Source organism: Anticarsia gemmatalis, chromosome 18, assembly GCF_050436995.1.
Source record: "Anticarsia gemmatalis isolate Benzon Research Colony breed Stoneville strain chromosome 18, ilAntGemm2 primary, whole genome shotgun sequence".
NCBI classification, from domain to species: Eukaryota; Metazoa; Arthropoda; class Insecta; order Lepidoptera; family Erebidae; genus Anticarsia; species Anticarsia gemmatalis.
In genome coordinates this window covers 3,702,785-3,965,908 of record NC_134762.1, presented here as the reverse complement: position 1 = coordinate 3,965,908, position 263,124 = coordinate 3,702,785, and the positions used below count along the sequence as shown (strand labels likewise).

At 36.3% G+C, this 263,124-nt stretch overlaps 9 protein-coding genes across 24 annotated transcripts; 5 read left to right on the top strand and 4 right to left on the bottom strand.

Annotated features, from left to right (window-relative positions):
• Positions 1–16,348: 16,348 nt before the first annotated feature.
• LOC142980534 (ecdysone oxidase-like) lies at positions 16,349–29,461 on the bottom strand. Of its 2 annotated transcripts, none has more exons than XM_076125968.1 (4): positions 29,338–29,461; positions 25,728–25,912; positions 19,938–20,071; positions 16,349–19,425 (listed from the first exon to the last, which is right to left on the bottom strand). In XM_076125968.1, exons 2-4 carry the CDS (start codon positions 25,870–25,872, stop codon positions 17,845–17,847), a joined length of 1,860 nt encoding a protein of 619 aa, XP_075982083.1. In that variant the 5' UTR covers positions 25,873–25,912; positions 29,338–29,461; the 3' UTR covers positions 16,349–17,844. The 2 variants fall into 2 exon arrangements, with proteins under 2 accessions (XP_075982083.1, XP_075982085.1); XM_076125970.1 differs by having other exon boundaries at positions 29,242–29,383.
• Positions 29,462–32,429: 2,968 nt separating this feature from the next.
• Positions 32,430–35,874, top strand: LOC142980768 (deoxycytidylate deaminase). Its single transcript, XM_076126347.1, has 5 exons — positions 32,430–32,583; positions 32,758–32,907; positions 33,110–33,198; positions 33,852–34,065; positions 35,194–35,874. Exons 1-5 carry the CDS (start codon positions 32,543–32,545, stop codon positions 35,267–35,269), a joined length of 570 nt encoding a protein of 189 aa, XP_075982462.1. The 5' UTR covers positions 32,430–32,542; the 3' UTR covers positions 35,270–35,874.
• Positions 35,875–37,967: 2,093 nt separating this feature from the next.
• On the bottom strand, positions 37,968–129,641 carry Naa15-16 (N-alpha-acetyltransferase 15/16). Its single transcript, XM_076126346.1, has 16 exons — positions 129,481–129,641; positions 129,122–129,206; positions 128,336–128,598; positions 127,773–128,080; positions 127,284–127,418; positions 123,322–123,462; positions 122,734–123,001; positions 122,188–122,344; positions 121,745–121,869; positions 121,137–121,350; positions 46,215–46,312; positions 45,853–45,951; positions 43,023–43,131; positions 41,582–41,745; positions 38,590–40,566; positions 37,968–38,278 (listed from the first exon to the last, which is right to left on the bottom strand). Exons 1-16 carry the CDS (start codon positions 129,535–129,537, stop codon positions 38,117–38,119), a joined length of 4,362 nt encoding a protein of 1,453 aa, XP_075982461.1. The 5' UTR covers positions 129,538–129,641; the 3' UTR covers positions 37,968–38,116.
• LOC142980688 (uncharacterized) lies at positions 105,212–118,074 on the top strand. Its single transcript, XM_076126216.1, has 2 exons — positions 105,212–105,510; positions 114,273–118,074. Exon 2 carries the CDS (start codon positions 114,273–114,275, stop codon positions 117,591–117,593), a length of 3,321 nt encoding a protein of 1,106 aa, XP_075982331.1. The 5' UTR covers positions 105,212–105,510; the 3' UTR covers positions 117,594–118,074.
• Positions 129,642–130,057: 416 nt separating the features above from the next.
• Positions 130,058–132,881, top strand: LOC142980520 (uncharacterized). The gene has a single exon (XM_076125953.1). It carries the CDS (start codon positions 130,220–130,222, stop codon positions 130,904–130,906), a length of 687 nt encoding a protein of 228 aa, XP_075982068.1. The 5' UTR covers positions 130,058–130,219; the 3' UTR covers positions 130,907–132,881.
• A 2,323-nt stretch (positions 132,882–135,204) lies between these two features.
• LOC142980524 (uncharacterized) lies at positions 135,205–138,919 on the bottom strand. The gene is made up of 4 exons (XM_076125958.1): positions 138,690–138,919; positions 138,428–138,604; positions 137,785–138,119; positions 135,205–137,553 (listed from the first exon to the last, which is right to left on the bottom strand). Exons 3-4 carry the CDS (start codon positions 138,114–138,116, stop codon positions 136,920–136,922), a joined length of 966 nt encoding a protein of 321 aa, XP_075982073.1. The 5' UTR covers positions 138,117–138,119; positions 138,428–138,604; positions 138,690–138,919; the 3' UTR covers positions 135,205–136,919.
• Positions 138,920–139,663: 744 nt separating this feature from the next.
• LOC142980591 (nuclear transcription factor Y subunit alpha-like) lies at positions 139,664–146,279 on the top strand. Of its 4 annotated transcripts, none has more exons than XM_076126055.1 (10): positions 139,664–139,796; positions 140,398–140,572; positions 140,876–140,899; positions 141,120–141,183; positions 141,565–141,690; positions 141,990–142,081; positions 142,546–142,737; positions 143,239–143,321; positions 144,981–145,074; positions 145,400–146,279. In XM_076126055.1, the coding sequence occupies exons 2-10, from the start codon at positions 140,408–140,410 to the stop codon at positions 145,472–145,474; spliced, it is 915 nt and encodes a 304-aa protein (XP_075982170.1). In that variant the 5' UTR covers positions 139,664–139,796; positions 140,398–140,407; the 3' UTR covers positions 145,475–146,279. The 4 variants fall into 4 exon arrangements, with proteins under 4 accessions (XP_075982170.1, XP_075982173.1, XP_075982172.1 ...); XM_076126057.1 differs by lacking the exon at positions 139,664–139,796 and adding an exon at positions 139,812–139,961; XM_076126056.1 differs by lacking the exon at positions 139,664–139,796 and adding an exon at positions 139,827–140,066.
• A 56-nt stretch (positions 146,280–146,335) lies between these two features.
• LOC142980550 (uncharacterized) lies at positions 146,336–160,248 on the bottom strand. 5 transcript variants are annotated; one of them, XM_076125993.1, is made up of 15 exons: positions 159,898–160,248; positions 155,261–155,451; positions 154,261–154,442; positions 153,350–153,878; positions 152,684–152,834; positions 151,817–151,961; positions 151,471–151,579; positions 150,889–150,971; positions 150,421–150,518; positions 150,116–150,236; positions 149,514–149,746; positions 148,885–149,073; positions 147,924–148,038; positions 147,437–147,566; positions 146,336–146,987 (listed from the first exon to the last, which is right to left on the bottom strand). In XM_076125993.1, the coding sequence occupies exons 1-15, from the start codon at positions 160,010–160,012 to the stop codon at positions 146,841–146,843; spliced, it is 2,538 nt and encodes an 845-aa protein (XP_075982108.1). In that variant the 5' UTR covers positions 160,013–160,248; the 3' UTR covers positions 146,336–146,840. The 5 variants fall into 5 exon arrangements, with proteins under 5 accessions (XP_075982108.1, XP_075982112.1, XP_075982109.1 ...); XM_076125997.1 differs by having other exon boundaries at positions 146,336–146,980; XM_076125994.1 differs by having other exon boundaries at positions 151,817–151,958.
• Positions 160,249–161,040: 792 nt separating this feature from the next.
• On the top strand, positions 161,041–256,681 carry Hipk (Homeodomain interacting protein kinase). 8 transcript variants are annotated; one of them, XM_076125756.1, is made up of 25 exons: positions 161,041–161,386; positions 168,080–168,265; positions 234,635–234,780; positions 237,038–237,213; positions 239,155–239,211; positions 239,684–239,753; positions 241,285–241,420; positions 243,967–244,185; positions 244,563–244,717; positions 245,052–245,228; positions 245,765–245,918; positions 246,223–246,324; positions 246,602–246,712; positions 247,074–247,241; positions 247,690–247,812; positions 248,196–248,452; positions 248,784–248,849; positions 249,403–249,516; positions 250,011–250,228; positions 250,527–250,735; positions 251,065–251,277; positions 251,824–251,901; positions 252,383–252,570; positions 252,939–253,031; positions 253,138–256,681. In XM_076125756.1, exons 2-25 carry the CDS (start codon positions 168,083–168,085, stop codon positions 253,292–253,294), a joined length of 3,570 nt encoding a protein of 1,189 aa, XP_075981871.1. In that variant the 5' UTR covers positions 161,041–161,386; positions 168,080–168,082; the 3' UTR covers positions 253,295–256,681. The 8 variants fall into 8 exon arrangements, with proteins under 8 accessions (XP_075981871.1, XP_075981874.1, XP_075981873.1 ...); XM_076125759.1 differs by having other exon boundaries at positions 161,041–161,524; positions 237,038–237,201; XM_076125758.1 differs by having other exon boundaries at positions 161,041–161,524; positions 248,205–248,452.
• Positions 256,682–263,124: the final 6,443 nt, after the last annotated feature.

The following is a 263,124-nucleotide window of genomic DNA, read 5'->3' as shown; positions in this document are numbered from 1 at the left end:
GAATAAATGTAACATTTAAAAGAAAACAATTTAACACGGTCACTAAAGTCATCCAAACCGTAGAAATTAAAAAATAAACAAAGCTAGTGGAACGGACCGCGGTTTTGTCCACATTATCTTAATGTAATTGTATGGTGCAAGTTTATCTGAGTGGGCGAGTGGGCAATAAGGGTGGGACAACAAAAGTACAATGGCTTGGGGCCGAGGTGAATAATGTACGAACGCGAGCTACCACTGTAGTAGACTGTGAACTGTGTGTGTAGCGGAGCGAGGAGCGGGAAACGAAAAGTGTCATATTGGTGGCGATATTTGCAACAAACATACTCTATGTTTCAGAAAATTATGACCCGTCTCCCTAACGATTAATCTATCGTTTGACGACTGTCGTCTCTAGCTGTTCCCATTATAACGATTGTTTGTCGTTTAACATTTTTATCGTTTAGTGACTGGCGTATCTAGCCGTCCCCACTGTTACGATAATCTGTCGTCACTGCAAAAAATGTCGTAGACGACAGTAAGTCGTGTCGTTCTATATGTGAACACCTCCATTTAAACATTTAAGCCACGACACTTAAAACTACACGATTATCTGTCGTCACGAAATAGTGGGAACGCGCCTACTAAGAAGAAGAGTGAAGTACCAGTATGCTGTATATATGTATGATTTCTTAAAATGGGTTTGACTAATGTACAAAACGCGCATCACTACCTTCTAGGCATTTTAGATTGGACAGTACAAGTCCGTAGTGAAAGTTTCGCAACGAAAGCTTTTACTTTAAGGCTCGTAGCACTGCTACGACGTAGCTAATCTATACTTAATATTATAAAGCTGAAGAGTTTGTTTGTTTGTTTGAACGCGCTAATCTCAAGATCTACTGGGCCGATTTGAAAAATTATTTAAGTGTTAGATAGCCCATTTATCGAGGAAGGCTTTAGGCTATATAACTTCACGTTACGGCCATTAGGAGCAGAGTAGCAACGAAAAATGTTACAAAAACGGGGAAAATTTTCTCTTATGTGACGCAAGCGAAGTTGCGCGGGTCAGCTAGTTGTTTAGAAAATACTTAAAATCTGAGTTGTTTATCTAAAACTATGTACCTAATTATAATTTTTGCTTTGGTTTTCACAAAAATACTAAGTAATGATGACAATTAATAGAAATGCTTAGAGGGGGCGCCCAATAAAAACTTACAACTTTCAATGTTCTGACATAATGACTACAAATTAAATAAAGGAAGTACTTATGTAATAATTGAAGTAAGCAGCATACTTTTCTACGTATGAAATCCAAGCAATTATTATATTTTTTCGACCAATCAACAAAGAAATCGCTTCTCGCTCCGCTCATGTCAATGTGCGCAGTCAGTGAATTCAATCAGTTTCACTGGCGAGGTGATCGCGGCGAGTAAGGGCGCGTGCATAAATAACGCGGCGGCGGCTCGCGTCTGCCCTCGTTCCTACACCACGAGTTATTGCTCACCTTGGCACGGTACACTTGGCTTTGGCCAGGAGTTGCCAGTGATAATATTTCTTTTCACGATAACGGCGAAAAGGACGACAAAAATCCCGATTTTTTTTATTATTCACTTAGCTCGGATGATGGTGTTTATGATAGATGATAAAGATATACTTAAACTGTCTATTTATTCAAGAAAGTGAGAATTATCTAATAAACAGATACCGCATAGCAATAACATACCATTTATATTGACAGACATAAGTTATAAAACTTTTTGTAAGTTAACCTCACGTGATATAGAAAAACAACGAAATATACTAAAGTAATTCAACAAATGTTCTTGGGAACAGGCTATAACTGGTCATATACTTATTATAATCGAAACGAAAAAAAATAAAAAGAAAGTGGAAAAAATATTTTAACACTGGCAACATCGTATCGTCGTAACGAGATTGGGATGGCTGGATTGATGGATAGTGTCGGATCATGAGATCGGCACTACGGATTTGTTTACGTCTCTGTTCCCACCCTACTCTACTGCGCTACTTAGTAAACACTCTCATTTTGTAAGTGATTCTTTGTACTGTTTAAAAATGGATAGAATAAAATATAAAAAAATTGTTTACTTATTTATTTTTTCTATTTATTTATTTATCACACACTTACATCTAATATAACAGTCACTAAGACTAGTGCGTTAGAGAAGTTACAATATATCATTCTTATTTGCAAATAACTTATTACACAATATGTGGCCTTTGTGAATTCGTTCAGAGGTTGGTGTAAGCATAAATATGGCCAACCTCAGACGACTAATTGTATTTCACAATGTTGATGAGCGTTTAGGCTTTAATATTGGTGTAGACCAAGGAGTGCCAGGAGTACAAGGAGGACCAAGGAGTCTATAAGCGTACTAGCTTTCAAGTAAGTAAGCATCAATTTAGAAGGATCAAAGTTTTAAAAAAGTATGATTGTTCCTTCCGATGATTTTGTGTGCCAATGTTTATAAGCGCCCATTTAACGATTATCTTTACTTAGGTATTTCTGCCGTTAGGAAAAGGGAATAATATATGACAAATATACAGGGTGTGGCGTAAATAATGGATAATCCTTTACCAGCGGATGGGCGACCACCCGACTGATCTAAAAATTAAAATTTATCTCTGGCACAAGTATCATAGTTTTGGAAATTTCGGCCATTTTGTGTGTTTTTTAAGAAAGCGATTTACGATCGTACTGGCCGCAATTTGGGCGTTGAAAAAAAAATATTTTGATGTTTTCAGTTTGGCGGGTTTCCCCTCTTCAGAAGTCTATGAAAGTAACTATTAAAGCCTATGTTGCTATAATAACATGGTAATCCGTTGAAACAGTGACATGGTGACAGTTATTTGGTACTCCGGTACTCGTGTATGTACAGAGGCGCGTGTGCAGTGTAATCTCTGTAATCAAGCAGAGAAACATTTCTAATTAGAGCGAGACGTCACAAGGGAGATGCTGATCTTCCGAAGGAATTATTGTTTACTAGCTGTCCCGCGCAACTTCGCTTGCGTCACATATGTAAGAACTAGTATATTATGGGTCATAATTTTCCCCGTTTTTGTAACATTTTTCGTTGCTACTCCGCTCCTAATGGCCGTAGCGTGATGTTATATAGCCTATAGCGTTCCTCGATGGGCTATCTAACACAGAAAGTATTTTTCAAATCGGACCAGTAGTTCCTAAGATTAGTGCGTTCAAACAAACAAACTCTTCAGCTTTATAATATTATATGGGTAACAAAAATTTATTGTACTTTTTCGTTTTTAAAAACATTTGCATTCATGTACTAAAACTGCTTTAGAATACAAAAAATGCCACGAGAGACGTTACAAACTAACAATTGATGAACACAAAGTAGACCCACACCCTTGGGTCCCACATATTTAAATCTGGACTCAAACTCAGTGACTGACAACTTTTGGCCACATCTCTAGAACGGTGTACAACTACACACTGACAAATACCTCTAAAACCGGCGTTTTTATCGTCTTTCTTTAAACATATAATATAGATTAAATGTTATTATACTTACATAGTCAATAAACCTTTTTCATTTAGATTTGTGACACCCCCGGTTTCTAAGTACATTTAGCGGTAGTTTATCTATTCAATAGCGTTTTTTCTGTATGAGTTTTAACGCTATTGAATAGATAAACTACCGCTAAATGTACCTCAGAAACCGGGGGTTAGTATACCTCAAATTATCAAAAACGAGCACCCTAAATACAACACACGGTATCAATTCATCGCTTCGTCTCAAGGCGTCTACTGAAACAATCGATCACTGCACGGGTAGTGTATCTGCGATCATTTGTCTGGCCTTACATCCAATTGCGGACGTAATACGAGTCGAGCTCTTTGATTCACATGCCGCCTTGAGACCATTACTTACACATCCTTATTGGGAGACTATTGCTTTTTTTTCGGAAGGTTCAATGAATAAGGTACCTATTGTTGGTTTTAGAACTATAGTTTTGTTGTAATTGTCTTTTTTTTTGTTTTTTGGCGGGGAGGTTTAAACGGAGATGGCGGGATGACCTCGACGCGTTCCTGGATGGTCGAACGCAACAATCGACGGAGGAGCAGTGAGACATAGAAATAAACTAAAAAAAACGTAGGTACTTATCATCGTTCATGAAGGCCATAATGGAAAATGTATTAATTATTCCTTGTACTTTTAGTTAGCCTATTCCAAACCGAAGATCGATAATGGAAAATTATCGTAACTCATTTAAAAATGTATTTAATATATTAAATGAGTTTTTTACAATAGTTTAAATAGGTCGTTACATGTTAAAATTCATAGAATGCGAGTTTATGTATAAAAATTGTCCAAAGGCAGTCCTAAGTCCAAATAAGTATCTTATTCTTTGAAGCATTTCAAATATCAAAATCGTCACTGGAAGCTTCCTCGAAAGATCTTTAACTTTTCATTTTCAGTAGCTACTGCCACTAACACTAACTATCAAGTTGGACTCGAGGTGTGAACACACACCGGCTGCATTTTATGTCCGATCCTCGATAAACTTACCCTTACCGTCCCCTCCCTCCCCTATCCCGTTCTCTTATAGCCAACGTGACGTCACAATAACATATGTTTTATTGAAGTCGGTAAAAACGTTATATTCGCTCACGTATTCTCGTGTTACTCGATATAAGCTTATTGAGTTACGAATATCGAAACTAGGATTTATTTTATGAGTACTATATTTTTATTGTGCTTTTGTTTTAAGTAATTATTTGACGTAACTTACGATAGCTTTAGTATTGATTGCTTATCATGTGGTTTCCATTATTCCGACTGCCTCAGCGCGCAGTAATATTTGTCGTCACGATTGCGTCGGGATGTCGTGGGTTCGATTCCTATACAGAAATTTCACCTTTGTGCGATCGATAAATAATTGTTTAGGGTCTGGTTGTAATTTGTGTCTGTTGTTTGTGTGTAAGTCCCCACGCGACACAAGAGCAATTCTTAGTGCGGGAGTTGTTTTTTGGATGGGTGACCATCTTATACATATCGAGCTCCTCCGTGTTTCGGAAGGCACGTTAAATTGTGGGTCCCGGCTGTCATTTTTAACGATCTATGACAGTCGTTAACTGTAGTCAGAAGCTTGAAAGTCTGACAACCAGTCTTACCGAAGGGTATCGTGTTATAACCCAGGTAACTGGGTTGTGGTGGTCAGAGAGGCAGTCGCTCCATGTAAAACACTGGTATTCGGTGACACTGGAAGCCGACTCCAACAAAGTTTGGCTAAAAGAAAGGCTAAGCTGATATATACATCCGTTTAGAAATTTAATATTATCTGTTAAAAACGCCGTAATTTAAGAACTTTAGTAGGCCTTAAAAAAAAAAAGAAAAATCAATAGTATTGACGTATTTTTTCAATTCATAATGACATCTAACACTTCAGAAGCCCTAAATTTAAAGACAGTTCTTTAAAAAGCGATCAAATATTCCTCTAATTAAAATGTTATGATCTGATTACAAGTGAACAAGCATGTGTCATTAATACTAGGATTATTACGTTCCAGTGTTAATCCCGAACACTTGCAGCTACTCACGAACTGACTTTACAGATTATGAGCAGTTTAATATGTAAACACCTTGTAATTATACTAATATCAACGTGTATATCACGATATTTTATTGCCTCAGAGGCGCTCATAGCCAGTTGTGCTCACCGGTCGGAAAACGATCTGTGGGATAAGCAACCGTTGGCTCGGTCATTCTATAGATGGGTGACCGCATAGTGGTATTTGAACTGAGCGACTCCGTGCTTCGGAGTGCACTTAAAATGTCGGTCCCGGTTGTTGTCAACTAAGATAACAGTCGTTAAGCCATGTCAAAGGCCTTTCGGGCGGCTTGAACAACTTTGACACCAGGTTGACCACTAACCATACGATAGATAGATAGTATCATAGGTGTTTGTTTTGTTTGGTAAGCTTGGGGGAAGTGGGCGAATTATCCTCAAAGTATTTATAATTTCAATTGTCATTCTACAACAATCCAGCTGCTTAGTAAGCACCAGTTAGTCAAATCTATATTTTTTCTAAACATGTATTATTTTCTTGAAAATCTACAATTGAGCATAGATTTCTTTCTTGCGCTACGGACTATAAACTAAGAAGCTAGCGTAACGAGAAGTATGTTTATATTTATTGTCTTAATAAAGCAAAGGCAATGTTAATGGTTTACTTTGAAAATTATAAAGTATATCACGGAAAGTTGACAAAAAACATTGCCCGACTCAGACCACAGAAGGAGTTTAATCCAAGCTTTAGAAAATCATTCAATCAGTACAAGCAGACGTGGAGGTTTGGTTTAGAAGCTAGCATTCTAAGATATATTCTCTAACTAAAATAAAATCCAAGCGAATAGAGTAAAGAAACCCACTCAGGTTCCCGTAGTGTTGATTGATAAATATTCGATTTGCTTGCATCGCGGCCGTACGAAAGTGAACTGCATTCACTCGAGAAATGCTTCTATGCTACACCATTGGTGATTTGAATCACGTATATGTACGGCACTGAAAACAGCGTGACGCACCAGATTTTTTTTATATCTATACTAATATTATAAAGCTGAAGAGTTTGTTTGTTTGTTTGTTTGAACGCGCTAATCTCAGGAACTACTGGTCCGATTTGAAAAAGTGTTAGTGTTCTTTCAGTGTTAGATAGCCCATTTATTGAGGAAGGCTATAGGCTATATATCATCACGCTACAGGAGCAGAGTACCAGTGAAAAATGTTACAAATACGGGGAAAATTATGATTCTTTTATGTGACGCAAGCGAAGTTGCGCGGGTCACCTAGTAAAAATATAAAAAACAAAATAAAATATGTGCCTACGTCATGGCGCCAAAAAAATGTTTTAATGGTTGGTTTTTTATTCAATCATTTTAGTACAATTTCATTTAAACTAAATTTATTGACAATTATTTTCCTATATACATAGAGCACTGACATAGACACAGAGTACCGTCTTATATGTTTACTGAATAAATTTCGATATTACATAACTCATAATTGAATTTTATAGTCGAATTTCGACTACTGGGCGACCACTAGTTATTATAAACTGACATTGACGATTGTATCTTTAAAAAATATTATACATCTATACTATCTATACTAATATTATAAAGCAAAAGAGTTTGTTTGTTTGTTTGAACGCGCTAATCTCAGGAACTACTAGTCCGATTTGAAAAAATATTTCAGTGTTAGATAGTGCATTTTTAGAGGAAAGCTATAGGCTATATACCATCATGCTACAACCAATAGAAGCAGAGTAGCAATAAAAAATGTTACAAAAACGGGGAAAATTTTGACCCATTCTCTCTTATGTGACGCAAGCGCAGTTACGCGGGTCAGCTAGTCATTCAATAAAGTTGCTCTACAGAAAAACAGACATTTACGACATGTATCACCACATACATAAGTAACGGTTAGCTATAAGAAGCTGGTAACTATTATCCAACACTTATCCATGAGTGGTAAATAAGGCGTTTTTAAACTTTCCGATATGTCGAGTGCCACGCAGTTCTCCTGGCGCTACACAGCACGAGGGGGCATTACTTAAGCGGTATTACGTATTCACCTCGTGCCACAAAACGAAGCGAAGTCGGGAGAAATATACTAGTCACTAATACTACACCTGTATGTATTTGTTACATTTATTTTGAAAATTCTTCTGAAAAATGCTAGCTTTTTTTATTTGACGAATCAATCAAAAAGTTAAATTGCTAATTGGTACTCACAATTAATATGAAATATCATTTCGAAAAATAAAAAAGTACACAAAATTCTCTTAAAAATCACCTTAAAAATCATAACATGAAAGATCTACGACAGCTACGAATCAAGAGCTCTACGAATTTCTCCTTGCTACGCTCTCTTCGCGACAAATCTGCAGCTGTAAAAGTATCTGTGCTACGAATCGTTAGATGCTCTTAGTAATTTCAGCTAACGAGTCGTCATCTAATGTTTTAAGGCTTTTTTGGAAACTTCTTTCATTTCGCGCAAATGTCTTCATCATCATTAGCCTGTTAACATCTGTTTCAGGTGATATAGAGAGCGTCAGTTCGTTCACTTTTTTTCGTTACTAGAAAGGCCTTTGCTGCTTAAAGTTCCCTGTTTATCTCCAATCTATACTTATAATACATTTTTGCCCACGTACCATCACGCAAATCCCTTTATTTTTCCTAAATGGGATCCCGCTTATCCGAGATCTCATTTACTTGAGCCCGTCAGCCGGGCATTATTCAATTTGATGTATAATCCAACATTTTTCGCTCATTATTACCAGAATTAAGAGACGCCGTATAACATAATTATACTTTTATAATGGTAATGGATTCTAAAGCTCCTAATTCCCAGGATTTCGTACTGATTTATACTTTTAAAGAAGCGTTTTATTAGGTTTTTATTTAATGTGTAACAATTGAATACGCCCGGTCTGGTAACACTTGCTAATATCAAAGTTGTACTAAGATTGATAGCTGAAATAATGATCACTGTATTTTAATCAAACATTATTTTAACCTAACCTCAAAATGTAAACAAGTTATTTACCTGTTTAATTACTTTATGAATGCTTATAGTCGAGTCATTGAAGCTTTAATTAAGTAAGAATCTTGGAATTCGAGATACCCAGCTGTGCCAGCCAATAAATACAAATAGCAAAAATCCATTGGAAATGAGGCAATTACAAAAATAGCGCAAAGAAACGATCTTTGTGACTTTTGACCTAGAAATTTAATAGTTACGCACGCATAATAATATGTAGGTTTTGAGACAACTTTTTGGGTGTCAATATACAAGTATTTACAGACTTGCAGCTGAGATTGTCGAATTCGAAGGTGAACTTACTATAATGACTGGACTATTCATATTCTACTTTGAATGGCCGCCCATGTAAATATGTAGAAGTGTGTGTTAGTTAATGTACTCGCTCAGAATTATGTCTTATTAGGACATAGGCCGTATTTGTGTTACCTACCTCACTAGCTGTTAAAGATGACTTAAGCACGACCCCCCCCCCCCCTCGCTTGAGAGGAAACTCTTGCCCAGCAGAGGGACAACAGTAGCTAAAAGACAGATCTTTTGTACAAACTATTTCAGATTAGTTTTATTAAGCGGTGTCACCAACAATAATTTGTATATATTAGATAATATACTTTAGTTTAAATATATTTTATAAATAGTAAATATTCTCGTTTAAATAATTCATAATTAGTACCAATAAACTTATGTGTTGATAATTAGCCGGACATTTCGTGTTATTATTGTGGTTAAAATAATAATATATTATCACGCCATGACCTTCCTTGGTGCATAATTCCATTGTTGTTTATTTTAGTGTATGACGTATGCATGTAAAAATTTATCTCAACCTAATTGTACATATTATTAGTAATGTTTGTCACATAATCAATTGATAATTGGTACCTATTTAATTTTATAATGTGAAAGTTAAATTGGTAGCATTATTTAACCTCAAGAATGAAAAAAGTACTTTTTATTTATACCCATCAATAAATGGTTCAATAACGCGTCCATAGCCAGTTGCTCTCACCAGTCGGTAAACGATCTGTGGGTTAAGCAAACCTTGGCACGGTAATTCCATAGATGGGTGACCGTATAGTGGTATTTGAGCTGGGCGTTTCCGTGCTTCGGAGGGCACGTAAAAAGACGGTCCCGGTTGTTGTCAATTAGGATAACAGTCGTTAAGCCACGTCAAAGGCCTTCGGGCGGCTTGAACAACTTTGACACTAGGTTGACCATTAACCAAGCGATAAATAAATAATAAATAAATAAGCGGTCGTTGTAGATGACTGATATAGATATTTCAGACATTTTAATATGTATGTATCTTGATACAAATTACTATAGTCATAGTAGTCTTACTGAAGGGTATATAACCCAGGCAACTGGGTTGCGGAGGTCACATAGGTAGTCGCTCCATGTAAAACACTGGTATCCAGCTGCAACCGGTGAGATTGGAAGCCGACTCCAACATAGTTGGAAGAAAGACTAGGCAGATATGTATATGTTTTTCATATCAATTTGCAACTTTTATTTAACTTATTCCTTTGTTCATTTGAACCAGCAGTTTGCTTCAATTCTGATTAGTTGAACGATGGCGGGTGCTTTATTCAAATCTATACAAATATTATAAAGCTGAACAGTTTGTTTGTTTGACTGAACGCGCTAATCGCAGGAACTGCTGGTCCGATTTAAAAAAATCTTTCAGTGTTAGATAGCCCATTTATCTAGGAAGGTTATTATTGGCTATATAACATCACGCTACGACCAATAGGAGCAGAGTAGGTACCAGTAAAATATGTTACAAAAAGGGGAAAATTATGACTCATTGTCTTTTAAGTGAAGCAAGCGAAGTAGCGCGGGTCAGCTAGTCATTTATAAATCCAATAAAGGATATTCTTATAAGATAATTATAGGAGAACATCTGCAGTGTTATGGTTATTTATAGAGCTTTGATAAGCTTTTTTATCATTTATACAGCTACCCTACAGCTTCTATAACACAAAAAGCTGTATAATGATTGCCCATTTTGCACTTACGAAGGCTGTGTAAGCGCTATACCGCCTTCATATAACCTATCATAAGCTTCTAGCACAAAAATAACCTTCATATAGCTGATATACAGCTTGTAATGCTACTTGGGCAGTTTAATAGCACTCCCAATACAATGTATGTACTTTATAAGTTAAAGTCAACAAATAAACAAGACAAATAGGCCCAAAACAACTATTTTTTAGATCTCCAACATGATAATATTCCATCCAACCCCGCGCGCAATAGTATCCTTATGGTGACAAAACGCGTGATCATTGAAACAGCTGTGATTTTTGTTCCAACACAAAACACTTCATCCATACATCAATACCGTGATTGTCTACCGCTATCGACTACCGACAACCGGCTAGTTATCGAGAAAATTTGTATGAACACCATCGCCTCTAGCGGGCTCCGTATTAACATTTTTTTCAGTATATTTTAAATGTCAAACTTTCGGGTCTATCCCACTAGTCCCGTTGAGTTGTCCCGTGACGGGACAACTGGCACTATTTTGTCCCAGCTGTCCCGTGGCGGGACAAGTGACACTGTTTTGGTGCCAGTTGTCCCGTTGCAGAAAAATCACGGGACTAATGGGACAGACGGAAGGGTCAAAACAACTGGTTCCATTGAGTTGTTGTGTGACAACAAGTACTTGGTACTTCGGTAAGATAGCAGATGATAAATTGTACGCTACTCTATGTAAACTTTAAATTCACAAGAAGTTTTTTTACCATTTGAGCTTTTCACTTTATAATTAAATTGACAAGAGTGTCTATATCTATGACCTTCCATACCATAAAAGTAAAATGCTTATCCGAAATTCCCTACTTGAAAAAACATAATGTAAGGAAACTAAAAATATATTGTTAACAGGCCCCTGAAGCAGCTCAAGCACTCAAGTCAATTCAACATGTACCTAATGTAATTTCAAGTTATCTACTAGAAATTAAGTAAAAATGTACTACAACACAACGTATAACGTCTGCAAGTACCAAGTACTTGTTGTCACACAACAACTCAATGGAACCAGTTGTTTTGACCCTTCCGTCTGTCCCATTAGTCCCGTGATTTTTCTGCAGCGGGACAACTGGCACTAAAACAGTGTCACTTGTCCCGCCACGGGACAACTGGGACAAAATAGTGCCAGTTGTCCCGTCACGGGACAACTCAACGGGACTAGTGGGATAGACCCAAACTTTCGATACTCGACAGTATCGACTGCAGAGAACTACGCTATAACATAAGGGGTGCCCAACCTTTTCTTAGTCCGGGACCACTTTTATATTATTCTTGTTAGCAGAGACCACTATGTAAGTATATTAAAAATAAAATGTACCTAATAATCGTACTGAAAATTTAAAAATTTTGAATCATTCGCGGACCATTTTTTTATTTCCACAGACCACTGGTTAGGAACCACTGACATAAACAAATCAACATCGGTAAAGTAAATCAGGCGCATGTTGATAGAGCACCGCAACCTTAGCGTCCCGCCTCGCCTGATTACCCCCATTCAGTTAACACGTATTGTGTAACCACCTAATTACATAAAAGGCACGGCCTAATGTCGGATTATATGCAATTGGGATAATTACTGCGGTTTCTCTGCAGTGATATTGATTGTCTGTTTCGGTTTGTCTTTGTGGATTAATGATGACTGCAAACTAATAAAGTGGGTACTGAAGCCGTCAAGTGTATGGTCTGTGACTGAAATACATCGCGGAACAAACATTTGTCTCCAATGTTCGTGTATTTTAGTTTATTTTTTTGTATTGTGTTCCTAAAGCAGCATATCTAAAAAAATATGTGCTGAATAAAACTTCTGCTATAATCAATTTCAATTGCACTGGTCGATAAAATTTCAAATTGAAATCAAACAATTTTTATACAAACGCGACACGTGATTAAGGTAATAATAATATTTAATTATTATAATTTATCTTGTCTTAACTTAGGGGTGGGGTTGCCGGTCAATGTCAATCTGACACTTCGACCATTTCTGATCCTTTGTGACGTCCCCTCCTCCGCTACTCTAGACGTTTGGGGGCAGTATAAAACTTAACAGTTTTGCTATGCACCTCATCGGTAGTAGCCTGTACCCTTCTGCCGCATCCTAGCTGATCCATTATTTCCTTCCTACAGCATCACAATCGCACAGTATATGTTTCATGGTTTCTGCTTCCTCATTGCAATGTCTGCATTTCGGGTCATCTATGGCTCCTATTTTGTAGTAGTAGTAGCCGTAGTGTCCTGTAAGAGCACCAAGTATTTTCCTGATGCTGTTTTTGCTGTGGTTTTTATTATACCCTGGACCTCCCGACGCAAAGGTATGACGTGGCGACCATCTTAACCACCGGCCCATGGAGGTCGTAATTAATGTATTAATTTCTTAACAGTTTTATCCAAAACAAAAGTAGGACACGTTTTTAGCACGTTGAAACGTCTTTCACCTCACAAAATATAAATTAGTTTTACGACAGTTATTACATCAACTGTTTATAATTATATTACATTTAATTTCATAATATTTGCTTTGGTGTATTTTATTTTAGTATTGTAGTGTTATGTAACACGAATTTACAAAAAATAATAAACCTGTTTGCTTTTCAAGCATTCATTTGACGTGAATTATTTCTTGTTAATACTATTTAGAACCTAATTTTAATTATTACTATCCCACTGACGAATAAGGTTCTCCACCCGAAAGGGAGACAGTGCAAAGTTACAGTGAAAAGTTAAATGAAAACCTTATCATTCTAACACTTTTTGGAAACGAATCGGTTATTTTAAATAAAAAAATTGATAATAAAGAATAAAGAGCAGTGATAGCCGAGTGGTATAAGTTGACACCTCCCACGCAAGTGGTCGCAGGTTCGAACCCGAGGCAACACACCAATGACTTTTCGAAGTTATGTGTGTATTAGAAATAATTATCACATGCTCCAACGGTGAAGGAAAACATCGTGAGGAAACCTTGCATGCCTAAAAATTTGTTTAAAACATTTATTGAGGGCGTGCAAAGTCCCCAACCCGCACTTGGCCAGCGTGGTGGACTCAAGGCCTAACCCCTCCCTCATTACGGGAGGAGACCCTTGCCCAGCAGTGGGACAGTAATGGGTTAAATTTATTTTAGAAATCAAAGACACCCTGCTGCATATACTCATAGTTTTTAGAACCAATTAATTTACCCTATACATATTTCTAACTACCTACTAGCTAAACTAAGGTTAATGGCAAGCCAAAATTCAAAAGAATTATTAGTTGTTCTTCAGTAATTTTGTCCCGGGAAGTTAGTGATACCATCAGTGGCTCATCAGCAAAGCTCGGCGACGCTCGGCAATACTCGGCATTGCTCGGCTATATTCCGCGACATTAAGCGCCGTTCAACGTAAACTCCATCGCGTCATTACCCCTGTTTGTAAGTACTTTTGGTTACAAACTCGAATGCGGAATGCTAGTGGAACTACAAACTCAAGATGCATTACTACAGTCCTTGCTACGGCTTATTCTAGGCCAATAACTAAGTAGAGAACCTTACATGCACTGCACGTTTGGCGCAGTGGTTTAAGCGGTCACCTCGCCGTAACAACCGTAGCGCCGCGTGTGGTGGGTTCGAATCCTACCCGGGATAAATCTTTGTGTGATGAGCACGAGTATTTGTTCTGAGCCTGGTTGTCAATTTATCTATATAAGTATGTATTTAGAAGTATATAAGTATGTTTATCAGTTATTTGGTTACCATAGTACAAGCTCTGCTCAGTTTGGAATCAAATGATCGTGTGTGAGTTGTCCAATAATATTTATTTATTTATTTATTCATTTATTTACATGCAAGTTTCGCGGCTGGCGCAGGAAGACAACATTCGAAATGAATGATGGATGGATGATTGCCCGATTTACAAACTATAATCTAAATTAACCAAACACGCCAAGACTCTTTACTAAGGTATCGGTTTTATAATAGGTATATGAAATAGCTCTTGAACAAATACTACCCAAATAAATTTTGAAGCATTCCAAATGCCTTTAACAAGTATCCGTACCATTATACCTAATATTTAAGCAACAAAAAAAACACATTCACACGTTTCGCGATTTACATAAGTGCCATGTAATAGGGGCGAGGGCCATAGAGCGAATCTATGTAGTGATATATACTAGGCACATCGCTAAACTTGGAGCTGCTGTTGAGAATATGGTAATATTTAATAAGAATAATCATTACGCCCGATCATAATCGAATCATCAGGGATTCACGATCATCAGTGTCAAACACATTACAACACCGCTCAGACCACACCCCTTTTTTTATCCCTTAACTGTCCCACTGCTGGGCAAGGTTCTCCTTCCAAACGAGGATAGGCTTTGCGTTCACCATGCTGACAAGTGCGGGTTGGGGATTTTACATACCTTCAAGAAATGTATTAAACTATTTTTAGAAAATTATTTCTAATAAGTAGTCACTAAGTCATTGATGACTTGGGTTCGAACCGTCTTGCGTGGAAGGGGCAAACTTATACCACTCGGCACTCAGCCACCTTATAAAAATCTATTTCTCGCTTCAGTGAAAACCCTCCGAGTCAGTTCACCTTGGTAGTTGTTCCGAGCTCAGATAATCATGTCCTAACAGCACTCGAGTAGACTTTGTCATGTAAACGAGCGATTTTACGAGACCGCGGCCGCGGCCCGTGACGACGCCGTGACGACAATATACTGGGTCAACACTTTATATTGTTGTCAATTCGATTATTTGTTGCACTTGTAACTAACGCATCTTCAGTAATTGTCTCGGATTTCCCTAATTATAATAATTTCAGATTTGATAAAATTCATTTGATACTTAACTATTTATTTGGGTATAATTTGCTTAAAAGCTATTTCATAAACCTATTGTAAGTCCGATAACTTAGTAAAGAGCTACGGCGTGCTTGATTTATTTAGGTTATAGTTTAATTATTTCCTTAAACTAATAAACAATTATAATTTCGCATACAAGTTTTGCAACTGCGAATATAGAGATCCATGCAACTCTACATAGAAGTTTTATTGTATGCGCCAAACCTGGCTGTAGTTCATACTGTAGTAGGTAAAACTCCATAACGCCATGTTTTTTGTGGTCAAACTCTTTGGAAACGGCAGGTTTGAGAATATATTAGGGGTTAATTTCATGCCCCAAGTAATAAGGGAATATTTATGTACATTTAGGAATAACTAATATTACACGTAAGTGAAGCCGTACTAGTCGGCTAGTCTCACTTTATGTCAATCAGAAAAACAGCACAACCTAAGGAATAAGATATAAGTACTCTTGCAATCAGGCGGGAACATTACCATTCTTCTTTGTCATGATAATCGTTGGCCCCCGAACTCTTCACCCTCTGTCTAATGCTAATGAGCCTCTTAACCATCCCCTAGAGTACCTCCCCTCCCTTAATTGCAATACTGTCAACCCCCCTTTTGTCATAATTGTATTGTTTTTTAAGCTAACGGTTATACATAAGTTAGCTACAGACAGACACCGGAACTAAAATTTAATTGTTTATTAAAACTATCGACCATAATAAGGTTTTAGATTCGATTCCTGGGTCGGGGTGTTGCATAAAATTTTCTCAATTTATTTTCCTCATCAGTAACCTGAAGCTTTTTAGGAGCTCGTTTAACCGCTTTGGGGTTTTAACCCTTGGGTCTATTTTATTTGCCTTCAACTATTGAGAGCAAATGGCGTGTTGTTACAACATTAATATCATTATGAAAAATGAAACTACGTGAATTCAAACAAATGTATTTATTTATTCATTAAAGACTACATACAATAACTTTGGTATCACACGCATAACTAACTAGAAATAAAATGAAACTCTTATTCATAAACATACTATAAACCTATTTTAGTTAAAAAGCTACTATAATATGTTGTCTCTTTTTCATTTCGCTACGGAGTGAAAGAAACAAAACACTTTATAAGCCTTTCACGCTAAGGAGTGAAAGACACAAAACACTTTATAAGCCTTTCATAACTTCATATTTTTTTACGAATTCATAAGAGGGACAGGGCATAGGTTTCCAACGGGAGCGATACCGCCCTATAAAGGGCTATGGATTTTTGTGGATAGACGGTAGTAGACGCCAACGCAAATACTAAGCAGCAACAAAATGTTAAAATAATCCACGTTGCAATAATGCTGCCAGTCTTCTGGGCACGTGAAAACGGCGATGAGGGGATATTTTATAATGCCTAATATTTATTATATTTAAGTATTTTTCTTTTTTACTATGTACATTGTTTTTAATTATGAGTAGATTCAAATATTAATTGATGATAAATAAACAAGAATAATTTCTTGTAAAATTAGGGATTGTTCAAATTAGGGGATGCTAGTGCATTAAAGGTTGCGAGTCTATCCTAAAGAGCCACAGACATAACGTTTATAATTAAATCGTATACGAAGCAACTCGCATTAAAAATTCGTAATCGCCGCCATTGAGCAAGACTTGAATGAATGCACACAGTTGACTTCACGTTGAATAAAACATGTATAACCGAATTGTATTGGCAATAAAGGTAATCATTAAGAATTATGCTTTCACAAGAACCGTTGGTAGGAACATATCGAATCCTGTTGATTGTTTTTCGACCATTATTCGTAAATAATTGTAATAATTACTTAATGCATGCGTTTCTGTTTATCTACTTAGGTTATACTTCAATTATACATTATGTTGTGACTACAGAGAAGCGGGATTCTTTGCCACTATCGACTATCGTCAACCGGGTCGCTATCAAGAATTTTTGTATGAAAATCTGATCTGTGCCAGCGGGCGCCGGTGGAACTATTTTTACAGTTTATTTTAAATATCCAACTCTCGATACTCGATAGTACCAGCTGTATCGCGCAACAATGTTAAGAAAAATGACTATAAATACAAAAGTTAAGCCTTGGTTACCACGCTGACTAGGTACATATCTAACTATGTAGTATTTATAATATATGATTTACGTTAAATTGTAGACAAACAGTATACTACAATATAAAGCACTGATTTCACCACTTATAAATAAGTACCAGGAAGCTTATCACATTGTATTTTGACATTTTTGTTTCAAGACATTTGCTGTGGGTTTATCTATAAGCCGTGAAACCGGCCCTAAATCAGTTAAAATATTGGACTTCACGTAAAATGGCACTTCTAATTCAAAACAAGTTTATGGCTATGAATTACTTGGGCTGTATTTTGGCTGAACTGATTTACACAGCTGTATATAAATTAATAATATCGCCGTACAGTTAAGAGTCCATACTCTTCTTTGATCATATCTGCCGCCTTTTCTCCAATCATCATGACAGGAGTATTGGTGTTGCCGCTAGGAATACTCGGTATAACTGACGCGTCAACTACCCTTAAACCAGCTACATTGTAAACCTTCAACCTCTCATTCACCACTCCATTAGGACCCATCCTACAAGTGCCGACCCCATGTTGTATCGACGTCACGGCGTTTCTAGCATAACATTGCCAATACTCATCTGTGCCCCACTTAATACCATCACAACCATTCACATGAAGCCTCGCAATTTTGCCTCTTACTTTTCTAAAATATGTCGTATTTATCAAAGTACTCATATACTTCAATCCTTCTGTGGCTACGGCTAAATCATATTTGTTTCTATAATACCCTAAATTAATTATAGGATCTTCGAAAGGATCATTACTTTTCAATTTTACTTCGCCTCTAGACAAAGGGTGCAGCTGGACCACCAAAATATTGTCTATTTCATTAAATGTATTACTTTTGCCAAGTGATGTACAAAACGACCTGTCACCATTGATCACTGTTCTACAACCTATGTATAAAACGGGAGCAGCCCCAGCACCGATGTAAGTATTGAAGAATTGAAAATGTGGTTGTCTTCTGCTTGGATATCTTGCAAAGGAATCATTAAGTCTGAAAAATCCGCTTTGCACTGGAATCGGTACAGTGTCCAACTGTGGAGCCGTTAACAGGTTTTGAGCAACTGTATCCAGACCCGGTTTACCTTGAAGTACTAATTGAATAATTTGATGATCATGGAAATTTTTACCAACCGGTAAGTCTACTAGAGTATCAATGCCAAGTTTCGATAATTCCTTTTCAGGGCCAAGACCCGAATGTAACAACAATTTCGGACTGTTTATGACGCCGCCGGAAACAATAACTTCTTTAGTTGCGTAAACTTTGATTACTTCTTTATCAGGTGTTGCAACTTCTACGCCGTATGCTTCTAAAGTCTCAGGATCGATGAGAACTCTTGTGACTTCGGAATATTTAGCTACTTTCAAATTTGGCTTGTCTTTCGCCGGTTTTAGGTAAGCTTCTGCTGTACTGTATCTTCTACCATTATGAATAATTAGATGCGGTCGTGCAGCTCCTAGTATTTCTGGACCATTGTTTTCCAATACCCTTTTGATACCAATTTCTTCGTAAGACTCTAATCTGCTATCATCTATCGCAGCTGTAGAAGCTAAAGTAACAGGCCTGGAGATTTTAACAGGTCCATCAGGCGAATGAAGGTAAGCGTTTTCTGGATTTTCTAATACAGTTGTATCAGTCATACCTTCTAGCTTTTTGAAGTAGTAAAGTGCTGATTGCCAATCCCACCCAGGAGCTACTCTATTCCACTCCTCATAGTCCTGAGGAACTCCTCTAGAGTAAATGAGGTAGTTAATAGAAGAACATCCTCCGAGCATCTTGCCGCGAGTGTATGGTATCATTCCATCAGGATGTATACGCCCGATGCCTTCGTCAACTTGTGCGTGATAACTCCAATCATATTCAGTATTTTGAAGAGTTGGAAACAAACCAGGGACCTGTAAGAATTACTCAATTTAACGAACAAGTATTTTTACAAAGTATCATACTTTAGAATTGCGTTAAAACATATAAATCACCGTAATAGATAGTGGTCAGCCTTGTTGCAACATCTGGGCATTAAAAACAGTCGCGTGGCTAAACAACGCGTGAGGCCAACAGAGTCATAGGCACATCATACAAGTGACTATTAATGAGAGGCTAGTGTGTCAATGTTTTGGAAATTAATTCCCTAAGGCTTGGTAACGAAATGAAAATACATATTAGGCCTGGAGAACATTTGAAGACGTCGACCTTGTATCTAAAGGGGACTACTGGCCAATCGGGATATAAGAGTGATGGATTTGGTGTTCGGGTATATTATCCGTGCAGTTAGCTAGTTTCTTTGAATTTGGGCGCTGCGACTTAATAACAATTGATGCTTTTAAACCTTCTCCTCTTTTATTTTCAGAATAAGTTACACAAGAAAATTTGTGAAGCTGATCAGAGATAATAGCGATTCGATACTAACCACGCTAGTAGGTGGTGGATCCCCTCCAGCCTCAATGAGGAGCACATCCCAGCTGGCCACCTCGGAGAGGCGAGCTGCCACTATCGCGCCAGCCGACCCGCTCCCCACCACTATGAAGTCGAATCTGTCACCATCTGTGAACATATTTGATTAGATATACTATCATATACTTTTGTTTACAACAATTCATCACCACACACATCATAATAATAACCGTTTATTGAAGAATAATAGCCCGTCCCATGTTTGTACGGGTGGACAAACATTATAGTTTGAGTTCTTATTTTTCTTGCAATTAAAATAGCCCTTGTTAATTGATAATGTAGCATTCTAATGAAGTTTTTTTTTTCAAATCGGTCCAGTCCTTATAGAGCCAATTCGTTACAAACATACTTACAAACCTTTGCACTTATAATATTAGTAAAGATTTCATTTATATAGAATACTTCAGAATTCTGTCTCTAAACTCATCACCAAATCTACACAAAATTTAAATGGGACCATATCGATTTAAGGACCATAATGAACGAAGCCGCTTTCGAATATAAAATGTATTTTGTAAATCAACGCCAAAAGAACAGAGATATGCCCGAAGTTACATAAAAATAAGCACGTAATCATCCGAATCGGGAGTCTCCTTCTTTTTTGAAGTCATGTAATAATGTCATGTGAGTAAGGTATAGTAACGTCAGTTTCGTCTTTTGACAAAAACATCGTGAAATTGTGCAATTTCATTTTTAACCTATAATGTGATACGAAAGGTTACGCGTTAAATTCGAAAACTGTGTTGATACAAAATGTTATATAATAATGTGGTTTCTGATGGCAACGAAAACATTTCTATAGTAAACCATCACCGTGTCATTGATATTATTATGAACTTACTCAAAAATACTTCTGTATAAACAAAAACCACATTTCAATATCTCATTGCTAGGTTAAAAAAAGGAAGTTATTTAAGCGACCTTTTACAAGTGCAAGAAAATAAATAAAAAGGGAGTACTATATAAATTTTTTATGTATTTTACCTTGCCGACTTTTTCGATACAGTACAAAAACCCTGTAAATTATGAGGACAAATAAATACAGGTTGTAAAAACGGACAAACTACACTCAGCGGCAGAAAAAGTGGCCCAAAGCAAAACTACGATAAAACTTTTTAGAATATCAATATATGGTTATTATTTTGGTTATAACTATTAGTTAAACAGTTTATACACAAGTTTAGTTACAATTTACACTAAATAGTCGTAATTTTTAATCAAAAATGGGAAAAATTAAAAAATACAGCTTTTGTCGAAATCGCTTACTGAAAGTTTTTGCAAAAACCTAATTCAGCACCAAAGAAAAAATCTAGTTTATACCGCGTGTTACCTCCTCTAGCATTTATGGTGACCTGCATGCATTCTGGCATGCTTTGGAGGATGTTTTAATTACTTCTTGAAGAACTTTATCCCACACTCTGACTAGAGCGGTTCTTCGCTCACCAAGTGATTCTGGTGGGTTAGGCAGTGCACATACATTGTTTTTTAGCATGTGCCAGACATGTTCTATCGGGTTGATGTCTGGACTGTGAGCAGGCTAAGCCAGTTTTTGAATCCCGATATCAGCAAGGTGCGATTCCACAACGCGGGCGCTATGAGCGCGCGCATTAAACTGCATTAGAGTTAATCCTCCCGACCAATGAAATCCATAAGTGGTACAACATGGTCTTGGAAGATTTCTTCAATGTACCCGGCTGCTGTTAGGCGCTGATCTACGATGACAAGCTCCGTACGTGCCTCCAAACATACACCTCTCCATACCATAACAGACCTACCTTTGTAACTGACCGTCTGACGTGTTGTGTTGGGAAAAAACCGTCCTTAATGGCGTCTTTACACTCTCTCACGACCATTTGGTGCTCTTAATGCTACTCAGCACTCATCGGTTAACAAGAACTTGCTCCATTGGTCGATAGCCAATTCACATGTTTACGAGCAAATCGTAATCGCGCAACTCGATGGTGTCTCTCGAGTTCTAGTACTCGGGTTGGTCTTCCTGCCTGTAAATTACGTTCTTTTATCTTTCGCCTCATGTTCCGTTCACTAAGAATGACTCCGCGTGCCGCTTGAAGCCTCTAGTGAATCTCAAACGCTGTCAGAAAGCGGTTTCTCAGCACCTCGAGGTTAACAAATCGGTCATCTCTTGCGGATGTACATCGTGTTCGTCCAATTCCTAGTCGCCGCGTGTAGAGACCAGTCTCACGATACCTCCTAATCGCAGACCTTAAAGTGGTACGCGATACATTGAAAAATGCAGCCACCTCTCAATGGTAATGGCCCTGATCGGACAACAAGACCACCTAAGCCACTTGTTCAGCAGAAAGTGGCATCTTCAAATCTTTTCTAAAATCTAAATAGACCAATAATCAATATAAATTACAAAGAAAATCGTTTCCGTGCAGCAATATTTCAAAATACAGAATTCAACTGACCTCTCGAATCAACACTGAATTCAGTTCTAACACACATTGTTAGAAAAAGTCATCCGTCACTTAAATTAATCTGAAATTCAACACTTCATAACACTAAACAGATCACTTCGCAACTACTTACAACAATATATCTTTCATATATTACTTAATTTGTTTACAAATTCACGATAAGCGCTTGGGCCACTTTTTCTGCCGCTGAGTGTATTATTTATAACCGCAACCTTAAATAAAGAAGTCAACCGCACTCACAAACGTCGCTATCTGTCATTCATTAAATCTACCACACAAATCTATTACAAAGGTACTTTAACTAAAAATCCTTTAGGGTCTGCGCAAACGGGCCACCGACCACAGCCACTGGTGGCCAGCGACACCCACTTAACACGTTTTTCCATATATTTTGTATAGACACACCGCACACGTGTAGCCGGTGGCAGCCACTCGCTACAGGATACAAAATATATGGAAAAACGTGTTAAGTGGGTGTCGCTGGCCACCAGTGGCTGTGGTCGGTGGCCCGTTTGCGCCGACCCTTAAACTTCGTCACATCTCTTATAAAAAAAATCTATAGACTCTAGTACAAATTGCAGTAAGTACTGTTATACCCAAAAGTTAACAAAGAGGTGGGATACTCCCATGCTTCGGCATTAACATGGTCGCCCCACGTAATAGCCATTTACCAGCTACTAATGAAAAACATTCTTAAATAAACAAAAAATACCAATAGCAGTTTACCCGGGAATCGAACTACCAACCTCAGTCGGATACACTACCGTATGCACCACAGAGGCAGTTGCATGCGGAAGGTAAAAAGTAAAATATGAACGATTTTAAACTTTCGCGACTCGATCGAATTGCATCTACTGTGAATCGAGACGTCAGGTGAATAAAAAAGGTATTCTAACTTTTAATTTTGCATTATAATATTAGGTCGGGGAAAAAGTCTTTTCGCATTATAGTATGTATGAACTTGTAATAAAATCTCTTTGGCTTCAAGAATCACAAATGAGTACACGGTTCATTAGGTTTCTTTTAGTGAGCTCGTGAGGTACCCAAATATCGAGCTTTTTTGTGTAGAGAAAATATTTTATTACAAGTTCATTCATACCATAATGCGAAAAGACTTTTTCCCCAACCTAATATATTTGATGTTTCACATAATATCAAAACATAAAAATGAAATTGAGACAGCAAATATCGAAATTGAGGCCATGTGGAACAATTTGTTTGCATATCTGATCTTGATGCAACTTTCAGTGTCATTTTAACCAAATATTTTGAGTAATAATGCAATATCTATACTAATATTATTAAGCTGAAGAGTTAGTTTGTTTGAACGTGATAATCTCAAGAACTACTGATGCGAATTGAAAAATTATTTTACTGTTGGATAGCCTATTTATTGAGAAAGGCTATAGGCTAACATCACGCTACGACCAACAGGAGCAGAGTACCATTAAAAAATGTCACAAAAACGGGGGAAAACGTGACCCATTCTCTCTTATGTGACGCAAGCGAAGTTGCGCGGGTCAGTTAGTCAAAAATAAGATAGTAGAGATAGTTTCGTTATAATTTATGCGTCTACTTGTCTTGCGTCAATATAATCACGTCCATACAAGTTTGTCACAATCGAGTCGAAACACTTCCGCCATTGATCCTTGACTTGAAACTTGATCTGCAATCATTGCAGACTGGAATGATCAGTTAGACCAGACGTTTCGGTTGCATTACTTAATTAAAACGATACATTTACATGATGAATCATGCAATCTATACCAATCTATACTAATACTATACTATAATATTATAAAGCTGAAGAGTTTGTTTGTTTGTTTGATTGTTTGTTTGTTTGTTTGTTTGTTTGAACGCGCTAATCTCAGGAACTACTGGTCTGATTTAAAAAATTCTTTCAGTGTTAGATAGTCCACTTATCGAGGAAGGTTATAGGCTATATATCATCACGCTCCGACCAATAGGAGCAGAGTAGCAATAAAAAATGTTACAAAAACGGGGAAAATTTTGACCCATTCTATCTTATGTGACGCAAGCGAAGTTGCGCGGGTCAGCTAGTAATAATATAAAGCTGAAGAGCTTGTTTGTTTGTTTGAACGCGCTAATCTCAGGAACTACTGGACCGGTTTGAAAAATTCTTTTAGTGTTAGATAGCCCATTTATCGAGGAAGGCTATAGGCTATATATCATCACGCTACAACTAATAGGAGCAGAGTAACAGTAAGAAATGTTACAAAAACGGGAAAAAAATCGACCCATTCTCTCTTATGTGATGCAAGCCCAGTTGCGCAGGTCAGCTAGTTATTGATAAAACTATATGTTATTAGATACAAATAATTAGCAATGTTGCGAAAATAGAACAAAGTGTTTGTAATATTGATTGCCTCTGTTGTGTGGGCGGGAGTGTACGAACGCTGATCGTGAGTTTTGGGTTTGATTCCCGAGTCATCCAAGGTGGTATTTGAGCATGTCTAATTTATATTAGAATTGTCTAGATATAATCTCGAAGTTTAGTAACGTATTCGATATAGCTTTATACCCTCCCCTGGTTACAAAGAATAGAACTTACATTGTAAATAGCGAAACGCAGTTGTATCTCACACTTCTGCAAAATTTTTCAGGTATAAAAAGCGTGATGTTATATACATAAGCAATTTATTATGTCTATTATCTATATAAATAAAACTGAATCACCGAAATATATGTACGCGCATAACTTTTGAACAACTCAACTAAATTAGATAATTCTTTTTTTTTTGTTTGTAACAGCCGGGGTATGATTTGTACAATCGGTCGGATCAAAACCGCGAGAATGGAATCAGTGGGATAAAATTGTACTATAACCGAACGAAGTCGGGCCCGTCCACTAGTAAATAAGTAATTGATAAAACTATAATATATGATATTAAATATAAGTCTGTAGGACTGCTGCGAAAATAAATCACCGAATTATAATATAACGCAATAGGAATGATGACTAATTTCGTTTTTTTAGTCCAATTAGTAGAATGTGAAAAAAATTACACACATATTTGTAATTTTTGTGCATAATCAAATTATTACCGCGATACATTCAGTTGAAAAGTCGCATGACGTCACGTTAGAGTACAAAATGTACAACACCGTGACGTTTTTAGCATACGCTCCATAACTTTAATGCTTTTTGAGTAAGTCACTTTATTGGTTTTTAATAAAAAGAAAATCCGTGTCTAACCTTTTTAAATTATCTGACTGGCGGGCTAGTTATAATTTTTGTTCTTACCTTGGAAATATCCCTATTGTATTACCTAGTGTTCACGTACCTTTTAACCGGTAGTTCTGTGGCCAGTCTGTCTGCATGACGGCCTGGGATAAGGCCAGGCCTCTCAGCAACCACTGCACGAGCGGCACGGAGCTCCAAGACTGTATCATCTTGAAAAACTCATTCACCACTGTGTTTACCGACATTTTTCCTTTTGCTTGCACTAGTTACTACGTTGATTCATATCTATAAATAAATCATTGGTCTTCACTTTAATACATGATGTATTAATAGTCCTAATTATGACTCGATTTAAGTAATTACGCGTTAGTAAATGTTTATTTTAGACGTATTAGTACCTAATGCACTACTTTATAGTTAATCATCATTATCTAATCTCCTCGCTCGTATTTCATTTCTGAATATTATAAATTATGACCATTGTTTGCTGCCATTGCTTCCGATGTGCTGGTCGATAGATTTCACAGGTTATTGATATTATGTTTAAATAATTCTCGAATTGTTGCTTGTTACACATATTCATATATATATCCAATGGTACCTGGCGTATCCTTGAACGTATAAATATATTTGAATTTTAATGACGCTTAATTTAGATTTTATTATAGTTAAGTTGTTAACGAGGGATGTAGTCTAAAATGAACTGTTTGGAAGACAAAAGTCAGCTTTATTTTAATGTATCCTCGTATTACAACACAAACGTAATGCCCTTCAGTAACGCTGAATAACTGATAGAATGTCTCAAAAGGCCGCAATTGCCTTATTTTTTTAAATTGAGTAACTGTATGGAGTAATTTTGTAAGTGAATACTAATTGTATTACGCGATTTATAATGGCTTTTACAATATATTTCTGTAATTTCGACGCATCGACTAGTTTTCAAAGTCAGGGTAACATCCATTGCGGCAATTTCCGACGCCTGGGTATGCTCGGGTAGTTACAAATGATTTCTACATTTAATTTTTAACTATCCAGGCTTACCCGTGGTCCAGACTTGCCCCAACGCACTATCTTATTCTATCCACTAAAACAGTTGTTTTTTTTTTGCTATTTATTTTATTATTATCTTTAGGGTACATTCAGATGACGAGCGTTAAACGCGCGTTTACAACTACATACTTTTTATTCAGGCCGTACACATGCTAAAATATTCGATATCATTGGTTTTCCATGTTTCCGTCTAGTAAAGCGCGCGCTTTCGACACGGATATATGCATTTTATTAGAGATCTTTTCGTTCAGAAACCGTCCGAAATGGAAACCGAAGCTTTTACTAGTTCATCGCTCATAAGAGCCAGTAGGTCATCAAATGACTTGATGGACATTCTAAAATAGTTCAAAATTTGGGTCGTAATTGCCTTAATTTGGGATACAAAATTATGTACTGGCTTTCAGTCAGCCTGTCCCCTTGTCAAAATTGGGTGAAGCTAATACGTCCGTCTTCTGTCGCGTTGGTACCTATAAAATCACCGCTAAAACTGTTTCTACGTCCATCTCTGGCAAATGAAAAGAACTCTACAGAAATCTATTGCCGCGACAACGCACGTTCAACGCCTGACAAGCGCGTGTCATATGAACACTATACAAAACGCTGAAGGCTTGTCTAAACGTAGCTTTAAAGTAAGGTACCCGTGGGTATTAAGGCCTAGCTAAGGGAGATTTGTAATAAAATGAAGAATATCCAATATAATCAACCAGTTTTTATAATAATCAGTCATGTACTTATATTACTACCGAGTTTAAACAAAAAATAGCTTCTAAAGCCTAAAACTAAAACATTATAACACTTTTAAAAAAACGCTGTCTTTAGGCCTTATTATAATAGGGTAAGGTAAAAAGGCCTATACTATAAACTATTCAAAAATCAACTTAAACTAAGTAAATTAGTATTCTTGACATCAATAATCATTGACAAAAGGCAATAGAAAGCATAGTAGTCTTAATAAATAAAATAAATTGTCCTTATTCGCATCCATCAGGACATTGAAAATCATCAGTATATTCTGCAGTCAAACCGACACATTCTTCGTGGTACCACTTGAAGCATCGCGAACATTGCCTCATTGCATCATCCATTCTATCTTCTTTGCAGGCATGACCGTACCGATATTTTTTTTTTGTGATTTATTTTTGTCAGATCGCCTTCTGACTACAATGCTCGTTTGGGAGGCATCGTGACTGTAAGCACTGAAAACAATAATAAATAAATTGAAAATATAAACTACGTATATACTACCCACTAACAAATATTTTAAAAACACGCTCCTACTTATATAGCAGTTAAAAAAATAGGAGTATAATAAGGCCTATTGTAAAATTTTATAGGCCTTAATATCCGCCAACCACCTATTTACAGAAAAGAATAATAATATAATTTTTATAACTACAAGTCTCTTAAAACGGTAATCTAAGGACAAGCATACGTTAATTAATAAGCGGACAGTCAATACAGGTTTGTAAATATGATATTTTCTAAACAACTTACGTTTTACTGGAGTCAATTTTTATAATTCGTGCTGCTGAACCGCACTTCTGAATGATTTCGATGACATTTCCGGGGGGAGAGGTGCAAGAGTGTGTCCGCCACTTTGCAGCGACTCGTATACGCTCTGAGCTTGTGTGACTGTAATCTTGATCGTCTACTACTGTATTTCGTACGTTTTTTGTTATTTAGGCCTTATTACCCGACAGGCCTTAATACCCGCAGGTACCTTACTTATAATAAATTATATTTCGAAGTAATAGTTGCTATTGTCCGCTGGCTGTTGTAATGTGTACCCTTGTCCGAGTATAGACTACATAGTGCATAAACCAATGTAATCGATTCAATTAATGGACGTGAACAATTTTTACGGGCATATTGTGTTGATACGTTGTAATCATGTACTACTTGTGAATCAGACTAATTAAACACTTTCAGGCATTTTCATTGACGAAATCTTGTGAAACTGAGTTTGTATATTAATTATGCTTTATTTAGGAGCTATGACACTGGGAAAAATATAACAGTTAAATCACAAATTAGTAGATTCGTCAACGGGGATAGATCTCCCAGGCTAGAAAATTTAAGATTTTTTTAAGTTGCGTGTAACCTGTAGGGACTGTCACTTAATTTGAAAAACAATTAACCCTAGCCGTTTCTGGTAAGTACTTATATATTTATTATAAATTATTTTTTTATAAATGAGAGGGCCATAGAGTTATCCAGCCCCCACGTGGACGATGGTCGACCGTGGTTATTGAAAAACACTCCAATCAACATTTTGTCAAGAGAAAACCGGGCCACTAAACACTTGTTTTAATTCACAACTGATCTCAATTTATTAAACACTGTCTCGTATACAATTTCATTATTTAAAATACCTAATCTAGTTAGTAAAAACCAATAATTTATTTATATCCTAATATTATAAGATTATTAATTCAAAACTGTAATATTTTCTAAAAAATAATTCCAAATAGTGTTTAAATTACTTGACTGTAATTAACACATTTCAAATTCAAAATAAGTACATATCCTATTCCTTTTATTTGAATTTATTTTTCAAGCCCCACCGTTAAAACCGCTATTTTTTATTTCGATGTGTACAAACTACGCGGAACTTTTTTAACACTTGAACCATAGACGTAGCATAGACAAACACAACTCACTTAAAAACAGAACGTAACAGACTGCCACAGTTTATGTTAAATAAATAGATTTATTTAACGCGAACACTGAACGATGGCCGCGCTTCGGAAGGACAATCAACAACTTAACACAACTAAAACTTGCCGGTCGCAGCCTTTCGTTATTGCCAAACTCAATTTTTGGGGGTGATAAGGTTACTTTTAAAAAATTACAGTCGTATATTATCGCTTTCTTATAGGTACATACAATTTACGACCATAGATTGTCAAATTGTGACGCTAGTGGCGCGCTGGTTAAGGTGGTCGCCATGCCAATATCACTGCACCAAAGGTAGTAGGTTCGATTTCTACAAGAAAAGAAAAAAAAATGTGCGTATCTTTATATCGCGCTTGTTCAGTTTTTTTTGGCATAGCAACCTAACAAACAAATAAATATTATTAAATAATACACAAACATTTTTGATTTCAAACTAATCAGAGCTTGTATCTACAATGTTAACCGAATAAGTGATAAACATACTGTACTTCTAAATGCATAATTATTAAGATAAATTAACACCGGGCTCAGAACAGATACTTGTCATCACACAAATATTTGTCCCGGGTGGGATTCGAACCCACTACCTTAAACCACTGCTTCAAACATGCAGTTAGTGATCCTAACCTTACCAGGTATTCATGTCGATTCCCACACTGATCAAATATTTGTGCGATCCACAGATAGTGGTTTCGGGTCTGCTTGTACTTTGTGTCCATTGTTTGTAAAAGTCTTCGCGACACAAGAGCTATTCATAGTGCGAGAGTTGTCCTTAAAAAAAATAATAAGATTTTTTTTTAAACCCAACTGTTTTCCCAACCCGGGAATCAAATAAACACCTCGTGATCGCGATATTCGCAATAATTCGCATACACTTCGAATCGGACTATCCCCACAGGGTATTTGTTTATCAGTTATCAACTTTAAAAAAACTGGAAAATCGAGAACTACCAACTTTTTATTCAAACGACATTTTTGTGCATTTCATCAATGCGTTTATATATGGCTCACCTACATAGAATTCAGTTCAAGGCCTACATAATGCCTATTATATCGCATTATCGTATAATGTACGTTAAAGTTTCACTTTTACTTCACCCATACATCGAATTGTTTAATAAAATGATAAAACATATGAGTTTAATTTGTTTTTTGGTAATTAACGAATAGTAATTGCAAAGTAATTAGGTTGAGTGTGTTCAAAGATAATTTTATACTTACCTCATTAAGTATTTGGTTGAATTAAAGTCGTCATTATAAAACACTTTTCGATATTGATATAAAATAACCAAAATAACAAAATCGATACGAAAGTCAAATATTGGTATGTAAATTTATTTATTTATGTTTCATGAAATTATAGAGTGCAATACACAGACATGAGTACGGTCAAAGCAACACTTCGGGTCACAGGCCGCTCGTTGACGGCTAGATGTCAACCAGTGGCTGGGATCGTAAGCGCTCGCGGTCATGTCGTCTTACATAATGGTTGAGTCAATGTGCCGGAACTATGAGGTCTTTTTGCGTCCTTACACCGTTCACAGTAAGGCTAAATTCAGTACGAGGAATAACCCTTTCCAAAAGGATATGTTTAAACTGTAGGCTGTTTAAATTTAAACGAAACCTTAATTATTATACATAAAATATAAGACTGTTATTGTACGAAACCTTGCATACTATTTTTATGGTCAAGTTCAACCTCAGTCTGTAAATAAATATTATTCTGCGCGATCAACTGTATCAATTATTATGCAACAGCCTATATAGCATTAATATGTAGCAGGCTAGCCTACCTTATACATAAATATAAATAAAGATGTGCTACCATATTATTAAAGATCTACAATAGATCGAACTGAAGGACGACCAAAAATAATTACCGCGTTTCAGTACATAATTTGATGTAATATAATATCGTTTGATTAGTTAATGGTTTTATTATTTTTAATTTTTGTAATTCGATTTGAATTACGGCAATTATTAGATATTATTGTGAGTAAAAAATCGTAAAGGTTCATGATTATACTGGTAGCAGTCGATCATCGCTTGGTGCAGACCTATTGAAGAATTGGGTCGCTGAAACAGAAACGCACGCAAACAATGTATTTTTCGATTCGGAATAATAATGCACCCGTATTAAGTGTTCATCTTTTTTTCAATTTATCTATGTTGCAATGTAGGTTACTGTACCTGTTATTAGGTAGGTACTATATACCTACTAACTATGATTTAAGTACGATTGAAAATGCGGATCATTGTAAATTGTTGGTGGCCAATATAATAACTATTCTTAACTGTTTCCTTTATTGACCTTCATTCACAAGCGGCACAAGTTATTTGAATCACGTAACAGTTTCATAAGATTCTCGACTGGTTGAATACAAATTAAGCATAAGACTTATAATCATTGACAACGTTTGATTAACATGTTTTTGTGTATATAAATAAGTAACTACCTTTAGATCTAATGTAATAGGTAGTATGTGTTATGAAGGGATCAGTGGCGCGGTCGGTAGTGTTTACGACTGCCGCGCAAGAGGTCCGAATCCCGGATCGGTCCAAAAATTATTTTCAGAGCTTTCTGTTCAAAAAATTCTCAGATATGGGTTAGGAAGTTGAAGTCGTAGACCTCCATGCCTCGGAAAGCACGTAAAGCCGTCGGTCCTACGCCTGACTTCTATCTGGTCGTATCGGTTTAGCCGTTCCACCAGACTATGAGAGTAAAGGAATAGAGAGTGTACCTGTGCATTGTGCACGCACTTGGCCACTATAAACAAAGTCCTGCACAGTTGGCTGGCTTGAATGAAACTGGCCGCCGTAGCTTTATTTTTATAATTCTTTAAACAAAATCTCCTTGCTCCACAATTGCGTCACTTAAAAAGTAGTTAAATATTAAGGACGCACTATTTATTTTTTTTATCATTGAATAACCAATAATTACAATATTCTAACATGCTGTCATATTTTTATTAATTCTATAATACCAATACTACGATTACGTCAACACTTGTCATAACTAAACGTTTTTGACACAATCAAAAACAGCTGTTCAGCAGCCGGGATGTCAAATTGACGTTTTATGTCAACTCTCGTCTAGCGCGGGCAGTGTACGTCTCGAAAAACTTCCGCAACAAAATACTCTCAATTTTATAAATATAATATAGTTCTGAGTAAGGTGATAAATAATAAATGGATATAACAGAAATGACGGCTAATATGTCATTACAGAAGTAAGTGTACAATTAACTAACTTTATACATTCTTCGCGGTCTGTTTTAAATTGTTTATTCATGTTGTTAAACACCATTCCAACCTATAAATTTTATTTATTCGTGATTGTCTCACAAAATTTAAAAAAATCATTCTTGGTTGCAATATGTTAAAGCTATTTTTACTCATTTCAGACAGACCCCACAGAAAAAACGTAACGGTTATCTCGATTGGCGAGAATATTTTATGGCGACAGCGTTTTTGGCTGCAAAACGGAGTAAAGACCCGAGTTATCAAGTTGGTGCTTGTATTGTTAATAAGGAAAACAAAATTGTGGGCATTGGGTATTACTTTTTGTAGTATTAAGCTATTTCTGTCACTACCAAGCAAAAAAACCCCTTTTCCCTGACCATCCATCCAAGAATGCATCCAGATCATACCGCTGACATGGTTACGGCCTTGCTGTTGTTGCTGAATTGTTTTTGTTGATAAATTTTAGCCATACAAGAATATGCTTACAAAAATTAATAACTTTTGAACTTTCAGTTACAATGGTATGCCAATAGGATGCAGTGATGATGAATTTCCATGGGAAAAGGATACCCCCTCACCTTTAGAAAGTAAATCTCTCTATGGTTAGTAAGTAGTATCTATTTTCTTATTATAGATATGTATTTATATCTTATATTTTTCTCTATAAAGGTATATTTATGTATGCCTTTATACACTCAAGGCTGTAAGGCTATATTCATATTCTCAATTTTTATTTTTATAAACCTACTTCTTTTAAACTCATAGTTTTCTCAAAGAATTTGTAATAACCAATCTTAAAGAGCAAATACTAAGTAAACATACAATGACAACATTTATCTTAGAATTCATTAAATTTAATATCAATTTACTTGTAAGTATAATAACTTTTATCAGTAGCTTGTTAATATTCCACAAATGTTTTCTTTACTAATTAGATTAGTAATTGTCTTTCTTACTTTGTTGAGATTATTATCAGTGGGTTATAAACATGTGTATGGAAACTCAGGCCACTATCGAGAAATATTCTAACATAATTTAGACAAGACATTGCTCAACCTGGTATAATAATAAGTATCCGTCTTATACACTGAGACTAATGGAGGAGTCAGAAGGCACAAATGTGATACATATTTAACATTTCTGAAACAAGAATATAGACTTTAAATATTTGTAAATCAAACAATATACCATATAACTTGGTAATGCCCAAAAACATTTATATTGTGTTTTTTATAATATGTAAATATTATTTCAGTATGTCATGCAGAAATGAATGCTATAATCAATAAGAATGCAGCAGATGTAAAAGACTGCACAATCTATGTTAGTTTGTTCCCTTGCAATGAGTGTGCTAAGATGATCATACAGGGAGGCATCAAGGAAGTTATATATTTTTCTGATGAGAAAGCACACAAACCTAAGTATATAGCATCAAAAAAGATGTTTGATGCTTCAGGAGTCAAATATTGGTATGTATGATTTATTTATTTTATTTTGTTTTGGATTGTTGTCCCACTGCTGGGCATAATTGAGATGATAGATATTGAAGGCATCAACCTCCAGTTTTGTAGTGCATTTAGCGGTAGTTTATCTATTCGATAGCGTTTTTTTATATGAGTTTAAATACTATTGAATAGATAAACTACCAATAAATGCACCTCAGAAACTGGGGACTAGTTATCATGCCAATGTTTATCAGGCCTGCCTCGACAGTGATGTCCATCCATGATTACTTCATTTTAATGAATTCTGCAAAAAAATATAATTAACTAAAAGACTTTATATACATTAAATAAGAAATTATAGTAGACGCCGCCCGCATTTTTCTCCTGTAATTTTTTTTTATTATTTGGTGTCTGCTGCTATACAGACACATAAAGTTATATTGCATACTATTTCTTGTTCTTAGAAACTCAAATCATTGAAGTATGGCTAGTAGGTTTTCACAAACATTTGTACAGCTTGGAATTAAAAGTAGCGTTTTTCATATATTTATTGACAGGAAAACGAATTCAAAAGATTAATCTTTAGGTACTTTCCAGAATCAATCTAATATTATTACCGCTTAACAAAGCAATGTCATAATTCAGGAAAATTATATCCACAAAGGACATCGGAAATGCATTTGTAAAATGATGCTAACTTATCACTGAATGCCCAATACACTGTACAGTGTATTTGAGTTGACGTGTTTTCGGCAACTTTCTATATAAATGAGAATTCTAATCAGGCCGCTTATATTCTTTGTGCTGTAGTCTACTGCAGTAGCGCAATTCTGTACAGCCGGTACCGTCGAGTATCGAGAGTTTGACTTTTAAAATGTACTGCCAAAATAGTTCTTATAGAGAGAATCGAACTACAGATTATAGCACAAAAAATATAAGTAATTGAAAAGAAATGAAAACGAGGACTTCAAGTGATACAGACCACAAGATCGAATGGCGTTCATTCATTCCATCACCTGTACAGTGTACAGATCTCCTAAATTTGCTGCTTTAGTCTATCAACACTCTTGCAACATCCAGTTATTTGGCGTACCGAGAAAACCTTTGATGATTGTTGATATATTATTATTTAACGGAAACCTCTCTTTTCAGGCAGTACATACCAAAGACTAGCAAAATTGAAATCAACTTTACAGTTAATGTGGATGCTATGAGCCCATCAAATTAATTTTAAGGCATAAGAACTTTTTTACGACGTATTTGAAGACCAATTTATTTTAAATGACATAATAATTATTAAAATATAATTATATAAGGTGGACGAGATTACCGTGGAATTATCCAATAGGTATGGTTATAAATGAAACATAAATATAAATAAATTTGTAAAATAAAATTTAATTACTTTATGTACAAGATGACACGGGTACAGATACTCCGATCACACAACTTGAATACAATAAAATCAACATGGTGATTTACAACTAACTAATTGAACATACTTTGTGTAGAATAAACAACTGACTACATCCACTGAATATGTTTGAAAAGTCATCATTATGTTAAATAATAAGTGTCCCATTTTTTTATTGAATTCCTTAACTGTCTACAACCTGTGTAGACAAGACGAACTTTTACAAGCCCAGCTTCAAATAGTAAAACAATATGTTTTCATAAGATTCAGTAGATGTGGTCGAGAAACGAAATGTTTCACTGTTATATAACACAATAGAAGTGCATGTGATTGTTACAATTTGGAGTATTCAATTATATAATTATTGTCCAAACTTTACACATATCTACAAAAAAGAAAATAAATGAAATCCAACAGAAGTGTATTACATTTGAGTCCATGTTCACCATCCGTACATTGACATATTTATTACACCCTAGCGCCCCATGCAGTCAAGATTCAAGTCATCCAAGACCTCGGAACTAACGATATTGTACAGTACAAACTTAAAAGTAACAATTATTTACAAGCATACCGTCAGCTCATTGCGCGGCGCCGCACCGTGACCGCGACCGATGTTAAGTTTGCCACACAACATATATTTTACATATTTAAAACCAGTCATTATTTGAAACTTTAAATCCTAATTATATTCTGTTACATGAATATTGTTGAACACTTGAGGCCACACGATGTAAACTTTACAGGGGAATTCGAAACGAGAGATTACAGCGACTTTAGACCGAATGCTTATGTTATATTAGTATTGAAAAATTTACACTAATATCAGATTTTATTGTACAAATTGTCGTGAGATGCCATTACAACATGGCGGTTAGAGGATCACAGGACTAGACATACTGTTTAACATTAAGTCATAAGACACTACATGAAGCAACGCTTTGAACAATCATTTCAACATTTTATTAATAACGTGTGTTTCCGCACAACAACAATCCTTCTTGGCCGTACAAAATAACACTACCTACTATCATTTTATTCAGAATTATATAGACGAAGATTGTTCTTGTATGAAAATAACGACAAGTTGTAAACTATAACTGTATTATTCCCCTCAAATGTCAACACTTACCGTCCAGGCGAGTGTCAAGTAATAACAAAGCAGTTTGTAGCTGTTAGGGAAACGAGAGTTAAAATGGGAGATAAAGCCTTACTAACTAAAAATATGAAGGAACATGTTTTAACAATTCATTGCGTTTCGGGGGACTAATGAAGTCGTTAGTAAACACATTACCCGACGTCTATATGATACAGCTGTCATTCTGCGTAACAAGACAAAGATTCCGTCATTGTATGATATCATTAAAATTTTCTATAAGTCGAAAAATTACTTTACATTAATCGCTAGTGCAGTTATCAGATTTGCTATAAATTGTATGCATGCATTTATACGAAATAAATTTTAATAACTACGTTGGTATGTTGGCTGAGATTAAGTATTCAGTACCTCGATAAGCTATATATCTAGGATATTCGCAATAATTTAAGAAAACTTTATATTTTCTACGTAAAATTGTCAAAAACTTTTCCTATAACAACAATATCCACTCATACATTTTAGAATAACCAATTCAATACAAAATCTCACTGAGACACTACCAGAGTGTTACGACTCGGTGGTTTTGAAACGTTATCAGTCAAATATTGTTTACTGATATCATATTGATATTCCAGGCAATATATCACAAATAAAACTCAAATACATACGAGTATACATATAAAGCGCAAAACAAACAAATCCTTGAGAGAAACTCGTTATTTTTGTGACGTTAGTTAACTGATATGAAAACACTGATACGGATCAAACCATCCCTACTTTATCTAACGTTAGAACAATCAAACTTCTCTTTAAATTAATTGATTCAGATTTTTTGCAACAATTATTAAGATCATCTAGTCACCAGAATTTTAATAAAATCATATCTGTCGTTAATAATTGAATCTAGAATTATTATAAGTCGTACCATCTAGACAAATTTGTAATACAACAACAAAATGTAAACAGATATGATTTTATTGAAAAATCTGCGTGACAATTCAGTTCTTTGGTTCTTCTCAATGTAACTGTTAAAGTTACTAATTTGTTTTTGAAATCAGTGTAAAAATTCAATTCGTAAACGTTTTCAGTACATCAAGTATGAAAAAAATTTAAACGGAGTCTCCTTTTAGTACATCTTGAATAAAAAACTGTTACATCTGTCCGTGACGAGATGAATTCGACCGAATAAAATGGTCTTTGACATTCCGCTGAAATATAAACGATCGGTAACAACGCCTCGGGGGAACGTCATAACATATAATTATTGCTTATTTTTTGCCCTACACCTTTATCATATTTACAATATATTCCACGTCATACAAATTTTGTGAACACGAACCTATCTAACTCGCTAAACGAAAGCATTCGGATGCGTAAAATTTATTACGTCTCGTCCGTCGCGTCATACTCTAATTATTAAAAGTTCAGTTACTTCCAGCGGAACGGCAAAGCCGTAGACAACTCTAGCGTTAAGTAAAAAAAATCGTATCGACACGTTCGTCGTTTCGGGGCGGAAACGGCATCGAGCGATTCGACGGGCGATGCGGTCGCGGGGAGGAGGCTCAGTTGTCGGCCACGTCGGCGGGCTCGTCGGCGGCCGGCGGCGGCTTGAAGGCGATGGCGTACGGGAACTTGGCGCGGCACGCGGCCACGTACGCCGCCGTCTCCGCCTCGCACGGCCCGAAGTCGCCCTCCCGCAGGCTGTCCAGCACCTCCACGCAACCCTGCGGCGAGAAACGTTTTCAATGTTGTTTAGGTTTTTTATACATAATTATGGCATTCGAAAAATTTTGAGCCGACGGCGGACGAGACGCTCGCGAAGATCGACTCGAATATTATTTCGAACCGATATCAGAGTTCGTCCGCGTCCGGGCCCGATCGGGGGCCGCGTTCGCGTGGAGCGTCGAACGAGAAACGCTCGGGCCGGGTACGTACCTGTATGGAGGTGTCGGGGTAGTCCAGCGAGGTGGCGAGCGCCAGCGCCTCGGCGGCGCGGCGCGGCAGCACGCGGCGCAGCGCGCGCGCGGGTACGTACCTGTATGGAGGTGTCGGGGTAGTCCAGCGAGGTGGCGAGCGCCAGAGCCTCGGCGGCGCGGCGCGGCAGCACGCGGCGCAGCGCGCGCGCGGGTACGTACCTGTATGGAGGTGTCGGGGTAGTCCAGCGAGGTGGCGAGCGCCAGCGCCTCGGCGGCGCGGCGCGGCAGCACGCGGCGCAGCGCGCGCGCGGGTACGTACCTGTATGGAGGTGTCGGGGTAGTCCAGCGAGGTGGCGAGCGCCAGAGCCTCGGCGGCGCGGCGCGGCAGCACGCGGCGCAGCGCGCGCGCGGGTACGTACCTGTATGGAGGTGTCGGGGTAGTCCAGCGAGGTGGCGAGCGCCAGAGCCTCGGCGGCGCGGCGCGGCAGCACGCGGCGCAGCGCGCGCGCGGGTACGTACCTGTATGGAGGTGTCGGGGTAGTCCAGCGAGGTGGCGAGCGCCAGAGCCTCGGCGGCGCGGCGCGGCAGCACGCGGCGCAGCGCGCGCGCGGGTACGTACCTGTATGGAGGTGTCGGGGTAGTCCAGCGAGGTGGCGAGCGCCAGAGCCTCGGCGGCGCGGCGCGGCAGCACGCGGCGCAGCGCGCGCGCGGGTACGTACCTGTATGGAGGTGTCGGGGTAGTCCAGCGAGGTGGCGAGCGCCAGAGCCTCGGCGGCGCGGCGCGGCAGCACGCGGCGCAGCGCGCGCGCGGGTACGTACCTGTATGGAGGTGTCGGGGTAGTCCAGCGAGGTGGCGAGCGCCAGAGCCTCGGCGGCGCGGCGCGGCAGCACGCGGCGCAGCGCGCGCGCGGGTACGTACCTGTATGGAGGTGTCGGGGTAGTCCAGCGAGGTGGCGAGCGCCAGAGCCTCGGCGGCGCGGCGCGGCAGCACGCGGCGCAGCGCGCGCGCGGGTACGTACCTGTATGGAGGTGTCGGGGTAGTCCAGCGAGGTGGCGAGCGCCAGAGCCTCGGCGGCGCGGCGCGGCAGCACGCGGCGCAGCGCGCGCGCGGGTACGTACCTGTATGGAGGTGTCGGGGTAGTCCAGCGAGGTGGCGAGCGCCAGAGCCTCGGCGGCGCGGCGCGGCAGCACGCGGCGCAGCGCGCGCGCGGGTACGTACCTGTATGGAGGTGTCGGGGTAGTCCAGCGAGGTGGCGAGCGCCAGAGCCTCGGCGGCGCGGCGCGGCAGCACGCGGCGCAGCGCGCGCGCGGGTACGTACCTGTATGGAGGTGTCGGGGTAGTCCAGCGAGGTGGCGAGCGCCAGAGCCTCGGCGGCGCGGCGCGGCAGCACGCGGCGCAGCGCGCGCGCGGGTACGTACCTGTATGGAGGTGTCGGGGTAGTCCAGCGAGGTGGCGAGCGCCAGAGCCTCGGCGGCGCGGCGCGGCAGCACGCGGCGCAGCGCGCGCGCGGGTACGTACCTGTATGGAGGTGTCGGGGTAGTCCAGCGAGGTGGCGAGCGCCAGAGCCTCGGCGGCGCGGCGCGGCAGCACGCGGCGCAGCGCGCGCGCGGGTACGTACCTGTATGGAGGTGTCGGGGTAGTCCAGCGAGGTGGCGAGCGCCAGAGCCTCGGCGGCGCGGCGCGGCAGCACGCGGCGCAGCGCGCGCGCGGGTACGTACCTGTATGGAGGTGTCGGGGTAGTCCAGCGAGGTGGCGAGCGCCAGAGCCTCGGCGGCGCGGCGCGGCAGCACGCGGCGCAGCGCGCGCGCGGGTACGTACCTGTATGGAGGTGTCGGGGTAGTCCAGCGAGGTGGCGAGCGCCAGAGCCTCGGCGGCGCGGCGCGGCAGCACGCGGCGCAGCGCGCGCGCGGGTACGTACCTGTATGGAGGTGTCGGGGTAGTCCAGCGAGGTGGCGAGCGCCAGAGCCTCGGCGGCGCGGCGCGGCAGCACGCGGCGCAGCGCGCGCGCGGCGGAGTGCGCGCCGGCCTGCGTGCGCGCCGCCGCGCTGCTCAGGAACTGCTCCGCCATCTGCACCGCGCTGCGCCCGCCCAGCATCTGTGCACGAGAACATTACGCTTACTATTCAACGATTTTTGTAACAAATATTATGCCGACGACGTCGACTACTCGATACCGTAATGTTATTTGATAAGCTTGCGACGCAAATGTTAAAGAGAAGTAAAAAAATCTTATGTTCTAAAGTATGGCGTATGGTTAAGTACGATTTGAGAACACGCTTAATTCAAAACTTTCTACTTAGATAGCTTAGTTGATATTTTTAAACGAAAACGCTCTAGTATAGACTATAAAACGTGTCCACATAGTTAAAATTTAACTAGATAAATGTACTATATCATATTATCTAACGAGTTTATGACGCTTAAAAATATTTTATCAGGCTATTGTTTTAATTGATATATTAACGTTGAGCGTGACCGTAAAATAATGATCTATGAAGAAATACGGAAAACTTGTATTATCGTGGACAATTGTCAATAACTTGTAGTAGTGTATGAGAAAGCAAAGAATACCCGTCATAAAATATATTTATTAATGTAATAAATTTTGCATATCACTACCGATAAATCAATACAGGCAGAAGAGCAACAAAACAAATATACAATAAAACATTATATGAATGACAATAAATCTTGAGAAACTGGAGCTGTAATTTATATTGATTATAATCTACATACTTGTTTTAAAAAAAACAGTTACTTTGTAAACAAACATAGTTGTCTCCTTTAGGTGATTTTAGGCACTTTTGACAACTATTAGACATAACGTGCCTAGATCAGTTCCTTTCGCATTATAATAACCAGTTTTTAGGCACCTACTATGTAGGTAACTCATTACTATTTTTTCTCACTTGTGATTTCACCAACAGGTCTCAAACTATATTGTAAACAACGGCAGGAAATATCTCATTATTACTCAAAAATTTTCTCTACCCAATGGACATAAGCCACCCTTTCCTTGCTTTACGCTACTCTTGTCCAAACAAAACACCTACTCTTATCTCGGTCTTCCCGATAAACTTGAATCATCGAACTATCTTATATAGACTTACCGACTGCGTCTCCGAAGTGATAACTGCTGCTACGGCAGGGTTGAGCGAGGCGAGTGACTTCTCCAGCCAACCTTGGAACCGCACCAGGCAGTCGTGCAGGTGGTGGTGGGTACTGTCGAGGCGCCACGCACGCTTTATGCTCTGCAGCATCAGGAGGGGCTTGTCTGGGAACGGAACACAATATATTGATTTAATTTATGTTATGACCAAAGTGTGTTCGGTAGCGTTGGTAGCAGCTGCTTCCATCATCAATGATTTATACCTAATAGTAATATTGTTAAAACCGTTTGTTGATTAAAAAGAGTGGCCAGGAGTTTCTTGCCAGCTTTTCTTATTTTGCGTACCTATCGAACTGGCGGTAAATTCACTCTCTGTGTATCATTTACTATCATAAGTGTTATTTGACCTAAATGAATAAATGATTTGATTTTAATTTAGAATATCAGCCTTTATTAATGAGGATATCAATAAAAAGCTATACTACTACTTTCTTGTTCTGATCAACTGCATACTACACTGTAGATTAGGCAATATTTAATTAATATTGACAAAGAGGGTTGACATAAGGCAGGTGGGCGGTCGTAAATACATCAGCCCAATTATTTTACACCATGTTTTTGAGAACGAAAACATGATTGTTGCGATCCTACTCAACGTAGAACAAAAACAAGACGAAGAAAAAGAGAAATAAACGACTGCGACAACGATATTTTGCAGACACTGTATAGCAATTGAGCATTATTTCCAATAACTCGCAACGTTCTTCTAGTCTAGATACAGCACAAGGGGGAATCTAAAGCGCTTTGATCTGTATTGCCTCTCAAAGATCTGGGAAACTGCAAGTTTTTGCAGAATTAAGTACTCACATTACTTTTTGCCAATAATTTAGTATGCGATTTACATTATTTCATGTCCCTATAAAAAGAGACATGTATTACAACATTCCTTCATTATACGATAGTTTACGCAATACATATTGTATGGTATCGGCACAAAAGCCATTGTGAGAGCAAAGCCGTCGTATTTATCAATTAACTTAATGTTTATCGCACGCATGGTTAATCGTTCAACTGGTTATATTAGACAATTAAGCGGTTTCCAGTTGAGTGCAAGGATTAATTCAGGATGTACGATGGTCAAAGATATTTTTGAGTGTTGTCCTCGATTTCAAACAATTTCAGTAATAATACTGCAACTTATATGAGTACTAGTAGTCTCGGCAGACGTTGTATTGCCAGACGTAGCATTTTCACATTGTGGTATACAGCAGCGCCACCTAACGAGCCTGATTCCAGACCGTGTTTTCGAACCATTCCGAACCCATTGAGATATACACACAAAATTAATAACGGTATTGATAAGGCACGTGGATCACCTAGTATCAACTTTAAAACAATGAACTAAAGTAATCGTAGAAGCGTAATAGAGTGAGATACATTACCTTTTCTATAATAAATTTCGAAGGCCATTAAATGTGTATCTATCCTATCGGCTGCAAGCGTTCTTAATGGTTGTAGGAACTTGATGGCTTGTTCTAAGGGATCGTCTGCCTGAAATTCCAACAATACACATTAACACTAGAACTGAAATAATTGAACATAATATAACACACCTTCATCATATTTTCTAAAGGAAACTGATAATACTGATAATCTTAATTTCAATTTCAAGAAACTAACTATTGACACACCATAACCTCCCATTGGTCACAGTACAACGACCATAAGAGCCACACACCATGATATCTTAATGAACATGAATTCGCCAAGGTAACTATTCGGTCACGTTCTTTTAAACACGTGCATCGTGACTGAACTTGCATACGTAGATATCATTGTCACAAGCTATTGTTAAAACAGGTAGTGTATTTATAGTTTGTTAAGATACTGTACAAAATTGTGACATTCTAATCAATCTGTTTGATTGTTACTTCCTTAGGAAGTGAGTTGAGAGAAGTGTAAACAATAGTTGTTATTGATTAGAATGTTTTTGTTACGATACGGTATAATTAACTGAAAGATACTTGTATAGAATCTTGGTTTGCAGACTTATTGTATGACAAAATCACTCCAGATTTTGAATAAGGACGTATTTTTGAAGTTTCAAAAGTAACTACAATATTATCGCTGAATACAAACAATACAGCAATAAAAATAGTACAGCATGATCGCTGATCACAGAAATTATAAGTATCATACGCTATATATAGATCCGATAAAAAAACTCGTAACTAAAATTCCATCTAAAACATATGATTTACATTTTCTCTACACATAAATCTATACCTTTTTAAAGCTACGAAGGCTGCGACATTTTTAATAGACCTTTATCACTTAGCGATAAGATCGAGCCTACAAACAAGGACATAGACCAGTTAACGGACATAATTAGTAGTACCCTGACCGATTTGTTTGTGTATCAAGGAATCAATTTGGCTATTAATAAGCTATTTAGTGACAAGTCGTTATCCGCTTCCGTTGCCTGAGGGTATTTTGACTCTAGAATGTAATAATATTATGTGTTGGCATGCAGACCGTTTGTCTCAAACACTGTAAACAAACAGCTTGTAAATTGTCGTTTCGAAATTGATTACAACATTATGAGGGACGTATAACGTACTACGAATAGATACCTCCTTTCAAAATCCCATTCTTTAATTATAAGCCTCATCTCCCTGCATGAAAAGCTATCTACAGTGTTCAAACAGTTTTTTTTTTCTTTAAATTTGAATTGTGGTGAACCGCGCTGTCAAAGTTGTTCAACGCTCTCGAAGGCCTTAGATAGAACCTAACAAATAATTTGATCATTTTATTTTTAAGCAAACAAAAAACAGCTAACCGCATTCAATTTAAGGGAAAGTTGGGTATATTGGACCGCTCGTTAAATTGGACCACCTCTAAAAACCCGTTTCGTAGTAATTTTATTTCAAAAGTGTAAACACATAATGAAGTGCAACTAACTTCATTTGACATCGGCTATTTTTATTTCGGCATAAAACCAAGCGTGTTGTCTCTGTTAACAATAATCTATTTTTCAGATATATACTGTAATTTTATGTGATCTGTGCTAAGGACGTAACTAAATTAAAGGTAAGTTGTAAAGATTCATATTTTTTTTGTATATCCGTAATGTATCTGCAAATAACTGGCTAAAACTATTTGGCGCCTTTGATATGTTATGTCTTTGTTTTGATGTAATTTCTTTAAAATTATACAGTTCGATTAAATGGACCGCATGTAGTTTGATAAAATGAACCGGTCCAAATTACCGAACTATATTTTTACAATTTAGTGAAATAAAATCCTATCAACTTTCTTGCCTCTTTACAGGTGACCGAGAAAAGATATTATAAGTGGAAACCTGAAGAAACTGCGAGAAACCAAAGAGTTAAGTGACGACTCTTCAGACGAAGAAGTCATAGTTTTGGATGATTCAGATAGTAGCCGCTCTGAAAATTCTGATAATGAGTGTGCTACATGTAGATTAAATTACTTGAATAAAAGAGGGCCAAAAGTTGACTGGGTGAAATGCGTGCGATGCCATAAATGGAATCATCAGACTTGTATTACCAATTCTGATATTTGTGATGTTTTTCTTAGGTGATTTATATATGAGGCTGATTTCGAGTTCTTTTATAATTATATTAGATTTAATCTATAATTTTTGAAAAAAAAAGTTTTGTTTATTTTTTGTTAGATCTACTCTTAAGTCCAATTTAGCAACCCCATGGTCCAATTAACCATGCTGGTTGGGTAAATTGGAACAACGCTCCGATCTCACATTTTGTTAATTTGAGATAAATATAAAACTATAATGTTGATTATTGTTAAATAAAAATAAAGCCAATTAAATGGAGTTTAATTTGGTGTAAGAATTGTTTTTAAAATAATTAAAAAAATGTGTCAAAAACACATTTGAAAAAAAGTGGTCCAAATAAACCGACTTTCCCCTATAAACATTACTTTATATTTTATACCGTAGTGTAACCAAGAAGTCTTTACTGCAATGTCATTTACATTCATACGTACACACATTATAGCACGCTTTTTTCCTATAGGTGTAGGCATAGACCAAAGAACGCTACTTGGTACGAGCCTTACAAACTTCCTTTGCCTCACTCACATCCTAACATCTTGTCATACAGGACCGCCGGTTACGAGTACTACGCACTTGACCTTGTTTTAAGACATCTTTTCTGATCATTCATGTGATTTGCAAATGTCTTTCGAGTACGGCAACATAATTTAATGTTATCAAACGGATATATTTACCCTGGCGAGTTTGTCAGGTATAAGTTCGTCTAACTGCGGCGCCTCGGGATCTCCTTGCTCTTGCTGCTGGCGCGCTTTGTGATGCTGCTCGCGTTTCACCTGGAAGCAATACAGTTAACTCAGACTTGTTTATTATTGTGTCCTTGCTTCGATTACACTTTGTAATCGTAAGTAGAATAACTTTGATGTATCTCAGGGTAGCGTTCTAGCACCCGATCTATTTTATCATGTATGTGATGTGGGTACAGTCTCTCTATTCTGAATATGAACTCTATAACGTGTTGTCTTTTTGCCTACAGATAACATGTTTTCATAAAGGATTTTACATGAAAGATCTACCAAAAACAAAAAAATTACAATACCTGTACTTGTGCTTGTAACGCGCTTTCTTGTTCTGCTTTACGCTTCGCTTTCCTCTGTTTATTTCTAAGCTTCTTCAATTCCGAAGGCGCCAGGTTTTCTGTAAACAAACAAACCAAATTTATTTTGAATATCAAAACCGTAAACCTCTCGTAAAACTGCGACCAGTTAGGAACCATTTATTCATCGCAATAATAATAACATTTTCGATTAACTTAGATACACGATATTAAATATAGGGATTCCAAACCGCTGTCAAGACACCGTGAAATATAATTTAAACACAATAAACACGCTGTAACTATACACTGCGCAATGGTCGCCAATGGCAACGTATTTTACATAATAATGCATAATCGAGCCTACTTAATACGCGTAACCGATAATGACCCGGGTATTTTAATACAAGACGTGGGTTTTGTGACTATGCAACTAATCGTTAAATGTGGTGAATTCGCGTTGAGTGTGCTAAGAATTATGAAATACGTTTACCGAAAATAAATGCATTTAAGCTGCACTTTAGTAATATTTTTGCAAAGCTTATTTTAATGGTCACAATACTTTTAAATAAAAGGTTCGATTTGCACACAAAGTGTCTAGATTCGGAAGGTTAGGAAATATAAAATAGATTACTGACAACAAGGTCAATGTTATTTTAAAAAAAGCTATTTCAAATAATTAAAATGGGATTCCTTTCAAAAACTTGGTGCATTGTGTATACGTTCATGAAACGCAGCCTAATACGAAAATGAATAACTCGCTTACCTTACGAGACTTAAAAAAAATATTCTATAAGTTCTTTATTATATTACTTTTGAATCTAAATCCTACAGTTGTGTTATTAGCAGTGTTATGAATAATATTAATGGTTTCCTTTAAAATAATATATTTGTCACAGCATATCCTTGTAACGTGTAGCCTAGACAAAGACCTTTCTCAGTTAATTCACAAAGAATAACTAGTCATAGACATTCCAGCACGTATTATGAAACCTAAAGATCATATCGTGCATAATGTTCACATACATTTGAACTAATTATCTCGAGCTTGTACAAAGGGCCAGTGATCGGCTGTCGAACAAGATCGACTGATAACAGATAAGAATGTACATGCCGCGGTGCGCGTGAGTGAACGCGGGGTCGCGGTCATGCGCACGCGTCGATCGGCTCGCATGTCTTAGGTATGTGTGTAAATTATACTGCCATTAATGACTTTACTTATTGAAAGGTTTATTGAACAAAAATATTTAATACATAGATATTAAGACTATTGCAAAATTACCAATAAACGTGACAGGAGTTCTTTATTCCAAACAATTATATTGTGTGTCATGTTTCCACCGTATGTCATATAACAATGCATATGAAAAAGTTCAGTAATCATACCTTTTTTCAATTATGATATTCGTTACTTGGATCGAATATACTTTTCCTATTATCACTGCGAATGGTTAGGCAAGGTGCAGTTTTGCAACAAAATTTGTTCAAATGCAAGTCCACCAGTACTGCAACATGTTGTGTCATATTTAAGGACTCCACTTTCCCGCTTTAATCCTGTTCTTAGAGCCGTGGGATTGGTTCGTAGTAGCCATATTTAAATGTTTTATACACCCAGTTGTAAGAGAAAATGTATAATTTGCATTTATGATTTGAAATTAATTTACCTATTAATTTAACATGAAACCTGTCTTTGATTTATTTTATAATAATGATCATTAGTATACAACTCCTTCTTGCCCATTTGCGAAGGTATACGATGTTTAACTGTTGTTCTTTTTAAAATCTATACAATGTAGCCTAGAGAATGATTACACATCGCGGGAACGTGGTAAATCAAATTTCATGCATTATGCTTTAGTTATGTGGTGTGGACGTGAAAATGTCAGGTATTTTAGATATATGGGAGGGGCGGATATTGTGAAGTGAACACAATGGTAGGTCCTAGCTGACCATAGAGGCATTATTGAGACAGTTTCGCAAGCTGCTTGCGCCATGAGCCGGCGCATGGCGTATGAACGAGCGCCCACGCCGCAATTACAGGGTTGTCATATGTCAAGCTGAAATATCGCTCGCATAACTTGGATAAATAGGGTTGAGTTGTCTGCAATATATTATGTGGGACTTTAACGTCATTAATGCTATGTTGCCTGTGAAATAGAAGCAATGTTTTTAAAGATGTAGCATTCTTTTGCCTTAATTTTTATTTTTGTGTCCCAGATATATATTTCTGTATTGGAACAGCTCTTATTGAGCTCGTTATACTTATATAAGCCTACAAGCAGTCACGATCTTACAGAGACAAGTTATTAGTTGTTGTAAGGGCAGCCCTACAAACCATTGTCGGCAGCTCCATGGCGATTACGTATCGAGTGGCCATTGATTTTAACTCGTGGTGAACGATATTGCCTCATGGAGCGTGGCCACTGCCCGGTGCCCTTATTACACACTAATAATCTTCAACTAGATAAACAACTGCAATCATTTCCCGATTTGAATAAACTTTCAGTAGGATTTATTGTTGGCGCAAGCTATCTACAAATCAGCATTGTAATAATTTATTTCACAAGAACTTAAAATGGCAGGTTGTATTATGTCAACAGAGCAATAGGTACTGATACCTAATGCGGTATACGATCGTGACAATTTTCTCAACTAGAATAGTCTTAAAAAACAACGCAGAATTTCTTCGACAAGGAATCTATCTCAGTACATAAAAGGACAACCACTTACTTACATAGTACAGATTACCGCGAAACAACATACTTTTCTTGAGTGCGTTTCCTTTAAGCACTTTTTACAAAGGTTTTTTTGTATAGGGTACATTCAAATTCAGAAAGGTGAATGCACTTATATCCGTTGAAATAGCCTCCTATTTATAAAATAAAGCTAGATAGAATATAGGCTAGGTAACGGTTGTTGCATTGCTTGATATCCGGCACACCTTACCGCATTCCCTAGCATTGCAGGCGAAATGAGCCCAGACAGACTGACGTTACATGGACACTTGTATTGTATTCTGTAGACGTAAGTCGAACGGATATTATTTTGGCCATTCGTTTACCTGTACCGGATAATAATGTTACGTAGATTATTATGAAAATATTATAATGAATCTGAAGGAAAGTTTAGTTCCCATGGCAGACTGTAAGAAGTAAATGGTGTCAATTTAAAACATATCCGCCGTTGTATATTAATGAAATGGGGATATTACTTATCTAATGGTTAAAGATCGCCTAGCTTTCTTCGAGTAATGGGATTCAGAACAGGGTTTTTATTTTAAAATGTGCTGTTACGGCTCTCTAATCTAGCTCAAAATTGATTTAATTCCGTTAAAAGTGTCGAAAGTTTTGATTAATACCAGCAATTATACTGATTTGATTGCTAAGTTAGAAACTGAATGATACTGACAAAGAGGATTTAAATTGATATCCTGCTTAAGCTATGTCGTATGAGATCTCTGTATTTCGCAAAGGTTTTATAAAGTATGAATTGAGCAGCACAAAAGACATTGCAAAAATTGAATACAATCTCTTATAGAAGTTCTACAACACCTTGTCACGTATAGATCACAGGCCCACGCGCGCAAGAACAAAGGCGCGTGCGCATCATTAAGACAACACAGATAAACAAACTACTTATGTTATTTTTGTTCGTGTGTTTACGTAACCATATTGTGCTTTAATACGTCTAGGACAAGTCGCATGCACATTACTGCTCTAATTCACTGGTGTTTCGTAAACGTAATGAAACACGGCCGTGGCCGGCCAGCCGAGGTCTGCAGAGGTCATTTCTACAATTAAAATATAACATATAGACACTGGGCATTTGAAAATTGCAATACATAATGGAAAGGAAGTGCGATGTGCATCTAAAAATAGCAGATTTGCCAATTAAGATGAGCCTTTCCGTTAAAAAATTGCATAAATGTAGAATTAGAATGTTTTTCGCAGACTAATAGGCAAGGTATTGTATGTAATTATGCAGTTGCACATATACCTAATGATTCAGTTCAATCAATAGTTCAGCCTGGAGTCTAGACCCGGCGTCGGATAGAGGCAATGTCGTAATTTTGAACTCGTTTAGTTACAAGACATACAACTGGTACGCTAGCTTTTAACTATTTTGAAATATTTGTTCCTTTCTTATCATTTGTCCGTAACGTTTACACCTTAGTGTACCAAATAAGCATAAGACTTTTATTATCATTGAGAATAGGGCTAATGTATGTACTAAAATCTACTAAACACCTTACCCAAATAGCACAGACATAAACATGTGTTAAAGAGGTAGGTACTATCCGGTTACAACAACATAACCTTTTCCGACATAATGATAGACAGTTTGTTCTTAATAAACATTTTACATTTAATAGTTAGTGTGCAACAGGAAGGCAGTAAATGTAGCAACATTGTCACGGGAGCCTCGACGCAGGGCATGTTTTGCAAGTTCGCTTTATGACTAGACTTATTACACTAAGTGAAGGTATGTGCGCCGCGCTAGTATGAGTTCTAGTTTTAATTTTAATAATTCATTAATAATGTATGTGTCAGCAACCAAGCCGAAATTAACCGTACCATAAATGGATATCGGTCTTATTGCGGAATAATATTTATGGACAGATAAAATACTGTATGAAATTCTAACATAAAACTAGAACTAGCAATAAACCTAATTCAGTAATAGAAGTCTAGAATAGGTAAATTGAGATATAATTTAATTCTAATGAAAGTCAAACTCAGATTTGAGTTTTTATTGCGTCAAATAAGTAGTAGGAAGTCGTTTAAAGAGGTACATAAAATAAAACGATTACTCATCACTAATGATAAGAGGCCCTAAATGTCCATAACAATTACCTAACTGTCGGAATTATCTAACAAATAACATGTGTTGTAACACATACTTACGAAGACAAATAGTTCCTCTTTACATTTGAAACAGCATGTGTCAAAGAAATCATTTCACTGATGATCAATCATTACATCTATACCTACTAATATTATAAAGCTGAAGAGTTTGTTTGTTTGTTTGAACGCGCTAATCTCAGGAACTACTGGTCCGATTTAAAAAATCTTTCAGTGTTAGATAGCCCATTTGTCGAGGAAGGCTATATATCATCACGCTACGGCCAATAGGAGCAGAGTAACGGTAAAAAATGTTACAAAAACGGGGAACATTTTGATCCATTCTCTCTTATGTGACGCAAGCGAAGTTGCGCGGGTCAGCTAGTCTGATATACACCTGCTGACCATCTTGCACTATTTAAAACGTGATCATTATTCATACTCTCTATTAGATGATAGAGGATGTTAACGATTTAAACAGTTGCATGAAATATTAATGTAATTTAATTGATGGATGCTTTTTTACTAAACACGTTTGCGGTCACTTCGGCTTATATTGTTACTTGGCGATTTATAAACATTAATTATTAATTACATGTTTAGAACAATTTGTATATTTTTTGTACGTTGGTGTAAAGAAGTTTTAGTTTTATTATTAAAAAATAGTAGCAGACGTATAATAATTAATTAATAATTTGTTTGATAAATTAATAAAAAGTTTCTAGTTTTGTCTGTTTAATAAGTTGATAATTTATTTATTGGGATCGTATTAAATCATATTTTTAATCGTGAATAGACACTAAAGTATGATAAACAACATTCCAGTAGCCTCGTCAATATATAAACGTCAAAATATTAACATTAAATATGAAATTATGACATTTCGACACATAATAACAACGGTACTGCCGTCTAAAATGGACAATATGGAAAACTATAAAAATACCCAAACACTGTCGCGACATTGTAACGGAGATATTTTAATATTGAGTATTTAAAGTCGTTATATTTACGATCCCTGAATTCCTTGTCTGTGACCTGAATGTTTTGCTGATAAGTCTGTCAAGTAAGAAAATAACAAACACGAGAGCCCTTTTATTAGTTTAACTGATGTTTATGAGTTTGAAACATTGAACTTGAAATAGGAAACATCTTTTATTCTTTTATATGAATATTATGACAATGTATTATTTATATTATTGAACACTTCCAAATGATCTTTAAACTTGTCATTAAATAATAAAACTGATATGTAAATTCACTTTGTTTTCGTGTTGTATTGTATACAGTTATTTTCCTTATTATCGTTCAAAGATCGGACACAACAAAACTATTGACAAACAGTAAGATAAGAGTACATCTGTAACAAAGCTGTGTAATAAATCATTTGTTAGTACATTTCGGTCGAGTTCAATTCATTAACATCGCCGGCATTAAGAGCGTTTAGTCGCACGCGTTGCGCACGCGCACGGTTTGCGCAAGACCACCTGCCGCAGAACAATGCGGTTGAAACAGCACTGCTATTGTAAACATAGGTTAAATTGTAATAGTTCAAAATCTTGGTTTCAAATGCTAAGTGAACGTTGACGACCTGCTGACTTTTTTGTAATATTTTGTGACTACTGTCAGTATTTGTTTTGTAATGAGATAAAGCATGAAACATATTAGATGTCCTTGAAATGATAATTTCATATAACTTGTATGATTTCGCGTAAATGTATAGATATTTTATCTAGCTAACTAACATCTATATCACTTCTGGCATTATTTCCCCATGGAGTGTCATGGAAGGTGTCCGAGTTCGTGGTACTAATGAACATCAACGAGCTTTAAAACTAATAATAGCACTTGTGCACACGTTCAAAGACGCGAATATTCAAAACGCATATCACCAAATATAGTTCTTATCGATCGTTGAGTCGGCGACCCGATATCCACTTTCAGACAATCAAATAAATCTGTTATTTATGAAGAGGAGTATTTAGTTGGCGCCAGACCTCTGCGACACCATATTTGGCTGACCACAAACGACCGAGCAACAATATAAAACTATCATTAATTCGAAATAAATGATAAAATGTCCATAGTTATCTAGGAATGTTGTATTGTCACACGGTGGTCGCCGCGGACAAGTCGTAAAGTTCAATTAAGGAAGATGGTGGATTTTATTGTTCTGCTAAAAGTATCACATTTGGTACTGGCGAGGTAGTAAACAGCGGAACGTACTTTTAATTTATCATCAAGTCGTTTTATAATAAAACAGAACTAAGAGTTATTTCTCAATAGGTAATAAATAATACTATTTTAGAATAACGACTACATAACGGACTGGCTAAAATCTTTTGTACATATTCGTCCCTATTTATCATCTTTATATCTTGATTTATTCTTTTGTATCTATAAATACGTAAACCACGATTCTCAACAATACATTATCGATGTGGTTAAACGTGAAAAGGACTGTAGAGTTACTAAACCAGTTGTTAGGAAAACCCCAGCAACTCAACCTCTATCTCCAGTAAGCCACTTCATGCATTCATTGTAAATCACATACCAATTACTACCATACAAACGACTTCCTTTGTCTACGTCTACATAATTTAATTAAGTACATTAATCATTACACTATAAGGCAGTGTTTTTTGCACATTTGTTTCACTTCCCATATGGCCCCGGGGATCAATTACTTGTAAAACAAATGCCATCAAAAACATACTGTAAAAACCTCAAGTCTCGCCGTAAAAAGTTGTGAGATCTATATAATACCAAGTCGATTAATCTATTTAGTCTCTACTTAAAGGACCTTCTGTCTTAAGTTATTACGTATGTTATTATCAAACCAATTTTTTAAAAAATACCTTTAAAACAAATAGACCGACCTGGCCATCGCATAATTTAATTATTAGTATGTATCACACTACACAGCACGACGAGAAGTTAATGCTCCTGAAATGTTAATGGCGAATTTGTGTTTTCTTGCGATGACCAAGTCGATCTATTTGTTTTCAAGGTATTTTTTTAAAAATTGGTTTGATAATAACATACGTAATAACTTAAGACAGAAGGTCCTTTAAGTAGAGACTAAATAGATTAATCGACTTGGTATTATATAGATCTCACAACTTTTTACGGCGAGACTTGAGGTTTTTACAGTATGTTTTTGATGGCATCTCACTTCTTTTTGTAGAGCGAACATAAGTCCGATTTGTATGGAAAGACTTTTCTTTTCATAATTCTACATATTTTCCTATGGGAATGTTGTTCAGTCTCATGGGCTAAACACCCTTATCCACCCTATAAGTTATGTCTCATATAGTAGGTACCTATTTACACCTATTTATTTTATTTTCTACTGTAATAATAATTCATTAACTGCAAATGTAACCTTGTAATCTTATACATTTATATGGGATTACAAAGTTATTGTTGCAGTTGGTGTATTTAGTAAACTGGACCGAAATTAGAAAATATTGAATTTTTCCCATGATTAAGACACTAAACCCTATTTGTATTCTAAATTTTAAGCTTCTAAGTCTGCTAGAAGTACCTTAGACTTTTGATGATCGGTGAGTCAGTGAGTCAGTGAATCAGTGAGTGACAAAATTCAAAATTTTAACAAGTTGTTCTTAAACTACTGGTTCAAATTGACTGAAATTTTAAATATACCGTGTTTATACAATGACTAATTAGTTGCTGAAAATCCAGGCTTCTTGTTTTATCCACAACGAAATTATAGGGGTGTCAAAAATAGCCCGAATTGCTTCGAGAAAAGGATGTTACGGCCGTGCCGCTTTTTTTTTGCTCGACTTGCGGGGGCACTTCCGTGCCCCCAGATTGTGCTCTAGTTATAAGTACGAGACGACAGCCTGTAATTTTCTCACCGCGAATACCTTCAAGCCTTTAACATGTAAATTCTCTACATACTATCGGTTGTGTTAAATTTACCTGTCAAGATCGTTATCGAATAGTCGTAGATTAGATAGTTAATTCGAGTTATGAACTTTGAAAATGAAGATAATAATATTTATTGACAGGGTTATTTGACCTCTTTACTGTTTATAATAGTAATTTTATTCGCTCCTCGTTTTGACATTCCACTCTAATGAATCACAACTAATTTGTAAACATCTGTTATATAGATAGTGTTTTGAAGCGCATAATTCAGTCGCAGTCAATACATGGTTAAACTTTTCTCTAGGATATGTTCGACCTTACTGTTCAGCTGAACAACGCGAATCTTTCGTTTTAGAACATACCTATTTGATATTGATATGCATTGATACGGTCATAAATAATCTATCAAACAGAATGTATTTTATGTAAATTACAAACCTAATTGGTAACTCTAACAATAAATATTTGCAGAACTTATGTTCACGTTTACCCGTTGTCAGCATAGTTAAATGCTTAACCTCTGCATAGATTAGTACTAGCTTACAAGCACCACAAACAAGCTCATCACACCCAATTAAATTCCAATCGATACATTCCTTCGTATGACTTATTCATAAACAATTTGCAATATAAAACGGAGGAGCGAAGTGGTCATTTGGCATTGAGTGTCACACGGAAAGCTCGTGACAAATTCACCTATAATTGCACCACCACGAGGTGAGCCGGTGCGTGCATCCGTATCCGATATCATACATAATGTTTATGTAAGATTTGTTGAAGGATATCTACAATAGACAATGGTTAAATGTGCAATTTAAATCTTAGTTAATAATAATATATTTATTTAGTTAAATAGTTGTTATCTATCCTAACTCAAAGATAATGTTGATTTATTTTATAAAGACCAGCCTTGAGTCAATCATGACTTGATTATATTTCTAAACACTAAGCAGTGAATTGATACTGCAGTAAGATTATTAATGATAAAATATTTTTCTAAAAACAATCGAAAGCTATCGTTTAAACACACGTTGCAAATAGGGAATTTAGACATGCTTTCATAATTGAAAGACTATGCGATAAAGTAGAGAGTAAATAACAGGTCAGAATTTCCATAATTACTTACATCGATCCTTACGGATTCCACCACTTGCCCTACAAAACTATATTTTCTAATGACCAACAAGGACCGGATCATAACACAAATCACTTTTACTGATGGTCGTCTTCCTCTGGAAAGTGGTGTAACTGTCCCGATACTCTCAATAACGTGTAACCGGATCAATATTTATATCTAAACTCGAATACGACGGAAAGAAAATAGAACGTGAGATAAGTGATACAGATTTGCGTCAAACTATGCCACTTATGGTAAGATAAGTTACCATTTTCCTACTCTAGTTTAAACTGTAACGTATTGAGAACAAATTCAAGAATATAAAATATTATTTAAAATTCCTAAGTGACAAAAACTGTAAGAACTTGTCCTGATTTACGGAAGGCAAAACTTTGTTTTTGTTTTTTATGTGTAAACAAAATATAGAGTCAGAATGTTACCAGAAAATGTCATTCTATAATGACTTCCTGATAATTATTATCGAGACAATCCTAAAATATAATCAATTTGCAAAAGTCATAGAGTATGCAAAAATCATAAATCAGAATATTGATTATTTCTAAATGAACTTCCAGGTTAGAATCACCGCCTCATCAACATAAATTGTAAACAATCTATTATTTCCTTGAATAAAAAATGAAAATAAATATCTATCTACCTTTAATTTTTTAAACACAAATCTACTCAAGTATATTTAACTTTAACAATTTACAGGACTGTAATTATTTAACAACAAATAGGAAATAATAACTTAGTGCTTTTGACTGCAAAATGACCGGATGATGCTCGTAATTGCTTTATTAAACATCGCTCTTATTTGTCCATAATGGCTTAATACAAGACTCACAACATATACGACCGGTTAAATGCACCTAACAAGTTCTGAATAACCGCCGGGTATGCAACAAGTATGTCATCAACAATTTATATGACAGCAGGTTATCCGTGGCATCATTATCTTCGCTCAACAAACAGATAGTGCAATTATTACTCATCGTAAACAACATATTTAGCGCGCATTGTATTCAAATACATATTTATTCGTGTCACACGACGCCCTACATAATGGTTTGATTGCAATGTGATATTGTAGTGGTATTTGCTGGGTATTTGGCACGGTATGGGCAAATGGACAAAAATGTAAGTACACAATGCTGTACATACATTTGAAATAAGGACGACGTGTGTCATTGTGGCAAACAATTCAAAAATATGTAGTTAGTAAAAAGCGTATTCAATGACATCGTTATAACGAGTTATTTCGTATAACATCACACCGATAATAATTGAATTGTCTACACAATGTAACATTATAAATAATATTGCGATTATTCATAAAGATGCTGTCAGATAGTGAACCGTAAATTCATAGTCACCAAAACCATCTCAGATATCACTCTTACTGTTAAAAACTTAAAGGAAATTTCAATCACAATCTTAAAGTACCTGTACATGTTGCTAAGCCAAGTAATCCAACCGCAACATAAGTAAGTTCAGCACAAAAGCTCTTAATATGGTCATTATAAGTTCTTAGCTAGTATTTTTCCTGTTGGCATTGGTTCAAGTATAAATTGAAAGACCACTCGCTTCTAGGAATTGAATTGCCTCTATTAATCGCTTTCAATTGACCGTGGTTATCCACTAGACTGAGTTAGGGATAATTTCTCTTGTAACGATGTAAACGATTAGAAGTCATGACACGTCTATTAAATTTTCTTCTGATGCTAAATATAGATACGCTTTTCACATCTAGTACTGATAAATATCTTGATGGGAAATTCTTACGAGCGCATCTTATTTTCCAATTTATGTGAATTGCCCGCAGTTTTAATTTTATTGGTTAAATAGATCGTCTTAAGATTAAGTAAATAAAACTTTAAAATATCCAGTGTAAGTATTAAATAAAAGATAACGTAAAATGTCTTTTGTTGGGTTTTTCACTGAAAACGGTAGATTGACCCGTCGAAATTCAGGTGTCGCGGACCATTAGGACTTTCCCAAAAAATAATGGTTGCAACGACAAAACTTTTTAAAACGGGTATATCAACATAATCATGACGCTTATCTATCTAGCACTAGATTTCTAGAACTCTCTTTCACCTGTTTTATAAATAAAACTGCATAAAAATATAAACCGGTTACTGGGTATATTTAAACAAACTTACATATTATTGACCTTCATTTTGCTAGTAATAATGGTTTGAGTAACATTTGCTAAATGAAACTTTGGTAGCAAAACATCTGCTTCACAGCTTCACACATCATAGGCACTGTCTACTCATCCACTCAGAAGAAAAGGTGACCATTATCCATTACTATTAAATGTACCATATTAAAAAATAATATTCAGTAGACAAAATAACAACAAATGTATTGAAACATCTAATGCATTTGCTAATCTAAACGATACTTTACCAGCAGGTGTTAAAAGCAGGCTTAAATCTATTAAGTAATCTCCAACATAAACATAACCGTATCAAATGCGTAGATACATAAAAGCAGAACAAGAGCATAGTGATAATGATGAAATTATAAGTAGCCGGTAAACGCAATTGCGCGTGTTACCAACATTACACGAACGGCTATTACTGACGAATAACTGTGAGAATACATTGAACAAATAGCTCACAATAACGAATCCTTATCTCTATGTTATATAATGATTGTGTCAACATTAGAGCTTGTTTTATCGATGGAATGATCTAGGTTGCGTTTTTAATGCCTGATATGTGAATGACAATAATAATGTTTCGTTTGAAATTACACCATGTTCAGGTCGAGGCTGTGATTCTCTATCTTAGAAAATAATGGCTTAGCAACAGGCTCTGCACAATCGTTTGTCTAGCAATTTAAATACAAACTGTACAGTTGATGTTGTTGTTACAATAATTGACATTTCGATATTTTTATCGCTCCAACTTGCGTAAAATTGACTTGACATAAACTTAAGATTTTAATATGGTCAAAAAGAAATGGCAAATTACAGAACTTTTGCTGCTCAAGCTTCAAATGGACTTGCCGCGCATTATACACTGTATATACGCAGTATAATGTCTTAATATCTCGAAACAAGTCTACTAAGCACCACTTTTGTAATAAACAAGTTGCTACATTAATATAAACGCCGAATATGGTCCGAGAAACATCAAAATACAGCTACAACTATCCTGTAACTGGAGCATTTGCAAGTGGTCCACAATCAGGTAGACTTGTCACTTATAAACGATAATTTAAGCCATAAAGCCACAATGTTGTTCCGTGTTGTCGGCCTAGTTCGGCAACAGCCCACTCCGCCGTTATAACTCCGATTTAAGTTTGAAATGCGCTTGCGCAGCCGCAAGTGCCCTTTGTTTGCAGTAAAGGAAAACCTGTTCTGCGGTAATAGTATTTACACCACTTTGTTAATATTATTTTTTTAACAGATAATTCAATTAATCAATCATGTGCAAATTAAAATAATTTGTACTATCATCAATCAGATTACTTGTAAAAAATTATATCATAAAAATACTAATGTCCTAATCTATATCCTTGAGCCGCAAGTTGTACCGATTTATCAAGTTAATTACCTGAGAACTTAGCGCTGTCATTTCACAAACACAACATTCGGGTTCTAGATACGTCGATCGCTAACTAGATAATTTTATTTCGTCGAGTATACCAAATAACGCCTTAAACTAGTGCAATTTCGAAAATCGTTGTCAGACTATAAATCTGTTTACGAGAGTAAACGCAGCCAATGCTATTTAACTGCAATGTTCACTTATTTCCACAGGCGTGTTTGTGTATTAAGCATAACATTCCTCAGGCCAACACGACGGATTTGGACAAATCTACACACCAAGGCTACAAAATGTTAATATAATGTCAACTTCCTTATGCACCCAAATTATTCGCCAGTGAGCCCCGCCTAAAATGAATCACGAATTTCTTAAAAATAATAGATTTTTTAGTTATTATCCTAATTATCATTAAAATCTTTAAACTGTGTCGTGACACCACGAAGGGCGACCGGTTGTGACTAAAAATTACGTCAATTACGCACCTGGCCGAAGGCAACGCCTTTCTGAACTTATAGAAACAACATAAATTTTGGTCTACTAAGTTATCTACTAATATAAATCTCGGTAATAGTGACCGCCATAATGGCAGGTCATTATTTGATATTGTTATTAAAGTTCAAGATATTTTCGTCTCTGCAATACTTTAATATTGCACAGAGGACAGAGAACTCAATTTATTTACGTTGGTATGTAGCACAATCATAAAGTAAATTAAGTCTAATTTCGCACAAGGAGCACGTATCAAAAAGTCCACGATCAACAAAACCGTTCGTCACGTTTCGCCCAAACATCACGATTAGCGGCTACCGATCCGTATACATCCGTTACGCATCAAATTCACGACTCCGTCGTAATCCTACTACGTAAATAGTACTGAGAAAAACCCACTCCGTTCCTGGGTATGACGGGTCAGCAAAGGCGCACACGGAATGACCAAATACGTGTAACAGGTGCCTAATGCCGCCACGTACAGCGTGCATGCGTAGGAGTCGAGCACGTGTTATGCATCAGGACGAGCTCACCGCGGATCAATTGTCCGCGTAGGCGTGACGTACACTCGGGAAACGTTAACCTTTCTGCCTAAACCGCGCACCGTGCGGACGAGGCGCCTGTCTGGTATGATGTCAAGGCAATGAGATGACAAATCAAAACACTAGCGCAATACAATGCCGCTCCCAGCAATACTTGCAGAAACAAAACAAATGATTGCATGGGGTCGGTCTTCCAAATACTTGATGTTGACGTAATGTGGATCAGTGACGAAACACTAGGCTATAATTATAGCGGCGCGTGTCATCGCGGAGACACACACCACAATGACATCATTCCCAAGCTCAAAAGCTGTCTTCGAACGTCACAGCATTCTTAAATGATGAGAGACAAAACAAACTGACGGACTTGTGTGCACAAGTCTGACTCATTGACGATTAATATTTTCTTTATAAAATAAGATATGTTCTGACGGATGACCACGTATGACTAACTACTTTTGACCCGCGTCCGAGAATTATGACTAAAATATTGCTCGTGACGAAAGGGCCGGCGACCCCGGACGCTAATTTGATCAATGAAAAGAGTTATTCAATTTCTTACAATGTTTATGTACACAAAAAAAACACTATTCACAATTTAAAAAAAATCATGTCTGGTATTTGCTATCAGGATCTTGTTGAGCCAATGTACTTTATGATTTAATTGTTCCATAAATACCATAAAAACATTGAGAGCATGTGTTTGCCGGTTCTATATCCTAGTGCACATATAGTACGGAATGCAAATCATAACATCATCTAATGATTACCAGTAAATGATGATCAATATTTAAACGACAGATGACAAATTGTTTTGACCATAAAAGCTGAACACGTGTCTAAGACAGAAATACTCATTCAAGGCATTGCACAAAATGCGTGATTATAATTAAACTATTAAGAACTCTATATAAAATGCAAAATAATAGCGTAATTAGGATAAAACGCAAATAAAATGTCCATCCGGAATGTCTTCTACATTAATACTGAAGTAGATGTAGAACGTAATAACTTGGATTCAAGGAAATTTATAATTGTAGGTGCAAAGAATAATTCATTTGATGGGCATCATCTGGAGTTCTAACTACAGTTGTGTGTGGGAACAGATAAATCTCAGAGTGACAAGGCCGCCCCACGGTTTATTGTTAAAAACATTGAAATTATAATGGTTTTTCCGATGTAATCATTCATTTGCATATACACTTAAGCTTAGCGTCCGAAGAAAATTGTATGAAGTAAAAAATGTGGGGAATTACAAGACAGCTAATGTATTGTGCCCTCTGCCCCGCCATATAATTTCAAAGCTATGTCGATTTTTTACCTTTTAAGTATAATAAAACTATTACACGTATAATATTACGACATTTTAATACCAAATTCTATTTATCAACAAAAAAATAAAAAAAGAGTTTAAAGTCTTTGTTTGCCCCTAGAAACATCAAAATAAATTAATTGTGTTATTATACTTCAGTTCAATGTCAGAGCCAATAATGACGTATTCCAATATTTTGAACAATCGACGGTAAATTAATAATTGTGTAATTGATTGTGTATTATCCAACTTCGATCTTATGCTTACTGACTATGAAATATGAAAATAGCGTAGTATAATAGATTTATTGCAAAATTACGAAATATCCAAAATGCATAATTTTCCCCGTTTTCCACCTACGTTCACTGAATCACGTAGTGCATTAATGACGTTTAGATCAACGTCGGCGTCGCCCACAACTCGGTGCCATTCGTCAATTCGCAATGCCTTTTGACTCATGCTTCGCTCACTAAGCCTACCGTGAAAATTGGACTTTAACACGTAAACAGGCAGAGTCGACTTGTCACTAGTATGCTATTCACGGTTTAACCTTAAGAGAGATAATCGGTGGCGTCACTAAAATATGCGCGGTTATTGTAGACTTTGAACATACGACGTTCTTGAAGAGTGACGAAACTAGATGTGAATTACCTTTGCACTTGTTTGTTTGTTCTATGCATTGACAAACAAATAAATAAGAAATACTTTATGTTATTTGTATATACTAATCGTCTTCCTGTTATAGTAAATTTATTATATATTATATATATTAGTATAGATAAAGAATAAAACTAAGAGCTTCTAATGATTGTGATAATATGATGATTCTTATGAGTATCCTGAAGATAGTGAGAAAGGAGATCGGCAATATTGAAAGCAAAACCAAATATTAGATAGTTATAGTAGTAAGTTAGTAAGTAATTTTAGCCAGCCACGGCATTTAACTAAATCGTCTGTGATCTACGATCTTTTGATTATACCCCTTAGACTTCTCTCCATCACAATTTGTACAGCAATAAACTTTCCAATGCCAAGCTTTCGTTACATTTCTATTATTTCGACGATGCATTTATTTACAACTTTCTCTGTCTCATATCTAGTTTATTGAATAATTGGAGCTGAATCAAGGTCAATGCTCGTTCAATTTAGTTAATAGACTTATTACTTATTTTATCACTCATTTCCTTTCTGTACGACAGTCAATTTAAATCTAATCATTCCTATTTACCGACCATTTATCACTGTTGTTTAATGTTGCATTGATCTACTTTCTCGAGTGAATTAACTAATCGAAACACGTCTCAAATTGGTGCTTAGACGTATAATTCTTTGTGTATTTTATCGCAAAACAAACAACAATAGGATTGTTTCATGTTTGTAATAGTGTTGTCAACGTAATGTTGGTTTTCACGAAGGACAAGATCAATCGTGTCATAAATATTCAGCGTGGTGTACCGGTGTGAGTCGTTGACACCAGGGCTGGACAATTCCGTACAAAAATACTGTTTTCATCAATAATGTGATGCATTACACCGATGCATTGTAAGTGCGTGTGCGCGATAGGTGTCCGTTTAGAATACAATACATAGTTAAAAGGATTATGGTAAAGCTGAGTAACCGAAGCTATAATTAGGACATGGATATTGGCACGAACTTGAGCCAGAAAATGGTGACTAAGCTGCATTTTGTTTTAATAACTCGTGATGTAGAAATAGTTACTTAATAGTGTAGGAAAATACTAGATTGTAGTAAAATAATCTTTGTTATTTTGGTATAATGTCTAGTAGTTGTTGTGAAAAACAGTATCATTTGTTTTCTTTTAGCGCTAATAATACCTGCGCTACTTTTTACAAAAAAAAATTATAATGTATCCATCACTCCGCAAGCTGTAGATAACATACCAATTAACTAACACCTCTATATCCACAAACACATTATTACCCCACATGATAAAATGATTGATGTTCATGTTACTTTGTTCGTGGTTACATACCAAGCTTTTATAAAGAGGTGAAGTGTCAAAAGCAAAAAAAGGATTAGTCGTTTAATCCAACGTGCCTTGAATTTGGACCTCCTATGTCGAAGGCCAATGGTCATACCGCTAAGCTATTATAATAAACTTTGGTTAGATAAAATTAATGTAATAAAGCCACGGTGGTCTGACTTTATCACTGTATTGATTTAAGTTTATTATGTTATAAACGTTGCTTTTATTACTATTGGTACACTTTTCCAATGGAAAAAGCTTAAACTGCAGTAAGGTTGATAGACAATTGCAATTTTTTTTAAATGGATAAGTTTTTAGTTGGGAAACTAAATGGTTTACAATTTTATATTTCATAGCTTTAAAAAGAAACTGTAACTGTGTAGATATTGTTTTGGTTTGTTACTAAAGTGCTGAATTAAGCTTATAGAGTTCATAGCCCTTATTAAATAATCATAAAAGAAACTGCAGAAACTAGTGCGGTTGACTACAGCGGCATGTCTTGTTTAATCAATTAATACATTCCTAAAACGACGGCAGCAAGGGGTGCAGCCCCAGTTCAAAAGTCATCTGCAAACTGCATTATGAAGTTGCAGGGGGAAGCGAAGTTGTAAATAGTACCTTGAACGACTTTCTAGAAGCTTTTTGTAAATTCAAAATGAATGTAACTATGACGTCATACACAATAAACGTAGTCAAAACAATTGTACATGTAACATACGATCACTTCCTACGTACACTTGTACAAGAGTTTATATCACAATTATATGGTGTCGAGAAACAAAGTAATTACATAGTAAACGGTGTTTAATGAACTATCGTATGTCGACCTTGAGAGGCATGCTGCGTGGGCGGATGCTGAACGGGCCACGCATTTAATACAACCTTAAGAAAAAGAAACCTTTTCTACCACATATGCTCAAGAATATAAAAGAGAAAAACGCTATCCCTAATAGGGCTAGTAGCATAAATCTAATACATATGAATGAAATGCCGACTAAAATACATTTCAATTGATTAAAATCCTAGCTTTAAGATATATGCTATAGACTATATGTTCTGTGAAAAATCTGATACATATAAAATGCCAATTGTAATTATATTTTCTATAGATTATTTATAGACGATTCAAAATAATAAAATTTTAGGTAATACAAAGTTTCTTAAAAATAAACAAACTAAAACCACATTATTATGAAGGATTCCTTCTAGCAAAAACATACACGTGGATCGAAAGGTTAAGAAAAAAATCTAAATATATCCATTTATTACTGTATCATGTTAATAAGCGGACATTCTTAGCTAAAAATAGGTATGGAAAACACGCTAAACTTAATCACAGACATAGAGGTATATTTCCTATCGTTTATCATCAACAACATTGTACACCAGATATATTTATATAGCGAGTCTTTTTATTAGAAAAATCTCGAAACCTACTAGACTGTTTTTGAAAACAACCACATTAATAGAAAAACATACTACACCTACCTTATAAAAAGCGTATACTCATTTACTTAAAGCACGGTATTATACTAATATTTGTATGGCTTAAACTGACTTAAACCGTAATTATTACGTATAGTTGCAGCCGTATTTACAGACCCATTTGGCTTCCATACGATGATTCATTGAGCGTAAATTATGTGGAATAATACAGGTAGATTTATGCATAGTTTAAATACATAAATAATCATGTATTCAAGTGTCATTAATATTCACATCACTTGTATTACAGATCACTGAGTAAGGTCTTCTTACTTGCAAATGATTCGATCCTAAACGACATGGAAGGAGAGCAATATTATAACATATTTCGTATTTAAACATGGTCAGAATTACTCGACAGATTTTTTATTGTTTTTGTCGCGACACGGCTCAAACTTAGCTACAGATATTATAATTAAAATACAAGCAATTTTAATACATTTTTTTTTTACACACGTCTGTTCCTACTACTACGCAAGAGTTGTCGTCTCGTATCTTGAGTCTACTAAGGTTGGGTTTTTTTTTAAAGACTTTTAGGCATATAAAGTTTTATCAAGATGTTTTCCTTCTCATCAAGTTATAATTATTTCTTATACCCACATAACTTTGAAAATTGAAATATAATTATCTCTAATTTTATGTCAAATTATACAGTTACATGCAGATATTACTCCAAACATGCTGGCTTTCTCTTTTACTCACAAATGCAAGTTACACAATGAGATAATTTCCATCACAGCGGCGTATTTTTATAAGAATACAATATTTTACGGTCCAACGGAAATAATTTTATTATGTTTTTTTTTTGTTTAATTTAACCAAATTGCGGATCAATTCTGTGTAATAGGCTTGTAGGTTTGAAGTTACGAATTATTTCCTCAATTGCTTATAGAACTAGTATTTCCTATAGTTAAAATATTTTATCGCTTGATGTCCTGTTCAAAGGATAATAATATATATTTTACATGTTTCTAATGAAATGGGACGAATACGAGAGTCGCAAACAAAAACTAGTTGAACTAGTAGGTACAACATATCTTTAGGTAGTTATCGAACAGGATATTGTCTGTGCTGCATATAATTAGCGCAGTACCGGTATATAAAATTGCTTCTTATAATGCACATTGCGATTAAGCTATAAATCTAATACATATTTACGAAGTGGACCAATTAAAGAGGAAAGTGTGTTATCTAGTGACTAATTGTATTAATAAATAATATTAGAATAAACAATTATTTATAAGTCTGACTAATATCTGTTTGGTAAATGATTCCATTTTAGAGACGGTTGTATCCGCGTAAAATTGATTTGTCATTTAGTTCGTAATTTTGTATGAAGTATATTACTAAATTAGATACAGGTGTATTATATTGGTAATGTTAAGTTTACGATTACGCATTCTGCACACCTAAATTGTAATTACGATATAATGCAAGCCTAATAAATAATAGTGTTGTAAATAATAAATTAATAACCGAAGGCGACACCGTTACACCAGAGATTAGGAGATGAATATTTAGTAACATTAGAAATTTAGTCGCCTTTTTTTCTAATGCTACTTTTCCATGTATTCTGAGCTTAACGTTTTACTTAACAACTGGAACAACTAAGGCAATGTACAATATTCTATTGTTACAAACATGTTATAATATCACTCCCGTAGGTACAACCGTAAAATTTGATTGAATTTTGAATCACCACTTAAATGCGACTAAATTTAAATCGTAAGTATTAGTTGTATGCAAAACATAATTGTATATCGTATCACGGAAAATCTGTTGGCACATCAAACTGCTTGGCACATCCGGTTGCTAAGTACCGACACTTAGATAACATAATTTATCACTACCTGCATAAGCATTGTACATACCAATGCTTAATAAAAAACATTCATTATATTTATTGTTACTTCTAAGAAGATATGACATAATCACTGATCGAAGTTCAGATTGATTGAAAGGTTGATCGGAAATTGTTGAAGTACTTTCGTATGAACGTATAGGTAGTACCGGAACACCCTTCTTTGTACTAAAATATGAGGCGCTCATAGCCAGTTGTGCTCACCGGTCTGTAAACGATCTGTGAGTAAAGCAACCTTGGCGCGGTCAATCTATAGATGGGTGACCGCGTAGTGGTAATTGAACTGAGCGTCTCCGTGCTTTGGAGGGCACGTAAATAGTCGGTCCCGGTTGTTATCTACTAAGATAACAGTCGTTAAGCTATGTCAAAGGCCTTTCGGGCGGCTTGAACAACTTTGACACTAGGTTGTCCACTAACCACACGACAGAAAAGAAGAAACCTAAAATATACGGAATATGCACCTTGTTCTTAGATAACTACATTGGTATGACTCGAATAGTTCAACCTTAAAATGTGAGGTCTCGCTTTTCCTTGATTACGTCTAATATTGAGGGCCAGTGACCGGGGGCTATATTGCAATGTCGCCACCCTATCTGTACGAGCCTCTGGCAACACTTTATCTTTCCATCTTTATAGAACGATTGCACAGCGATATGATCAATGGTTTGTGAGGCGTAATTGATAGTCTAATTACTATCAATCTACATAAATACTGATACTGGTTTAAACTTCTGATAGTATACGAAGAGACAGATAAATACTTAATAACTGTTAAGCTCTAAGAAATCTAGCAACTTGCGTCTCTAAAATCTCTGTCATGTAAGGTAATTATGCAACTTTTTCAACTATAGGCAACTTTTTTAGATTATTTTTCGTATTTACAACGTATTTACATGTTTGTCATAGCAATTATTTTGTTTAACCTAACTGTACTTAAGGTACTTAAAACTTAAGACCGCTAGTTAGAAAATGAATTTGTCAGAGTGCCTCATCAGGAGTCACTTAATAAATACATAACGACTGTTGAAATAACAGTCATTCAAAATAGACAAATATTACACGATATTATGCACGAAATAACGTTTGATTTGTATGTTTATGTATATAATTTGATACTAATAAGATGGATTCAATGTTAAGTCTGACTGCAAGTCTGGTTTCAATAAGTTTGTCGTGCACACGATTTGCGTTCTAACTTCAAGGTTTTTGATATGTGGCGGTTTATTTATAGTACTGTTGTTATGTAAGCGTCATTTATCAGCCCTCAACATAAGGCCAAGAATCCACAATAATCATTTTTAAAACTGCGTGCTTTAAAAATATAGCTTCAGCTTTTAGTTCGTGTTAGCCAAATGAAATAACTTACCGCTTCAAAACAGCTGGTGTTATTTTTAAGGGAAGTTTCAAGTTAAAATCTATTTCGTAAATACATACCGCTATACAAAGTATCGTATTAGGCCCTTGACCTCAAACCATTTTCCTTACCTGGAACAAACAACAAACAATTTAAATAACAGGAAAATTTTAAACAAGTTTATTTTGTTATTAAAATTCTTATTGCTCTATTCATTCATTTTATTAGAACTTAATAATTAATAACTTATACATAACTAAACTATGAACCTGTTGAATTTTTAAATTTTTCTCGCGAGTCAATAAACACCTTTTTTTAATACAAGTAATTGCCATAAAAGAAAGAAGAATTTAGTCCTTTCCATCTCGCAAATGACGGTGTAAGTGCTTTGCCTTTCTTAAACCCTTTCCGACCGAGGGTTTTTGTTGAGCTAATGGTGGTTACTGCAAGTCATCAACATCATTACAAATAAACCACAGGCTAAAGAAATATACCTTTGGAAATTATGTGAATCTCACGTAATGCATTATATTTTTTATATCATACTCTTAACAAAAGATTTGTTAATGGGTTGTAGAATTACAGTCTTGTTGAAGTGCTTTGGGACTTTTAGTAAGCGTTGCTTAAATATAGAAGTAAAGTTATATGTACATACAACAATATAAGAGAAACATACATAACACAAATCTTGCAAGTGTCATGATTATTCGCGAAAATAATTATTTGTTTACGAGAATTACATACTGGATACTAAGTTCTGTGAATAAATGACATAATATGGAATAAATGTTAATGAATAGAATAGTTTCATTGACGGGCGATAATGTCTGAATTGACCACAATATTGCGCCATGTGGAAACAAAGGGAGTTCAGAAATAACCTATGACTTTGCACCTAAACAGGAAAGTTACCAACACACTTGCGGTTACAGCAGACGCCGATATGAATAAACGCCAGTGTGCCTAAATAAGGTTGTTTTAGAAAAACGGAAATGGTAAACCAGAATAATATTTGTTCTTTTATTCACGAAGAATTCTTGGGTTCTTTCTAAACTGTTTAGAAAAGCCCATGACTCAATATTTTATGCTAAATTGATTTTCTAACTACTAAGCTTTATGTCTTTTTCCAATTAACATCATTATTGAGAGATCGTATGAGAATGCGATCTATTTGTAAAATATACTAGTATTACAATAACCTCAAGTTTCCCTTTCTTACATAATTGAATATTTAATAACAGTTGACATTACAAGTTATCTCGTGACCTCCGACCGGGTAGCTAATGAACCTAGGAGCCGTCGGCCGACTATCTGAGGAATTTTATATAAATAGTCGTGGCCAGGTGGCGCGCGCCCTGGTCACCACTATTTATATAAAATTCCTCCATGATCCTCCTGATCCAGCCCATGATAATGTATCACAATACGTGATTGCACATATTATGTACTGAGAACATATTCAATTAGACAACTTGTGACTTGTACCGGTTCAGTTTGCGTGTCCGTTATTTGTTGAGTGGTTTGGAAATAATTACTTAGTAGTACTTGAAATCTTTAATCAATTGGTTACTTTAATTAAATGCCTTATACTGCTTTCTCAAAAGTTCAGATGTATAAATATAACTTTTGTTTTTTGTAAGAAAATCTTAAGTTTGTGTACCTGATGAAAACAAACACAAATCACTATGTAAAACGAAAATACAAGTATTTACGTAGTGTATACTGAAACTGTATGTATTTTAGCATCCATAAGCGGGATTTCACATGACGCTGATATGATTAAATAAATTAAAATATCATACACATATACAACCAGATCCAACCAAATTGAGCTTAAAACTTACATAACAAGACGTCAATGATAGAGTACAGTTGCCAAGAATGGAAATTCTCAAGATGCGCTTACTGTATTAGGATCGGATCCATATAAGAATGCAATTATTCGTGTCAGTAAATGCTGACGGTACATTTTCAAGTAATTAATCAGTCATTCCAGTCGTCCAAGGTGCGCGTGATGCTTAAGCAAATTAAAAATACGCTAAATGCCTACGTGAGTTTGCATACAGACTGACAGACAAATGTGACAGATTGCATCTACATTCATATGTAAATAGTAAAACTATTGGTACTCGATCAAGTACCTGATTAATGACGAAGCGTGATGTTGAAATATTCAATATTGTTGTGAATAGTAACATTGTATAATTAAAGTAGGTTTATGATACTACTCCTACCACAATATTATATATTTGTTACATGCTCCAGAACAAATGAATAATAAAGACAGATAAATTCACTTTTGAATGTCGCTAGAAATTATATTTCTGAACAAATATCGTTTCTAAATGAAGAAATTTTCCCATTGGTATTAAGCTCTCACTTCTTACTTTTATAGGCTTAATTTATGTGCATTACTGTACATCACATGGTTCTTTGTCTATTTCCCTTTCACTATGTTGCAAATTACTGATATTTTAAATACTTATGATATCCTAAAGTTCAATTCGAATCATCCTCCGAGCAATGCTAAAAAGGTTATTAGAAACATCTTTGTGAATGTCAACTTAGATCACTTAGGAGCTTTGAAGATTGCACGTAAGTCAACGAACAGTATGTTCCTCTACTTTGCTTATAAAGCGCAAACACTCTTTAAATAGAAGTAAGTAAATACGTGACAAAGAACCTCACGACTTTGGATCTTCGCAAGTCATGTCCTTTATTACTTCACTCCTGTGTAACATATTCCATTCGTGAGTTTAAAAGTGTTAAACATTCAGGATAGCCCTGCAAACAAACTGTACTTTACGAACTATCGTAATGAAATTGACGATAGAAAAATAAATCTCAGTGCTTGTTCATCTATACGAGGTGTCCTTGGTTACGATTAAGTATTGAAGGTGTATCTTTGGTATCATAAAACCTAAATTGATTGCAAAAAAGTGTTTACATCAATTACTATGCAACATTGTACTAAACAACATACATTTTTTGCTGCAGATTTTAGACAAAACATAATTGCAAAAACAGAGATCAAATTACGTTTTTCAAACGCTAAGATGATCACGCACATAGAACAAGGTAATTAGCATGTTAATATAATATCAATAAAAACTAACAAAACGTTCAAGTGTTGAAAGATTGCATCAAGCTATTGTTTTATTTAATTATGACCGAGATAAGTTTATCCTGTGACTCCGTGCGTATTCCGTAAACAATTCTTCAATTTTGCAATAGAATAGTATTGAATCCTGCAATACTAATAGAACCGCAAATATTATTTGACGTGACGTAATAGATACGCAAAAAAGTATTCATACTACAATATTTTGGGTTCATTGAACTGTTGAGATATAACGTTGAGCTGTGATAGCCTAATGATATAACCGTTAACTTTAGACAATGGACGATCCGGATGCAAATCGTCGGAATGCGTTGTGAGTGAGAGATTAGTCTTTTTAAACGGTACCGTTTACAGTCCGTTTTTTTTACTTAGAGCACCCAAGATGTCCAGTCGTTTTTTGAAATTATGCTTACTATCCGAATTGAAAGCGAATACCATTTGTTTAAACACATTATAGTACAGAGGTTAATCGGCACCTAACAAAGACTTAAAGATGCCCTTGTTTGGTCTTAGGTCTAATGAGAAAAACGGTGAATAATGTATCATTTCGAAGAATATCTTCATTATACAGACACACCTACATACCATCTTAGTCTAATGGAAATCCTCCACGCTACATCAAAGGTATTCAAGTCACAAATTATCCTGTGCATACATAAGTATCTATTATATTCCGCTACAATTAATAATACGATCGTGATATAATGGTTGAATTGCATCGAGGATAAAACATTAATTAAAAGTAATGCAAATGCTTTATATCGTGCTATGCATTTTAAGATTTGCTCGGGTTCATTTAAAATGTAGAATGCTGATTATTAACAACTAATAACTACCCATAAACAATTGTCTTATTATATCATTAAGATCCTTTAAGAATCCTTTATTTGTGAGAAGAAAATATCTGGCATATAAACATTCGTTAAAAACTCACTCTTGGTCGAACAACACTTCTACCGATATTTTATCAGAAATTAGTGTCCTAAGTCAGCTGAGATATTGGGAGAATAAAAAGAAACCTTTATTGGCCCTAACATTTGAGGAAATAAAACATATTAATATTAGAACGCATCATATCTCGCCAATGTTCAGTTTTGATAAGTGGATGACAGGTATGGAATTAAATAACATTGTTAAAGTTGATCTGGAATGTATCTCCGCGGCTAAATCCTGTTATAATCCTATTGAAATGATCAATAATGTTAAGTATGAAATTAATTTGAATTATAATAATTGGCAAAATATTTATTCAGACGCATCTAAGAGTGCTCAGGGATCGGGAGTAGGGTTTTTTCATCAAAATTCCGGTTACAAATGCGGTTTACGAGTAGAAGTAAATGTATCCATTATGACGCTGGAGCTGACTGCGATCTTGCAAGCTTTACATTACGTGAACACTGTTAATGCGGATAATTTTGTATTATTTTCAGATAGCAAAAGTGCTTTACAAGTCGTGGCTCGATGCGCCTCTGGTTTCAGAGGTGCATCGATAGCCTTCGACATACTGAAAATAATTGTAGCTTTAAGATGTGATGGAAAGCGAGTAAGGTTGCAGTGGGTTCCGGCTCACATAGGATTGAGCGGGAATGAGGAAGCTGACCGTATTTCTAAAGAAGCGGCTGTGGGGGGAGAACAACTTACCTCCATACCGTACATACCAGATTCTTTTGAATATATATCAAGATTTAGACTTAGTTGCTTTAAGACTTGGGAAACATATTTTAATGAAATATCTAAAAATAAAGGAATATGGTACAAGGCCATTCAAGGAGAGCTTCCTCGTTTCTCGTGGTTTGATGGACAGAGATTAAGCAGGCGATATGTTAAGTTAGCTGTAAGATTACGTTCAGGTCACTATCCAACAGGAAAATTTATGTTTTTGATAAAAAAATCCAATTCGCCCAACTGTACAGTTTGTAATAAAGTAGATGATATATGTCACTTGCTTATGGATTGTATCAAGAACAAAAAAGAGAGAGATGCTTTAATCCATCAATTTAAGATAAATGTATTCGATGTGGGTCTCATTCACTCAATCTCATCACAGCCAGTATCGGAGATAGCACAAAGATTATGTAGCCTAGTTATAAACACAGATCAATAATTAAGATTAGTTATAAACTTAGTGTAAGTAGTAATATAAATTACCTATGTTATTTGACTGTCAAGAGTGTATATCTAGAATAAGGTACAATGGGGTTAACGTATTCTATAGAATAACAACCCCAATCCAAAATAATAAAGATTTAAAAAAAAAAATCATTAAGACAATACAAATCAAGCTCAAGTAAAGGTCTCAAGGCTACCTTTTTTGAAAACCTTATTTTTCTGGTATAGACACCTAGCTGGGTTTTGGAAAATAGGTACCATTGGAGAATTTAGGACGCGAACTTTGGACACTAACAAGTAATAGGTAAAGCTTAAAGATTTTTTTATATTATAAAAGCTGTTTTACCAATATTTTTCAAAATACAGCAAAAAATCATGGTATAATTTTCGCAAAGGTTTGGGCAGTGACGTCTGAATTCACCCATATAAATAAGATACAGATGACTTAATAAAAATAAAAGATCAACTGTTAATAAGATTTTATCGTTGCGAAGATCTTAATTGACATCCTGTTTTTGAAACAGTTGATCAGGTGCATAAATTATTAATATCGACTATAGTAACATGTTGTATAACAGTGATCGTGTATTTGACGGGACATCTAGTTGTTAACATCTCTGCATCCATGAAACGAGTAAATCAAGTAACGTTCGATGTTTACAAAACAAAAAAACTTGTTAATCCTGGAGTTGGTTTATTTCATCGATATAAAGGTATAGATATAATCTCATTTTTGTCTGTCTTTACCCATCTCTATAATAACATCCACAAATACTTTCTTGCCAGTAAAAAGCAGTAGATCATCTGTCTAAATACATATTAAACCTAAATTCTAGAAGACAATAACAAAATAGTAATAAAAAGCGAGCAAAGTTTACATTCACACGGTCCACACACAAAACGTATTTCACCGCTAACGACTATTTGATTAATCAAATTTACAGAACTTAATAACAGAGTAAAAATCTCTGTGACAATAGCACATGAGGACAAAGAGATTAGGAATAATAGTGATGAATAGAAATGATTTTCCCGCGGTTTCGCTTGCCTACCGCCATTTTACTGGTCTGTTGCGTTATATGATGGCTTAAATATATAGTTGCTGACAAAGTCTAAGGACTTGTTACGATACTTTCTATTGTGTCAAGGTGTGGGGACTACTGCACATTATCTTGTTGTAGCAAAAAGCTATATACATCGTGGATAAAATTGAATCAACACACTACGGTGCAGCAAAAACAAATAATATTTATTGAACTAAATAAATATTTACGAATCGAGTCCATATGCGACTGATTAAAAAAAACTACTTAAAGGATATAGAACAGGATATCAAATTGGAATCTTTAAAGATCAAACATTGACGTAGCTCTTAAAACAGCGTGTATTCAAAACAAACATTTACATCTCGTTTGAATTAGGTAACTGAAAACGGTTATTGCATTGTACCACTGTGTTACGCAATGTTCAATTAAAAAACTATACATCGTAACAGCATGCAATGTTACTGTTACATCAAAAACACGTCGGCTAGATAAGACGACATGAATAACAGCTCCGAATATGTATAACGAAACGAATTGCACCTCCACGCCTGTGAAGTGTGTCTCATCTCCATTGTTGTCAAGATTCGACAATTAATTTCGTATTAAATACTTTATATAGTGCTAATACGCAATTAACGCTGGTTTGTTTTGGTAATACTGCTAATGGTCTGCTTGGTAATAGGAACTGTATAGAAAATATGTGTAATCTAGCGTCTTAAAGTGGTCGTAAACTCTCATTCGCTGAGGTTGATAATTAACTTTAACGTCAAGTTGTCAAGACACAGTGAAAACACTTTCTTCTCACAATAAGCGTGAAAGCAGGGACTTTTTATTAAACAAAAGTAATTTTTTTACATGGTATTGAGAGAAAACTTATTAAATATGTAATGGTGCAAAACTTTGGTCGCGTGCAGTTACAACAGTTGCATTTGCTTTCTTTGGCAAGGAAACTGTCGCTTATTATTCACAGCGACGCTTCAAAGGCGCCTCTCAATAAGAAAGTTTAAACAAATGTACTCTTGTCGGTTTTCACCTAAAAGCCAAACGACAATAAACCAATCACAATGGGTGTATAATTTACATGAAACGGAATGAAGAAATTAAACTCCCACTATTGAATACAAAGTAAACAATTATTAGCTTCACTTATTATTTGTTCCACGTCGATCATTAGAGCTAAGAGTCGCTTACGTTTTACTTCTTCTAACACAGAAGGCATAACATCAGATAAATATTTAAAATACAATTATTTTGTGAAAAAATCACACGCGAAATGTAAAAAAATGGCTAAGTGCGACTTGAATTCGCACGGTAAGTGTTCCTTACAATCATTTTATTTAGAAACTTAACAGCATGTACCTGTTTTGAATATAATTCATACTAAATATGTAACATGAAACTAAACGTTTTAGGGAAGCTTAGATACCACTGGCCTTGTTAGAACATTTACAAGTAAGATTTAGAAACTAATACGCTCTAAAAATGTCTACAGCCAAATAGAGCTGTCTACTGTGTGAAACTATTGCTCAAGTCGTGGCAGGATAACAAATAGATCTGCACGTGTACTGTTTTCTCAATTTCATCTGCTGAACGTTAAAAACAACGACGTTTTGAATATAATACTGTTTAAGGTTAGTAAACTCATTCAAATATAATGTAAATTACATAATTCCTTCACTTGTCCTATTAAACTTTCCGCATGCACGTACTCAATTACAATAAGGATTTAAATACTGTTTTTCAAAGTTATACAATTTGTCGTGTTATATAAGGAAAGCTAAGTGATCAATTATCTGAAAAAACAATTAGACGATAATCGCTTATGCACGTCAGATGATGCGTCAATCAAATACATAGAATGCAAAGCGTTCGCGTTTCTAGACCTATCCCAAGTGACGTCGCAGATATTTCCATTGTCCAAAAGACAAGTTTTTCTTTAGGAACGTTTAGGCATGATAATAAGGGCTGGCGTGCGAACATATTCTGCTATCAAGATGTTTCTACGCCGATGTCGCCATTGTATGCAGTATTTAGTCCCAATCACGTTGATTGTTGCCTACGCTGGGCTTACTTACATAAACGCACACGCCATTATCATTTACATGATGGACAAAAAGTCAATTTGCATTTTTTATAAAGACGACTAGAGGTTTGAAACGATGACCACTGTAGATATGATAATCCGTAATGGGCTTCTCAGGTAGGAATTTACAATAGCGCAATGAATTTTACGAAGAACATTTTATTCGGACGGCTGAGCAAAAAGTTGCAAAAACGTGATAATCCATTTTTTACAATTCTCAACGTGTTTTATTTACAAGACCTAAACCGCAATCTTCTTTGGAATAAAGATTAGACTTTCTACCTTAAAATTTACAACATCCGAAGTTTTTCGAAATGGTCTTGGCAAAATAAAAGAGTCCACGTACTTGAACGGATAACCAAACAGAGGTAGGTATGGCACAGTGTCAGTATCAATGATAAATATTGTTGCATATCACATGTCCATGCATGTCAATCAATTCTATGTTACGCAACTGTCAAAATTTGTAACAAGCCCATTGCATACAATTACAGACAGGTTTTTGAATGTTCATTATAATATATGACTGGGTACGTTTACGATCTGTTAAGTCTAATGATTATAGGTTGTGATGATAGCAATAAGTAATCGTCGTAAAAATATAACTTATTAATAACACAGATACCTGCATGCCGAAACATCGTCATATCGCTAGAGGCTTAAACAGAGCACACCCACATTTCGCTAAAATTTATTTTTGCCGTCATGGATAGAGAACATAAAGCTGTGTGTTCAAAGTTCCTACTATTACCAGTCCTAATGTTGTCCCCTATTACATGCATGATAATTATTCTGTAGGAAACTGTCGTCCATACTTTACTAGCACGGTAATTTGCAATAGTGTAGTATTCTAAGCACTTTCAATTACTTTCTCGGAGTGTTTCTAATAGCTATCAGTAAACTGTCACTTATCTCACTTGTTATGTAATACGAAAACTCTATTAGTGTTCACTGCATCATTAAAATAACCATTTACGGTTTGCGATCGTTTTTCTTTGCCAGTGTCTACCGCAACAAATTTTGTACAACCGTGAAATCTTCTTAGAACTTGGACCCCCTGAAGCGATAGACCGCAAAGCAGACAGATATTTATGTCATAATAATATCGATCATAAACCAAAGATTAAATCGTGAAGTCTAGGAATGTAATCTTAAAATGATGCAAGCTAAAACGCCTGGAAGGAAATCTTATAAGAAATATCCGTTTCCTTATGCATAGAGCTTTGTCATAAGTATAAGGAATATAATTCTAAGAAGTATTTGTAAGATTCACGCCTCGGCATCGAATGTCGAATCAAATAATATTTCGTTTCTATTAAAAGTCTTTATAATTTTACATACTGTATCAGCGAATCTATTCAAAACACATTAGTTTCTATATTAGTCCTTCAACTCCAAACCACAATTAGCTGTAGCCAAAATTACTTCAGAATGGAATGCCGTCTCATAATTCATATTTCAATGTCCAAATTTTCTTATTACCATATATGGAAAGATGAAGCAATTAATTCGACTAAATCTCAGCTAGTTTCACAACAAATTACTTACATGGTAAGATTCATTATTCTGGAATAAACCGTCCTCTGAGTCGTAGATTCTTCGACAAATTAGCGTTGTCAGAGGTTCTTTGTATTCGTATATTATGATTCGTGTTATTGTTTGATATAATAAAATGATATTAGACAATAAAAAGTCACGGCCAAGTGAAAGTAATATGGGAGGTCTGTGACTGACAATGAATGAACTCGATATTGAAATTGATTATTGTGTACACCGTCATTAGCTTATGAATGTTGTTTTCTATTAACATTCAATATGTGTTTGCTAGAACTTGTATTATTTAACTTTAAGTGAAAAAACCTTCCAACTGATTACCACCCATTTATATTCAAGTAATCACCCGTTAATCCTAAACATGACTCGTGAGAAAACACTTATACACTCAGACGTGGAGTCATTACCTATAAAAGCTCTCTTTTTATACAGCACGTGATTACCCATGCTTAATTTGGTTGTCTTGTATGAATATAATTTATTAAATCACAAAACCGTGAAGAGCAACGTCCTGATAAAACCGCAACATGAAGAAGCATTTCCATGCAAAGACAACGCGTTGTTTTTCCACAAACGGAAATGGCATTAATAAATGTATTTATTACCTAAGTATCAGGATATAACAATGTGTGCGCGTGCGCCGATGCGGATATGCGGCGGATGCTGCGCAGTGCAGTCTAGCAGGAAGATTAGCCAGACTAGGTTTATCTATGGTCGATAACCGTTACACACGTAAGCGATACTAGATAACAGAGTTATGTTATGAAGACTTAATAAAGGACGTGCAAAATAACTTAAAGTATTTATCATAAGGCAAGAACTGCAGAAGCTAACATAAACCAATCAAATTAAAATGTATTCAGCATTTATAATAAATTGAGTTGTTTATAAAAAAAACACTTATAGCAATTGAGATAGGTCATTTAAGACGTATGTAAATGAATATGTCAGCACCAACAATAGTGTTTAACATACAATAGTACTCGTATAACTAGATTTTAAATATGACTTTGCCATCTCGTTATAAAGGTTAAAGAAAAACTTAGATAGTTTTTGTCATCTAAAACGTGTATAGCGAAAAATCTAATCAGCGATCAGTCTATATTATTATCACTTTTGTTTGTCAATGATGCAAGACGTAAATTTTCTGGCAGTTAGAAGGTACAGCAACTGAAAATAACTGCTAAGAAAGTCTTTTCATCAGTCAAATAGTTCTCAATATTTTTTTAACCACGAAACGTCGATGAGATCCCTATGTTTTTTTATGAAGTATAATAATATCGTGAAAGTGCACAACTTATTAAAGTGAAATACAGAAGGCTACGATTCAACTCATCCCGTGGGTATAAAATTCTCAAGATACTCTATCCTCAAAATGCGATTCAATTTAGTTTGTTAAACACTGTGCATACCTAAGTTCTAATGTTAAGACTTAAATATTTTGTATTTGCAGCATTAAATTAAGGTTTTAATTTCGCAGGTTTTCCCCGCTATCAAATTAAATTCAGATAATGTAACACCATTGTAGTATTGTTTTGTAAAAAGTGTATAAATTACTTACGTCATTTCGGACAACATTCCTTAATAATGGAAATACCAAGTGAAGAATATTGAACTTAAATATTTTCCTATTGTTACGCTAAAACGACAAAAAATGGCGGAATTTTAATAAGTAGGTATCAAAGCAATATAAAAATGCTACTTTCTGTCGTGAGACACTTAACATTTACGACAGTATGATTAAGAGCAATCCAACAGAAAGTGTCGTGTTAATATTTTTAACATGTTATTCTGGGAATCTTAGTTACTTCACACCTTTCTACCAAAAAAAACCTGAACAGAATTTGATGACTCGTATATTGTGCATATTTTATTTAGCCTTGTATATATATCTATCTAATTTCGTTTTTACGACGTTCGAGTTCCGGTTGGGTTTTGTAAGTTTTCCAGGTGTATATTAATAGGTGGCACTAATGTAATGCATCACGCCCCGACCTTGCAAGGTCGCCGGCGAGTGCGCAGCGAACCGATGCATTCTCACTAATTAGACCGCCTAGAATAAAATACTTTAACATGTGCATATTTTAACATAGTTTTTCTAAGCCGATGAACACGTCGATTAAATGTTGAATAAGTTAACGCACTTCGTATTGAGACGACAGATAGTTACTAAATCTTGAACGGATTAAAATGTTCGATATAATTTAAACTGGGTGCCTGGACATATTATAAGGTATAGAATACCTAATAGATTATGGCAAAAAGTACTCTCTGTGACACATACTATACCTACATCTACACGATTTCTTTTCAAATTCAAATATCTTTATTGCTGAAATTGGGGTAATACAATAAATGTGATCTTATAAGAGAAATATTTTCCTGTATGTAACATTTTCCTAAAAATATCATAAATAACACGATCACCGTTATCAAAACAATTATTCTAGCGCGGTTTATATCGGATCCGGATAATAAAGTACATATATTATGAGCATAAACATATCATAATACTTTATTTGCTGTTATTAATTAAAAGTAATATAATAATTAAAGATATATATGTCGACGGAGGGACTGTGATTGTAAAACGATTAGCATTTTATACGTACAGGTAAGTGCAATAAAAATACAAATGAAACCAATATCGAATGCTGTACACTGATTCTTCATATTCATTTATAATTTGCAATATTATAATTTAGCTCAAACTTAATGTTGAATCCGTCGACACTCTTTAATTCATTTTTATTATAATTTACGTCTATATTGTTGAAATTATTCCATCACAAATTAAATTACATTAAGTAAAGTATTATTACATTACGATCACTATAATAAAGTAAAATTAGTTAGAATTATGAAGTGTTGAGCTAAGCTGTAACTTCATAAAAAATAAATTACGACAAATGACCTAAGTGAAATAATGATTGCAAAGCACAATGAATATTGTAGAATTCAAGACCAACATCTTTTTCAGGGAAATCTTGATATAATACAACTCATTTGCGAACAGTTAATGCAATTGAATCAAGCCATTATTTTGTCACCTATGCTCATAGCAACTAGAAAACCTGTGATATTTGTGTACAACCTTTAACATAACCAGTGCTTACAAAGTCGTGAACACACAACATACACTTACTAACAGAAACATATTTATCATTATCATAGAACAAAGAGTAAATCGTGTTTTAGTGTAAGAGGAAGGCGGTGTGCCCCGCCCTATATTACATGCATGTGCAACGTGAACAAAATATACTAGTTTGTAGAGAACAAAGAAATGCCAGGTAAAGATATTCATTATGTCTGTTAAAGGGTGAAATATCATTCCTTTTATATTACAAGATGTCTCGATATAAATTTTGTTTTCTTTTTCATGTGACTGGTACGGTATCCTTATGCACGGTTAATCGATGATTCAGAAAAAGAAACTTCTAAATATACTTTTAAAATAAAATAAAAGAAACACATGATATTGCATAAGGAAAACTTTCGCAGACGTAAGCATTTGACCCGGCGGCATTTCCTTCCCGTAGGTATTATTCAGAACCGCAAGGTGTGTATTTATCTAACCCCGATGACTTAATTCGTCTATATCTTAAAATACACTTTCTTAATCGAACAAATGTACCGGATTTACAATGCACCGCCTGTTCTATGTATTTATAATTATAGAAACTGCTGTTATAGAACCAGTGTTATAATTTATTTGTTAAGTAGATTATATTCTGTAAATTATATAAGGACATATCAGTAAAAATTCAAACCCTATCTAGATGTCCGTGACGGATTAGCGACCACGCAGACAATAAAACACGATCGGTACAAATACGAGCTTACATGAAATACTTATTTAATATTAAATCCACTTAAATTATTCTTAATAGATGCCAAAGCTAGAACAACTGTTGACATATCAGATATTTAAAATATTCAACAAAAAATATTAACAGAGAAATAATAAACATATTGAAAAGCAAACCATGAAAGAATCGCAGGTATTTGTTGGGTAGAGTCAAACAAAGGCCACGCTTTCATAACCTTGCTTACTACCTACCCACGGTTCGCCTATGATTCATGATTGTCTCGACTCTCGGTTCACTTGCTAATGAGTAGTTATTTGATATATTCCAGTCCAACACAATTGAATTCGGTCTCTTGCAACTCTATTTCAAGTTAATTGGTGTAATTTACGGCCAAAACAAAACTAATGCTGATTTTAGGTTTTTAATTGCATGAATTCGAAAATAATGCTGGGCTGTGTTCATAACTCTTGCTTATCACTGTCTGGTGAAGCAGTCATATGCGCATACCTCAGAAGCCGAATATACACTTTTTATCAACATCTAGAACGAATCAGCTGGCGTAGGCGCGTTTCCCACGAAAATGTTATTCATTAAAAGAGTAGGTTTACTAGGTTTGTACTTATATGGAATTTTGATTGAGAGCGAGCTCAAAAACTTTAGATTCGCACGTCTTATTGAGAGTAGAAACCACAATTATTAATATTTATAATTGTTATACATTTTTCTGAATGGGGAATCACGCGAATGGAAAATGTACTTCAATTAACTAGAATTTACATTCCACGTGTATGTTATTTGTATAATTTTCCCCGAAACAATAAAAACGTATCCGCTACAAAGAAATAAGGCCAGCAGCTGTGTCAGCATCATTACAATAATATTCATATTTATCATACATTGTGACAGTTTGTGCATTCTACAACAATGTGTCTAATTAACACCTTCATGGAATTCTAGTAATTAATACGTTTGCGAGATAACTCATACTGTTGTTATTGATATATGATATCAAAGTAAATGAGTAATGGGTTCCTTAGGGGATAACAAGAAATTAATATCTCGGGGAAAACTGGTAGGCTTTTCCGTGATAATCGATACTTCCATGGTTTTATATTCATTTTAATATTCTAAGAAAGAAAACTTACTTTAACACGTCAGGACGTAAGTTAATGCCATTATGTGCATCTTATAAGATTCATTTAAGCACGGTTGATGAGGTTAACATGCATTGTCAGTATTGCATAACTTACTTGACGCTAGTTATCTATAAAATCTTGTTTATTAATTCACTCAACCTTCTTAAATAGATTATTTATAAAAATGAGGAAAATTAATAACATATTTAAGTTAGTAGATAGTATGTATCCGCCATAATCTGACAGGAAAAAATGCACCTAACAGGATTTTCCTTCTAATATTAGTAATGCACTAGCATTTTCTAAACACGTGAAACTCGTTACTACTCACAAATCATTAACAGTAAATTATTAGCACGCTGCGAATCGAATTTATAAGAAGCTAATAAACAAATGTTTTATATAAATCATAATAGAAACATAATAATGGTATCGCTGCAATGTCATTGATACCGTAGTATTAAATTAATGGTCCCATGCAAGTAATCTATCAAACTCACAGGTAAAAATAAATAGGTTTATGAACCTTGGAACTCGAGTTAGATTGAGTAATCCAATACGCGTGATATCGATCAGATTATCTTAAAAGATCCATTTATAGTCAACGCGCAAACTGTATGAAATAATTACACTAAAAAACGAAATACCGTAACTTTGTTGGGGCATGTCACGATTTTTAAAATCGCCTTTTGTGGGTCAACGACAATCGGTGCTCCGTGGCAGAGAATAACGTCACGTATGCATTTCTGGCCTATTTCTCAGGACGTTTTTTGCATCATACCAATTCATCCTTATAAGGCTTAAGGTTGTGACCTCAGGTAGATGTAGCGAGTGGAAATACTGTCGCCTAGCTGCATTGTCACGGTTATTCACTATCTATGTTCGGTAAATAAAATTCTTTACAATTATACGTCAAAGTAAACACTGGGTTTTACCGATTCCGTCATCAATCAAAAATGTTATGAACCTTTAAAAAATCAGAATTCACGGCATGAATTATATTAACGCCATTGCAATTTGTATGAGCCTCTTATTAATTCTTTTGTCATCGTGCGTACGTCACTTGATTTATTTTCATTGTTGTAGTAATGATATAAATGGTGTTTACATTACTGAAATGACAAAAACATTCGTTACGAAGAGTTCAACAAAAGAGACTTATCACTGACATGAATCAAAGGCACACAACGCCTACGACATTTTGACGTATCTCTTACTACCTTTTCAATCTCACGTAGGGTTTGTAGCTCGTTAAACAACGTCTCTTTACTTGCACACACAATCTCTTATGGGCACTAGTTAGAATCCTTTGTACGACTGAAACAATTTTTATTTTTTTATGAATGCTATAAGCCTTATAACTTTTGGATTGAAAGTTATAATTATTTAATTAATCATTGTCACAGCTTAAGGAAGCGGACATCCCTGCTAAGCTTCAAAACTGTCACCATTTATCAGTTACGATGTGGCCAATTAGTCGTATGAGAGTGTCGACAGGTGCCACTTCTCATGTCACACGGTACATTCGCTTCGTATCATAAATACTTTGTATCCCGCCCACAGCACGCTGTACTTTTACCGACATTGCTGATGTAATTTATAGAAACATATATTCTATTATGCACTTGTATAATTGAATATTTTTTTTACTATTTAATATGGGATACGTACAGAAATATTATTAGACTTTTTCCGAAAAATGTTATAACTAAAAACTAAATTAGTAAGGATAATGTATATAAACTGCGCAGTATAATAATGAAATATGCCAATTAATTTATAAATAGCGGATAGCAAACACGTTTGGCAAATAGAGCACGCTGAATTATAACAAATATACACTCAGATGTACAATTTTAATAATTATATTGAAAAGCGTGACCCAGATACGACGCATCGACGCTAAAAGGTTATATTTTAAAACTTAAAATATTTCTTGAAGCAGTATTACTATTTAACCTTTCTACAAAAAGACATTATATTTACCGTCTACTACCACACTGTTTGATTTCAACCCACACACCTAATGTATTATATCTATCAAATGCCTATTCAATGAATAGAAATAAGGTTGATACTTTTTAAACAATGTTCAAGTAGTGCGACTTCCAGATAATCTCAGGATTTTAACGCACGAATTCCCTGCTTCATCTTCTCAAGTTCATAGAAATATACCAAAATATTTTCAATATTACATAAGAAACATAAACATGAGCGCAAAAAATTCGAGATCAAGATCATTAACCGGTTGAGACGTTCGTATCTATTTCAAAATCATAGTGCAGACGCGCGCCATGTTAGGAGAAGGCTGACCGGTGCGCGGGCGCATCTGTCCAAACGGTCAAGTTCAATGCGCGCATGACCACCGACAACTCTTTCGCATCGCAATATAACAAATTGCCATAATTATCAAACATTAAGGCTAATATACACATACAGCATACCATCATTTTACAATAAATATGAGCTTGAACCATCGATGCATTTAATTGGATAACTTTCACTTGTGAGTATGTTATACGCAGTATCCTAACTTTACGTATATAATCACTTCGCGCTAGTTTCAAATAATTTTCTAGTATCCTTCCGAATAATAAACTAGCCTTATTATATTGCTGATTCTTATCAACTCGTTATGAATTTAGTTCAAGCATAGCCTTATGTAACACATTTATCGCCGTGCATAAAAAAATCAGCGGCCATACTTCAAAGTAACAAATTATGAAGACGACAGCAACACTTCTTATCTCAAACACATCTTTGCTTTTTGCTGACAGCAATTTAGAAACAAAAAAATTAAATTATCAATTAAAAACTGGGGATCGGAGAGGTCATCAACGTTTAACCGTACGACAAAAAACAAAATTTATGATCATTGGTACAACCTATAATTTGGAGATGAGCAAGTGAGTTAGAAACTCGGATGGATATGAAGGCGAGACCTTAGGGGGTCAAGTTCAAGAGCCGGGGGCATCCGTGCCACATTTACGGCACGCTCTGTTGCCTGCAGCATCCATTGACCCGACCGCGTGACCGACATACCTAGGACGGACGTTGATGTTACATTTTGCCGGTGCCTGATCGTACCCATTGTGCCGGTTTTGGAGAAAATATACGGAAAGTGTGTAAAATGCTGTTTTGTAATTATTAATGCATTAAGATAAGTACAATGTAAACTCATTTTGTTGTTTGTGACTAATATCTTTGAATGCGTTAAAAAGATTTCAACGGGAGCAGTAATTATTTTTTTGTTTCTGTAATATAACAATAACAATGCACATTCTTTGTCTTTTTAAGTGAAATAAGTATTTTTTACAAATGTACTTTAAACAAAGATAATAATTATTTTATTCTCATCGTTAACTTACTGCAGGATATTTATCAAGTAACACGTTTCGTGAAAATGTTAAGTTAAACTAATTAAAGAGTATTTCAGAGCTTACAAAACTGATGCGACTACCTTTGTTATATTTTACAACACCTTCATATCGAAGTCCTTGCATCTTGGCCATATTATTTTTCGTCAGCCCACATTCAGATAACTTTATCTTCTGCCTATATTTTTCTTTGTATATAATCATATATCATCCTACTATAGAATCGAAGGTTCCAGACCTACTACGGCCGGGTCAAGGTATAATCCGTCTATTATAAATTGCATTTCCTTTGCAAGTAAGAACACTTCATATCCATTTTCCTTAAAGGCGTCTTTAAATATACATACATAATTGACACATTATAACAAGGTAATAAATAAGGCTTATGGTGTATTATGTAACTGTTGACGTGGAGTTCTGCAGTCGTAGCGGATAGAATGATGAGTATTTAAGATTATACGGATATGGCTAGCAGTTAAAAACAGATGTCCCTGTTATGGTATTGTGAATGTACCGTCACGGTCTAATTGTATGGTCACTTGCGATGTGTGCTCAACTATGTAGCACATTATTCATGTTCGAAATATGAGGCTTGTGAAAAGGTAATTCAGGGGATTTACCATTCTAATAAATAAGTTAGAAGTAAAACAGAAAACACTGAAAATTCGTCATCGCACCAACTTACTGTTCAGTTGAATATGTTTTCACAGCTAGAATATCAGCAGTACTAAAACGGCGTGGTGAGGTCACAAAGATATTCATGAAGTTTGGTACTTACGAACACCGTGTCAAATTATATGGGTGACGGTATTTTAACTACAAAAGACTTCCGAGTAGACCTTGAACAACGGATGATTAACACTTTAACCAAAAGACAGATTAGTAACATGTAATTGTCCAGTTAACATGAGTCAGTGCGTAGCCCTATGTGTGAATATTTCTTAGAACATTTCTCAAAGCACCGTGACCGTGGTTTATCCGATGTTGAACAATAAAAGGATTGGCGATCTAACGTGTACCATTGTCTTAGTGACAATGACCTCGTATGTCACTACGAGTATTAGATCATACGAACAAGAATAGATCAATAGATCACTATCTCACCGCCAATGCGAGAGTATTTTAAATTTAATCATGCGTTTTGGTTATAATTCGTATGTGTACGCTTGTGGAATTTCGTAGGATAGTCTGATATGATTTGTATGTTTTTGTGCCATGCCTTATAGGTAAATGCGAAGTCATTAGCGAAATAATTATGCTTGCTTTGCTATTGTAGAATTAGTTGTTCCAACCAAAATGTAATTTAAATGGTTTAATATTACAAGTCACCATATTACATCACCAACGATCTAAAACTATTAAAACTGCGTCGTAATATTTTAAAACATAAAAAAACATGTAAATCTGAATTAGGTTTAAAAGAAAACATATAATTTAGTAATTTCTAATGACACATAATAACACATCTTTTTCCTATAGGAGAAGGCAAAGACCAAAAAACGCCACTTAGTACGATCCTTACAGAATTCCCTTGTCGCATTCACATCCATACATCTGATGAAGACGATTTTCGGAAAAAACATAAACTGCTTCACAATTTGCGTCTTGCAATCCACAATAGTGTAGTAACCCTAGTAAAATCATTCCGTGTTACATTTCCGTGCATTTGATTAAATTAAACAAGCATGTACTAGTATTATACAATAGCCATTGACCTTTACGGATTATTGCCAAACATAACACATGCATATGCGATATTTTCATAACAACAATGAACAGAACCATTCAGTCGTGCTGACACGAATGAATATTCATTAATATTTTTTTAGTATATTCATGATATTTCAAGTGATTTTACAGAAGGAAGCTGGTGCTCTTAATGTTATTACTTGATCCTTTATGAAAACATCGTGAGGAAGTTAATGCTTAGAATGAAGTAAGTGCTAAATGTCGTGTAGTAGGATGCATTGATATAAAATTTTACGTGAAATGCAATAGAGTAGTGATACCAGTTATATTTTATTGATAAACGTAAAGTGAATCATCTTCCGCGTAAGCTATATAAAAAGGTAAGTAAGTTTCAAATTATTTCTAAGATCTATATAAGTGTTTGATGTATTCAACTGTAAACAGGAACCTGGCAGATTCAACAGAATACTTCAGAAAAAAATCCTATAAAGTATATTTTGAACCGTTCACCTGTTTACTACATAAGATGAAAGCATTGAAGTACGTTACTTTAATTATAGTCATAGAAGTCATAAACATCCGAATAATATTATATTGCGTGGGTAAGTTCGAAGGACGAGTCACGTTTGCAAACCATATAATTTAACAGAAACAAAAACTATAATATATTAAGTTCTGAGTTATAATATAATAGTAAGTTATAATATATCCATAATACATTAAGTTATAATATATTAACTATGTTTGGAATGTTAGAAATGCCTTAAAAAGAAAAATACATGCAAAATTATAACCAATTATGATATGGGTATCATTAAAGTTATTCGTAACCCTTGAATGATGTCAAAAGCTGACGTCAGCTAAAAAGGGGATTTTCTAATATAAAAAATACCTGAGACTTTGAACGTTTTCATCAGCAAATAATGAGTGTTTAAAAGGTTTTTCGTGCGTGACGCTTTAATGTTATTATTATCATTTCAAATCTGCAACAGGAAAGGTCCTTTTGGATATAAACGTATTCAGAATTTGCCTTATAAGGATATTTAGAGATTTATTCATCAAAACCAATTCCATTTAAGGCAATTCCTTTATTAAAGGACAACCTTTAACGCCCACTGTATCCTTTCAGGTTATAGCCACCTTGGCGAAAAATATGGGTTTATCCCAAAATCGAATTAATAACATAGCTGGCGACAGTTATATAATATGTAGTTTGAATAAAAACAAAAACATCAATAATGAGACAATAACAAAGTGCTGATATAAAAACAAACATCTTTGTAATAAAGTCGACGACAATGCGGACGCCTTCTTTTTGCGTCTGAACACAATACATTAGCATATTAATGCCATTTCATATTGAAATTTAAATATATCATCTTGTGTTTAGTTTTATTACTCACTAACGAAATGTAGAAGTCAAAGGCCGGGTCTGTTTGTTTTCGTTTGTAAACATGCGAGTAAAAATAGCAAGATTTGGTATACATGAGCTAAATATTCATTACATTATTTAAAATAATATGATAATAAATAAATCTTGTATAACTTTTAAATGCAAAAATTCACGTGACAGATATTGTATGGGCTGCAGCCCCGATATAATTTTTAACTACGATGGCATTAAAAAGAATTTAATATAGGAAGGAAGGAAATTTCGTACCCTGAGTAAATTTAGTCGTGAGTTAGCTTATAATTTGTACAACAAATAGACGAAATGTTGAAAGAGTTTCTTGTTTCTTGCAGAAAATCAAACAATTCGAATTGTTATTGACACATATTTTTGCACTGGGTTTCTCATTTGTAATAAATGAATTAAACGTTAAAAATAGAGCACAACTAGAAAGTAATAGAAAATCAGGCATTTTGTCTATTTTTATTGATAATATTAGCAATAAACAAACACACAAATACAAAAATATCACTGATTTATTTTTATCATATTCACGTGCAAAAAAACAAACACACACAACTAACTTGTGGTTTAATACAGTGACACGTGACATATGAAAAACCAGTAGTTTTTCATTAAACAAATAAAATATTTTACGGCCACAAGCATGATTGATAACCGTTTTGTCAAATATTAATGAGTTCTAATTTGATTAAGTCGGAATAACAAGTAATAACAGCACAAATTTATTAAGTAACAAAAACTATTGAAGGATATTTCACTACAGATTAATCATTGTACACTGTAGACCTGTAAGCCTCATCAATTTAGTTACCAAGTGTAACTGAGTTTATTTTTAGTATTTTTTTTTAACACGGCATAATAAATCAATCACTAATGAGTCAAATTACAATCCAAATTAAATGTATAATCTTGTCCACAAAAATAACATTTTTATGTAGCTTTAGTTTCAAGTATAGTGACTTACTTTTATGCAAGGAGAAAGCACCCATACAAAGTCAACTTATGCAACATGCATATCTTACACCAAGTGATATTTAGAAACCTTTAATCAACGAAAAAGCGTGATCAATCCCACGAAAGGATACTTATGAATGTACAGTAATATAGCCATAAGCAGTGCATTTAGAAACTAAAATATCAAGTGAGTTGCACAAATGTACAAGAAAACCCGTGTAGATTACAGAGTATTAGCAAACCGTAGTATTATCGGCGTAACAACTAGCGAAGGAAACGTGATGAAATGTTACAGTAACAACTGTGGACTGACAGGTTTAAAGGAAAAAAATATATAGCAAAGAGCGATCGATCACGCAAACAATATCGTTCCATGAAAACGTTCATATCACTTAACATGAACTTTGCTAATATGGGGTCTAAGTGAATTGAACCATCGAACATAAAATTCTCAAAATCACAGGTAGTTTCTATCTGTCAAATCCAAATTTATCGATTTGGGTATTTTGTTATCTTAATGTAAAAAAGGCAACTGATAATGTTTAACGAAATGTTGTTTTTATTAAGGCTAAAATAACCGACCCTAAGTAAATAATATTCGCACTGACTGATGCATAGAGACGATTTAACATAGAAGTACTCACGGACTCACCGGAAAATGATTAAAAGCTTAATGAGTGCGGAACCCAACCGTGCAATTATTCCTGCATTCTTGTAGTTATGGATAAGAAGAAATATGCGTGTATGACGTCCTCATAGATCGACGTAAGCGAAACTGGTCGAGATGCACATTATACTGCACATTAGACGCATGCGTGAGACCAGCAGAGCCACGTAATATAACAAGTCTACAAGATGGACATTACGTTCGATCTGTTACGAGCCGAGCGAGTGATAATAGTTGCAGATAATTACCGATTAATGAGTCGGCTTCAACTAAGCTGTAAACTTGTTAGTGTTGCGTAACTGTATAGTTCCCTGTATCAAATTATACTATGTAGAAAGGTTTCCTTGTTGATTGCAAGAAAGAGCTTAACAGATTCGACTAGAATACTAATTTGGTTGGAAATGTGTTTACAAAATAAAGCTTTATTTGAATTGCTCTAAAGTTACTAATTACTTTACCGTCTAGTTCGAGTGACTGAAGGGTATTCGGAGGCACGTGTAGCCGTATTTCAAACATTTCCAATTAAAGCATATTTCAATGTTCGTGTCAAATTACTTAGGTTAACAAGTGTGTAACGCGTTTGGCACATCAAGAATTCTGCTATAATACTACTTAAGTGGTCGACTTCATTAAATGAAACTTGCGAAAAACTTTAACGAGGTGCCACGATAACTTAATAATCAAAGTTATTAAGTTCTATTTTTGTACGCAAATTAAAAAACATCAAAACATGTATTATTACTAAAGTGGTGTGGCGCCAAAAACACATACCAAACCAAGTGTCAATTTGAATCCGACAAATTATCTATCATAATGAGAAGTCATTAATATTAAACATTTACAAATGACAAAAACATCAATAATTTAAAGGTGTAAACTTGTAACTGGAAATCACTAAAGTGCACCTAAATATTATGTCCATGAGGGCGCCGGGTCAAATGAATTATTTATTAATACATTATCTTGTTGTTATATAGAAAAATCATGTATTTATATCAATGTATTATAATTTATAATAAGGTATCGTTTAAATATCTGGTAGCTGGCGCCAGTCAAACAATAAATTTGACTTGATTTTCCTTCTATTAAGACAAATGTTTACGACGAATTTCGAATTGTAGTCGTTTCCAAGTATAGATCGCGTGTGTCTTAAAATAAAAATCTTGTATTTCTTGTCAACTTTCAATGTGACCAGTTCAAAGCCTTTGAAACGTTTATTGTTAATTCACGTGTCACGTGGGAAGTACAGGAAATCGCCAGTACACAGGGATGACTGGCAGAATGCCTTGAACATTAATTGTAAAAGCCAAACAAAGTGCAATTTATTTAAGCTTTATTTTTCTCATTCAATAAAAGAACACCCAAAAGCTTTCACGTTTTCAACGCGTGCGTAATAAAGTATCTAATGACAATGCCGGACATGCACATTTTACACTTAATTGGCCATAAGCCAGCCCGCTACACGGGCTAATGTGAAAATCATGTTCTAGATTGTTTCTTTAATAGAAAAATAGTTGGGGCCCCCCAGCCATAATTTCTTATTTCCAATTAGTCTCTAGTTGCGGCAAAATAAGAAGAATAGGTATAAAAAAAAACTCTAAGTTATAGCATTTTTTTTTCTTTTTGTACCCCAAACAAGTTTTCGATTATAATTTAAGACGTTCGATAAAACCATCTACAAACTTAGAAAAGTTAACGATCATGGTTAAATACTTTTCAACACCATCTATACACAATAGTTAATTTTCTAACACAAAAGAAACTTGCAAGTGCATATTTATTACTTTATTATGTGAACATAATGTTTTTAAGTGGATTTCCGCGGGTTTGAGAACGTGTTGAACACGAGTGGCGCAGTTGGCGCGCTTTTCGTCCGCCATGTTGTGGGAAGCCGCGGGAAAGTGGAAAGTGCTCGGGTTATCATCTTATTGTCAGTGTCTAGGCCGCGTCATTGTTTCTGGGCGCGATATTCTCTTCCCGTGTGAAAGCTGAGATGTAAATTCAATGGAGACGCCTGTCACATGCTTACATAAGAAGGTTTTATTGCATAAGTTTAATATTAAGCATTTTAATGTAAAGCTTATTGGGTCAGATAAAGTGGCTTCACACATAAATACGTCCAACTATGCTGTATAGCTTTCTAAATGGATGCAACTTGATATATTATCATAAACATTAACCTAGTAAAGGAAAGTGATTAGCTATTACGGTGTAGTACCATACGCAATATTAGTGTCGTATTATCGTTAGTACGGTACATTATTACTATAAGTAGCTACCTTGTAGTGATCGTAAGTGCGGTCACTTAAGTTACGCTACTGATCGTGGCGCGTGATCCTCGGTTCAAGCCGATAATAAGTTTCCTAGACAGTAATCTTTCAGTAGCCGTTCGTAAACTAGAAATGATCACACAATATATTATCATTACGTAATAAAAGGGACCTAACAATCTTACTACACAGGGTAACCCTATGTAATAGACTTACTCAAAACTAATTTGTTACAATAGACTGTTAAATTATATAGAGAACCACGATCATACATCTAGTTTAGCTATATCTTTAGTAGCTGGTCATTTCTCTCCGACCTCGAGTCACTCTCATTAAGTCAGCAAGATTTGTGATAAGAAACTCTCGGCAATTTTCATTAAGCACACAATGAGTATCGAAAGTGAACTCCCGCGCACATTGATCATCTAGATTAATTAGTCGTTTAAAGACTTAGAAGAAAACGTCCTTGACACTATGATTATATGGTATTATGGTAATTAGAAACGGTGTACAAGAAACAAACGGAGTTCACAATGACTATCTGATTTGCAGAATTACTTGTCATTATTTTCATATTATGTGGGATAAGTATGTGTAGTTATTCTTGCGATGAGTATAATAAACTATTAACGTTCAAAGGTACATCATGACGATTTGATGTGGCGTTTGTTTATAAGTAAAAAGGTTATTACTCAAATGTTGTTGTTCTATAAGTTCGTTAGAAAAGCTCTACGATTTCCAGAATGTGTTAGAGGAAATAATGACTACGTGAATGTATTAATTACTTGGAACTAAAGATGTTTATTGTCACTATATGTAAATTTATAGGTGATCGTGTGCCAAAACGTTCAACTATGACTAATATCTCCGTAGTATGCGTAACCGTAAGCTATCTTAAAACCGTTAAAGTCAAATGTATAAATAAGTCGCCGTCGTGTATTCGCTAAGAGAGTGTAAAACAAACAACTTTAAAAAAGTCCGCTTTAATTTTAATTTACCTCGCCACTCCCGATCCATGAATATCAAAACAGATCCTTAAAAAATAGGTGTGGCTAAACGTGACAAAAACAATTTTACAACGAAATATAATCAAAACAGAGACAGTTCTCTATTTATATCACATTTAATTCAAGATTAATTGGTTGATTACTACGTTTATGGATTCTCATCTCTCGATCGTTTAAAGGTCATGATCCGAATTTGTTTGCTATTTTTTACCGATCCCACAAAATCGCGTAGGAGTTTGTTTATCCTGATTTAAAGTAAAGTTTTTTTTTATCTTCGCTTATACGACGACGACTAGAAGCTATTATTGAATATTTTATGAATATTATTATAATCAGACTAAATGTTAATTGTCGATATATAATAAACAATGAGTGCCGACAACATTGTAAACATCCATTTAAATTATTGCTAAGTTTAAAACATCTTTTAATGATGCTTTTTTGTCAGTTATGCTAATACAGAAGTCGCGTCGGAGAGCCATAACTAGAAATATAACGACTTGTTTATAATCACTGAACATTAATCATGTTCATGGCCACAAAATGTCTTTTGCTAAATTCGTAACAACTTCGAGATTCCAAAGGTTGGCGCCGGTCATCAAAATTATACAAATACCTCTTCGTTACTGTCCACTAATAAGGTGAATGTCGCGATATAGCAAAAAAAACTTGTGTTTCATGTTTATAATAGTAAGAGAGCTGACGACAATCTATCGGTTAAAAAACTTCATAATTATTTGGCGTCACTAAGATAATTATAAAGACATAAAATGTAAAAAAATTCAAGACTTGCTAAAATTCCTACAGCCCATTAAAATCTTATAAAGTTAATTAAACGCGGATAAAAACCGCCACACCTACTTACACATTACCACGTTCAAGCTTAACAAACTTACTATAAAATCTGGTTCTGCGATCTTACGGATACGGATCCAAAAATACTGAACAGGTCCGTAAAATGGTGGCTATCTCTCAGTCTATATAGTGTGAGTATTATTATCCTCGTATAATTTCGGCGAGTTTGATGGGAATTCCGTAGTGGGTCTCATGCGCATACCCGAGAGAAGAATGCGGAGATGACCGCGCGCGTTTTTCAACGTTGCCTTTCTCATTAGCATAATACCAAATCGAGTATTAGAGTGACGCGGACGACCGACCTTTTGATTTACGTACGATCAATGTCAATGCCGTTCACTACTATAGAGACAATAAACACAATTAATTATACAGATATTCGCTAATGAGTCTTTAGCCCCCGACAGAGATAATGTTCCGTCAAACCTGTCAACATATTTTTTAAATTGACCTTTCGATTAATTAATTGTGGACCAATTAGCTAAGTGCGTATCTTAAAAACACTATTATAAATACGTTAATTAATTTTATGCAAATCCGAAAATTATTTTTTGGTCCATCTGGTCAGATTTGCCGTCTATTTTTGCTCGTTAAGTTGTAGGAGCGGCTGTATTAGTTTAGTCATAAATAGTGTAATTTACTTAGGTATATGTATAATAAATATTTTGCTGATTAACAAGGCACCTCACGTGACCATAAACTTGAGCTGTGATCATCGGGTCGGCAGATCGTCGGCACGTTTTCATACATTTTAACGTGACTATACTGACTATGCTTACGTAAACGATACGGTTATCGTAATGCAGTCACTCGTTAACGAGTTATGACTCCGAGTTCGGGGTCACAGTTACAACAAACTCCAACAATTGAATTACGTTGAATAAACAAATAAAATAAAACGTTTTCCTTTTACAGTATTTACTGAGATAATTGACTTTGAAGAAATAACTGTATTTTGACGTTAATATAAGATAATTGCAAACATAATATTTGAAGAGTAATCAGCGTATGGGTGGGTCTCTCCTTCCAAATTTTAATTTTGTTGTGCATTATTCTCAAAATTTACCTCCTGCGGTTTTCGGAAAAAATAATATGGAGACGCGTGCGGTGAACACCCGGCTGACTGAGAACTAATTTATAAACATGTTATCATGAAATGAAATCATGTAACCTATTTTTATCGCTAGTATAGCTTTACGATGTAAATATCCATGGCGCGCTAAATTAGCTCCGAAGCTAATCAGTACCGTCAAGAATTGCAGGTAACAGCTACTCCATATATAGAGCCATGTCGCTAATTAAAACGGTAGAGTGATTAAACAATTTAATGCATAGAGCGGATACCTCAGAGATTATAAGATTGATCCCTTTCCCTTCGAACGGCGCACTGACTGGTGTTTTCCAAGACTTTCTATGAAGTTACGTCCGCGGGAACCAGGCTCGTCTTACATCCGTTGCGTAATACGCTCTCTATTCACTACTCGCTACTAGCACCCATATAAAAACACTTTTGTTGTTGTCCTCTTATTTTAATATTTCCGTTATTATGAATAGTGTATACCGACGTAATATTTACGCAATGTGATGCTCGTTTGTGAGTAAATAAACTACGTATATGTGAATCTAATTCTTAACGGTTTTACTGATTAAGTGTCAACATTTTACGTAATACACCTAAACATCTACAGGTGCATAGCAACAACCGAAATACTCTCAGGAATGCACTTGTCCATAACACCGTAATCTCGAGGAAAAAAGTAGTAAACATTTTATAATGCTTCCATATTCGCGTAATACTGGCAGCTTATAGCGACCGCCGAACGCCATAAATTTACATTCGATGGAAACAAAAAAAAACGAGAGAAAAATGCTTATAAAAAAAGGCGCCAGCGGTCTGTCGGTCGGGATCCGCGTACATCCCACTCGTTTGCATTTTATACGTTATATGGACCGCTCTGGCCAAATCCGCAATCTCGACAGTGCGACGACCTTGGTCTTTTATGAGCCGTTATGAATAATTCGCAAGGGCAAACGCTGTAAGGTGAGAAGGACGGTGGGATTCACAAGCTTTATTACACTACTTCTTATATGAACTGGATTTGTGGATGCCATATTTATTGCACAAGGAAGACATGCATTATTGTGCATTTTTTGCGTGTTTTATTCTAGAACGCCATGTAGAAAATATTACAAAATAAAGGAATTCCTTTAACTAAACCAGTTAATCATTTCCGATTTAGTTGAGCCATCGATAGACAATGCAATAAGTGATTACACGGTAAGTGGTGCGCCAAAATAATAGTATCTACATAGTAGTAAAGCGCGCCTGATCATATGATGATCACAAAAGCCAATCGTTAATGATACCGTGTCTAAATAATGTCAGCGTTACGATAGCCATCCTTATAATTTTTAATGTATCATTCATCATCCGCGATTTAAATGTCGGATTCAAACCAGATTTTATCGCATATACCATCAAAAATTTTAAGTGGTTCACATATAAAAATAGATAGAGACTTTTGATATTTAACAGCTTTTTAAGTAATAAAATATTTTTCTAGAATGTGTGAGACGTATACGAAATAATATTTTGAAGTCGTTGATGTCTTTTGTTCATTTAACGTGTTACAACTGTGCGTATAACATTGTGTAGCGATTGATTGTTCCAAGCAGGCTAAGTTTAATAAAAAACACTTTTATATGTCTGTAATACGATGTCAAGAAGGTAGGACAATTTAATTAATCAAACACAACGTAACTAAACTTATTAGATCTGCGAGAACAATACACTGAAATTAGTCACACACGCAATCCTACGTAATACAAATTTTATGTAAAACCTATTATCGACAAGCACGAGCACGTCATGCATATGTATTTGTGATAAGAATGTGATAGAAAATAAGAAATGCTACGAAAACAGGTGTTAGTTTTATTGGTCAAATGTCATGCCTTCAGCTGTTATGTAACCCAGACACCTGTCGCGAAAAAATGCGCATACCAATACATATTTAGAACTTGTCGACTATAATATACAGGCGACTACAAAGTGTAGACTTATAAAAAATGTTGTACATACAAAAAACACGATATTGATATTTAATTGGATAACTATAAAATCATAAATTTTAGGTGTTGCGTTGGCGCAAAAGCTTAAAAGCAATTAGTCCATAGATATATTTAAATGCATCATCTGAATAAATTATTATTTGTGAATTTATATATGTGACTTCTTTGCGATACAGCTGGAGCAAAAAATATTTAGATCAGCAAGAGGTCACGTGAATTGCATAATATAATTTAGAACCAAGATGACATACATAAACGCGCAATTTGTTGATATTTTATCTTATCTTTGTCAAGACAGCATTAATTTTGTTGTGAGATTTCTTAAAGCTGTTCTGATCTGGTAAGCAGCCAGCAATACACGTTTACTGCCCGACTTTGTATTTCAACGTGCACGTAGGTATACTCGCTTTCAACTAAGTGTTAACAAAAAAGAGTACGTAAATAATTCAATTCGATTTAATAATGAGACTCGAACGTGCACTTGTTAAAAATGTATGAAAACGGTATATCAACAGGTGTATTCGAGTATAAGTTATCGCATAGATACAGCAAACTAGCACAACGACCTATGACCATAAAAATGTAGGTAGAGTATAATAAATTAATACATATTTTTTTCTGATCTATTAGGTAAGCAACCAACGAAGCATTCACGACTTGCAACAGTTTCTCTTGAAAAAATATATTGCCCAATAACTCATTTGCAGCAACAAATATAGATCAAAAGGCATTGGTGTTCACATTATATTTAACATGCAAAGTATGCTCAATTAATAAAAAAAAATGCTTAAAAGGGTGATTTTACCTTTCCCATGCTATTAAATCTTTATATTTTTGATCGGCAAAGTTCTTAGTGATGTCCCCAATCCCCATATTGCATGAGATTTTAACGTTACATGACCTTCCAGAACCAAAGGCAACTATCATCGTGCTCCAAGTCCATACCACCTGGCATGCATGTAGCTGCCAAATCGTCCGATTAATCGCAATATTTATCATGTCTATAAATAATTGATATCTTAAAACAATCATCATACCAATTACATAAAATCGCAGGCGCCAATGCCAATTACAGTAAGTTTTTTCGACAAAACGCTACAGCAATTTCTTACTTAAAAAATGGTTCTTTAAGACCCAGATTCAACAGCATTTAAGGAAGTCTGATAACATTTTAGCAGAGCCCAAAAAATGTAGTCGACGCATAAAAAGATTCCTTCAATTTTGAAAGTTAAAATATTACGTCCTAAAGGGCCCACAGGGCGTTGAAGGTGTAAATTGAACTTGCATAATAAAACCGTAAGTTGCATCGGGTGCTAACACATTGAAACGTGCTAAAATATCAGTTGAAACTAATTGGAACAAGGCTTTTTATTGCAACACCCCATGAGAATGTGTATGAAAACTACTCAACAATTGAATTGAACGATTCCACGGCGAACATCGTCGGGTTCAATGTTAAGTTTAAATATAATTGGTTGATTTATATAATTAACACTACACATTCCGAAGGAAGATGAGATTACGGGAGATAATTGAAGTATTTAATAGCTCGTAAATGGTTTGTAATAATTTTTCTAGATAAACTCGTCGAGGAATCACATCACAAAATATTTTCGTATTCTGTGATTGGGCGATTATATAAAAAGTACTTACAAGTACATATTTTTTGTTTTGATAATAATTATTGCGTCACGAACAGTCACGATTGAAGGTATATTGTACACGACGTATTTTTATTGTAAACACAATTAAGGTGTCTATTTTATAGCTATATCATTAAAAGTCGTAAATATTTTACTATCCTGTCGTCAATTAATTGGGTACCAGTGACAATTATATGGGTATTTCTCAAATCGAAGAATCCTAACAAACAAATAAAATCTACGTCAAAAGTGAGGAATTCGAACTATTCAATATAATATCTATTAGCATGGCATTATATACATATTTATGTGTTCGCTAAAAAATAACAAGTTCATACAAAATTAATGGATCAGTCGTGTGACAGACGTCACGGAATAATTTTATAGATCTATCGAATATATTATAGCTTCTAACACGTTTATAAAAAGCTTCCAAATGATAAACAATAACACGACCGTATACCTAATATTGTAATAATTAGATCTGGCAAAGTTCGAATATATTAAAAGATATACCTATAAAAAAATATCTGTTTGTCTTGTATAATATGACCAAGCAAATTTAATATCAAACTTTAGAGAATGTGAAAACAACAATGTCCAGATAAAATAAAAATAAATGCTATATCAATAAATTAAGTTGTCTATAGAAATCCAAAAAACCCAACTAAGTAACTAGGACGTTGAATACCAGCAAAATAAAACAAGTTATGTGAGAAATAAATTGGTAGATTTATATCTAAAATCGTTATCAACAACTGTATACTTTTTTGTATTGAGTATAATAAAACAACGGAAATAGTGTTGTGCAACCAAAGTGCCTATGGTCAGTTTTATCGAGAGGCGGTACAGATTCAAACGCCAAATCGATTCTAATATCGATTAAACTGCCGGGCTCTTGATAACAATCGATAAACCATAAATGCTGAACACCTGGTGGTGTGCGTCAAAACGAGAGCAACCGAGACGGTAAGTTGAAACCAGTTAAATATTTTGCAATGATCCCCTACTAAGAAAATTAAATGTATTTTACCTAATAAAATCTTACAAGAAAACGACCTCACGATCATTATTGTGAAATTCTTCGCCAGAGAAACAATAGAGCTAAACCTAGTAACCGTCACAGTCTTTAAAATTCAAAACGGTTAACGAAAAAATATCTTTTTAAACGGCGGAAAACGTGGAAAATCGCGGACGCGACCGTGAACGATAACTAGTGGTATAAAAAAGCATGCACCCACAAAAAGTCATGAATATTCGATTACATAATTTAAGCGGACCGTCGGAGCCGAATATTGGCGGACGCGGGACTGCCGGCGCCTCCGCGGATGTCACATCCTACTATGGTTTCTCGAACGAATCGTGAACATCTTCACCAAATAACGGCAAGTCGCCTTTGAAGCCTCCGTATTGAGTAAATCTAAATAATTATGTACATAATACGTGTGCAAAATGTTACGCGAACGATGAGCAAGCAGTCCAGTTGGAAATCTTATTCACCTAGACGAAATAGGAGACGAGTCTCAGACGCTATATTATTAGAATATGCGCATAAGTTTAAATCCTTCTCGACATATACTAAACGATGCGTAAAAAGTATGATTAATGAAGACATAGGTAATCATTGAATGTCACGACAAAACTGTAACTGACTAATTTTCGGACAAATGTCAATTAAATACCAAAATTGAACTCCTTCCAAGACATAAAACCGCAGCTGTCCGTTTCATTCAAATAATATCATAGCAGCAAATGAATCACGTACACTATTTAAGAGACCCGAGTTTCATGAAAAGTTCAATGAAGTCTTGGATAAAAATAGACTCATTCATCACTGTTTGTCACATTTTATTTATTATCATTTAAATGTCGGGTCGACATGCGGTTAAGTTTATAATTTAGTTCCAGTAGATAATAACCAGATTACTACGACCGTGCACGAATCACGGCGAGTTTTTTTCGTATTGAGGTCCGTAGTAGGGTCGCCAGAGTTATGAAGTGGTCAAACGGTCGGAGAGCCGGCAAGCGCCTCGGTGTCGCGGAATGTGGTACGGACGCGCCGCGGCGACACCACCTAAACACGATTCCGAGAAAAAAAAACATAATCAAAATAACAAACGAGCATCGCGAATCGCTCCCAACTCGCGGAGAATCGTACAAGTCTATAGAATTCCACGCGTTAAGTACGATTTAAGTTATCGCACTGTTTTCGCACAATCTTATCGTATTACTTGCATTTACATATTTGACGCCTTCCTTAACATGATTTACCGTTGTACTTAAGCTACTGTGTACAATTTTGTTTTATCAGTATTTATGTTGGTTGTGTATTATTATGAAGAATTCCATCATATTTGTGGCGAGCTGTGTCATGAGATAGAGAGCAAATAATGACACATACCTACAGGGCATGATACGCTGTAACAGTTAAAATAACACGTAAGTAACAATGGTATTTAAAGTGTGTTAATTAATTGTGCTAGTTATGTTTTGGGTCGGTATGGCAAACACCTCAGATGGTTGTGAATTACATAAATTACTGCTCAATCCTTTGACCCTCTGTATCGATATAAATGACCTATAAACCTACAGAAAAACAAAATAAATAAAATGGAAATTCCTTCTTAAGATTCGATTCCTTTTAAAAAATAACATCAGGATTTAAACCGAGTGTAGTCTGACATAAATAAGTGTACCCAATTAATTATCGGACCGCTACCCCTTTGGAAAAACCAACTCCCGCGGGGACTACACAAAAAGAAGTACCAACGACCTTTAAAAAAGCTAGATCCGGCATGCCGAACACAACACATAAACATATTGATACACGACATTGATAAGATTTCGTGAATATAATGTAAGGCTTTACACACACTACCATGACTTGCAAAGGTGCGAAATGGTACGCTCTTAAATGTTTTTGTCGTGAAATTATATGAATAATTTTTGTGTAGAATACTTTAAAATTAAATTTTGCATAATTGTCTTACATGTTGTTACGACTTAGAAATACGAGATAGTTATGGAATTTTGCAACCAAATTCAAGTACAAAATCAAAGTAAAAAAAATTTTTTTTTTTGAAAATTATAACTTGACACGTTGCCCTACAACTGGGCAGGTTACTTTTGTCAAAACGTTAGAATTATGGATAGTTCAGAATACAGTTAACAATTAATCAGTAACCTTTTTCTCAACCTGATTTTCCTCCTTTATTATTTAAACACCTACTTCGTTTAATCTCTGCATCACCCCAAGGTAGACTGGCAGAAAATGCCTTTGGCATTAAGTCCGCCTCTATTCAAATTTTGTATAAAAAGTTTAAATAAATAAATAAACTAACACAATTACTTTTACATAGTCCAAAGAATATGAAAAACCGAAGTGTTTGCTTTAAGATTTTCGAGCAAAGATAATATAAATATTCGTGATAATTGCCAGTGAATGGCTCTACATTGTGTACCTGGCCTTATGTAAATGCGGCATTCGGTCCCGTACGGGGTTCGTCCGCGACCTTCCGAGGACGCCTCGGTGTCGATGACTCGTCGCCGCTTGCGCAACTCTCGTAGATGATCGGATAAATGCTGCTGGAATTTCTCTCCGGCTCGCCTGCATTTTGGTTATATTCGTTCACGTTCAACGACTCTGGCCTTGAACCCTAGTCAGTTCAAGGTCACGGTGCGTCAAAGCCTTCTTTGAAGAAAAATATGTACGTTTCTTTCCCTTTTTTGTCTAACACGTGAAATCATTTAAGTACACTATCAGAAATCTTTATTACTCGAAGAAGAAAATATTTTTTCCAAAAATGCGAACCTTTTTCATCGGTAAACAGGAAGTTTCGGAAGCAGACGTCAACAACCTGGTCAAAAGTTAAAAATAATTGCGGAACTCATTAGTATCAACGTGACATCACATCCTTCAACCCGAGAAAGGGCAAAAGGGCGCCATGCTGAGCCAGCGCATAGGACTCATAGTGCGTTTACTTATTTTCGAGAACATTGATCATGAGTGACATACTAACTACTGTATTACTGAATCGGATAACCCTTTGATGCGTGAGTGACGAGGAGTGACGACTGTTTAGTCAATACAGAAAATAGATCTTAGTCACATCGCGTCACCTCATTCAAACCACTGTTTGTAAATCAGCTGCTTTGACAAAAACGTATTCACGCACAAATATAGCACTGATACATTTTTATTCTAGGGACTATAGCAAAAGTATTTTTTTAAAAAACAAAATATTTGCCTTTCCTAAAAAAATGTTGCCGAATTTTATATTTTTTACAAATCACTTTGATGCATACAAGAATGCATCAGAAGTGACTTTCAAGTATTTCTGAATGTAAGTGATTCCATAAGGTTAATTGACTTATTGTTGTGGTCTCGACATAATCATAAATTATGCATATTTTGCATGTCATAAATCTGTCATGTCAATCACTCTACTCGTACTCAAGATTTTTATTGTGATTTAATAAAAACTTAAGAGAACAAGTTAGATAAACAGAACAATTTCTCACGTCACAAATAATTATTAATTGAAGTGCGCATAACATAAGCAGTTAGCACAACATCCGTATGCACACGAAGGTATTAGGGTTATCCCATCAATTTTCATCTCAATAGGTTAGTTTACACGTTTGATCGGTGGCATCGCGATGTGCGCCTGCGTCACCGTGTCGCTACGGTGCGGCGTGCGACAGTGTGCGAGACGACGCAGCTGTGTGCGGAGGCGGTGCGCACGCGCTACGGCAGCGTATTTACACCGGCGCCCCCTACCACCGCCGCCACTCATGCGCCGCGCGACCTGCTGAACACACGTGAACCCCACCACTGACCGGCGCGGTGACCCTCGGGACATAACACTATCGACATTCCAACGCAAAGCGACACCGCGACACCACATCCCCAGTATGTGCCAGTGACTGATCACCAGTGAAATATTGAACTCGAGTGAAGTGACTTTACAGCATCGTCGTGTGATGTGCGACTGAACGTGGCGAACAACAGTGATTACAGCCGCAGCCTCAACCGTTTAACAGAAAACGTAAGATTGTGTTTGTTTACAATCTCTATAGTAGAATATTACTATTTGTTAGGCGCATTATTTAATAGTAAGTTAGTGAGCGAACGCATGAGGACAATCGCATGCATCCAGTCAGGTCCCCGACCCAGATCTCACGGGCTAGACGCCGACGCCGGCGCACCAACAATAAGCGCGACTCCAGAAACAATGCAGCCGGTATCACGACACAAATATTAAAGTCAAAGTTTCACAGCGACCAGCCTTCGACATAAAACCCAATGACGCCACTACAAACACTTGTGAGAAAATTTTAACAAAAGTATTTCAAAGTTTTGTGTGAGTAATGTTGCTTAATAGAGTTAAATGTGGTCCTGACATGACCAAATTCAATATTCATATTTAGTTCGCCTACTTGCGATGCAACGATAAAGCCGGTTATTATTATAAAGCTTTGCCGAACGTTAGCTCCACGCAAAACACCTACTACTATATAGAATTGTGGCCTACGCTGAGTTAAATATCGTAAAACATATCGTTATCAAAACTAGTGAATGAAAGGGTTAATTTAAAATACTAACTTTTGATTACAAACCTACGACTAGCATAATTATTGAGGTTCTTAAAATAGAATATTACGTGAAATCGCAATATAAAGTTTACTCGAAGCTTAATGGAGCCGGTGCACAAGAAATACAATCATCCTTGCTTAATTGAATTGCATCAACGTGAGCTTAGGAACACATTAGTCATCGCGAAGGCGTTATAATGAGCGAACAATATTCGGTATTCGGGTAATTCCGAGGATACCGGCTGGTAAATAATAAAATAGCAAATAGCGTCGTGTTTACGTGTTCAATAGTGATTATGATGTCAACGGTGTGATCGTCGATAACGGAACCAGTAGCCGGACCTATATACGTACGCGTCCAAAATATATTATCAAGTATTTGTCAACTTCGTTACGTGACTACTTTATATACCATTCAATAAAACTCTAAAACGGTGAACCATTGTTATTTTCAATTATATCACGTACCGTACGATCGGCTTCTAATTGATTTTCAAAGAAACAATGCTACGCGATGTAAATGGAATTTAATTCATTGCAGGAATATTAAAGTTTTTAAGTTAATTTTTTCTCAAAATTTTATTGTTTTGCCGGCTTCCTCGACCGGTCAAAATATAGTAAATAGTATAATGCTTATATTCATACATAGATGTTAAAAGTAGCATTCGTGTTGATGATCAGTTATATCATAACGGACGGACAAATAGCCTTCTTCCGATAGCGTACATACGGCAAAATCAGACGAAAGCGACGCGAAACTACGAAAGTCGAACGTGGACTTTATATGACATAACAAATGATAGCAAAACTACATAAATTGTTCAAGGAAACCTCGCGTTCCAATACTACCTAAAGCTAAAAATTTCTGCATCTCATGTGATCCGAGCATACAGTATAGACGATAATAAATATGCTAATGACAATAAAACTGCGGAAATACCGCAAACTCTACATTTATCATGTGTATACTAACGCATTCGACGCGATCATACAAATCAAAATAAAGGCATGAAAAATCACCGATCTGGATAAACCGTGTGAACGAGAAACAAATGCCAATTAAAATACGGATGTAACCAACCTAATATCCGCGAGTAATACAAATTAACTATTAGATTATATCTCAGTGGGTCAAAAAATATTAAAATTTCCGGCGCACTACTAACCGCTTATAGATATTATGGGTGAGAAAAAGTATACCAAAACGAGATAGATTTTAACACCTAGTTAAGATTAGAAAGTCAATAATCAATTCTATGAAGTATCTCACATGTACGTAAGTTACAAAAACGTATGCAAAAATTCAAACTAGCATCATTTGTATAACTTGTTAATTTACATTGTTACATGGATTACGCGATTTATCTATTAAAACGGTGTATTAAAGAGGAATGCAGTAACAGATATGATCATGCGTTAGGAAACTTTAAAGTAAATTGAGCATGTCAAAGAGCTCTGAGATAAGTTAACGTAGCACTGAAAGGAAATAAGTGTGTAAAGCATAAGTGAGTTAATACAAGGGTCATTTGACACCTATTGTTATGCCAATGTGTGTGTACAATTTATAGTAAATACGAGTCCTATTGCTATACGATGACACATCGACACGAAGGCAGCTCACCTTCCTCGATCCCGGAATGCCGTACCCATGGAGCAATCTACCTTGAGTTTATTTCTGTCTATCATTTTCACGAACTGCACGAGAATTGTAAATTCAAAACGTACAATCACTGTATATTAGTCTGCTATCTAGTATGTCAGAATTACATTCTAAAACCACGAAAAAGGTGCATCAAAATGACTGTTCGAATCATTTTCGCATCATGCCGTAAATCATTAAGACTTTCTAAGCTTAAATTTGATTGTTCGCAATGATTCGAAAGCGAAAAATGTAGCGCTTCGTCATATCCCGTAAGTTTAAATACACGATCATCTTTAACTTTTAATTAATATGTAAATTAAGTCAACTGGCCCTGGCCTTGCTCCAAATTATAATATTGTCACCAATATAAATAAATAGTATTTAAAATAGTAAAAGTTCTCATTGTCAACTACACGCAGTGCCAATAACCGATATGTTGACATTATTCGCAGAAACAAACATACATTTTCTTTCGCGAAGTCGATTTAAATGATGTTAATATAAACATTAGCTTACGTCATAAGCTCTTATGGTCGTCAACAAAAAAATCGCATCCGGCTCCAAACGATGAAAATTCCACGATAACATTGCAGCAAAAAAGGAGCAACACTTGTAAGAAACCGGTCGACAAGTATCTCGCTTACGAGCAAGGTCTACGAAAACTTAGAGAGTCGAGAACAATGTACAATGACAAATTGTTTTGTATGTAGCAACTCCCAATGTGTCTGCTGTGACAGGTTAAACAATAGACGCGCTCTCAGCAATTAGTTGCGCCCGCGCATCGTCAGCACTAACATCGCTAATAGCCGTGACGAATATAAGTCGTCATTACAGACCCTTTGTCACGTAACGTGTAAATTGACTGCGACTTAACAAGCACGGTATCCACGATAATCCGGTAGTTAAAGACAGTTTAGCGATCAATGCAATGGCGAGTAATGTTACAAAATTCGCTATTAAAATATGCAGCTTTTCCTCGCACGACTCCGAGCGAAGGACTCGGGCGCAATCTAAGGTTGCCTATTATCCGCCACGCTCCGAAAAACACCAAAAGGTAACACAAGAACAGCGGAAAAATTTTGAAACTCATTGCACAAGACACGCCTCATATTAAACAATAAAGGAGTAACTAATAACGTCGATTATCTATCTGAAATCAGTTAATTGATGTTTACTACACCGGTAGTAGGAGCGCAATACGAGAGCCGCCTACTCGGCCGCGATGTGATCTATACGCCGCCGCCGTACATTGTTACTTACCGATACAGCATACGATTGTGATAAATTCTTACCTGTAACAAAAATAAAAAGGATCGTTAGAGTAACAAATATAGATAAGCAAGTTCATAAAGTTAACAAGGTCCCCACGTACGCGCTTCGTCATTATTTTTAAAAACAAAAACTTGGAAAGTGCGGACGTAAGCGGTCGAGATGCGGTAATAGTTGATGACATGCGAACGAGTAACAAGCATTACACACAAACAGTCACAGATAAAAGAACTCGCCAATTACGAAACAAAAGTGTACGAAAGTTTTTTAACAAAGAAATGAAAGCGCATGTATAACTAAAGCATATCACGTGTAGCCCATGTTTGAATAGTTAAATGTGGATTTTGTAAAGATACAATTCCAAATGTAACATTTTAAAACGCCGACATAATATAGATCACGTTTTGTACCGCGCTCGACTTCCTTCATTCATCTCAAGGCTTATTTAAGATAGCCACTTTTAGAGAGATAATATAATGCTAAGTATCATGACATCTTTGGCTAAATAGAGCGGCTACCGCGAACTTACTAAGGTAGAATATGCGGAAGCTTCTGACATTTAATCGGTGTGAAGGTTATTTTTGTACTCAAGGGTGGGATCGACACATTGTATGCATAAACAGTATTTTTCCTCTGGAAAATTTGTAGGAGGGTCTCATAGAACGATAATAACATTTTTACCATTTAAGCAAGTATGTGGTTAGTCAAGTGGATTTAAGTGCCAAGTTTGAGATCAACTCCAATCAACCGAGGCGTTTAAAGATGATTGCACGCTACAATCTGAGATCACCACTAATATTAGCAGTGTTATCAGCATTTATTTAAAATAACAAGATTTATCAGTTGGCTACAAATCCATGTGTGGTTGGACAAAGCTAAGCCATAATCATGGTGCACATAATTTGTATGGCTAAGCCCATAAGTTACACAATGTAGAGCAAAGCGATCAACCTTGGATCGAGCTATAGGCATAAATCATAAATCCACCAACAATGGAGTACATGACAGAATATGTAGCAGAAATAGTTTGAAATATTTCACTATGAAATGGCCCCGAGACGGCGCGTGCGCACTCCCGCAGCCGGTCACGATCTACAAAGAACGATTTTTCAAAAAAATTGACCTTAAGATATCAGTAGTAACGCGGATAAACATTTATGAGACTAGCCTGTGTGGGTTAGTTACGTAACTATAGAAAAGATGAGATAATACAAAGATAGCACAATATAGTGCGGAAGAAATCAATGAAAAAGCATCAGAAACACAAACGATCCATACACTAATAATAATAGAATAGTATCTCACGATAATGACTGCATACACAGTTAACACAAGCAGTTAGAGCCTACGCAATGAGCCAAAGCATGGATATTGTGCAATAGTCAACCGCCAGCGTAGATATTTTGCACAAAGTAAACATTTTATTACGGCAATACTTTACTGAATTCGCGAAAGATAATCTAAATTGGAACTAACAAGTGAAGGAATTTATAAAAGAATTCCCACATTAAAATGCAAGGTCTTTTAATTGGAAGGCGGTTTTGATCATAATAAGGTACGTCTAAGAACGGTAATAAACAAAATTCGTGAGACATTAGTTTGGTACCTGAGTAAATAAATTGAAAATGAGCTCGATAACTGACATAAATAAAACAGGAAACTTGCTAATGACGTAAAACTGGCCGGTTCTTGTAACATGCTCCAATAATAAACTAAAATTTTGATTTTGAGACAAGGTTATTATTTAACTCCGTAACACTCGGTTTTTAGATTCGTCGAAAACATGAACAACATGTCATTGGATTTAATAAGACGCTTCTCGAAAAACAGGTGCTAATATAAATGAACACAAACACAACAATATTGTAGAACGCAGCAATAGAAACCTCAGGCGAGATGACATAACAACTTAAGATGGTGCATTTGATAAAACTGGTTGTAAGATGGCACCGCCTTGACCGAGCGACTTGTCCACAATAATTACCCGAGCCGTAACACTATTAGCATTTCTCGTGTTTCACGTACCTGGCAAATACCTGTGCGTAACTTCTGACATTTAAGGATTAGAACTTAATACCACGTCTGACTTGCGAATTCCTTTGTGATCACGATAATATTTTATAGGTTCTCTATGGAATGTTTCTACTTTGTTTAATGCTTGATTGCTAAAGATTTATTTTGTATCTTTAAAAGTCTTAAGATATTGTAGCAGCTGCATCATTTTTGTTAATAGGACCATTAATATACCTCAATTAGGCAGAGATCATTTATAATATAATATAATCAATTGCGCAAGCTGATTATGTTTTATAGCGAAACAATGGTCTGAATGATCATTAATTTTAGAATCAGACAAAAGGCGGGCAATTAGCAAGAGGTTAGGTGGGTGGCTCTGAAATAAAACTAAACCGTAATGAGCCAGTTGATCAATCAAACGGCACGCGCCAGTTTAAGTTCGGCCAACAATTAAGGTTGCCACGAAACCGATCTAAAAGACGAATAAGATTATCTATAAATATCCTAAAGTTCCACTTAAGATATTTATTAAACCTTTAGAGTGCTCGCAGTAGAAGTTGTTCTTATTGCTGAACTTTCAAGTTTTAAGGAAATATTTATTTCGACATTATCAAATGTCGCAACTCCTGAATGTCAGAAATGTTTACAAAATAATAAATAATTAATGTGGTGTTAAAATTAAAGGTTATTTATTCATAATTGTATAACAATTATTTCGGCAGTTTGGCTTGCGGTAACCCTATTAATTTTGTAATGATGAGTTCATGCACTCTCATACAGTTGGCATCTGGTACCCTCCGGCTAAGTTTAAATGGTTAATGATCAATAACGACACGTATAATGCGCACGCGACCGATGATATACACATTACTTTCGATTTGATGAACATGTCGGATAAGGACGACCAACATAATGTTATAATTTGCGACGCTCGAGGGCTCTAACGTTAAGGCGGCTGCGATTTGATACAGTTTCGTAATTGTGCGACAAACCAGCTTGGATACCGTAACATACACATAAGAACGTTTTATTGATTGGCGATCGCAATCATTATTATTATACATTGCGCAATCTCTTCGACACACGCGTGCCGGACATTAAGGAGTGGTCAACAAACAGTTATGTCGCAAATAGGCGGTTATAGTTTGTAATAAATAAACGCCGGTCGGCTTTCCGTCGTTCCGCAAACTCAAGGAGATCAATGCATGCAATTACCCGCAACTACAAACGTATAAACCTTAATTTGTTGGCGACTTATCTAAGTAATTACGCAAATTGACGTCTTTGTGCTTTGCCTACGTTGGGAATAGACGAGTGAGCGCCAAATAAATGCAACAAAACTACACAAATTATAAACGCATTAAACGTATTTGCATATCTTATTGGAAAGTGTGGAATAAAGAAACGTGGCAATCGGCGTGTCCTGGCGGTTAAACCTGAGTCAACACAAACAAAGGCCGATGGAAAGTTAGCGCGCGCCGAGCTCTGAATACAAATCATCAACAATACAGCCGAGAGAATTTCCCAACGCTCTGTCACAGTGAAACTAGAACGTGAAGAAAGCTTTTTATACACACACTAAAAACCCTATAAAACAATTGTCGGCACGTTCATTCCGGCGAGGCATTCTGCAAGGTTGGCGCACTGTTGAAAGCACCGGCCACCGTGACACTCCCAACCGGCTAGTTGGTTAATCACTTCACGTTTTGTACTGACCGCAAAAAAATCGGGCACCTTGCAGTGCAAGGCCACGCGCACTTGTCTTAGTTTCCATCGCTCATGTTAAATAATTACGACAACAATGCACACGGTCTCGCGCGCAGGGCTTCACAACAATCGCGACACAATTTTTTATGAAGGCAAACTAGTTATCGCAATGAAAGGATGCAACCGAGATGTGCTTCAGACTCGCGGCCAAATGTCAAGTCGAACTATTCGCTGTGAACTTTACAGTTCACCTGTCTGCTCTAACCGCTAAATGTATACGCGTAGGTAGCGCATATTAGCAATTTTAAATTCAAACTACTATTTCTTATTACTTTCAGAAAGCTAATTGATTTATTTTGCAACTCTTGCATAGCAATGTCGTACCCTAACCAAACGTACTAAGTGATCAGAAACTGAATCAAGGTTATGCTTCGGATCACGTGGTTAATGAGCGGGATCGTTTCCTTAATTCTCTCGAAAACCACAACTAGTCATAGTTAAATGGTACAAAATTTAAGTTAAGGAAAAAGGCTACAATGACCTATTGTGGTAATATCGTTGGTACCCAAGCGGGCCACAATCGAAACCAATTAAAACGTCGATGGAGCGCAGCATTGCGAGGCGTTAGTGCACGGCGCAGCGCGCGGCCCGCCCTCACCGCTCTATCATCTGGTACAGGTTCGGTCCATAGTTTAGCACAATTACCGAGCGGGTTTAGGCCCATGTTTTATCGAAGGCGAAATCGAGTCGGGTGACCGTGCCTTTCACGGAGCCCGGCCCCACCCACCGGACACCACGGGCGACTTGCCTTCATTGCCCTAATGTTTCAATATCTAGTTCTACCATTATTCTACTCAATGTAGCTTGAACCGAACGCTTTCGTTGCAACGTAGCACCTAGCTGTTTTGAAATAAACTGGCAGTTGTCAACTGCTACCTAACGTCTTGATTGTTGTGAATAAAGGCAATTACAGAAGATAATACGAGCGTAATATCGTGATTGCGGCGAGAAGATTACGTTACGGAGCTCGTGCCGATCAAAATTGAAAAAACCATCCGATGATTGTTTCAAAACTCTCGAAGATTTCTATGTCGTTAGCGGTTACAAACTAGGCTAATGAACATTTCTCCGGTGCGGTTACATGGAGTCGCTGTACAACAATGGATCTCCCGGTCCGATTAGGTAGATTTAAACAATACGAAGATAAAGTAAAATAAGCATGACAGTTCGTTTCTTTTTTTCGTATTTAGGCTTCGCGGCCTTCCTGTCTCGAGGCGGGCGCTAATTCGCCATTCAATTTCCAATTAAACGCTTGATTCTCAATGCCAGCCGGGTCGGAGGTGGTCGCTCTACAAAACTTGATAAAAGGCGGGTGGTTGCGCGCGGCTCGCCAGTGCCCCAAACACTGGCCGACGCTTTTGTCTCCTTCGGTCCTTTCACTTCGCGCGCATATGCACAACGACCGTGTGTACACGATTAACAAAGAAAGCCCCACTTAGATAAGTTCATGGATTAATGTTAAGTGTTTAGTGTTCAAAGTTGTGCAATATAACTAAGAAGTGATGTTTTCCAAACTTTCAGATGGTGAGAGGGGCGGCGTTAGCGCTAGTGCTGGCGCTGGCATGGGCGTGCGAAGCGCGCGCCAGCGTGCTCGTGCCCACCTACGTGCTGCCGCCTGACTCGTTCGTGCGCGATCAGCGCAGCCTCGGCGTGCCGCTGGACACCGACCACGCCGAATCGCAAAGGACTATCAAACGACTTGTAGGCGGTCATATGAAGATTAAATCCGAAAAAGAATACGGCTCCACAAAAAATGCTATTACGTTTGATGGGAAAAGTGGATCCGGTAAATTCGTAGGCGTAATCGCGCCGGACCAGTCGGGCGGTAACGTGGGCTGGAACCAAGGTATTTGGGACGATGGCATGCTCATGTCCAGCGCCGGCGAGGGCAAAGATGCCCCGAAGGCTAAAGAAGACGAAGAAGACAAGAAAACACTAGCAGATCAGGTGGCTGAAGGAAAATATGGATTAATACAGAATGAAATTTTCGCCAAAGCACCTAAACGACCCGGTATCGTCAGCTATGAGCCAAATTCAGAAACGAGGTCAAAAGATAACCTTCAAAGTCTAGGAGGACTTAGGAAAGATGAAATATGGCTAGCTGAGGACCATTTATTAGTGTTGAAAGGCGGATCGTTCCCTGAACGAACCAAAGAAACAGAAGGCAGACCTTGGCCACCTATTGATAATTACGAAGCGCCTAACAGGCAAGTAAAGTTACCACAGAAACCAAAAGTGCCACCGCCCTTTCCGGTACGACTCTCCGACAACGGACCGCTCGTTTTCCTCACGCCAAACGGCAGTGTCCCTGCGTCCCTTTTCCCTCCCTTCTTTGCAGGAGCGGGCGAAGGCCCTCTACCTCCTCCGCCATTCCTCTTTCCATCGGGCGCGCCCTACCCCTCAAGTGATAATCAGGGAAACGCTACTACCGGGGGAGCGACGCAGCCAGGTCCTCCGTTCCCATTCCTACCCGGGAATGCGAGCGAAGGAGCATTCCCTTTCCTCCCACCCATGAACGGCTCTTTTCCAGAAGGCTTTCCACCGGGCGCAGTGTTTCTACCACCACCGAGCAACCAGTCAGACCTATACGACGAAGACGACCCTTCGATATATTATCCGCCGCCTTACAATTTTTCCTACCACGCTGACTACAAAAATAAAGTCCCTGCTGGCCCACTTGTACCTGGTATTGTACTGCCACCTCCTCCAGATTTCTTTGCACCATTAGAGGAAACCTCAACGGAGGCAGCTAAAACTACAACAACAAGACCACCTACGACTTATACGAGAACAAAGACAACGCCGAGACCGAGCACCACGCACACCGTACATCGTAATAAGTATAAGACGCGACCTACCACAACGGAAGTGCCTAAGACAACTGAAATTCCTTCAACTATTACAACTCCACCGCCTGTTGAAATCGTTACTTCGCCGAAAACGAGGAAACCGCAGCGCATACCTTCCAGACACCCTGTGCGAGTTCACAACTTACCAGAAGAAAACACGGCAAGGCCAAAGACAGAAAAACCAGTTTATAAAACTAGAACGAAAGTTACGTCAAAGCCTTTATCTGTATCGGTCATTTACGATTACCCTGAAACGGTGTATGATAATAAGGTACCAACGACAACTGAGAAACCATACATATTGTACGACGTACCACAGAAAAGACCAGCAGTGACTGTGAATGACATATCATCGACCCAGGTCCCATTAAGAGCTCATTATTCTAATGTACAAAACAATGTACCGACTACTAAATTACAACCTGTATACAATAGTAGAAAACCAAATGAGAATGGTTTTGCATCGTTCTACTTTTACGATGAACAGCCGAAAACATCGCCATCACCAGCTACATATTTCGACGGTAGAAACTATTACAAAACCGTGCCAGTTAGCCAACCTGCATATCCGCAACAGCAAAATGTCAACACTCAGGCAGGTTTCTCTCCAGCTGTCGATGTTTCATTTGGATCTATTGACCAAGCTGATGCACTATTCTTATGGCCACAAAAACAGGGACCTCGTACGCTCACACAAGAATACTTCAGCATACAAAAGCCTAGGCCACAGCCCGTGTATGTGCAACAGCAGCCGAAACAGAGGCCAGATGCTTTCTATCAACAAATAGCTGATATACAACAAACCATCGATTTCTTTACAACAAAGAGGCCTAAAGTGCACTCTCATAGACCGCACACTCATAAACCTAAGGCAATCACCGCGAGACCAGTATATCAATTTAGTTACCAAACACAACCGAGGCCAGAAGACTTGCCATTTCGCGCGCCAAAATTGGATCCTGAGCCTTTCAGGCCCATGGTAAGCTACAGCAAACCGTTTAACGTAGAAAATGGATTCAACGCAATCACCCCATCTGTGTCACCTGGATACCATCAGCAATATCTAGTGGAAAATGTGCAAGTGACGACAGAGTCCCCGACTTCGAGCAGATATTACCCCTCGACTAAAGTTCCTGAGGACGACTATGATGACACACCGATACACAAGGAGGTTCGACACAAGAAAAATCGAAACCAAAATCCCATACAGAGCGACCAACCTGTGCCTGTTCACCATGTAACGAGATACCCTAGCACCACACCGAACCCAGTACATCAAGGATACTACACGAAACAGGACGAGACATACTTTGATGATATCACAAAAAACTCATTCGACATATTTGGTAAGAAATTGGAAGACAACACTCATGACGTCAACGGCTTAGCAGTGACTGCACCTCTAGACACAGTCAGGACGCCGATCAACAACAACATAAACCTCCAGTATGCTTACGAGATCGTCGAATCACAGAGCCCTAATCCACCATCGCTGGACAGGGATACTCTCGTGAATTACCGCCTGCCACGACCACAAGTGAACCCGGATAGCGAACCGGTACCTCCGTTCAATGCCGAGCTTGTTCAACAGAAGCCGCCATCACTAGCTGACGACACTTTAGTGAACGATCACCATCCGCGACCGACGATCAACCCCGACAGCGAGTTTATACCTATACCGAATCCCGGCTACAGAACGCCTCAGCGGTACAGCGCCCAGGCGCAAGTGCCGAGGCCCCAGTTCACCGGCGAGCAGTACGATCTAAACGGGCCATCACTAGCGGACGACACGGCTGTGAACTACAAAAGGCCGCTGCCGCCAGTGAATCCCGACGCGGAGTGGATAGGGCCTGTAAACACGGCGGGCGAGGGCCGGCCCGGCTCTTTCGTGTCGTACAGGCTCCCCGGCGAGGGGGCGCACGTGTATTTCCTGACGCCGCAGGCGGCGCAGGCGGCGCGGGAGAGGTACAGATCACCAGGCTACGGCCGGTGAAACCAAAGCTCTAGTCTGAACTGTAGCGTCGTGCCGCGACGCGTCGTGTATATAAAAGCGCAAATGTGATGTTAAAGTGTCCTAAGTAGTGTAAGGTTTGAGAGACTAGCGGGCTCCCCGCGTTGCCATAATATTTAAAAAGCTGCTATAGCTTTATGTGAGATACGTTTTAGCGATGTTGTTGTGAAACATAACGGACGCTTTACTTTTGATAGATTATTTATTAAATTATTTTTAAGAGACTGTGGTGCATGCATAATGATAGTTAATTTATTTATGTCAGTATTCAACGAACTATAAGGAATGATGTGATATGTGTGGCAATGATTGTGGCATTGTTAATTGATGTAATGATGACAACAATTTGTTAAATATAATAAAATTGTTATTTAAACAATTGATGAAATATCAATGTGATTTTGTATTGTATTTTTAAAACAAAGAATTTAAAATAAAATAATTGAAAATGTTTATTATCAAATGTGTTTCTATTCCCCCGCCAACTAATATTTAGGAGTAATCAATAAAACCAGAAAAATTTATAGCCTCCTCGTTATACAATTTAACAGTAAATCAGATAACTGTATGACGTAAAAATAGCTCAGGTCAGCGCAGATTACAATGTCATCGTATTATGCACAATCCCTATTGAATGACCGCAAATCTATGCCAGGGGCGGACTCGGAATAACATTGTAGTATAGTATGAGTGACAAAAACGTGAACCGTTGACCTAGTGCGAGCAAGGCCATATGGACACTTTCTCTGTAGGATATTGCACTAATGTACGACAGAAATGGCTATCTAAAACACAGTAATGTAATTTACGTGATATACACTACATAGAAAACGTTTAAGAGAAATACTGGCGCTATTATTTTGCCTATATCTTATGAAATCGCATACCACAGTGGACAACTGTAACTTTGCAATTTAATATTTTTTATGCACATTGTAATTGATATTTAGTACGACAGTTGATTTGTATATTGCAATAGTGAAATCGTTAGAATATCTACCAAATCAGTAATAAAATCACACTCGACCATATTTCATGAACTAATATAGACTACATTCTTTCATTGTATACCGCAAGCACGAGTTACTTTTATTATTGTACCACTTTACTTTACAATGAGAAGGACATTACGTAAAGTTATTCGTAGGTTATTAAAGTTTTCAATTTATCAAAGTCTTATTAGATGGACTTAAGGAATAATGGTTGTATTGATCGTCGTTAGACAACAAAGGCACGTGGCAAAACTGTTACGTTATCATCGAGTTAAGACATACATCATTGTTATTTAATATGATGAACCGTGATACAAATATTTTGGTAATATGGTAAAGAAGTCTTTCCTGATACATACTATAAGAGGGCATAAAGAGTTAGTGTAATAAAATGGGACGATGACTAATCCTATGTCCGAAAATATACTGCAAACAAAATACGATTGACACCACCTATTTATTTGCTATTAGATTTTTAACAGGCGCTATTTTATTTGTGGCCTTCGAGATTACAATACTTAGCCCCGGTTTCAATACTACGAAATAAATAGCGAATAGCTCGTCAAGGGGTATATTGTCTTTTAGAATAGATTATCTGACACTTATACGTAAGCTGTTAACTGGCCTTAATACTTTTAGTTTCAAGACAAAATGTTAGAGGAATTACTCATTCAATATTCGACATTACTCAATACTTATTAGTATTGAATAATACAATAACAGCAAACAAAAAAATCGTTATTGACCGTATTTAGCAACTATTATTTCCCGTATTTCAATAACAAGTACAAGTATTGAATCTCAATTTCACGGTTTCAGGTGTGTTATGATCTCAATGTAAGACACGTAACAATACAAACAGACATATAATATGAATAATTTGTGTTATTCGCGCCTTTTAGTCACACTGCTTTTGTTCCAAAATTGTAAATATATTATACCGAATTTTAAATTTGTTTATGTCACCAATACGGTATTGATATTTGAACGTAAAACAGAACCTTGATAAACATTAGAGGATGTATTTACCGATTATAATCGAATAACTTAACTGATACAGAGCAGACTAGTATTTTTATATTCTTTCCTGGTCGATCTGTACAGTTTAAGCGTTGAGATAAGTCAATTAAGTGGGAACTAGTGTTTAGTGGCTTAATTTGCAATTAATATACAGGAATGTGTTTCATTCAAATAATGTGGAAAGCAATGGATGAGGACTGAAATGATCTGATGCAAAACGTACGAGTTCAAATATGGGATGGTTGACTACACGTTTCCCTACGAAATTGGTACTAAGTAACAAACAATTTGGACTACGTGAGAATTTCCTAAAAAGATAGAAGCAATATCTGGCCCAAACCAGTATCCTATCCCGAGATAACAGTTGCATATGCACGCGCATAAAAAGGAATATTAGTACAAAATATACAAATAAAACATACCATAGTCAGATAATTACAAAAGGTCGAACTATGACAATGTCATACGTAATTTTCATCTCGTCTTGTTGGTCACATTATGTGATCCTAATATAGCCAGGACACCCAAAAGTGCAGTCGGGTGGCGGCACTGACCTGTGTCGGGCTCGGCGGTCTGCGGCGCGTCCTGCAGCGGCTGCGTGTCGAGGCGCAGGTACACGCGGATGGCGACACGAGCGCAGTACAAGCCCGGGCACCGTATAGCGCAGTAACAGTCGGGTGGCGGCACTGACCTGTGTCGGGCTCGGCGGTCTGCGGCGCGTCCTGCAGCGGCTGCGTGTCGAGGCGCAGGTACACGCGGATGGCGACACGAGCGCAGTACAAGCCCGGGCACCGTATAGCGCAGTAACAGTCGGGTGGCGGCACTGACCTGTGTCGGGCTCGGCGGTCTGCGGCGCGTCCTGCAGCGGCTGCGTGTCGAGGCGCAGGTACACGCGGATGGCGACACGAGCGCAGTACAAGCCCGGGCACCGTATAGCGCAGTAACAGTCGGGTGGCGGCACTGACCTGTGTCGGGCTCGGCGGTCTGCGGCGCGTCCTGCAGCGGCTGCGTGTCGAGGCGCAGGTACACGCGGATGGCGACACGAGCGCAGTACAAGCCCGGGCACCGTATAGCGCAGTAACAGTCGGGTGGCGGCACTGACCTGTGTCGGGCTCGGCGGTCTGCGGCGCGTCCTGCAGCGGCTGCGTGTCGAGGCGCAGGTACACGCGGATGGCGACACGAGCGCAGTACAAGCCCGGGCACCGTATAGCGCAGTAACAGTCGGGTGGCGGCACTGACCTGTGTCGGGCTCGGCGGTCTGCGGCGCGTCCTGCAGCGGCTGCGTGTCGAGGCGCAGGTACACGCGGATGGCGACACGAGCGCAGTACAAGCCCGGGCACCGTATAGCGCAGTAACAGTCGGGTGGCGGCACTGACCTGTGTCGGGCTCGGCGGTCTGCGGCGCGTCCTGCAGCGGCTGCGTGTCGAGGCGCAGGTACACGCGGATGGCGACACGAGCGCAGTACAAGCCCGGGCACCGTATAGCGCAGTAACAGTCGGGTGGCGGCACTGACCTGTGTCGGGCTCGGCGGTCTGCGGCGCGTCCTGCAGCGGCTGCGTGTCGAGGCGCAGGTACACGCGGATGGCGACACGAGCGCAGCGGAAGTAGAAGGGATGGGCGCGCAGCACGTCCTCCAGCCGCAGTAGACCCACGTACGACCGCAGCGTCATCTTGCGCATGCAGTACGAGTGGAAGTCGAACTGGTCCTCCATTATTTCCGAGAAGTGCTGCCGAAAAAACATAATTAATTAAAAACATGATCATAGTTTTAGGCGACGAGAGATCTCGCTTTCGGGGCCTTTTATACGTAAAGCATAAACAAAATCCGCAAACATTAGGTTTATTAACTATTGGTCTCCATTATAACTGTCTAATGCCTGCAACTGTGGAAAGCAAACGCCCGCGCGGTCCCATACAAAAGAGCTCCGTTACGGAGACCACGGGCACCCGTCGTGGGGAGCCACGACCCGCGCTCGCGCTCACGCGCTCTACGTGTCGCGACCGGCCAAACAATGCCCATTTTAACCAGACACGATGTAGCGTGAATTATCCTTTATCTGGCGTGAAGCTCATTGGCACTGTAATACGATAGATTTATTATAATGTGAAAAGTATAAGTACCCTGTCAACTTCATGAGCCTTTTTCAGCGCATCACCCCATTGGTGTAAGCGCTGGTATGCGGCCGCTGCTTCCGTCTGGAACCACATACATTGCATTTCGTTCAGGTTCTCTGTTGCTGGCACTCCTGTAAAAAAAAAAAATTTTAACGTGAGTATGAGTGAATTTTACGCGAGATATGACCAACACTGAGCCGAACAGAATTAATCTTAAGTTAAATGCAGGATACACAAAATTGCAATAGAAATATAATCTGCAATAATAAACAACAGAGTGCTCGAAAGCTATAGAAAATCGGATGCAAACAACTTTAGGTCATTGACCTTTAATAAGATAAACATACTACGAGCTAAGTAATATGCACATTGTTTGACGTATACCCTACGGATTCTGCTCAAGAAATACGTAGGTAATTAGAACCCTTATTTGTGTTATTTTTGTGTACCTTCTCTCGTAAACTTGGCGCACATCTCCTCGGCCCGCTTGACGTGTCCCGCTCGCAGCATGTACCGCGCACACTTGCTGTTCACGTAGCGGTCCGCCGTGTCCATCGCCTGCGCTTCCTCTAGCCACTGGTATGCTGATACTGGGTCACCGGCGTGCTGGGAACACGACGGAAATATGGTATAAACTCTTTGGTAAAATCAAAGTTATTCTTATAGTGACCAAAATCATGCACATTTACTGCGATGCCGGGAATAATAATTTGTAAATTTTATATGTGCCTTTTGGAATGGAAGGAATGTCTGATTAAAGTTATATTAAAGAACAACGCAAACCAGCGGAGGAGAAGCAAAGATGGTGCGATTATTTTTGGCACGCCTGCGCTGTTTAGTTGCATATAATATATGCCTATATCTACATGGTCACATTATATACAGAGTTTTGTGTTTACATCATAGTCCCATGTTCAGTTAACTAACTACTTTAAACATCATTTATTTCATGCAATATTTACATACAAAATGAAAATATAATCAAAAACACAAACCTTATATATTCTTCCTTTCACAATAAACAATTCAATAAGCGTAGGCGTGTGTTCTATCGCAGCGTCAATATATTGCAACGCTACGTCCGTTTCCTTCTTATAGTCAAAGTGTTGCGCCGCGTAGTAGTAGGCCCATAGCAACGCACTCGCCGGTTGTTTCACTTCACTAGGGTCCGAACTAAACGTGCCTTTGTTTGATAAGTTTTCTATGTATTGTAGTATTAGTTTCTCTATCGTGTCAGCTTTGGTCTGGTCTGCGTATAACGATCTGCAATTAAAACAATATTTTATGTAATAAATATTAAAATGTTATTTATGGCATTTGAAAGTATCAACTAAAGAACATTCTAGCAAACTTTTGAGTCAAGTATTTGGCGAAAAATGCAAGCTAAATGTATTCAACCAGGTATGATTATTCATAGCATTGTACAGTTAAACTTTATTAGGTGAATTTTTAAAAGTTAATAGTGGTATGGTGTTGGCGGTTATGTGCCTCGAGACACCAGAGTTTCGATTCGAAATAAGCTTAACATAGAGAATGACCAACAATCAAACTATAAATACGTATATTAAATGCTAGTAGTATACCTAAGGTCGACAAATAGGGGCGGTATGCCTTTATGCAGTCCGTGACGCAGGTACTCGTCCACGAGCCGCTCGAACACCGGCGCCGCATGCGCCTCTGACAGCTGCAGTCGCCGCGGCGCTATTGCTTTCGGGTATTCTTTCCTGGAACATTACAAACAACGCTTTAGTACATCTATACTATAACCAATATTATAAAGCTAAAGAGTTTGTTTGTTTGAACGCGCAAATCTCAGGAACTATTCTTTCAGTGTTAGATAGCGCATTTTTCGAGGAAAGCTATAGGCTATATATCATCACGCTACGACCAAAAGGAGCAAAGTACCAGTAAAAAATGTTACAAAAACGGGGAATTTTTTTACCCATTTTCTCTTATGTGACGCAAGCAAAGTTGCGCGAGTCAGCTAGTTGTAAATAAATGAGTATTCAAAAGAGAGACATCGAAACTTGTGTCATTCAATTCCCTAAGGCATGCGCAAGGTGTTACTCATTTCCTTCCGTTTCCGCTGTTCGCGGGAATGTCGATTTAGTGTTATCCGTAAATATGTATTTCTATTCTAGTTTTGCTCTGTTTCTGTTGTTTGTACGCTCTCGCAATACGAAACAAAATATGCGCGACTATGATGTCTATTATGTTAGTGAGATATTAATATTAATGTAGTTCTCAATGAAATTATACCACTAAATTTCAAAATACTTCAGTATTTAATTGGTCCACATATCAATTATGCATGATTCATTTCGGATCCAAATATCAGCCCGTTAATTATCAGTTAGTAATATAAATCAATAAATTAGGCCTGGATGCTGCTAAATTAATATTTCGTAAACATCTCAAACTAGGCCAACTCATGTGATAATTAGTAATACATAACTAGACAGATAAACAATTCTATTTACATATACGTTTATGTAACGCTTATGTGAACACGACTAACTATGCGATGTTACGAGTGCATGAGTAATAGCGACGATATGCCGACCGCATACATTAAATTAAATTAAATTAAATTAAATTAAATTAAATTAAATTAAATTAAATTAAATTAAATTAAATTAAATTAAATTAAATTAAATTAAATTAAATTAAATTAAATTAAATTAAATTAAATTAAATTAAATTAAATTAAATTAAATTAAATTAAATTAAATAATCATTTATTTCAGGCAAATCACCCATATTTTTGTTTACATAATATAAAGATATTACATGGATATACATAACTATTAACTAACTTATTTAAAATTATATTATTATTATGGCACATATTATTAATTAATTGGTAACATTGTATCTATTAACGTTATTAATTAGTATTTGTTACAACTATTTTTTATAATTATATATTTTTGGTATAAGTTTGTATTAGTACGACATATATTATAACTATAACTATAATTATCTTATATTTAGGTAAAGAATGTTATTTAGTACGACATATTTATTTTGTTTTATATATATTACAAATTCTCACGGTAACTTTCTGAGTACATGTATACAGCGAAAGACAGCTGTCACAATTCCGTTCTTACTTGCACTCACACGGTGAAGGAAAGATGCTCGTAACTTAGTCATAAGCGCTTCAAAGTCTATCACTTCGTAATCCGCGAACATGCCAGACGCACTACACCGCCATGGCAGGAGAAGCATGGCGCGAAATGCGTTGTTGTATTGTACACGAAGAGCGCTGTAGACACTCTTCGTGTACTTGTACCAGAGCTGGCTGGTGTAGAGCGACTGACAATACGCCTGGAACAGAGTAATCCGTACCTGCTCCGAGCACTGGTGAAAACGTCTAGCGAGCATGTTTCCCTTACAAGCAATGTTACGTCTTTGCCTCTCTAGATCATCATTGTCCATTAATGTATCGGTAAGTATATGGCCTAGGTATTTGAAGCTGTTTACTACTTTAAGTGGTGTACCACACAATGTGATCGGCAAGATACGGCTGGGGTAATTTTTTGACTTAAAAATCATGACTTCTGTTTTATTTACATTATAAGATAACTTATGTACGAGAGCGTATTTCTCACAGATGCCTATGAGTTTTCTTAGGCCGTGTATTGAGGGGCTGAGCAATACCATATCATCGGCATAACTTAAATTGTTAAGGCATTCACCACCAACAAAACAACCTGTTCTGGTATTACTCAGCTCCTCAATAAGGTCATTTACGTATAAGTTGAACAGAACCGGAGAGGTTAACCCGCCCTGTCTCACACCACTAGTCAATTTATACGGTTCTGATAAACAATTATTCCACTTTACTTGGTTTAGTTGATTAGAGTACCAGTATTCCAAAAGGTCAACAATTTTAGGTGGTACTTTAGTACTTCTTAACTTCTTCCAGAGTATACTGTAATCGATTGTATCGAACGCGCGGCTTAGGTCGAGAAAACATGCGTACACCGAAGTATTACTGTTAACGTATTTAAAAACTGTATTTTTGAGTGAAAATATGGCAAAATCGGTACCTAGGCCTCCACGGAATCCAAATTGGGCGTCGTTGAGCGGAATATTTGTTTCATTTAGGTGTATAATTATTAGACGTTCAAACAGTTTCGAGAAAATAGTGGCAAGGGAAATAGGACGGTAGTTCGACAGACTGGACACGTCACCGGTTCTGTTCTTCACAATGGGCACGACAGTGGTTCTCATGAACTCATTAGGTAAGTAACTGTGAGCAATACATACATTATATAGCTCAGCAATTTTAACAAATACTACTTCCGGGGCGTACATAAGATGTTCGACGCTAAGCCCATCGTGGCCCGGCGACTTACCACGTTTCATATCTTTAATACATTTTTTGACATCTTGAGTGTTTACAAATAATTCGTTGAGATCCGATGATGTTATGTTATTGAACATAGATTGAACAATTGATACGTCCGTGTCACGATGGGCCTCACTTACGTCGCGTACACCATGTTGACAAGAGGTCGGTGACGTTGAAGTAGGATTAAATTTATTTACAAACATATTCGCTATCTTAATAGAGTCATCCGAACCATTCACAGTTGTAGGAAGTTTTGATTTATAGTTGAGTTTATTAGTTTCTTTCCAAAAACTACCAAAATCTTTATTAAATCTATGTTTCGTGATTAAATCCATTTTAATTTTGTTTTGGTTCAACTGACACCACTTTAACTTATTTTTAAAGGCCTTTTTTGATGTAATCATATCTTCGTATATCCTACCGTGCGAGGGACGACCCTGCCAATTCCATAACACATAATATTGTCTAGCTATTAGATGGTATTCCTTTACGTGGTAATTCCAGCCGATTAATGGTTTCTTTTTATTGTTACGATGGCTTTGTCGATATGACAACTTAGCTGCGTTCGCCAAACAATTCGCGATCTGATTATAGTGCTGTTCCACTAAACTACGATGAGATCTATCTGAACAGGTCCCCGAGCAAGCAAAGTGGGGCCAGTTGTGTGTATTTTATTAGGCTATTACATATTTCTGCATATTTACATGTTTCATCGTAACTTCTGGTCCCCCATATCACTTTATTAATGTACTGAAATTTTGTTGCTTCTACTTTTGGTAATATTATGTCTAAGTCACATTCAATAACTAACGGAAAGTGATCCGAGTAGTATACATCGTTTAGGACATAACATAATTTAGCCATCATAAATGTGATAAGTGCTCGATATATACGCCGATATAGTTGGGGTAGCTATCACTGTGCTTTTAATGCTATACATCCTGACTTTTTATTGATATAATTGTGAGTTTACATGGCTTTTCAAAAATAGCTAAAGGTTTAACTTCAACATATTACGGGCATTTTAGCATATTGAAGTACTTCTAATAATATCTATTTAGTTCTGAATATAATAAGTTTTTGGTTGTATAGTAGACACCAAATTTAAATACCATTTCTAAGGAAAACTAAACAAATTTGTAGGTCCCATTCTTATCTTATTTATTAATAATAATGTGTACTCACTTATATACATCAAAGAAGGCCACTTTTTCATCAGGATCACTTAATTGTTTAGCTTCTATGAGTTTTTGATAATACATCACATTTTCAGGGTTTCTCTTTAATAAATCTTCATACACTCCTTCTGCCTCCTTAAACCTGAAATTTATCAATTAAAACTTTAACACAAAAGAAAAACATTTGCTCTGCATAATAATGACAGAAGAAACTCATCACACCAGTAAAAAATATTGTTACACCAGTCATATTAACAGCACATTGTTTTATAAAATATGGATAGCATTAACCTAAAACCATGCCAAATATATTTTCATTTACTCTAAGCAGTTCCTGAATGAAAACTCAAACTTTCACTTATCAAGTATAGTGGACTTAAAGAATAACTATATAATTCTAGAAAGAGAGCCATGTCTAGCAATAAGACAGTAGCTGGCTAAATTCACATTTACAGTCTCTAATACACATTACACAAAAATTAATAAAGGTACTCACTTCTTTAGTTTCAAATAATATTCACCAGAGGTTTCTTTAACAGATAACTTATCAAGAATTTGAGATGAGAACTTATTTAAGTGCTGTAGAGCTCTGTCGTACTGTCCTGATTCTGCCAAGACCATGTTTTGATATAAGAGCAGTTCTGAATGTTCATAGTCATGTGGTCCCTTCATCTGGTTAGTTCGGAAGGCATCCAGGATGCTATTGGCCATCTCATAGTCACCCAGCAGGTGATAGCTCATGGCAAAGCCTATCCATGATGCCCTTTGTGTAGGTCTCAACATGAACAACTGATAACGGGTATCCTGAAAAAGATGTAACAAAATCCATAAGAATCTGTAAGAATAAGTAGAAGGCATCAACAAACTAAATATTACTGTAGTCTGTAAAACTACACTGGCAGCAAGCTATATTAAAAAACTATCATCTCCATCTTCACTCTATAGTAAAAAATCATCATCATTATGTGGAAATTAAACATTATTAGGTTTCCAAAATACTGGAAGTTTACTTTTAGAGTTTCTAATTCTGTTGGAATAAAGCTACAATGATACACTTACTTTATAGCCCTCCAAATCACGCATTTGAATTTGTAACAGTGACAAATCACGCAATATCTGAATGTTTTCCTTCTCCCACTTGAGTGCATTACGGTAACATTTGATGGCCTCATCATACTTCTTGTCAGATCGCTGCAACAGACCATACACATGCCAACATACGGGAGACTTCAGGTCATTACGGAGGCCTCTACGAACATACTCATAAGCTTCATCTTTGCGGCCCAAACAGTTCAATGTTAATCCTTTCATAGCCAATGTTTCTGAAAAAATACAAGTCATTGTGTTACTATGTGATTACTTATGAAATAATATGAGTACATAGATTACTTTTGATATCAAACATAAGGCTTAAAAGACTTTCACAGATGTATTTAAGCTTTTCATTTGGCATAGGACAATATTCTGAAAAGTAATATTTTAAATAAAATCAATATAATAAGAGGATATTACAAATTCATTAACAGGGAAATGTTACACACTTGTTGACATTATTTGAGGCCACTATAATGTAAGATTTGTAATGACTATCATTATGAGAATGAAGTCATATAATTACAGAAATCCCAAACATTGAAAGACAATTGTTTTGAAAACATTTTTTACTATACTCATAACATCATGTACTGAATAATACAATACCACTGTTTGTCACATCTTTTACCATAATACAATTATTTTTATGCCTTTATATGGTATATTTCCTAAAATCGGAGGCCGACACCATACAAACAATAAAATGTCATTTTTTTTACCCAGAATTTTAGGTGTAGGACAGAAACTTACCTCCATGCTCCGCAAATTTAGGGTTAGAAAGTATCTGCTTCGCGAATTTCAGCCCATTTTTATATTGTTTATGTTCATAGCAGCGCTGAAAGATAACAATGCACTTATCATTGAGAATTTAACCTCTATTATTAGATGCAGCCCAAAGGGTGCTAGCCTAGTATAGTTTGTTGTTGAATAAATTATTATTGTGCGGCGCAGCGGCATATAAACGCCATAATATTTCAGAGCGTGACCCATTATGTACAGTTATTGGGAAAATGCTTTCCACAAGATTTGCATTATTTTATAAATTCAAGATAATCGCAAAGAATGACAAGCAGCACCAAACTATATTGTATGTTTACAATTGAACTTACCAAAATTCTTTTGAAAAGCGCATTTTCTTTAGGTGGCAAAGGATTACTGGGTGGCATTTTGTTCGAATAAAATGAAGTATCTTTTTATTATTTCACTAATAAATTGAAATAATTCTAAAAACCTCGTGGCTATAAACCAAAGAAGTCGATGAAGGATTGCTGTCTATGGTTTACAAGAGCAAGAGCGGGTCACGTGACCAGCCAGTTAAAATGAATAAAATGGTGGAAAATGAAAAAATATCAAATAAACATAGTAATTATAAATATCTGATTACGGTAGCATTTATTACAGATCGATATAAATTTACCGAATATATATTTTTACTTCAAATATTTTGATACTTCATATTCACAAAAACAAAAAGGTCTTACTTCTGAACGGATTAGCAACATGTTAGTGCTGCAAAAATGCAAGATACCTACCCTAAATTCTAATAACATTTATTTCTATTAAAATAGAGTTATCAAAAATATAAATCAAAATTATTATTTATTAATAAGAATATTATTAAATTAAAAAGTGTACATAAGTACTTCGCAAATAAATTAACAAATAGGGAACGCCGCGCCGGGCCGGAGAATGCTGTCAAAATCGTACCTCTTTGTCATATGTCAAAATTGTCAAATTAATTAAATTTGTGTTTGTTGAAGAAAGGAATGCAAAAAATAAAGTAACTGTAGTACAAGTTTAATTCGCTGGCTATCACATAGACTTATTACTTTTTATTTTCGAAAGAACATGGGCATTGAAAACATGCGTCGTTGGCCTATGTATATCGTGTTTGCCTGTTGTATTCTACTGTTTCTTTCACTGTTCAGTAGTTGGAATTCTGAGACCGAGTTGCGAAACAGGCTTTCCGTGATAAGCACACAACTCCAAGAATGTTCAAAGCAGCAGACATCTTGTATGGAGGAGTCTTTAACTTTGCTCGAACAGCGCGACGGCTACTTAGTGAAAGTGAACGAGTTAGACAAACAGAAAACGTCGTTGGCCGAGGATCTTTCTGGATACAAAGCAAGGCTCTCCAAATCTGAAATACAAATTAACCATACGAGAGTGGACGTCGAACTTTGCAAAGCTGAATTGCAATCATTGAAGAATCTACAAGTGAGTAAAACTGCAATAGTTGAGACCTTGAGGTTAGAGAAAGATACATTAACAGCCCAGTTAGGTGAAAGGAAGCAGAAAATAGAAGAACTAGAAAAGGAGATAGAGAAACTAAAGTCAGCATTGACTACAAAAAGTGGACCGAATCCTTCTCCACCATCTAAGGTGACACCTGCTGCTCAGCCACCCAAGATGAGTGCAGCACTTAGTGCTAAGGATCCTATCAATGAACCAGTATTAGAAAATGATGCCAAGGAGGAGCTTGAGGATCCTAATGCTTTGAGTGATGGTAATGACTTTGATCCACAGGTTCAATGAGAATATGTTTAATATGGTGGCCTGCTGGTGTGATAACTACAATTACCATTACAAGGACTAAAATATGAGGCTGATGGTGGAAAGGCTTAAAGTTGATTGAAAAACATTATGTAAGGTGTGACCATCTAAAATCATAGTCATTTAACTTTTTTTTTGTAATTTATCTTTGTTTACATACATCATGATAAGATAGTGACAAGAAATTGGAACATTACTTTTCGTGTAAAAGAGATCAATTTGAAAAAAAAAACTTAGTGTGGCAATAGGCATTCCTGCTTCATATAAAAATATTATCATTTGGTCATTGTCATCCTGTTAAATTACATTCTTTAGAAGATGTGATTAAACACTATTCCAGTCATACTATATTTTGTAACAATTTAATTTTTATTGTGAAATTAGTATAGTGGGTAACATTTTTTACCTAGTTTGATTCATATTATACACAAATTAAAAACTAAGCAGCTAAAGTGAATGTTTAATGTGATAATGTAATTGATTGTAAGGGTGTATTACAATATAAAAGTATTTATATTTAGCTTTTTCACCAGCTTCAAGTCTTTCTACTGTCAAATGTTATTTTAATGCATTTTGTTTATCAATATATTGTAATTATAATGATTTTTTACTACTTCATATGATTTAGTTATAATTATTGATGCTGTGCAAATGGCCTTAGTTCTTATTACAGTTTGGTATATTTGTGATTTGATGAAGCCATAAAGCATACTCTTTAGCAATATTATAATATAGGACAATTTTTTAGGCCCCTATTAGGCACTAATATTAACCGATTCATTGCCACCTTCATTTTCGTGAACAATTCAGCCAGGCCCCATTCATTGGTCGGTGGCTCACCATTTGAGCCATCGGCCTCCCTGAGGGATGACTCAACTGATGAGTCATTGGCTCCTTGTAATGATTTAATGCTTTTCGCCATCATTCGAGCCAGTCTGACAACCAGAAACGTGTTACTGTGTTCTCCTATTCGAATTTGTGGATAATAAAAGTTAATATGGCGTTTCAAGGTAGTATTTGTTGGTTTTAATGAAATATTGCAGAGGTAGTAAACATTTTAGTAGTATTCAATCATTATTTATTATTGTAATATTATTTGTAGATAATCAGGACTACGACGATTTTACTGAATGTAGCCAGGCAATGTTTACTGATTTCCATGATCAACAAATTGAAGATAAAGAAAATCAAGGTTTTCCAAGCTGTAGTCAATCGATTTTACAAAAAAGTGTACAAGATGTTTTGCGGCAGTTACACAAAAGGTTTATGACACCTGACTAATAAAAATATTCTCTAAATTGAAGGGCCAGGTCTGATATTCACGGAAATGTTTAATGAGATCTGAAAAATGGTAGTTTAAGTGTTTTTTTTTTTTAATATCCGTTTTTATACAATTTTGGTTTGACTCACCAATTGAGCCATCGGCCTTCCTAAAGGTTTTTTAATGACTCAACTGTTGAGTCATTGGCCATGAATCGGTTAAATTAGAAGCCTTAATTTGTTATGTAAACATCACAGTTGCAATAAACAGTAGAAATCATGTGTGTATCAATGTTTCATGATCTCAATGTTTAAAATAATATATTATAGTTGACATAGGGGCACTGAATTACATAGGTAAATTTATGAGTATTTGTATAATTAATATTAGCCATGATGGTGCCAGAATATTTAGATCTGACATGTTTCTTGAATATTATTTTGCTCAATTTTCGTATTATTCATTGTAGGGCTCGATATTGTATTAAAATTTATACCCTCCACTAAACCTCTTAAAAAGTAATATGACTCATAACTTAGTATGTTTTATTGTCATGACAATGTACTAACATGTTCCATTAATTAGAACTATGTTGTATGTATTTTACAATCTTTAAGTATATTGTTAGTGATGTAATCTTTTTCTTACATGTCTTTTATAGTTGAGGAATAAATTGTATAGATTTTTCCTTTTTTATTATTTTGTTTTATTTAATGAACAAACTACCCCTAATTCCATAATATCTTTCTGCTTAAGATCATGATCCATAAAACAATTATATGCAAACATTTTAATAATGTGTTAGCATTCAGTATAACTGTTCAACATAAGTACTATAAATGTTATGTAATGTTCACCTGCATAGTAATTATTATCACTTAAATCTACATGATGCAAGTAATTTTCACTAAAGCAATTTTATCTCACGGTGACTGTAGAATCCTACCAATTAAAATCACATTTTATTTGAACAATCTATATAAACACAAGTGTCTCATGCCACAATGCTATTGTTTTTATCTTAATTGCGTCTAGTTCAAATGCCTTTAACCCATTCACTGCCTAGCTGAAAATTAACGACATTACCCAGATTCCGCTGTATTATGATATCAGCCCGCCCATCGGCGGGTCCGGCATCTCGATTAAGTATCCTTGCCCGCCCATCGGCGTTTTTGGCATGTAGCTGTAGATTTCGACATAAACCGTTTCACATGTTCAGTTTACATGTACTGTACCGTGTTTAAAGCGTGTATGTGAAGTTTCCTGCGATATTTGTGATAAAATTGTGACAGTTTTATTGGTTATTAGCTGAAATAGAAATGGAGCATGAAGGTAAGGCATAACTCTCACTTAATTAATCTAAGATGAATCAAAATCATACAATCCTAAAAATTAAGCTAATATATATGTAAAGAAATCTATTAGGCCTTTTAAAAACCCACATATATGTGCCTTTTTTAATTGTCAGGTGTCGTCAATCCTTGGGTACATTAAATTACATACCTACTTAGTTAAAAAAAGTACATTATGCAAAGGACCATGCAAAAAAATGTATGGGCAGTGTCCCATCCCATCAACAGACATAGGACAAGTTTCAATATCATTATTACGTCCCATGAAAAGTCAGTACCAATTTTTAGTTCGGAATTCGACGGGGTTTTTTTTTTAAAAAGACTTTTGACAAAAATAAAGTATTTTTATTTTAAAATAAAAAAATACATTTTAGACGATAATTACAAAAAGCAATTGTTCAACTAGACATTTTAAGTATTAATAACACAAAAACAATTGTGCAAGTAGATACTTAATAACAACAGAACTATTATCCAGACAAAAATAACGTTATATTATTCATCTATTATAATAGTCGATAACATTGCCGCTGGTAGATTAAAGTCGATATGTCGACCTTTGCCCATATACCATATAATTGATATTATTATATGGGCACAACTTCCAACCGTACGCGCCCCTGTTAGGCATGTGCAATACCACTGTTCAATAGCGGGCGCAAGCGTCGAAAGGGTGCGGTCGGGGTAACGGAGCAAGGAGGTAGGGTAAAGTACGTCTTACGGCTGTTCTCTCTCGAGTTTTTAGTTAAATAGTACATTTTTAATTCAGTTCTTAATACTTAATAAAACTGTATAAGTATAACATATTTTTTTATTGCACGATAACCCCATAACCTACAGTGATGTCGCCATAGTAAAAAATAATCATAATGTCGAGATGTATTTAATGAGATATGTTTGGCATCTGTTGATGATATGGGACGATTTTTTGCATAGTCCTTTGCTTACAATAAATTTTTATCGTTCCTCCTATTTACTATATGTAATATTTTCTTTTTTTTTGTTCAGACAATACAACTGAATTTGTTATACACAGGTAAATATGGTTTATGACTTCTGGGTCCTACCATGATCATTATGTCTGCTGTTTTTTCGTGCAAAATGATTTAGCTCGTGCGATATTTGTTTGCGCTTCTGGCCAGAACATTTTTTTTATGCGTGTAGGTTATAAATCTTCTTATTATATTTTATCGACGCAAAACAACATCAATTTCTATTAAAGGTAACTTAATTTTAGTTAAAATTTATAATTATAAAATTTTAGTTAAAATTATAGTTCTTATCTAATTTCACAAAAGGTTGTTAAATCCTGAATAAGTGTTATGCCCGCCCATGGGCGGGTTCGGCATGAAAAGTCGGAATTGACTTTTTTCCAAACCTGAGATATCTGCAGGCCGTTTTGATAACGAATAAATTTTAGTAAAACGAATCATTTCACAAAATCTTTCATTTTTCTAATGGTTATTGGCTTAGATATCGGAGGTTAAAATCCAACCGCCCATGGGCGGGCTCGGCGTGTCAGTAAAAACGTTTCACCCGCCGATGGGCGTGCACGGCACTGAATGGGTTAATTACGTAAACTCTTTGTTAAATATTTAATTATGAGAAAAATAATCTTCATTCCGAGTCTGACCCCCTTTTTGGATTACGAGAATAAAAGAAATGTGTATTTCTAAACAAGTTTTATTTACCTTATACATCTCTAGCATAATCAAAACAAAAATATTCCCACATTCATTACTTTACAAGTAATGTGTTAACAACATAAAACTTACAAATAGTTAAAACTAACATCCATTACACTTGGCAATCTCATTTACAATCCATATGCCGAATTACTTAAGTAAAATCGTATTGTAAATTATAAGTAAATCTAACATGTTGGCTATTTGAATGCGCGATAATTGAAGATAGGTACTTTAATAGTACCTTTTGAATGGGTAAATCTACCTTTCTTTGCGCCGTGATAAAAGATTTAATGGTAAGTGTAACTAATGTGATCAATCTAAGCATTAATAGGCGTTGGTTGGCACGTTAGAACGTAACGACTGAGCAGTCAATCAACTTGATAAGACTAATTAACAATTTTACTTGCGTAACATGTAGTCTGTGGGCCATTGAAATGTGCATTTAAATTCAACATTATTGCGCAAATAAACGGGCAACTTAAAAAAATATTACTACATAAAAACATTGCATAACTTTATAACGTAAACAAGATTGAGTCACAATTTAATATAGGCCTAGTACTAAACTATTCGCAACTAAAATTAAGTCTAAACCTAATATAAAATCTAGAGTTCGGTGGTAAGAGAATAGTGGAATCAACAGAGATCGCATTGAAGACTATGGAAACCATCTAGTGCGATCGATAACGACAGATTTGAAACTTGTTTGTAGCTGTTCATCGTATTTCAATATGCAACTGCATCGATCAACTTTCATGAACACTCAAATTACTTTGTGACGGCGTAAATACTACATAAGTGTGGACAAAGATCCATGTTATCGTTCGAGATAGATGGTTACCTCGTTTTACAAAGAGATTGAAATAGCGGGTCAAGTGTCGCGAGCACCTAGCGACAGATGACCGAGACTCGAGAATTAAAAACCATAGTTACAAAAAATACATGTATGTTCTTTTTATTCGATAATTTTAAATTAAAATGTAACGGTAATATTAACGCTATGTTATTAATTTTCATGCAAACTAAGAGTATTCAAGATTCGAAGAAAAAGCAGGTCCAAAGTTTTAACTAATTCAAAAAATTTAATGCTAGTCACTTTTCTTTATCCTGTACAAAGTACACAGAACAAAGCTTTTCTAATTTATATAAGTATGCTTATTTATTGCATAAAAGAATGTGCTCAAGTAGTAATATGTATGATACAAGAAAATTAGGTATACAGACTTTGGTCATGTTAAGAGCATACAGTAATTAAATTGTTCACTAAAAACTATCACTAGGCTACAAATTCATAATGTCAAGAGGTATAGTTTGGTCACAATGTAAATGTTTAGTATAGTTACATACAAATAAACACTATAACATAGAAAAATAAAATGTCTTCATATCACATGGTTATCAAAGTGTGTATAACATCCAGCTGTTTGATAATTTTACTGTCAAATTCACCTTACACAATCCTTACAGTTTAGAATCAAATTTCATTTTGTGACATCAAAAAATTCGGAGATTACTAACTACTAAAAGGGCAAGTGAGTATAATCTAAGTAAAGTTCTGCCACAGATTTAAAAACATCTACAAAAATAATGTATCTATATAATTATCCATGCATTAGATTACACCCAGTGCCCTTTATAATAACACTCATTCAATGACTCAAGAATTTGGCAGTAAAATTAATTAAAAGATAATTCTAAATTTTCTTCAATTCTTCCTCCTTAGCAACTTCCTCAAACGCAGCCAAAAGATTCCTCCTACACTTGCTCTCATCTGTGTACCTTATTGCCCAAATAATATACTCTCCAACATTCAAAGGGTCTTCAGAATAGCTGATTTGTACTTTACACTTTCTTTCCCACTTCATGGCATCCACACTGCGGCTATTCCTAGTTCTTGTAAACTCTATGTAGCCATTACACTCTACAGCCAACTTTTGCAACTGAGCATTTAAAGCTTCATGTGATCTATCTGAATCTGTCCCACTGGTGGATGGCAAGCAATCTCCTTGTCCCACTTCACAATTAGGTGGTGTGACCGGCACACACCTACGTTTGACTTTTCTTAGCAACCCATCACCTTTGCTGTTTACTTCTTCATCAGAGAATGATCTTTTGAGAGGATTCAAACTCACTTCATTTTTATTTTCAGGTTCAATGTTGTCAGTCTTTTGTTTTTTGTCTATGGTTTCATCTTCTGGAGGCTGGCAACCCTCAGCCCACTCTGGACTATTGCAGTTTGACCTCAGTAGCCTTCTTTTGCGACATCTGTCTTTAGATCTGATTATCTCAGGGGAATGTAGTGGACTAGCCAATATTGTTTCATCTTTCCTGCAAATTATTATACAGATTTAGTTTGTTTATGATTTCTAGGTAAATGAAATTGAAGGAGCTTTTTATACTACAACTAATTTTACTTAATTTTAGTTATACAAGTTATTTAATAAAATCCATCTATGGTCTAATACATATTGTGATCTAATTGTTTAGAGAGGAAAAGTTCAGGGTTAGAAAAAGAAAACAACAAATAAAAGCACTTAATTTAATAAATATCATACAAACCTTTGGAATCTATCATTTCTGTTTTCTATTTTGTCTATACTATCAACTGTGGTAAAATCATGTCTTGAACATTGCATATCATATTTTAGAAAAGCTGTAACTTTTTTCCTAGTTTTAATAGTTTTGCCGAACCACTCAAGTATGGCATCATCAGATATGTACAATACTAGGTTTTGTCTCTCATTATCTATCATGCGTTTATACCATGCTACAAATGTCCTGGCTTGTTGACGTTCAGAGAACTTATTGTTAGTATTATTGTTATTTTCATGTACCATTTTGGAGATTTTAGACAGGTTGCTGCGTTTGTAAGGTGTAGGTGGTGCTGACATTTTCTGAAAAATAGAAATGGATTCATCACCATCATTGGCCCGTATTGTATCTGTTTCAGATGACTTTTATGACTTACATGAAACTAGAGTAGAAAATTAATTCAAACTTTAGGCACCAAAAGTTAGAACAAAGTAAATAAGTTCAAAGCAATTAACTATTTATAATGCAACACTTTCTTTCTGAGTAAGAACTTAAGTATATCATTGAATTGGATTCGTATTAGAAATTAAAATACAAGATAGTTTTAAGTAGACTCCAAACAATAATGTAACCACTATTTACTCCGCGAATAAGTATTGTTTATACTTACATTTCTCAGATAATATTTCAACAACTTTATGAGAACCCTTCGCGTCGTGTGCTAAGTCCAAACGAAGCCCCGCAAGGCGTTTCTTACTTTCTTCGATATATGCGGTTACTGATAAGTTGATTTCTAACAATTCTTTATGTAATAATGCAATGTTTTGATTGTTCGAAGATATATTTTCTGCAAAAACATAGAAAACAACAAGTGTCATAATAAACAAAACAATTGAAACATGACAAACTTCGATATTTGAAACATAACCTACTTAAATACTTTACTGCCTCCAATGTTAAGTGTTCTCGGGTCAAATCATCAGATATTGTCGAATTCATCTTACGTTTCCCTTTAAATGTTTTGTTGACCGCACATTTATTTACAAAATCTTTCGTACTTATGATTCTTATTCACTAAATACTCAAAATAACAGCTTCGGTTTCGCAAAACAAAATGGCAACCATAAACTATATGTTATCCAGGTATCACTTAACGTTTTTGAGCATGAAACGAGTTACGGGTACCATAATTTCATGTGTGTGACAAGGATAGGAAATTCATGAAATGCAAATTAATCTAATGCCAGCAAATTCTGGAACGAAAAGATCATAGAGATAAAAGTTTTTTAATGCTTTTTTTTTTTTTTTTTTTTTTTTTTTTTTATTAGCCCCTTATGTGTCCCACTGCTGGGCAAAGCATAGAAAATAAAAAATCAGGTCTATGAAGCTGTGTAAGGAACTCATTTATTTCGCTGAATTAGAATTTTGCGAAAAGTTATAATGCATATGTTATCCAATCAGCGTATTAGTCAAATAATCACTATAATGTAAAAATAAGTTGCAATGTACCAACAATAAAATGGAAATAGATTGGTAAATGAAAATTATATAAATGGGTACTAAATAAATGGGTAGGTTCTAGTGCCAAAATTCAATTTCTGTGTATATAATTTGGGACCTTTGGTAGTGTTTAGCCCAATCATTTAGTTAACATATAACGGCAAGATACCTTCAAGTAAGTTAATTAAAAAACCCTTATCTTCCATGACAAACTCTCAAATGTTATAGAATTTCAAGTAATGAAGCCTACAATAAAAAAATATCTTATTCAGATGCTTGCCTGTTTTAAAATGTAAATACAGTTTCTACAGAAGTTATTAAAAATATTAAACTAGCTACAAACTACAAGTTCTCAGAGATAGGCTAATTTCGACCATAGACAATGTATTAATTACGTGAACGATTGGATAGCTGAGTGAGCGCGCTTCTTTGGGAGTGGTAATGCGCCGAACCAATCTACTGCGTTCTTGCGATCATTGACTTCGGCCATTGGTCTATCTTTTGTCAACCAATCATCGAAAAACCAGTGAGGACCCAATGTAAGTTAACAATTTATTTTCGCCGAATATCCTCTCGAGATGGATGTATTGTTATTTATCTGGAAGAACATGAAAACATTAAGATTTCTCTCAATTATTTGTACAATGTCGGACGGAATTACGTGAAAAAGCAGCCATTTTGATTACGTTGCTTTCCTTGGCCTCGTAAGTTGTGACGTGTTGAATTTTCCTTGCGGTGAAGTTACAAGTTGTTAAAACTACATTTTCCTCAAAATGTTTTAAATTAGTGACAAGTATTCAAGATAATTGGTGAGTGAAGTCTTCTCTTATTTAGGGGCCAGATAGACCATCTCGGAGTGCGGCTAATTTGCAAACTATCATGTCTCGGCGAAGTCTCGGCAGTGCTATCGTATCAACCTTCGCTCTTATCTACAAGTGCGACGTATTATCATGTGTTTATATTACTGTAACTCTCAATATCAGCTATACTGGTATTCGGAAACTTAGAATAAGCAAGTCTATAATAGGAATACCCAAAACAATTAAAAATATTTTTAATTTCTAGATAGCAATAATTAGCATAATAATTAAAAACAATCCTGCATCTGAATATTAAACAGTTTAAAAATGTTTCTTCTAGTTAAAGCAAAATGGAGCATGCACAGATTCAGAGCTCGGACGGGGCTCAAGTGATGACTATAAACGGACAGCAGCTGCAAGTGCTGCAGATGAACAACACACCGCATATGATACAAGGGCCCAATGGACAACAGATAGTGGTACATGCTGTACCCTCCACTGCACCTGCCATACAGGTAGTTATGAATCAACTGTGTTTTGATTTAACTTTAAAAAAGAACCTGAAACTGAGTAAATAATATTGCTGTTTTCTTTTATACTTAACACTGTAATCAGCCGTGAATAGCTAGTATTTGTTAAAACAGATTTAGATGAATTTATTGTCTACTCTCTTTTATTGATGTGTTCCATAAATACATAAATAAAAATCTTCTCATAATGGTAGGCAAAAAAATTTTACTGACATTAAACACATCGAAATTAAATAAATTGAAATAATCTGTGACTAAACTTGCAATTTCTATCACCCATGCTATCAGCTTGGAACACCACAAATCCAGGTAGTAGTATTTGACCTAAGTATATTAATTATATTATGTAATTATCTATTAATTTGACTGTAGTTAGTAATTTAGTTTTTCTTATATTACCTATATTTTTATTGATATTTTTCCTGGACTGAAAGCAGGCATTATTTTTATTCTATGTGACGAGAATTCATACAATTATTTTATTGTATTTCTATTAAGATATTTCAATAAATTGTTCTTTTAATATTTTCAGGTAGCTGCACCTAACGGCCAGCAGTTGCAACAGTTACAGGTGCTGCCTATATCTAATATACAAGGTATGTAGTATGCAATTTTTTTTATTTATCAAATATACTAGAAAAAATAGTCATTGTACCAGGCCTAGTGAGTGATCTCTTAAAATCGCCAGATTATATATTACTATACATTAAGGTTTATGTTAAGTTTTATGTTGTTGTTATATACAAAACATTATGTAGACTTTCTACTTAGAAAGGTGTGTTATTCTTAAATCCAACAATGGCTAAGTTGAGCTAAGAAAATGGGAACATTGCATTCTCCAAGAACTACTTTATTTAATTAACTTAACCATGCCAGGTGTCCTAACAAAGTTTTCTTTAACTTTTAAAGTAAGTGATAGTTATTGCCACAAATTGTTATGTTAGACTAGCTTTCTGATAATAAACTTGATATTTCAGCCAGTGGGAATGTTCAAGCCATGCAACTTGTTCAGACAGCAGATGGACAGACTTTCATATACCAGCCAGTTGCGGCCAGTGCACAGCCTACAATAGACCAGCATCAGATCATACACCAACCTGCAGGTACTTTTAGCACTTTAGTTTATTACTTCATATCAGAATATTCTCTAGCAAAGACACTACACCCAAAATACATGCAACTTAATATTTTTTTCCGTTACTCACCCAACACATTCTTCATAGTTCCAAATGGATCTTAGAAACATTTGGATATAACTTTAGTAAAAATGGCAAGAAAATACACAGTTGTGAACATAAAAGGCAATTTTATGTACATTATTGTACTAATTTTATCCAGGAAAATATTAATAAGTATTAGTTGAACTATGTATTAATAATATTAAATTTGTCCTTGATTTCAGTGATCAATTTGAATGGCAACTTAGTTCAGGTCGCTGGCGTCGGTAATGCGGTGCAGGCACAACAGATTGTAAACCAACCTAATATTGTTATGGTGAGATTTTACTATACTTATATTATTAAATTAAATTAGATTTCAGAAATAATTAATTGATTAATTAACCCATTAATGTTTCACTGCTGGGCAAGGGTCTCCTCCCGTAATGAGGGAGGGGTTAGGCTTTGAGTCCACCACACTGGCCAAGTGCAAGTTGGGGACTTTGCATGCCTTCAATAAATGTTTCAGAAATACAAGTTTATTAAAAATCTCTCGTAAAAGTATGGGTGGCGCATGTTGACTGTTGTTGAACAATTACTTAGAACACTCTTCGATAAAACAGGCAGACAAAATATTAATTTCTGTCGTTTATGCTTAACTTTGTGATAATAGCAGTGAGATAAATGTCGGGTTATAATTGGACTCTGTGATAAAACCCTGTTTACATACTATTACTGTTTCGTTTTTACATAATAATATGATATAATCTTTAATAACATCGTCAACAATCTGAATTACAGATGGTAAATGGTGGTGCGAACAATTCAGCCAGTACAAGTGCATCGGTATCGGAAGGCGCGAGCTCGTCTGCGGCCGGGTCCGATGAGGAGCCGCTATTGTACGTGAACGCGAGGCAATACAAGCGTATACTGAAGAGACGTGCCGCTAGAGCTAAGCTGCATGAACTTGGCAAGATACCTAAAGAAAGACCTGTGAGTATACACTAGTAACTAATATCTATCAGTTATTTGGTTACCATGGTACAACTCTGCTTAGTTTGGAATCAAATGACTGTGTGTGAGTTGGCCCACAATATTTTTTATTTATCTTGAATCTAAGACCACCAGTGGGATGTACCCATTGCAGTTCAGAGTTGATGAATAAATTTGTTGTTAAGTTATGTATGTGGTTCACAAAAGGATATGTTTTTCAGAACTTAAAGCTCTGTAAAGTACATAAAGTTCTATTTGACTTTATGCTCTTTGAAGTAATTGATAACTGTAGTTTTTCTAAAGTTGGGAAACTACATTTATAATCTCTATGAAAGATTGGTTCCTACTAAGCGCGGTGATAGTTTTTTTTACAATTATGTACTATCTCGATAGCTGCTCAGTTATTGATAGTTGAGTGTCGTAAATCAGATAAGATGAGATAAAAAATATTCGATTTGTTTTCGATATTTCGTATTAATTTAATAATTATTTTAATTTCAGAAATATTTGCATGAATCGAGACACAGACATGCAATGAACAGAATAAGGGGCGAAGGTGGCAGATTCCACTCAGGAAGCAGAAAGTAAGTTTTATATATATTTAATAAGTAGCTTTTGCTCTTTATTTTGCAAGGAACTATTTCCTCGGGTTAAAAGTATCTTAGTATCTTGGATACAACAAATAGAGATTAAGCACTTTAGGGCACAGACCAATGGATTCTTATTTGACGGTTTTGGGTTTGAATGTAATGTAAATACCTGTTATTGCATTATTTACATGAACCAGACTGTACTAAGTAGAAACTGTGTAGTGAATTTTCTAATCTAACAAATTTATAATATTCTTATCTCAAGTTCGGGTGCAAAACAAACTCATAATTCATTTTATTGATGTATTTTAATTGTTTAACTAATAATGTCTACCAGCAAAGTCATCAAAATTGTATTTCGACCCGCCCGATACTGGTTTAGCCGTCTGTTTTGGCTTAGTTCTCGGGCCTATTCTGTTCAGTTTTTTATACAGTTTATCGTTCAGTTGGTCATTGACATAATTTAAAATAGCGTATCTGTTATTTATGATATTGTGATTTCTATTCTTTCGCCTTGCTACTTTACCTTCAAGTAAACTATATTTATTATTTATTTTCGCTTTTTGATTCATCAAATGATATTTTGAGACATCTTTATAGTCGTTCGGTTGCGTGAGAAACAACATTCCGTTTTTGTCAAACAAATCTTCAATATTATCATTTTCTTTGTTTTCTGTTCGCGCTAAAGGTTTTGAGGCTCTCTTGATTACGTAAACTGGAATGATGTGTCTATACTGTCTGTATTCAAATAAACCGGGTGGTTTAAATTTCTTTATTTCGCTCCGCTTTAATTGCTGCTGAAGTCTTTGATAATCTCGAATCGCTGTGTTGTAGTCGTCAGCGCAAACTAAAAGCAAAATTATATTTGTTATAAGCTTAATAAGTCTCTTTTGTCTGTCACATTCGAGACTGTTCTATGACTTGATTGATAATAAGTTGTAAACAGTTTGTAGTAGTGCTGCTACAAATGTATTACATAAAAATACATAGACAAAGTAGAATTAGAAAGTAATACATACCGCTAACACAAAATATAAAAATAATGGCTAAGTTAAGCATTATAGCTCCACCCCACCTATCGCCTGTGTTGTGAAGCTAAACGTTAAAAGAACTAGGCATTGTACAAATTATAATAGGGACATGTCAGAAAGTCATAACATAAAACAATTGAATGGCATGGCGGAAAATTGAAAAAATAATAGACTTGATGATTGAACATATGCTTAAAATATTATAGATGCACGCGTATGTAGTCACGAGCATAAATGTAATATTATTCATGCCATCTAGATTTAAAACGCACATAAATTTTAATGTAAATGTACTTTGTACTTTTGCTCCAAGGACATTAAAATTTTTAGAATAAAATACTATTTTGTAGCCAAGCAAACCTCTCCTCTATCTGTTGTTAGTCTTGTAGCCATTTTATAGATGATCTTGGTCACATTGTTTATGTTTACAGACTTTGTTTATGTTTAGTATTATGGGTATCACTGTAAACACTGGGAAAATCTTAGTTATTTTATAAGTATAGACAGATACTTTAATTTTCTTCATGAGTGTATGGTTCTGAGTACTTCCGAGTTACAGTTATGAGACCTGTATCTTTTATATCTGTTGTTTGAGATTTTATTATTCTATTTTTGTTTGCAGGAACGGAAGCATGGATGATTCTGAACACATGTCGAATGTACCGAAAATGCTGGAAGACATCAAACCAGATACAGTCTCGATCACGATCATACAGGTAATTACAATTTGCAAACCTGTCATTATCGGCTCTCGTAGCTAATTGCGCTCACTGGCCGGTAAAACGATCTGTAGGTTAAGGAATGCTTAGCGCGGTCGTTCCATTAATGGGTGACCGCTTAGTGGTATTTCAACTGGGCGTCTTCGTGCTTTGGAGGGCTCGTTAAAAGTCTTTCCCGGTGGTTTTCCATAAAGAAAACAGTCGTTAAGTCATGTCAAATCTTTCGAGCGGTTTGAACAATCTTGATACTAGGTTGTCCACTAGCCAATCGACAAAATAAATAAATAAAATATAATAATAAACCTTTTATTCTGAATTATAGGAAGACGAAACTTCAGAGCAAGGACCAACGCAATGGAGACGGCTTGCACCACAGCAATCATTGCAGTCCACATAGCATCAGATCGACCTCGGAGAAGATAGTGATGACTGTGCCGTTCTTCGTGTTATAACTACTGACTAGAACTCTTCGTCAGCAACAAACGATGTTGGAACATGTATTGCTGACGCATGTATACACTCATTCGTGACCAGTTATCAGCGCACTGGATGTTGGGGACTAAGATTGTAAATCATGAATCGTGGAGACATTACGCAAATCACAATAAATTATCACATAACAGTGATATTTGAGGCCTTCACGAACATATATTCTAACTTGAAAGTAAAACGTAGGCATGTATTCAGTGCCATTCTAAATTTCATGTTGCCTTTTGCAATGTGCCCAGTCCATTTTCTAAATCTGTATGTTACTATAAATTATGCATAATATGTTATCAAAAATAATATAAAGAAATTATTCATAAAGGCTGATGAATAATATAAATTTTGTATATTAGAGGCTAGGTCACTTTGGATACGTTCAGATGACAATGTTTATACTTATCGGAATTTGTTAACCGTTTATTCCGAAATTACAGTTTTTATTTATATCTTTATTGTTGAAGTAAAATAATGTTGGTTGTGGAAATGCTTTTTTTACCTAAAATTATATTTGCAATATTTTTTCTCAATTAATTTTTAATAATGCAATTAACATGTTTAATTTAAAGCCAAAGAGGTGTTCTGATTCGCGTCTGGTTAGAAAGTGTCCAGGTGATTCTTGTATGTATGTAAATATTTTATGTAAGAAATACTAGACTAATACTGAGGAACTTTTATAACGCGATTTAAGTACAAAATAAATATGCACTTATAATATTCTTCTGCCTTTTATTTTACTAGAATTAAATAATACTAAATTATAATACATAAAAATGTTTATTAAAAAGATTTCATAAACACAGATCCCAAAACATCAGGTAGATTAGTTGATCACTACAATAATTGGCATCAAACATTATTTTACCTAAATTATATAATGTTAAGTGCACTTCTGTGATCGCAACAATTGGCAATTATTTACCCAAGTTTGAACACAACAAAAGTAAATATAAAAATGAATTACAAGACAAAACGTTAATAAAATATATAACAAAGTAAATGATACAATTAACTGCATAATAAATCAATAAAAATCTTCTATAAATTGGCAGTAATAAATTGAGATTCAATTAACAATACCATCTCGATTGCACTTACGATTAGACTTACATCTCATACATTCCCACACAATCTACACTTCATAATAACTACTGACAAAACATTACACAGCATTCCACTGAATGTTGTCTTCTAAAAATAGAATGAACGTTAATTGCGACAATGCAATAATTCTTATAATAAATTCTACTACTTATTCTAGTGATGATCAATTTGGCTGTTTACGTGTTAGGTTTGTGTGCCGTCTCCCTGATGCGCTGTATCTCTGTCTTGATGGCGGATATGAGCGGCAGCGCGGGGTCGTCGGGCGCCAGGCGAGCCTCCGCCGCGATCAGCGCGGGGTTGACGACGGGCCGACCACCTAGGGACTGTTAAATTATCATCGTGTTGTCGTCCCATTGCTGTGTGCAAAATTTCGTGTTCATTGGAGAGTTTTCTTTGTGTCTAGTCTGGTTAATTGTGGCAATCTCTGTAGTGTTAAAAATGTTAGTTTGTTATTGTTAGTGATTAGGTAAATGAGTAGAAGTAACACAGTAGTTAGTATTGTATGTTATTAAATGTACGGTGGAGGTGAACAGAAAATCGTAGTTAATAAACAATATTCTGTTGACACATACCATGTTTAGTCTAGCTGTCTTACTAATAAACGTTGTATAAACTCTGATTAATTATGCAGTGTTTTGTCTTTTTTTATGCATATGCAGTTTCAAAATTGAAAGTGACAAAACACTGTATATCAGAGCTCACAAGTTTATTATAAAAACAGTAGTGGTATAGACAGTTAGTTGGTTGTAGTCAGTTCAGCATGTGCAGTTACCTGTGGTGGAGTATGTCCCCAGGCCCGGGCGGGGGGCGGCACCCTGCGCTCGGCCGCGGTGCGCGTGAACGACGTGCGAGGGCGACCACCTTCCGCCGGAGGGGGAGGCTCGGCGCTCGTCACTGGGCGACTGGAGAACATTTCATAAAGATTTTTATTATTAGTTTACGATGTTGGTAATGGTATCTTGATAAATGTATAGATTAGGACAAATATATCGCACTAACGATATAGTGTTGTAACTCAAAATACTATTTTATTCGGAATCGACGAATAACTTGTTTATCATTATCCTATTACGGGTACAAGTAAATTAAATGCGCTTTGTGTTTTGAAAATGAAATAAAAGACATTATCTTGTTACTAATGAACAACAAAAAACGGTATGGTTATAGCGTGTGTGTGTTAAGCCAAGTTGTAGTAATGTCGATGTATTTTGAGTTACATCACTATTGTATTATTAGTGCGATATGTAGTTATATATTACCCAGGGCCAGGACCTGCTGATCGCCCTCGAACTGTGTCCATAGCGGTGTACGGTGATCCAGGGAGACGCACGTTGTCATTACGTGCCTGAGCTAACTGGTCGCCGGAACTTGAATCTAAAGTAGTAATATCATTTAGTTTTTAATGGAATCGAAAAAAATCGTTGTTTTACAGTATTTAATGATAAAAAATTTACAATTAAATGCTGTCTGAAAAAAAATCAGTGAGCATGCACGTTTCGTGCACATATGGCAATAGAATTATGCATGTGACATAAAAAAAAAAAAATAGGTACTTTCCGATAACAGTTAAAGGTATGAAAGCGCCTCTGCATTTCTCATCTCCCAACATATCTCTCAACATCATGTCTCTTTCTGCGGTCTACTGGATCGAGCATAATGCTTTTGGATTTTCGGTTATATCGGTAACCCAAAATCTAGTCAAGCGCAATACACATTGAGCCCGCCGGGCCGCCGACAAAGCCCGGCGACACAACCCGGCGGCCTGTACGAAAAGAATCGGCTTGAGTACGCCTGCACTCAGTTGCCCGGCGACGCTCGACCTGTAGTGACATTCCACAAGCTGCTATCAACAGATCACTGCCATCGTCCATTTTTAAAATTATTTCTATGTACTGAATTATCGAAGATACACCATCAAAATTATATCGCACAACCACACAACCTTTATCGACACGGGGCAATCACTGACTGCCAAATAAATTTCTTATCTCAAGCCGCCGACATGCCGCCGACCAAATTTTCCGACTTGTAATAAGTGAAGCCGCCAACTATACCGCCAACAAAAAGTTGCCGACATATGTCGGCGGCCCGGCGGGCTCAATGTGTATTGCGCTTTACATATACCCAGTATAATATGACAATATGGTAAATGTGGGTATATTTCCCACGCATCTACCTACACTTTCGGGTATAACCTTGTACCTCTGTTTTTTACATTACCTTTCTTTTCCCTGGAGTCTTTCTCATTGTCCACAGTGTAAGTGTCGTGTGAGTTGGGACTAGAACCGACACTGCCGAACAGAGTGAAGGCATCGTCCATCAGCTCGTTGAACCGCTGTCTCATGCGGGAAGGACCCGCGTCCTTGCGAGCTGAGCCCGTTGACTTGGCTGGACTTGATGGCTTGGATGCTGAGGTAACATGCAATATTATTTGTCACTAACAATTGTACGTAAGGGATAGGTGTACTACGTTTAAAATAGATTAATAGTTGAAACTCTCTGCCATCATTCGGCAACAAAATGGTAAAAGACCTTTTTCTGATTTAGTGTAATTATATAAAATTCCGATCAAGTTGAGACTACTTGAGACTGGATTACAATCGACTTTTGATAGAAACTTGATAAGGTGAAACTAAAAATCAGGCAAATAGGTGAAACTAAATCGACACAGACAACAGGATGAGACCCTAACGGTACCAAATTTTATGAAAATGAATACCAAAATTATTAAAAACAGATTTATACATTGAAAATCAAATAAGAGCTGAAATAAGATCATAACGTGACCAAATACTTATCAAAAAGAGGTCACTCACACTCAAAATAGACCACTATTGAAAGAAACTCACCATCTTTAATCCTCTGGCAATGTAGATCCCACACCAAAGGCCCTATAACCCCCGGATCTTTGTCAATGCTGCCCAATCTGACTAGTTGTGACGCCATCTGTCGCCTCGGCACCACGTCTTTGCCTTTACTTAGATCTTTGCCCTTCTTAGGCGAACTGGGCGGAGAGTCTATGTCTAAGTGACGGACTGACACCGGCTCTAAGATACGGGAGAGTGGCTCTACTACGTTGCCTCTGGAAGATAAATATGGTTTAATTGTTGAGTATCAAAATCTCTATGTAAGGTGATGTGAATGGAGCAAGAGAAGTTTGTAGGGTTCGTAGCTAGTGGCGTTCTTTATGGGAAAAAGGCGTGATTTTATGTATATAACCCCTAAATATGTAATAATGAGATTTTTTGTGTTATTTGGAAAATTTAATAATCGTCGTAGCCTATTTTTCCGGCCTTCAAACTGGCTGCATTATGTTGCGTCAGAAAATGAAATGATTCTGCACAGATTTTATAGCACAAATGTTGCAAAACACCAGTAATTTGTGTGTTAGAAGAAAGCACCAAAGGTATTTTAAATAACAAATATTATTTCTATCCATGTACAAGTTTACCTTGGGAAAGCATTCACAGAAGGCATGGAGAGATACGAGGTGGGTGTCTGCGGCACAGACGGCTGGCCGCTGTCAGAACTGTCCAGTCCTGCTGCTTCCAGCAAACTGTCAGTAGTACCCACTGGGATTAAAACAAAGAGTTTACAACAAAGTTTTTAATTAGTAGAAAAGATAATAATTATTTTTTTAAGAGTATGTAGTCCTTCAGCTCTTAGTAAATAATCTGGATTGGTCAAAATGTTTTTATTCTGTTTTTATCTATTGACAACGGAGCTTCCTAATCATTTTTTTACAGTTCTGCTCACCTCTTTTCTTTTGTGGCATTCTGAGAGCATGTGGCTTCTTTTGTCTGCGACGGAAAGCCGTCGCAACTTCTGATACTCCTGACGATGTCGTTGATGAACTAAACATAGATTAGATTCAGAATGAATATAAGAATAAAGATGTTCTCTTTTTCTTCTCAGTATGTAAAGGGATTAGGCCAGAGAGTATATCGGGTATATACAGGACAGTTCAGTTCACCCACACCAAGAGCTTATTCTACAACAAATAAAAAGTGTGTTCTGAAGTTTTACAGGAATTTCTTTCTCAAGTCTTTTGTAACTGTGTTAGGAAAATCATGACAGAAATTTCTAGTTCAGTTATATAGAAATATCTAATCAGAAAATTACAATAGGTCAACTGTTATAAAACTCTAATATTTTAAAGCGAGAAGTTGCTCCCTATCAAACTTTGGCAATGCTTACAAATTAAAACAGATATAAGATACTTGCCTAGAAGCGGCGCTAGCAGCTCTATAAACCGGTAGTAGAGTACTACTCGGCCTCGTCCTACTAGGAGATACCACGCTGATCAGCTGTAGAGCATCAATGAACATTGTACAATACTAGCACTACATAACACAATACATAGAATACAACTACAGGTTTGGTACATATTGTTAGTTGAGTAGTAGGCGCTTTGAGATGGCATGAGAAAAATGTAGTTCATTCAAATGGACATTGCATAATTTAGTTGCTTTACCGTACCTTAATTACGAAATTAAATGCCTGACTAACCCCCGGTTTCTGGGGTACAGTTAGCGGTGGTTTATCTATTCAATATTTTTAAAACTCATATAAAAAAAACGCAATTGAATAGATAAACTAACGCTAAATGTACTCAGAAACCGGGGGTAAATGTGGCTTAACTTTTTAATAGGTTCAAATCATACTTGCTACTTATGATGAATCTGGTTTTTATGATATGATTTTTATGGTACTGACTTGATTTTTTTTTTATACCAATAGTTATTTTAGATTTGCGAGTTAAAGCTGAAGTTTAAAGATATTTAATTTATTTTAAGCTTTACATACCCTTCCGTCTTTCTCCTCGTGAACTTGTTTCAATTGGTTTCTCTCAGCTTCTCTCATCAGCTCATTGCGGTAAGCACGAAGAGAAGCTGCAGATTTCATGGCCTTTTTCCTAAAAATATTCAAAGGCGTGATTTGACTTCCAAATATGGTCTGATATTTGTATTGTAAGACACTAATTAAATAACTAAGGAGAAAGCTAAAGTTAACGGTGACACCTTCAAGACTACTAGCTTTTGTATAAAGTACGTTCTTAATTCAGAATAAGGGAGAGAACTCCAGAGTCCACTTTAGGTCAAGTACAATTTGGTGGACTAACCTTGTTAAATGGTGGACTCTACTAACTTACCTATGTGCAAAACACAGTAACGCCAGTAGCACTAAAAGCAGAAGGATTGCTATAGTGGCACCAACAGCCAGAGCCCATAGTTCAGTACCATGCACCCCGCCCCCCGCCTCGCCTTCCAGACCCTCGGCCGTCTTCAAATACGCTGCTGAAAAGTAAATGCATTTACAACAAGATATGGCATGGAATCTGATGGACTCTTGACTAATTTGAGAGTAATTAATGATGCATCTGTAATAAATTGACATGATCTGTAATAACAAAGGTCTGTTTAAATATGATAATGATGCTGCTAATAGGTAAAAAAATCCATTTAGAAGCGGATCCAACAATTAGGTACTCGAGCAATTTGTTAACAACATGATCAAAATTATCGTAATTTGCACCATAATATAATCATCATTGAAGTTAAACCAAACTGGACATAATGAAAAAAATTAATGTCGGTTCTCGCACAGAAGGCTTACTTAACGTTCGTTTTACAGTCCAGAGTAGACCTGATTTTTTCATTGTAAAGGCAGTGAGTAACAAAAGATAGTTTTGTCAGTTGACCGAATAAGGGCGCGTTCCCACTATGTCGTGACGACAGATAATCGTGTAGTTTCAAGTGTGTGGCTCACGAATGTGTTTAAATGGAGGTGTTCACATATAGAACGACACGACTTACTGTCGCCTACGACATTTTTTCAGTGACGACAGATTATCGTGACAGTAGGGACTGCTAGATACAACAGTCACTAAACGATAAAAAAATTTGACGACAAACGACCGTCATAATGGGAACAGCTAAAGACGACAGTCGTCCAACGATATACTACTCGTTACGACATAGTAGGAACGCGCCCTAAGTCCAAAAAATAGCATACTCACGCTCGGCCTTCGTAGTGACAACAGCACCGAGTTCTCTTGCGACCTCAGCATCCCTCACTAGGCGCATGTCCCTCGCAGCCACGGCGGCTGGCACGGCCCTCCCGCCAACTAACACCACGTACACTATCTGAACACTACCCGTTTCTGGAGACTGCAAGACAGAAAGTGTTTGGTAAACGATAGTTTTAGAAGGTGGTTAAATTATGGTTTGGTTAGTTGACCTTATTACAGCGTGATCAATATATGCTGCAATTTGGTTCAAGCCCATATTAATTGTTTTTTTGGCTAAGCTATTTCTAGTTTGTGAGGAGACGAGCTGAGTTGATTACGGAATTTCTAAATGTAATAGGCCTGGATTTGTATCTATTAACAGTCCTCGAGGATTTGCGAATTCTAGAAGGGAGTATCTTGATAGTTATTCTCGAAACTTTAAAAGTTAATCATATAAAGTCAACATGAGAACGAAATATTGTATTGTGAATCAGAATACTGTTTTTTATTGGACATTACTTCCGTGATCTAAAATAATCAAAACATATTCAGCGTTGGATTCTATTTTTAGATGACATCATTATTCTACGGTTTCACCACTCACAAATGACTGACAGAATCTAATTAACTTTCAAAATTTAATATAGAAAAGTTTATTTATTTCAAAATATTTACCTCGGTTATATTTTGTATGTGGACTTGTACGGGTGGCTGTTGTTCCGGCTTTAAAATCTCCCTTTTGAACAGCTGCGTATCATTGGAATCACTACCTTCAGATTCTAAAGGTATATCTATCAAATCTTCTCTCATATCTTCTAGTTCTTCCCTATCAGAGACTTCTCTCTTCCTAAGAATAACAGTAGGAGTAGCTAATATCCACGATTCTACTTCATTCAATTTAGTAGCTTTTATTTCTGCATTGATTAACGTACTGACACTATCTACAGAAAACAATTCTATGTTCACTGGATATAAAGAAGAAGAATTTAAAACATGTTTAGATTCTCTAACTATTACGCTAGTTGCCTCCACAGGAGTGACCATGGAACTATCGATATCTAAATATTTGAACGGAGTGTTAGAACTCTGAGAGCTTATAGGACTGTTATTGTCTTTATTCACTACAAAAGAATGTACGTCATGCTTCTTCCGAGCTGGCGGCGCGTCTAAAGACTTGATTATACCGAGATGCCGTTCTTGTTGCCTGAAATAAATGTACAATATCTCAAGGTGTTTATAGTTGTCGTTATTAAAGTCAAGCTGATGCAAGCTTTACGAATGATCCAGTTTCCAAAAGGTGCTTCCAAAAACCAAAAATATGTCAATGATTATAGGTGCCACCAAACAACTTGAACAATTTCTCTTGATTATAATGAACGATGCTAAAGTCCATGAGTCCGCTAGTGAGATTTGATCGCCCGATTGGTAGAATAGCCACCCGAAAGTCTTCCGCACTGGGTCTACATTCAGTTTGTTTTTGAAACATTTATCTGTGCTCACTCAAGTTGTTTGGCGACACTGATACCTAGTTAGTATTAGCGAAGAAGCTAAAGATGTACCGAAAGCGGTTAAAAGTTATTGGTTACCTCAAGAAAGCCTTCTGGTACAACCTAGCGAGTCTCAATTGCAGGCTATCTGGAGTGGAGCCCTGTATGACAGTGAGCAGCCAGTACCTTCGGTCCTCGGGGATCTCGGGCTCGAGGCTACCTGGCACGCTCGGCTCTCCGCAATTGAGCACGCACTCGCCCGTTGATCTGTCTGTCACTGCCTGAGAGATATCAAATAGAAAAAGTACTTCATACATAGTTGTGACATCTGTAGGGTTCTTTTCTTAACAGTTAATTTCGACTTCTTATAGTTAAAAAATTGCATTTTACTTCTCCTTGTGTAAAATCGAAGATTGCCTGCACATAATCCTAAAAAAGGGGACCTATGAGGGGAAACATATCAATTCTGTGTACGATTCTAGACTAAATAAATTATTCGACTTGATTTTCAAAAAAGCAGTTGCAGGCACTGAAATTATCAACCCTATAAAAGAAAGAATGCCATGTTCTGTTGCATAAATAATTTTAAAATCACACTGAAAACAATGCATGATTTCAGGCCATTAAAACAAAGCCAGAAGAAACACAATGTCACTGTTTACTGTGTCTACGTAAAGGGCGGCTTTTGAAATTTATTGCTTAATTATCATTCCCTTAGGGAGACGAGGGAGCTTCGCGGAGCCATCCCTGGTTTGTGTATAATATTTTTAGATTTCTGTCGGAAATATCCCATGTTAAATCACAAAAATGTGTTAGCCCGTGTTAATGTTACTTAACTTTGAATCTTTGAAACCCTTTGTCCCTTATCGTGAGCCATGTACTGTGAAGGAATTAGGTATGTTGGTGGATTCTTGATGACTTCTTTTGTGACAATAAATACTTACATATTTGTGTGTATTTAACTATACTTACGCACACGCAATATTATATAACTGTTTTACATGAAGATAGAAAGAGAAAACCATTAGTAAATACGGCGAATAATGAAATACTTTTGTACATTTCCTTCATATAATAAAGAATTAACCTAGTTACAAACCTGCGGCGGATATGAGTCCAGATACACAGTGGCGAGGACCGTTGTTGTCCTGACGACTGGTGTGGTTGGTTGTACCGGTGCTGGAAGTGGCGGGTCCGGCGGTGGAGGCGGCCCGTCCCCTGACCCCGTCCAGAAGAAGTCTTCCAGACGAGGAGTGCGCTGATGCTGGTCTGGAGATACCAGCATGTAGACTGGAGGACAAGGAATTGTGTAAGAGGCTTTTTTGGTTGTCCACTTTTACCTACCTACCTATGCAGTGTTTTTTTTGGCAAATGGTTTTAGTAGTTGTGCGATGATTGTCGCTTACATAGAAAACAGATTTCTATGGTCGGTGACGTGTTGGAAAATTGGGTCAAAATATTGTAGATTTGTTCCAATTTCGGTTAAAAATTATTCTTAAATTAATAGTAGTTGTATAACCAGTGTTTAATTTCCGAATCCACCAAAATGCCATGATTTTAAAATGAAACAGATGTCAGCGATTGTTTCGCTCAGGGCGCGTTCCCACTACATTTTTTTGCAGTGACGACAGATTATCGTGACAGTGGGGACGGCTAGCACGACAGTCGTAAAACGATAAAAAATCGTTAGATTTATAGCTTGCTAATGATGTGCAAACCATACAGCGACTGCCGTAATACGACAGTCACTACACGATAACAGTTTTTGACGTCAAACAGTCGTTGTAATGGGAACAGCTAGACGACATTTGAACTACACGATTATCTGTCGTCACGACATAGTGGGAACGCGCCCTCACTCGTCATTCGTGAATGTCGAAATTCAGTTGGGCCTAGTAAAGTTTACTCAATAAGTCCACGGTAAGCCCTGAATCAATCCTATTAATAGTACTAAATATTAAATACTGGTGAGTCATAAAAATCATCAGTTAGTTCTCTGAACTTGTTTTTCAATCGATCCACCTTCCGAAAACGTGAATAAAGTGTCATAGCATTAAGTACTACATATTTCTTATGATTAATGTTTCTAAATTCTCAATAACTAGTTAGTACCTAACTACCTACGTATATGGCTTAAGTGAATTGTATGTTTATATGTTTAGATGCTTGCTCGGGTATAAGTAGGTATGTTTTGTGACCTATTTATGTGTTTAGAGGTAAATAGTGCACAATGAAATCTTCGGTTTAAGTGAAGAATTTTGGATACCCAATTACGTAAGTATAATGAGTAATTTGAAATAACGTAAAATTGAAAACAACACTGTGACTGCTTAGTCACGTTATTTTGTTACATTTCGAAGGTCAAAATGCACGATGTATATCCCTTATAGGGTAGACAAATACCTCTATACATATAAAATCTATAGAATATAGCTGCGTATAGGAAAGTTCATGTTTGTGTTGCTATCATTATTAGATTGATATAGATAACGAACCATTAGGTAATGGCCAGTGGAAATTGTTACCCGACGGAATTATTGATATGTTAAAATACGAGTACAATTCGTTTGTTTGGTCGGAATTTAGAGGTTTGTTTGATAATAAAAACGCTGAGCTGTGTATTTTTTTATCTGCAATATGTGAAACTAAAATATAGCGCAATTCTGCGATGTTATTTTCTCATCTTATTCGATAGGGACATTCAATATCTACTCGAAATATTTTTGATAAAAATTTATACGATCTTCGCTTTACGTCGACTTGACTGCACTCATAAAGTAGGTATTCAAAGGCATGAAAAACCAATTTCAGCAGCAGCCGAGAATTTCATAGCAGAAGAATTTTAGCGTAGAAAGCATTTGCATAAGAATGACGATAGCAAAACTGGATTGTAAAAGTATGCAATAAGTCGCATCTAGATTTCGTGAAGGAATCGTAGTGTTGTTGTGCATCGAGTCAAAAAGGCAGTCAGTTGAAGTCAGTTCCGTTACTGGGTTGTTGACAGGTCGACAAACACGTACAAGTTTTGTAACATCGCGTGATCTGCCGAATAAATGAGGTTTACAGTTTGTTGGCCCTCCCTGTAACTGAAAGTTACTTCGGGTTTTTTGTGTGCCACAATATTAGGGTGACAGCGGTTTTGAGTTTTGAGCTTGTCTCGGTATGCCTTTAAATGCAACAGTTTAAGCGATTTAAACAATTTATGATGCATGCATGAATAACGCGGAATTAGACGCAGAGTGCATTATAGAGTGCAACAGAACAGCTGGTACACAACGATACAGCTCAAAAGAGTTCAAGTACCTGCAACACTGTTCATACAATCTGGGCTATTATGTACCTATTTACAGTTCAGAAAAACATGACTATGAAATGTGAAAATATTATTGGCTAAACGTATATATGTACGTAATAACCCTTTTAAGGAAGGCTTAGTGTGGAGTAAATATCCATTCAACTAAATACTTTATGAAGTGCACCTTATTTAAAAGCAATTTGGTGACATCGCATTCCGCTCATGACTTGCGTATCACCTAATAACATCGGGATTAGCGCCAACCCGTACCATGCTCCAGAGTTTATACGATACGAAACGCATTTCCTCAATACTACACCTATCTATAACGTACTTTATACCGAAATGTGGATGTTTATCTTTCGCCATTATACCTATATGTTAATGAAGCCGGAGCGTCTGTTTGTTTACCTCGTATAATAATATTATGCATGCATACTATAATGTTGGGTTTTATTATAAATTAATGTTTGCATTTAAGTTTCCTGGATACAGGTTTAAAATTACGAAAGTATTAAAATTTGTCTTAATTTTAAGACTGTTCCCATCAAAGCTTCCGCCGAATTTTACTCAGTTAACAACAAAATAAGTAATTCATCGTCTTCAGGGACATTTGGTAGGAAATTGGCACAATAATTTCAACATTAATGTGCTTATAGAAAAATTGCAAGAGACTGAACTCGTGAAATATTAGCGTAACGGCGGAAAACGCGAAAAACGTCCGCTGCACCGGTTGGCACCGATTTTATCGTGGCAGTCACGACACGGATGGTGGACTGCCTTGTTTTGTAAAACTATTATATTTTCCCGAAGTAGAACAAAGTTTGATATTCTCCTTTTATTTCCGACATCATTGTCACGAAAATTTGTATCGAGATTGTATTTGTATCGGCGTATTAATACTGAGTTCCATCTTCCTTGAAACGTCTAATTCAGGCCTACTGATTTTCTGTAAAGCTATTTTCTACTAATTTCTCCACTTCTGTTCAGTCAGGAAATACTTTCATCCAGTTATTAAGGCTGGATAATTCAATTGTATCATGAACCTAGCCTCAAAGTCATTCAATGCGCAAAAGTCTGGCATATAATGCCAGCCCTTTAATCCGTTAAAAACTTAAATTAGTACAGTGGTTTTGTACTCGCCCTAACATTCCACAATCAACAAGAGAATTCATTAAACGCTGACCCTCAGAGAAGTACGCAGTAATTTTCATTCACCTCCCACGTTGAGTCATGTAGGTCTGTAGAATTTTAGAGCACACATCCTGTCGGTAACCAGAATTCGTGTCCACATAAAAAACTAACAAAAAGGCATATAATAGCAGAGTAATGGCGGTGGTTACGCGGAGCTCTGCGCGCGCGCTGCTTTTGTGTTCCATGCGACAACGGAAGCGCGGGACGCGCTCGGCTGAACCTCATGTTACCTGTGCTTTGATTGATTATAATTATAATTGTCTTTGTCATTGTACGTGCATTATGGATAAAATTGTGCCCGTACATAATTAGGGCTCAATGAACTAAGAAAGGTGAATGATTGTTTAAAGGCACTTGTACATCTTTTCTCATAACGAGGTTGAGCTGACGTTTGTGAACTTAAGCAGGTATAGTCCAGTAACCATGTAGAGAGCCTTGGCATGCAAGGTTTATCTAGATTATAATGGGTCACTAATGTTATCAACTCTGAACGTTGATTACCTACATTCATTAGTAGATAGAGCACCTTGCACACAAGGGTGTTGTCTTGTACTAAGTTGTCAGACTATAGACCAGGAAGACTAATTCGGATAAGTTGTGTTTATACCTAATTATTGCTACTCATTATTTAATGCATAGGTAATATGCATCACAGGGAACTTAGATCAAAATCGATATTCATCGCTAAAGGAAAACACGCGGAAACTACATAAAACAGTTATCTAGCTGCTGAAAACGTGTTTCATTATCTATCTAATTTTAAGAAGTATTAAAAATAAGGCACCCGGTCTATTTCTGGCCAGTTATACCTGAAAAAACAACTTTATCGTGCATCAATCTACCTGTCAATAATAAATTAATTAACGTAGATTTGTACCGATCTTAGACTGATATATTGTAACTCTACGTAAACTAATAAAATTTAAGAAATAAGAAATTATAGTCTATAGAAGTATGTTTATGTCTATACAGGCGATTTAACGGTATCTAGGAAACTAACCTAGGTACCTACTCAAAATGAATGAAGTCTTAAATTCCCTATCCTTACTCTAATACTATGTTTTTATAGTACCTACTTACTATCGTTTAGAAACTCAAATCTCCCCTTTTAATCTTTTTGGGGTTTGATTAATTACTATATGTGAATTAAAAGGAAAGTTTAAGGAGTGTTTTTTTATAATTATTGGCCGCTTTAAATTCATAAAATAAACATAGTGCAAGTGCATGAAGAATTATTAGTTACTCACGTTTGTCGTCATTTTCATAGTCGTCAGCAAACACAAACACGATGTAATTAAAAAATATTAATTGAATATTAATTTTGACCATGCTGTTTGGAAAGTTTAATGTTCGTAAGCACATTGCTAATATTTGTACAATTTAATTTCACTAACGAGTTATTCTGCAGTCAAAGCTGATTATTTTTATTCATCAATCCATTTTAATCAGGAATTCGATTTTTTTGTACAGCTAATAATTGATTTGATACACGTATGACGGAAAACGATTTATAATTCATCAGGACACCATCCTACTACGAAAATCGGCCAAATACAACTGTGCTTTTAGGATTATTATCGCGTTGCCAAGCAACTCAATTGAATAACGCGCGCATGACCACAGACTAGCATATTAATGTTCATTACAGTTGCCATTGCACGTTGACGTCAAAATAAATAAACGTTTCACAAAAAAATATATTATGAGCAATATGAAAAATATTTTATACATAATTGTGGTATTTTTTAACATTGATAGTAAAATAGAAGATAAGAAATAGGTAAATCAAGTTATTTTTGCTATGTGACATTATAGAGGTAGTCCGTCTATGGTACACTTTGTTTTTAAAAGTGTTACCAAAGAAAAAAAAATCTACCAAACTGGCAGGAATAAAAGCAAAAATAAAACATTGTAGGTACTAAATATAAAATCATTGAGTACGTTCACTACCTATTCCAAAACCTTAAAAAATCATGGTGTTGCTCGGAAGCTATAAGCGTCGGCTCTTGATAGCCAATTTTTCTGATGTCGAAAAAACGGGATTCTGAATTCTCATGAATAAACCAATTTTTCTTACATAGAGGAACAATATTATATTTCTTTCATGATCAGAAAAACGAGATTAAAATCTAATTTTATTTAATGTCATTGATGTAATTCAATATAGCGAATTATGTAGACCCCGAAACATCAGAGTAATTGTTTTACAACGAAAGTATGATCTTAACATACAAAACAAAAAAATGTAACAAACATTGGTACCTATGTTCAAATAAATTATTGTTAGATTTGTAAAACTAAATAAATCGCCAATGGTTTCTAAAGTCGCGTAATGTCTGAAGTTGTTTTGGTAGGATATGGTTTTACTCTGGCAACTCTAGCTACTGCCGTGGCATGTAATCTGCAGCTCGATTCGTGTGAGTTCGTCGCTTTCGTCCGCCGAGGACTTTGTGCGACGTAAACGGGTGAACGGGTGCGAAAGTATGAAGTGAAATCGTACAAGAAGTGTGTGAAATGTTAAGTGTTAGTTTTTAATGTGCTAAAAACAAAAATGAGTGCGAACGGATAACCCGGTCTTCTTTTTTGGTCCCTTTAAACATTGTACGCATCGGTACACGTAACATTTCGTATGGACGGTTTCAAAATGGCTGTGTTTTGAAGGACCCTTTGTCCGCTTTCGTGTGCTTCTTTCAGCATGATAGTGGGATCGTACTGTCAGAAATTTGACTTAGAGAGGTGAGGAAGGCTCTTGCTAAGTTTAAGTGGTCCTTGTGTAGAAACGCGGAGTGGAAAATTACTGGTTCCCGCCGATGAGCGGTGTCGGTTGATTGCTTTCTATGCGAGCGATACCCACGAAACGTTCGCTAGCAACGTGTGAGTTTCTATTAACCTTTTTATTTTCTCGTTTATAAACTGATAAAGCTGGTACAGGTATGCGGGTTGGCTGCAACATAAGTTTATAATTAGTTTGGTGTTGACTTTCGTGCCGAGAAACTGCGAGTTTTTCGGTGCGAGGTAAACATATGACACGACTAAAAATAAACTGTTTTCATTAGTGCCTTATTGGAATACTTTTTGCGCCGATCACGTGTATTGTTGATGGTTTATCACAACGTTATCACTTCATTACATGGAATATGATAAAGATATAAGAATTTGTGTGCTAGAATATTGGTCGTCGCAAAATGTCAAAATACAGTCAGGTCTATGATTTGTAAACAAACAGTAGTCTTTGTTTATATATGGTGTTTATGTTTTTATGTATAGGCTGTTTAGTAATTGATATGTTATAGATCTGCCTGTGTTTTGGTCTTTTTCCTCACAAATAATCCAGATGTACAGAATGTTAGCTTCAATGTCTTAGTTTTAGTTTCACTAGTATGACACCTCTGAACATGTAAATTGATTCTATAAAATGTAATTGATCATTTTATGAACCATAATGTATTTGTAAAATGTAGTATTTTTTGGGTGTGGTTTCTTGATAGTACCTAAATCACTTATTGAGATATTTACAAATTGTAGAAAAGAAAAAACATTTATTAGCTCCATAGATAAATTAAGATTTATACATTTTATACCTACATAAACTTATCTACAGATAAAAAATAATCATAATATTTATATTCCAGTCAAGCAGGCTTCTCCCCTCTTTCCAAATTATAATATAAGGCTTAAAACACATTCAGATTACTGAAAAAACCTACAAAACTACAGAAATAAAGTTTTAAAACAAGAGCAGACAAAATTATCAAGAAAATTGGTAAAATGCACTTATTATGAATCAGATATCTTATACCTTGAGATACCTACTTAGGTAATAACCTATATAAAAATAGTTGGACAGCAGGATAACTAATTCTTGTAAAATTAAGATTATTTGATCTTAAGCTATTGGTCCTGCAATAAATTAATTCTATACCAACAGAAATAATTATATTCTTTGAATTCATGTTAATTTCCTGTTTCCTCACTTTATTATTAAAAAACAGGTTCCAAAGTAACTAGGTAGGTAAATGTCGTTAAATGGGAAGACATTTGTCTTGTGATAATACTGGATCCCAATATGCTAGAAATGTTTGAGCCGAAAATGTATAAAAATATCTCATTTTCGACCCTACGATTTCAATAGAAATTAGGCTAGAATTTTTTTTTCGTTTATTAAATAAAAGCATATGTGGCAACGTAGCTGAGGTCACACCGCTCAAATCTACCAGCAGAGCCGAGTTCCAACGGCCTATCGTGAAATGTCGCCGGCACCGTTACGTACCTAACTATTGTCGGCAGCACGAAAACCGAAACGCATAACGGCAACCTAGTCATTGTTTGTTGCGCTCACGCACGCCGACGAATAGCTCTCAAAACGGATCTCATTTCATTCTTTTGAAAGAATATTATTGTTTCTCCTCTATAGCTTCAGCCTATCTTCGCGGCAAGATGTCATCGCGATTTATAAAGGCTGGGTAGCAACTAACAACACGTACGATTGGCGGTGTTCCTTTTATGGTCGTCATTGTCTTTCGTCTAATGACGCTAGCTATAGATAAAAAAGGTTATTCTAAAGTAACTTTTATGACGTTGATGAGTCATTATAATTGGAGTGGTGCCCGAATGTGTTATTATACCTATCAGTATACCTATTGCATTTGTTTTGGTAACATAAAGCTTGGCTCGGTTTTGTGCAGTGCAATATTAAGCAGTTCGTACATGATCCAGAGTATTTCACTTCCGTGGTTCAATTCGGCTTACCGCAGTTCGTTTGATCATAACTTTTGTATTTTGATCCACATGGCTTTCATTAACGTATCCTCAGTAAATAGATAAATTTCTAAATTGTCAATGAAGGTCTAAGCCAATTCCTCACTAGTCATTGGTGATCGAACCAAGTCGTATAATATGGCGTCGCCGATTGTTTGATTCTTATGCCAGTAGGCGTTTTCCTTAGTCATTAAAGGTAACTAAAGTAGTAAGGATAATGGGAAGCGTTACCTGTTTTGTATTGATTGTACTACGCTAAGCTAGCCACATACGGTGACATAAACGATACCATTGAGGATGATTTATTAACCCTAGGACATATTATAATTCAGAACTAGCTAAGCCTTGTGGTTTCACTCACACTTAATCGTGATTACTCCGCCCCCGTAGGTCGTAGCTTAATGTTAGAAGTATATAAGCACAAAAGAAATTGCTTTGCCAAAGACCATAAGAGGTGGTTTGTTACTTATCAACAAGAATTTGGTGATAGATAAGTCCTTGTTAGATGACAAGGTACAGTTAGTTATCAGGTTGTGCAACTTCAAGCCTAAAACTGATTGCTTATCAGCGAAGGCAGATTCTTCATGTGATTCACGGCGTCGTAGACGAAATCTTTGATTTTTATTAACTTAGCTGTAAAATGTTAAAATTGTGTAGAATGCGCAATGTAGTTAGGTGTTTTATTTTCCCTCGTAAAATCCTTAATCCTTGTTATGCAGGAAAATGCACACTGTATTACATCACCGACGAATTCAAACAGAATAAATTGAATAATGGCGACTTATTTTATTTTTACATCTTTTTTAGTTTTCTTGGTCAACTAAAACGTGACAAGTCGCTTAGAACCTTGAGCAACTCTCTAATATTGAAATTAAATACTAAGTTGCTACGCGAAACGTTGGACACTTGTATTTTAGGAGTAATAATATATTTTGTAAGGTATATCTTATGGATAGGATAAGATTAAGCGTGTAGGTACGAGGAATACGCGTTTTCAGCTGTATTATGTTACATTTGGTGCAAGAGGCGTGTTTCTCCAAGGCTGTGACACTGTTTTAACTTTAACTGGCACAGGCGTCGTGTTACAACCATGTATCTGATATAGAGGTGCAGTTTCTTATCGCTGTACCCCTTATCCAACATCTACATAACTTGTTTTACCTGCTAACACATTTTGCGTATTATTTTCTTCGAAATTTTGAAAAATATTTACTTACTGCGAAGTCGCCTGTCGTAAAATATAATTTAGTCGTTCTCTGTAAATTTGTTCAGGTGTCCATTGTAAATTTACGTAACTTTTATGAATATAGCACTGTAAAATATGGCTTTCAATTTGAGCTTGTAAAACACTTAAAGAAACTCATTTTAGCTGTAAAATTGTCTTGCATGTAATGCGCCTACGATTACATATTGGAGATATCGTTATTTTTTGTGATATAAGATAGATATTGTGCTATGACACGTGAATGTAAAACTGTAGATAATAGCAGATTGCGTCAATCTATTATATTATTTCATATCAAAGCATGTTAGTTAAACATAAAAAAAATATCAAAAAAAGTATCAAATATCAAACGTGACAATAAGTAGCAGTAAATAGTTTTATAAGAAAATGTTGCATTATACGTTCTAGTTACAGAATTCTTTGATGAAAATCACTCATCAAAGAAATCCTTTCTCTTTGCGCGCAAAATTATTTTTCATTGTATTTTCTCGTACGCTCCGAGCTCCGTTATTCTTTTATACGCATAAGATAAGTCAGATCGTTCCCCTTAGCATATCACTTTGTTGTGTCCACACAAAGACGTGAAAGCTCGAGCACTTTGGAGCAATTTTTCACGTCGATAATGATCCCTTATTATTCTTTATGTCGTTCATGTCATTCCGACGTCACGATTTCGACATAACCTGTGCGATTTACAATGCGTCGTGGCTATTAACGAAATTACTTATCAATTTTGTCGAGCCCATTTCTTATGTGGCCTTGTTCTTAGATGTTCGTAAATTATACTCATTTTGTCTTATGGCCTATTGTGCTTTCTATTCAAATGCGTGGCTAAAAACCTGTTAGGATAAACATGCTAAATATCTAAGCATAGAGGCAATAATGTATTTCATGTGGGTTTTTAGCATACGAAAACAATTGGTCGTTAGCGGGGAGTGTTTAAACTAGGTATTCAGGAGATTAATGCATTTTATCCACATTTTGCTTTGTAAATGAAATTATTACATTGTTAACTAATAATTACTGATTATTTACTCCGATAATTATTCTATAACGAGAGGTGTTATTTTATGACTGCACATCTGGTACTGGTGGTTAGATTGAGACAATGATTACTAAGGCAGTGCTCCGTATGGTGGATTTAATCCTTCCATTGTACTAGCGTTTGTGTATGACATCAAGTTACTCAATGCGTTGTTTCGTTTGAAGTTGGAGTCCCTACAAGCTGAACAACGCTGTCTCTGTTGTAAGAACAAGAATAAGAAACAAATTCAACAGTATGCTTTGTTATCTAACAGCTATTTGTGCGATGTTGTCGCGAACTTATAGCATCATTATCTATAAGCGGACATCGTGAACACGCGTACATACGTAGTAACGACTTGTTCATTCCCATTTAAGAGCCCAACTTACCATTTGTAACATGTCCCGACGTTTCACCCACGCCTGCCTTTAGAAAGTCGATGGGAGCCGCGATAAATACTTAGGTTTCGGCGCCCGACGTTTTCTTATTGTTCTCCGACCACAATAGGATTATAGGATACCACCATAAAGCTATTTTCACTTCCGCACAACGAGGATTTGGCGCGGCGATTATAAATATGCTGCCAGCATAACGTTACTGATTCTCCGAAATATTGTTAGCGGTATAACTTAAAAGCCTATTGTTACTATTATGATACACTCGCTGCCATCATTTTATTTGTTAAAACAACATGTTTCTGCAAAGTTGAAAGCTACTTAGTATTATAACGCGAGGAAATGAAAGAGAATTGAGTCAACGCTGAGGAAATTGAAAAAAATTGCGCGCTGATTGCTCAATTGAATTGAGCTGTGTTTACATTCGTTAAGGTTCAGTTTTAAGTTTAACTGTAGTTTGCGAAGAGATGCCTTTAGAAAGGAGGACAGAAACCCCTGCCTAGAGAAGTAGCGAATATAATTAGTATGTAAATTTCGACCTGCCTAGTAAAAGGTTAATACAATTGTAGATTTGGAACGTTAAGTTTCGTCTACCACGCCACGAACCCCTTATGCTTCAATTTGTATGGCTGGAGAACTTATTACATACGCGTATAAAACAAGGTACAGTACTTGGGGCCCTATTTTATCTTTTTAACTGGGCAGATGTTAAGAGTTTTACTTAAATGAATATTTGTTACTAAAGTGGACCATGTTTAGTTTACTTCAAACTATCAGAAAGAGCTAGCTCATCATACTTCTACGTACAAAATATTTGTATAATACCTCTCAGTTCTTATATATCTTAGCGAATTGCAATACTAAAACAATTTACTTGCACAGTCGCGTTCAACTACTTAGTCAAAAAGATTCATTTTATCCTGCAGCAATTTTCTCCTCAATATCAAACTTTAAACGGTCTCGTAACGAGTTTCCAAGTAACAAGTTTAATTAACAAACGGCTAAATCTGTTTAGCTGCGTGTTTGCTTGCTACGTCCGTTTATAGCTCGGCTATCGCGCCAGGCAGCGCTTCGCTCCCGTGTGAACTAAGACCACGGCCGACCATCACGGCGACCATTATTTTGAATAGATTAAGCCTCCCGGAACTAAATACATCAGTAATAAAAGTTCAATGCTCTCAATTTCGCATGTCAATATTTCATTTTTATACATTATCTTCATCACACTTTGTTACCATTCTCGTTTCCGTGGTGCTTGAGGAAACCCAAAATGCTTTTAAATAGAACTGAATAAGGAACTATGAGCTGTCATTAAGCACTAAAGGAAACCTTGTAAGCTAACGTCTGATATTTTATTATAATAAGCGGATTTCGCGTTCGGTTAAGGCGGCTCAATTCTGTCTCGACTGTTCAAGGAGAATCGGGTTTCATTGTAAATCTAGATTGTTTTGCTCTGCTCGTATTTCTTTTGCCTTTCCGTTACGCGAATTAATATCATTATAGAATTTATTAGCAACTAGGCTAATGGCGGCGTTTCAAGGAAAGATGGTATCGTCGTTATATTTTATGTCGCCATCTCAAGTATCATGTTTAGGAAACTCTCCTCAATTTGTTAATGAATGTGCCTTCGTGTCGGGCAAGTCGCGCTGCTTCTTACACCGACGGCGACGCCTTTACGGGTCGGTTTCATGGAACGGAGACATGCCTCACGGTAATGGTGGCTCTTAGCAAATGAAAACTCGATTTTTACGACGCTTTCTGCGAAATTACTTGGCTGTAAGAGCCGAAAAATATTAAAATTGTGGAAGTGTCTTCGTGATGCGTTTAATTTTTGGTCGCTTGACTTTAATATTGTAGATTCATTTTTATTTCATAAGCTCTTGGGAAAATGGTTTCGGTGTCTTTTAAGTTTCATAATACCATGTCGTGATTGTGATTAACACATTTTCAACATCATTACTATGTTTTATGTGAGATGTGTGATTGCACTTCTTGTTTAATAACATGTATTTTTATATTGTTGGTAGGGAATGCATGTCATGTTCCCGGAGCCGGCGTCGCAATACCACAGCAGTCAGGCCCACAGCGCGCAGCACGATTACCAGCCGGCCGTATCGCCGGCGCGCCAACCAGCCAAGAAGCGACGCGTGCTGAGCCCGTACCACCAACATAACGGACTACCGCACTTACAGCAGGACAACAGCGGCTACAAGGTGTGTACCAACATCATATCTCTACAGATTTATTATCTTTTCTGTCATAAATGAAGGTTACAGCGTTATTACAGCGTTGAGGTGGGACACGAGATTTTTGTATCTTATAAATATCATTAAAGATCGTCTGGAGCAAATAGGTGGAAACCTCACGAAATACGGGAGAATCCACGAACTAGTTACTTTTTATTAAATCGCTATCCATTAAATACTAATTGAAACTGCAATCCTGTACATTTACATAAACGTTTTTGCTTATGATAGTTTGGTAACACCGTACCTTCAAGTCAAGTTTGGTTCAGGTTTCATCACTTAATTTGTTGGATTTCATTCTAGCTGTGTTAACACGTATACGTTTTTAAAGGAAATTTCATTTTGCACTATTGCCGCGGAAGGCGTTTTTTAACAGACGGGCTTAAAATGTCTAAAATTCAAGAATATGATGCGAAAGAAAAAGCGTTAATCTTTTCCAATTATCAACTAATGTCGTGAGTATTTGTTTAATTGAAGTTCACAAAGTATTAGATATACTAGTATAGTAAGTAATAAGGATTCTATATGCATTGATGGCTGTAAGTGTATATTTTTAAAACACTTCTCGACATTTCCTTGAGGCTGTTTAATTTTGTAGGCTGGTTTTCTTCTCCAAATTAATAACAATTAACATTAATTGTTAGTCCTTAAACTGGACGAGAAAGTAATAGACAGAAATTTTATCTCAATTCCAGCTGGTTTAATGAACTGTTTCAAACGACTTTCATTTATAGTTGAAATCTTTAGTAATTGAGAATAAATTACTAAATGGACAAATGGCTCAGTTTAACAAAAACGTAATTAATGAAACTAATTGTATTGTCAGTTTCTGTTATTATTTTTGATGCACACAGTCGAAAATGTTATACCGGTATAACTTCAAGACTGCAAATCCAGCCTTTGTCTCAGTGAAAATGTGAGAATATAACATAACGTGACGAGAAAGCAAAAGAATTAACACTTTCTACCGCAGCGGGGATTTCGATTTGTGGAAAATTCCACCTATCACAGTAACTCATTATTGCGTAGAAAAGGTTACTTGTAGTATTTCAACAATATTTTATGTCCATGTTGGTAACCGCGTTAAACCACTGGCCCGTCTCCTCGACTTGTTATTGATAAACAACTGGTTTTACGACCCAAAACCTCTACACGACTTTGATTTCGATTTTAGCTCCAAAACATGGCTTTAATGTATTCTGATTACATTATCTTTTAAAACGTTGGGTGGGTGTGACTTCATAATCGTTGTACATCATGTGAATAGGTATTATCAATGATCGATACTAATTAATCTGAAGTTTTCTTTTGAACTGAGGTCCCATTGAATATGATATCTAAATGATCGAAACTTGCAAAAGGTAAAACACGTAGGAGTCATATTTCAAGTTAATTTTGCGTGACGCACAGACGCGAGCATACCAGCTGATGAATATGTAATCGCGTCACAAAGGGGGGTGCGGCCCGAAGCTCAACGATACTTGGATTTTCATGTAAATCGATGGCTCCCGTATCAAGTACTGAAATCATTGCTATCAAGTACTGAAATCATTGCGATATTTCATTGCAAACGTATATTTTGAAATTCCGTCTGGGAAATTCACGCGTGTTTGCTCTTTCATGGAAGAAATATTGTATGACTTTACTGATTTCCCAAGAGTAAATTGCAATCTTTCTCATATAATAACACAAGTTTGCCGGACCTTATCAGATGTATAATACCGATTGCTGGCCTTCATTAGTGAAAACTGTTTCTTCGTTGAAATAAATAAGTCGCAAAACAATCGATTCAGTGTTCAATAAATTTATATACATGTTGAGGTGAACTTGGACTTCGTTGCCTGATCATTGCCGTAATAAAATAGTTGAATTGACATGTTCAGAGGTTGTGCACGTAAACGAGTAGTGAGTTGAGAATCAAAATTAGTCCAATTCCGATGCTTCTGTTGGTACAATTAGAACAAATAGTTAAGCAAAGTCAAAACTCTTTTGAAGCGCTGACTACTTCGACTTGATTATTAAACGCATTCACAAATAATTTTCATGTTAAAAATAACAATCATTTTAGCAAGGAGCCAACATTAATTTTTAAGTATTTCTTGGATTTTGTTGAAATTAACAAAATTTTATTACACACTCCCCTTCGTGCTTGCGAACTTCACAATATGCAGTGGCGCATCTGTCGCGAGATGGTCTTTTTACCGTTAATCAACATCTGGGGCACTTTTGAAAGTATCGCCCGGCACGCTGCCGGCTCGCTTCACGACGCAACCGAAATTGGTTTGCAGTCCTTTATTGTGTATTTAAACTTCCTCCGGATATCAGCTTACGTTTGGCCGGGTGAGCGCGCCAGCCTCGGTATTTTTTCATTTCAATTTGAAGGTTCTTTATATTCCCCAATGATAATAAACCCTCATAAGGAAAACGTGCAAGCCAAAATAATATTCCGTTGCGAAAACTTTACTACCGTTGCAATGTAGGTTCATAAAATCGCACAAACTTGCAAAACTCTGTACAAATTGGCGTCCTCAATTTGTTGCAAAAGCAAGATAGCTTTTGTTTAGAGCATGCATCTTTGTTTGCGCGCCCCACATTGAATTTCATTCTGTCATGTGATCAACACGGTCGTATTGTTGTGTTGCTTCACAATGAGCTCTCAAACCGCGTGTTTCCATGCGGTTTTTTTTTCACATTTTCTGTGCTACATAAATCGCAAAAAATATTATGTTAACATCTTTGGCAGTGAATTAAAAAGCCCGTCTTTCTTTTAGGGAACGTTCGTTTGAATATGACGGTACTCTATGAACTACGCAATCAACCCATTCTTTATATGCGTGGATTCCAATATACAATTGACGATTGAGTTGTTTAAATAACTAAAGAAATATCGCGGCATTCAGAGGTGAAAAATAATATAAATGTTTGCGTAAGCGACTGACTGAGCACGTGGATGGGAGGCGAGGCCTCGTGATGGTACAACGTGAGCGGCGGGAGGCGGCCAGCCCGTGTCGGGAATACGTAACTGGGACCCACCTCAGACAAATGTCACATTATACGTTACCCGAGTGTTTTTAGGAATTTGTTCGTCTCATAGTGTGCTAATGAGGTCGTCCAGTACTACTCGTGAACAACGTCTAAAGTCATATAATTTATCAGATAATGCTCACATGTCATTATGCCTCCTATATAAAGTATGTGCATCCTCACGCTTGTATTAATTAAGATTTCATACGTTCAGGAAAGTAGATCTCCTTTCGGCAATGTATTGTTGCTCTTGGTAACACAAGTACGTGTCGTATATTGATAATTTTCCTTGAAAACACGTAATAAGTAGTTAAATCCAATTCCAATTTTTATGTATCAAAATTTCGTGAATAACAATTTAATCGACGTGATTAAAGTTCGCTCGATTTGTAACTTTACACGGAGAGCGTTTAGGTGTAATTTTGTTTGTATCTGTGAGTGACGCAATAGTGTTTGTTTACGTGGAGCAAAGTGGCTACGTGCATTTAGCGAGGCGCTGGTACGACGTTGCCAAGTCGTGCTTGTGCCAAATTTGGCATCGCGATGATGGTTGCCTACCGAGGCTCGCAACGGCATGACCACTTTTTGCCAGTAACGAGAATTGAGCCACAGTACCAAATCTTGTTTTTGATGTGTCAACTCAACTGAACACCCGCCTGGAGAGATTGCCAAGATAAATTGAACGCTATTCGCTAATCAGTCCGCCGTTTCATAATTACAGCTGTGCATGCGTGCGCCCTTGCAATCAAAGTTATTTTAACTTTTTTATCAATGCACCTATTTGTTTTCGCACTGTGGTCTGCGGTCGTCGACTTAAATAAATAAATGGGTCTGACAATTGAATGTCATGATTATCTTATTGTCAGAGCGATGTTGCCACTCGGCGGACCTCTTCCACTGTGGCGATTTTGCGGATGGCTGCGTCTATAAAAAGTACTCTGACTCTCTAGCGCATTAGATTTCGTTGAGGGGATAAACTGTGAAGATCAGCATCCGGGATCTTGTGACACACGACCAGTCTTTTATTGTTCTGACCGTATTTCCTGCCCACAGCGCTTTAATTAAAAATAACAAGGTTTTGGGTAGCAGATGTGACGTTTCTGTAGTAGATATTTTTTTATATTACTAGAATTTTATAATTATGAGGTAACAAAAACTTGTACACAGGCATGAATGTGTGAACGGTCACTTAGATTGTCCAAGTCGAGGGAATATTACACGCCTTGACATCATTTGCAAATCCAGCGCGAAGGATCGCTTGTTTTTGTTCGTTGCATCGTGTTTGTGCAATGAAGATTTCGTGATGTGATGTGATGGGCGAATTGGCACCGGCGGACCATACAGGTCACTAACCCAGCGCCACTCTCCCCGCGTCCCGCGACTTACGTAACATCGCACTGTTGCCACACCGTCGGCGACATTGCCAAAGTCGATAGCTCGATGCCGATCATTCGCGCTTACCAATCTTGTCTTATCAAAATCCATTGCCCGTTCCGCTCGTCCCGACCGGTTTATCTAAGACATTGCTCCGTACATAAACGGCTTTGATATCGTTTAATATGATTAAACTTTCGTATTTTGGTAGGCCGAAATCGACAAAAACGGACGCTCTCTATGTCGCATCGATTAGTCAGTGTCACAAACTTTCACCTCCATGCACCGTAGGATATCCGTATCTCCGGGTCAGAACGTTAACTTTCACGGTTGTTACCGATGTAGCTTTTGTGCTTGTTCGTGCGACCCCGTCAGATGAAAACCATCAATTTGCTCGGTGAACTACAACTACGTTGCTAGAGCTAATGTTCGCATGTTAGGGCTCATTCCCAAGATAGGTACGTCGACACCGACCCGGCTCCGTTTCCATCGATGTCAATCGATACATTCACGACTCGCTCCAAAGTATGTCGTTTGCTTGCGAATGGCCTACCTATCGACTAATATGACTGAGTCGTGTTACACGGTACCCGCCATCGGTGTGCCGCATTGATTTATAGACACATTCATTGCCGCCATATAATTTGAACCAGCACAAACCGAGCTACATAGTCTGCTGCAATCGTGATATAGAACATAGCCCTTGGCAAACATCTGTCTGTTTGCATTGCACGTTTGGCCAAGTTATTTCATATAATGAACCTGTAGGAATCGATATCACACCGTCCTGTAGTGGCGATTTGTCATTGAATGTAAATGCGTGCCTTAACTAGAACAATAAAATAATAAACAAGTCTTGTTTGTTGACGTGTTACTTGTACTCGTACGACCTTCATTTGAATAACTGATATAAAACGAACTGTTTTCACAGATTAATTTTAGCTTCTTAATTATAATGAAAATTCATACCCCATTCCACGATTCTACGTCTAATTAAACATGCTGTATAAAATTATCTTTCATTATGATCTCATCGGCTTTGTTCTCATGAAAATGTTTCTACAACGGGTGGCTTGAAGTCGTTTGCACAAAGTTGCGGTTGGAGTCACAGAGTAAATCATTTAAAGTATAATAAACTTTATGAACTACATAGGGATTATGCCGAGACAATGAAATTCACAACAATGCAGGACATTAAACAAGAAATTGATGATACTAGCATCTGTGAAAGAATGTAGATATATATGGGAAGAGGCTATACTAAAGTGGTGAATATGAACGCTTATCTAAATTGCCTTTACAAAGCGAAGACTGCCGAATGACTGGTTTACATAAAATGAGTAACAGTACTATTGTGTATAATCTATAGGTATGATGAATAAAGATAACATCAATTATTACATAAAGTTTTTCGTATCATAACACAGTGACTCATGGCTTACAAACTGTGTGTTGTCAATCTTCAGGAAACTTCGAATTGTATCGTATAAAGACTATTATTTAGATCAAATAATCTAGTCCTAGACTATACACTTATCCAACAAGTGCATCCAACCTGAACAAATTATATTGAAGGGAGTTGGTTCATCAAATCGACGTGTTGTCGCAGACATGAATACATTATCTGTAAGACGACACTCCCCATTAATTCCACTTATTAACGCTGTATAAGTAGTGTCACATGGTGAGGCATAATGTTTATGCAAGGGTTCTCTGTATAAGCATTTAGAGCACTCATTTCACCGGTAATATTTCAACGTAGAAGGTTAGGGGGAAAATGCTGTTGCCTAGCAGTGAGATTATGATGAAAGTATGGCGGGTTTTTAGTTGAGGAAAAACTTAATAAATGTAGACAAATTAAATTTTGATCTTTTTAATATATTATTAACTTGGTTAATGGCTTAACAAAGAAGCGACATTCAGTTTTAAGCGATACTAAACGTGATGTATTTCGCCACAAGCCACGTTAAAGTTCCAGTAGCAGCACGAAACTTAAGCGTAATTTAAATTTCAGTGCTATTTGAGTCTTCGGCCCTCAAAGAAATAAATAATATTTGTATTACATAAAAACTTTATCGGTTTAGTACTTACTTGCGTTACGTGCTCGTGTGTGATAGAAACGATTTTGTTTTGTCCAGAAACCAAAAATATACATTTATCTCGCCCTTTGACGACAAATTTTGTTGAGATTATCACATAATTGTTAAGAAACTGTTAATGATATCACAAGATGACTCGGCGGTATTGCTTCATGGTAATGTGCGCAGCATCCTATGTTTGTTTAGGCGATAAACGCGGTTACACGCTCAACACGCTCCATCTGTCTGACATGTAACGTGACCAGGTTTTTACACCAGACTGACCGATTAAAAGATACTTTAAAATTTATTTTACGGCGATATTTATGACGGCGTTACATGAGTTGAGCAGATATCGGGAACACTTCGTTTTCTATATAAAAAAATCAAATCGAATTTAAGGGTCGATACTTATTGCTGACGCGCAATAGGTTTTGAAACGATAGAATATTTGGTATTTAGTTGCCTTTGCTATTGTAAGAACGGTTTTCTTTTGTATTAATTGGTATAATATTTGGAATTGTTTCGAAACCTGAAGATCGAATACGATTAATGTTATATGAAAAAAATATACCTACCCAGTTTATTTATCGAAATCAGACGATAAATATCCTCCAATCGACATGAAGGAAGCCAGCGCAGATCGCCTTAACGGGATGTTTTGATGCTCATTTGCACTCGGCCGATCATCGTGAGATAATGTGTAAACATCCTTTATACACCGGTCTTATTCTGTTATAACATGAATTATATGTCGCAAGCTTATTATAAATATTATAAACAAGTATACCTCACAAAATTCCAAGTAAACAACAAAAAAGGTTCGAAACAATACATTTTTATAAGATATTTTACATCTATTTTATTCTTCGAAAGACGTCTCAATGACAAAAGATTCTGCGCATTACTGAAATTGAATTTGTAAGCAGGCCTAATAAAGGCGTTTCGTTGGTAAATTTCCATTTATTACCGAAGATATAAAGTATATAGTGTCCTCACGTCAGTCATTGCTATCTACTCTCAAATACATGATAATCATTTAGTGTGTAAATAAAATTGTACGTATGCCTAACCTTCAAGTTTGTGGCCTATTGTAAAGATAAAAATATCTATATAGGTGGCTAAGTCAAATTATTTGTTCCGGTCGCAGTCGTTCTTTAGAAGTCCGCCAGTTATTAAAACTTGCTATACAATTATTGTGAGGCCTCAGATATGCAATTCCAAAGATCAACGCTGAATTTATTTCCTTATACTCTGCAAAAATATTAATATATTCCGGAACTATTCAGACAATAATCTACATATACGAATTACAACTGCTATATAAATATTTCAGCGAAACGATCGAGTAGGATCACGCGTTATGTTTTCCTTAATAACTTGTGTACGAAAAATGGCTGTTGTATAGTTGCTATAAATTTATCCCTCTCGTTCAGGCAGTTCATATGTCACATGGTAACAATAATGCCATTGGTTATTTAGCTAAACGAGTAGGGCTGTCCAATCAACGTTATAGAAAAACTTCTAACCAGTGTTTCTAGATGATGTTTCTAATGAATAAATGATTTGATTTTGATTTTAAATATCGTTAGATGGAGATTATACTGTTGTTTGAACTGTCAACTACAAGCTTGTCTTAACTATTGATTCATTAATATTGTCTTTTGACGTGTAGTAAGCGAGAACAACTAAAAGCAATGAGACTATACGGGGGTTCGATAAACCCAAGCCAAGCCTTTATAAAAACAGTAACTAGAACTTAAAAAACATAGACAAATCTTATGATTTAGTCCATGAAAAGATATAATAGTTTTCTCACAGATGCTATAGCTGCATTCAGTATTCATTAAAAGTAATTTAAACTTGTAAGTTTTTGCAAACATTGCGACATAATCATATCTGGTCCAAGGCTGTCTGTCCCAATCATTAAAGTGTAATAACAATACGCTTTATTTTCGTCTGACACTGAACAAATTTATATACCTATGGATTTTTTCTTTGTTTTGTTGTCTAGGATAGGAATAGACGCCAGAGACCATGCTACGTAAATAGTGTTGAAGTCTCGCCATTCTTCAAAATATTCTTAAATTATTGGTGGAAGCTATTCTAGAGTTCTGTTTCACTTTTTTATTTACCCCTGTTGTGTTCTCCCCTTTGAGCAAAGGTCTCCCCTCTCCCCTTTGCACTTCTGAGCCCTGTGCGATTTATTTTCATGGTATTCGTCACTCGGCGCCCTATCCGTCACTATTCTTACTCTCCATATTTATATTAAAACTTTTAGTGCAATCAACTCTTTAATACTGGTTGTTATTGCAATCCATGGTCTTCCAAAATCGTTACAATCAGTCATGTTTTGTTAATTTTTAAAACTGTAACTTTTTATACAAAACTACGCGAACTTCGTTATGTAAGTGAAAACAGCATGAAAATCCGTTTAGTAGATTTTCGTTTTATCCCGAACAGATATAAAAGGCGGCTGGGGACTGTGTTTTTTAAAAGCTACTGAATATTTTGCTCTACATACTACAGTCACATATCTGTGATAGTGACAGTCCGAACATATCGTTGCATTATGAAAACCCGCAGCCCTGTAGCATAGCATTGTGTCGAAGTATGTCGGCCCTCACATCAGTATGGGACCGTTTGTCGTGCATTTGTATGCTGCTAGACAACACAGTGTTATCTATTGTGTATATGTAGACCGTAATGTCAATAACAATATAAGTACGTACATGTGTGCGTGTTCAGACATGTAGAGTAGAGAAAGTACAGTTTAGTTTTAAACGCTCGTTTTAAACGGTTTTGTGATGTAAGAATTCGACTAGCAACAATCACTCATTACTTGGACAAATGTAGACTGTAAACTTATGAATTTTCACTATAGTCAGTACAGAACAAGTTATGTGAGATGCCTACCCTCGGTTTATCTATTAATATCGTTTAAGCTGATATAAACATGACAGTTTGAATATTTAAACTACCACTAAATGTACCTCAGGAACCGGGCACTAGTTACCTGTTATGTTCTAGGGGTCACTTACAAAATATAACATTCTAAAGGGTCGTCAAGTAAAAAAAAGAGTGGTACAAAATATCACAGTTCGTAAAAATCTTTTTTACTTTTTTTTTTAGGCACTTTTATCCCAAATATAAGAAGTTAAGTAGGTACTAATGTTATATTTAATTCCTCTCTTTTTGTGGTTTCCTCTTGAGACTTGAGATATTTTCACAATTTTATCTTTTTCTTACGAAAAAACCTTTGTTCTACTTTTTATTATAGAGAACACGAAATTCTCGGTGTCTATTTAATTTGCACACTAAGTGATATTTACAGTTAGATTCAAAACTGCCTTGAATAAATATTACAAGTCATTAATGTGTGAGCAGTTGTTATTTTTTTACTTCTTAAGCACACGCAATTGTTTATTCGCTTTTGTTTTAAGTAACATTTCATTTAACGTAATACGACGAAGCTGACCAATTCAGCGTAATTATGAATCGACCAAAGCATACTAAAATGATTCCGTGAGGGAAGTACCTACAGAGCAAAAAGTACCTCGACACCACAACTATAGTACAAGAAATTACAATTATTATGAATGCACGTACCTTAGTTTATTTGAATAATAATTATGGTCTACTGCGGTTTGCGTTTACATTATTCATTTGCGGCTGAATTTATGATATTTTATTATAACACTTTATAAACACAAACGGACGAATTTCCATAGCTATCTCTCTAACTTAGCCTAAGTACCTATCAATGAAGTCCCAAAGCGATTTTCAATTCAAACGAGGTGCTTATTAGAGCTATAGTTTCTCTCTGAAATGTTCTTGAGCTAGCGTTGGAGACGGTTAGATGACGCACGTGACGAGGCGACGCGGCTGCATTGATCGAGTGCATTGCACCCTAGAACGCGAATGTTTGTCTATTTGCACACTTATAAGATAACAATAACTGTCCTCACAACTCACAACTATTATCCATTCTATAAAGTTCTACGTCTATCTAAAACCATTACTCAACCGTAACGAATTTTCGTGAAAAATTACTCAACATAACCATTGTTCCGCAATAGGAGCAGCCACTTACTTTCTCTAACCACATTTGCTCCAAAACCTTTTTTGCCAATGCGTCGATTAAATCGTGTTGAACATCGTTTCATGTTAAATGGCCACTCTTATTTCACTGCTACATTTAAAAAAGTTTCCTATGTCCATTACAATTAGGTTGGAAATGCTTTGGTTTTGCGTGTATGCTAGAGTAAAAGTCAGTGATCGATGTTTCCTACACTGTCACATTGTAGGAGCGATAACATCGATATGTACCAGTTTAGATCTCGCTACTAACTAGTGCATTGTAACCAGTTGTACCGACTCAAAAATAACATTTCTTAAACTCGCATTGGGACTTGTCATAAGGAAAATTAATTTCTCGACAATGTTTTTCCTACAGCAGTGGGCCAACTGTGACTTGCATTAAAAATATTAGTAATCCAATTGTGAGTAGCTAGCTATCTGGGTTACAAAGAGTCACGTCCTTTGTCATACTCCTACATCACGTTTAAAATTATTCTAGAGCCTTGTAGAGCTTTATAATTCAGATACAAAGTTCCACTGCTATCCAGTGACCTTAACATTTTCTTCGTCTGAGCACTGAAATTTTGATACGAAAAGTAGAAAGCAGGAACAAAGTTCGTACCGGTTTATAACTTCTATAAACGGTATTCGAATAGGAAAGAGTTTTAAAGTCATTGCATCGGAGGTCAGTTTATTTGTGAAGGAAGGTCGCAGGAGTAATTGTAATTTGCATGAACTAGTCATAAGGGCGCACTAACGCTTATCACGATAACGCATCTATTGGTGTCAAGGAAAGTGATGAAATAATTGCTATGGCGTTTAAAAACCCATCATTTAGAATTATAATGTTGACCACAAACATCAAAGGGATTGCCAGAAACCCTCTCAGTATGTTAAGGAAAACCATTCTACCTACGTGTCTCTGCATTTTATAAGTAGTTGGAGCTTTCCTTTTCGAACCTACCTTAATATTCAGGACGGGCAACACGAAATTTTCTCCGAAGCACATGTTACGTAACAGAATCTCTTCAATTTTCTAAATTTCCAATATCAATATAATTCTGTGGGCGTATAATCAGAATTTTCCTGCAGATGTAGCGTCGCATAGCATCAGCTACGTAAGGTGCCGTTGGCATTCTTGGCCGAGCTACATTACTATGCATTGGACGAATTTCGTACACTACCACTGTTGCTAAATACTAGTTGAAAGAATTTACGATATTTGCATAGTAAGTAGATTGTATTAGCTTCAAGGAGTTGGATATAAATTGAATGTTTCAGTCTAATGCCTCAGGCTTGGCCGTGGGCGGGGGATATGTATTTTACTCAGATCTTGTTAGTTTTACCAAGAATTGTGCTGTTTTCTCTAGCTGATAACATGTTGTTACTAACTTTATTTTTATACTATTTGTCGTTATTCCACCCATCAGTTTCCTGTTACTCTATTGCAAGTAATTTCTAATATAAAAGATTTTACCTTGTGGGAAATATACTGGTTGATCGAAACAATAGAAATAATTAATTTATCGAGTTGCATTCGAGTTTCAATAGTGATGTTGGCCGTTCCTATTTTCTGAGTTCGTCGTCCGACGCCAAGGCTTCACGAATGTATTATTTCAAAGCAAGACTTCGCATGTGATGCTTGGACGGACCATTGGCGAAAATGTTGGCGTTATTCCATGCACACCACTTAATTTCAATGATCTTGTTGATTTAAATAGATTTCATTGAAATAATCGTAGTCTAAACATTAAACTATCAATTACACGGACTCTTGACACGTTTTGTTCTATTTGTATCTATAAACAATAATGTGATGATGTATTGAAACTTGATAAAGTTATACACAATGTAGCGACGGGCGACAGTGGACAGTGTTGCCCTTTGACTTTTACGAAACGCGTAGGAGTCCGTCCTCTTCACAATGTATTGTTATACAAGATACTAATTGATATTAAATTTCCAGTAAACATATTTTTATAATAAAGGCACCTTTCACCGTTGTCTTTCTTTACAATTTTATTTATAAACTATTGCAATTAACGTCGAATCGCCAAACAGTATCTCAACAAGGTATAGTTATCATTTGGACCGGGAATTCCAGTCCACTAGCTCTCGAGCTCCAGTTACTAAACAAAGAAAGTAAATAATAGAACTTGGGAACAAACGAAAACGACTTGTGGCAAATAATTGAGCAAGTTTGAGTGTTATCTAATTGGGCCTACGTTGTAAACACAGTTAGCGCGTCCTTAATGGCTAGACTTGGTAGAAATAGGGGCCGTATGTGGGCGTGTGTTTTGTTACTTCTTGTTCGTATAGATAGACAAAAAACATGATTACGTAGGTTTACAGTACATGAGAATATACGGATGATAGTATATGCTGTACTCTTTTAATCCGCTTTCGGCCAGTGTGGTGACAGCCATATCATTAATAGAGTTCCATGCCCACTAGTCCGGCACTAATTGGCTTATGCATCTATCCTTTGACGTTTTACTAACTAAACTAACCATTGACGCAAACTAGAAGTCGACAAATCCAACATTTGTATGAAAACATCGTAATTACGTCTTACTTACAAGAAAATATTCTTTGGAAGTGTTGATTAACCGTGAAGAACAAACAAACGTATTCTGCTTATGTTATTCAGATTTGATAATATATTTTTATAGGTATTGGAACGAGGACATTTTCGCAGAATGTTTTTGCATTTTTAATTATTATTACGTGATATTCTCGTGGTTTCTCAAATGTCTTTGGGATCGACTGCATGTATTTTATACTATGTGTTTTGCATTTTATTTCAAAGTCCACTCTTTCCTTAGTAATAAAAGCTTGTTGTTGTAAGTTTAATACTGAATGTATTCTATTTTCCAGTGTCCCATAAAGTGTATGTTTTAAACCGGCTGACATTGCTTATTCACATATAAATCGGTTTGTTTCTCTTGTTGCAGGTAAACAAAGCACCGCATTAACAGATTATTAGATACGTGTAAGGTCAGTAAACGTAATTCAGGACAGAATTTAAACTACACATTATTACTACAGTTTAAGGTATTTTTTGTTATCAGTCAGACCACTTTCTACGCAATTTTCTATGATAATATTATCATAGTTTAGATTTAATAACGTACGAGTACTTACTGTATAAATTATGTTTCATCAAAACAATTTTTACGAAAATATATTCTTATACGTGAACTGTTTGAACAAAATATTTTGAAAGACAGCTCTAATGAGACGTAACACAACATACTTGTTATTGTGCATCAAGGATAATTACGTAATAATATAACTAAGTACAAACGTCAAGCCAACTTTAGCTTGGTACAGTCATCCAGTCTTAATGAGAGCGATAAATTGTTGGTTTTTAAACCATGCCGCGTCGGTTTCTCAACGGCAGCTTTGTGAGCCGTGGGAGTGCACGCCATGTGCTACAGATATGCATTTTTTATATAAAAAACCACAAGTGCGGACCAAGAGATAAAGCACGGATGCTGATTCAGTGGGAACTTGAGATACGATCAGTTAAATACTCCTTCAATATCGTATCTTTAAACAAAATTTCGTCGTTCGAGTTCTCGACGTCGATGTTTATTTTCGTCGATTATTTCATCCGTACTATCTTTGAATTTGATTGATATTATCTGCGCAAAAATATCCACGGTTTATCGTACCTACAGCTACAATATTAGACTCTCGTTTTATTTTTGTCGTGTTTACGAAAGAAAACTAAGCAACTGTCTATTACAATGTACCTAGTTCTCTTGGCTTGTGCTACATTTTAGTTACTGTGTTAAATCTTTCTGGCATTCGAACGGAATCAAACTTCATCTGAGATCGCAGCAAATGAACCGCTCCCCATTAAACTGTGTCTGTGTTTGAGTGCAACACTGTATATTTTATTACAACAATAAAAATTCTTTGTACCGTTCAATACACAGCTCGTGTAATAGGTAATGACGGAGACCACCATACTTCTGCTGGCAATGTTCCGCATTCTGAGCTTGAGAACATTTTAAACTGAGAAAATCCGCGATATTAAGCTGCTACTCTTTATTGAAGTCTCGCCCGGGCGTTGACTCCCAAATGACTGAAATACAAAGCAATGTTGTTACAGCTCTGTGTAGCCATTACTCCGTCGGTCTTTTCACTGCAAACATTGGCTTCTCTATCTTAGACTTTTATGAATCCATTCCCTTAACTTCGTCGTTTGTCGCCCACGCCCTGTTTTTAATAGTGATATATTTTTTTGTTTGCGAATAAAAACGTCTGAAGTTCATTAAGGTTAACTTTTACAGTGTTTCATTCATTATTTTGTTTAGGTATATCTAATTAAAGAACTCTCGGCTGCTGGCTCGTGTTTAGAATATTAACAAGAGTTGAAGCTGATCCAAATCGTTATACATTAGTTTACTTTTGCTTTTAACGATCTTTAACTATGAATATAACATACCTAGCTGTTACAAATCTATACTAATATAATAAAGCTGAAGAGTTTGTTTGTTTGTTTGTTTGAACGCGCTAATCTCAGGAACTACTGGTCCGATTTGAAAAATTCTTTCAGTGTTAGATAGCCCATTTATCGAGGAAGGCTATAGGCTATATAACATCACGCTACGGTCATTAGGAGCGGAGTAGTAACAAAAAATGTTACAAAAACGGGGAAATTTTTTACCCATTCTCTTAGGACGCAAGCGAAGTTGCGCGGGTCAGCTAGTATGATAAACAAATCAAACAAGATACCAATTACGAAGTTAAAGACAGACTCGTATGATTCAGATAAAGAAAAAATCTCCTTCGACAACATGTTTTGTCGTCAACGTTTCAGTGAAAATCGCGTTCATTCCCAAGTCGAGGTGGTAGGCGCGTTAGGGTGAGGTATGACGTCAGACCCCCGGCTGGGGCCACCCCCGGCCCCTAAAAATAGATGCCTGAGCCCGGGAGTCGTTCAATGGAGGCCTGCGGGAGAAACCCCGCGTCCTGAAGAGTATACCGTAGAATGGAACACATACATAGATATGTATCTTTGCATAGACATAAATCTGCCACGACATACATTTACGTTAACAAGACTGTTTTAGTTTACTATTTGAAAACTTTCTCCAGCTATTCAATATGACAGCGGAAAAAACATATGTAACTTTTCTCAGACACGTTTGAACAAAGCAATTCGCGCACTTTCCTATTTTATTCACGTACCTAGCAGAGATGTGAGATATGTTTCAACTGCGAAATACTAAAGAATAAATGATAGATGGTCCTAAATTCTGATGGAGCATTCGTTTTATATTTTCACTTACACGCTCTTGTAAGCTTTGTCTTATGTTTCCGGATTCGGTGTAATCCTGGTTTGTATTGCCTATGAATATGTTATCAGCATACCACCAGCGTTGCATAACACAAGATAACAGATTCTTAGTAAGCCGAATAATTGTATTCATATCACGCAATGCGGGGTTGTCGCGGAGCTAAATAAAAATAGACGTTCAGGAGATCTCAATGGCAGGACTCCAATAGGATGAGCAACAATAACGTCTGTACTAGTGTTTGTGTCTCGACGACTTTCTGTTCTTTCGCAACTGTAGTTATAATGGCTCTCTGGCTTTTGTTACGCACTGTATACGGTGTTCTCTTTGTTGAGCATTTTAATTTCACATAGTATATTCAAATTGTCTGGAAGGCATAAGCATTATTATACGCAATCGTAAGTAAGCCTTTGAGCTCACCATACACAAAGAAGATGATATATGTAATGTTAAAACAATCTGAGAGACTAGAGTTATGAAATACTATCTTTTAAACCTATAATATACAATATTTTGCTTAATCGTTAAATATTTTAAACTCTTTTTAAGCGGAGTTTAAAAACCAATGCCATTAAGTTATATTACCTCATATAAGACACATCGATATGTAAACCCGAGTCATTACTATAATAATATATTTTTATAGAACTCGTTAGAAGCTTCCATCACGAAATAGTTACTCAACTTCAAAAACGTTGCTTTGTGTAATAACAGAACGAAATGATAGAAATTTTAATCGGGGAGGTCTCGGAATAACCGAGAAGAGAGCTGGATTATTGTATTACAGGGGACAGTGGTGGTTTGCATCAGCATATTTCGGTGCCCGAGGGACCCGCAACCCCGACGACTCATTATTGCTGCTATTTTCTAGGAACAATGAAAAACCTCCGGACATGCATATAGCCAGCTATCCCGAGCTATATTACACTCCGCATTTGAAAATATTTCCACGAATTAAACTGCGGAAAGAAAAGCGAGAGACTTCTTTGTTTCGCTTTTTGTGAAGCAGAGATTAGGAATTATGTTGGTTGATTTTGAGTTTGCCGTACTTTGTCTTGCGAAAACAAAATACTCGAGTTATATACTTGTGGTTTCTTTGTAACTAGACAATATTGAGCGATGAATTTACATGTCATATACTACGAGCCCCAACCTTACTCACACCCGTTCTCATTTTTATTTCGTGTCCTTTCTTGAAAGCTTGTACATTTTGTATGTGTCTCGACTCAGCCCAGCCGCGCCTTGAATGCATTATCGAACAACTTAGTATCGATTTTGCAATTTAAGAAATTGAAATCGATGTACATTTAGTAAAGCCGAGCGGAGGCATTGAGGCAAAGGTGAAACCTGTACGGCCTCGTCTAGATGTATATTGAGTAACATTTCGTGCTTCCGTTTTCAATGCACCGTCGCCTACTTCTCAGTTCGAGGACAACTCCGAGTACTCTGACTCAACACTTATAATTTAATTTATTGTTATATCCAAAACCTAAAACATTTATTAACAAGGAAACTCGGCATATTTGTACGTTGTCCCGCTGGGGCTCAGCAGGAACAAATAGTTTATTAAATTATTAGTTGCTTTGTTCTTTTGGTACTGGCCTGCGTCCAAACATATTTGATTAAAGACAAAAAACAAGCGCAATTTCAATGTCATAATAATTTAAAGTATAATACGAAGTTGATCTTTGTTATGACTTGTACATAGTTTTGTTGACTCACACAGTGAGGCGGTATGTTTGTTGCCTTGTATGTATTTGCATATTGGCACAAATTAATTTAGGAGTTTAGTTGAAGTACGTATTGTAGTACATCATTATTCAATTATTTCCTCATTATCATGCATGGATGTAAATGCATTCGCACACGTATGGCATAAACAAACAACTCTATCACTTATCTGTGGGCCGATACGCGTGTGGGTGATATACTGGCTGATAACGCTATCTTAACATTGGTGTGCGTTATAAACGTTTACGGCTCACCTTATGTTCTATATACTGTGGTATTTTCCAGCTCCTCGTTTGTAGTACGTTTGAAAGTGAGCCCGCTACTAAATATAGAGTAACGGCACCTCGATCGATCACCGATGAGAGATTACAGGGCTGTTTGTTTCTTAAATCATATAGGCTGAGCGAGCATGCCGAGGCCGCTACCTAAACATTAGCGGGGCACGTGTAAATTTCTTTATGTACGAATCGTTGGTGGTGTGTGTGCGTGCTCAATGAGCGGCGTATCGACGCGGTTGCTCGTTAGAGGGGCGGGGGAGCCAGCTCTGGGGAGGAGACGAATCGAGGGGCGCGGGACGGCGGCGGGGGCAGCTGCGCGACCGACCTTGGCCGTGACTCTCCCGGCTCACCCCGGGAACAGGAGCCACGCACCAGCCCAAATTGATTTTCGCCTGATATTCTATTCCTTTCATCTGTCTCAATGATGCGTGGTTGGAACCTAATCATGTGCGAAAATTTCTTGATAATAGACAACCACTTCTATGTTTTAGGTTCTAATGCTGACCAAAACTTGAGCGTTTATTCGTCATCGAAGCACGTAGGTGTCAAAACTGAACATTTAAGTTCTATCTTTAATTTAAAATCAATCAACTTTGTATAAACCGGTTGTAGAACACCGAGAACAATCATAATGTCAACTATTTATATATTATACTCTAAAGACAGCGTGACGTTATGGATAACGTTTATTTAGTTTTATTTTCGTATATTGACATTCGTATGTTATTCGTTTACATAACATTGTGTCACGTTGTAGGGCAGTTGGGTGACTTGTGTTGTGGTTGTAATGTTTCACTGCAATTTTATTGTAGCACCTATAAAACATTTAGAATAACCTTCAGAGTGGCCCTTTACACTGAGTTTAGTATCCATATCTCTCGTTACGCTGTGGCATAATTTATTTTATTTGACGTGTCTTCTCCCGTATTTAACGTGAATCATTTTGTTCCGAATAAAATAAAACATTACAACGGTTAAAGCCTCTTGTATCTTCATGTAAGCCCGAATTACTTGGGTTGGGTACTGTATTTTTATTTTGCAATAATTTCATTCGTCTTGTATAAATTGTTGAAATATAAAAGGAGAGACCTTGTCGTGTTCTCGGAAAGTCTACATCTATTTATGTATGTAGTCTTGCTTTACCGAGACGAGGAGAACCTACATGTTTTTGAAATAAAATTTAGCAGTCTTTATTTTTATGAATTCGATTACGTAGCTTCGAGCTTAGGCATTACATTTTTCTTTACTTTTTATTTTATAAGAAAGCCAAGTATGGCTTAATATATTGCCGTATTTACCTAATATGTTAACAATGAAAATGATTCGTCTATTAAGTAAGTAATTTGTACTGTTGCCAAATATATTTCAACTGCCACCATCCCCTATCGCTTCGTGTTTTCCAGGAATAACACGTTATGCTAATACCAGGGTTGAGCCCTCAGACGTATCGTCGGTTTATGAAAAATGTTTATTATAAAGCATGTAATATTCATGAGAGGTAATGTCACTTCAATATTCCCTTTCTCACAAATATTGCTATTTGGATCGTACTCCACAGACATTATTCAGCCATATTGGGGATTAGACTCACAAGCCAGTTCATTATTGATTCTGGTGTTATCGATTTTATTTCTATTTTTCTCACCATCGTAGCCTTCGCAGTTATAAGTAGTATATCTGTAGTTCCCGCGTCATTGTGTTAGAATTAGCAATGGAAATTGCCACACATTTACTTTTTATTTCTTTCGTATTTAACTACTTTATCCCTTGGTTTAATAAATCATTGATGATCATGATGATTATCCTATAACCAAGACTCTGTATCTGATTGAATAAAATCGAAAAATCTAATTCTAAGGTACCATGTCATGTGTAGAAAAAGTTCTTACATTTATAAACTCCCAAGCAAGAGTTATAATAATAAATAGTGCTCTCTATATTATAGTAGCCCTGCCCCAAGACAAGTAATGCATACCCGATATAAACGTATGTCTGTTGACCCACATTTTTCTAATTGAATTGTTAATGTCGTAACTAAATTACGCATGGACCCGATTTAGAAATGTTTCTATCGATACATTCATAAGTACCTACATCACGTACAGATCACAAACGAAGCAGAAATTAATCTATACTAATATTATAAAGCTGAAGAGTTTGTTTGAACGCGTTAATCTCAGGAACTACCTACTGGTCCGATTTGAAAAAATCTTTCAGTGTTAGATAGCCCATTTATCGAGGAAGGCTATAGGCTATATATCATCACGCTACGGCCAATAGGAGCAGAGTACCAGTAAAAATACAAAAACGAGAAAAATTTTGACCCATTCTCTCTTATGTGACGCAAGCGAAGTTGCGCGGTCAGCTAGTATTAAATAATAAAAGAAATTAAGTCAAGGGCTTCAGAATTTATTAACGCGTAACATTTTTATGTTTTAATAATATGCTTCGTATTTTATAATTATACTTGTTTCTGAAGCACTATTATGGGAATATTGTAGGTTGAGTAAAGTTATTGAAAGGGAGTTTTGAAATACCGTTGTAATTGTAATGAGATTTTAGTTTTTTAAACATGAATGAACACTTTTACTTTATTGAAATGCCTGCTTATAGTCGCAGTACTTGTGGATGACTGGTTTTCTTTCATGTGATTATTTATTGTTTTATTGCAAATAATACTCGTAACAGCTTTAAAACAGACATATTGTAATGTACTTAGCACGTACCTTCATTAAAGTACATGTATAACATAGAATAGGGAAAACGAAAGCACTTTGATTATAGTAGTATGTATTAAAATCCCGTTAGAGCATTTACTTATACTTATCAAGCACTCATGTAAATTAAAAGTATCTAATCAAGAACATACAGTCCTATAGTCTAATAGTCACATTCGTATATACAAACCTTGGCCAGTGTAATATGAATAACACATGAGTAATTTTCGTTATGTCTTTGTTTATACGCCTATACCCTTTTTCGTATGTTACCATATTAGGTATCGACGTATCCACTCGACCTACAAGACTTGCGTAAGTTCTCAGTATCGATATTTAAAAGTTGTCTAGTTTATAATGAGAGCCTATTTTAATACATGTATATTAAGTAAGATATAAGACTTGGTTGGTAGTTTTAGCTACATAAATACATAGTATCGCCGTACCCGGAGATGTTGACAAGAGTGTGTAAAATACACTTACCTTTCGCCAATAATAGTCCCATGTAATAGAGGGCGAGCCTATTGCCATTTACTGGGAACGTAAGCATATTCCGAGCTACTATTGAGAAATATTCTAATATAAATTAGAAAAGATCAAACGTGTTTAATCGAACCCGAAGCATCATGATCAGCTTTCAAGTACAGACTATACACCACGACTATACTGATCGCACCACAGAGACAACAATTTAAAGTTGCGTCAGGTTATAGGGAATCAATTTAGTTTTAAGCCATATTCAATATTTAGACCAACAAATTGTACCATGTAATTATTGCGAGCAGTACCAAAAAGTTGTTGCTTGAAAAGGTAATAACTTAATCACGGCGTGTCGTTCTGCGTATGTTGTTCGATATCGGTCAAAAATGACAGCACTAACGGCCTTTTGCCATGTGTCTCAAGTCTCAAAGGGAATTCTAATTATACCTATTACAACGAACATTTTCCCTCGGTTAACCTTTAACACGCGATTGTCTTGTGATGAAGCAATTTGACATTATCACTGAATCTCTTTAGTAGAGGCTGTATGAGCCGCCATTATAGCTTCTAAGGCATTGGTGTCCCGCGTAATCCTGGGTAATTGAGGGCTAGTCTCACGGCTTATGTACCATATATGTGTCAACTATCTGTTAGATAAAATGATAGAAATTGTATGAAAATATTTGAGGAAATTCCGTTTGCAAAGTATCTGCTTCTTATCCAGAAGTGTTGAAATCCAAGGCTTTCAATGCGAAGTTAATTTTTATTAATTTTATCAATTCTATATTACATCTTCGTATCAGGCAAAAAATATATTTTGTAGCCGTGCAGCCGGTTCGTTATGATAAATTTTACTTTACGTTGTCTTTTACATATTATGAAAGTTTGAAATGAATATACTTTCGTACATTTTCCTTATTTAATATGTTTCCGCTTACACGTTTTCTGTGAACCCCTTCACATTATCTAAATTGCCCGTGTTGCGTCGTTCATACGTGATCACGCGACGTGTCCAAAACTAAAATAGATAGAGCGGTATCTTTGTTGGAGGCCAACAAGAATAAATTCTCTAACTAATAATAGGTGAATGGCGGTGCCCGGCTAGTGGCTCTCTTCACATCTCTACTCTTGCTAGTGAAGAGTTCTCCTGCCGCGTGCCACCACTAACATGTCTGGAAAGTTTTAAATTTAGGACTGATTCTTTTATCGCGTGGAACCATAGACGGGCCTTCGAAGTTCAGCAGTCTCGATAAACGCCTAAAATATTCCTTTCAAGTTGTTTATTAATCTCCTTTATTATAAACGCATCGATTCTCATTTAAATTATTATAAAAGCTACCATTATTTATTCTTGTAATTTCGACACAGCACACAAATATTGTGTTAAAACGTAATATCGAAATGCGTAGGTTCATGTTTATGATGGCGGAAAGTACCGTTAAATTATTTTATTCCGATTCGGTTACATAAATACGAATGTTTTCTGTTCACTTGAATTTTGTTCGATTAAGTTATCGTATGAATAAATTGGTACTCTGGTAATCTCGACATGACATTGCACGTTATGTGTCGGTGATATAACTTGCGTTCATAAAACGTAGGTATATTAAAGCTGTAGTACTTTTGACTTATAAAAACTTGATTTACCTGGAACTGACATCCAACTATACTCATTTTATGGAACTCTTAAGAAAAAAAAAACAGAAACTGCAATTAACTTAATGTCTCGTAATGAGCATTCGCAGAAATGTACACATCTGGACACCTTGTATGTTACCTACGCGAAGATATTTGACTTTGTCTATTCATAGGCTAAATGTATAGTAATTTACCAGACCACCTCACTAGTTTATTTTTATGAAATAACCTAATTTACCAAGGTAATTACTGAAGAATAATATGGGGTAAAAGTAGGGAACTATGTTACGTTCATAATAATTTGGCACAAGAAAACTTTTATGGAAGTTTGATTTCCTCTCCGTTGATTTCTTATTTGTGTGGTTGGTTTCATTAGCAGCCGAATAATATTATTTGGTCGCATCTCGTATTTCATCGATGTCACGGCTAACCGGACAGATATTTCTCACAGAATAATGTCGACACGGATTCTTGGTTTTAAATTATTAGCCGTAAGCGACACTATAAAAACGTTTCCCGAAAATTGTGATGTATTTTGTGAAACTCCGAACATTTAAACGCCAGATCGTTAAAATTGTTCGTCGGAAAACGACCGCCTGTGTAGCAAAGGATTATAGTTATAATAACTAATATTATAAACGTAGTTAGACCGCTGTGGTGAGTCAGAGCCGCTAGACATGACAATAATGTCATTAAATATGTATGTAAAGAATTTTCAAACATTGTTATGACTACGGTGAACCGCGAAATAATTAAAACTTTGCAAGCAACTGCACTTTTTAAACTTCTACTTGTTTACGGTGAGATATTTTCTTACCTAGGCAATTAAAAATAATGTGTGTCCAGTATTATGTCTAGCTAATGTTTTGCTAACACTTCATATATCTTGCACGTCGCAAGTAATTTCCTGGTTGATCGTAAAGAGTAATTACACTAGAAATGATAATTAAATGGGTAGCGTTAAATGTATGGTGTGATCACGCACGACAACACAGTATGTAAACGGTTCCATGTATTCGATACGTGGAAGACAATGCGTGGCCGTAACAGTTCTATAGAACTTGGTTCCAACACGCGTATGCGATACAACATCGTAGTCGTAAACACGTCTCTGTTACATTATCTCACACGGTTTTAAAAACAACTTCCTATTTAGGTTTACGGTACATATCAAGCTCCGGTATTTATATTTAGAATAGAATCAATTCAGTCTCCACCTCGTTTGACCTGACGTAAATTAAAACTATAAATATCTACTTTCTAGTATAAAAACAGTTGCTTCGCTTCCGTAGAAACTCGTCAGGAGTGGTTGGTCTCCCCCCGGTACAAATGTTATTATCACACGTTTATCGCAACGCAGCCTTGCTCGGCCGGACCCACTGGAACCGGTTGCAGCGAGGTTGATCCACACAACACCACTATAACTTGATCTGCCACGCCTCCTCACCCAATACATTTCAGCACACGAAAAGGAGAAACTTGGTATATATTAGAGGCTCCGAATAAAATGGTTATTTCTTCACATGATGGGCCGCCAGCTAACACGCACATGCGTGCATGCGGGCGTCTGAGGACTTTTGAGGAACAAACCCTGTCAGTTTTTAAAGTTTAACGAATGCTTTAAAATGTTGTGTGGGAAGATTTCGAAGGTTGTCTGTTGAGTTTCGAGGTATTTTGAGGGATCGAGTGCAAAGGCAGTTAAAATAACGTTGTGTTACTTATTTTTTTCGTTTTTGTGCTCTCACATCTTAACTCGGGACTTTAAAACAGATTTTATGTACTCAAATAATTTTCAATATGTACGATAGCCTTGCAAAACTATGTTATAACACAACTAACTGTGTATAAAGGAGAGTAATTAACAGAATATTTGGTGAATATTTTAAAATTAATTTGGCCTCAGCGTTTTAACGTAAAGATAAAGTTTTAATTACGACCATGAACCAAAATGTTCAATAGAATTGAGTCAGGCAAAGGCTTTTAACATAAATACACCGTTGAGGCGTACCTTTTTCACTAGATTTTTAGACTCGAGCTAGTTATTTTGGTAGTGTCACGCGACGTAATTCCTGTGAATTACACTGGGTGATTGGCCTGGCGACCTGTCACACACAAAAATAATTTCACCATACATTTAATGGTCATATTTATTCCAAGCGCGTTTGATGGTTCAATGGCATTAATTTTGCTTGGCAACGCGAGTGATTACAAAAAATATATTTATAATATTAAAGTTCTGAGTGAAATACTTGATAGAATTTTGTGTTTAACCTTTGATTTATGTAGCACACCTACCGAATTCTATGGTCGTCGGAGCGTAACCGATACTCGTTCAACCTTCCCTGTCATGGTCTGACCGCGAATGACGCGGGCAGGCGTAATGCCAAACTGCTGAAGTATGATAGCTTGACTTGTTTTGATAATGACAGGTATCTTCTAGTCACAGGAGTGTGTCGCGACAATACGACAAAAATACTATGATATTAGTGTTATTTTTACGTTTGAACATCGTATGTGCCGTTTCATTTTGCAAAATTACGAATCTTTTTGTTCTTTCACTCGCCGAGACTCGCCCTTCGTGTGTCGTGGCGTAATGACTTTTCTATATTCAAAAATAATTGTGGTTTTAGCCTAGAAGCAATAGGGACTAAAGTTTTCGATAATGTCGTCCACAGCGCGCCCGATAACAATATCGCACTATCGCAGTATTTTTGTGGTGTAGGAAGGAAAGCCGCGGTGGTAATGTCAACCACATCGATATGATAGGTTATTATGAAATAACAATTGCTCTAATAACAAAATACACTGACTTGATAACCTTAATAAATTAACAAATATATATTATCTGGTATTCAGTCGTTACCTACAGAAGCAATTGGTAATCACGGTCTGCTCGAATTACTGGTGTGCATGAGCCAAGTGTAAATGAGTTCATGCAATATGAAATGTACATACATTGCTAAACCTAGGTATTGCGTCTGCATTCTAGTGCTCAGTTATAATGTCTTATTTGCCTTCCCGGTCTATTTTCGATAGGTCGCTCGGACGTGATGCTGTGCACGACTTGACCGAAATACCGATGGAAATATTATTTTGTATGAAATCTAAAAATGTGAGAAAAATGCTAGCGATCAAACATTTTATTTTCTATTGAAATATTTCAAATTAGACTATCGCGTTTTGATGGAATGCTACGTGCCTGAGATATAATAGGTAATGTCTTGTCTTGCGTTCTTAAGTTAAGTGATATATTGCTTCTAATAACTATCTTCCTTTTATTTATTTTGACGGAGATGATTAATTTTCTTTAAGAATAATGTTGTTATACTCGATAGGTATGTTGATTTATATTTGAAACAAAAACTGCCATATTGTTTGCAAGAAACACGATATTCCTGCATGCGACGCAAATGCACACATATAAGAAACAGGTTATGTTGATTGTCGTGGTGCTACATAATAATCTACGTGTTTATATGATGTATTGCGCAATACTGCATGATTCAGGTCAAGAAGAAGTTCTAGAAATTATGTAACTCTTACATCACTGAACTTATCAAGGAATCTAAAGACGAAAATAACTGAAATATTGTGTAAAACTGATGACTGTTATTTGAGCTGAAATAACAATCAACAACTACCCACTAATTGGTTCGGCAACGTGTGAACAATACCACTAGTGGCTCGCGTGCGTCGTTAACATGTTCGATGGAATGACACCACCGAAATAGCACAGGGCGGTCGTAAACAGAGCACTAGCACGTTAGTGGTCGAGGATACGACGTGGAGCCGATGCCGGCTAAGATATCATAGATATCACTCATAGATTATTGAATGGTTGAGTCCCAGAACACGAGTGACGTAGTGACGCAGCGGCAATTCCATTATGAAGCCACTTTAGCTGCTAGAAAACTACACCGTTTTGAACTAATCGATCCACACCAATGACGGAGCATCGACGCTGCGCCGCACTCTACCATTATAAGGCTAAGCACTTACTTAGCAGTAAAATATATCACATTACCACATCATTTGTCAAATTGCTGCACGCCACTTTTAACGATATTCGGTTAAAAATAGAGATCAAAATACCAGGAATGATTGATGCGATACTCGTGGCCGTGCTGTAAGTAGCTTAGCTGGAGCTCTTAACGTTAGTTGGTCTAAAATAATTTTAGACCGTTGTAAACAAGGAACGCATTTTACGACTCAATCTTTAGCAGTTTATATTCGATCTTTGTACTGACCTTCAGGTCGACCATAACGTCCCGCGATGAATTAAATTTAGACGCAGCCCAATAAAGGTATTTCGTAAGGGCTACTTAAAAATTTATTCAAGTGGGTACGCAGAGAGTACTTACGTAAGTACTTTTACTCTGAAAAACATTACAAAGACTTTCTTGGGAAAACATTTGCTTTTAGAGGTGGTAGGTACCTAAGTCGTTACACATTCTGAAGGATCAGAGCGGATCACGATCACGGCTGGAACGTGCGACGGATTAATACGAAATAATTAACAAACATATTCAGACGTAACGTAGTACCCATACTCACTGGTTCAATAATAACAAGCGTTTATTTAATTTGTATTTAAAGCCACTCCACACAATCAAATTTGCATATGAAAAACTCCGTTTGCTGAATAAAGGTTTCATGCGAGCGGAAAGTTGTTAACTAAAAGGTTCCATTACATAAATATGGTAAATGGACTTTCAAGTCAAATGGATTAAAAAGTTTAGTGTCAGTAGAAGCATTCGACCTATATTTTGCGAGTTTGTGGGCTAGTGGAAAGTGGATATGTGACGTTTGATTTGATCGATAGTCTTGTGGCGTAGGGGCCTTGGAAGCTATACTTAATGTACGGCATGATAAGTTCAAGGTTCACGCCGTGTCACGGACACTTGTGATATAGTCCTTGTGGGCTATATTGTCAGGTAGGGCAAGTCATGTTTGACAGCCTGATAAATTGATCGCCGTGTGATACAACCTGGTACCGGGATTCCGTAGTTTCCAAGTTTTTACATTATCATCATTATTTTCAATAGTTGCGTAGATAGAATTGAGGCCTATAGGCATATGTACAAAATTGCTTACAATGTATCAGATTTTGTAAAGGTCTGGGTTACAGATGCAGTCAATTCATAGTATTTAGACGGTAGAGAATAATTTAATATTTCAAATTGTGGATGATGTCTTCGTTTTGTTGATTTTGCCAATATTCTCATTTCTTTGGTAGATTTTTAACCAAGCTTTGCTGCGGAATAAACTCTATAATCTAAATGAATAAACTTTAATTAATGAACATAACTAATCGTAGTATTCGTGGGGGCAATGTGGCAGCGTTTGCGTGCAGTCCAGATACCTAGCCATCATTTGGCACTCCTTACCGGCCGGCGTAGTGCCAACAATATCATAAATGGACTCTGTGTTTTCCTTTACTGTCTTAAATTGTACTAATCTACGACACCTTGTTACGTTATTTGTGATTCTGACCTGGCTAAGGCATAAGGTTACGTGAATTTATAGATTTCGTTCCAATACTACTTGTAATTATAAGAAACTACAAAACAAAAGTTTATTTATTATAATTAGTTACAACACATGTTCTTATTGTGTTCAACACCCTATTTTTAGCAAAATAATGCAAGTATAAGTCAAGTCAAGCAAAAATAAGTCAAGAAAGAGATTATTCTTTTGCTAGATAATTTAGGGTATAACTTTAATTAGTGCCCGCCGGCAAGCCACATGGACAAATTACGGTCTGAGCTCTACTTTACGTGCTGAAGTTAAACCTCTGTAGTGTTATACTCGTTTTATATTCCTACCAAATCCCATATTTAATTACGTAGTGTAGGTACAGTAAGTCGCTGATCATATTAGCACGCATCTTACTCCAACGAAATAACTTTTTACATTGATTAAACTGTTTAATGCAAGTTTATTCTAACTGATTTTGTTTAGGTGGGTCTAAAAATTTCGAAATACAGAGGTTTCGAAAATATGAAGTTGTTAAGTTGACTGTACTTATATACCTACATTATACATACATAAAATCACGCCTTCTTCCCGTAGGGGTAGGTAGAGAATCCTTATATATTTTTATATAGGCTGCCATAGTGGTCTTGTAATTGTCTAATAGGATTTAAATATAGTTATCTATATAACAAAGTGATACAAACTAAGAAAATGTGTTTGTCTTATCCATTACAAAATGGCAGATGTCATTATACAGCTCAGTCATTTATAATTACAAACGTGATGACTTGTAATAAACAATCATTAACAATTATCGTCATCGACATTATTACACACTTCTTCACTATAATCTATACATTTAAAACTGTTTGTATAGAATGTAATTGTAGATCAAACAGTCATTTAAGTGTAGACAGATGAGTAAGTGAACCAATTATAACAATGACACATGTTTAAGCTTTTATCAGGCAATGATGTGGCATAGACAATGTTCTAATCATGTATTTCAATTATTTTTACGGCCAGTTACATAGCTTGTGTATAAGTTTCGGTTTGCTTGTCCTATGGATAGAGTGACAGTGACCACTCATTGATAAGCTAATTAATAGTTATTTAGTAGTGGTGAAACTGAGGGTTGAGTATGTGATCGTATATTGACGAACTTAACAATATTTTTGTGACGTCAGTCCTAGTGATGCACTTCAGTTGTTGCACTTGTGGTTTCAGTAATAAAGGTTTACAATGGAGCAACAAAACAAAGTGTGGCCTGTGTGGCCGATCTCTATAATACTTTTATAATTCCTATGTTATCATGTCACTAAGGCTCTACCATTTTCTATCCCGAAATATCGAAATCATTAAGATACTAACTTAGGTTTAACGATTAGTGAATCACTAGTAAAAAAAGACAACTTCCCAAGGCTGGGTTTTCTTGTCTACTTAGATTTGATAGATTTCTCTTGTACCTACCTACAGCACAGAATTCAGTAAATTTACATACATATCTGTTAGTAATTTAACACTTGACGAAATTACAACATAATTACGGTTCATATTGCAACAATTGCCTGTAATTATGCGCGCAATTATTCGCTAAATTAGGTAAACGTACTCCCTTCACTCGGGATCAAGTTAATTATGCATATTATTATGTAACTATTGATTATTTCATTAATATCGGAGTATTTACATAAACTTGTACTAGTAAAATCGGGAGGAAGGATTTTCCTATTTTACGTTAAAAAAAACAATAGTGTAAACGTAACGGCATGTAACTTGTGAGATATGTTTAAAATATATCTTCTTTCTAAAATAAACTAGTAGTAGTACTCAGTAAAAGGTATAAATAAAACTTTTACGACATTTCAAGTTCCGTCTAAAATCAATTATACTTGGTTATTGAATATCCATTACAACTACATACAAAGAATCTAAAATTATGCGTATGTATGTCATAACACAAAACCTGTACGTACTAAAGGTCATATTAAATGTCAAGCACTTTTCAATAACGTGGATAGACACTCATATTATTAGATTCCACGAAAACCTCGATGTCACAGAATGATAGAATTCTAACAACTTTTAAAAGCGTGTGTATTTTCGACCAATCATATTCGGTTGGTTAAAATAATATTATTGTCTCCTAAAGCTATGAAGTTTGCTTTTTTTTTTAATTTACGTGATGAGTGACTGTGAGGAGAATTTTAGGAAGGCTGACCCAACCAGCATATGGGAAAAATAGCCAGGAAGAGAAAGATAGAGAGAGAGAGAGACGTGATGAGTGATTCAACTGTTGTATCCAATGTTTGTCATTTACAACGAACAAAGAATAATCTTATGCTGGCCTTTAATTAACTCTTCAAGGAAAATTGCCACGTGTTTCCCCTGAAGTATACAAATGCACAATATGAAAAAACCCATACCCCGATGAACCGAGTTTGGATTTTATACCCAATCTTCTAGTATCGGAAAACTGAAATACCGTAATCTTTATTCTGAAAGGTTTTTGTCCAACGTTTATTTATTCTTAACCATAAACAGAGCTCCTTTTAATCGGATTATTAAAATCGTAGGAAGGATATGACGTAATTCTATTACCGTAGTGGGTAATAAGGTAAAGTGGTCTGGCCAGGAACAGTCGCATAGGGTGCAATGATGTTAACCGATGTCCATTAGCATAATGGGAATTATAACCCGCATACAATTTAATATTGCCAACGTATATCAATCTTCAATTTTATTATCTTTTAATGGCCGTTAATCTATTTTATGTTGGTACTACGTTTTAATATGACGTGCGGGTCAGTTTGTTCGGAATCGATCCCTCGACTCGAATATTGTATGATTCAAACACTTATAATACTTAGGTTCTTCAACGGGATGTTTAATTAAACGTATATTAATGATTCTACTCGTAATCTTTGCTGCCATCTTACAGCAAGGTGTTCAAAGGAAACGGAAAAGGAAACCGATTTATTTGATTTTATATTTTTAGTATAATAACTGATAATAAACTCTAACGATTTTAAATATTGTAACATTACTTATGTTTAACGTGCAATGTTTATACGATTTCTGCAATGTCTCGTGTAAAAACGGTTCCAACTCACGCAGCGTTAGGCAAGCATGTAACACGTGTAAACTAATCGTACAAAAAACAAATAGATATAATAAGATTCTAAATTACTCAAGATATCAAAATAGCCTAGGTAATCTACGAAGCTATGTTTTCATATATGTACAATACAAAGTATATAATTTTGTTAACTTATATTATGTGTGTGTATGTTGTTATATTATATTTGTATTCGTTGTAAAGTTACACTGCATTCAGTTCTCAATCCCCCGTACAAGTGGGCACGCTAGTCATTTGAGTATCGAGTTTGATTTTAATAAATTAATTATTTTTCATCATTTCATCAAATTTTTATTATCAATTTAACTCCATTAAATTTGACAAAATATTGAGACAATACAATACCATATTATTATAGTTAATTTGTATTAAACATGAGAGCTTACGAATCGTATACTTAACAACAAAAAGTGTATACAGTTTTTGCCTCGAGACAGAATATTTTCAGTCCCGTGCGATAATTATAAACAAAAACTATCTCCAGAGTGTTTTTACTAAACTTCGTTGTTTGAGTGCCGTGAACCCGGGGTGGACGTTACTAATACATTATACACTTCAGACTTCATTACTTACTCCTAATTGTCCCTTGTAGCCTATAAAAACTTTAGGGACAGAAGCTTGTTTCAATTGAATCCTTGACTGTGTTTTAGTAAATAAAAATAAGAACCTACCTTTTAGTCTCACATTTTTTAAGTAAAAAGAAAAAGTAACCCACAGCTGTCGCATTGCTGGTTACGAGTCTCCTTTTGAAAGTGGAGAAGGCTTGAGTCCTTCACGCTGGCCAAGTGTAGATTGGGGACATTGCTTTCCTCCAAAAACTGTTTAATATAAAATGATTTTTCTTCTTTCCAGGTAATGAAGAGTCTACAACGTGTATTTTGAAAAGAAACTGGGAATTTTATGAGAGGTAAATTTCTGAAAAATAAATATACTAGTAAGCTAACAATTGTTTTGCTTGTACATAAAATCACGCGCCAGTATTTAACGCCATATCACATGATTGTTGCAAAATAACAACTTCTATGGGGATATCATTATTGTAAATAACGTATTACGTTATTCTATTAATAACTTCTCATATCTAAACACTTAATATCTCAATATCTACACGAAATCTTAAAAATTATAACTTGCTTAGACATAAATCGCTACCGTATAAAAAGTGATGCTTCTTCCGCGCAAATAATCTTAAAATCTAGCCAAATCGATCTGTCTATATCCATCAAATTCGCTTTATGATTTCCTGGCGCCAAAGTTACTCGTTATTCAACTCTGTTGTAACCGAAATTGTATCTACCCTTTGTTGAGTCACTTACTTTATTGTTATTTCAATTAGAGCCGGGTTTCCTTTTTAAGTCATTGCAGTTGCTCCCGGTTACGTTTGATGGCCTAGTTGCGCCCCCGACTGTGTATGCAAAATTGAATGAATATACTCTGATGCAATGCAATGCAATTTCTTGAAATTGTTCAATAATTCATATCATATTTTCTATTTGATAATATCGTTATCAAATCAATTTAGGTTGGCTTCTTCAAGTTGCCATCTGATTTTATATTGCAACAAAGAGACTCTTTGTATTTTCTTTATCTCTTCCTACTTGTTTCTATGTCTTCCAAGCTTGTAGCCCATTCATATTATTCTATTGAACTGATTAATTAACAGGTTAATGAATATTGATTTTTGCGTCTCAATGCAGTCCTTGTATGGTATTGCATATCACTGTGCTCTATTCAATAATTGTAGCAATCAATTCTCATAAACAGTTTTATAGAGCTGGCTCCGTATTGTCGCTCCGAGCACTCGAGAACTGACGCAAACGTGTACGTTTACGTTTCGATTGCCTAGTCCATACTTCCATACTTATATACTTATCCATACTTAATATTATAAATGCGAAAGTAACTCTGTCTGTCTGTCTGTCTGTCTGTCTGCTACTCAATCACGCCTAAATTACTGAACCAATTTGCATGAAATTTGGTATGGAGATACTTTGATGCCCCAGAAAGGATATAGGCTATCATCACGCTACGACCAAAAGGAGTAGAGTACCAGTAATTAATGTTACAAAAACGGGGAAAAATTTCACCCATTCTCTCTTATTGGACGCAAGCGAAGTGGCGCGGGTCAGCTAGTTATCTATAAGTAACGTATTTCTAACATTCGCATTATTACGCTTTTCAGGTAGATTAGACCTTATATTTCCGAACACAGGTTGTCTTTGTCATATTCATTCGAGTCGCGTTCGTATTGCCACATGTTTTGTTTCACATACTCTGTTTCTTTTCCTTCCCACATCCTTATGGCTATTGTATACGTTTTTTTCAAATGAACCACCCATTGGAACGCTAACAATGGTGCATTTTCTAATATCCTTGCCTCGTTCTTAATTACTTTGTACAATTATATTTACTTTTATTCATTTTAATTGCATTTTTGTTATTGACGAAAGTGTGCACCGAATCTCATTGACATAGATTTCTTTTTGTGTTGTCTTCTATACAAATATTGCCTTTATTTTTGTGTTGATACTGTGGTTATAATTATTTAATTTTAAAATAGGATTTACTTTGATTTAGGTCAATTATTTTATTTTTTTTATTATAAGTTGGATTACTTCCTTTTTAACATAGACAGGCGCACATACTTTATCATTATTAAGTATCCGTTCTCTGCTTTACCCTTATAAATCGAAGTGTCGACTCGAAATCGTAAATCTACAAATATACCGTCATAGTTACATTTCAAAATATTAGCACACTTTACTTTAATTATTTACTTCGCGATATATTCGTGTGCCCCGTGTTTAATAAACAATGTTATTTTCCACGTCTCAACGGTCTCGGTATCAATTGATAACGTCCTTAGTTCTACAATGCACCTCGCAATCACTTACCAATCTTAAAACAGTTTAATTTTACACTTTATCTAGTTGTGTTAAGGTTTATATTTCTTTGTAACTTGGAAGAATGGTGTAACTGTCTATTGGCATTCGTTCAAAGAGTTGTGAAAACAATGCTCACCGCTATTCAGGTGGTCGTTATAAGTTTATCGGTCTCGTTTTTGCCCGGGACGATAAACTACTTCATTTATTTACTATTGTCCTTTCCTTTGATCCCGAGTGATGATACATTACTATTATCAATTGTAAAACGAGGGACTTTACAGCTGTAATGATTCAATTAATCGCATTAATAAATAATAATAAACAGCGTTATAAACTTCGGATAGACATTTAGCTCAATGATAATATAGGGTTATCTGAATAAGCACGTATATACTCCGTTATTGTTCTATGAAGTAATATTATTTAACAGTAAAATATTCCCTTGAAGTCCTTTTACATCGGACTGTAAAACTTAACGTTGATAAATCGATAGATGGCGTCGTCATTGTAATGAATGGTTCGCGATTAAATTCACAAGCGTACTCTCAACGCGAACACAGAACCTGATAAATTACCGAGGTCCAATAACAAATTGCTGGCCACATAATTACTCCTTTGTTGCCCGGCTGCCCGGCCCACAGTTAATCCCGGCATCTCCCGAACAAACCCGAAACTTTCCGATGATTGATTCGTATCTAAACCCAATTTAAGTTTTCTGTCTAACTTCAAATATTTTTCTTTTGAAAGCTAATTTACTTCAGCTTAAGTCTATTTCTGTTTATAAAAGATAACGTCTTTTTATAAAAACATTGATAATATCTAACATAAAACGTCTGGAAAATTCATTTTCATAGAAACTCGACGTAATACACTGAACATTTTCCAGTTGGATTTAATTTTCTGTCTGTAATCAGTTTTTAAACCATCTTGCGCTTTTTATAGTATCTTGGAAAAATACGGTGCCTTTTATAGCGTTATAAGATTAGCTGTTACATTAGTTATAATAAACAAGAGACATAACAAGAGAGTACAAAAAACAAGTAGATTACATTATTTTAAATTCTTTAGGAATTGAGATTACTTATAGTTTTAGCTTTTGTTTACAAAGCCATCTGAAATTTGATGAGAGCAATGTAAAGTCAAGGTTTTGAGCTGAAGTTAATAAACGTAGTTGCATTGTTGCTAGTTTGAATAGCACCTGCACGCATAGTTTTATGCCGTATAGCTAGCGGAGTTTTGAAACACGAAATGTTGATGGATTCTAGCCGCTTTTTGTTTGTCGTTAAATCAATCTTGACTGTTCAACAAGATAATAGAGTAATGTCTATTGTATACACAGTCATGAATGTAACAGACAGACGAACAATTCTAAATAATATGAATGGTATTATGAGAACGTATTCATTGTAGAAACTATTACAGCCTTTACGATTTTTTGCGCAACTTAAAATATTTTTAGTTGAATAGGGCATATATTTCTATTAACGTCGTGTGCCCGGCGGATATATGAAAAGTGAACGTTCACTAATTGTTGGCCAACAGTTTGCCCAATGTGATGTTAGTTGGAGGCCGTTAATTAATCAAAATAGATGGACTCGTGACAGGCTCGCCGTGGGCGTACCATACACGTGTGGAAAATTACTTCTAGCAATATTTCGTGTATCTAGACGACCATTAGTCGAATAGTTTGTATTTAAAGTATAAAGAATTGATTCAAAAGTTCAAGGCGGTGTAATGACGCTATGTCTAATTCTATCTAATTTGTAGCTCGTGATTCAGTCAGTGCGTAAAACGTTCCTAGTATTTTTGTTTAAACTGTCTGCTTTAAGGATGATTTCATTTTTCAGCTGTTGGATTCATTGCGTTTTATTTTAGAGACCGGAAAAGGTTCGGATGTCTTTCAGTTTTCTGTAGCAATAAATTGACCGCCATTATGTGATTCACGGTTTTTTTAATACATCATTACAAAGAGCACGATAAAGTAGATAAGCATATTTCACACTATTCAATGTAACACCTTAACACAGTTATGAATTGATAATAAAGTGTTACAACATTGAAAACGTGTATTCGAAACTGACCTTTGCCAAAATGCCACTAGTAAAACTATGACGAATCGAATCAATGATCATAGTCGGACTACGATCAAAGATAAATTGTAGGAACTCAGAAGAGCACTTTGGCGAGGCGAATGCATTGAAAAGGTTTACATTAATCACAGTACGAAGTATTCAATCAGTCTTGTCTTCCTGTTACCGTGGCTATATTTTACCCAAACTTTACGTTTACGCAAATTAACGAGCATGTTTTCTTCTTCGAATTCTGGGAACCTTATTTCTATAAACATTACTGTATCAATTCGTTGAACACGGTAATCTTCATCAACGTCTTTGTTGGAAATCAGCGCAAAGTGCCTGAACATTATTTGGGCATCAAAACACCATTGGACGTTACCGCCGGCCATTTTACCGTTGCCGCTCATATCTCCTAAACTAACAGCTGCCCTGAGCGATAGCTTTGCCCTCTATTACCCTCTCAGATAACATCGACCACTCATACTGCATGTTCACTTATGTGAGTTTAATGCATGTGTACCAACTACGATATTTCGGGCCTTACTCCTTCAGATAAATTGCTTTCGGAAACAGGATTCAAAGTTCGTGTCGAGCTTTTATTTAGATTAATGAAGAGGTTCATTTAATACATATTTTACGTGAAGGTCTGTGGCGACATTCTGTAGTTTTATACTTGGTTTTGTATTATTTTCTTCTAAGAAATATAGAAAATAAAACTAAGACAGTTGTTTTGTACACTTATGTTGGTGCATCGTGTAACGTGATAAGTGCTCAGAGATTGTTTGCTATCAAACCTGTCAGTGAGTGTGCGTGTTTCACAAATATAACTATTTTTGTATGTTAGTGGGCGCTGGAATAACAGCTCTGATACAATAACAATACATACTTTTCCACTGAGATGAGCGAAATAACATCTAGATATTCAGATGGGCACTCGCTTGGAAATTGAGATAGATCGAAGGAACGATAGCCACGCATATCAACTATTGCACGTTCAACCGTTTCATAGCCTGAATTCTCTCCACAGAATGTGCATATTTCTCTATTCTTGAATATTTATCATTAGTTATGATTTTTGGGAACATACTTCACATACACAAAACTACGTATATAACTAAAGACTATCGGTGTTTCTCGTATGGTAAGCTCTAGAGAAGTAAGATTAGCTCATACGATAACTGTGTTTTCAGATAAACGTAAAAACAACGGTCGTCATTGAATTATTGTCGGAAAACTAACCTTCAAAATATATTTTATTCTAAATGTTAACTATTAATCCATTCCCGTGATAAATTGTTCAACCGCGGTGTGTTTTGTGATTCTGAATAATAATAACATAAACTTTTACTGCTCTGCATATAAATTAGATTAATTGTATGGCGGGGCTTATGAATTTATTGGTTTTGTTCCCGAGCCGTTTGTGTTATTTTATTTTTATTCAGTTAGCGTTATTCAGGGTTGGGTATTACGTCCAGTATGGGATCATGCTTTTCCTTTTTTACGTTAAATTTTACAACGTCTGTTTGCTTTTATAAGGATTTCGGGCAAACTCCGCAAATATCGCAAGCGTAATTAATGACGTAACGTCCAATTAATTTGAACATGTTTTCTACAAAAATACGTTCTTAAGATATTCGCCAACAATAAAGGCGGACTGTGACGTCACAGTTTGTACTTTAACGCTCGTTTCATAACTTTTTTAAAAGCTTTTTGCAGCGTTGTTTCGTGTACATCACAATATTGTGCTTTTTCCAGTGGCTCGCTGAAATTTCCTTGTTTTATTTCGACATTTCAAATGTCTTCACCGTGAATCCCCTCGTTCACTTTTTAGCTTTCATTTCGTAAAAATGCTAAAGTTTATTTTCGTACGAAATTCTACGTTTTACAGCTTTGGAACGATTTTGTTTTGTTAACATCTGGCTTACCTAATACCACTAACGATTTTAAATGTTAGCAATACATTAAAACACAAGTGCTTTTTGGTTTTGAATTAAAAAAAATACATACTAATGAGATCTGGGTGACCTAAATATTGAAATAATATTTCACAATTCGTATTAAACATCACAAGTGGGTTTACACACTTCGTTGCGGAAACTCCCTAACTATGTAGAGAGCTTAAAATGTTAGGCTGTTGAAAGAGCCTATTAATGTTTATACTGGCGGTACTTAAAAGTTTGCAGACTGTAAATTGTGAAACCGGAGCATTTCTTACAAACTTGTAATGATTACATATCAGTTGCAGAAAGTTCTAACACCTTTTGAATGGGAAGGACGTGGGAGAATTACACTAAAGTAGAAGTATTCATTTCTGGTCAATTCTTTAAGACTTGACCAGAAATTCAAGAATTCTTTAAGCTTTTTTCGCCTGATGCTAATATCCAAACAAAATATTTCATTATGAGTGATTGCCCAGATGATGTAAGTTTTATTACTTATTCAAACGTAGCCACAAATTACCGCCTATTGTAACTGTATTTTGGCTATTTTTAATATAGGCTGCCATTTTTTTATAAGCCTCGAGATTATCGTTCTAACTGTACTTTTGCAAAACTAGTGAAGTTTGTTTAACTCAATAAGGAGAATAATTTACGGTAGACAGTTGGGAAGTATATAGATCCTAAATGGGAGAACATAAAAACTACATTTTGTGAACTACATCTAGTAAACTTCATACAACCTTGGGAAAGTAATTTCTAGTACAAATACGCCAGCTCCAAGCACATACATTTTGAAGAACTCTTGTTTACTTTATAAATAAACATAGCGGAGGCTGTCCACCGTACCGTGACATCCCACCGAGTGATGGCGTCATTAAAAACATAGAAGTTTTACTTGGACAAGTTTTCCGTGCTTATTGTGGCGTTGCAAACGAGTTTTGTTCAAAACTTGTATACATTTATGGAATAAATAAGTTTATGGGCACGCCCACACGCCCTACGATGTCTCCCTTGGTAGCCGACGTAATGAGCTACTGGTACGTTTTCTGTTAGTGTATTGTTACTAAATATGCCTAGGGACTTGTTGCGACTTCTTAGATTTATATAGAAGAGATAACCTTTGAAGAAAAGGTCTTTAGATATTGTACCGAGTTAGGTATGTAGCGAAAATAAACTCAGTTTAGTTATACTATTATGTTTTAGTGAGCCTACATTCCAGGGAATAATTCCAACAATTAAAATACATAACACACTGGATTTGGGGCTTTCCCGTGTATTTTCGAATTAACCAATTGCAATTGCAACGCTGATTAATTCAGCAAGTTGTAGCCCCAATATAAAGAATCAGACTTCAAATAGTATAATTCTGCTAGTGCTCTGCGAATTCCTTATATTAACTAGAAAGATTAGACATGTGTATTAATTAGATTTGCTTATACCTTCTTCAACAATATTTCAAATAACGCCTTGTTATACGTTCTCCCTTTAGCTGCAACTAGACAGTACAATTTACTGTTATATGTACGTTCCTTAATGAAAACATCATAGTGTGTTCACCTGTTCACATTGCAACTTACGATTTCATTATTAAAGTAAAATGTTTGTCCTTATTAACTATTCAAGCGATAATCACATGTTACTTTAATCGATTATAACTTTCAAATGTATCGCGATAATAACTTAGTTCAAGTGTAGATACTTTTAACTAATATTATTTTGCTGTCCAAGAATGGGGTGTTTAGCCCAAGAAATGTTATTATAACAGATGTTATATGCATGGTACTTCATCTATAGGATATTTACTTTAATCATGCAGAGCATAAATTCAAACCTAAGTCTAGTGATCCTTTTATAAAAAAGCAACGTACTAAAATTTGTTTCTCTTCCCAAAATGTCCTGATGATGATTCAACTATGTAATGGAACATTATGGAAGTAAACACCAAATTCATAAAAAATCCGTGGAAATACCTTGAAATATTTTCAAGCACATTTAATTATGTTTATCAAGCTTGAAGGTGAGGACAATACAATGGTGTGCAAGTTATTTATTTTACAATTTACATCAATCAACATGCTAATTGAACTTCCCGTCGTAATCTTCTCTCCCGGGAAGACTATTAGACAAGTCCGTCCGGCTGAATAAACGCTTTGTTCCTTTAATTTATTTATTTTAAGTATTTTATATTGCCGTTTAAAGTTATTATGTACTTAAGTTAGGCCCCCGGATTCATCAAAAGTAGAATAATTGTGTCTCTTGTATAGGCAAGTAACGTCCTTGTCTTCATTGTCACTTATCATCTTATGTGAGACTAGCTGACTCGTGCAACTTCGCTTGCGTCACGTAAGAGAGAATGGGTCATAATTTCCCCCGTTTTTGTAACATTTTTCGTTACTACTCCGCTCCTAATGGCCGTAGCGTGATGTTATATAGCCTATAGCCTTCCTCGATAAATGGGCTATCTAACACTGAAAGAATTTTTCAAATCGGACCAGTAGTTCCTGAGATTAGCGCGTTCAAACAAACAAACAAACAAACAAACAAACAAACAAACTCTCCAGCTTTATAATATTAGTAAAGATGGGAGATGAATCCCAAATCAGTTTTAAGTTTTAAAAAAGGCTAGAGCGAGTATTTTTTAACATCATCATTACGCGTATATAGCCAGCAACATATATGCTCATTACATAAAAACCAAATGAATTTGAATTAATCAACAAATAAGTATGAAACAGTTAATAAAGGGCAGTAACGCCAGTAACTATCATTAAATCAGGCTAGTTTCATCCAATATGAACGATACAAATAGTCGTAACATCAAAAGCGTTTCCTAGTATTTGCGAACCCCATCACGAACGGTTAGTCCTAATTCTATTTACACCACTTTCATGTCCGTACCATCGGTGTTGAGTAAATACATCATCAATTTTACTCACCACAAATAGACCAACTGTCGAAGTAGTCATATTTTTATTACTTTTATTACATGTCTGTAATGGTATTAAAAGGTTGTTCATATCGTACTACAAACTACCTAGTTTCGTCTTCGGGGAAATCTCTTATTGTTTAATCATGATGGGTTGCTTATAATTTGTGTGCCTAATAATCGCTGTAATTGTCGTCTTACTAATTTAATGTAAATTTCATTGCTAGAATAGCACTTGCTTATTCAATGTACAGATAAAATCAAATCAATGGTGTCGTTTAAGCAAGGATTTGATGCAGCTAGATAAGGCTTAGGTATTAAAGGAAAACAAGACCTTTATTGTTGTATGAATAATGCAGGTAACACAGCCAGTAATACCAAAACCCCCTGTACGCATGACGATCTTCGCTTCAACCTGACGTCAAGAAACTCAAATCGTTTTTAAACAACACGACTGCGGTACATCATAATGGATGTATTTGATTGATATCTACTAATTGCGTTCGTAATAAACTACTTAAACATCACATTCGTAGAAACGGTTATTTGTTTTAAATTATCTTTACCACAACAGTTATCTTCAACTTTTAAAACTACTCGCGTATCATACAAACTTATGTCTCCATGAAACGGAACGACAAAATACGATTCTACGAAATTGTGTGAATACTTTGATATTTAGTAACAGTTTCCTTGTTAGGTATTACTTTTGTCGTGTTGCGATAACAACTCATTGGACAATTAACTATCTCGTTTAGTAGTAATCTAGCTTTTTGTGGTAATTACGAGCGAGTTGACTGTGGCATCGTTTGGGCTGACACAAATAAACATGTTTGGCCGGCCCCGTTGCGTGAACACTGCTACACAAGTACACAGACATATTGAGCTGAGTACTGACCGCCCAGCCCGGTAATGGTTTGTTCACACTAGTTTGTGTAGACAATTTCGTTTGCCAGACTACAGAGAGATACAGAGATATTTCGTGGACTGTAGAACGCATGCTCCAGTCAAAACTGTCCCATATTATCGTCTTAATGCTGTGTAAGAGTTTCCTTTCGGAATGAGGGAGAGTTTAGGCCTCGTATTAACGCTAGCCAATTACGGGTTGGGGATATAGACAATTCTATTTAATATAACAGGTTCTAAGCGTACAAACTGTCAGTACATAACTAGAAGTAATTTTGCACTGAATCCAATCTACACCATAAATGTAGAGTGCTATTTGCGTTGTTGCATTCATACGATGGAAGTAAGAGACTTTAATGGATCGGAGGATTTCCATTAAAAGTTGATAAATCCATCATATTGCCCTTATAATGGAGATTTATACATTTGCACCATACTGATAAGTATCTGCAGGAATATGAATGTTTTGATATTTTTTTGCTACCGTTCGATGATACTCTGATTATTCATAAGCTGTTAAAATGTATGAATTCACGATTTATTTTTATTGAATTATGAATAACTGTTAATTTTGGGTTATCTGAATCATAAATGTCCAACAATTCTTCAGCTACCATTTGTTTAACCACATCCTATGCATACATAATTGGAATGTTCACCATTAATATTAAATTCGGGATTGATTGAGGCTGCTTTAATCAGTCCGCGATTACTTATTCATAGTACACAGGTACTTGTATCATTTGCGACAATACATTGCATCCGAATACACAATACTCCCATTCAGACAACGTATATAACATAGTGCAGTCGCTGATTATCATTAATTAAAATGCCAGCTTTACAGTCTATGGCCACATAAAACAGCCAATCATAACCAATGTTTTTATTTTATTTTCGAACATGAAAAGAGTTTAAAGCTTTTATTCTCTCATATTTTACGTTCAACAGTCGGTTATTGCCATTTGATTGCTGCTCAAAGTGCCATCACGTGATCCCAACATGCCCCAGGTTCGAATCTTGCACTCTGATCTTTATTTTTGCCAGACGGTTGCTGTTTAGATAAGATTTATGCATTCATTTAATGAGATGTGGAATGTTTTGAATGTTTTTGAAGAGTTCGTCGCTAGCTCGAATTGCCAATTGTATTGTTACAATCTGTACTTTTAATAATAAAGGGGTTAGAATGAGAAAAATTACAATCTATTTGTAAATATCAAACCCGTTGTTGTTAAGTAATGAAATACGTATGTCAATAAATAAGACCGAAAACTAAAACCATTTGATAAATTCTGTCCTAATAACTTTCAGTGACACAAAACAGTCATCACACGCTCCTCAAAACAATCTCGTTTATTATTTGAAGTACATACTGATTGCTCTCAAAATAACATCTATTAGAACTCGTTAACAGTAATGGAAAACAACAGAACGTTCATACAACGTTAACGTTATAAAAATAGTGACAGCTGTAGCTCGATTCTTTACTACTATCGACTACCGACAACCGGCTAGCTATCGAGAAATTTTACATAAAAATCTGTTTAGAGCTTCTACCGGGCTCCATAAGAACTCAAAATTTAAAAAAAAATCACACTTCATAGTATTACTAAATCTAAAGCTGGTACATTATAACGCTAGATGGTAGAAGACCGACTACGATTTACAAAAGCATAGAATTATTCAGTCGTTCAGTTTAAATTTAAACTATTTTGGCAGTACATTTTAAATGTCAATATCTCGATACTCGACAGTACCGAGTGTAGAGAATTGCGTTACTGACAAACGTAGTTACCAGTAGCGCTTTGTGCATTTTCACACGTCCGAGTAATCAAGTGATGGTGATGATGACACGTCCACGTGAATCCGTATCGATTGGTTTCACCGTGTTCCACCACCGTCCAGTGCGCTGTAACTCAATTGGCAGGCAATCTGCCGACGGCGACGCCGCCCCCTCTAATTGCACCGCTACAGACAACCAGATAAATATGGGTTTTCGCTGGGCGTGAAGGGGAAATTACTGGAAACTCAGCTTCTGCGTATATTTCACGTCTTTTACATTTAAGTTTTTTACTTAACGGCATGTAAATGGAATTGCAAGTCTATTACACCTTGATATCAATAAGTACAAGGTTTTTCAGATCACGCACACCAAGGTTTTCAGTCGTAGAACACCGTAAACAATGTAACTTTGTTGACATTTTAATTAATCAATTAACTGACAACGGACCGATGGATGACAGCGATATAATTGATACGAAATGAGGTTACAATTAATTAAATAACATTTTCCGAAAATTGTTAATTAGCAGCATTCGGTTCGTCAACTGCACATCAGATAGGCTCGCGCAATTCTGATTTGTATGTAAATACGTACTTGCAACGTGTGAAATTAAACCTTTCACTTGAGTGCTGGGTACAATCGAGGTCTCTGTCATATAAACACATTCACATTTAAACATTATACTACTAACTTCCGCTGTTTTGGTACTTTCGCGTTGTTTATAAAAATAAATATCCTTATGTTTTCGTAAGAATTAAACTTACCTTCCTTATTAAATGTTATTACATTAACATTGAAACAAGGGCAACGATGTTGTGCCCAATTACTTAATTGCCCAGGAAAGTTTTTGATTCAAATAATTTCTCCAAATATTATATTGGTGTCTGTCACTTGTTCTGTTTCAACGAGGTGTAAGATTGATTCTGTAGATTATAATAACTGGTTGAATAAATACAAGCAGCACGCGATGCTAATGATTAGTAATTGAGCATTGTGCTACAAAGTAAATTTAGTTTCTCTAACGGTCATAACTATTGTTTCAGTAAGAATCTGTCTTTTTATCAGCGTTGATCAAACACGCGAACGGCAGACACAATTCTCTTCGAACACTTCTGTTGGCTCCAACAATTACTCGCATCTGAAAATACTTCACTGAAAATTCCTTCATTGTAATTCAGACAGTCCGCATACAATTTATTTAATGATACATATTTGCATATATTTCCTCACGCAAATCCAGCATACACCAAATCAAATTGAAATTACACGGTTCGCACATACACCATCTGCGAGCAAATGTAGTTAGAACGCAATCCCAGTCGTGAAATGCAAAATGTCGGCGTAATTCCCCACCCGGGGCTCATGGCCGCCCCGCGATTCATTACGATTTAATATTTATCGCCCGTATGCCACTGGTAGACTCATTACTGGTATATATATTCGCTTAGCCTTTGTTCCAAACTATGTTGGAGTCGGCTTCCAGTCTCACCGGATGCAGCTGGATACCAGTGTTTTACATGGAGCGACTGCCTATCTGACCTCCACAACCCAGTTACTTGGGTATTAACACGATACCCTTCGGTAAGACTGGTTGTCAGACTTTCAAGCTTCTGACTACTGTTAACGACTGTCAAAGATCTTCGAAAATGACAGCCGGGACCCACAATTTAACGTGCCTTCCGAAACACGGAGAAACTCGTTATGTATAAGATGGTCACCCATCCACGGAACAACCTCGGCAAGCGTAGCTTAACCTCAGAGATCGATCCGTGCGGCTGTTGTAAACTAAGCCACGAGCTCCTCATTCACTCAGACTCATTACTGGTAACGATAAAAAATTGCCTGGGTAGCTGCTCTACGCTGACAATTCGACCATTGTCTGTTTTGGGAGGATATGTCCCGTATCTGTAATTTCGTACATTTAATCTAACCCATAAGTCATGTTAGGAGCCTATACATCTTTGTTTATTGGTGAAATACGACGGTTTGTATAAATAAAAGTACTGGGTCTGACCGTTATTTTGATGAGTAGGCGTGTTCAAAAGAATTACTGTGCCTAATGTACATTATAGGCCTTACAGCCAAATAGTCAATCATATCAATGTACCGTATATCTACAGGCATAGCAGCAAGAGTATGCACACCTGAGAGTTGGCCAATCTAATACCGTGCCAATTGTTTACCATCAAAAATACTATGTAATTATGTACGCACGACACCCTGCTCGTAGCTGCAGCATGAGTCAACGGAGCGGCAGACAGGTTTAACTCTGTACCAGTTATGTGGGACGTTTCGAAAGTCGCTGGCACTATGGCGCCTGCCAAACTTTGATACGCGTTGCCAACACCGCTGCAGACGCGCGTCTCGGACGCTTTCACAACATGTTCCGTTTTAGTTCACCATGCCCACTTGGATGATGATATGCGTGACGTAGCTCTGGCTATTTCGCCTGAGCTTCTGAATTACTTGCTATAATGGATCCGTAGTCAAAAGGTCGACTCGAATGATAGATGACTGTTTATCCGAAGTTTATTGATGATAAATTATATTTGATGCGTACTTTAAGTCTTATTCCACCTCATTTCACAATGAAGTTAAGTGCGACCATGATCCGAGACTTGAGATTCGTGACTTTTCTTGTCGTAACGTTCCAGGTCGTTCGCTTATTAATAAAAAAATATTGATCGTTCATAAAATAATGCGCCGTTTCCTCGTTGTATAGCTAAAAGCCATCGGGAGTCTGCGGTGGAGCGTCAATGCGGTCACGTTTCGCTTCACACCGATCACGAGCCCACGACCGCGGCTCTCGTGCCATCGTCGCTGCTATGGCATTCTCACACTTGAATGAACCCCTCGAGAACTTTGAAGTACTCCACCAATACCAACTCATTTGCACAATAAAACACTCCTAAAATCGATTAGAAATAAAGTTAGGGCGGTTTATTAAACGACTTTCGATGACTAAGTTTATGAATCAAGGGCGACGCGATTCGTTCGTAGCTGTACTCATATTTTTCAATTCCCAAAACTTTGTCAACAGTGACGTGTACATTTAAAATACTAAAATGCGCGTAAAGCTGTAGGTAGGATGTATGACGCACCAGGGGGAGGTAAATAAGACGTTTTATGTTATTGCCGAGACATTTGTATAGCCTCCGTGACCCTTGTCTTGGCCCACCGAGACCACTGCAAATGTTTCGTCTGCCCTCCAATTCTACGCATAAAACACACCCGTATTAGCCTCTTAAACACATAAACCAAGAAATTAACGCGTATCGTATACTTGGCAAAGTCTTTATTTATTCTGTTAACTCCTTTACCTTGCTACACCAATTTGGTCTGTAGTATAATATTATAAGGGTGGTTTTAGTGTGGTATCTTTAGTAGTTTTAGTACCGACGTTAAGACTTTTGTCTTGAAAACATTAGATAAGGCGAACATTACATAAATGCGTATGTTTTATCGCGAGTGTAGCCGCGTGAATGACTGATAGGTCCTGATAAATATTGTTTAGATTTAAATTGTGAACGCGTTCACCAGTTGGACAGTTTTATCGTTGATGCTAGGTTTTTCCTGTGATTTTGCCTAGTAGGTGGATTGGCTTGTGTTGGTGATGTTGATACCACCTTAACCATGGTAACACGATCACTACGTTACTTATTTGGCAAGCCCACATCAAAACTTTTGGAGTTTGACTCATCACAAAAATGAATCACATATCGTAGCGAAAAACAAATAATATGTGTTTAAAGCTTAAATTGTTTAATTTTTGGTCCAAAGCATTATTAGTTCGATAAATTGATTTAGTGATATCTTACAATCACGAAAACGTGATAATTGGTGACAAAATAACAATCTACAAGCTTGTTTTTTTTTGTCACCCATCACAGATACAGCGGTATTCTATAAAACGTTCAAAAAATCATTCAATCATAAATTCAGGCCTCGTTCCAATTAAGGTAGGGTGAGAAAACCACTTATTACAAATTTACAGAGACTTGCTGAACTCTATAACTTTTAAACTCTCGCGTTGCATGTTTAATGTATAATAGAATACGGGAATTAACGCGAACACGCATTTTACCTTAAAATGCCTAACGTTTCGCAGACTCTGCGTCTGCCTGGGACCACGGCGAGTGCAACCTGCGCCGAAACGTTAGGCATTTTAAGGTAAAATGCGTGTTCGCGTTAATTCCCGTATTCTATTATACATTTGCTGAACTCTACTTCTATAAAATAAAAGATTGCGACACGAATCTCAAACAAATACACGAACAATATGAAAAGAATCTTTAATTAAAAGAAATATAAGCGGGCAGATATCTTGATGTTGATTGTGGTCGTTACAACAATAGGTTTGAGTGCGCGCGGCAACTGGAACGGTAGAAACTTGGTTCGAGGTCGGCGCGGGCGACGATAATGGACGCCTTTCTCACACCTAAAAAAACTTGTTAGTGCTTGTGCCCGGAGTGAATGTCGCAAGGGAAATATTCCAATTGAAAAACAAACTAGCGACAGTAACTACTGTCGCCAGACACACGATTTTAATAAATACAGGACTTAGACAAGCTAACTCGATCTTTCGATCCAATTTAGAAAGCCCCTCAATTATGCAACGAATTGTCGTTGTTCGAATGAAATTCGGATTTTAGACATTTTAGTTGCGAGAAAATTACTTTTTCGTTTTTCAATTAAAACCCGTTTCACGATCATTTTAAGTAATTGGTTTCCATTGTCATTTTTTCCAATTAACCGCTTGCACGTTCTTCTGATTTTTTTATTTATTACGCGTTAGAATTATTTGGAAATTCCTTGAACAAGAGATTTGGATATATCATAATTGTTTGTACGTACAGTTGTACACCTACGAAATACATGTCTATCTATTTGTCCGCTACAGTTTACTATTAGTAATATTCTTATTTCATTCCCATACCCCTTGTATCAAAACGATTACTTTAAACGACCGCGAGGTCACATCGACGTCGTAAACAACATGCGGCTCTTAAAACCAACCGTCCTTATCGAGGCCCCGACTTCTCCCAATATACTGGACTTCGTCTCTACCATGGTAATCGAAGTTTTATGAGTGTTGCTATCACGAGCTGATGTTTGAAATTGCGCCTCTTTGACTTACAGAAACTACTCTAGCTTACTCACTCAGTAATAGTTTGCATATAAAAGAGAATGGGTGACTCAAAGAGCCTGCCTAATTTGAACTCCAGCCAGCCAACTTTTCAGAAAATTGGATTTCGAAAATAGCAAAATTCACATTGTTTCTCACACAATACGAACTGTTGAGTTATGTTAGCGTACTTATAATCTAATACAAATGTCGTAATAAATAGTGCGTGTGTACTGCGCAGTTGTATAACGGGTACGTTTAGAGGTGAATAAATTCGATCTTCAAATAATTGCTTATTGTCTCCACTTAGTTGGAGTGCGTCACACGGTCGGATAGACGAGTCGGCGACGCCCGAGCCGGGCTTGGGTAACGGTGCTACCGACAAGGACGGGCACAAATAAAGTAATATAGACAGCTGTATTTGGAGATTCAAGTATCTCGCCTGCGAATTATACGACCGCCTCGTATTGCGACCTATAAACCTACCGCCATAACGAGCAAGACCGCTTTAAGGATGTATAGACGTATTGAGTAGTTTGGGCTTCTGATTTATAGATTTCGCTGGCCTATTTCCAGGAATAGTAAAAAATATATCATTCACCCTACCGAACTATCAGCACAGTACAAAGTATCTACAATAGAGAGTAAAAAAAGAGTTTAAAAACGCCATTCCGCCGCCGAAAACGTCGTATCTAAAATGAAACCCTAGAGCTGCGCTGACAGTACTTCATTATACGGTGGGTACATTGAACAATGTCGCCGTCACATTGTCGCGGCAGCGGCGTACTCGTGGCTTGTCTAAAATTCAATTAGCGTCATGGTAATTAAACCTGGTATCGGGCTAATCTCGCGGCTCGCATTCACTCGATAGGCATTCGGCGTGGAGCGAATGCTTTGCGGAAATTCGCGTCGGGTACCGCGCGTATACACGATGTTATTTACTCTTTGTTACGAGCTGATTGACACGTAAATAGAGTTACAGCTCACAAGCGACCAGAAGTCCCCATTATGCGAGATATAAAGGACTAGAAACTCTCTTAAATTAGAAACCATTAGGGATAAAAGCGTTAAACCATGTTAGAAACTTTCCACCGAATAAATGAGATCTAATCGACGTCGACGTTGAACTACGTGGGCGTTGGAACTGCGTAGGCTGTGCACAACTCCCTTAATACATATTAAATTCACTTAGAGCAATTTAACCATCGTTTTATGAAAATAGATGTGGTTAGTATCGAAGTAAAATATATCACCAGTTTGTTGTTTACGGTATGTAATCGATAGCGCTGTCAAAAATTGTAAGACCATCTGTCTTGAAGATAACTACGATTCCTTATCAAAATTATCATGGTACACTGTGTTACATGTTCACCATGATTGATACTTTAATACCATACAAATATGTATATGTGAGATATATTTATGTTTAGACTAGTCCACTTGTTACCGAGACTCTTCCTATCAAAATAGGGCTTATCAGAAGACGTTTGATTAGATAACACTTAACCACTACTTCTGTTTAAGTTGTCCCTTTGACATGTAACGTTATGTTATAATAGTGATTACTTTTCGTCACTTAAATATACGTTCGTTCGATTTTTTGTGAGAGTTGCACCATACTTGCTCCATTTGAATCGGAGCTAGGATCATAATGTTACGTAGGGATTTCATCACTTTCAGAAATACTGAAGTAGTCAAGAAAACTAGTACTAATTACGTTAGAAAATTGTTCAGCACGCATATAATTTTTTATTAGTAGAGCAGCGAACTTCCGTAAAGGAAGTAATTTTCTCCCATCGTTTATTTTTTCGATGATAAACAGTTTCTGAAGTAAAAAGAATCAAATAAGGAAATTAACTTGGATGAGCACGGTCTCCTTGAGAAATTCTTACGTCCAGACGGATGCTCTACGAAACGTGGGGGAAAAATGGATCGATCAAGTGAAAAACGAGTCTAGAAAAAATATCACGTGGCCCTTAGAAACACGCGATGCTGTGTAAGTAACTGCGTCATAATATAATTGTGTGTTTGTTACATAAAGTGTATTATGTGGTCGCGGAGACGCGAAGCATAGTATTAAAATGTTCAGATGGTGACGTCATAGCGCTGTGGGCTTTCCTCGCGTGATTCATAGAGGGGCGCCTGTCGTTCGTCGCGACTGGTCACGTGACCTGTCTCAATACGCCCAATTTGTTTATTTACAAAATAATTTTCAAAGAAAACAGAATTTCCTTGTCGGTGTTTTCTGTTTGCGCTTCGAATGATTGCTGTATTTTTCTCACTGGTTGGCCGATGAATAACGGTGATCACGGACGCTAATTATAATCTACTCCTACGCCATAGCAATCCGAGCAAACAAGCAAATAAATAACCGTGTTCCTATTAATATGCCACAATGACGGATATTCACTGTCGTTATCAGACACACTTCCGGCATTTTTCAAGGCATTCTGTTATAATCATAGTGTTACATTGGTACATAATAATACGACTATCAACGTCTATTCTAAAGAAAATACATGTCGTTTAAAATCACGGTGCAAAAAAACATGATTGATTCAATGTCTGAAGATATTCGCGATTCATTGATAGCAATCATTTCCACATGACTTCAATTAAGTCCAACGCACTTACAAGGTTTTTATATTGATATGCGGCTTACAAATCATTTTAGCCTTGCATCAGGCGCCATTATAATGAGCCCTGCCCACGGGTGTATTGGCAAAGTGCATGTATTGGCAGTCTTGATTGTCTTCTAGACACGTCCCTACCTACGTGAATGTTAGGACATGGCCTGCCTACGTTTTGAACGTTATTCTGACTTCAGCTTTCATGACTCATAAGCCAGTGACGTAATTATATTTTCAGGGGTGGTGAAACTTCAACGCCATTACTGTGAACTTAAATTTGGATTAGGACTGTGATTCATTCAGTTTGTAAGGGTACTGTTTGATCGTTGGCTAAAGACAAGTAGAGTTTTGATAATATTGTGTTTGTACATAACTATTAGTTACCCAAAACTTATATTAGTAGTTACCCTGCTTGTGTTTCGATATGTTTTCGAATGTATTTGTCTTAATTTTATGCAATGGATAACAAATTCGAACACAATTGAAGTAGACAACAGTCTCTACATAATAGAAACGGCATCTCATTCGTATCTATCTAACATACTTTCATCTAATGATATCCAAATAGATATTCAACTTTACTGCTTTGGCGCTGACAATATCGTCGCGTGCCAAAGGTTCGCGATCCCTTTTCCAAATGATTCCTTGTTTAAATATAAACTGTACTTCGGACCAGTATGGTGAGGTGACTAACACGGATGGTATACGGTAGAAATAACTAATGTAGGAAGATGGGTAAAATTAGTCCGTTGGGTAATTGAGAGCGTAACATGATGCGCGTCGTGAGAAAGGTGGGAATGGCATTTACAATGTATCATCGTTGTAAATGTAATATGAATTCAACTACCGAGTTATATCTCACTCGACTTTATTTTCAAAGGGCTCTATGAATTATTGGATTCAATTTTGTCTTTACGCTGTCGTTGTGAATGATTTATATCGTGAGTAATTATGTTGCTAATAAAAGACATCTTGGAATAAATATACTCTGGTCGACCGTTACCAATAATATGAATATATTAGTTAGTCGTATTTCGTATTGTATTCTTTACATTTTAGTCAGTAAAGTAAGTTCAGTAAGAGGAAATTGTGGGCTATAGCAAAGAATTTATAAGGGAATTAAAGTCGAAAGAATATTTTGTGCCGTAAATTCCGTCGAAACAGAAAGACTCGATTGGTATTATTTTGCGATAACAAAGATAAATATTGAAATACGTAGAATGGGTAGAAAATTGGCTGCTTTTCAGCCAGGATACTTGCGTGACCCAAATAACTTGATGACAAATGAAAACATTAAAATCCTATTATAGCTATTAACCACGAGACAATACTAGCGCGGGGACATTCAAAACAAATAACAGAAAACCAATAGCATTGTATATTTCGAAAACCAATCGATGCCCAAGGTTATCCTAATTTATCCAATGCTTCTCTCGATAATACGATCGAAAATGTTATAAAAATATATAAGAGCAGTTTATATGTGACGCAAATAAGCCTTGACATGTACTGTTGAGTTTATGATAAAATTATTCTAGACCATACTACATCAAGGTTTTGAACAACTTGTGGCCGATTTCTTAAGACTGATATATTTTTCATGGTTATTTGTGATAAGTATATTTTTTCTATCTTCCTTAGCTGAAAGATAATGCATGTTTTCGCTCCTTAGTCATAACTCATCAAACTCATTAACTGGTAATCACCCTGATTGATCAAGATGTTTCTTGATATTCGAAAAATAAACGTTAGGTAAAAATATAATTAAATACGTGACTATTATTCCTTTTATAGAGTTGAAAAGAACGATTATTTTTACGACTGTGGCGTCTCATATCAATATGCTATGGCAAAGAACGCGTGGACGTTGGTCAAAGGTTGATAGACGTTAAAGAGAAAGCATTATCAAGTTTTCAAAAATAATTTGAACAAAACAACATTTTGAGGTAGGCAAAATATGCAATAATATTTTGTTCATTATCAGATAATGCGTAGACACTGATAGCTTGGCCAATTATTATGTAGATGATAACGCTGTTTATAAATATATCTCAGTAGGTATTATGTAATCATTTACTATTTGAATTTACCTACGAAATATATAAAGACGAGCGTAGTTAATCAACGAAACACTGAAGCATTTTCTTGTAACACTGTTACACCTTCTTTGTTAATAAATTAAAAGACTAGTTTCAATGATAACAAAACATGTTTTTCAAAAGATATATAACAAGATAAACAATATAGTTTACATAAGCGGCAACTTAACATAGGGCCTCAATCGTTGTCAGGGGATATATGGGTCGGCCCATCTAACAATGGGCCGCGGGAGGGCGTGCCGCGGACACGGCCGGTACCGTGCGTCTGACACTCGCGACAACTTGTCACAGGGACCTGTTCCAGATATTTTGTTGTTGAATAACTTATATCAACTCTTATTCATATTGAGTAATGTTTATAGTTATACCTATAGCAGGCTACCACCCGTTATCAATATGTTATCTTCGTAATTAAAAGTACGACGTTTTTATTATGCAATGCTTGTCGTGTTTTGATGGCGAACCAAATGTAATTAGATTCTACAAACAACCTTGCTTATTAGTTACGTTTCTAATGGTTTTATTGCGCTTTAATTAACTTACTAGTATATCTGGGGGCACGGAAGTGCCCCCGCAAGTCGAGCAAAAAAAAAGCGGCACGGCCGTAACATCCTTTTCTCGAAGCAATTCGGGCTATTTTTGACACCCCTATAATTTCGTTGTGGATAAAACAAGAAGCCTGGATTTTCAGCAGCTAATTAGTCATTGTATAAACACGGTATATTTAAAATTTCAGTCAATTTGAACCAGTAGTTTAGGAATGACAACTTGTTAAAATTTTGAATTTTGTCACTCACTGATTCACTGACTCACTGACTCACCGATCATCAAAAGTCTAAGGTACTTCTAGCAGACTTAGAAGCTTAAAATTTAGAATACAAATAGGGTTTAGTGTCTTAATCATGGGAAAATTTTAATATTTTCTAATTTCGGTCCAGTTTTCTAAATACACCAACTGCAATAATAACTTTGTAATCCCATATAAATGTATAAGATTACAAGGTTACATTTGCAGTTAATGAATTATTATTACAGTAGAAAATAAAATAAATAGGTGTAAATAGGTACCTACTATATGAGACATAACGGGGGAGGGGGTATAGGGTGGATAAGGGTGTTTAGCCCATGAAACTGAACAACATTCCCATAGGAAAATATGTTGAATTATGAAAAAAAAACGTCTTTCCATACAAATTGGACTTATGTTCGCTCTACAAAAAGAAGTGAGATGCCATCAAAAACATTCTGTAAAAACCTCAAGTCTCGCCGTAAAAAGTTGTGAGATTGATATAATACCAAGTCGATTAATCTATTTAGTCCCTACTTAAAGGACCTTCTGTCTTAAGTTATTACGTATGTTATTATCATGCCAATTTAAAAAAAAATACCTTTAAAACAATTAGATCGACTTGGTCATCGCAAGAAAACACAAATTCGCCATTAACATTTCAGGAGCATTAACTTCTCGTCGTGCTGTGTAGTGTGATACATACTAATAATTAAATCATGCGATGGCCAGGTCGATCTAATTGTTTTAAAATCTATTTTTTTTTAAATTGGCATGATAATAACATACGTAATAACTTAAGACAGAAGGTCCTTTAAGTAGGGACTAAATAGATTAATCGACTTGGTATTATATCGATCTCACAACTTTTTACGGCGAGACTTGAGGTTTTTATAGAATGTTTTTGATGGCATTGTATATATGGGACACAAGATTACGACCTGCGGTTCTTCAATATGCGAATCTCCACGCCCAGCAATACTTACAGGTTTATTTGAAATGTCAATATATTTGAATTTATAGTATACATAAAATCTGAATGTAGCCGTCAGCGTTATTTCCAGTATCTGACTTTACCCGTTTCGTCATTTCGAGTAGGTTTGAACTGAATGAGTTTGTATGCAAATTGCGTCGCCCATACATAACACAGGCCAATGGCCCACCGTATATTGAGCCTTCAGAGCCGCCTACCCCTGCGTGGTACGAAGAATCGACAGCCTAAAACATTCGAAGGAAATATAGACCCTGCTTTGAATATCGTTAGCTCCCAAATAAGCCAAATAAGTTAGTCTATATTTCAATCGCACCGAAACGGGCGACAGTTTTCTGACTGAATTGTTTTACATTGCGACCGCTGTTTTAAAAGAGTCAGGCAGTGCAGACATGCATGATTCAGTAGATGTTTGTGAAAAGGGTCCTGTCAGACTGAAACTATTGAACCGGCTGAACATTGCGTGGGATCCCATCACGATACTGTCAGTCATGTGCGCAGTGCAATTCGAATACGCTATTAACTATCGCTCGACTGTTTTGTGGACGAGTTCGTTGCGTGTACTTTGTACCCTAGAGAGTAGCGTACTCAGCTATAGATTGCATGACATTACTCAAATTACTTATTTGTAAACACCCACGTTGAATATCAGCCTTTGAACTGTGCACTTTGTTTACTCTTCTATTGTATGGCGCTACAAAAAAGACAATGCTAAAACTGTATTGAGGTGTTTTTCTCACCGATACACCACTTAACGATCTTATTGTCCTATGACATGTGATTGACGTCGATATGTACTATCATACGGTGTATAATTCTGTCACAAACAACTGGATTTAGCATTCAAGATATGAAATCAACGTTATTTTCGATACAATGAACCGCAGTCAATGTATTATTCCTGTACATAACACCAACTGTCAGTGTATAAACTAATATCATTGTGGAATTCCCTCACTATTTCAGTATTTACATTCAAATCCATGGGAAATTGCTACAAAAACGTACATAACACAAACGAATATAGAATCTATTTCCAGGCAATGAAGGTTGGAAATTGCGTGCGTATTTTTGAGCGTGTAACGAAGGCAGTTGTTCAATATAGTCAGCGCTCTTATTTCCGTCAGGCGGTTGCCATTGCGTTATATCTGAGTGAGGATTTGTCGTCGCCCTGGTTCCTTCGCATCCGGCCCTTGAGGCGTAGAAAATGAACGAAATAAACAAAACGCCACAGTCTTGAACACTACTGTTGGTTCTCGACTCGAATACATTTTATTTGCATAAATCTGGTCTGTAAACTATAACATGTTCGTATTCAAGGCATTCCTATTGTTTATTATCTCTGCTCAAGTACTGTATCTAATCTGCCGAACAAATCCATGAAATAGTATTTATAACAGTAGCTCCACATATTTCCAGTGTTCAACAATATTTTCTGTGTTCAGGTATTTGCAAGTGTTGTATAAAAGAAAGTAATAAGGTTGTACGTCATTGCGATTACTCGGAAATATTTTTGCTTTTGCTACGTTCGCGGTAACTCGAACCTTTGCCATACATACAAAACGGTTAGAAAGTACGTTGCTAGGTGGTTTTTGCGGGAATTACGCAAGAATGCAATTTGTCGTAGATGTGCATCGTATAATTATTTCCTTGTATTTCATGCCGTCTGGGAACAGCTCCTTGAATGTTCTTTTTGCATGAAATTAAATGAATACCCTGACATCAATTATTACTATATCTATCAAAGAGAAGATAAAAAATAATCTAGATAATATGAACTTAAAGCGTTGATCTTAAAACTGAATGTTTGTTCTCTAAAAACGTGAATCTGTTGAAAAGTTTTAATAGTACTTAAAAGCGGTGCCGCATGTTCCCGAGAGAACCGTTGATCGCGTCTGTAAAGCAGTTATGAGGTCAGGTAGTGGAGTCAAGTCTTTCTAAACACGAGTCTGTAGAGGTGGATGGCACGCCACCGATCCTTGACACCATTCACTCTACACACGAGATACAGACACCGACACTATCATTATTTTGAGAAACCTAGCACCAAAGAAAGTTACTTCCATATGCATGGATTACTGCGAACTTGACGACACTTGTAAGCTAAATGTTATGAATAATCCACTCTCTTTAAAACATTTGAGACGCTGTAGTTTCACACTTTATTGCTGCAATTTTGTATATTTCACACAATTCTTTTAGAGAATCAAAATTCGTGACTGTTTTTACTTATCTTTGCAGTTTTGCTAGTTTATTTTTATAGTACTAAAGTTCTGCTCAGAATAAAACATTTTTGAAATAGTAATGCCTGAAATTTGTTTCGGAATTTCGTTTGGGCTCGCTAGGAGTTCATAAAGTTTGAAGTACGCAGACAAATAAATTTTTAAAAGGATTTTGCCGGCTCTCACGTTGAAATGTGCTTTGAGTGCTGATCACATGTAATTTAGTTCTTTTATAATACTAAAGTTGAGGAACGGTATTATAATGGGAACCATTAGTAACAAAAGTGTGATTCATTATCACGACATTATAGATCGTTTGAAACTAGCCGCATTGCTACACCTATTTTCTAAACGACCTAACTGCGTCACTATTCGTTCAGTAATCACATCGAGTTTCAATTTAAAAACGTGGTAATTGTCGAATTGAATAGTTTTTGTAAGCGCTTCAGTAAATGGCGCTTCGTGTCTAACTGTCTAGTTCTACCTAGGTTTTTTAAAAGTTTTTGCCCAAACCCATTTTAATCAGTCGCGCAACGAGTTGGGCCATTTCATTTGAAATACTGTCTTTTAGCTTTACAGTTTTTAGTGCGCTTTTTAGAAAACACGGTAAAGTAAAAACCTGAATTACTTAATCGTTTAAATGCATTTGTACTGGTCAGGTTGAACGCCCACTATTGAAACAGAACCAAAGTCTTGCTTGTGAGTTAGTAATGAGTTTTCATTGGAACCGGTTTTGATGTAGATGTACCCAATTATCGCTGGGTCTATTCACAATATGTGGCGGTGCCGTGGGCGACACTCAAGACCGACGGATCTAGCCCACGTACCCGCACTCAGAGCACCCATCCATCCGGATTTTCACGGATCTGTCCTAGTTTTGAACGAGATGAAGAACGTGCAGAGTTTTCAAAGCTTCAAGTCTTTGCCGTTTATAAAACTTTAAATAGGCAGCATTCTTTACGATTTTTTAAGCTACATACTTTCATTCTCGTTCATATTTTCTGCTGTCTTATTTAAAAATGAATATTAAAATGCATGTTTAAATATTTTTGTTCTTTTGATTATTACAGACGAGACATATTGAATTTAAGCAACACCATATTCTTTAATATTGCGTCCCAAGATATATTATACTGACATGTTTTATGAGCTCGTTTTCTATTTTATATCTGGCGTAAAAGTATTAGACATTTTCTACTCTGCAATGATACAATTGAAGCAATTTCGTTTGTTCACGTGTCGTTTGCAAAATCACGTATTGTCCCGACGTTCACCATGTATTCTTATCTAAGCTATGTTACATGAAATCTAAAAGAAGTTCTAAGGATTACATCAGTACCGTTTCGCAATTCATTGTTCGGTACGATAAAAAGGCTGTACGTCGTAATGTCGGTCGAATTTGCATGATACTATCGCTTCTTATTATCGTCATAATATGTTCTAATAATAGCTTCTATTATCTGTTTTGTTGTGTGGCTTATGAATGTCAATGATTGACGGAGAAGGGTTAATTTTATCCTATTGTATACAGGTCTGCTTAGAAATCTATATTTAGCTTTATGAGGAAGAGATTTCATATCTACTGGCTGAAGTGTGGTGAATAGTATAATAAAATAACTTTGAAATGTTTGCCGTGTTAGCAGCTTATATTTATAGCGATTTTAGTGCAAATATCTGTCTAATAGCTGTCAGCTATTTCGTTTGAGCCCTTTTTGCGTCAATACTAGCTGTCTCAGCGAACATCGCTGTGTTCAGATTCCAAGACGCTACATTAAAACTGAAAGTCATATTGTTCTGCTTCAGCGCTCTCGCTGTGAGCTCCATGATTTTCAGGACACGTAATTGCATGTTCGTTACAATGAATACTGTATTTTTTTTCTCTTTAGAAAAAACGTGTTTAAAAGAAAGTGTGATGTATGTATAATCTATTAGTATTGTCTGGTGCTTAATGCCTTAAACATATAGAGGTATATGTATTGCAATCGCTTTAACCAAATGCTTTAATGTAATTACACTTAGTGTCTAATTACTGTCGCATATAATTAGTTGCACGAATTATAACATTAGTGGTGATGACAGGGTAGGTTAGTCCTTTGACGTAATTGACACCAATTAATTAGGCTGACTTGATTTAGTGATTTGGTGTAAACTAATAATGTTAGATGCAAATATATGCTTAAGATGATTCACCTGCATTGTATATTTACCTAATATCAGGCTATTGAGGACTTTGATACTTGAAGATAAAAGGCAGGTGTCACTTGATAATTCGGAGTTGTGGTTGTTTTGTAACATACTAAAATAGCCTAATAGGACTAATTTTGTTGAAACAAATAGTATTATAATTCAAAAGATGAATTTTGCCTTAGGAATAGTCCATTAAATAACCAATTTAGCCAATTTCTACTAAAGCGAAGAAGACAATCTTCAAATTCCCATCACCATGATTTTATGGCACTTACACTAGGCCTGTGGCACACAGATAGCGGGACGATATAAGGGAAATGGTGTGAAAATATGATTGATTCGCTTCCACGCGGTGGGCTCATACTCGTATATTCTGTGTTATCGCACAACGGAGCGGTGAACAAAACCGTTTACTGATATTGGTTAGATTGTAGTGGTAGGCTGGTTAAGTTAAAACGATAGAAGATAGTCTTCAAACTAACTACGCATTTGTACTATTTTCCATCGTGCTTTTATTAGAATGGTCTGTACATTTAAGTTTGAGTTGCGTTGAAAACTACACTATTATGTTCCTATTAATCGATTCGCTATCGATAAATATCATAGAGTAGTTTGGCTTGAATATTATCTACTAATGCTAATATGCTCCTTATCTGTCAATATCTCAAATAACTTACAATTGTACTTTGTTCCGATCATTGGACTTTCGGTAAAGCATAGTTTATTCATACACAGCTCAGCAAAACAACTCAGCAGCTATCGGCACTAGGTATGTAAATGCACACTTTAAAGTGTCAATTTTCTACACGAAAACATATTTTGTAACAATGTTTTATGCAATTTCCATACTGTTATGGTAATTCGCGGCTTGCGTCTCGCAATTCACCATGAACTCGCTCCCACGTGTAACGTGTTTATTCCATGGTGTGACGTCATTGGACTATTCCATACATTCACGGTTTTGTATGCAACATCTCAGGATATAAATACTCCTTGATACTTATCTGTCAGCAGTAAGATAAAGTCTGTACAGGAAACCGTAGTTTAAACTGATTTATTCTACGTCTGTGAATAAATATCTTGTTTTGCTTAGATGCTTTGTTAGAAGGATGACAGCAGAATGAATTCAACTTTTCTCTACTTAAAGGACGTGAAAATAGAAAGGTATGGTGATTTGTTTATATATTTCGATTGACTGTTTGGATGTAAAACTGGGTCTTGAATGCAGTCAATTTAATGTGAATTACGTTTAAGAATGTTAGATATAAATATTTCCATAATCCACTCCCTATCTCAAAACAAAAAAGAAATGCTCATATTTTTAACTCGTTATAGTGAGGTTAATTCATTAAATTCTAACGCAACCCGCATTTGCATAGGTCGGTCGTTTACGTCCTCTAACTCGGCAAACGTGGGCTTTCGTCATAGTTTTATATTATGTGTCCATTCACTGTACTACTGGGCGTGGACAAGCTGATGATTCTGACCAAGTTTTCGAAAAATCTTCTATAAAATCAACGAATTATACTAAGAAGGAAATGGCAGCGTATTGAGGGTGAGGCCTCTACTTAAAACTGAGCAGATGTTGGCTTAATAGGCAGACCACGAGAAATAGCGAATATAATGCATCTCAGTCTCCCACACGACTTTGCCTCATTGAGGTAGCACAACCTTTACTTAGACGGAAGTAAAATTAAAACTTATATTGTTTCTAGATTTTGCGCTAAGAATATATTTTGCATCTGTTTTAGCGAAAACAAATGATGTTTTATTTTTCGAAACATTTTCAAGTCCCAGTCGATAGTTTAGGTATTTAGAACACAATCAGCATAATAAACTACAATGATTTGAAACGAACCGTGTCCTTCACGGGTCGTTTACACCCGGTGTGGTCTGTGTTACATGACCGTATGTTCGCGTGTGTGTTCGCGTTGTGCGTGTGTGCGTGTGATTGTGATACGGCTGACGCAGTTTGATAACACACGTGCGTACATTAGTGTCAACATACCGTCTGCGTATGTGGTTGTTTACTTATAACTGTACTAGACGTCTCCAGTCACTTCGATCACGTAGATCTCGGATCTCTAGGCAATTTCTGACTCCAAGAGATATACTGTGCTGTCTATTTTATGTTATCCTGCTGAAAATTATGTATTCTTCATTGAAATAACAACTCTGAGTTTTAATAGTAATGGAATGTCGAATGTTCAATTCTATTTCGTATATTTGGTTTTAAATAGTAAAGCAAATGTTGGGAGATGATAAGATGTTTCAGACAAATGTTTTGACTTGTTTTTGCTTAGAATATCTTATGTTACATTGTTTCATTAACAGTAAATAACTTTGATGCGGAGAGCGCAGACGCAAGCGTGTAAATTGTAATTGTATCCGCGTCTCATTTATTAAAACGTGACTGGTGTCGCGTGCGCAACTGCACAGCCGCCTATTGATAGACTCCATCTCAACTATTACTGAAGAATTTGTTCTTACATTCTACTTGTGCTTGCGGAAAACTACCGAGACATTCTCTTTAATTTTACGCCCATTGTAATGTCGCTGTTGTTTTATATCTCACTGTTATATCAAAACTTTTTACACTGGCATGTTAAACACAAGGAAAATTATACATTTTATACTTGCATAGATCGTGCTTCATGTTAATGAAAACATTCATAATTAAAGAACAATCGTCGTGTGTACTTTGCCACAAGATTATCATTGGATTCGTAAAACTGTGATCCAAAGCGGATGCATTCATAATTTTAATGTTGCAATTAAAATATGAGTACATTTGTACAATACTGCTTTCATTAAAATTTATATTCATGACAACTAATAAACGCTATACCTATATTATTAGTCAACTATCAGTATAGAAAATCTTAAAATCGTGCATTCAATTCCATAGCATTTGACACGTGACCATATTTGTTTTGCTTTTTGTTTAGAAACTGACCAATCGTGTAACTCATTGATTGTTTTACCTTTCACTTTAATTTAGTTATGGTAAAAATTCAGTCAGTGAAATATAAAATACTTATACTGGAATAAATTGCCTGCAAATTTCTCTAAGCGTTACGTACGTTGCGTCGCGTGCGCATATAACATTAGCTCGGTCGTTGTCGGCTTCAATCGTTCATCTTCGCTAATCGGTGGCCATCAACCGATGATCGATACTTCCGCAGCGATGCAGTTACAATTGACCGTTTACTTACAATTGACTCGTCGGTAATATCCAGGTGTATCTCGTAAGATTGGGAAATGCCAAATAATTGATATTTGATGCTCCTTACCTTGTACCAATGCACAGAAGTTACTTCTTCCTACCTAAACATTTAAGACCAATTTAAAAAAAAAAAAAGACAACTCCCGCACTAAGAATTTCTCTTGTGTCGCGGGAACTTACAAAGATACATACAAACAACGGACAAAATGTACAACCAGACCCGAAACAATTATTTGTGCAATCCTCAAATAATTGTCCCGTGTGGTAATCGAACCCACGAGCGAAGTAATGGTAGCGGCGTGGTGACCTAAACCACTGCGCCACAGAATGTAAATGGTGACTGATGACTAATTAACTGTAAATGATTATTGTCATCAATTCCTGAACCATTTTGTGTTGTGTCCTGATCCTGCTGATCCTTATGCGGCTTCAATGAAGTTCAGTGTAGTGCCTGTATATAACAATTATTTCTCTTTAAAGTATTAAGAAAACCTATACAAATATCACCCATTAGCACCACATAAGCGGCTAATGGTTCATTGCAACCGTCCTTAACCCGCCTGTGCTGCCTTCGGTGGCTGATAATGCGTTAATTATGTTAGCCATATTGATCGCACTTATTTGCAACTGCGGGTTAGTTTGTATGTGTAGCGCGTGCCACGAAACGACTTGATTAGCACGTCAAAAGAAAGTGGAATTGTTTTAAATGAGTCTCTGTTGACTGAAACTGTTTGTGGTCTATTTCAATGTATAGTTCGTTTTTACCGTTACTGCTAGTCTGTGTGGTCTTACTGATGAACAAAACATCGTATTCTCCAAATTTTTCTCTATCTTTATTATTCGATATTTAAATACACATTTATAAAATGCAAATCTCGCACATTTTTAGCTAGGTAAAACGGAATGACTGAATAATACAATTTCTAGGTCAAAGCCTATTAATACTCCTAAAACCCTGCCTTTTTCATTTTTAAACTGGAAATTAAGGCCAAATAACGTAATCATTTCTATAAATTCTGTTTGCAAAAAGCCTGCGCACGCCATTCCCACGATTTCATTTCAAAAACGTTCAGGTTCCTTATCTGCGCAACTTATTCAAGTGTCGTCCTGCCGCTAGCAAAGTGTAAGCCTAAGCTTATCTAAATCACTGAGTTAACGGTTAGATCCTGTATTCAAATTGCTTGTATCTGTCTCATCCTACAGGTTTTATTAACATGTTGGGTGAACGCCTGCTTTATACTGTACTACAGGCGTGTATTCGTGTTAACTTTAGATTAGATTCTTGTACTTAGGTGCGGGGATATAAGGCAATTGCAGATATAGTTTACCAAAATTGTTTGAACAAATTACGAACTTCAGATATCATATTGCAACTAAGATTACTTGTCTTTTATTCGTGTATGAAATACAATACCTCTTGTTAGCCAGGCGGATTTAGACACTTTGAGGGCTTAAAGGAGTTTTTCAAATTAGTTCTTATGTAGCATAAATAGGTAGTTTTGTGTCTAAAATATATAAAAAATAAATGGTATGAACTTGTCACCAAGATTTTCGTGGCTGATGACCAAATAGCCAGTCTCTCATATCGCCCAACATACAAGTTATCTTAAAACAAAAGTGAAGCGCAATGCGTACGGCAGATAAGGCCAGCTATCTAGCTCGATGCCGCCGAGACTGGTTCAGAACCGGACACCACGCCGGCATTATTGCAAGGTTCACTGGAAGTCACACATAATGCACCACAAATGTATCTAATGATCAACTGAGGACGTAAAAATAAAATGTTCTCGACGTTTGACAAGTATAGATGTTTATCACTCGTCTGTTTAGTCTTGCTAATGCGGTCTTGTTTCTATGGGATAAGTAAAGACTGCGGTATACCAATTTGCTTCATTGACATTCATACATGCTGAAGATCTTATCGCAAATTGTGAGTAAGTTTCATGGAGATTATCAGGATTATTCTTATAAGCTTTCATGTCTATACCTTTTCTAAAATATTTACAGTCCTTTGGTACCCTGTTGTACGTTCTTTATTCTAAGGAATATCAATTTTCATACAAATCTGTACAGAACTTTTAATATGAAGTAACAAAACGTGTTCGTATAAATTGTTAATAGTTAGTTAACGGTGTATTTACGTAATATTCCCATATGTGTACCGTGTAAGTAAATACGACATAATTATACAGTGAATGATATGAAAACAACACGGTCCCAAAGTTTCCACTGTTTACTTTGGCCTCGGTTTGCGGGTCACCGCTGGCCCCGGCCACACCCTCGTCATACTCGTGTTTGTTCCGATATGTCAATGCACTGCTATTGCGATCACTATCAATCTATATGCGAATTTGTATATTACATCCGCCTTTACATAAAATAATTTTCTTTAGTCATGTTTGTCCGTTCAAAAGAATAATTAAGTATTCTTTCCAAAACAGTCTGCAAGACATCTGTCAACAGAATTTATAAATTACTCCAAACAAAAAAATACATCACGCTAATTTAAAGGACACTTTGAACAAGTTAATTTACGAAAGCGGATTTAAAACAAAAAGTAATGGTTGGCTCACAGCCATTTTTGATAGTTCGGTGCAAAATAAACTTGCCACATATAAAATATATTAGCTCCATATAAATAAATGATATATTTACAGTACAATTTGGCCGGAATAACTAGTTTTGAAAGTAGCTTCGCTTATATATAAAGCACCTGGCTTGTTTGTTTAGAATCACGTTTCATCGCAGATTTATTAATAAGCTGTTTATTTGACATACAAGTTTTAAATTAACTTGAACTAACATGACCATGACAATGGTATAAGACATAAGCTTAAGCGTCTTGCTTATTTGCACATATTTGCTTCGTAACAATTTAGTTTCTAAAATGGGTTAGCTTGCTAAAACTACATATAAATTGCTACTCCCAAATGACTGCATAATATTATAATGAATTTACAGGTCATTAACTCCTTATGTACATTGCAGAACAATTATAGCTACTAATATTAGCAAAGTCAGACCAATGAATTGTTTAGCATGATTTCATGTGCTGAATCATGTTCTTGATGAGCAATGAATCTACATAAGTATTTCTTAAAAACGCCGCCTCTTTACCTCTTATAAATATATTGCAAATGGTGATGCTTAGTGGGTTTTACGCATTGTTTTGCTTTTGATTTTGATTATTTCCTCATAATTAATCATATCGGTATCATTGTATAATTACAGAACAAGTGCTGGTCAGGCGTCGGGCCGGTCAGCTGCGCCGAGCCCGCCGTGCCGACTCGCGCGTGCGATGCGGAGCGGTCCCCGCCGCCCGCGCCGCCACCCGCTCCGCCCGTGCTTTGCGCCAGACCCTGTTGTCGCGACGCCACGTGAGTGTTTGGTCTCATTTCTATAACGTAAAATCCAAACATTTATTGATTTAGTTTCCACGCAAGAAGACTTTGAATTGCCAACTATACGCTTACAAAATACAAGCGGATATAAATTGAATCACGGTTCATTTTATTTATTGCTTGTGTTGCATACATTGAATTGCAGCTAAAGCTCAATACTTCCACTGAAACTATTCTTTTAATTTTTGTTTCTTGCTAGTATTTCGCTCCGCTTGTGTCTTACACCAGATTCCGTTTTTGCAATACTGCTGACACGAATGCTTGTTGGCAGAAAATCACTTGTGCTACAGTCGCAGAAAATAAGAGTAAAAATATGCTATTGCACTGTTAGCACTTAAACACTACAGCGACACTTCGAACGAAATACATTTTATTTTTAAAAGTTGCTAGAAAAATCTCTGCAACGTTAATATAAGGGGAATACTCCGGTTGTGAACGTGCCCCTATGGCATTGCATTTTTTGTCAAATAGAACATTCAGCAGAGATAGTCAGCAGCAACAGATTTGCAAAATGGTTTAGATAAATGTAGTAAGTTAGGGAGATATAGAGAGATACCTACTCCCACAATATTCCATGAATATAGGCTTCAGATATTACTTTGTTTAATGTCTCTAGTCCAAAGTAGCATGTATTGTTGAACAGTCTGAGACTAAACTATGAGAAGTAGCAACATGCCGTAGCTAGACAACAACGCAACAATTCATAGCATCAATATTTAGTTTTAAAACAAGCAAACATTGCATACAATCGCGATCGCGTTCCCACCGCGCACCGGTGTGCGTACGCTGCGCTCGCGCAGGTTACCCTTATTATTGAATGGGGCACACAATACGGGGAATTTGGGTGTAGCGCCGACCCCTCGCTACCTGCACGCCCCTCTCCCCCGTGCTACCCTCGTCATATCGCGTCATTCCGGCCCCAACCCCCAACGATGCGCGTACGCACCGTACAACTACACCCCGCACATTTTGTACACAATTTAAAGCGTGCATTTTTACTAGATTCCTTATGATATTAGTGTAAAATTTGTACAGTGTATATAGTGTTTGTGTAAATAGTGAATATGGATCTCTCTATACCTAGGCTCAAGTTTGAAGTGGAGGACGATGGATATAATGATTTTAATCTCGAGGATGCGTAAGTTGTGTTTACAAAACATTTATAATACTGTTTTGGTGAATAATTATAATGTAAAGTCTTGGACGATTGCCCGGTTATTTGGTAGCAATTTACTTTAATATCTACCTTTACGAAGTTTTAAGTGGTTCTTAATTTACCAAGTGTATCTTAATTGGTACCTTGTTCGTTTGATATAATTGCATTTCAATATTATGAACATTCTATAACATTTAATGTTGAAGTACATTTACAGTTTTAAATACATGTCTTTTAAATCGAAATAGTGAAAGCAAGCCACTCTGTATTTGCAAAATGCCATTGAAACAATAGTAATCCCGTTATTCGCTAGTTCTTGGAAGGCCATAATAGTCACTAAGTGGGCAATTAGTCTAATTCTTAAAAAGGCTTATTCCTTATCGGTAACGAAATTACTCTATTTCAATGAAATTAATATAATTGAATAGAAAACTAATTAGTAGAATAGCAATTTGTATACTTTTCTGACTAGTACAAAGTATTTAAATAGTAAATAATAATCCACAGGCAGGTTTTAAATTTAATCCCGTAGTCCTATTCTGTCGGCGCATACGCACGCAAAGTGGATCTTTTTTCTAACGGGAACTTTGTGTGGGATCCGTTTTTTGCGAGTTAAGTATTTTGGGTTACAGCAAAAAGTTTAACTTCCTAGTAAAGCGAAATGTAAGGTGCTTTGGTGCAGAAAATAATGTAAGAATTTCAATGGAGTTGAATTTAGTGAAAGTTTGACTTATGCTTTTATTGAAACAAATTGAATGTTATCATTACTAGTGACAATTATTGGAAAAGTCCATACTGTTGTAATATTTATTATTGGAGTTTTTATTCGTCACTTATATCTTGGTATAGGTACCCGTTTTGGACTTTTTCGGGTGGCAAGAAGCCAATGCTTAGAATTGTGGTTTAAACCTATGAAAACCGTCTGAATTTTTGGCTATAGCACATTCACAGCAATATTCAAAAATTTCAATTCGTACAATACTCAACTTCGAATATTTTAGTAGATCTCGATTTTCTTTCTTGTAATGTCCTATTATTTTTATTGTATAGTAAAATGAAATATTATGTTGTCAACAGTGTCGGAGATAGCATCGAACAGCGTCGCGTCGCTGAGGTGGTCGGCAGCGGGGGCGCGAGCGCGGGGGGCGCGCGGCACAAGACGGCTCCACAGGCCGCAACGACGACGGCACACAGCAAGCAGTTGGCGGCGGGCGGGGCCAACCACCCGCCCCAGCCGCAAGGTAACCACAAACGTAATGTCTTTGTTGTTACCTCCTTTTTAACACTAACACACATACACACACAAACTTACAAGCATGTCGTAGTTAGGCAGCGTAGGCTTCACGAGTAATTTCTAATCAGCCTGTACTTTATGGCCCTAAAGCCAGATTGGTATTCTGATCTCCATTCCAATTTGAGGTTTACTTTTCGCATGTCAGATGCAGTAGTTCATCGACTTATGGAACCTAGTCCATGAGTTAATCATTTCTTCTAATTATGCAAGTATGGGAACGACAAAATATATAAGTAGGTTCTTGCTGAAATTGTGGTTCAATCTAACTATTACGACGACCAGTAGCAATAAACTTCTTATTCGTCTAATTAATTTATCAATTATGAAGTCTTAAATAAAAGTATTCCTATATAGAATCCAATTAACTGTATTATGATTTATGATTAGGTACACAGACAGTTCACACAGACATAAGAAATATGCACTTATTTTATTATTATTGACATAAAGAATTCAAGTATTTAAAAAACAATATAATAAAAATCCAGACACCCATCAGTGTTGCCACCTTAATTCTATTAAATTACATAGTTACAAGACGGAGTGTAAATAAATGAAATGGACATCACCCAATACGGGTGACATTTAAATAAATTATATATATTTAACAAGAATGTTCTGCTTCCATTTTTATTATAACTTCATTTTAGACAGCCTTGGCATTTCGTTTTATTCACTTCGATCGCCGATCGCACAATACGATCCAAAATTGTCTGTTTTTATTATTAAGTAAGTGCGCAAGGCTGAATTTTTGCAAGCATTTATTTTTACGAATTTAACAGCAGAAACTGTATAGCTGCAGAATGTACTGGCCAATTATTTAGAAACTATAATACTTTATAACTAAAGTGTTGCCAACTACAAAAATAATTTACAGTGAATGTTGGCAACACTGTTGTCTTCTTCAACACATTACTGACTTGTAGTTGATTTATTTAACTCAGACGAAAAATAAATTTTAAAACGTTGACAATGATAATAAAATAGGTGCGTATTTATTTAGTTTTAAGTAATTGGTATGTTGTATAAAAATTCAACCGACCTCAGGAGGTAACAATGCTGAACTATTGGCATGGGGACCTGTAGTTATGTTGGAACTTTATGCACTATCCTTGCATCAAATGCACTAGGTTTTAAGTATTTTAGTACTTTGAACAATTATTTGTACACTTAAGAATGATCTCACTATGTTATATTGATGTAGTAACCAGTATTTTGACCCAAAGTATGTAGCTCTACATGTAGAAGTAGACTTTATGTTCAAGTTGATATTCCAAAGTGTGCAAATAACTTTTTTTATGATATCATAGATTCTTCAGTAATAAGATTCTCTTTTAGAATTCCCCACATATCTTTGGACTTCTAAAAGGATGTGCAATTAGTGCTAATATGTAATTGTACACATAAATACATATAAACAAAATGTGGATTCACCACACATTTGCCTGCTTCAAGGAAATGCAGGCGTTATGTTCACGTCATACAGATTTACATATTAACTGTGAACTTAGTCTAACGTGTATTGCCAAGTGTTGATAGCGTATCAATAAGTTTGCCGGTCATGTGTACCCACGAGTACCTCCGAGCCTCCAACTAACACAAGTTTACATTAAAACTTAGCCTGTGTGGCGGCAAATGTCGCTCTCCATACATTTTAATGAGTTTATTTCTATCGAGACTTGTTCACTGAAGGCCAGTTTGAATTAATCATAATTATAAGGCCTTTTCTAAACGTTTATTTAACATAAAGCCACGATATTTTGCAATGCTTTAAATATTATTAACAGTAAAGTAGTATAGCTTTTTGCTTGACACAATAATGCATTTCCTTAAGTTGTTTATCAACTGCGGGAAATGACAAAACACTGACAAACAACCCTGTGTTTTCTTTCTTCCTCAGATCAACATGGAAACAAAAAATATGATAATAGTAGAAGACCGACAGCTCGAACAAAACGTGAGATATGGCCAAATATTTACAATAACTTTTAGAAGTCCAAAGAAACTATATAACCTTAGCTAGATACACATATAATACTGTGGAAACATCTGTCATACCATCAACCATAACATTTTAATTGTATTTTTAATAAACGTCGTGTAAGCACTGATTAGTTATACAATGTTTTGTCACTTTTAATCACTTTTGAAATTTTATACAAGTGAAAAAGACAAAACACTGTTTAACAAATCAGAACTTACACGACGTTTATTAGTAACTGTATATTTTTGTTACAAGACAGATATTTCCACAGCCTACACATGAATGTTAAATATAACTAACTTATATATTTAATTGATGTGTGTAGCTAATATGTCGTTATCGAATATGTGTACATGCGGTCGTTGCTGCGCGGCGGCGGACGGTTGCGCTTGCGACTCGACCCTGGTGAACGCGAACACCGTCGTCAATGGATGTGACACCACAGGCTCCGGCTGCGGTGGCGATGGCGACTACCAGCTGGTGCAGCATGAGGTGCTCTACTCCTCGTCCAATAGGTAAGAACAACTACTTTGATTGAGTAAAATACTGGTTTTCTTCACATACATGTGCCACCGATACATGTTTTTTTAAACTTGGTTTAAACTTATTGATGCGATATGTAATGTTAACGTTGCCACAAAATTATTGAAGCTTACGGGCTGATATAAAACTCCCGAATTATATGTTCATCCTTAAAATAAAATCCATATGATTGACAGCAAATTAACTGTAAAAAAGAATAGCATTTTTAATTCTCACCGAAACTATAAAGTTACTGCTTTTATGATACCAATATTTAAGTCTGTCGTAGTTGAAGCCCTCAAGTCCTAGATCATCAGGATATATATTACCTACAAGTAATAAACACTATCATCCAGTCTAGACTTACGTTTGTAATTGCATGTAGTTTAACTTAGGGCGTGTTATACGATACGTTAACAAGACGACTGTTGATTGTACAGATTGATATTAATTATATACGCGTTGTGTTGGTTTGTACGACTATTATCACTAGTCTACTTATCTACTTAAAGGACTCTTGAACATAATAATAAAACTGCCTTCAATTATTTTTGTGTGAACTGTCTATTATCCAATGAATTCTTGATTGTTGCTTAATTTATAAAAATTTTGACGCTGACAGGTGCATAGAAGGACAAAACTTATATAGAGCTCTTCCTATAAATTTTGTTAAGGTCTATAGATAAAAGGATGGCCATAGTTTATCATACGTAGTTCCAAACTAAAACAAATATTCTGTTACGAGACATAATCAAAGAAATATGAATGAAAAGATATAGACTTTTCCGATAATTTGGTTCATATTTTAAACTATACATTGTTAACTAAAATTTTATAAAAGAAACATGTTTTGATGTTTTAAAATTTAATGCCGATAAAATATTCATTCGCAAGTCCGCAGTTGAAATCCTTGCGCTCATTTTCTACAAGCGGTCCTTGCATTCTTTACACTTCACAAAATACATATTCAATAGTCCTTTTACATGCCCATGTTCTTAAAAAAATATCTGATATAAATAATTTTACAAATTTCGAAAATTATTTTTTACTGTGCTAGTGACCTGGACCTTAAAAATACTCTGTTCAATAAATAAGGGATAGATAACATGAACACATTTGTCAAAATCGTCCAGATAAGATAACCAATAGTTATCTAGATGTGAAACAGACAAAAAATCGTCGCTCTTATGCTTTGAGAGATGAAGCTACATTATAATACCAGTTTATGGTTATGTCAAGTTATGGTTTACAAATCTTAGAACTTCAGATTTTCTGATGTATTTAGGTACCAATTATGCCCTATTTGAATGAGCACAGTTACTGATACAAAAACCTGCGTCCAATGACTCACTTGGATTAAAAAAATGTAGCTCAACTTTGGTGCAGATATTTCTGTCGCTACAATTCATTAATTCGATCATTACTAATTGTACAAGATTTCAGAATTTGAGAAGTTGTTTCAATATTCGGCCGCAGAACTGCGGTGGGCTGTAGTGCCTGACTAATGATTTGATTGTATTCCAGGTACGAGGTGTTGGAGTTCCTCGGGCGAGGTACGTTCGGGCAGGTGGTGAAGTGCTGGAAGAAGGGCACCAACGAGATAGTCGCCATCAAGATCCTCAAGAACCACCCCAGCTATGCTCGCCAAGGACAGATTGAGGTCAGTACACATACTCTCTAGTAATATCGAGAACTACTAACTGTTGGAAGACTTTAGATTCGATTTTATAGTCAATTCAGGATGCATCGTAACACGTAAAGTGTCAAGTGTCATTTTAAATACAGAGTATCAACAAAAATACCACGAAATGCAATCACAACCTCAACCCAAATTAACTCATTGAATTTCGGTTGAAAAGCGCAGGTTCGCATTACCATTTATTTTAATTCTGAGGTCGTCGCGGTACACAAAAGTATTTTGAATCATTTCCAATATCTGGCGGCCGCCAGTCTAACGATGTGCCGTGACGTCATCACCTCATCTGAACGTCAAATATTAAAATACTACTCCCCGCTAAGTGACTTCGGTTCAACAACAAAGTGTCACATAGTTTTGTGGAGAAATTTGACATTTTGACGTACTACAAATGCATTTTTTGAATGGCAGCCAACTTTTCTATTAATAATTTCACCGCACTATTTTTGGGTAAACTGTCCCCTTTATACCATGTTGACAGTATTTCAAGTGATGGTTTTGGCAGTACACAACCACTAAACTTGTATGTTTATGCATTTATAAGTTATGCTATCACTAACTTCGTTCTGCAGTTAGACTTGCGTGAAGATTACTCCTGTTATTTAGGTCATGCACTGATGTTCGATAGGTCTTCTTCAGGTACGCAACTAGCGTGCACAAAAATAATTTTGAAATATGACAAGTCGTAATGGAGATTAACTTGTTCAAACGAAATCTGACAACAGAATTCCTCACTGTGACTGCAACTACAGTATGTAGAATTAACAAATCAATATTGATCTTTATAGTCCAGAATAATAGAATATAACAAGTCACAAAGCAATAAGTCAGTAATATTTACGATGGAACTAACAAGCGGTCTCCGAGTGTCTCCGATCCATTATAGTGACGTTGGCAAACGTCCAGTGATCAGTTGTTTGTGTTTGCACGACGGAGTGCTCCCGCCACCTTCACGACCTGTATTATGTTCTGACTTATAAATGGTGAAATACTCCTAGATTTTGTACTGTTATAGTCTCATAATACAAGAATTGAAATAGAATAGTCTTAGTTTCTTTTAGTTTGAAGATATCCGTCTAGCACTGGTTGACATGGTCTCAACGCTACCTATGTACGCAGGGGTCGTGATTCTCAAACGAAATCGTGTGATTTACGAATAGTTACTTATTATTTCTATGTTTGCAAAAGAACTTGTGATGTAAAAAATTTAAAGGAAACTGTATACTCCGGAGCAATTCTTTTTTCTTATTAAGCCGACAACGTATCGTGTTTCAATGTTGCCTAATTCTACTTATTCAAGTATCAATATTGGCTAATTCAACATGTAATACTCATAAATATCCACATTGAAGCTTGTATAACGGTATAATAGTGAATTGAGATCAACATTACACTGGTATTCCCTAACGAATCATATTCACATTGAAGGACGAATTAGTTATGAGGAAAATGATCTCTATTGTACGTAATAGCGGCAAAACTATTTATGTTTACTATTTCAATACCGTACAAACTGAACACGTAGAAAATCATATTATACTGTCATATTCATGTAATCATGTGATACATAATACGTTAGTTCCTTCTGCCTGTGACTTTGCCTGACTGTAAAGATTAACCCGGGATTATAAGTCTCCTATATGTTAATCTAGATTATATACTATCTGTGTCCCAAATTACGAGTGCATAAAAATCTATTTACTATTGAGTAGTTTTTGAATGAGAGTAACAAAACATACATCTATAGCCACAAACTTTAGTGTTTATAATGCCAATCGCTCTATAGAAGGGATAGCTTACAAACAATAATACATACGTAATACACTATTTGTCAATTACTATAATTTATTGGTTATCATGTTATATGTACGGATTTAAATTAACGCGTGTTTAAAAACATCTTTCACCTATGATAATGATAAATATCATTACCTTTGATAAAGTGACCCGTGTTGTATAAATAAAATATTTGTTAAGATAAACTATAGATAGAAAAGATCACGGCGTAGTATAGCTTTATAGTATCTTGATATTCATAACAGAGTCTTTATACAATACATAGCTAATTGACACTTATGAAGAACATAGGAGTATCTTAAACTAATTTATCTAGTGAACCTTAGTTTATACATTGCTGTCCAATAATATTAATAGTCGTAAAAGGATTGACGTAACTAATATTTAACTGTAGTTAAGAGGTGACATATTAAGCAATAACGGTTATTCAGGAATTATAGAGTTACCCTCTTATTCATAAACACTATAAACCTATTTTAGTTAAACAACTACTAAAAAAATCTCTTCTCATCTCTTTCATTTCGCTAAGGAGTGAAAGAAACAAAACACTTTATAAGTCTTTCATAACTTCATATAATTTTACTCAAGGCCTAACCACTACAGGAGGAGACCCTTGCCCAGCAGTGGGATATTAATAGGTTAAATTTATTCATTTTATTTATAGGAGGACAATTTTAGGTGCAACAGTTTTAATTTGCTTGTTTCGTTGGCAGGTGTCAATCCTCTCCCGGCTATCGCAAGAGTCGGCGGACGAGTTCAACTTCGTCCGCGCGTACGAGTGCTTCCAGCATCGCTCGCACACGTGCCTCGTGTTCGAGATGCTCGAGCAGAACCTCTACGACTTCCTCAAACAGAACAAGTTCTCGCCGCTGCCGCTCAAGTACATCAGGCCGATATTGCAGCAGGTCCTCACTGCGCTGCTTAAACTCAAAGTAAGTTTGTCTTGCTTTAAAAATATTGCTTTTGTGGCAAATCGTACCTTTTGAAAATTCATAAATCTAAAGCCTTTTTGCTGACTAACTGTCATTAAGGAGCAAAAAACCGTTGGTTCCACCTTAAGAAACTTTCATCTTCCTAAAAAGTTAACAATATTACGGCTTACCGTTATCTTGGTAATTGATTATTAAATTAAAAAGTTCTAAAATAAGGAGGACTCTAACCTTTCAAAGCTGATTGGACGAAAGTCTCCCTGAAATGAATACGAAAACTTCTGTAAAATTTTTAACTAACTTAAGATCAGATTGCTTAGACTACTTTTTGGTCAATAATAGTGTTATATAGTAAGTGTAATAAAATTCGTTTATTACAGCAACTGGGTCTTATCCACGCGGACCTGAAGCCAGAGAACATAATGCTGGTGGAGCCGGCGCGGCAGCCGTACAGAGTGAAGGTGATCGACTTCGGCAGCGCCTCGCACGTCAGCAAGGCGGTGTGCAACACTTACTTGCAGAGCAGATACTATAGGTAACTTTACTCTTTCCATACTACCCACTTATATTTATTCATCAAAACATGTCAGCCTTATTACTTGGAAATAAAGCCGTAAATTATGAACATGATTATATATTTAACTGTTGACTCTATCAATAGTTATACTGTCATAACTAGAAAGAATCGTCACCTTTAGTGTGAGTGTAGCAAACCAATTTGTTTCCAAAAATATAAATTTGTTATCTCCTAACGCCACTCTTTGACACAGTTTACTGAGGCTTTTAGCCATTTAACATTTAGATCCAACTTTATAGAAACAAAACATAAGTTATTTGATTCTGAAGTAATACGCATTGTTTATTTGCAGGGCACCAGAAATAATTCTGGGCTTAGCATTCTGCGAAGCGATCGACATGTGGTCTCTGGGCTGCGTGGTGGCGGAGCTGTTCCTGGGCTGGCCGCTGTACCCCGGCTCCTCGGAGTACGACCAGATACGGTACATCTCGCAGACGCAGGGACTGCCCACTGAGCATATGTTAAATAGGTAAGTTGTATTTACATACTTAACACTGCACATATACTTTCGTGTTTGTGATAATAACAATTTGAAAGAAGTTTTACGGCTAAAATATTATACTGCATGTAAGGTACTGTACCGATCAAAGACAAAATAGCACGGTTTTTGAGTATTCAATGAGTATACATCTGATTATATTATAGGTCCAAAGCAATAAACAACTATCTATACATACACTATTCTGCGGTTGCTAAGGTTGATATTATATGGCAATGAAGATTATAGGCTCGGAAAAAGTAATTCATCGTAATGTAATAATCGATGATGCTGTCGAATAATTGAATAAGGATATTTCGCGCTTAATTTTGATGATGCAACACGTAAAAACCCGCTTGCATTATGTGACAGTTTGACTAAATATTATACATAAAAATAAATGTTACAATATTGATACAGATGTTATTGAATACATATCCTGTGTTTAATAAAATGACATGAACTTAATTTTTTTTTGTAAAGCCGAGTTTCCGTTTTAATTTAATGTTATATTTGTTTGTTTGCAGCGCAAGTAAGACGGCGAAGTTTTTCTACCGAGATGTGGACAGTACGTATCCGTTCTGGAGGTTGAAGACGCCCGAGGAGCACGAGCTCGAGACTGGCATCAAGAGCAAGGAGGCCAGGAAATATATCTTCAATTGTCTTGACGACATTGGACAGGTAAATTGTGTACATATTTTTATTTATTTGCACCGGGAAATCCTAGAGCATTGATGTACAGAAAAGTGGTCTTAAAAATATGTCATTTTTAAAGAATCGTCTTATAGCAAATAAGATTCAATACAATAACATAAACTAAAGATCGTTTTAGAAATTTACTATCACGAAATCTTTTCATTCGTATATAGATATATATGTCTGGTCATATTTTTTTCCCTAGTCAAGTTGGTTCTCGTGAATAGTTCTCCTGGAAAGAGTAATTAATTAACAGAAATGTGCTAATTATATGATGTTTGTTACACAGGTTAATGTACCAACGGATCTTGAAGGCGGCCAACTGTTGGCCGAGAAAGCGGATAGAAGGGAATTCATTGATTTATTAAAGAGGATGCTCACTATGGACCAAGTAAGTACAATATGACACAACAATGCAATAATTATATATATTTTTTGTAAAAATCCGGAATTTTATATAAAAAATAGTAAAAACCCCTGATGACGTTCTGAGACACTGGACTTTATTTATATAACCCAGCATTTTTCATCAAAATTTCATAATATTTGTACACGAATCGCTCGAAAGACTTGGTCTTGTTACCTCTTCAGCAGTAGAAATTCAGTTTGTATCTAATTAATCATGAGTAGTGGTACTTGTATTCTTAAATGTGTCTATTTGTGTTCAGGAAAGACGAATAACACCGGGCGAGGCGCTGAACCACGCGTTCGTAACACTCGCCCACCTCGTCGACTACGCGCACTGCAACAACGTCAAGGCCTCCGTGCAAATGATGGAGGTAACATTACATTCGTATTTACTATAGTATAGTAAATATGTCACTACTTTAGAAAGTATTTGATATTACAATTATGAGTGACCTAGATGACACTAGAATAGATCGTTGATTGAATATAATCATTAGTTTGTACGAATCTTGCTCTTGATTGTAAAAGAATCACCAGCTAATTCCTGAATCTACAAAATTAGTGATATTGTTGGTAGAAGGATTAGGGATTTGGTGACACTTAAGCCTCTAACTGTGTATGTCTATGTTTATGTCGGAAACGATTGATGCAACTTAAAGTTCTATACATTTCAGTGTTACACGGTAGGTTTGTATTGTAAATAATGGTCTAATGTAACCGTTCTGTGGTCAGGTTTGCCGTCGTTCAGGCTCCGGCGTGGGCGGCGTGGGCGGCGTGGGCGGCGTGGGGTCGGGCAGCGAGTACGTGGGCGGCGTGGTGGGGCCCGGCGCCGCGCCCGCGCACCACCTGGCGCTCACCATCAACCAGCAGCGCCTGCGCGCCGCGCCCTACGACAACCTGGTACCTACACCTTATTACTTACATTATATGACCCACGCACCCATAGCTAGGTACTCTTTCTCGCTGGTGGGTTAAACAGCCTTTAACGCGGACATCCCGTTGATAGGTGACCGCTTGAAGCTTAGTAGAACTTCAGTATTTCCATGCCAATTCCAAGCGAAAGCAACGGAGGGCTCCAACAAATATAGTTGGCCACTGGTTAGTCCAGTAAATAAATATCTATTTTTAGGAAACCCAGCTTTTCTGTCAACCTACAAAGTATTCTTATTACGAAGATTTTGCTATTTCTGACGGCAAATTAAATGATTACAAATTACAATAGACACTGTCACTTACAATAAAAATCAATCATTTTTTTATGTGCCATAATCAGGAAACAAGTCTCATTATTACATAACTAGGTATGATAATAATAATAGTTAGTATAATTTTCGTGTTGTTATTCCAGTACCAGCTATACCAAGGTGGTCGCGTGGCCGTCGGCGGCGCGCGGCAGTACGCGACGCGGGCGGCTGAGCCCTTCCCGCATCAGTTCGTCTCGTCGATACTGTGCCAGCCTAGTCACTATCAGGTGAGCGTTGAATACAAACATTGTAGAAGTAGTCTGAGAAGTAGATGTGTAGTTCAAAGTAATGCAAGTAGTTTAAAAAGTAATTATTTGAATGTAGACATGAGTTGTGATGTTAAAGTTAATTGTAATAAACTTAATTGAAGTTTTTGAACCTTTAGCCAAGACATAAACTTTCACATATCCCTGGGGAAGAACCTTGCTAAAAAGTAAGGTTTTTATATTAGTTAAAGTAACCGTAGAATTCATAGTAACATGTTTCTTTCTTACAGCTATCAAACAAAGCAAGTATTGATAGCGTTGTAAATCTTATCAAAGTAGTCTTTATTATATCGAAATTAGAACCTAATCCGAATTAGAAGAAGTAAAGCGACCTAACTATTAAGATATACCAGGTGCAACAGCTGGCGGCGGCCGCAGCGGCGGCGGCGGCCGCGCACCACCAGCACGGCGTGGCGGGGGTCGCGGGGGTCGCGGGGGTGGCCGGCGTCGCGGGGGTCGCCGGCGTCGCGGGGGTCGGCGACGTCACCGGCGTCGGCGAGTGGCGCGCGCCGCTCATCGTGGAGCCGGCGCCGCTGCCCGAGCCCGATGTGTGGGATGCCTTCCATCCACATCACCCGCAACACCATCACCCACATAAGAGGTACGTTACATTGTTTATTTTCTCTCTAATTCTCGTATTTGTAACAAGATAAAAAGTGCGGGCAACGTAGACAATATAGGCAGATCTTAGCAGTGGTATGAATCTAAACGAGACCTATTTTTAACCGAGGTTGTAGCGCATAATCTACACTACCCTTAAGAAACTGACATTTCAAAAAAGACATTCATTAAACTACTATAAAGTGACAGAAATTCTAACTACCTAGAAAAAAAATTGCATTAATAATACGACACTCCATACATACTCTCCCCGAAATAATAGAATAGTAACATAAAGTAAGTAAGTAGTACAAGAGGTGGGTTGTCAACAGATCCACCAAGCAGCAGACGAGCGCGGTGCCGCACTATCAGCCGCACCATCAAACGCATCAGTACAGGTGCTTATTTATACGCCATTACGCGTAGATATACCATCATCCCATACAACTCCATACCTTACCGTCTAATTATGTTTTTCTTATGCTTTACTCTCCTATGTCCCGACATTAAACTATACTCTTTCAATCAAAATTCAAGTCAAATTGACCATGAACAAGATTATATTTTCATTCGATTTATTCACCCCGACAATCACTTAAATCGGCCGAAATTTATTAAATCAATGTCGCCATTCAAATCGACTTGCCCAATATGTTTGATGCAGTCCAAAGTATAAAATTTAATTATCGTATGTAAATAACAGTTTTTTCCATATCCCACTATAAAATAAACCCGTAATTGGCCAGCGTGGTGGACACAAGGCCTAAACCTTCCCTCAATACGGGAGGAGACCCTTGCCAGTTAGACAGTAATGGGTTAAATTTATATGCAAACCTTTATGCCTTTGTTACTTTCCAAATCATCCTGTATAATATAACTACTTTCATATCATCATAAATCCATACTCAACCACTCGATCATCATACTAATATAATAATTATGTATATACAGTAGTATGGCAAGTAGCGGGGGTAAGAAGGAGCCGACGCAGTTGTCGCCCGTGAAGAAGCGAGTCAAGGAAGGCACGCCGCCCTCACGGCATCGACATCATCACCACGATCACACGTTAGTATACAACTCTTGATACTACAGTTTGTGCTAATATGCCTTTTATTTCATTATATCATTATAACAGGTCATTATTGTATATCTAATGAAGTTTGTATAACAAAGTCGTCAATAGATTTTAATGATTTTTGATGTTGGCAATATTTTACTTCAAACTAATCATACCGTCTGGTGTGTTAAGTCACCAACAGTCGCTGACTTTGGTATGTAGATTCCATAAGGCAGTCAATTCTAGACGTAGTCAGCAACACAGACTCGTTAGGAAAGAGATAAAAATGTACAGCGTCGCTTGTGGTGTAATGTAAGCTTTTGTTTTCATCATTTACTACAATGCAGAAAAAAATAAAAAAACTTCATTTAGCATCCTGTCAGGACGGAATTACAAACTAAATTTGTGAATTTTCGTTTATAATCACATCATAAAATTCGCCAATCATTCCACAATACATCGCTCACAATCCATCGCTAACGTTCCGACTATGTGTGTGCAGTATCGTGGATGTTGGTCCGTGTAACGTAGCTGTGTCCGGCAGGAACAGTCGCGGCTGGGACGGGGCCCCGGCGGCGGGCGGCGCGGCGCACACCATCACGATCCGCGACACGCCGTCCCCCGCCGTCTCCGTCATCACCATCTCGGACTCGGACGACGACGCCGACCAACCGCGCCGCAACAGACACCCGCACGCCAATCAGCCGCACAACAATACTGGTTTGTCATCAAGACACTAATATTCTTCTTGTTATAGATTCCCTGCATGCGTCTAGGTTCATAATTTTTGACTGATCATGCACTAATTTTGTAATAATCTGAATTTGTGCTTGCTTTTAACTTCATTCTTGTGACACATCCATAATACGTGACTTGTATATCGATTCTATGTTCGAATTGAAAAAAGTAAAGTTACTATTGTGTAGGCCTTCTGCTCAGCTGTAGTAGAATCCAAACAGTTAAAGAGAAAAGCCTATATTATTGTGTCATTTTGTAATCACTGTTATTATTTGTCCAGGCGGCAATGGCGAGTGCGTGTCGTCAGCAGCGGCGGCGTCCAGTCAGGGCGCGGGCGGCGCGGCGGCCGGCACTGGAGCGGCCGGGCCGGGCGCCGCGCCCGCCAGCAGCACTAGCGCCGCGCCCGGCGTCATCTGCTCGGCGCGGGACACGCGCGACGAGCGACACGTCAAGCACGAGCCGCACCAGAACTGCCACCACCACCACACTGTACGTTTCACTTTATAAGTTGATTTATATACCTACTGATGATCCTAGATTTTCTTCCTTAGCCATTTTATAGCACCTGTCAAATAGCATTGTGTGTCTGAATGTAGCCGCAAGCAAGTAATGATATAAAAACAAGAGATTTTAGGTAATAATTATCGTCACATCTTTGAGCTTGGAAACAGACACAACTACACCAGTGCCAACTATCTCTAGTTCTAACCTAACCAAGGAACATAAACAGTTTTTCGTCAGTCAGTAACTTAAATATCAATTCAATTACAAGACTGAACGTTGACACAAGAAAGCCTAACAAACCATATCTTATACAGCAGCAACAACAAGCTCAGCCGCAACAGGCGCAGCAAGCGGCGCCGCAAGTCCCGCAGCAGGCCAGCATGTCGCGCGGCTCGAGCGGCGCGGGCGCGGCGCAGGCCACGCCGCAGTCGCAGAAGAAGCGCCTGCTGGCGCTGGCGCAGCAGGAGGCGCAGGCCAAGCGCGAGCCGCACCACGACCACCCGCACCAGCACCAACACATGCCGCCGGTGAGTGCCATGGAACATTCGCAGTGCCCTCCACACTGTAGACGGGATCAACTTTTTTTTTTTATTATTCCAAAAAAGACAACTCCCGCACTAATAATTGCTCTTGTATCGCGGGGACTTTTACAAACATACAAGCAACGGACACAAAGCACGACCAGAATTATTGCGACATGCTCGCAATAAACTTAAAATCATAATCTTATCTTAAAACAATAGAAAGATCAAGACAAATCCGCTTGCTAAGCCATGTCAGAGGCTTTTTTGCGGCTTGAACAAAGACATTAGTTTGACCACTACCCGTACTATAGAAGAATCGCTTCCTTAATATAATGCCAATCGTTCGCCAAATTGTTCTTTCTCATACAGATCAATTCATTAATAAGTCAATGTAAATACATTTAAATACTTACGTCACACATTCACAAAATATTAATCTAATAATAATATGCTGTCTTTTTTACACATGTCATGCAAACAGGAAAGTAGCTATACCAAGAGTAATAGTTTTAACATTCAATACTAATGAGCAATGGTGGTGTATTTCAGAGCGGGACGACAGTGCGTCAAACGAACGAGTACCAATGTAATCAATACGTACCGGCGCAACACAATAAACGGGATAGTGTAAGTATTCACTTCAACATAACTCTATCTATATATCTATTGAGCTCATTTTTACCCACTGCTGTGTATAGCCTTCCCTCAGTAAATCTTTTTGCACGATGTTGCGCTTGACTCATCTATTTTAGTCAACACATAATTTATAAAACATAATTCTATGCATTCAGATATTTTTGATGTTTAATTTGGAGGGTAATTTTACATACAACAAAGATATGACTGAGTGTTTTTCTGGTTTTACTTGTTCAGAATATATCTGTCAAATGCACGTCTAAACAATTATTTTAAATGTCATAATTTTTTTCCGCCGGTTATAGAACTTTTTTGATTTCTGATTGTCAGTAGTGCAGGTTATGGAGACGAAACGACGACGGCATCTTTTTGTACAGACATGCTTTCTAGGCTATGTTTCTTGTATTTATTATTCGTCTTCTACACAGCGGGTTTATTGCTATATTCATGATAATATTTATTGTATGTTCAGAGCGGTGGTTGTCGCGAGTACCTGACGAACGCGGGCGGCGTGAGCGGCGTGGCCGGCGTGGGCGGAGTGAGCGGCGTGAGTGGTGTGAGCGGCGTCAGTGGCGTGAGCGTGAGCGTGAGCGGGCCGCCCGCCGCGCACAAGCACGCCGCGCCACACGCCTGGCACCACCACCCACACCCGCACTACAAGTACGTACACAACGTTATTCTCATTGTACTTGTCTAAATCAAAATGTTCTAACTTTTTTCGGTCAAATTCTGACATATAAAGCTCTTTTGTCTTTTACCTATTTACTTTCTTTAATGATAAATATAGTCAAATTGTGCATAGGCCTTTAGCATTAGGAACTTTACATTGCCTCAAGATACTCGCCATTCGGTTAACTGGAAGGTGTTTACCATAAGTGATATAAGTACCTAGTTATATGTTTAATTTTTGATGTTACATACTACAACATGATTTTCTGAGTAGCGTTTGTAGGTACTGTGATTCTTTATTAATATACCTATTGCATTTAACTTGATGATGTTTTACTAATATATTTTGATGTAAACAGAACCGGTAGCGGTGGTGTACTGTCACCGGGTGGCGGAGTATCACCAGGATATTTGCCGCCGCCGTTGTACGTGCCCACGTATCACTATCACACGTAAGTATACATTTTAATTCCCATTTGTTTTTGACTTTTATGCCTTCTAAGTTGTTTTGTGTTATATGAGATACAGTAGCTAAGTATGTGTTATGGCCATCCCCAGCGGCGGCGTGGGGTCGGTGGGCGGCGTGGGGTCGGTGGCGGGCCCGCCGCCGGCGCACCACGCGAGCGGCGCGCGCCTGCCGGGCTACCTGCAGCCCTACAGCCCCACGTACCTGGTGCCGCAGCACCACCAGCAGCACCTGTGGTACACGGACTAGCTCCCCGCGCGCCCGACCACGTGTGTACCGTAGGTTACTTCGTGTCCCCGCGGGGACCTCGTTTTATTCACGTGTATTATATGGATTGTAAATTTCGCATTATTTTTTGCTGTAAAAGCGAGTAGGTTGCATTTACTAATATTTTATCATAGTTTAGTGTTTGTACCGAATCATTGTAATGAGGAATTTATCGATGTAGCGAATGTGATGAGTGACGGTTCGTACGTACGATATATATATGCGCGTGTTTTAGTTTAACGTGACAGTGATTTTGTCAATTATAAAGTTTGATTTGACTCGTACGTAGTGAGTGAAGGTTCGCTTAGATATTATATGTATTGAGATTTGTTGATACGTTTGTTACGTTCCATATCATGTAGCGCGGCGGCTCGCGGCGGTCGCGGCCGCCGCTCCTTGTGACACAAACGAACATTTACGCTGTGTTTACTATATTATAATCAAAATTAAAGGGTTTTTATATTACGTAGAGATAATTTAATGTGTAGGGCGCGGTGATGGACTACTTGTATACACGTAGATTCGAGTATATTAAACGAAATAAAAAAAATCCTATCTAAGATATTTTATAAACATTTAGTACACACTAATGATTAACTAAGATTGTAATAATGCATGTATAATCACTTTAGATAGAACGAAATTGTTTAAAAAAATAATAATGTCCTTTATAGAAGATGAAAAAAAAAATGTTATGCAATTATTTTTACGACTGCAATTGATTTTAGTTTAATATTTTGATAAGTGTTTAGTGACACTAGAGCTACGACCTATTACTCGCTGACTCGATACACGTCGATACACGACTGGGTATTTCAGTTGGCAGTTTTTATCTTTGAATGTGTACGTCCGGTATGACAGGCCCCACAGTGAGGCGGCGCGGCCGGCACATAAGTATTAAATAAATAAGTCATATCGTACAAGTTTCGTAGTCATGTAAAGCGTAGATGGACCGCCGGCCCGAGCCGCCCGCCACGCGTCTAGCACCCGCTGCGGCAAACAATCTACACTAAGATGCATACTCAATATTACATTATATTAGAATAATTACAGTGATTTTAAACAAGTAACGTATGCTTCGTTTGACAATCGCGTCAACTGTCTTTAGATATGCATGAATATTATCTTATTAAATGTTATTATAACTTTCATGTAGCGCGTTTTATAGAGCTTTTGATGTCTTGCAATCGTCGACGGATCGATGTCTATTTCACATTTATATCCTATTTATTCGTATTACGAGAATAACTCACTCGAGGAACTTTAATCCTTTTAAATATAAATACGTGACTGTTTCGTCGGCTTGCCGTAGCGTATGCTAAATGTGTATTTTTTTATTTTAAATATTATATTTTGGGTTTTATCAATTACTAGTATTAAGTGTTTAATTTATAAATATCCACCATTTAATCGCAAGTTTATATGAGAACCACTGCATTATTTTAATTTTTCATATTATAAATGTTTTATATGACAAGACTACTATGTAATATTAGTTTTTTATCATAACGTTAGTACATTAGTTTGCTGCCCGACAATAATTATAACGTTTTAGTTTGGTATTTCTTATGGTTGTAGTTATGCTATATTATCTTTGTTTATTTTGTTTATAATCACCACCAGCTTGGTTGATTGTGAGCGTCGTAGAGAATACGCCAACGATATTATAACCCTATATTTTCTACGTGTTATTCTTATGTTTAATCTTAACTAAATATGTTGCTGTTTAATCATTGTATTTTTATGCTAAATTGCTAGCATGATAAATGTGCTTGCAACTTACAAATACTACAGAACATAATTCCTATAAGAATGTATAAATAATGGACGAAAAAATAATTAAAGTTTTTCGTGTCCATTGTATACGACATTCTGATATATCTGTTGGTCTACTCATTACGACGCTCAATGTAAAGCGGACTGCATCGCATGGACCTTTGGTAGAAACGTGAACTTTTATAATTAATTTACTATAATTTAAAATGGTGTTATGATTCTAAAATGAGATACTTAATGATTGGTTGTTGTGCTTACTTATAAATGATGATGAATCGAATTTAATTTATTGATTAATTTTGCAATTAACTTAACACATTCGATCGATTTTCTAAATGCAAGTCGTAATAGTTTAATATCGGATGTTATGTATCGCAGAGTGCGGTAGTACCAAAGGTGCAGCGAGCGAGGTCCGCGGTAGAAGAGCGAGATTGCCCCTCACGCGAGGCTTTAGTCAATGATCTCTGTTCACACGTGCACATATTATATACCTGTATGTACGCTATGTACCATGTACCCCTAACGTTATGTAGCACGGCGATACTTCGTCTCAATCTTTCATTTTAGTGATTTTATTATTTGTAAGGTTTTATTGGAGTTTTGGGGTTTACTTTTAAGAGTATTAACATATGGAATGTTAACACTTATTTTCTATAATAATTTTGTCCTAGCATATTATAAACGTCTGCTTACGGTATCGTTTGAAATTGCCTTATTAAGTTTTAGTGATGTGTATATGGGGCATGTTGTCGCGGCGCATTCGGTTCTGTATCGCATCGCGTGTCGCGTCGCCCGGCGGCCGCGTCCAGCGCCAGCTCCTACAGGCGCGACGGAGCCGCCAGTCGACCCGCACGTAACAACTAAACGTTGCTCGACGTGATTCTGTGATCGTTACTCATTATTATTTTAGTTCGGAAACTGTACATTTTGGGTTGTTGCAATAAGTAAATTCTTTTGTGTGTATAAAATTGCATTTTGCGAAGCAGCTGTATGAAATGCCCCGTGTATATGTATATTTAGTTTAGTTGTGTATGGTTTCACCAAAACACGATACCGATTTATATTTATAGAGGAATTATACGAAAAAAAGTCGCGATTAGCTAATTCGAGTGTCGACAATAATTTATTGTTCTATATGGTAACAATTAAATGTACAAAATACTCCTTGTAAGATGGTTAAAGTTGCACCCTCCGGCTCGCCGCCGCTATCTCGAGTATGTCGGGTCGTGTCGTGTCGCGTCGTGTCGCGCCGCACACGACCTTATATTCCACTGTGATTATATTACTTTCATGATTACATGTATCGGTGAAACTGTTATGGTAGGCTTACGTTTGGTTTAATCGATGTAACTTTTAACTAAGTACCTGACGGTACTAGCTGAGAACTAACTCTACAATAATGGGTATTTTTATGTTTTAATTTAGCTTGTAGGGGCTTGTGTAAGACAAGTCGATACTATTAACATGTTTTAAATTCGATATGTGGGTGATCAGGGGATATAGCACAGATGTTGCTTAAGTTTCTCTTCAATAATAATCAAATAGTTTATTATTAGATGAAAAATTGTAAATAAACATCCAAATATCCCTTTTTATTTTATTTTTATTTTGTTCCTTTCCCTTCGTCCTTTGAGTTATGTTTCTGTAGTATCTGTGGGCCTGTCTTCATGCATCGCAACTAGTATACTGGCGCGTCCGTGGGCTCGCCCTCACCCCGCACCCACACCCGCACTCGACATCAAAAATCAAAAAAAAAAAAAAAATCAAAAATGTTTATTTCGTAATCTCGTACAACTTTTACAATAAATGTTACATAGAGACCTCCTTTTAAGTAAAAAATATACCTGTGCTAGGAGGTCTCGCTCTTCAATAGCAAATTATAAAAGGGTAAAAGTGGTGTACAGAATAAAATATAAAATATTAAAAAGGAATACAAAGGAAAATTTGAATATAACAAAATTAAAAATTAAAAGAATATTAAACAAAATAGAATCTCTTATAAACAAAAACGTCTTATATACGTTACATTAAGTGGAAAACACAACACTTGCGTGTGTATGTACGTGGAAGTGTGTGTAAGTTTGTGTTACTGTGTGAGTACGTGTGTGCGTGTGTGTGTGTGTTGGTGTGTGTGTGTGTAAGTTTGTGTTACTGTGTGAGTACGTGTGTGCGTGTGTGTGTGTGTGTTGGTGTGTGTGTGTTTGTGTGTGTGGGTGTGTTAGTGTGTGTGTGTGTGTGTGTGTGTGTGTGTGTGTGTGTGTGTGTCTGGGTGTGTTTGAGTAAGTGTGTGTGTGTGTGTGTGTTTGTGTAAGTGTGTGCAATTAGTGAGTCTGTGTGTTTAAGAGTATTTTATATTAACGATGTTTGCATTAATATTTCAATGTCATCATAAGTTTTCAGTTTTAACCATTCGATTAATGTCTTTTTACAGATTGTTGCAGACATAGGATATATGTTAAGTGTTTTGTTAATATTATTGTAAAGTATGGCAGAATGTGCAATGAATTGCCTTTTGGCGTATGCTGTTCTTACGTATTTAGTAGGTGCAACACTGTGTTTTCGTCGTTTATGTTGATGGTGAGGGTCATAAGATAGAGATTTATGTAATTTTAAAACGGTATGAAGTACGTACAATTTTCTGACTGAGAGGATGTCGCTTAAGGAGTATAACTCATTAGTTGGAAATTTAAAAGGTTTGGAAAACATGACTTTAATTAGAGATCTCTGTACCCGCTCTAGTTCTAGAAATTTAGTTTTTGTTGCACCGCCCCATACGGGTATACAATAAATAAGAATGGATTGAGCCAGAGAGACATATATTGTATTTAACATTTTATTAGTTGTCACATGTCTAAGTTGCTTAAAAATCCAGATCAGTTTTCTAGTTCGGGCCATGACCATATCAATATGAGAATGCCATGATAACCGCTGATCGACATGAACTCCCAGGTACTTTATATTGCTTACTTTTTCAATCTTTTCACAAGAACAATCAATATTTGATGAGTTACCACATGTATGAATTTTTATAGTTACGTTTGGTCCGGGTTGACTGTTATTATAATTGGTAAAAGCTATATATTTGGTTTTTGAAATATTTAGAGTTAGAAGATGCGAATTTAGCCAGTTAACAATGTTGTGAAGCCCCTCCTCGGCAAATTTATATACAGATTCCCAAGAATCGCCAAAAAACACTATAGCAGTATCGTCTGCATATGAGAAAATACGGCCGTTCTCCGGCAGCATTCTGCAGAGTTGGTTAATATATATAAGAAATAGAGTCGGACCTAACACACTGCCCTGCGGCACCCCGTAGGTCACATACGACTCCCCACTAATATACTCCCCTACCCTGACTTTCTGTCTACGATCCTGCAAATAGTCTGTGAGTAATGCCAACGAGTTTCCTCTGATGCCAATGTCTTCTAGTCTGCGCACAAGAATGGGGACAGAGACGGTGTCAAACGCTTTTTTTAAGTCTAAAAATACAGTTAAACATCTTTTTCCTGAATCTACTAAGTTAACAATATGAGAGGTTAATGCAGTCACAGCATCTTCCGTAGACAATTTTTGCCTGAAACCGTATTGAGCTTCTGAGATGATGTTATACTTATTAGTGTAACTGGTAAGTCTTTTGTTAATTAATTTTTCAATTATCTTGGATATTGCGGGCAGGACTGAAATAGGTCTGTAATTATTAACATCATCTCTGTCACCACCCTTGTGTACTGGCGTAATTATTGCTTGTTTTAGAGCTGGGGGAAATTTTCCTTGACTAAAGCACAAATTAGCCAGATGTGAAATTATCGGAACTACTAATTCATGGGCGGCTTTTAAAAATCTTGTACTAATATTATCCCAGCCTGGGGCACTTTCAGTCTTGAGACCCATCAGAACATTATGTACTTCTGTAGGATCTGTTGGCAGAAGCACAAAGGAGGAAGCCTGTGTGGTGAGCGTATTGTGAATGTCATGTTGAAGTTGTGAAAGGTTTGTGGTGGTAATATTTTCAGCTAGGGCTTTTCCAATGTTTGAAAAATAATAATTTATGTGGTCTACTGATGCCTGAGGAGTGGATTTTATGTCTAATAGTTCTAAGTTTGGATTTTTCTTTAGTTTACGATGAGTTATATTATTAATTGTGTTCCATATCTGTTTTGTATTCTTATTAGCCTTAAGTAGTTGTTCCTTATCATATTTTCGTTTAAGCTTTTTAATTAAATTGTTACAATAGTTACGATATCTTCTGTACGTTATCTGTAATATCGTGTTATGAGGATCTGATCGTAACTTTCTTTGCATGTCATTTCTGTTTTGTATACATCGTAATATACCTAACGATATCCATGGTTTTATGATGCGCCTATTCCTAGGAACTAAGGTAGTCACAGTGTTTTGCTGTAAACCGTTTTGAAGAGTCTCAATTAACTGTACAGATAACTCAATTGGATCTTGAATTAAATTAAGGTCGGAGATATTATTTATTTTCAATGTAGATATTGTTTTGTCAAAGTCCACTATAGTTTTCGTTTTCGAGCATTTGTGGGAGTTTATAAGATTTGATAATTTAAGAAAAATCGTAAAGTGATCTGTAATAGTGGTATTCAATACAGCAATAGAGGCAGCGCATTTATTAATATCTAACTTTAACATAAAGTGGTCTAAACAGTTCTCGCCTCTAGTAGGTAGACAATGTCCTGATAACAAACCATGCATTGATAACATGTTAAGGTAGTTTAATCTATTAGTACGGTCATATGTATGTTCAATAGGTTTATTAGTTATATTAATATTTATATCACCTGTAATTACTATATTTTTATATGTTTTAAGAGAGGCTAGATGATTATTTAAGGAATCTATAAAATTTTCGGCGTTAATATTTGAAGGGGATCGATAAATAGCAAGAACGACAAGGTTAGGCATTATTATTTGCAAACATGATGCGTGAACTAATATTATTTCTTTAACACTTACCTTGTGGTCAGACTTTACATATACTGTCACTCCGTCGCACTGGTTTAAGTGGTTGCTAGTGGTAAAGGTGTGGTAATTGTCTATTACAGGGGTAGGTTTATTTATATCTAGCCTACACTCATTTAAGATTAATAAGTCTACTTTGAACTTAAATTGTGATAATGTTATTAGTAAATCATCTAGATTACTGTAAATACTTCGAATATTTTGTGATAATATTGTGAAATCTGATTTGTGTACATAAAATTGTTTAGTAAATTCATCAACTTGTAGGTTTTTTGATTGAGCTATAGTAATGTTATCTAATTCTTGCATTATAATGTGTGTGCTATCCATTATAAACTAATAATACCATTCTGAATTTTAACTTTAGGATGTCTATAACATATACGACAAAAAATTTGGTTAGAGGAGCCGATAAATTATATAATAAGTTCGAGTAAGAGTTATGTTCGCAGTTGTCTATCCTAGTTATAAGAACTCGCAAAGAAACATGAATAAAGCATGTGAGGAATTTGTTTGATTTGGTTTTGTTCATTCGATCAGTGTTGTTAAGATGACAATAAGTATGTAGTAAAGTATGTAATGTTAAGAGAATGTATGCTAATTGTGTGATAATGTATGTATGGGTGAGTGTATTTGTGTAAGTGTTGTATAAAATGTGTTGGTAATTTATGAGTGTGTGTAATTTGAATTTGTGTATGTTGATACAATTTGTTTTACAAAATTGTTCAAAAGAAATTGAAAAACTATATAAAATTAGAAGATAAAACTTACAGCGTATATATCTACGAAATACGGGTACTAGTCACGCTTCTTGCATTAAGCTTTGTATTTGCGACTCGCTTCTGATTACGTATGTAGGTGAGGAGTCATGCTTCTGAACATAAACTTTACCATAGGCGGTCCAGCAGTATTTATATCCTTTAGATTTAGCAAGGTCGCGTGCGAGGAAATGTAATCTTGAGCCTTTTGCAGTGAGGTGTTCGGATACGAATATAGGGGTGTCTTCATTAGTTTTGAGGCCCAAATGTTTAGCACTGAGCTTTACTTTATGCCTAATGTTGAAAGACTTACACATCTTAAGAACTTCAGTCTTCAGTAGTGTTGAGCTCAGTTCTACTACTATAGGTGTGTTGGCCGTCTTCTGCTTATTCCCCTTAACTCTATAAATATCGCGTATATCCGACTTCACAACTGTACTGTTTACGATCTTAGTTATATTATTCAATTTAAATGTTATTACTTAGCGGAGTCGAGGCTCGGTGTTGTATGTAAGTACAGCTCGTAGGTTAGCGGGCGAGGTCGCGGCGCGCGTGTAGTCAATAGCGTGGCGTGTGTCGCCAGAGCTGCTGTCTCGACAATAACCCAGTGTCAGACAATAATCATTCTTATTATTTGCCAATTAGTAGACACTTTTTGTTTGGCCCCGTTATTAGTGAGGATAGTTTCTACGTGTTAACATAGGCCTTAGATGTAGCATGTGAGATGTTTTAGCACAATTTTGCCGATGTCGACAGATAGTGAATATATGTCACACTACGAAGTCTTTTCCATAGCATATCTTTATAAAGTAATTACATATATTATTATTATATTAATTGATGTGTGTTAGAAGCTCATTATAATACAGAAGCGTGAAGCGGTCGCCCCTCGCGGTACCAGTAGCGATACGTGTGGTAAACACTTATAATATAGATCAAGTAAGTGCATAGAATACTGTTTTTATAACAATGTGATTTTGTCACTCATTTTCTACAGCTAGCACTTATCTAAATGTTTTAATAATTGAAATTATTACACCAAATATCTTGGTAGAGCGTATTCCTTAATAGAATAATTATGATTATAATCCTTATAAAGTGCCGTAGTAGGCCACCATTGGATGAATGTTTTCATTTTTAATTATCAAAATTATAATATTAAATATAGCGTAATGTTGCTAATGACAAATCTAGATATATTACATTACAAACTTTCTCGTACATAAATACTGAATAATTTTTCGATTCGTTCGTTAAACTTTTTACACATAAATCTAATTGTACGATATAAAGTTTCCAAATCGACTGACTGTTAACCATTTAGATAATCGTTAATCGCGCTTAGCCCGCAACTTGTGTAAAACAACGGTAGTCGTGCACTCGCTATGTACGTGTACGTGTACGTGTACGTGTAGTATGTGACGTGCGAGGAGGTATATGTACGTATATGTATGTTGTAACCATGTACACTGTACGTCTGTTTATCGAGCACAGCATTATGTAAGAGGTCGATCACTCCGATGACAGTAGCAGACCACCGGCGGCCCCCGTCAGGTGAGAGGGATCAACTTGCTATTTGACATAATATAAGATGATAAACTCTAATTTTACAAGTCTGATGTGACAAGTTCGTTGTTACTAGTATAGTTATTGCTGCTGGATAGGCTCTACTCTCTAGTATTAACTTTTGTATATTCATTCTATATCTACCTAATAGGTAAACTATATGTGTGATAATAACAATAAGCTTTTCAACTAGATGGAGTACAATGAATTCTTATATGACTTAACTCATAGGCCAATGTTTATAAACATTATTTTTACACTGTCTATTAAAATGAATGTGATTTTGTCTGTAGTGAGTAAAGTTTTAGATTATACAGTCCAGTGTCACGTTCGCTTAGTTACTTCAAAACGCCCGGGACTTCGGAGATGTACCTTTTCTACTACTTAGTACGCTTAGTGTGTGTCGTATCTCTTGGTATCTAGTGACAGCTCATGACAGCTCATGACAGCTCACGACAGCTACAGATACACTCAGATGCAGTAGTGGTGTAGTGCACCGTTTACCAAAATGTTTTGCCGTCCAATAATCAGCGCAGGCAGCTGGACTGTTCTTCGATGTATTTCGTTAACTATAATCGCATATTTCGACACCAAACCGACTTAAATATTATAGATGTCTAAAATATTTTATATTTATCTAGAGCTTATAGTGTGATTAGGGCGGTAGTCGTAAGCGGCGGCGAGCGCTGCGTGGCGCGCGCGCGAGCCGTGCGTGCCCCGCGCAGCGCC

Coding starts and splice junctions, on each gene's coding strand:
- LOC142980534 (XM_076125968.1), bottom strand. CDS start 25,872: ATGTCGGTAAACACAGTGGTGAATGAGTTTTTCAAGATGATACAGTCT. Junction 20,072..25,727: donor ACAGAACTACCGGTTAAAAG/GTACGTGAACAC, acceptor ATATGTTCACAG/ATGGTGACAGATTCGACTTC. Junction 19,426..19,937: donor ATCCACCACCTACTAGCGTG/GTTAGTATCGAA, acceptor TAATTCTTACAG/GTCCCTGGTTTGTTTCCAAC.
- LOC142980768 (XM_076126347.1), top strand. CDS start 32,543: ATGGATATAACAGAAATGACGGCTAATATGTCATTACAGAA. Junction 32,584..32,757: donor GCTAATATGTCATTACAGAA/GTAAGTGTACAA, acceptor TACTCATTTCAG/ACAGACCCCACAGAAAAAAC. Junction 32,908..33,109: donor AACAAAATTGTGGGCATTGG/GTATTACTTTTT, acceptor TTGAACTTTCAG/TTACAATGGTATGCCAATAG.
- LOC142980688 (XM_076126216.1), top strand. CDS start 114,273: ATGGTGAGAGGGGCGGCGTTAGCGCTAGTGCTGGCGCTGGCATGGGCG.
- Naa15-16 (XM_076126346.1), bottom strand. CDS start 129,537: ATGCCACCCAGTAATCCTTTGCCACCTAAAGAAAATGCGCTTTTCAAA. Junction 121,351..121,744: donor AGGCTCATGAAGTTGACAGG/GTACTTATACTT, acceptor TTTTTTCGGCAG/CACTTCTCGGAAATAATGGA. Junction 38,279..38,589: donor ACCCCGACACCTCCATACAG/GTACGTACCCGC, acceptor TTCTCGCCGCAG/GGTTGCGTGGAGGTGCTGGA.
- LOC142980520 (XM_076125953.1), top strand. CDS start 130,220: ATGGGCATTGAAAACATGCGTCGTTGGCCTATGTATATCGTGTTTGCC.
- LOC142980524 (XM_076125958.1), bottom strand. CDS start 138,116: ATGTCAGCACCACCTACACCTTACAAACGCAGCAACCTGTCTAAAATC. Junction 137,554..137,784: donor AGAAATGATAGATTCCAAAG/GTTTGTATGATA, acceptor AATAATTTGCAG/GAAAGATGAAACAATATTGG.
- LOC142980591 (XM_076126055.1), top strand. CDS start 140,408: ATGGAGCATGCACAGATTCAGAGCTCGGACGGGGCTCAAGTGATGACT. Junction 142,082..142,545: donor ACCAACCTAATATTGTTATG/GTGAGATTTTAC, acceptor TCTGAATTACAG/ATGGTAAATGGTGGTGCGAA. Junction 145,075..145,399: donor TCTCGATCACGATCATACAG/GTAATTACAATT, acceptor TCTGAATTATAG/GAAGACGAAACTTCAGAGCA.
- LOC142980550 (XM_076125993.1), bottom strand. CDS start 160,012: ATGTGCTTACGAACATTAAACTTTCCAAACAGCATGGTCAAAATTAAT. Junction 151,962..152,683: donor TGTCACTACGAAGGCCGAGC/GTGAGTATGCTA, acceptor TTTACTTTTCAG/CAGCGTATTTGAAGACGGCC. Junction 146,988..147,436: donor GGGGACATACTCCACCACAG/GTAACTGCACAT, acceptor ATAATTTAACAG/TCCCTAGGTGGTCGGCCCGT.
- Hipk (XM_076125756.1), top strand. CDS start 168,083: ATGCATGTCATGTTCCCGGAGCCGGCGTCGCAATACCACAGCAGTCAG. Junction 239,212..239,683: donor ACCGACAGCTCGAACAAAAC/GTGAGATATGGC, acceptor GTGACACCACAG/GCTCCGGCTGCGGTGGCGAT. Junction 239,754..241,284: donor CTCTACTCCTCGTCCAATAG/GTAAGAACAACT, acceptor ATTGTATTCCAG/GTACGAGGTGTTGGAGTTCC.